The sequence below is a fragment of the Heterocephalus glaber genome, unplaced genomic scaffold (assembly GCF_053883595.1).
Source record: "Heterocephalus glaber isolate CG9 unplaced genomic scaffold, H.glaber_assembly_v1.0 deba00000594, whole genome shotgun sequence".
Taxonomy (NCBI): domain Eukaryota; kingdom Metazoa; phylum Chordata; class Mammalia; order Rodentia; family Bathyergidae; genus Heterocephalus; species Heterocephalus glaber.
This window is the reverse complement of record NW_028258151.1, coordinates 20179737-20409150: the sequence shown is the minus strand read 5'-3', so window position 1 is coordinate 20409150 and position 229414 is coordinate 20179737. Positions and strand designations below refer to the sequence as shown.

At 47.5% G+C, this 229414-nt stretch overlaps 6 protein-coding genes, 1 long non-coding RNA gene and 1 pseudogene across 35 annotated transcripts; 3 read left to right on the top strand and 5 right to left on the bottom strand.

The window, feature by feature from the left end:
* Window positions 1-1515: 1515 nt before the first annotated feature.
* Cdkn1c (cyclin dependent kinase inhibitor 1C) lies at window positions 1516-4155 on the bottom strand. 3 transcript variants are annotated; one of them, XM_004852113.3, is made up of 4 exons: window positions 3960-4155; window positions 2998-3779; window positions 2340-2478; window positions 1516-2261 (listed from the first exon to the last, which is right to left on the bottom strand). In XM_004852113.3, the coding sequence occupies exons 2-3, from the start codon at window positions 3767-3769 to the stop codon at window positions 2345-2347; spliced, it is 906 nt and encodes a 301-aa protein (XP_004852170.1). In that variant the 5' UTR covers window positions 3770-3779; window positions 3960-4155; the 3' UTR covers window positions 1516-2261; window positions 2340-2344. The 3 variants fall into 3 exon arrangements, with proteins under 3 accessions (XP_004852170.1, XP_021120095.1, XP_004852168.1); XM_021264436.2 differs by lacking the exon at window positions 3960-4155 and having other exon boundaries at window positions 1516-2256; window positions 2998-3950; XM_004852111.4 differs by lacking the exon at window positions 3960-4155 and having other exon boundaries at window positions 2998-3942.
* Window positions 4156-4457: 302 nt separating this feature from the next.
* LOC147829528 (uncharacterized) lies at window positions 4458-7705 on the top strand. The gene is made up of 2 exons (XR_015448956.1): window positions 4458-4905; window positions 5575-7705. It is a non-coding gene; the product is annotated as an uncharacterized LOC147829528 (long non-coding RNA).
* A 3913-nt stretch (window positions 7706-11618) lies between these two features.
* Slc67a1 (solute carrier family 67 member 1) lies at window positions 11619-36234 on the top strand. Of its 13 annotated transcripts, none has more exons than XM_004852118.4 (11): window positions 11619-11702; window positions 14017-14192; window positions 18202-18299; window positions 19080-19240; window positions 19466-19598; window positions 27172-27290; window positions 28294-28401; window positions 29501-29601; window positions 33561-33662; window positions 33848-33968; window positions 35998-36234. In XM_004852118.4, exons 2-11 carry the CDS (start codon window positions 14052-14054, stop codon window positions 36183-36185), a joined length of 1272 nt encoding a protein of 423 aa, XP_004852175.1. In that variant the 5' UTR covers window positions 11619-11702; window positions 14017-14051; the 3' UTR covers window positions 36186-36234. The 13 variants fall into 13 exon arrangements, with proteins under 13 accessions (XP_004852175.1, XP_004852173.1, XP_012930456.1 ...); XM_004852116.4 differs by having other exon boundaries at window positions 11646-11702; window positions 13995-14192; XM_013075002.3 differs by lacking the exon at window positions 11619-11702 and adding an exon at window positions 13086-13237 and having other exon boundaries at window positions 13995-14192; window positions 36061-36234.
* A 1213-nt stretch (window positions 36235-37447) lies between these two features.
* Window positions 37448-38531, bottom strand: Phlda2 (pleckstrin homology like domain family A member 2). Its single transcript, XM_004852623.3, has 2 exons — window positions 38014-38531; window positions 37448-37743 (listed from the first exon to the last, which is right to left on the bottom strand). The coding sequence occupies exon 1, from the start codon at window positions 38419-38421 to the stop codon at window positions 38026-38028; it is 396 nt and encodes a 131-aa protein (XP_004852680.1). The 5' UTR covers window positions 38422-38531; the 3' UTR covers window positions 37448-37743; window positions 38014-38025.
* Window positions 38532-49275: 10744 nt separating this feature from the next.
* Nap1l4 (nucleosome assembly protein 1 like 4) lies at window positions 49276-94020 on the bottom strand. Of its 9 annotated transcripts, none has more exons than XR_015448955.1 (17): window positions 93927-94020; window positions 80860-80890; window positions 79934-79992; window positions 77131-77230; window positions 75064-75205; window positions 74812-74898; window positions 73067-73198; window positions 68975-69046; window positions 64869-65008; window positions 63490-63635; window positions 59826-59848; window positions 59307-59426; window positions 56720-56749; window positions 56238-56294; window positions 53998-54052; window positions 53532-53569; window positions 49276-50422 (listed from the first exon to the last, which is right to left on the bottom strand). XR_015448955.1 is itself a non-coding variant. In XM_087205494.1 (16 exons), the coding sequence occupies exons 2-15, from the start codon at window positions 80871-80873 to the stop codon at window positions 53564-53566; spliced, it is 1128 nt and encodes a 375-aa protein (XP_087061620.1). In that variant the 5' UTR covers window positions 80874-80890; window positions 93927-94020; the 3' UTR covers window positions 49276-50422; window positions 53532-53563. The 9 variants fall into 9 exon arrangements, 7 of the variants coding, with proteins under 7 accessions (XP_087061620.1, XP_087061621.1, XP_021120098.1 ...); XR_002397339.2 differs by lacking the exon at window positions 93927-94020 and adding an exon at window positions 93540-93806 and having other exon boundaries at window positions 50234-50422; XM_087205494.1 differs by lacking the exon at window positions 53998-54052.
* Window positions 94021-108264: 14244 nt separating this feature from the next.
* Cars1 (cysteinyl-tRNA synthetase 1) lies at window positions 108265-162984 on the bottom strand. 7 transcript variants are annotated; one of them, XM_004852124.4, is made up of 23 exons: window positions 162872-162981; window positions 155094-155342; window positions 150907-150998; window positions 149754-149842; window positions 148340-148436; window positions 146808-146906; window positions 145768-145917; window positions 140594-140734; window positions 139754-139842; window positions 138269-138390; window positions 133860-133972; window positions 132950-133078; window positions 132424-132553; window positions 132218-132321; window positions 131710-131807; window positions 131312-131501; window positions 130721-130789; window positions 127525-127606; window positions 114036-114116; window positions 112912-112979; window positions 109762-109821; window positions 109248-109331; window positions 108265-108580 (listed from the first exon to the last, which is right to left on the bottom strand). In XM_004852124.4, the coding sequence occupies exons 1-23, from the start codon at window positions 162969-162971 to the stop codon at window positions 108446-108448; spliced, it is 2571 nt and encodes an 856-aa protein (XP_004852181.3). In that variant the 5' UTR covers window positions 162972-162981; the 3' UTR covers window positions 108265-108445. The 7 variants fall into 7 exon arrangements, with proteins under 7 accessions (XP_004852181.3, XP_021120101.1, XP_087061612.1 ...); XM_021264442.2 differs by lacking the exon at window positions 148340-148436 and having other exon boundaries at window positions 162872-162984; XM_087205486.1 differs by lacking the exon at window positions 155094-155342 and having other exon boundaries at window positions 149754-149940; window positions 162872-162969.
* A 4290-nt stretch (window positions 162985-167274) lies between these two features.
* On the bottom strand, window positions 167275-176203 carry LOC147829527 (tumor necrosis factor receptor superfamily member 26-like). Its single transcript, XM_087205130.1, is given in 4 exon segments — window positions 167275-167446; window positions 169110-169224; window positions 171785-171956; window positions 176150-176203. Coding segments are annotated over 4 exon segments (489 nt in total). The 3' UTR covers window positions 167275-167298.
* Window positions 176204-217332: 41129 nt separating this feature from the next.
* LOC101700186 (zinc finger MYND domain-containing protein 11-like) lies at window positions 217333-219580 on the top strand (annotated as a pseudogene).
* The last annotated feature ends 9834 nt before the right edge of the window (window positions 219581-229414 follow it).

Here is a 229414-nt window from a genome sequence, read left to right as displayed (position 1 = left end):
CACCTGAGAGTCAGAGGACACCAGATCTGGAAAGTGCTGCGGACATTTCTCAGCCCAGATGGGGGAAACTGAGGCCTCCCGAGGGAAAGAAGGGCCTTCGGGGATCACCAGTGTGACTCACAACACAATGCTGCTTCCCCATGGAGGGTGGGCTCCAGGTTCCTGCTGTGGGGTCCTGCCAGAGGGTCGAAACCACACTCAAGCGTCCCCACACAGCCCTCACTGCTTTTGAAAAAGTCACCCTAGAGAGAGACCAGGAATCGGGGCAGCAGGTGAGCAGCACCCCCAGGTCTCTGTGATGGGGGCAGGGGTGTGAGAAGCAGAGCAGGGTACAGAGGCCTGGCACAGCTGAACCTGCACTCAGAGGGCTCTGCCTCAAGGACCCCGTCAGCTTTCCTCACCAAGAGCAGGCACTCAGAGGCCCTGTGTGCCCACTGCCTGCATGCCAGACTATCAAGTAGCACACCACGCTCCTACCTCTGCTGTCCACCTCAGAGGACAGGCCTTTTCCTGGCCCACAAGTAGAAATGGGGAGCCTCTCCCCACAGGAGCACTTGGAAGCCTGAAGCAGGTCTCCCCAGTGTACCAACGGGCTGCTGTTGGCCTAGCAGAAGGCAGCAAGCCCTGGGCCCCTTGGGAGATGTGGGGGGCATTTCCTGGTGCCTGGCCCCAGCTGGGCCTTGCAGGCAGTTGGGGGAAGGTTATGATAATTATGCACCTACACCCCACCCCCCAGATCCATACAGCCCTACAATCCCCAGTTCTCATTTTCTCCTCACCCAGGGCACTAGCAGAAATACTGCCAGCTTTTCTGGATTTGTGATTTTATGTCACTCTTTCCATTATAAGCCCCAATTTTCAGAGGTGTATAGATCAGCTATTTAAAAAAATAAAACCTTCCCCATGGGCCAGGGATTTAGCTAAGTGGTTCTGCCGCCTGCCTCGAAAGCACAAGGTCTCGAGTTCGATCCCGATACCCGGTACCAAAAAAAAAAAAAAAAAACCCCTCCCCTTTTGACTAAAAGGAAACACTTTGAAACTAGTAGGCTAGGGGAGTGCCAGTACATGTATGGGGGCCAGGGCATGGCCCCTTGTCTTCTTCCCTCTCTCCCACCAAGGCCATGATTCAGCCCACCCTTAGGGGACCATGGAGGTGTTGGGGCCCCTTCTTGTGAAGGGTACTACAGTGAGGAGCTGTGAAGTGTCTGGTCTAACCCTTGCAGTGCACATTAGAACCTAGCTCCCTGCTGGTTTCTTTGGAACAAGGGACTCCAGTCAACTGGGATAGATGCTTATTTTGGACCAAGAGCAGCAGGTGACGAGTGCCTGGCCTGCAGCAGGTGGGCTCGCCTGGCCAAGAGAAGGGCCCCTCCCTTTTGGACAGACTTCACCTTGCCCAGCAGCAGCAGGAGTATTTGGTCCGCTCTCCCAGCCCCCACCCCCCGTCCACTATGTCCTGCCTATCTCCCAGCTTTGGCGTGCAAAGGTGTACAAGCACAAGCACAAGCAGACAGATTTGCAGCATTTTTGGCCTCTTTATTTAGAACCCGGCGGATGAGGAGCCGGGGCAGTGGTACAGACGGCTCAGGAACCATTTTTAACAGATTTGTCTTCAAGTTTAAAATAATAATAATAATAATAATAATAATAATAATAATAATAATAATGAGAGGCAGCGAAAGCGTGAAAAGACTGCAAGCTAGATGGGTATGTATGGAAGCTAGCTTGTGAGCAACCTCCTCCCCTAGAGCCCACTGGAAAAATAAATTCAACTTGCTGATAATCTGATGTGGGTGAAATATAGTGCCTTTGGCATAACCAATAACCGAGCAGTTGCGTGGCAGAGACCCACGCCTGGACATAAATAGAAAATATAAGTTAGTATAACTTTAAAAAGCTTTTGTACAAATATACATGTTTTTTATTTTTTCCTCTTTTTTCTTTTTTTCCCTTTTATCTTTTTTTTTTCTTTTTTCTTTTTTCTTCTTTTATGCACTGAGTTTCAGCAGAGATTAAACATTTTATATATAAATGACTCTTAAAGCTTTACACCTTGGGACCAGTGTACTCCATGTGCAGAATATATTTAAGTAATAGCGACGCTATCAATACATTGCACAGTTTTCAGATTTTAAACACAAAACCGTAGGCTGCGCTGCGGCTGCTGCCACCGGTTGCTGCTAGAAGTACGGTCCCGCGAGGCCCCCCGCTCATCCATCGTCCGCTGCCCAACAAGCTCCCCGTGCTCCTGGGGGTCTAAACTGAAGGGAGGGCGGCAGTGAGGAGTGTGTGGGGGGAACGCCCCTCCACGACCCCCCTCCCAGGGACCCCAGACTCACCTAACTCATCTCAGCCGCTTGCGCGGGGTTTGCTCCGCCCCGCCAATCCCAGGAGGTGCGCCAGCCGGGGGACACCCCGGGGGTACATCTCCGGAGGACTTGCTCTCGGGCGCAGATCTCTTCCGTTTGGCGAAGAAATCTGCGGGCGACAGAGCGCACCGAGGGTCAGGGCGGGGCGGGGCCGGGAGACTCGAGAGGGAGCCGGGAGAGGGCTCGGGGCGCGGGGCTGGGGTGGGGACGCTGTCCCCGCCCGCGCCGAGGTCCGCGGCGGGTCAGCTTTGTTTACGTCGCCGCGCAATGTGCTGTGTAAGCATTTCCCCTTGTCCCGCGGCCAAGCCCCCCGGGGCTGCCGCGGCGCTTAACCCCCTCAGCGCCGCGCTCTCCGAGCCCGGCCGCGCAGGCAAAGGGCTCCAGCGGCCGCCGCCCCAGACTGTGCTCTCGGGGGTCCAGGCACACCCTCCCGTCGCGCCTTACCGAGCCACGGACTAATGCCACGGCCCAGAGAGTAGGGGTGCGGCTGTAGCCGCACCCTGCGCGCCGCGGGCCCTTTAATGCCACGGGAGGAGGCGGGGACCGAGCGCGGCCCCCGAGGACTGGAGAGAGCCCGGCCAGCCGGACAAAGCGGGGCCGGGCCGGGGCGGGGCCGTGCGGGGCTCACCGGAGATGAGAGGCCCCGACAGCTTCTTGATCGCCGCGCCGTTGGCGCCGGCCACCGCGGTGCCGGCCGCGGGACGTCCCGGAATCCCCGAGTGCAGCGAGTCGGCGAGCGGCTCGGGGCCGCGCTGCGCCTGGTTCGCGCCCGGCTCGGCGCTGTCCTGAGGGGCCGCGTCCGCGTCAGGGTCCGGGTCCGAGCCCAGCTCGGAAGCGGAGACCGAGGCCGGAACCAGCGCCGGGACCAGCGGCGGGGCCATCACCGGGGCCAGCGGCGGGGCCATCACAGGGGCCAGCGGCGGGGCCACTGCCGGGGCCAGCACTGGGGCCACCGCCGGGGCCGCGACGGCGGCTAGGGGCGGAATGGGCACCGGGGCCGGGGCCGGGGCAGGAACGCTGGGCGTCTGCCCCGGCTCTTCATCCGGGCCGTCGAGGGACTTAGCGGTAGGCGGTTCGCGGGGCGGGATGACAGCCACGACCACCGGGGGTGGCCGGGGCGCCAGCAGCAGACGACAGCGCCCCACCTGCACCGTCTCGCGATAGAAGGCGGGCACGGAATCGCTGTCCACCTCGGTCCACTGCAGGCGCCCAGGGCCCCGGAGCGGCACGTCCTGCTGGAAGTTGAAGTCCCAGCGGTTCTGGTCCTCAGCAGCCAGCTCGGCTAGGCGCATCCGCAGCTCACGGCCCAGCTCCTCATGGTCCACGGGCCCGAAGAGGCTACGGCAGGCGCTCGTGCGCGCCATCACAGGGACGTTTCCACCGGTGACCAGGCGCTCCATCGCAGAGGTGCTGCGGAGGCACACGTCGGACATGATCGGGAGCTGTGCAAGCCCAGGCGGCGAGAGAGGAGAGGGGAGCGAGAGAAGAAGGAAGAGAGGAGAGAAGGGCGGAGGCCGGGCGAGAGAGACCCAGCACGGCCGAGTCCGCGCTTGCAAAGGGGCGCGTTGGGAGAACGGGCGCGGTGGCTACCTGGTTGTCCGGTGGTGGACGGTTCCCGTGTCTCGTTCGCTGGTCCTGTGTGGCTGCAGCCGCGCCCCCTCGGAGCTGCCTGCCTGCCTGCCCGCTGGCTCGCTTGGGCCTAGCCGGCACCCCTCGAGCACAGCGCACTTGGCCTGCGGAACGCCCCGCAGCCTGAGCCCCTTTATACGCGCGGGCCCCACCCCCGCGCGCGCGGGGCCCCGCCGCGATTAGCATAATGTAGTATTTTCAGTTTCAACAACACCACGGCGATTGGCTGGTGCCGCGCCGCCCCGCCCCCAGCGGACCGGCCCCCGCGCGCCGCCCATTGGCCGCGCGCACACACCCTGGGCTGGGCGGGGCCCGCGGCCGGACGCGGCTGATTGGCGGCCGCGCGAGCGCGCCTTGGCGGGCGGGGGGCGGGGCGCGAGTTAAAGGGCGCTGCGGGCGGTAACGTGACACCGCGGCGCCCCGCCCCCTCGCCCCATTCCCCCCCCCCCTTCTGCCTCCTCCCCCCACCGGCTCCTTTGTCTCTGGCGGGGGCTGCACGGCGCGGCGCTGGCACCCCCTCGGCCGGCGCGGTGAGCAAGGCCCTTGGCGGACCCGGCGTCTGGCCAGGCCCCAGTGTTCTCCATTGGGCCCCCTGCGCCAGCTGACTGGGCTTTAACACTCCGCTGCCAACTCGTTCCTGGCCCGAGCCTGGTCTCGGGCCGCCCCGGCGCAGCCTGCGGCGCCCGCTCTTACATCCTGCCCGCAAGGGATCCGTGCACCTGAGGCCACAGCACACCTGCTGGCCCTTGGGCCTCGAGCGGGGAGGAGGGTCAGGGTCAGCTCAACTCTTGCCCGAGGGTCCATGTGAGAAAGACGTTGGGCACCAGGATCAGCTCCCCGAAGCCAAATCCTTGAGCCCACCTGCCCAGTGGACGGGACACAGGCCAAGTCCATCCTGCGCTGCGCGGTTCGTCTCACCGACCCGGTGCCCAGCCTTCTCCGGCTTGGGCCAAGCCCCGCCAGGTCCAGGATCTGCCCTCCAGGCTGGCTGGAGGCTACCTAAAGGAAAGAAACTGCCTGAGGTCATAGGGGAAAGGCCTTTGAAGGACTGTGCCCTTCCCCCACAGCCCGCTTCTTGGTGCAGCTTGGGGGCAGAGAGACATAAACACACACTAAAACCTGTGGCTCCTGTCTCCTAGGCACAAGCCCGCAGGGAGACTAATTTTCTGCTGCCTGAACCGGTGCAAGGCTCCGGGGATATCCCATCCCCCTCCAAGCCAGAAACCACCCCGGAGTTGGGGTGGGGGACCAGGACTGCCAGTCCTCTAGGAGGGTCTTGCACAGCCCTCAAGGCCTGGCAGAGAAGCCTCCCTCCAGGGGGAGGGAAAGTGAGGCCGGTCGTCCACCCCACTAGCTGGCCTCTCCTGGGGTCGGATGCTTGCAGGACTCCCCAGGGAGTGGTAAAGGGAAAGTGGAGGTGAACTGAACCGGAGAGGTGAGGAACAGGGTGAAGGGACATTCTTGGCTCCTGATGGTGGGACCGAAAGTGGTGGCTTGTGTGACTTTCACTTTTTCCTCTGTATATTCTAAATTTTCCACAAGCACAGATGTCACAATTTTTTTTTTTAATCTTCAGGAAAATAGAAGAGGATGACAACTTCCCAAGGAGCCCAGGAACTCCTGGAGCAGGGCTGGTGGGAACTGCCCTGGGGACAGAAGAAGACAGCCTTGTTCCATCCTGTGCTAAAGCCATGCCAGCCCCCCACAAACCCAGGGCACAGCCACACTGGGTAGTGATCACATGGCCCCAGAGTGTTCTGAAAGGTCCAGATATGGGGCTTCAACTGTCCAGGAGGGCAGGCCAGGGAAGACCTGCCCCAGCCCACAGCTCGTGCATGCGCTGCACGAGGTGTTTGTGCACCCCCAAACTCAGCCCTCATGATGCACCCCATGGGATACCACCCTGTTGTATGGGAGAAGCAGTAAAATGCCTACGTAGTCCTAGGTTGGTGCCAAGGCCACACAGCTGGGAGGGAACAGGGCTGGGGCACCCCCGTCCTACTTTCTGGTTTGGCTTCCACTCTGGCATCCTTTCTGCTACCATGCCAGCTTAATTATGGGATCATTATCAGGTGCCACGGTCTCTCCTTCTCCCGCCCTCATTAGTGCAGGGGAAGTAACCTTCTCCACGTCTGTGTCTTGGAATACTATGAAGGATGGTACCAAAAGTTGTGTTAGACTTGGTCCCAGGGGTGGGATCGAGTGCCCCACACACACCTGAGCCAGGAACACACCTGGACAGAGACCCCCCAGGAGCTGGGGGCTGGGCATCAAGAAGAAACCCAACCCTCCACTCCAAGGGGCCTGGAAGCAAGCAAACATTGTCAGGGTACAATAATCCCGTTCTAGTTTTGTAATTAAAAATACATCCAAAGGGAAAAAGGAAACAAAAAGAACAATATTTGTACTCTGTTGTTGCAGAGAGCTGAAGTGGGGAGGGGGTGCTGGTCTCAGAGGAGTGGGCTGGGCACAGCAGGGACTGGTTTCCTGGGCTGAGTGCCCCCACTCCTGCCTGCATGGTAGGGGGGAGGGCACTAACCAGGATCCCATACCTGGTCCCTCTGAACAGTGTGCATGTTTTCCTGTGACTTGCCCAGCAAGAGAGGAAAGACGGAGAAAAAGCAATGCGTGAGCTCAGCTTCTTTGCTTTCCTTTGAGCACGCAGGAAGACCACACTTTCTATGCCCTCTGCAACCAGGTGGGGCTCTGAGATCGGTTTAGTCCGGGAACTCGGCAGAAATGCGGCCACTTCACATAGTCCGTCCACTGTCCAAGTAGTCCTGCTGCTCCCCCTGCTGGCCAGACGAGGAACTCGGCCCGCGGACAGCAGCAGCCCCACCAGCAAGTGGCTCGCTCACCCTCCTGGGGACGGCAGTAAGGAGTAGACTTAGTGTCTTGAGCTCCTGAAAGTGAGATGTTTCTTCGGTGACCGGCATTAGGGACTCTGGCTAGCACATATGACAGGCAAGTACTTCTGCGAGCACTGGTAATAAGGAAACCTGCCAGAGGAGATTAAATCCTCCCTGAAGATCCAGGTGGTCAACGCAGAGTGAATCCACACAATCCAATTCCCCGCCCGAGCTCCCAGCCTGATTCCTGAGCTCTACTGTGGGAAAGATCCACAAATCATCACAGATACGGTCCCAGCCCTCCTGGACGCTTGTTCTTCGGGGAAACCGATGCAGTTAAACCAGCTCAGTTCTGGAGGAGCCATACATGTGCCTGTCCCTGCAACACCCCCACTACTGGTCGGTCCAGCTGTAGAGACTGAGGCTCCCCGCGGGAACCACAAAAGTGCGGATCTCCCTGCGAGCAAGCAGCAGAACCGAGCAGCCCAAGAGGTCCTGTCATTGGCCTCTTGCTGCCCTCTGGTGGCGGACTTCTGCACCAGCACCTCACCTGGCTGCCCAAACTCCCTTGCGATGGCGGTGGTGTTCGCTGCTTCCCTGGTGTGGTCATCCCCTGAAAGATGTGTGCTTCAGTAGGCTCCCCAGGACCAGGGATAGCTGTTCTGTGTCAGGCCCACCCTGTCCGAGGGCCCCGGGGAACCTAGAGTTTGGGATGTGGGGTGCCTGTCCTGGGGTGTCTAAGGATGGGCCTGGGACTCTTCCCTCCCCCTGACCCAAGTTCAAACCTGCTTCAGGCTGGTTTCCTGTGTTCAGAGGCCCTGGGCTGTCTTTTCAAATAAACTAAGGCCTTGAAAAATTTTCCACCGCGCCATGGGCCACGTGCCATCTATCACGACAGGAAGCTGGAAAGAGCAGTCACCAGTCACAGCCAGGAGCTGGATGTCACCCACGGCTGCTCTGGGAGCCCCTAGATGAGTGCCCTGGCCACCCGGAAGTTCTCTGAGGGGTCCTACCTTCTGCTCCCTCCCCAACTGCTGTCCAAGTGATGCCCTTTCTGAGCAGTCCGAAACAAACAATGACATCCCAGGTGTCTCAACCTTGTGCTCCTCAGGGACCTGCCCTCCACAGGGCTGGGCTTCTTGCAATGTTTAATCCATCCAATACCCTGGAGAGGGAGGCCTTTTCATGCATATTTTGTTAGGGAGGCGACAGAGGCTCAGAGCTGAAGCAACCTGCTTGAGATCACCCAGCAGCCAAGGCAGCACTGAGACCTGTCGCTGGATTTGCCTTTCACCCAGCCCTGAGCCCTTCCAGAGGACTTCTGTGAGCAAGGGTCTTGAGTGAACCCCTGGAGCTAGGGGTGGACGTCTGTATGGCAGACCTTGCTGAGGGACTGCTGCGCCGGGAAGGACCACCTCCTTGGCCTCAAGCTGCATCACTTAGCAGGGGGCACTTGGGCCAGACCCCTGGGAGCAGCTCTCCAGCCTTGAGCTCCGTAAATTGGGATGCGGAGGCCCGAAGGGCTCGGGGAGTTACAGATTAACCAGCTGGCTCCCAGCAGCAGGCAGCGCCTGGCCAGGCCTAGCGCCCGCCGCTGCAAACGTCTCTCCCGCACCAGCTCCCGCGCCGGCTCGCCCCGCCCCGCCCCGCCCCGCCCCGCCCAGGACGCGCTGTTCTGGGGCTGCTGCCAAGCACGTCCTCCTAAGGTGTCGGCCTCCCTCTGGTGACGCGGCCGCACGCGGCAGCTCCGATTACAGGGGCAGCCTTGTGCTCGGGTCCAGGCCTGGGGTCCTCACTCCCCAGGAATGGGCGGGGAAGACTGGCGGGAACAAGGAACCCCCGCGGACAGGGGCCGGTCTGGTCACGTGCAGGGGCCCCTCAGAGGGAGGAGGGGGACCTAGGCCGAGTGGCCTAGGAAACCCAGGGCCACTGGTCTTCCTAGGCTCCAGACTGCCCTCTCGGGTGGGGAATGTCTACAGGGCAGGTGGGGAGCCGTGTCGCACACCCTGTCCAGCCAGCTCTGTGACCCCAGCCTTCCCTCCTCCCAGCTGTAGGACACAAGTTACGAGATCCCTGGTGACCCTGCTCATTTTGCCAGGGCAATAGCATAAAAATAAATCTTGTGAGAGCAGACTCGCTCCCCCTTGCCTCCACCACTCTTTGTCAGAGATAGTGGGGACCCCCATGAGCCAGGTTTCCCACCCACCGAGTCCACCAGGGACCCCAGGGCCCTCCAAGCCACTCACTCCCAGTACCCATGTCATGGTGTGCAGAATAGCCTAGGACCTGCCTGGAACAGAGACAGTGGGTGTGTCCCTCTGCACCCCAGCCCTCTCCTTTAGCACAGGAAATGTGGCCCGGCCCAGTCCGTAGTGACAGAGAATCAGAGAGGCAGACCCTCAACCCCATGCCTGCTGGGACCTAGAGGTGAAGGGGGCTTCCTGGGCCCTGGGAAAGACTATTTTAGACATCAGTTACACCTCTATTACATGGTGTGACCTCAATCCTGTGACGTCCCTGTGGAGGAGACTGAGCCAGAGAGGTAAGCTGACTTAGCAAGGCAAGGAAGATGAAGGAACAAGCTCCTGCCCTGGGCTGAGCCCCTTCCCATTGCACTTCGTGGTCAGGGCCTTTAGCACTCCATCCGTTCATTTTTCCTTTCTTCATCCTCTACCCCTCACACCCAGCTGAGTTTCAAGGTGAGAGCAGCTTGTTAGGCCCAGAAAGATTGGCTTCTTCCTGCCCAGACCTTCCTGACCCCAGCAGGCCAAGGGCTGCTCAGAGTGGGTGCCTAGCAGACAACAGTGTACCCCACCACCACCACCACCTCTTTCAGGGCAGCAGATCCGCCGGTGTAAAGACTGCCCCACCACCAGAGCCCAACGCTGGATGTCTGCTGCCCCCTGGTGTCCACAGGCTACAGAGCAGGAGCACAGCTGCCCATCCTTCTGGGGACACCGAGACAGCCTCTGACGACGCAGCCTCCCCATCTGTGCACCTTCAGGAGGCTTAGCAGGAAGGAGGAATGAATTTATGTATAGTTTATGTATGGCCACCTCCACTAGAGCTGCTCCCCAAGCCCCTGTCATCACTCAGGCAGCTCTGAGGCCAGCCAGGCCAGTGTGCTGCTATGGAGGCAAGATTCAGCCCTGGCCCCTTCTAGAAGCCCCTGCCCGGACTCCCCCGAGAGCTGCCTGACACAGCCACTCACTTTGGGCTGGGGTCAGGGAATTCTGAGTCCACCCTCCAAGGCTCTACTGACCCTCCAAGATGGAGGAAGAAACTGAGGCCAGGCCCACAGTGTCCACAGCAGGCTGGGGTGCCTCCCACCCCACATGGCTGTGTGTGACTCCCAGGATAGATAACTAAGCAACCCATGGTTGTGTCTGAGTACAGGGCCTGGTCCATGCGCCTCCTGCTGGCCAAGACCTGAAACTGCATGGCACCGGGGGGCTGGAAATGAGCCTTTCGGGTAGAAGCAGGCAGGGCAGGCAGAGAAGGGCAGAGCTGGGCCAGGGCGGTACAATGAGGACCTACATTGCCAAAACTGGTGAGTGCCCCTGAAGAAGTGGCATTTGAGGTGAGCCTTCGAGGGTAATAGGAGACATAAGGAAAGGGCACCTTCTGGGGCAGTCCATGCACCCCATCCCCACCTCCTGGTTGTCTCTCCATCCTCCTCCCTCCCTGCAGGTTCACACATTCTTAAAATCTTAAAACGCTAACCAAATGTGTTTCTCTTTGTTCCATTCCCCATCAGCCACTCTCCCATTTCTTGACTCGCTTTTGGGACAAAACCTCTCAAACGAGTTGTCCAGACCACCATGCTGCCTGTTCCTGGCCCCTGCTCCTGGGGTTCCCTCCCTCTCCCTGGTCAGTCCCTGGGGTCCTCCTCCTGTGTGGGGTACAGTCTTGGCCCCTGACCCCTCGACACTGGGTCATCTCTTCTGGATCAGACCCTGAATACCACCTCCATGTGCCCAGCTCAGCCCACAGCCCAGGCTGCAGGTTCCACATCCTCTCCTGGCCCTCAGCTGTTCCCACACACACACCAGCACACCAACTTTAAGCCCTGTTCTCTGCCCCTGCTCTCCACCCCATCCATCCCCATGGCTAATGGGGGCCCCTCACCTTGGACTCTGCCCACACCCAACCCATCAGGGTGGGTCATCCCCACAGAGAGGAATGAAACTGCTCCTCACTTCCTCACATGCTATGATGGGCCAGGGGAGTGCAGGTCAGCACAAGCACAGGACCTGCACAAAGTAGGTGCTCAATGTTCACGGGCTGATCCAAATCTCCTACTTTCCAGCCATGGTCATGCATCCAAGCAGTGTGATCAGGGGCCCCCTCACCTGGATGTGCTCAGGAATCCTGGCCCCCGCATGCAGCAATCAAAGAGATCCTTCCCGGGACACTTGGCCACATCCCTACAGTTCCAGCCCCTCTGGGGCCACCTCCTTCCTCTGCCCCTCCTCACACACACAGCATGCCCCAGCCCCACCAGTGTTCCCAGTTTCCTGGACCCCCAGTCTTCCTGTGGTCAGCCTGAATCAGTCTCCCCGGCAAAACAGTCGTGATGTTTCACCTGGGAAAGTGCAGAGGTTTGTTGAGTGGCCAAGTGAGTGGTTGGTACCATGGGCCCACAGTCAAAGCTGCTTCCTCTAGGGGAGGAAGTCTAAAGGTCCAGAGTTCCCTTTCTTTCCTCTTGTAGCTTAAAGGGCAAATTTCCCACACTCCCTCACAACCAGGAAGTTTCCCACCCCTACTCAGCCATTCAAAACAAAAGCTAGGATTTCTTCTGCCCAACCAGTTCCCTGCCACCACAGCCTCCGCTTGGCACCAGAGGAAGAGGGTGGTAAGTGGCTCTTTCCTGCTCATCCCATGAATCCAGGGGACCCTAGGCCTCCCCTGCCAGGCTCTGGGCATTTTCAGATGCTCACCCAACCCTTCCTGCCTCTTCACCCTCCAGCCCCTCCCCAGAGGCCCCAGGAGCCACTGATGGTCCAACCTCTGGCCAGCCTGGTGAGGAGCAGTCAGGCTGGGAACCTGACTAGTCAGTCCTGGGAGTTCAGAACTTCTTGGGAACAACCCCTCACCCCCGCCAGGAGCACAGAACCATCTGGGACTCCCATCCTCCCCCAGGGGTCTTGAATGGGAGACAGCCTGAGATTCCTGTCACCCAGCCCTTCTGTCTTCCCAGGCCAGCCCTGCTGTGCATTACTCACCCTCCTCACCTGTCTGGGGGGAAGCAGCTGAGTAGAGGGCCTGGGGCCCGCCCTCCTCATATGCGAACACATTTCCCCCATTTGCTCTGTTTGCCCTGGACTGTTCCTCAAACAGTGCGTGTTTCTGTGAACAGACATCCTTGGGGACATCAAATGGCCCTGCCTGCAGACCTCAGACTACCTGGCTCTGTCCCTAGCTCCAGTTCTGTATCCTGCTTTCACTGCCTCTGCAGCTTTCTGCTGTTGAGCTGAGATTAAAATATGGAAGAGGGACACTGGTTCTGACATTTATCCTGGTCATTGCCAGGTGGGTGAGGCCAATGTCTTCAATGGGCATCTAGTTACCTAGCAACAGTCAACTATCTGGAGAACACTGAGAAGAGTCAGAGCTTGGACAAACTGACCCCAGGGTCGTGTGTGCTCCCACCGTCCCCACTAGGGGCTGGGGTGGAGGTGGCATGAGACCTCGTGTACTTGTGTACCATCCATCTCCAGCGGCCCCAAGTGATACTGGGCAAAAGGTGATGGGGACATGGCAGCAGGGTGACACTAGGCAAAGCTAGCCAGAAAGTTCTCAGAAGCCACGTGGTCTGTGGAGGGCCCTGGAGAGGCGCCCAGCAGCCCTGTTCCCAGAAACGCTCCTGTCTCCCTATCCCTCCTCAGAGCAGTGCAGGCCCTTTCCCTCCTCTTGCTTCTCTTTGTTTCTCCCTCTCGGTCCTATGCTCCGCCTCCGTCCCTCCTCCCCTCCCCCCCTCCCCAAAATGACAGCCGGTGCTGCTCCAGGGGTCAGAATCTCTGCGTCCACGTCCACCAAGGACAGTGGAGAAGCCAATCGCTGACAAAGCCGCTTGCGGGAGCCTGGAGCAGGTTTAAGGCCGTCGGGCCTGGGAGGGGGGGGAGTGGGCGGGGAGGTTGGCGAAGCCTTTCGGGGGCGTGCCAAGTTTGGCCAATGAGTGTTCAGAGGTCAGGGTTGAGCCCTCCCAAAACTAAGGGGCAGGGAGTGGGCGGGGCCGCTCGAGGGAGGGGCCAGCAGTTAGGAGGGCGGTCCCATCCTGAATCACCCCAAAAGGGCGGGGCCGGGGCTCACCCCGGAAGGACAGGTGTGCTAGGTCTCCTAGGGCTCACCCCACGACAACCAGGGTCCACGTCCTTCCAGGGAAGCCAGGTACTCGAGATCACCCCGGAGTGGCCGGCCTTGGGTCCCGAACCCCCGCCGTGTCCGAGCTTCCGCTCGGCGAGTTGCCCCGAGGGGCTAGGGCCGTGCGGGCGGCTTGATTCCCGCACTACCAGGGGCAGGGCACCGGAGAGCTCTGCCGGCCCTCCGTGCTGCCGCCCCGCCCCGGCCCGCCCCACTCCGGCTGGTCCCCGACTTCGGAGTCAGTTGTCCACTAGCAAAATGTGAAAGACCTCAACGCGGCTGCAAAATCCGGTTGCTGCTGGTTGTGGGGGGCAGAGGGGATGGGAGCAGGCGGCACCCTGCCATAGGAAGTAAGGCAGAGCCGCCTGGGGGAGGGGCGGAGGGGGAAGCCTGGAAGGCTGCACTGTCTCCCTGTCCCCAACCCAGCAGCACTAGAGCCCCCCATGCTCTGGCTGCGGACCCCAGAAGGAAACCACAGTAGGCCTAAAAAGGCCACTTGCACTGCACAGCTCCATGAGTCAGCCCCATGTCCCCAGAAGGTGCCATCTGAGCAGCAGTAGGCAGCTACTGTGGGCCTGAGTTTCCTTCTAAAATGCGGCATGGGGTCTGAGCTGGCTTACACTTCAGGCTGGGCAGTGTCCTGTCTCCCTCCTTTGGAGGCTATGCTGGAGGATCTGGGTGGGGGTCTGGCCCTGCAGCACTGCCCTCCCTACAGCCTCTTAGCCTGGTGACTCAGCACCCTGGCCCAGATCAACAGGACTTTTGCCCCTTGCCTGCTCCTAAGGCTCTGCCATCGTCCTGGTCAGGATCCCTCCCGGGCTTCTCTCCAGAGCCACTCAGGATGCAGGGGGCTTCGGCCCACAGGACCCACCAGTCCCTCAGGACAATGGGCACTCTGGCCCGGCCCAGGGTCATCCTGCTCACCTACTTGCTGGCCGCCATGGAGCTCACCTGCCTCTTCATGCAGTTCTCTATCCTGCCGGTGAGTAGCCTTGCAGCCCGCACCAGAAGCCCTAGTGTCTCTCCTGTCATCTCCTCGGTGGCCCAAAGCGAGGGTGGAGGCTTGATGGGGCCAGGGCCCCTCCTGCTGGGGACCCCAGGCCACACTTGAGCTGAGTAAGTTAAGGGTCCTGGGTACTGTGCTTGTCGGCTCTCGTCACACTACTCTGACTGCCCACCACCTCAGGGAGCCGCTCCACAGCCTTCCTGGAGTGGCAGCCCTCCATGAGGCAGTTCTGGCTCTGCTCCTCCCACCAGACGACTACCTGGGGGCCTTGCCCTATTGATCCTCTGCCGGACACCTTTACAGTTCATGGCCTGGCTGTATGCAGGCCTCTGAGCAGTCACCCCTCCAAAAGCCTTCCCTGCACCCACCTGGAACCTTGGTGTCACTCCCTTGCACCCCATCCTGCTTCATATTTCCTCAGTTTCCCTTTCCTGCTTTCCCATACTGCATATCCTCTTTTGTGTGTCCTCTCTTGTTAAATTTCTCTCTCCACTGTAAAGGCAGGAACTTAATCCAATTAGTTCCCTGAACTCAGCCTGGCGCACAGCAGGCTGTTAAGAGGTCATTATTGGTTGCTGGTACCCACTCGCCTGTAGTTCAGTCTCACTTTGTACTCTTATTTATTCATTCAACAAACCTCTTTGGAACTGGCCCATAGGGGCTCAGCTTCCATGAACAACAACACCCAGGGGAGTCAGAAAGAACCCAGAGCCTCCACCACTCCAAGGTTCCTTTCTGTCTTGTCTTGGTGGGGCCATGGACCACCAGCTATTCCTCCCCCCCCCCCAATACTGGGGAATCGAACTGGGGACCTTGCACTTGCAAGGCAGGCAGCTGCCATTCCTTTTAAGACAGGGTTCTCCCTTAGTTTCCTGAGCTGGCCTTAAACTTGATCCTCCTCCCTCAGCCTCCCGGGTAGCTGGGATTACAAGTATGCACCACCATTCCCAACTGCAAGTCACCTCTAAAAGTTTCCCTGGAGAGTCCTTAGGCCCAGGCTTGGTGACATGCTCTGTGCTGGACTCGAGGCCTACACAGCATGCCTGGACCCCCAGAGCAGTCAGCATGCCAGGCTGGGCAGAACCCAGGTGTCAGGGACCACATCGGCCCAGTGTATTAGTTTCCTGTCATTGCTGAGACAAAATACCTGACACCCAAAGTTAAAGAGGAAAGGTTTGTTTAGCTTACAGTTTGTAGATGTTTCAGTCCATAATTGGCTGGCTCCAAGGCAGGGATGGCAAACAGGCATCCCAGAGGAGAAACAACATGGCGCACCCAAGGCAGCAAAGGCAACAAGGGACCTTAACAGCGTCTTTCTGCTTCTTTTATCTCATCCAGACTACCAGGGATTAGGGCAGTGGCAAACCAATCACTCTCATGTTTAGTAATCACACACCTTTAATCCTAGCATCACACATTCTAGATTTAGCCACCTACGAAAAGACTGCATGAGGCTTTGGGGGGACAGCTAGACATAAGCCGCAGCACCCATAGTGAGGCCAGCTTCTTACATCACCCAGGACTCTAAAACCAAGGAGTCAGGCCAGTAAGCCCGGGGCTCCCACAAGCCTCAGCCCTGCTCTCACCCAGCCCTGGGGATCTGAGTGAGCAGGTGTGGCTGGGGAACCCCGCCCTGGGACCTCTCCCCACTGCACCTCCCAAGCCCAGCTCAAGCCCTGCGGATGACCTTGGAGCCCAGGCAGGCATTTGGCTGTTCTTTGTCATAAAAGGGTGCTGACTGTCCCTCCCTTGCTTGCCACACTGCTGCAGGGAGGAGTGAGCAAGCATGTGTGCCTGCAGGACATCGTAAGTAGTGATGACTGGCACAGAAAACATACTGTAGGGTTAAACCGTGAAATGGAAACATAAAAGTTAGGGAGCCCAAGGGACCTGAGAGCCCAAGGACACAAGGCAGTTTTGGGATCAGGGAGACTGGAAGGCCAAGAAGGCAACATTGGAGCAAAGGCTTGAAGGAGACTGGATAAGCACAGCAAGTGCAAAGGCCCTGGGGTGGAGAGGAAGGGTTCTAGACAGAGGGCCACCTCCACCAGAGGCTAAGATAGGACTCCAGGGTGGTGGTGGCGGCTCTGGGAGAAATGAGAAGTAGCTGGAATCCTGACCTGCTGATGGACAGGATGTGAGCGTGTTAGATAGAAAATGAGGGATGTCACTGGGGACTTGGGCCAGCACCCTGGGAAGGATGGGGAAGAGACAGCTCCAAGAGGAGCCAGTCTGGGAGAGGACGGTTGGCCAGTTCTGAGTCACTGAGTTGATTTCGGATGGCAAAGGGCCTTGGGGAGGAGCATGCTGGCAATGAAGGACAGGTCTGGGACTCTGCAGTGTGGACATGGCCACCGGAAGGGCTGTCCCTGGAGTGAGGGCAGGCTTGTGGCCAGGGTGAGCAAGAGGAACGAACAGAGGTAGCTGAGAAGGGGCAGGGGATGCAGGACAGTATGGAGCTCAGGGTCCCAGAGGAGGGAGGAGCTACCGAGGCAGATGCCACTGAAGTGGGAGGCTCCCGGAGCTGACCGCAGAGCGAGCTGCTGGGTGAGCACTGCTGACCTGGAGGAGGCAGAGGACGGTAGCTCCTCAGAGGACTCTTACTCCTGCCACAGGCTGCAGGGGAGTGGGCATGCATCGTGGGAGCCCCTAGGAGGGGGTGTGGAGAGAGAGGGGAGGGGAGCTTGGGGAGCCCTGTTCCTGGGGCAGTGAGAGGATGAGACGCGGCCGCAGAGAGGGTGATCAAATAGGCAGAATGGTAGGCAGGTTTGGGGGTGGAGTTCAGCTCCTCATGGCAGCGGGGGTGGAGAGGGAAGGGAAGGAGGAGACAGGGGCTTGGAGAGAAAGGAGAAAGTGGGATACAGCAGGATCCAAGGAGAGGAAGTGGAGGGGAGTGTGGGGTCCACAGGGCACAGACAGACAAGGTTCAGGCATCTCAGCTGGAGTCTACGGGCTGGAGCTGAAGGGACAGGAGGCAGGGAGTCTGTGGTGGGGGCCCAGGAGGTTACTGGTGGTCCTTGGGACTCCAGCCACATTGGGAGGGCAGTGTGAACAGGGCAAGCGTGCAGTTCTGGAGACTGAGCTCTGGGAGAGGGCCAGGTGTGAGGGCTCAAGGTTCCGGAGACTGAAGTCCAAGAGCAAGGTGTCAGTCAGAGCTCTCTCTGAGGCCAGTGATGGTGGTGTTGGTAGGGTCTGTCCTGCCTTCTCCATCTCCTGGTAGGCCGACATTCCTTGGCTTGTGGCTTCATCTCTTTAGTCTCTACCTCGTCTTCATGCTTCTTTTCATGATCATGTCTCTGGGTCTGTGTCCAATATTCCCCTCCTAAAGGACAGCTGCCACACAGGATTAGGCCCACGCTGGTGTCCTCATTTAATCTGAGTACCTCTGTGAAGACACTTCCCAAATAAGGTCACATTCTGAGGTGCTAAGGGTTAGGACTCCAATTTATGAATTTGAGGGGACATAATTCAGCCATAATAGGTGGGATCACAGAAAGGAGAGGCAAGGAACTCAGATGGGGGAATTATAGTCACAGAGAATGAGGGCAGGATGGGATCGGGGCCTGGGATCCCAGGGACTCTTCCCTTCTCTGGAAGGACACTGTCATGGCCCTGCTCTTCCCTGATGGCATCCTCCAAGGAGGGGCTGAGGACTTGGTCCTGCTGGCAGTGGGCTACCTCCTGGGGGTCATTAAAGTGCTTTGAAACAGTCTCTTCTTGGCCAGGACAATGCCTACAGTCTTCCCCATTGAAGCTTTGAGTGAACAAAGACAAATAGTAGGAAGTGGGACATTTCAAGGTCTGCAGAGGGGCAGAGGTCAGCAGCCTGTTGGGAGCATGGCATCCCTGGAGGTCACAACACTGTATCTTTGTGGAAGGGATCCCTAAAGGCCACCCTGGCCAGCAAACATCAGAGCCCATGCCCTGTGCTCCCTCCCAAGCCTGACCTTCTTAGCCTCTCCCCTGTCCCCTAAATGTGTTTCAGTATCTGTCCCGAAGACTGGGCCTGGACTCTGTTGCCTATGGCTACCTGCAGACCACCTTCGGGGTGCTTCAGCTGTTGGGTGGGCCAGTGTTCGGCAGGTACAGTGGGGAAGGGGATTGTGTGCCCCTCATCCCATGATGACCCAGGCCCCTCCTCAAGAGGGAGGTCCTGCCAGCTTCCCTGACTTCACAGCGGGCCCTATGAAGTGGCAGCTCCTGCATTTCAAGCAGGCAAAGGAGGTGTAGAAGAGCTTTGACCCCTTGTAGGCACTCAAGTGTCCCAGCCCATGGTGGCCACTAATTGTGGTTTGTGGCCAGAGAGGAGATTTAGTTGGTGAAGATCTCATGGTTGCCATGTCCAGTGCACTGAGCTGGGAGCCTCACCACCAGCTTTACTGCAAAGCCAATTCTGGAGACCCAGGCAAGAACTCTCATGTATCTGAGTGCTGCAGGAACTCTGGGCTGAGGACAGGGCCACAGACATCCTCTGGCCGACCTCACTGCCACCGAGCCACACAGGGCAAGGTGGCCAGTCACGTCTGAGGCAGAGAGCGTCTTTACAGGCTTGAACCTGTGTTTTCCCTAGGGACAGCACCTCGGTTACCCCTTAGCATTCCACCATTATTTCCATACTGGATCCCAATGCCCCCTGAGCCAGACATCCCCAAAGCCACACCTGCACAGCCCCATGGGGACAATGGGGAAACTGAGGCCCCAAGAGGGTGGAGGCCTGCCCTGGGAAGATCTGCAGCTACCAGGGACCCTGTCCTTCCCTGCCACCCCAGCACACCCATCCTCCCCATCAGCCCTGCTCCGACACCACAGAGAAGGGGCCCTGCCTGCAGACTCCCAGGTTTCTAACCAGCTTTGTGGTCCCAGGTTTGCAGACCAGCGCGGGGCCCGGGCAGCGCTCTCTCTGTCCTTCCTGGCGGCCTCGGTGTTCTACCTGCTTCTGGCGGCCGCCTGCAGCCCGGCTCTGCCTGGCGTCCTCCTGCTCTTCGCCTCCCGGCTGCCCTCTCCATTCATGCACACGCTGCCAGGTAGAGACAGGTAGAGGGCCTGCGCAGGGGGCGGGAGGGGTGTGTGGCTTGAAGAGGGGAGTGTCAGGGGCGGGAAGGGGTGTGGGAATGTGGGTGGGGGCGGGCTTTGAGGTAGGGGCCCAACTGGGGCCCGCTGGCTTGGCCCTCAGCTTGGGCCCAGGTCTGCTCCTGGTTCAGCCGGTTCAGCGAGGTGGTCCCGCCGCTCAGACCCTATCCTGCCCCCAGCCGCCCAGATGATCATCACTGACCTGACGGGGCCGGAGGAGCGGCCTGCGGCTCTGGGCCGGCTGGGCCTCTGCTTTGGTGTCGGCATCATCCTTGGCTCCCTGCTTGGCGGGACCCTGAGCACCTCGTGCGGGTGAGTGACCAGGCGAGGAACTGGGTGGGGTACTAGTCAGGGCAACTGGGTTAGTTCCATGCCACTCTGCACCCCATGGCATCTGCTCTGCCCGCCACATCTCTGGGCGAGTTTTCCAGGCAGAGTAGGTCAGTCCAGCCGGCCAGGTGGACTGGAGCCCAGGGCCTCGCTGCCAGCACAACTGGAGCGGCTTCAGTAGGGACACAGAGAGGACCGTTCAGGGAGCCCAGCTGTGTGGGGGGCTAGGGAGGCTGCTCAGACCCCTGTGGACTGGGCACTCCTGCTACTCAGCCTCACTTTTTACAACTTTCAACCAGGGACAGTTCCTTTCCCACCCTGCCAGGAGCTCAAAGGTGGCTGTGACCCAGAGAGGGCATTGAGGCAGGGGCCCCTTTGAGAGTGCCCAGTGGGTCTCCGAAGGAGGGAGGAGGTAAGGATCCCTGGGTCATCTGCCAGCCATGCATGTGCATTTCCTCTTTTCTGAAATTGCATCCTATTAGGAGCTTGTAGACGGGTGAGAAGATTAATGAGTTCATTTTAAGGCTTCTACCTTATCCCCAGCTTTGCACATGGGGCTCATCCCAAGCTGTTTCCTACCTGACTCAGTTCCTGCTCAGCATCCCCAAAGGCCCCAGACTCATGGCCACTAGGGTTGACATATGCCAGTCCTGCCCGGTCCACCTGCAGTGGCATGGACAGAGCTGTCTAAATCAGCTGTTCTAGATGAGCCTCTTGGGAGAAGAGCTTATTCTCGGACCTTGCACACTTGGGCCTGAAGGGGCCTCACCTTGCTATGGGAAGAGAACCCCCATCCCATTCCCCCTGCCCCAGAACTCCTGCACCCTGGAAGTTGGCTTCTATCACCTGCCCTTTTGCTCAGGCCCCAGCCTGTCCTTTGGGTATGGAGGCATGCTGGGGCCAGTGCTTACACAGCTACTGTCTGGCCAGAGAAGCCTCTGGGCCAGCAGGTGCTTGCCCACTACCCAGGCCTGTGTGAGTGCCCTGGGGCTCTTCCGGGTAGAGCCTTCCCGGTGTCTGAGCCCACTGCATGCTTTGGGAGAGCCATCACCCTGTTGCCTCTAGACTCTCTGGTCTTGGATGAACACTGCTAAACCCTGGGCTTCTCAGGGACTGTATTCCCCTGTGGGCTCCCATGTAGCCCAACAATAGTGAGGGCAGCTGGATGATGGCTGGACCTGAGGATCCAGGCAGCGGGCTAGCACCATGGCTTCCTTACGGCACCTTCCTCTTTTCAGGGAGGTCTCTATGCATGGGCCTCAGAGTTTTTCTCCCACCACTTGCATCTGCCTGGATTTGTTGGCTCACTGATGTTTATTGAACATCTAGTCAGTGCCCCTGGGATTCTAGGTTCTAAGTTAGTGGGGAACATGCCATGTCTCTTGGTGAAATGTTGTGTCAGACTGGAGGTGCCTAGGGGAGGATCTGTGAAACAGGAAGAGGAGCTGAGCAGTGCTTGCTGAGGACCCCTGGCGGTGAGATCGGGCTGCATGTGGGAGGCACCCCTGGTAAAGCTACAGGGAAGGCCAGGAGGGAGGCAGGGGTGGGGCCTGGTGATGGGCAGAGGCCTACAGAGGGCAAGAGCTGTGGAGCAGCTGCCTCCCAAAGCCTCCATCTCTCCAGAGTGGCTTCAGTGAGGAGGGGGTGTGAAGCGTGTGCAGGTGGGGGCACTAGCAAGTTTCAGGGCCGGGTGCAGGACCCTCCCAGGATGCTACCTTATTCATGGTATGTGAAGCCCAGACAGACAGACGGGGTTACCTGGGGCACCCACCCTATGGCAAGGGCAGGATAGGGTCCCTCACCTGTGAGCTGGGCCTGTCTCCCTCACCGGCTCACCAATGCTGGCAGGGTCCACAGATCAGGGCTCCAGTGCTTGGCAGGTGGTGTGCAGGAGCAGGGCTTCTTGGCCTCTTTTCATCTCTAGATCTGAAGCCCTTTATGGCCTCCACGTTTCTATTTGGTGAGGCCAACCTCAGCATTTCCTCTGGTGGCTGGGGAAACTGAGGCCCGGGAAGGGGGGATGTTCAAGACCCAGGACTGGGCTTTGTAGAGTGGAGTTGGGGTCTCCTTCGGGGTCTCCACACCACACCCAAGACAGGGCCCACTGAAGTTCCCTCGTGGCCAAAGCCAACCCCTGAGCCCTTTGCAGCTGGCTGCCCGGAGCAGTGGGAGAGGCCAGAGGGAGCCTCGCTGTGACCTGGCTGAGGGCTCTCCCTCTGACCCATCCAGATGGAGCAGACCTCACCGACTCATGCTGCCTCCCCCCTCACCTGCTTTTGAGGCCAGAGGGGTCTGAGCACTGGCCTGGCCTATGACCCCCTCCCATCCCTGCCAGGTGACCAGTGGAGGTGGCTCCGGGGCCCGGGTGCCCCATGGCAAGGACCAACACCTAGCTTCCTGCCCTTGAGCAGCCCCGTGCCCCTAAGCCTGCCTGGCCTCCTGCCACAGCCTGAGGGAAGAGCCCCATTCTGCCTCCCCTCCCCCTCCTAGAGGGAAATTAAGGCATGATTTGGGGTCTCCCTGGCTGCTGCCTCTGGCCCATGCCTGGGTATCACATCCACCTGAAAGGCTCTCGGCTGTGCCCACCCCAGCTACCCAGGCAGCAGGTGGGAGGAAGAAGTGGATTTGGTACTGGGCCTGCAGGGGCAGGCGCCAGTATAACTGGTTTGGGCCCAGCCTGGGGCTGGGAAGCCAGGCTGCTCACGGAGGAACATGGGTCCATAGCCACTTCGCACACACCAGCCAGCAGGTGGAGTAGCCTCAGCCACAGAGGCCTCCACCACCCAGCACAGGATTATGGAGCCCTGCCCTGTGCCTGCCCCTGTTAGGTACATCATGGGCCACAGTGGAGCTGGATGGAGCGGGACTCTTTCCCTTGGGTCCTTGTGAGATGGAGGTCCAGCAGCTGGGATGCAGGCCTGAGGACAGGATGTCCTGGCCTACTCAAAAAGACACAAGGGACCTGGGTGACTGGAGCCCAGGGGGCAGGGACAAGGTCCAGAGGGAAGAAGGGGGTAGTGAGGACTCTACCTTTGCCTGAGTGTCTCAGTGGCCACTGCTGGTGCTGCGCATGGGGCTAATGGGCCTGCAGTGACATTGGTAATAGCATTCCCTGCTACTGGGGACTGGGCTGGACAGGTGCAGTGTGGCTGTATGTCCTGTGGGAAATTGAGGCTGCAGACTGGGGTGGGGTGGTAAAGGAGGGAGGCCATCCCAGGGAGCGGTCACTGAAGCCTGAGACAGGTTCAAACCCTGGATCTATTTGAGGGTGGTGCCAATAGGACTTGCTGAGGATAAATGTGAGGATCAGGGAGGACCCCAGGTTTTGACTGGAGCAGCTGGAAGACAAGCAGCTTGATGAGGGCTTGGGGCTGGACATGTTAGGTTTAAGACACTATTAGGCATTCACGTTCAATGCCAAGGAGCAAGGAAGAGGCCAGACTATGTAGAAATAAATCTCAGCAGCTGGGTGTGGTGGCAGGTGTCTGTAATCTCAGCACTCTGGGAAGCTGAGACAGGAAGATCAGAAGTTCAAATCCAGCCCATGGGCCGAAGATTTAGCTCAGTGGTTCCACCGCCTGCCTCGCAAGTGCAAGATCCTGAGTTCAGTCCCTGGTGCCAAAGAAAACTAAACTAAACTAAACTAAAAACCCAGCCTGGGATTCTTAGTAACTTGATGAGACCCTGTCTCAAAATGAAAAAGAGCTGGGGAGTATATCTCATATCTCCGTGTGGAATCCCTGGGTTCAATTCCCAGTACTGAAAAGGGAAGATAAAGAGGGAAGGAGAGGGAGAGGGACAGAGACAGGGACAGGGAGAAGACGGGAAGAGAAAGGGAGGAGGGAGGGAAGGAAAAGGGAAGGGGAGCAAACCAAAGGAAAGGAGTCCCAGCTGCTGATGTGGGAAGTAATTGCATGAAATGAGGATTGGCAAACCAGGGCCCCCAGGCCAAGCCCAAGGTGCCACCTGCCTGTAAATAAGTTCTAAGGGCCCACAGCCATACCTGCTTATCTACATACAGCTTACAGCCACTGTCATACACAGGTCACAGGTTGCTTGGCGCTTGGACCAGCCGGACCCAAGGAGGATGGGCTGGTGAGGCACTGAGCCTCAGAGCAGCCTGTGAGCTGGGGGATTCCCTGATGCCCAGGCTCAGAGATGGAGGAGACCCACCTTCAGCCCCCCACAAGGCTGGGCCGCGGCCATGCAGCAAGTCACAGCCCAGCTCTCCTGGCTCTCAGGCCCCAGAGGGCTCTGTCCACCCAGAGTGGCTGAGATTTGAACAGACCCTAGCAACCTGGTGAGAATTTGAGAGCTGGGCTGGGGAAACATCCAACCACAGATGCTGAAGGTCAGGTGCCCCCTGAGAGTGGCCACCTGCTGGCCCTCCTGGGCACCAAGGGGCCCATGTGACCTTCAGCCCCAAACTACACCTGCAGAGTCTCTGGGGTGACTCAGCACACCTTGCCTGGTCCCTGAAGCCGCAGAACAGCGGCCTCCCCAACACTGGGATCTTATCTCAGGCCCTTGCAAGGGACAAGGGACAGAAAGGCTCCCACTCAGAGGAGGCTTCCACCCCCACACAGGCACTGCCGCTTCCCCTGGAGTTTGTTTGCCTTGTTTGTTTGTGTTATTGGAGACAAAGTCTCTCTATGTAGTCTATGTGGCCTCAAATGAACTTGCAATGATCCTCCTGCCTCAGCCTCCAGAATGCTAGTGTTATAGGCATGCTCCTCCACGCCCAGCTCCCCTGGAAGTTATCAAGGATATTCAAGTTCTCCTGGACAGGATTTAGATCAAGATTGACTCAGGGCCAGCCAGGCAGCCTGCCCAACATGCAGCTCTCGGAGACCATGCCACTGTGTCGCCAGACCAGAACCAGCCCTGGGGGAGAATAGAAAGACGCTCTCATTCTGAGTGCTGAGAAGCAGAGACAGGACAGGAGGCCCAGGGACAGGGTGGAGTGGGGATAGAACAGCCTGAAGTGGGTGGGCAGAGCCACAGGCTGAGGGAAAAGCCCATGAGAAGGCTCTGGGCAGGAGGGAGCTGGCGATTCAGTTAGAGCCCTGTGTGGTGGGGGAATAGAGGCTGGGGGCACTCGGGCTGGAAAGGGTTGTGAGAGAGGCCTTGGAGCACTGGTAGTTGAAGGAAGCTGTTAGAAGTGGCCCCTGGATTTCTGCCTTCAGACTTGATCCTAACTCCTGCACTATGGGGTATGGACCAGGTAGGGCAGGGTGACTTCCCCTGTCCGCAGGCTGCATGTCCAGTGGCTTTTGAAGTCCCCTCCTCTTGCTCCTTGTAGGCCAGGGCTCCATGAAGCTAGGGTCCCATGCGACCCCCACCCTGTGCCCTTGGTGGACAAGAAAAGAGTGCACAGCTGGGAGCCCCTTGCCATGCCTGTGGATTAGCTCCTGGCAGCAGGCATCTTGGCAACTACTGTCCCGTCTCAGAGCCAGTGGGAAAGGAACCAGTTTGGTGAGGAATTGTCACCCAAGAGCCAGGCAGGAGCCCAGACTGGTTGGGCACAGGGACAGGAGCAAAGTCCAAGTGGAAGAGGCCCAGGGCAGCCTGCCACCCTGCTGATGGTGTCACAGACTAGGCCCTGGAGGTAAAGATGACAGGCCGCCGTCACTGCCACTGCTGTTTTCCCGATGTGTGGTTACAGGTGCCAGAGGCCTCCCTGGGTGGCTGATGGGCAGGATAGAGGGTAGGCTGGATTCCAGGATGGCCGCAGTGCTTCAAGAGGGAGAGAAGGACTGTCAGTCCAGCCCTCATTTGCACCAGAGGAAATGAGGTCACCCAGCAGAGTAGCCAGAGAAAGAGGAGGGACCAGGTCATCCATTGAACCAACAGAAGGGGGTGGGAGTTGGAAGAAGATAAACCGCACTGTCCCTGCATACATCACCTTGGCTCAATTTATTTAGAAGTGTAGAATGAGCCAAGAAAAGCCAGACACATCCTGGAGTCTTATCCGGTGTCACTCTGCACCTGGTGGGTCTCTGGTGCTTTGACCCAAAGTCCCCTGGGGAGATGCCACCCTGTGCAGTGAGCCGCAGAGCTGGAAGAGTGTTCCTGAAGAAGTGTGTGCACAGAGGCCCCAAGGTAGAGGCTGCCCTGCTGGATTTCCCTTTTCTCCTGGTTTCCTGTCTGGCATTTCATTCTGCAGGGAGAAAGTGATGCCAGCTTCCCTAGGCACTAGCTGAATACGGCTCTGGGGGAGCTGTGGGCTCGGCTTCCCCCCAACACCTCCAGGGGCCCCTGGTCCCACCACCCAGCTTTCCTAGAGCAGCACTGTCCCTTGGTTTGCTGGCCACCATTCAAGAAACGGGCAAGACCCAAGGAGAAGGGGCCTGGCTCCCGGCCACCTACCCTCACTTGTCACCAGCTTCTCAAAATAGCCATCTGAGTGGCCGCCTCTGCTCTTGGCGCTTCCGGGGCATCTGGCAGAGAAAGCAGGTTTTGTCTCTGCCTTGCCAGCTCCAAGCGGTGACGTCTGGGCTGCAGAGGCCACAGTCCAAAAGAAAGGGCCTTCTCTGTGGGACCAGTCATGGGGGGAGGGGGATCTCCTGTTTCACATCACTTCCTGCAGCCCCTGAGGCCCCAAGAGGCCTCCCTCGGGTCCAGTGCCCTCTGGCCCTCTGTGCCTGCTGGTCAATGGAGAGGCCCATCCCTGAGGAACCCTGGTGCCAGATTTCCAAGTACCCTGTGTCCTGGGCAGGAGGCGTGGGGCAGAGTTGCCCTGGGTGTGTCGGGGAGCAGCAGATGGACACAGGGCAGCCCTCCCACTGACCACAGGAGCCCAGTGGTGCCAGCTGAGAAGCCAGGGTTGGACAAGGCCTGGCCTCTGTTTTGGTGGCCTCCTATGCATAGGTTTCAGTCAGTTCTGACAGAGGGGTGTGTATGTGTCCGTGTGTCAGTGTGCGTGTGTGTGTGTGTGTGTGTGTGTGCGCACTCAAGCAGCTATGGGGAGGGCAATGACTCCCTTGAAGGGGCACTGACAGCTTGGGGATGGCCTTGTTTGGAAGTTCAGGGCCACTTCCAGGTCCCTGACCCCACTAGTTCTGTGCCTTGGGGCCCAGATCAGGCAGATTTGGGGGTATTAGTGAGGTCTGGGACAGAACTTGGCTTGTCCTTGTGAACAGCTCTCATGTTTGCCCCTGGGCCCTCAGTTACAGGGTTTGTCTCAGACCTACCTACCCACAGGGCCCAGACTCTGACCATCTTTTTCTTTTTCTTTTTTGGTACTCGGGATCGAACTCAGAACCTTGCTCTTGCAAAGCAGTCTGCGGAACCACTGAGCTAAATCCCTGGCCCTCTGACCATCTTGTAAAGTGATTCCCCTGCAGAGGGCTGAGATAAAGCTGGGGGAAGGGTCATGGCCTCACTGAAAAGGACCCTTGCTGGAGGAGGGCCAGGGAGGCCAGAGCTTACCTGTTCCTTTGTCTGTCACCTAATCAGTGTGTCCTGAGGGTCTTGGGGACCTGGGTGGCTGAGACTAAACACCTCTGAAAGCTGAGGCCTCTGCCCAGGGACCCAAGCCAGACTCTTCCTGCAGGATTCACTGTCCAGCCATTGCGGCTTTCATGGCCAACCTTCTGGGAGCCGTCATCAGCTTCACCTGCATCCCTGCCAAAACCAAAGAGGCCAGCGTTGATGCCCAGGCTACCCAGCCAGGTAACCCTGCCCAATCCACCTGCAGAGGCAGGGCCAGTGGGAGGCACCTTCCCCACTGACTGCTAAGTGGTGCCTGCTTCAGCCATGGGTACTGGGGATGATGGGGCCCAGCTGGGGGCCACCCAACCCCTCTTGACTCCCTTGAGCCCTTCTTGATGCCAACACCTGGACAGCAGAGCTGGGTGTGGCTGTGGAGTCAGAGTGGTGGAGGCCCAAGGCCAGGGAGGCCTTAGGCAGGGAAGCTGGAAAGGCCTGGGGAAGGCACAGGGCAAGGTGGGCCGAAGGGTTGCTGAAGCTCTGAGAGTCTAGAGTGATGGGAGGGTGCTGGGCAGGGAACATTATGGAGACCAGGGGTCCAGAGCAGGGGCAGGGTGAGCCAGGTTGGCTCCTCAGAGGGTCCCCCTCCGGGATGACCTGTCCCAGGGCAGGACCCTGTGACTGAGAGCTCATCTGGGATGGGGAGACCCTAACCTGAGAGCCACCTGGGACAGGAAGCCATGATGGAATAGTCCAGAGAGAGGAAGGGCTAGACCCACTTCACGGGGAGCAATCTCTGTGTAGGCCAGAGAAGAGCCCAAGACAGGGGGACGGCCAAGCGCAGTGTGGAGCTAGAGACACAGCTCTGGAAAGTGTCCAGGGCCCAGAACATGCTTTGCTGGCCACAGTCACTCTCTGGCCTGTGCTTGTCCCTGGCCTGGCCTGGTTGGGAATAGCTGCCATAGTCACACAGGTTGGGGGACTGAGGGCTCCCTGGCTTGGGCCCAGGTCCAGGCCAGTTTACCTGAGAGCTGACACAGTGTCTCCTAAGCCCCTTGCAGAATTCAGGGGTTCCCGAGGTTGGCAGGAATGTGACAAAGTGCCCAGTGGCCACCCTGCTGAGGAGGGGGCTGTGGAGAATGTGCTCAGCTCCCTTTCCAGCCAGAGTGCCCAGGGAGGGGTGAAGTCTACAGCTGAGGCCAGGCCAGGGCCACCCACTGCTCTGACTTGTACCTGGGTGGCCCAGGCCTACCCAAGGCCAGTGTGTTTGACTTGAAGGCCATCACCCGCCTACTGTTGCTGCCCAGCGTCCTGCCTGTGTTCCTTGTGAAGGTGGCCTCTGGCTTCCCCTCAGGTGAGTCCAGACTGCCCGCCCCAAGGGCGCCCAGGGCCTGGTGCCTGAGGATGGAGCTCTGTGGCTGTCACGCCTTGCCTCTGCCCGTACCTGTGCTCCAAGCTGTCGGCACCAAGTCCCACCCTTGCTGCAGTTAGACACATGTGCCCCTGAGAGGGACACCGGCGGTGGGCTCACACGAGTGGGCTAGCTTAGATGGGAAGGAGGGAAAATCAGGTGTCCTCCCTGCTTCCCTGTGGCCCCTCCAGGTCACAGCCCTGGGGAACCAAGGCAGGGTCAAAGTGCAAAGACCCCTCCTCCCCACTTCCACTTCACATTCAGTTCTAACTGCCCATCCCCTTTGGTTTCTACATGCTGTTGGGACAGGCAGAGAGCCAGACAGGAAGTCTGACAGTACCCTAGCCTTCCAGAGACTCCTTTGTCGCAGCCATCTGGAGAGGGACACAGCCCCATGCCCCTCTGACGACCCTAGGGTGGTAGCACTGATGAGTCCACCCAGACTGCCCAGTGTGATGCTGTGACTTGGAAGCACTTCTGAGTCCTCTAACTGGCACTTCAGTAAGACCACCTTCAGAAGGGCCACCCTCTCCTAAGCTAAGCACAAAGTTCTACTGCAGCTTCTGCAAACTGATGCTGAAGCCCTGTGGGGCAGGAGGTGGGTGGCAGAGTGCTACCCAGCCCAGCGCAGGCCTGGCCAGGCCCTACTCAGGGGGAGCAGCCTGCTTCTGTCCCACCTGACCCACCTAGGGTGTTAGTTACAGAAACTGGAGCCCAAGCCCCCACTTGAGTGAAAGGAGCCTTTGCAGGCTCTTAGGACTAGGAGGCCGGGGTGGGTCCTGGGGTCAGGTGCTCCCACACGGCTACCCTGGGTTCCCCTTCCAGCTCACAGTCTACAGCCCAGCAGCCCCCAGGGAGCCAGTCTCCATGCCAGGGCCCCGGTAGAATCCCAGAGAACAGTCTCATTGGCCCAGCCACTGGCCAGGGCCCCAGATACCTTCTCTGAGCAGGCAGGTTCCCTCCTCAGGAGACAGGAGGGAGGTAGCACTGCAGCTGGGGGGCGGGAGACACCCACAATGTCCCTCACTGCCCCTCTGGTCAGGACTCTTCATGGTCATGTTCTCCATCATCTCCATGGACTTCTTCCAGCTGGAGGCCTCCCAGGCTGGCTACCTCATGTCCTTCTTCGGGATCCTCCAGATGGTGAGCGGGGGTCACGGCACAGGGTATGCTGCAGTGTGGGCAGGGGAGGGGGACCCACACAGGAGGGACCTTGAGGCCTGACTCAGCCTCCTGGAAAGAAACCCTGCTGCCCCCTCACACAAACGGACACCTTCTACAGTGTCTGCACAGTTGGCCCCAACCATATCAGTACATTTTCCCTCCTCTCTGCTCCCTTAGAGCCCTACCACCCCACCCTGGCTCACCCTGCCTGAGGTCTCAACCCCAAGCATGGATGTGTGCCTGGGTCACTGCCCTGCCCCAGGCCCGTGCATCGACACCATCTGCCTGGGGTCCTGTCTGGGAGGGGAGGCTCATCTCCATGGAGGCTGGTGAGCCCTTGCAGCGTTTGGCAGCCCATCAGGGTCCATGGGCAGCCCAGTGCACCTCTGGGTGCTGAGCAGAGGACAGGGCAGGGAGGGATAAGGCACTGCAGACCCCAGTGGTGGGCGAGTTGTAAGCGTGGCTGGCTCTGGCTGGGTCTGCATCCTGCCCCTATGCGCCCCAGTCTTGTGACTGGAGCAAGTTTCGCAAACTCTCCAAGTCTCCATTTCTTCATTGGTCAAATGAGGCTAACTGTGATGCCCACCCCAGGGGTTGCTGGGCAAATGTGATGAGCTAATATGGCAAAGCCTTGAGTGCTGCAGGAGCTCCCTGAAGTGAGATGTGCTCACTCTGCTGTTACGCTGTCCTCACAGATTGCCATGGCCTCTGACAGTCGGGGCTCATGAGGTACCCATGGAGCAGTTAGAGGTGGTAGAGAGGGAAGCACCCTCTCTGAGCCCCCAGCTCCCAGCCCAGGGCAAGCCTGCCGCCCCACCCCCAGCTTCTCCTGGCCATCTGACCAGACCCTGGGGTGCTGGAGACAGGTGGCGACGTGCCGCCAGGGCCGTCGCCAGGGCCAGGGCGTCTGCCTAACAGCCGGCACGGGGAAGGGCTATTCTGGGACCAGCAGGGGAGGGGCTCCGGATCCCTCCGGAAGCGCATGGGATTCCCAGCACCTCCAGGCCATCTGCTCCTTGTGCCTCCAGGCCCAGGACAGGCCTGGACTCTGGTGCTAAAATAGCCACTCTGGGAGGGGCTGGTTCCCTGCTGTGGGCAAAGAAGGGCTCTGCTTTGAGGCTGGCCTGAAGGGGCCACCCTGGTGGGAAAAAAAGAAAGATAAACAATGACAATGGTGCTAACCCAGGGTTGGCGGTCACCATCACCAGAACCTTGTTTTATGCAGGTTGTTTCTAGCGTGCCTGGGGCCAGGCCACTCCAGCCTGTAGCAGCTGAAGTCTTCAGTCCCCTAGAGACCCTCAGTGATGGGAACTGGAAGTCCCTGACCAGTGCTGGGGAGGTGGGTGGGCTTGCACGGCTGCCTGTGGCTGCAGCCTTGTGACTATGTTAGGATGGTGACCCGAGAGAGCTGCACAGGATGGGAGAAGGAATCGGGCCAAGCCCGGAGACCCCAGCACAGGCTGGAGCAGGAGAAGAAGGCTGGCAGGGAAGGGAGGCCACAAAGGAGCAGGATGTGCCAGAGCCTGAGGCCCCAAGTCCTGTCCTGAGCTCTGTCTGTGGGCAGAGGGTGGGGGATCAGAGGGTGGGTTTTGTGTCTACAGAGAGAAGCCTGAAGCCACCTTCAACAGGCACCCCCCAACCCCACCAGGGTGAAGGTAGTCATTGAAAATCCCCAAGAGTTTAGCTAGGTGTGGTGGTGCATGCCTGTAATCCCAGGGCTCTGGGAGGCTGAGGCAGGAGGATCACAAGTTCCAGCCCAGTCTGGGCAACTTCGTGATGCTCTGTCTCAAAATAAAAATAATAATAATAAAAAGGTTGAGGATGTACTGCAAAGAATAGAATAGAATATTCCCTCAGAGTTGGCCCCCCAACACTTGCACCTGCAGCCCCCTGGAAATCATTTCCTGCCCCACCTCAGGGTGTTGCTGCCTTAGCCACATTCTCAGGGCCCCAGCATCCCACCAAGGCTCCCAACCAGGTGAGGGAAGTGCCACTCGGATGGTCTAAGGTGAGGGACAGGTGACAGCCCAGCAGGCTTGCTGACCTCTGTCCCCTAAGGGACCCTTGGACAGAGACCCATGGTGACCCAGCCAACTGCCCTCACCTGTGGCTGTTCCTGGACACCAGGCATTCAGAGAGCACTGGCAGGGGCAGCACAGAGGTACTAGGGTGCTGAGTGGGGCCCTCGGTGACCATATTATGTCATGTCATAGGTCCAGAGGTGCCGCCTTGAGTGAGGTAGTTGAGGTAGGGGCTTTTTTTGGAGCAGGCTGGAAAGTAAGGAAGCTGTGGGGACATTGGGCTAGGGGGTTGGGGGACAAGTGCAAAGGCCCTGAGGTTACCCAGCCCTGGTAAGCAGGACCAGGCTTGGGTGATGCGTGTGCTAGTGTCCTCAAGAGTGGGGTGAATGGGTTACAGAAGAGGAAGGACCCCTTTTGCTTGGGCTGCTGTGTAGAAGAGGGGCAGGTGCAGAAGCAGGAATGTCTTCAGGCTAGGTGACCATTTGTGACAGTGCAGGGGGACAGCTGGGAGGGTGCAAGAAAATGACCCACCTGATCTATTAGGTATCTTCAGTTTTGAAGCTGTTTCTCAATTAATGGCGAACTGGGTTGTGACACCAGTTGGGATTTGGGTTTTGGTGCTTGTCTGAAATGCCAAGGCCTAGCTTTTAATCTTTCATAGTCTAGTGCTTTCCTTGCAGGTGTATCACACTAAATTTTAAAAACAAAAACAGTGCTAAGTGCCATGGCACACACCTGACTCCCGGAACTCAGGAGGCAGAGGCAGGAGGATGGTGTGAGTTTGAAGCTAGCCTGAGCTGTCTTTAAAACAAACAAACAAAATACAAACATAAGATAAAGTTTTAGTTTGAAAGTAGAATTCTTTTTCTCCCCAGTCCTGGGGGTTGAACCTTAGGGCCTTCACACTGGGCTACAGCCCAGCATTTTTATTTTTATTTTTATTTTCTTTTCCTTTCTTTTTTTTTTTTTTTTTTTTTGAGACACAGGCTCTCAGTTGCTAAGTTGCCCAGGCTAAGCTCAAACTTGCAGTTCTCCTGTCTTAGTCTCCAAGAGTGCTAGAATTATGGGTGTATCACTGGGTACATCTAAGGACTTTTCTTTCCCTCCCTCCTTCCTCCTTCCCTCCTTCCCCCTTCTCTCTCTCTCTTCCGACTACTTTTTTTCTCTCTTTTCTTTTCTTTTTGAAGGTTTTAAGGTTTTTTTCTTTGGTTTTTGCGGGGGACAAGGTCTTGCTATGTAGCTTAAGCTGGCCTTAAACTCACTATGTAGTTCAGGCTGACCTCAAACGCATGATGAGCCTCTTGCCTCAGCCTCCCCAATGCTGATATTACAGGTGTGCACCACCACACCCAGCTCCAGAGATTCTTTTTGAAGATGGATTTCCTTTGGCAGCAGTGGGTTATCCCAGGCAGAAGTGGGGAGAGTGACCAGGCTGGTTGTGCAGGGCTGGGCCTGCCCATGTGAGCCCTGCCCTGGCAGACGCTGACTCCAGCCACCCCTTCCACTCCAAGCCTGTGGCTACCACTCCCCTCCTGCCCTTTGGCCCTGGGCACTTCCTTCCTGGTGGAGGAGGTGAGTTGACCAGATAAGGAGCCTCACCCTCACCTGGGAGTGGCCCAAGGCTGTCCTGCTGAGTCATGTCCCTATGTCCCTGGGTGTCCCCCATATGGACTTTCCTTCTGCCCTCTGGAGAACAGCCCATCTTCCAAGAGACCTTTGGCCCCTCCTAGGTGCCACAAGGCTCAGCCTTCTGCCTGGACTCAGCTCCTGTTGGGGGCTGTGGATGGTGGGGGCATTCTCTGCCAAGAAGGGTCCCAGCCACCAGTCTGGAGGTCCCGCCACTGTGGAAGAGCAAATCATAGTCCAGACCCCCACACAGTGTCCCCCACAGCCACTTCATCCCCTCACTGTGCCTAGGTGACCCAGGGCCTGGTCATCGGGCGGCTGAGCCGACACTTCTCCGAGGAAGCACTGCTCCGAGCTAGCGTGCTTGTCTTCATCATGGTGGGACTGGGCATGGTGAGTGCTCTGCACCTCGGGCTGTCCCCACAGAGAAGTGTCCCTGTCCCTCCTCCCCTGTCCTGGCCACCTGTACCAGTAGCAGTGGCCAGGGTGAAAGGGAACAGATGGGGCTTCCAGATAGGCCCCCTCCTGGCCCTGGGTGGCCCCAGCCAAGTGTGGTGCTCCTCCTCACCCCCTGCCAGGTGCTGATGTCCAACATCCTCCACTTCTGCTTCCTGATGCCCGGCCTGGTGTTCAGCCTCTGCTCACTCAACGTTGTCACCGACAGCATGCTGACCAAGGCCGTCTCGGCCACAGACACAGGTGAGTGCCACACCTTCCTCTGTGGGATTCTGCTGAACTGACCAGTGGATGCACAGGGGCTGAATGGCCTGGCATCCTTGCCCACCACCCAGTCTAGGACCAGGTAGGGCAGGAAAGGAGGGCACTGGGGACTGGAGTGTGGCTTGGCTGTGACACTTGGGCAGGATTTTGCTGAAGGAAGAGAGCTGGATAACATTCTAGGCAGTGCCCACTGAATACAGGTGTGGATGTGAAGGGTCCTGGCAAGGCCAGTTAGGGGGACAGAAATGGGCGTGGCCAGACAGGGACCAGGGGGGGCCTTCCCCTCCCCCGCTCTCACAAGTGCTCAGGGCTCCCAGAATAAGGGCATGAGGACACACTGCCTGAGGGCTTTAGGACTCCCCAGCTTCCTTTCTGGAGGCCTAGGAGAGCCTCCACCCAGACTAGGGGTGCCCTGATCCTACTTCCTCCCTATCCAAGGCAACGCGCAGGTGCACACTGGCTGGGTCAGGAGCTCCTGTGGGCCGAACAAGGTCAAAGGACTCAGAGCTTGTCCCAGGCCTCCTGCAGCAGGGCTAGAACACTCAGGGAGCCAGGTTGGCCTTTTGTCCACCTGGCATCCCAGGAGGGGCAGGAAAGGCAGGCCTCTCAGGGCTCCTGGGGCCCTGAAGCCATTCCAGGCCTGTGATGCCATGGTGCTAGGACAGCAGGTCTCCAGATGACTAGGCCCAGAAGGCTTCCTGAGGAGGTAGCCTGTACTTTGGAGAGGCTAGGTGGAGGAAGCAGAGGATTAAGGCCTGAAGAGAGGAGGGTGGGGCTGGTAGGGAGAAGCAGGCTAGGCCACCAGGGCCAGGCATGCCCTAGGCACTGCTCCTCCACTGGGAAGGAGCAGTACCTGGTCTGGTCAGGCAGTAGCCTGGGAAGCAGAGACAGGGAGGAGGCGGTAATTGCCCAAGTCTGCAGGCGTGTGGGCAGTGGGAGAGGCTGCTCCTGAGTTTCCCCACGCTGGCCCTGAGTGTGGGCGGGGCCTTCCAGGCCTTTGTCCCTGTTGAACTCTAGAGATCTCTGGGCTCTAAAGCCTGAGAGCCAGAGACCTCCCAGGCCATGGAGAGCAGATCTTGGGGACCTGGGTATTAGGCAAAGGGTGTCTTCCAGTGGGGACCTAGCAGAGGGGGCTCTGGCTTAGTGAATGCTGCCCTCCATGCTGTCCGAAGGTTGACAAGAGCCACACACAAGCAAGTCAACCCTGGGACAGCTGGCCAGAGGTGTGGAGACCTGGGCCATCAGGCAAAGTGCTTACATGCTCAGGTGGGCGCCCACAGTAGGGTGAGCATTCTCTCTGGGCAGGAGAGGCAGGTGGGGGCCCGTCCTGTGTTCCTTAAACCCCCTCCCCTGTCTTACAGGGCTTCCATTGTGGGTCCCTGGGGCAAAAGTGGCTAGAGGAGAGGCTGGTGGCCAGGAGAAGCTGTGGGGGTGGCACTGAGGGCGTTGTGTCCTCCTAGAGCCCCAGCCCAGAGTCCTATAGTGGCTCACAGGACTCCCCAGCCAGATCCTCCCCTCCCTCCCAGGCACCAATGGGCCATGCCAGACAGCTCCAGCCCCTGGGTCCTCAGCACTGCAGAGTCTGGCAGGGAGCCGGGAGAGCCACCTCCCCGGATGTCCGGGCGGGCAGCTCCTGGCCCCAGGTGCAGATGCCATCTCCCTTGGCAGGCCTGGGAGGGTGGGGCCTGCCCCCTGACCTGTGGCCCCATTCCCAGGCTCCTCCCATGCTTGGGAACTTTCCAGAGCAGGAAAGAAGTTCACCCCACACCTGGGGAAGAACTCTACAGGGTCCTCTGTGTGGCCTACTAACTTACCTGTAGGTGGCGGGACCCCCCCCACCACCAAAGGTAGGGGTGGGACACAAGGCGAGGAACGTGGGGTAGTGGGGTGCTTTGGGGGCATCTCATGCCAACCAGGAAATGCAGAGACTGAGCTGTGATGTGTGGGAAAAGATGGGAGGCCAGGCTGTCTAGGCAGTGGGTACCTGACTGTCACCACCTTCCCCCAGGGACCATGCTGGGCCTCTGTGCCTCTGTGCAGCCGCTGACCCGCACCGTGGGCCCCACTATAGGTGGCCTTCTATACCGAAACTTTGGTGTCCCCATCTTCGGCCATGTGCAGCTTGCTGTGAATTTCCTCATCTTCCTGTTCCTCTGGAGGAAGCCTATGTCCCAGAAGGGGGACAAAGCTAAGTGACCATGGTCCCTGGGCACAGATGGGCAGTAAACTCCCTTGAGACCTCTGAGACCTCTCCTGACCTGATTTCTGCAGGCCATCCCTGTCGGGAGGAAGCCTGGGGATGCGGGATGGACCCTTGGAGGCTAGAAGGCTTCCTGGAGGAGGAGGCTTACAGTTGGGCCCCAGAGCTCTGGGGATGACAGAATCACTGCTGTTTTTCCCAAGTCTTTAGTCAGCCCTTGACTCCACCAACCTGGTGAGTGAGGAATCCCCCTGCTGCCACCAAACAGGCTCACACACAGCCCTGGAGATGGGAGCTCTCTACAGCCCACAGCCCTACCCATAAGCACAAGCAGGTTGGTTTAAAAGATCAGGGAAGCAAGGCTTGAAGAGATGTGTTGGGGAACCCAGTTACACACCAATTCCCCCAGACCTACACTGGGGATGCTACCTTGGCCCATCTCGCCATGACCCTCCCTGATGGGCACCCCTGGCCACCAGCCCTGAGCCAGGAAGGCAACAAGACCTGACAGCTGGGGGCCAGCTCCAGCCCCTCACCCCCACCCCAGCCTTGGTCTGCCTGGAGAAGGGGCCCTGACATAGGGCCGCCAGGCCAGCTGTGAAGACTGAGTGACCAATCTGGAGAGAATCAACCAATGGACTGGGGCTACAGAAGCTTCTGATACCCTGAGACCATGCAGGCCCTCTACCCCCACACTGACCTCTTTTGAAAGAAGTTGTTAAAACTTGGAATCCCTTGGGCCGGGGATTTAGCTCAGTGGCACCGAGCTTGCCCTGCAAGTGCAAGGTCCCGAGTTCGATCCCCAGTACCAAAAAATAAAGAAGAGCACACGGGGACAGAGAGGGGACAGAGAGGGGACAGAAGGCCTTCCGGTGGGTCTGCCAGCCACTCCTGGACAGGTGGTATGTGGGTGGGAGGTGCAGTTGAGGACAGCCACCTCCACTGGCAGCAGCTCAGGTCTGGGGGATGTGTGCTGGCCTCCCCTCCAGCGCCAGTTAACTGCCCAACTAAGCACTGCTACCGGCCATGTCCTCCGCCAACCACACCCAGGAGCAGAAGGTAGCCAGGCCACACCCAGGGCACTTCCTCTGGGGAGGCTGTGGACCTGGCCCGGAGGATGACGGTGGATATTCATTCAAAGCAGGTTTCCATGCCCTTTCTGAGCAGCCCCGCCTGCAGTGTCTCCAGACTGAGACTAGATGAGGGTGTCCCTGTCCCCAAACCTCCCCGAAGAACTCAACTGAGCCACAGCCACTGGTAGAAAAAAGAATTCATTTATTTGGAATGAGACTCTGGTGCAAAAACAAAATATTAAGACAGAACGATTTGACGACAAATAACCATCAAAATAAATACATAGTCCAATAAGTTAACATGCCCGCGCAGCAGGCGAGGTTCCGCAAGCATGGAAGGCCCTTCGCAGTGGGCAGGGAAGCGGCCGTCTTGTCCTCGGGAGATCAGCGCGTGGGTGGCCCACTCGGGCTCCCGCTGTCCCTGGTTCCCGCCCGACGCGGCCATACGGCCGGTCCGGCCTGACTGGTGCCGTGTGTGGCCCTGTGGAAAGAGGACCGGGTCAGGGAGCTGTGCGGGAGGGGTCTGGGTGCCGCCTGTGGGTCCCCTGGGGGCAAGGGGAGGCCTCTGCCGCGAACCTGAGACACTGAGATCGCGCGGCGCCAGGGCCTCTTTCGTAATTGTCCCTAAGGCGAAATTGTCCCCGACGTTTGAAGTTTTCCCCAAGGATGCGGGTCTCCGGCTAGAAGGTCTCGGCCCGCACCCTCCAGGGCGTCCCAGAGAACCCGGCCGACGGCTCAGGGCGGCACTCACCGAGGCGCGGGCTCAGGGCGCGCGGGCCGTCCGGGGCTCGGGCTGCGCGGCGGGCACGGCGCGCTCCTGGCGGCTGCGGAAGCCCTCCAGGGCGCGGCGGTTCTGGAAGTCGATGAGCGCCAGCGTGATGGCCGCATTCCAGCAGCTCTCGCCCGCGCAGCGGAAGTCGATCTCCTTGCGGTCTGTGGTGACGATGGTGAAGTAGACGTACTTGCCCGTGCGCTCCACGCAGTCCACCTTGAGAATGGAATGGAAGCGCAGCTCCTTGGGGCGCGCACCCGGCCCGGCAGGGAAGAGGCGTAGGCGGTCGGGGGTAAGTACGCCTCGCTTCTTCTTCCACAGCTGGAATAAGCTGTCGCTGCGCTTCTCCAGTTCGCCCTCGCGCAGCACCTCGCTGGGGGTCTTCATGTCTCAGGAGAGCTCAATCGGCGGAGGAGACGACAATGAGCTTCGGAGGGCCGGGTGGCACTTATATGCGCCCCGCCCGGCAGGCCACGCCCCGGCCCGTCCACTGCCCTGCAAGCCACGCCCCCGAGCCCACCCCGCCAGGCCCAGTTCTGCGGGCCGGGGGGGCTGCACGCCGTCTCCCTAACCCTGATCCACCCGGGTCCGCCTCTCAGTCCCTGCGGCCCTCGCCCCTCCAGCCCCCGACGTCCCAGCTGCTGGGCCCGGTGGGGTGACTCGCGGTCCCCACCCGCCCGGGCGCCGACTCCGCAGAGGAATGCGCTGCAGCCGGCCCTGCCCGCGGTGACTCACACGCTGGGAAGCCCCGGAAAGCTCCCGCGAGTCCCAATCCCGGACGGGAGACGGTAGGGCTCGGACCCCATCCCCAGGCTCCCCGAAATCCAGCCCTGCCTCTCCAGAGATCCTGGGGGCAGAGGGTCGCAGCCCCCCTCGTTCCTCCCCAGACTTGGCTGTCCAATCCCTCTCGGGGCGCCACTCGGACTTCCCAAAACCCTCTCCAGAAGCGACCCTAACCCCCACAGAGCTTTCCCAACTTGCCACCCAGAGGTTGCACCTGGAGGGACCCCCTCCCTTCCCGGAGCCCGATTTTCCTTCTATAAAATGGGGATAGTGACCTTTACTAAAGTGGGCAGCTCGGGAGAGGGGTGAGAACAGCACCTCAGTGCTCAATCTCAGATGTCTGGAACTGGGAGACAGTCTCCCCGGGCCGAACAACCCTGTCGGCAGAGCCCCGAGAGCCGGGAGCTGGGAGTAGAGGGGTACGCGGGGTGCGGGGCGGACCCTGGGGACAAGCCTCCGGGGGCGGGGCGGTGGGGGTGGCTGAGTCATCGCCTACCGGGCGGTTTTATTTACTCTCTTCCTTTAAAGGGTTTAATTGGAGCAGGAAGCCAACGCCAGCTCCTCCTGGGTTCCCAGGGGTGGGGGTGGGGACTACTGAGAGGCTCTGGGGACCTCTGTGGGTCGGGCTGCTCCCAGCGCCCCCACCCAGCTGCAAGGAAGCTCTAGGCTAGAGATGAGAACCAGTCACCCCCAGCCTCAACACTTTCAGGGATGGTGCAAAGTAAAAGCATAGGTCCCTTGGTTCAAAAATTTCAGGGCAGTGACAGCAGAGCCAACAGCGCTCCACCCTCATCACGACTCTGGGCAAGCCCCCTACCTTCCCAGGGTGCAGCGAGGACCCTGGCCCTTCAGGGCCCCTTGGAGGAATAAAAAAGCCCAGGACCAGCTTCAGTAGATGGCATCCAGGTGGTGGCTACCCAGTAGTCCCCACTTTCGTGGCCAGAGGACCCTAGGTGGGTGGAAGGGCGGAGTGCACAAGAGGCAGAACTGGGTTGACCAAGGATTCTGGCTGTGGAGGGCAAAGACATCTGCAAACTGCTGTCAGTGCATCTACTCTGCCTGGTCCTGTGAGTGAGCCCACCAGAGGCTTCGAGGATGGCGAGACATTCCCAGCAGGAACCTTGGCTAAGAGGTGGTGAGTTCCCTGTCACCGCAGGCATCCCAACCCACTGACCAGCCTTTGGCAGCTGGGGGATCCCAGCATCAGGCCTGGGGAGACTGTGGAGGATGTAATTCTCCCTGGGGTCTCTCACTCAGCTTCTGCAGGGCCTGGGATGCAGGCAGTGAGGCTGAGCAAGAGACTCCTCTGGGGAGTGGGGGCCCAGGGAAACCACCATGACAGGTGCTCAGCACCCTGTCTGGAGCCCCCAGGACCCACCAGCTTGCCTTCCTGCCAGGGACCAGTCAGTGGAGCTTTGTTCCAGGCCTCCCAGACCTTTGGCATTGCCTAAGCACCTACTGTGTGCCTGGCTGGGGCTGGATCCCAGAGGAGAGAGGGGAGGGGAAGGGAAGGGAGCCCCATCCTCCCCAGGAGTAAACTGGAATGTGTTCCCCAGGAAACCCTGAATGCCCAGTCCGTATGCATTTGCCGGGCATGGTGCCTGTCCTTTACCTACTAACCCAGAGAACACCCCAACATGGGCATTCTGATCCCACCTCGAAGGTGAAAAATAGGGCCTAGGGAGGACAGAAAAGTGGGGGAAGAAGTAGAAGAGACAGAAAATGCTAGAGTAGCAGGGCATGGTGGTGTACTACTCTAATTCTAGCACTAAGGGAGGCTGAGGCACAGGATCACAAGTTGGACTCCTGTCTGGGCAATTTAGTGAAACTCTCAAAATTTTAAAAAGAAATAAATAAAAGTGGGCTGGGGATGTATTTCAGTGGTAGAGCCCTGGGTCCCACCCGCAGTACATACCTTGGAAAAAAGAAAAAGAGAAAGTGCCAAGGAACCCTTAGAAGGAAGGAAGTGCTAGGGGTTCAGAAGAGGACAGGAGAAGCTTGTAAAGCAAGCGAGGACCCTCTCTTTGCCCTCAACTCTGTTGTTCTCAAGGGAGGCTGGGAAACTCACTGCCCCATGGGAAAGGGGCCAGCCTGGACTCTTGGACAGGGGGCTGGTGCAGAAGGGAGCCGGGAGCCCCTTCCTCAGGGGCTTCCTGCCACCTCACCCAGGCCCCTCTCTGCTGTTCCCCTTGGAGACAAGCTTAAGACTGGAGGTAGGTGACAGCCTCTCTAGCTAATGTACACAGGGGAGGGGGCTGCCAAGGCAAAGCTCACTGTCAACTGTCCCGATGAGCCCTGGCTTGGCCTGTGACTAGCCCCACAGCTGTGTGACCTCCCGATCTCGTGCTTGGTCAAGCCAGCAGGAACCCACTTGGACCCTGGGAGCTGCTCAGGCTACAGAGGACTTCTAACCCTAGCAAAGCCCAGAGGAGTGATTGTCCCATTTATAGGTGCTCCGAGAGGAGAGGGGACATGCCAAGGTGTACTGCCAGGAAGAGACCCTGTCCCTACCCCCAGGCAGACCATCTGAGGGTGGGGACAATGATACTTCTTTCTTGGGCTGTTGGGGCTAGCAGTGAGGAGGAGGCAAAGCTGTGACATAGCCCCAAGTAGAATCCTTTGAGGATGCCCTTCCAGCCACTTGACAGCCAGGAGCCAGATCCTCCAGCAAATGGAGACAGGGCCCCCAGCCTCCAGCTGGGAGCTGGCGGGTGTGGGTGCCCAGCGTGCCCAGCAGGGCTCAGGCCTAATGGGTGCTGGAGACGGAGAAGCGCTGGCAGGGAGGCCAGTGTGACCTGCCTGGTTACTCTGTGTGGCCTCATTTCTGCCTCATGGCCGCCCTAGAGGTGGAACTCAGACAGGACAAGTGCCTCAGCCAGGATCACACAGCAGCCCTTGGGGTCCAGACCCAGGGGCAGCTCCATAGCACCAAGGCCTGGGCTGGAAACAGCCAGCCCTCAAGCCTGGAGGGGCTGCTTCTCAGATGCGGAGGAGCCGCGCTGGGATCTGCGCAGGCTGGCAGGTTAGTGGCGTCAGACAGCGTCAGTCCCAGCCAAGTTTACTAATATTTATCCGAGGGGTTGCATCAGGCATCCACGTGGAGCCAGGGAGAGGCCCCCAGCCGAGACAGGCATCTCTGGTCAAACTAGGTCCCCCCACACATCCAGCCTGGCACTGGCAAGCTCTTCTGCCCAGCTGTCTGGCCCTCGGCACAGGAGCCCGGCAGTGTGGGGCCCTTGGGCAGCTGGGGGATGGGGAGACCTCTTTGAAACTCCCTGAGTGAGGTCACTTCCCCCGTGGTGACAAGGCCAGTCCTTCAGGCACTTGCCCAAGCAGCCAGGCTATGCGGCCAGCCTGTGAGGAAGCTGTGTGTCATGGGGCCTGGCCCAGCACCTGGGGCTCCATGCCTCCCTCTTCCGGTGGGTAGCACACTCAGGAATAGTCCCTGCTCCCTACTGGGAAGACCTCTCCCTCACCTCCTCAGGAAGCCCTCCCAGATTGCCAGGGCATACGTTGGGTCCCTGAGCCTGCTCTGGCATGAACCTGGGGAGGCTGGGGCAAGTCCAGGCTGCTGGAGTCTCAGTGCCTGGGAGGCACCCGATGCCACCTAACCTGAGCCTGACATGGCCCCTGGGCCAAGGGCTGTGACTCAGGCCTGCCCCGGATCTCTCACCTCCCAGCCACGGCCTGAGAAAAGCAAGAGGCTGGGCGGAAGGCCGGCTGGCTGCCCCACCTGGCTTCGGCACTCAGTCTGGCATGGCCTCAGAGGCTGTGTCCTCTCTGTCCTCTTGTCTGGTTCCTGATCCCCTTGGGAGCATAGAGGCTGCTGTCAGGACAGCTGCCAGGCCTGGTCCTGTGAGTGAGCCCACCAGAGGCTTCGAGGATGGCGAGACATTCCCAGCAGGAACCTTGGCTAAGAGGTGGTGAGTTCCCTGTCACCGCAGGCATCCCAACCCACTGACCAGCCTTTGGCAGCTGGGGGATCCCAGCATCAGGCCTGGGGAGACTGTGGAGGATGTGATTCTCCCTGGGGTCTCCCACTCCGCTTCCAAAGGGCCTTCACTGTCCTTCAAGGGTGCAGGACAGGCCTGGCCTCAGAAGGTGTCAGGGACAAGGTGGGAAACAGTGCTCTACCCAGAACACCTTTCCCCTTTGTAGTCCTTAGTGAGCTCCTATTTATCCCTCAGTGCCCAACTTGGAAGTAACCATTAATCCCTGGAATGCAGTAAGAGTATCTTTGGGGCCCAGCCCAGGCATTCAGAAAATGCACTTGGAAACAGGTAGCTAAATGATTATCTACCTCGTTGTTCAAAAGACATGATCCCATGTGCTCATCTGTTAAGACCTTGCACCCAAATTGAGGGGTGTGGTGGGAGATGGGTGGGGGCCTTTGCTGGGCTGATGTGGGTGCAGGGCTGGACAGGGGTGGATGTGGAGCCTGCAGGGATGGGGAGAAGGGACCAGAAGTGGGGAGGTCAGGGGAGGGACCTGCCTCTACCCTGCCACTCAGAGGAAAGGAAGGAGCCAGCTGAAATCCTGTCGCTGTGCTGACTGCCAGAGTCTGGCCACAGGGACCTTCCCAAAGGCTTGAGTGGATGGATGAATCAGGCAGGGAGGGAGAGGGCCTGGGGGTCCCCAGCTCTGCCTGGGCTCAGCCTGCAGAGTCACTGGGCAGTTGGTCCCAGCCAGAGGCCACATCTGATTCCTGCCCACTGGCTAAAGTGGTGGGAGCGACCACATCTCGTGCTTTTTGTTAAGTTCTTTCCTAATTTAAAGAAGTACTAAAAGTAGCAACAAAATGTTGACATAAAACGTTTTAAAAGGTTGAAATGTCTTAAAAGGTTATTTTAGATACTAGGGATTGAACCCAGGGCCTTTGGACTGAGCTACATCCTCAGCCTTTCTTTTTAATTTTGAGACAAGGTCTTACTCAGGCTGGGCTTGAATTTACAATCCTCCTGCCTCAGCCCCTCAGAATGCTGGGATTATAGGTGTGCATCACATTATTTCAAAGTCCTTTTTTTTTTTGAGACAGAGCCTTGCTATGTAGTTAAGAAGACTGAGCTTGGGGCCGTGATTTAGCTCAGTGGTTCCAGTGCCTGCCTTGTAAGCACAAGGACCCAAGTTCAATCCCCGGTACCAAAAAAAAAAAAAGAAGACTGGGCTTGAATTTACTATGTAGCCCAGGCTGGCCTTGGACTCAGTGATCCCCTTACCTCAGCCTCTAGAGTGCTGGGATTACAGATGTGCGTCACGAAGGCCTCTGATTCTGGAGTGCTTATTTCTCATATCCCCATCAGGGACAACACTTGATGATGTATGTAGTTTTTGATCCTTTTTAAAATTGCATCTACAGAGCTGAGCGTGGTGGTGCATGGCCTGTAATCCCAACTATGGAGAAGGCTGAACCATGAGGATCCCAAGCTTGTGGCTAGCCTGGACAGCATTGCAAAATCCTGTCTCAGAAACACCACCACTCCCACCAGAAAAACCTCACTTATGTTTCCTTAAAAAAAAAACACAACAGGGCTGGGGTTTAGCTCAGTGGTGCCACACCTGCCTCCCAAGTGCAAGGTCCTGAGTTTGATCCCCAGTACAAAAAAAAATTAAACACAATTGCTGGTGTGGTGGTGCATGCCTGTAATCTCAGCACTTGGGAGGCAGAGGCAGGAGGATCGACGAGAGTTTGAGACTAGCCTGGGTTAGACAGTGAGTTCAGGACCAGCCTGAACTGCAAAGCAAGACCCTGTCTCAAAAAACAAACAAACAAACAAACAAAAACATTAAACACAATTACTATGTGACCTGGCATTCCCACTTCTGGGTGATAGGGAGTCAGTGTTTAATGGGCACAGAGCTTCAGTTTCGTGAGGTAGAAAGTTCTGGAGACAGACATGTGTGAATGTGTTTAATACCCCTGAACTGTGCACTTAAACATGATTCAAGTGGAAAATGCCACGTGCATTGGGGGGGGGGCATGTAGAGTCTCACTATATAGTTCAGGTTGGCCTCAAACCTAAGGTGATCCTCCTGTCTCAGCCTCCAGAGTGCTGGAATTACTGGTGTGGACCATCATGGCTGGCTTATCATGTGCATTTTACTGCAGTTTTAAAATCTTGCTCATACATGAAGATTTGTGCAGGCAGACATGGGCTTGCTGCTCCCTGAGTCTGGAGCCTTCCCACCTCCTCCCTGTGTGAGACACTGTGGCTCACAGCTCTGCATGGGGTCTTGGTGTGCTCAGGGTTTTGCCATCACTTTAAGCCATGCCACATGTAGCTGCACATGTACCAGAGGTCACTCAGCCAGATGGAAGGTTGAAGGCACAGAAAGGAGGAGCTATGTGAACTCAGAGGAGGTGGGGTGAAGTGGGCCACACCAAGGAGTACCTGCAGCCAGCCCCAGGAGCTGGACAGAGTAGGTACAAGTGCCCTGAGGACCTACCACACCTCAATTTCGGACTTCTGGCCTGACTTGTGGAACTGGGAGTCAGTTTCTGTTTTAAGTCATCTCTCCACCCTAGGCCGCCAGGGGTGGTTTGTTTGGCAGCCCCAGATATGGTGTGGTCTCCCACTCCCACCCTACCTGGCGTGTACACCTGGGGCCAGACTTGGGGTATCAGCTGGCCATGGCTGCTAAGATCAGGAAAGGCCTCCCAGGGGTGTGTGTGCTGGGGATTGAACCCAGGGCCTTGTGCACACTAGGCAAGTGCTGTACCACTGTACCCACCAGCTCCCAGGCTCTTTGAGGTGTTTTCTAGGCTGAGTTGTCTAGATCAGCAGTCTCTCTTCCTTCCCAGGCTGGACAAGGGGCACGGGTACTACACATGCTTCAGAGGTCTAGAATCTGGACGGAATCCCTACCAGGGGCAGGCAGGGAGTCTTAGAACTTGAGTGGACATGGCACTGTGGGAGATGAAGGTGCCTGTCAGCCCTGGTGCCTGGCTTTGGGCCTCTGAGGGCAGGGAAGGAGGTTGAGACATGTTTCAAGGTGGCCCTGAAGAGGTGGCTGGTGGAGGACTTTAGAGAGAATGAAGGCCAATGGTTCTCAAGGTGCGGGCAGGATAGATCTCTTCAGAGGCTTCGGGAGGCTGTGTCCCTTCAACCTCCGTATCAGCCCTCGTAGACCTTCTCTGCCTGCTTTTGGGACCACAGTGACATCTGATGGCCCAGAATCATTTCCCACCTCAAGGTCCCCTCAACCTGGTCACCTCTGCCTTTCTGGGGACCGGGACCTTCTGGGCACCTGCCCTTCTCTCCCACACAGAACAAGCCTAGTGGTGGGCCCTTGTTGTTCGCAGCTCTTGTTTCAAACTGTCCAGGACTGGACCTCTCCTGAGCTACACTGGGCACTCCCAGTGCCCATTGCAGTCTTCTGCTAAATGAGGAAAGAGCCAGCTGTTCCCAGCCCCGCCCTGAGGTGACTCCAAGGACAAGGTGTGGAGGCACATTTCACAGCTCCTCTCTCCCACCCCACTGGAAAGGGAATGGCAGCCCAGCAAGGGTGGGATTTTCAAGGCCAGTCTGTCATAGCCACAAGGGGCCATCTGTCCTGTTCCCCAGGCTAGACCCTATCATGGGTCCCAGAGTCCTTGTCCTGCCAGAAATGGGTGGGACAGGGTGAGACCCAAATGCTTCCTTATGTCCTTTCTAGTGGCCTCATCCTGGGGACCAGATACCAGGACAGGCAGTCTGTAGGCACCCTGACCTCATACTCCCAGGGCTGAGGCCAAGAGGCCATCCTCCTGCTTGGGACTAGGGGGAGGGTTGCAGAGACAGCCCTGTTAGGCTCTGGGAAGGCAAGTGCTGGCTATGGGGCTTGGGGAGGTGAGCACTGGCCCACACCAGATCTCCTGCACCTGTGTGAGCTGCCCTTGTGTGCCTGTATGTTGGGTTGTCATGGAAAGTAACATCCAGCCACCACCCTTGGGAGTGGTGAGCCATCATGACCCAGTGGTGAATGGCAGAGGTGACAGTCTGGTGGGCGGGACTCTACCCAGGCACACCAAAGTGTACTGGGCACCAGGCAGCAGTGTACCCACAGCCAGCCTTGCAGGCATGGACAGGTGGCCAGGCTGTGGGCAGCCCACTGTGGGGGCTACAGATCCCCACTCAAGGAGAAAGCAGAATCTTAAGTACAATCACTCTACTTTGGGAAGCTTTTGAAAAATAAGCCTGAGGTCTGTCTTACACACAACCAGAGGTAGCAGCTTTTGCTTTTGTTTTAGGGTACAAGCAAATTGACTTAAAAAAATACAAAAGCAAGAAAGTAAAAGATATAAAGGCAAGGAAGTAAAGCTCCTGCTAGCTAGGAGGGGGCCCTGAGTAGGATACCCCAGGAGGTAGCAGCTTTAAGGTGACTGCTCTGCACCTTTGTGGCCACCCCCACTCTCCATGTGGCCCCTGCAGATGCTCCTGAGCACAGCAGTCGGCTGACCCAAGGCTCTGCACTCAGTCTGCGGCTGATGAAAGTGAGTCTCAATTGGTGCACCTGTGACATGGGAGATTTGGGCCTGATGGGAAGGGGCCTAAGGGACAGGTGTGGGGTGCACATAAGTGAAATGCCACAGAGAGGGCAGAGGCAGCTCTTCATGCCCTTCAGGAACAAGACCCCTGGAAGAGCATCATCCCAGCATGGGCCATAGTGAGCTGAGTGGATGATGAACTTCCAACCCCACCCAGCTAGGGGTCCTGGGCAGTAAGAGTAGTAGGTTAGGGCAGAGGAGCAGCTTTCCTCTCACTCAGGCAGGGCTGCCAAGTCCCACCTTCCTGGTGGCCTGGCTGGTGCTTCTGGGGAAACTTCTCAGCCAACCCCACAATCATCTCCAGCCCTAGCTGGATAGGTCATCGTGACATGTTTGTCAGTGGCCAGTAAAAGGATGGTTCTGGGCTCCTTGGCCACTGGATGACCACCTTTCCCTTTCTGTCATGCTGGGGAGCAGGCAGGACATTGGGCCAGGTACCACTTGCAACTGGCTTCCCATTTTGCCTGGATAAAAAGCAGCACTGCCCAGTTGTCCCCCTCACTGTTCCTCATAAGGCAGCTTGGTCTTGAGCAGCACTAGGGTGTCACAGAACAGATCCAGTCCACTTGCTGGGGCCTGACCCCTAGTAGGCCTGCTCTGCTTCTCTGTCCCTCCAATCTGCCGGACACCTACCTGCCAGGTGTGCTCATCCCCACACATGCTTGTGTGGACCCAGGGACAAAAGTGACACTGCTTCTTGTATCTCCAGTGTCTTCTCAGGCCCTCATCATCTCACCATCCTACAATCTGACCCATGCCTGAGGGCTGCAAAACAGTCACTCTGGAGCAAGGCTGACTGTCTCTGGAAAAACCAGGAGGCTGAGGCCACGGGGAGGGAGGTTTCTGGGAAAGCCCTCAGCACATCTGTGACCAGGCCAGGTGGGTCACCAGGCTTCCCAGCACTGTAACTGTCCCTGTCAATTTATCCAATCACATCACTTTGTGCAATTACTTCTGATCTCTAACTTGTGAAGCACATGTTCACAAATGGGTTCATTTTAAACACCCCAGCAGAGACTTGAGAGCTTGTGGAATTATCGAACTGCCTCCCTGGTCAGTGACTGCCCACCCCAGCACAACCCAACCATCCTAGGTGGGCAGTGAGGGGCACTACCCCCAAGCCTGTAGACTCTTCCTAAGGGCTGTCATCTGGGGGAATGGTCCCTGGCTCATAGGCAGCCAGGGAGATGCAGAGTTCCCCTGGCACTTCATGGGATGAGGACAAGCGTGGGGGTGGGGAGGTGGGTGCGGTCACATCCTGCTGCTGCCCCTGGGGGCCATGTTGCAGGCACATCTACATCTAAGCCTATATCCAGCTCCTTGCAGCCTTTCTGGTGGCCACCAGGACCCTCTGCCTTCTTGCTGCTCCCAGGGAGAAGGCAGCCATACACAGGTGGGCCAGGGACCATGGCAGGAAGAAGGGCTGGCTGGCCATGTGGAGAGGTGCGAGCTGGCTCCACAGCCACCTTCTCCTGGACATGGTTTCAGCTTAGGATTCCCAAGGTTAGGTCACTGAGCAAGAGCCTGTGCAGCAAGTGTTTCTGGGTGGATCTCTTCCCTCTCATTAAGGAGAGGAAGAGAGGAAAGGACCTCAAGAAGATATCCCATATGGGGTTTGTGAGGCAGCTCCCCTCCTGGACTCTTCTGGGGCTACAAGGCTCACCCCATGAGGTCCGGGGTCATGTCTCACAGCTCTTCCTGCAGGAGCCAAGGACTTGCTCCATATCAGATGAGCCCGAAAGGGCAGGAGACAGTAGATCTGTGGACAAACTAAATGTAGCCTCCCCCTAAAAGAGAGCTTTCAAAGCCTCAATGACAAAATGTGAAGCCAGATGACTGCAAGGACTCACAGGCAACAGGGGCTTACAGCCCAGCACTTGTGAGCTGTCATGAGGGGATAAAGGCTATACACAAAGACCCCACACAGTACCAGCTTCATGTTTCACATCTTTAATAGAATATTCTAACTATTCTGTACAAATTGAAAACACCGTATTCAGTTACAAATGTGTTATCAGGTAAGGCTGAGCACTCTCTACATGCCTGGTCAGTGTGGACACAACTGTCCCCAGGTGCCAGAGACCACTGCCACATACTCAAAAACCCCACACACCAGCCACCAACCAGTCACACCAAACCCAGGGCTCTTAAGACAGGATGAATGGTGGAGTCCAGAAATGGGGGTTACCAAGAAAGCAAGATGTAACATTCACACATTGGATTGAAAAGCTGCACTCTGCAGCCCCTCCCATCCCCAAAGACCTTCCAACAGTAACATGTGGTCTGCATGTCATAGAACAAGCTCCTGCCCTCAGCAGCTGGCTGCAGGAAGCAGCACAAGCCATGCTCCTGCTAGGAGATGGCACACCCTCCTCCTGGTCAAGTCGCCGATATGGTTTCATCAATGGAAAGGATGAACAGCAGTGTAAATTCAAAGTCCTCCAAGCACAATGAATAAATAAATACAAGGGTATCATTACAGCTCCTGCCTCAGAGAAGGTGTGTACCACAACCCACCCAACCCCTAGCAAACTAAAACACAAGAAAAACACTCTAAGTGAACACGGCCTTACTTTACTCAGCTCTTCTGAGATGATTAGGATATAATGGCTGAAGCAGCTTCCGAGCAGTAGGGTCAGTGGTGGAAACTGGGGTTTCTTTGAATCAAAGGGAGGGACTCAGCCAGTCTGCAGAAGTGGCAGAAGAGGCTCTGGGAGCCCTGAAACTGAGTCCCCAGACCCCTGCCCTTTCCAGGAGTGACTCCCCCATCCCACATGGTGTATGGACCTTCTCAAGGGCAGGGCCTAGGCAGGTCCAGGGCCGCAGGCACCAAGGCCACAGAGGGTGCTAGAACTAAACCTCCTATTTCTGAAATGCATTTCAGTTGCCACTGTACAGGTTAAGCAAAATAAAAAGGAAAAGTGAAAATCATGCACTTGAAAACTCATTAGATGTTATAAGCAGTCCATATGTTTTGCTGCAGCATGGCCTGAGGGCCTGCCACAGCTGGGTCCTGACAGCCATTGCCGAGGTGGCCGCTCCTCACTGCTGCTTGCATTCCGCTGGCTGGCTGGGCTCTTTCTGCAATGAGAAGACAAGACTTATAGAGAACAAAACTAGTGCTATCCACCAATTATCCCCAACCCACAATGAAAACCAAAACTCAGTTCATTCATTCTTACTGAAAAAATGGTAGCTTTTTAAAAACTAATTCCCCAAGGAAAAGTCACAGTGGAAATGCCTTTTTGGAAATGCCTTGTTTGGTTAAACAGGAGGGTCTCCTTGGGGCCGCAAAGATAAATTACTACTAGACGGGGGTTCCATCTAAGATGAAGCAGTGATGGCTGGATGCCTGCCAGGACTCTCTCTGCCTTGGGGGCAGGTGCAGAGTCATGCCATGCTCAGGCCCACAGGCCTCATCTTTGAAGTATAGCTCTGTTCCAGGAAGGGCTGTGCTCTGATGTTGAGGGAAGGCATCCCTTCTAGTGGAGCCTCCTCTTTTCACTCTAGGAAAAGCACCTGGGCAGATTCTCACTATTGACAGACTAGAGTCTGGTCACCACGAAGAGCTGCACCCACCACACACAACTCACAGAGAAAATTAAAATCCTTCCAATACAGGCATCCAGGAAATGTTCCTCGCCAGGAGAGCAACTTAATAAAACCTGATGCAAAAACCTTGTACATTTTCAACCATGTTTAGGGCCCCATGGGTTTTGTGTGGAGTCCAACAATAGTCTAAGAAATAGATAATGATCTTACCACTACTTCTGTATACTAACCTAGTACCCAAAATTCCTGGTAGTTGACATTAAATTACTCTGACTACAACTAAGCAAGCCTACAGTGTTGCTAAGAAAATCTTGCACTATATGGTTCAAATGAACATCTGGGCAACACTACTAACACCTTTTATAAGAAGTTAACACTTAAAGGATGGAAAAATACGTATAAAGCAGGCATAAATGCACCAAGGAAGAACCTTGGGCCCTCATCTAAGCTCTGTTTCTAGGTGGAATGGAAAGGGCACAAGAACAAGCTCAAATTCTCCAGCTCTGGGCTTAGGTCTCTGTCTAGCACAGTAGCATGCCTCTCTAGGAAGGGACCCCCAAACTCCTTGCCTGTGCTCAGCTGCCCTGTAGGCTGTCCAAGGAGTCCAGGACTAGGACTAAAAGGAATGACAAAAACTTGAGCTAAAATGATACTAAACAAGTTCCATACTGAACCACAGGCAGCCCAGTGAGGTGTCCATGGGCACAAGGATAAGCAGTATGCACCAGGGAGAGGACTGTGTGCTATCAAATGGGGACTGGGGTAGAAGACAGAAGCCAAAACCAAGACTTGGCTCAAGGGTAAAGCACTTGCTTAGCATGCATGAAGCATTGGTTTCCATCACTAGCACAACAAAGGGGGGGAAATCAGAGGATTTTGTTAAGTTCGAAGGTGAGGGGATGGGAGTCTCTATATTACTAAGTATATATGAATTAAACATAACATCACTAACACTGAATACCATATAGTTTGTCCTATGCTGAATAAATAAAGTCAAATTATTCTACCACAACAACACAGTACCTATTTATCTTAAAACCAAGGCTGGGGGGTGTAGCACAGTGGCAGAGGGTATGTTAAGCATATGAGAGGACCTGGCTTCAGTCACCCTCACCAAAAGAACCCACCAAGAAAACAAAAAAACCACTAACTTATGTGATGAAGACTGCCAGTGGGGAAAAGTCCTCACTAAAACATACAATGCCTGACAAGGCCATGTGGGTGAGAAGTCATAGGAAAGGCATGTATATGGGTCTGTGAAGAACACCCTAGACCTAGAGAGGAGCCGCCTCCTTTCTGAGCAGGAGGGCAGCCTGCAACCCCGCCCCCCCCCAGCCCCCCACCAAGCTGGAGCCAGTGCACTGCACTGGAGCTTCTGCATGTGGGTGACAAGAGCTCTGGAAGTGAATTTTATGCATCTGTTTTTACTGTTTTGGGCCTGTGATATAAGCCAGGAAAACACACACACACCCCTAAACCCAAGCATCCTCTGTCATGTCATGGATTTTGATGACAGCCTGGTCACTCAGTGCTAACTTGATTGCCAAGGGAGGGTGTCAGCTTTTTCAGAGGTAGCAATTCAGCCAAAAACTTGCCCACTGCGGGACCACCAAAGGTAGGGTTTTGACAGACCAGAGAGCCTGAGAGGGTGGAAGACAGGCCACTAACACAGAAGTACAGCAGCTGTACTGTGGAAGGAGGCCATGCGCAAAGCCTGAGCACTGATTGGCCGGGGGACACAGCCTAAGCTGGTGGTGCCACTGTGGCTTCAGTAAAAGAAGGCCCCTACCTCTCAGAGTGCTGACCACTGATAGGTGGCATGCACCTAGGATTGGCTTCAGAACAACTGCTGGGATGGATCCCAGGCCCAGGAGACCTATGGGACTGGGCTGTGGTTTCCCAACAGGTAAGAGCCATTTCTGACTCTGGCTGTGCCACCTACCCATTAGGACGGAGCACAGGGTGGAGGTGGTGCCCCAGCTCACTGATCTCACTCTGCTTACAGGTGGCTCTTTCCTCATTCAATCAGAACAATGCCACTGGCCTCACAACAGCACTTTTTACTGCCTATACTGAAACAAATGCCAGTGACTCTTTTGTTAAAAAATGGGCATATTACATTTGGTTACCCCTTTGTCTACCTACTGGTTTACAAAATGCCTGATTCATTAAATATAAACATCCAGATGTGTGGAAACTCCAGGGGGCCAGCTTCTAGTGTCTGATCCTGTTGTGTACCCAGCATAGCTGGGGACAGCAAGAGTGTGATGGTCTCTACCAGGGCTGCTCAGCCATGGTGGCTTCAGTGGCCATCCTGCAAGCTGCTGCCAGGGCCTCCTATCTTGTCCTGTCCTATTCTTGGAGATCAGTACTATTATCAATGCTACCTGATTGCTACTTAGGTTAGCAAGAAATCATGGGTTCAGAAAGCAGAAGACAAATCCAATTTGTTTTTGTTGATTTTAGAAGCACAGCTAAGATAGCCTTGTACAAACACTGCTCCTCGGAAAGCCCTGTGGCAGCCCTTCTACATGCCAAATGTGCCTGGAAGGTCACTTCTTGTGTCCCTAAAGTCAAAGCAATGCATTGTACAAAGTACAGACTAACAATTGCAAGTTATGAATGGATTCCACCTTACCTAGGAACGTATGAATGATTAACAGACAAAAATTACAACTAAATGGGGAAAAAAATTGAAAGGAACTGTCAGCATGAAAGAAAATGAAATGCACAAAATTATACAGGAGGAAACAGCCACAATTCTCATGATACACAGGGGCTGCAAAGAACTAAATGTGGGCAACTTCAACAAAGCAGAGTTGTTCCTCAAAATGGCCAGAACATATTGTCTACACTCATGACAGCACCAATATTCTTCCCTTCCTCGTCTTGCTTGCACAGGTTCCACTGTTAGCAATCACTTTGAACAGGTGCACGTGAAGGAAGGGACAGAGATGTCACATCACAAGCTAAGACAGCAGGACAATCTTTTGGGCTGCCCATGCAGCAGCTTCCCACTGTACACAGCTAGCACACATATGGCTCTAGCTACTTCTCCCCACCCTAACCAGGCTTCCAGAGATGCTGGCAGTGTGACTCACTACCTTATGTCAATTCTCTGTGATCACAAGGTGAGATGCTCCTTTAGAAGACAGGGACCTGTGAGGAGACAGAGTGACAGAAGGATGAACACACAACAGGGAGAAGAGAAAGAAAGGAAAAGGAGCCAAGGAACAGAACCTACAGAGACACAGTGAGACAAGTACTGCACAGAGGCCAAGGGTGCTCTGGGTCTGAGTATGGACACAGCAAGCTGTCACCAGTCTGTTCTCCACCAACTGCAACCAAAACAGGTGTAGTACCCAGACACCAGACACAGGCCAATACACACATCTGGCCTTCGGGTCCACCACATGCCCACGGAGCAGCTGAAGGTGTCACTAGTTACCCCAACACTGCTGACCAGTGGCCACCACCTTCCCTGTCCCTGCCTGACTGTATTTCACCCAAGGAGCGACCCAGCCCCATCTACGGGGCTGAGCACAGGTGAGACTGTAGCAGACTCTCCAAGATGTACAAGCCAACTTTAAAGGAGAGACTTTTCCAAAAGCTCATTCTCAGAGTGGTATTTTTAAGGCACATTTCTGAAAAGTCAAGCCCTTCTCCCGGCCTTCCTGAGGGGACCGCTGTGTACATGCATTTAGGGAAACATGCAGGTGACACACTGACTCAGGTCCCAAGTCGTGGCCCTGGTAGCTTCTAGTGAACATTCCACGTAAGGCAAATGAGGTACAAATGAAAAACAGCTGAATAGAGACACACGTAACAGAAACAAAAGTTAATGGTTTACTCTGACAGCCCATCACTGTTGTCCTAAAACACATGAGAGCTGTACATTCTGCGTGCTTCAGGAAGGGAGAGAGACTCCCTGCTGCAGCTTTGGGGACCAGCAAAAATGTGGCCCAATGCCACAGCCCCTCGACTAAGGCCACAAATTAAAACCCAAATTTACAGGTTAATTAATGAAGTTGCCCACTTGTTTTTCTTTTAAATGTCAGTTTTCTGTAGCAAACCTTCCCATTTGTTTAAAGTTACCTGAGATAGAGGTGTGACTGAAAAATGGTGTTTACATTTTTTAAATTACAATAAAAGATACACTGCCATGAATCTTCCTCAAAATACTCCCCTTTACTTCAAATTCATTTATCCCATCATTCTTGCCACTTTGTGAAGTAGTTCTGGAAGTCTTTCCTCACGTCTTTAGTCGCTATGTTGTGGCTACCTTGATGTCCTGAATAGATTCAGTATGTTTCCCTTACATGGTTGTTTTGACTTTGCGGACGAGTCAGAACCTGTATGGTGCTAGATTTGGTAAGGTGGATGAGGACATACCATAAGCCTGCATTTCTATTGAATGGCACTCAGCAGAAGCACCTATCATATTTTGATAATGCCTTATAAGAGACTCACAAAAAAGGGAGTTCTAGAACTGCTTCAGGAAGTAGTAAGAATAGCCAGGTGTCATGACATATGCTTGTAATCCCAGCACTCAGGAGGCTAAGGCAGGACTGTGCAAAGTTTGGGGCCAGCCTGGGCTACATAGAGAGTTCAAGACCAGCCTACAGTACACAGCAAGACCATGTCTCAAGAACAAAAAACAGGGCCGGGAATTTAGCTCAGTGGTTCTGCCGCCTGCCTCACAAACGCAAGGTCCCGAGTTTGATCCCCGGTACCAAAAAAACAACAAAAAACCCCACCAAAAACAAAAAACCCCAGCAAACCCCCAAAAGTGGCAAAAACAATGGGGAAAGTGTGTTCAAAGAAAGGAGTATTTTGAGGGGAATTAATGGCAATGTGTCTTTTATTGAAATAAATGTGAACATTCACCAGATTTTGTGATTGTCCCTTATATACCCTAAGCTATCTAGGGCATTCTGAGTCTCTTATGTTCAAGTGCTATAAAATTATACCTAAAGTCCTATTATTTTAATCATTAATAACATACCCCCAAAAGTCCCTTCCTGTACCTTTTTCAAACACAGGCAAGTTCTTTCTCTAGAATTAAAGATCTGGAAACTAAAGATGTTTTACTAAGTGAGGCAATACAGATATCACACAGCTTGGTGTAGCTGAAAAGCACTTTCCTGAACATTTATACCTAACAACCCAGTCATGTGTACATTGTTAAAGTTATTCATTTAAGTGTTTTTCTGCTGTATTTCAAGTTTTCTAATTAGAAAACAATAAATACATATTTTAAACACCACTGCCTCAAAGTGAGGATCATTTTAAAAAGTCCAATAGTGTAGTATATGTAGGTTTGGGAAGCCCCAAAATAACTAACCTTGGGGTTAATTTCAGCATCGTCCTCATCTTCTCCCTCCTCATCACCTTCTAATTCCTGTAAGAGAAGAAGTGAGAATTAGCTAGAAAGACTAATTTAAGGCTGGATTTAACCTCTTATAGAGTTTACTACTCACAAACACAAGAAAATAATCCTTTGCTTTAGAAGGAAGCCAAATGCTGCTACAAACCAGTGACTACGTCACTTCCTTCAGTCACATAATTACTCCTAGATATCTTTTTAAGATAATCTTTGAAAAGTAGATTTATTTAAGTGATTATTTTCTAAGGTACATTTTTATAAACCAAATATAGGGGCACTGCTGCGGTCTGTGCCATGCATTCCCTCCCAGTTAAGCAGGGCTGAAAGCCAACAGTGGCTTCATACAGAAAAAGCATTAAAGTAGTCTGATTTCATGACTTCAGAGAAAGCCAGAGAACATGCGACAGAGGGAATGACATTCCATGTAATCTGTTTCTTACCTCCTCTTCGCCTTCCTCACCTTCTTCAAACTGGAGGGAGGAAAAATCCAGGTAAACATTTTTAGGTTTATAAAACCATAATGGTAGCCTGCCCCAGGTGCCAGCCCCATCAAGTGCCCTCACCAGCCTGGCTAGAGAGAGCAGGAAGCCCAGCTGTTGCTTGCTGGGCCAAAGCAGTGCTGGCACCACTCAGATACCTGAAGGCAGAGAGGCTGCAGTCCCTGGCTGAAGGGCCATGTGCTTATGAGTTTTGCCTTTTCACAGGATGCACAAAACTGAGTCAGGAAATGAGGAGGATGGGGAAAAGCAACAAAGAAGCTGCCAGCCAGGGCGTGCTGGATCCATCTGTGAACCAGGCCCTATGACTCCAGTCCCACTATTGTCTTCAGAGAGAGGCAGGGAAGTAAGGAGAAGATACATACAAGGTGATGAGTTTTTTCTTAATTTTCTGCACAGTTGACCTAAGTAAACCAGCAGCATAATTTTACTGCATATGGGAATTTTGGTATCATTTTATATCTCATACAAGGGGGAAAAAAAACCTTTATTAAGTAACATATAATTAAAACCTTGGTGTTTAATCTTTGCAACAAGTCACAACTAAGTGCTCAAAGGATAACCCCTAACATTATAGCTTGTTGGTATTGAATCAATTTCTCCTCCATCCCAGTCAGACTCAGATTCACATTCCAAAATGAGATGACCCCAAAAGTAAAAGCTAATGCCACAGCAACCGCATCACTACTGGCTACACAACCAGGGCATACAGAAATCCAGTAGGTTTTTCATTTACAAACATTCCTTTTCTTCAGATTACTCAGGTAGTCCTTAAGTAATATTTAAGCAGAATCTGGAAATATCCTGCCATGCTGGTGTGGTCCACATTAAATGGCACCCAGAGCCTGAATGCCTCATAGCAACCAGGGTGGGGCATGGCTGTAGAGGAGCACCTTTCCTACATATCCTAACAGGCCTCTAAGAGAGATGAGACTTAACAGTCTTACACTTTACAAGTCAGATCCAACTTAGCATCCAGCATCAACTTTCTACTCCAGCATTTCACTGCTGGTGAACCTGTCTTCTGAAGATGCTCTGGGAGGGGCCTCTCCCAAGTGTGCCTCACACTTGTGCAGAACATACAGGAAGATAGGACCAGGGCGCTTACAATCTTTTCTTCCTTCAACTCTCTAGTTTTAGTTTATGATTCAGCTAAAATTACTAAAATGTTTTTTATACCAACACATAGTAATACCCTGTGTGCCAGGAACTATTCCAAGTATTTGACAAGAGGAGCCACTGCCATTAGCACCACTTTAGAGACAAAACATTGAAGTACAGAGGTCACATAACTACTAAGAGGCAGAATGAGGACCTATCTAAGTAGCTGGATAAGCTGGGACTTTTAACCTCTAGACCACATGGCTCACTAGCAGTGCATGCACCAAGCATACAGGTGACCAGGCACACATGCACAAGCATGCCACCATCTTGATAGTGCCTGCACTCTAAGCACAAGCATGCCACCATCCTGACACTGCCCCACTGCCTATGTGGGTCTTTCAAATTGATGGGTGTATGATCAAGAGCATCTGCAGACCACTGGTCTGGGGATGAGATTTCCAATGACCACAGGGATGACCTTTGGCCCTTGGTGGGCTATTTGCACTAAATTAACCTAAACATTAGTTCCTCAGTCATAAAGCGGCACATGTGGTCAGTCCTACTGCATTAGACAGAGTAGAAAGGAAGAAAGAGAGGTTTAGAATTATGTTAACAGTGTGTCCTAAAACCTAAGTCTCTGTGACTATCCTGTTGCTCCAGGGACCCAACGCTGCTGAGTCCCGACATCACTACCACCTCAGCCTGGGGATAAGCAAGCAAGGTCAGATGATAGATACATATAAGACTTCTCAGCTGATGCACACCGGACTGCCTGCACTACTGCTGCTAGGGGAGCCTTAGCATCCCAGGTGAGGTATGCAAAGCACACCATCATTGCCTCAAGGGGCCAGGCTCCCAGACCCAACCTGAGCTCTGGTGACCTACCTAAAACCCCAACAGACTCATTAGGAAGTGAACCTAAGAGCTCCAAAAGCAAGAGAGCATTCGGTTGCTAACAAACTATCTCTACAGATTGATAATTCAAGACAACCCAATCCTTGGCCACGACTGTCTCAGCCTTAGCTAAAATGGGGAACTATCTGCTAAGCAATCCTCAGGGCCTGTCTTGTGGGACAGGGGTCTATTCCTTCCGTTTGCTGTGTCCCAGACCAACATGTGTTTGGTGCGGCCAAAGATTTCCTCATGCTCAAGAGTTCTCCAAATCTTGCAAGCCTTCTAAGGATACAGCACACCCTCAGGGTCTTCACAGGTCATAGTGCCATAGGTGACTGGGAGTCAAATCCCTCACAGATATGTGCCTCTAAGATTCTCTTCTTCCTAGTCTATTTCCCTAGCAGGGACCACTGGTTGTATATAACACAAATCTTAGGCTTTGGGGCTTCCCAGGCCACTGTTCAGGGCTTCTTTCCACCCACAGAGGGAAGCATGACGGGGTAACCCCCCTTTGTATCCCTGAGCCACATACATTGTCATCATCTTCTATGGCCTCCCCAGTGAAGTAGAGCACAGCCCGCGGCACTATTCGCTCACGGAAAAAGTGTCCGATTTCAAAATCTGAGGCTAACGTGAATTCAGACTCTTCATCCTGAGGGAAAAATCAAAATGTTAACTCATTTCAGTGGGAAAAACTCATTTACTCAACCCTTTTAACCAAGTCTAACCCCACACTCTGGTTTACTGGACTTTAAACAACAAAACCCTACACTGATGGGTGACAGTCACCACATACATACTCAGCCACCTGAGACAACCTTAAGCAGCTTAAGAGGAACTCAAAAACAAAATGGCAAAGCAGGTAGGCAATGCAGGCCTGTAGCTCCTCCATCTGCCTGCTCCTGAAGCCAATGTACAGAGCTCCCCACCCCACAGTGTAATGACTTCATGTGTGAACCCCAGGATCCCAGGAAACAGGGATTAAAAAGAGTAGGCACCCACTCAGGAAACAGACTTTAACAGGACAACAAGACAACAACACAAATCTTACCAGTGATTCGCCATCCCCAGAGGCTAGAAAAAAGAAAAGACAAAACATATCTACATTACACTGACAACCAAAAAAATTAAAAGGCCACAAAGAGGAAGCTTAGCTAGCACAAAATGGACATTTCACAGCCCGAGGGCTTGGCCAGATGTCACCTAAGCTCTGTAACTACTCACAGATGCCTTTGTAAGCTCCTCCACCACATACTAAAATTGATGCCCTGTCTCCACCTTGGCCATGCATGGGTTGCTATCCAAGGTGTTGTGATAACCCACCTGACTCCATCTTGAGCCTCACCACCACTGTGTGCTTGTGCTTGGACAAAGCACCCAAAACCCACACTGTGTTTGGCAGAACACTTGCTGCGGTTGCAAGTTGTTTTTTTGTAGCTCACCTAGTATGTGAAACTTCCTCTTGCCCCCTTTAACCTGGCATGGTTCTGCTTCTGTAAAATTCCACTTGCTCTCCCTTTGAGCCCTCCCCAACTGAAAGCATGGTTTAGAAGGAGAAATCCAACCGCTTCTCAGTGCCGAGAGATCTTTCCAGGCACTAGCCTCTCTCGGTCACCAGCTTTGAATAAACAGTCTCAAATCTGACTCAAGAGTGTGGCGCATCTCTATATAGAACAGTGTGGTTTTGTTTTGATTTTGTTTTTGAGATGGGGTCTTGCTGTGCTACCCAAGCTAGCCATAAATTCATGATCCTCCTACTTGTTTCCCAAACTGGTGAGATTATATGTGTATCCCACTATGCCTGGCTTAGTCATGTGTTATAGTTTAGATCTAAAATGGCCCCCAGGGCCAGGAATTTAGCTCAGTGGTTCTGCTGCCTGCCTTGCAAGCGCAAGGTCCCGAGTTCTATCCCCAGTACCAATCCCCCCCTGAAAAAACCACAAAATAAAATGGCCCCCAAAGCCTCATATGTTTTGAAGGTGATTGGATTACTGGGGGATGGTATAGCTTCCTTGGTGTTAGGAGGTGGGGCCTGATCAGAAGAGGTGGCTCACTGGGGCCATGCATGACCTACAAGGGCGTTATCTCCCTCTGACTTTTTCCTTTACCCTTTGCTTTTCTGCCACCATGAAGTAAGCAGCTTTCCTCTGCCAGACCCTTCCACCATGCCTTCCTGCCTTGGAGCCAGCCAACTATGGCCTAAAAATGTGAGCCAAGATAAACCTCTCCTCCTTTAAGCTGCAGATATTGGGCATTTTGTCCCAGCAATGAGAAAAGTTATAAGACACCATGCTTTTTATAGACCCTATGGAAAGCTATGGAAAACCAAGGTTCAGAAATCTATGAGGGTTGAAGGGCAAACAGGAAGAAAGTCCTCTCAGTGCCCCAGGCTGCCACTGAGTGCATTAATACTGCATGGGGAAGATATATCCATACCTGTGGAACTATTGTAGTACAGGTAAAGACATAGGAGCAAGAAACCTCAAACCCATGTGCACAAAGTACCACTGAGGTGTTTGCTGATGCCCTCTACAGAAGGGCATAGCTCCTCCCCAAAGATGATGCTCAGATGCAGTCAACACACACAAGACCATGCAGACTTTGGTGCTGACACCGAACCAGGCAGGACAGAAACAACAGGGACTTGTAACCACACCCCACCAAGTTGAGCTGACAGTCACATGATATACAATTTAGACCCCTAGCCAAAGAGTTGTGTTACAAGGCCTCAGCTTCAAGCAATTGAACTGTTCAGTGTGGAGACATGGTAGTTAAGTGTGGATATCACCCACAAGGTGTCGATGCCATGTGGGGAAGGCAGAGGGTCAGAATCTGGGCTGCCTTCACCCTGGGCCACAAGGAGTCTCAGCAAGTGGTTTCTAGACTGGTTGTTGATGTAAGGACAGACAGGCAGCTGGGCTAGCTACTTAATATTTCCTTCATTTCAAAACAAGTCATCAATTTTGTCTTGTCTGTCCACTGCCTCCTACCCCATCATCCTCCCTTCTAATTCACAGCACTCATTACTCGATCCTGTATTGTGTATTAACCTGCTTATTTTAAAAATAGCATTATTGAGGTACAATTTACATACCATAAATCCACTTTGAAGGTACAGTCTAATAACTTGGTAAATTAATTTTAGATTTGGGCAATCATCACCATAAAACAATTTTAGAACATCAAAAATCACCCCAAAATTCCCAATTTGCTTATCAATTCCATTCTTAGTCTAAAAGTTATTTTAAAACCAGTTTTAAGGAAACTTCTTATGAGCTGGGTGTGGTGGTACAAAACTGTAATCCCAGCACCCTTAAGGAGGCTGAGGCAGGAGGATCAAAAATGAGGCCATGCTGGGGATTTAGCTCAGTGTGCCTGCTTCCCAAAGGCCAGGTCCCCAGTTTGATCCCCCCTCCTACCAAGAAAAAAAAAAAAAGTTGAGGCCAGCCTGAGCAACTTTGTGAGACCTTGTTGTTCTCCTCCTCGCCCCCCAAAAAAGGGCTGGGGATGTATTTCAGTGTGAATGCCTGCAAAAAACAAAAGAAAAACAACTTGCAGGCACTGGGTCCAGGACTGAAAGCCCCTCTACTTCAGGGGTACTTAACACAGATATCCTTCAATATACTCAATGCAAGGTTTCAAAAGGAATTTTTCCAAACAGGGAAACTTGGGCATAAAACTTATGATTGTTCTTACACGCCAAACCTTTTAGGTCCAAGTCAAATTGTAGAAAAAAAAATAGTCTCCATAGTAATAAATACTGGCCTCGCCTGTGAAGGGCAGCTTTATGGATGAGGACACTGAGTTTAGAGACAAAGCAAAACAGGCATTCCAGTCCCAGGAAAAGAGCTGCTAGAGGCCTCACACACAACTGACTGTTGGTAGTGGGAATGCTCATGTCTTCATGAAAAATAAAAAAATGGTTTTTTTGTATCCATCTTTTAACATTCCCAAGTGGTATGGCTATACATCCTCTCATGATTAGAGAATTATCTTGCAACTTAAAAAAAATATTTACTCTTCAAATTGATTACAAGTGAACCAATCCAGCATGGTGGTGCATCACCAGTAATCCCAGGAGTTAGGCAGCTGAGGCAGGAGGACTGCTGCAAGTTTGAGGCCAGCCTGGGCTACACAGTGAGTTCAAGAACAGTCTGGACTATATAGCAAGACCTTGTCTCAAAAACAAATTCCCAAAAACCCTGTGCTCTATGGAATAGTGTGTACAAAAAACAAAACAAAAAACACCTAAGAAAACTGACAAGAAAAGGGGGTTTGACAGGTGATTCAGATGCTGTGCAACAGTGATCAGCCATAGCCAGGAAGACAGAGGTAACCACTGGCTGGGTCACCTGCGGGACACACCACAACTGTCAGGGGTGGGATTGGGGTCAGCTGAGGAAGCAGCCCAGAGCAAGTGCTCCCTTCAGTTTTTAAGTGAGGTTGCATGTGTTTTCCTGAGCAGCAGTCAAATGGAGGGAAGTAAAGACTCTTTCTTCCCTTTCATGACAAAGATGATAACCTGATTCTTCCTGTCCCAGCTCCCAGCCTACAGAGCTTGCCCATGTACTAAACACAGTACCCTGGATGGAGCCATCATTGCCCACCTGAAAAGCACAGAATAGGACTGAACTTTCTAGGACACAGCTAGGAATGCAACAATACAACAAAACTTTTTCACACTGGTGCATTAATAAAAGGCCCATCTGACTTACCTTTTAGTGGGTTGAAGAAGTTGAAAAATGATTCATTGGGCACTTGTTTAGTGATTGTTCTAACAGTGCCCCGACCCTTATGCTTCTGCTTTTTCTTGATGGTTTTGACTGTAACATTTTTTCCTTTCTTCCAGTCAATAGTACACCTTCGGAGACAAGATAGCAGTTATGGAAACATACTTCTGGAGAAAAATCAATTACAATGCATATAGAAAGCAGCCTACAGCTCTATGCTTAACCTATTTGCAAACCAAGTATTACAAGGCCTCTGAAGTGCATCCAAAGGATGTCTAGTGGGAAAGGCCTGGATCCTCTTATTCTAGGTGCCTTGGCTGCCTCTGGGCAGACTTCTGAAATAACAATGGCATTATTTTTTCAGAAGTTCCATGAGGACTCTGAAGTGTGTCTTCTCTAACAAGGTCCCATCAAATCTACACAATGCACAAGAGCTTGTCATCTGCTGCCCTTGAGAGGAGAGCACACATGTAGTTACTCACTCATGTACGTGAATTCTCAAATCAACTAAGTGCGCAGGACAACAGGGGGCCACACAAATGCTGATGACCAACATAGAACACACCATCCAGGATCCCTGCCTTTGATTCTGTCACCCTGGACACAGGTGACCCCTGGCAGCAGCTGAACAATGTCTGCTCAAGAACACACTTGAAAAAGCCAGGCCCTTTCTCATACGATGGCTTGGCCCTAGGAAACAATTAATATTACCCTAGCCATTCAAATCTAGCGAGATTTTAATAAAGCCCCAGAATACTTATATGAAGAGATTTGTTTTAATGGATAGAGGTTTTATTTTGCAGTGCTGGGGATTGAACCTAGGGCCTAGCAAATGCTATGCAAATCCTCTACTACTAAACTACAACCCTATCCTGAATGAGTGTTTTAATTCAAGGATAAAACAATTTCCCAAAATCAAACCCACCAAAAGGAATTGATTCTAAGCGAAGTTCTCTCCTTGGTGGTCTATAGAGACTGAAATCAACACGAGTCAAATGGCATATAAGCTGACAATTTCCAAAGCAATCACCTGATCAATAATGACCTGCACTAACTCCTTCACCAAATACATTATTTGCATTTGAGAATTTTAACTTATCATGTCTAGAGTACATAATACCTCACTCAAGTAGAAACAGGGCATCAGCCCCAATGTTCACATCTGAAGAAGCATCATCTCCCAGCTTTGGTCACATATCTGCATTACATATGTCCAATCTGAAAGCCTACTGCATTTAAATCTTTGCTGGGCTTTCAGGAAGGTTCAAGATCTTTTATATTCTTATTTCCTATCTTTTTACTTTAAAATTCCAAAATCATCTGCTTTTGTTGCAGAAATAGAAGCCAGAAAGATATTTTCTTACCCATCACAGTCCACAATTTCAGGACCTTCAAAGGAAAAGGGGTCGGCCTTGTCTGGCTCTGACTTCATCTTGTATGTTTTTGTCAGGACTGGATTGGTAAAGTAGTCATTGGGTTCAAAGTGGAATTCTAACACAAAAGACTGAAAGCAGAAAATGAGAGTAGGGACCACTTAAACTCTAAAAGCAACCAGTGTCAAATGTCATAGGTCACATGGGCCTTCCTGGAAACTGCCCATTCAGCCCATTCCCTTTCCCTCTTTATCCCAGTCCTCACTGCTGGCAAAACCAGGGTTGCATTGTGTGCGATAAAGTGAAGGTAGTGATTCCAGATAGGAGGTGGGTGGAAGGAAAGGATAAAGCTCCCCAAGGATGAAGTGAATCCTTTTCTGTGAAGTACTCTGCAGATGTGAACAAGACATGGGTACACTGGGAAAGCGGACAAAGGATACATACAGAAAGCAGCAGCAGAAGAGACCAAATGGCTAACAAAAGAAAACACGTAAGTTACATAGACAAAAATTGAAAGACACAGCCTACTTTAGGAGCAAAATGCATAAAAATACTATGTAGGGCTGGCCAGTATTGTGAGATACTGAAAATACTCATATACTGTAAACAGATTTACAAAAGACAATATGGCAGTATCAAAAATTAATAAAATAGGAAAGTATATTCTCTGGCCCAATAATTCAACTGAAGAACTTATCCTAAATTTGAGGAAGCTGGATGGATCCATTACTATGTACAAAGAGTCTCACCTCAGTTCTGTTTATAAAGAGAAAAGGTGGGCCAGGGATTTAGCTCAGTGGTTTCGCCTGCTGCGCGCGAGCTCAAGGTCCCGAGTTCGATCCCCGGTACCAAAAAAAAAAAAAAAAAGAGAGAGAAAAGGCAAAATGATCTCAATTATCTATGGGGAGTTCACAAGACTACAGATTGAATTCAGATCCTGCCTGTGCCCGTAGGTGCTGTGTGTGTTTCTAGGGAGTGTCTCATCATCTCTGTGCTCTGGGATCCTCATCTTTTAACACTGAAGGTAACAACATTCTGCCTCTCCATCAATTGTCTTCAGGGTCAATCTACAGATGTATGTACAACAGTGCCCAGTCCAGGCAAGGCTGGCCAGACCATTGTAGTAAAACTATGGGGGAGCACTTTAAAAGACTTGAACACCTTGTACACCTTTAAAACTATGTCCTCCAAAGAGGAAATGAAAAAAGAACTCTTGAGAAAAAGGTGGAAAGAGGATCAGGAGAGCTTAGGACAGAGGTGGCGAATCTATGGTATGCGTGCCACAGCGAGCTGTTTATTATCACTGAAAGCTCTAAAAGGCTTGCTATCACTGGGGCCTGGCCAGCAGCTCCTGTGACTCCCTGGAGCAGAGGGCAGGATCTTACAAACTCAAAGTTTAGCTAAGAAAACCTTCCCAAACTTCCACTGACGACCAACCCACAGAGGAGGGAGAATAAGTGGGGTGGGAGTGGGAGACTGGGAAGCTGCCTGTAGAGGTGTTTAAAGTGGGGCTGTGTGAACAGCCTGACTGAGGTTGGATCACAAATGCATTATTATGCCTGATCTTTCACCATTCCTTACTTTTAAATAGGTAGAATTATTTATTTTCTCTTATTTCCTTCCATTACATTTCTCTAAACCACATTTCTTTGTGTTTTCTTTTTTCCCCTTCCCCTCTGCCTTTGTTCAGTGCAGTCATTCAAATGCAGTTGGGGAAAACTGAAGGACTTGCTTAACCACCTATCCGAGAAGTAACCCAAGGGTAAGGCTGCCTTGTTCACACCTCTACATAGCCTAGTATACTGTCAATATGCTAAATATGCCCAATCTCAATGATGATTAAAGAATAGAAACTTAGCCTAATTTTTTCCAGCAGAGTAGTTATGGTTGTTATTTTTGCCAATCTTTATGCTGAGAAGACAAGGATGTAGGTGATCACAGCTGAGTGACATAAGTCTGGGTGAACGGCATATGATGGGCATTCTCTGTATAGTCACTTCAATTTTGCTCTAGATTTTGGAATTACTGCAAACTACAAAATGAGAAAAGACTTACTAAAAAGGAAGGATAAAAACTAGCAATAGCTGGGCCGGGGATTTAGCTCAGTGGTTTCGCCGCCTGCTGTGCAAACACAAGGACCCGAGTTCGAGCCCCAGTACCAAAAAAAAAAAAAAAAAAGGCAGCACTAGCTGAAATGGAACCATTACAGGGTCTCCCAACCACTCACCATCTCTGATCCAATCACAAAAAATATCTAAACTAAAAAAATGTTAGGAATCTAGATAATACAAACTGGGTACAAGTATGCTGATCATAATGCAATGATCAGAATGGGGAGGTAGTACAATACTTGGGGAATGTTAAGGAAACTACTCATAGCTCACGGTCACAGTCACAACTACTTCTCCAGCCAGGGGTGTGTGATATGACCCCATACACATGCTGGGAAATACGGGCAGGTGGCCTCTGAAGGGAGGGGACTGAGGATGGTTGTGTTTTTATTACTTTCTTAGATGTAATAACTCAAACAGAAAAAGGCCATGGGGAAATTCATTAAGCTGTGGGCAGTTATTTTCAGAAGATGGCAATTTATGTAGTATTGCTATATTTGCCTGTGTTTTCTCTATACTCTGTAACAAGCAGATGTGGGTTTTATAATGAGGAAAGTAGAAGGAAACAGACAAAAGTGACAGGCTACAGACTACTATGTTAGGCTGCAGTAAGATGGAAGACAGTGGGTGGAAAAAGAAAATGGACCTAGGAAACCATCAAATGGGTGTTTGGTAAGAAAAAGGAAGGATATGAAAAAAAGAAAAAAAGAAACAGTCTTTGTAAATAGGGAGGGGTGGAGGGTTGAAGGGAGGGCACCGGAATGGGGAAAAAACATAAGATCATGTAAAGGTACAAATTCCCGATGATGAATGTCATCATATTGTATACCTAAAACGTACCAATAAACTTAATGAATAAATAAATAAATATAAAGAAAAAGGAAGTAGAAAAGGAGAGAGTTCAAGAGAGGAAAAAAATGACAAGTGAGTTTGGATAAGGTATTGCAGTGGCCATATGGGCCGAAGAGCAGCCCTTGCCCATGAGCAGGCTTCACTCTGGGCTCTGTACATTGAGGCGCACAGGGAGGCAGACAGGTCCAGGTCCCTGACTCCCAAGATCCCTAAGGTACAGCCACTTACACAGCATATGCCTCCAAGACCTGAAACTGAAAACTCTATCAAGTCACGTGTCACTAGAGTTGCTATAGCCCTAGAACGGTACCTATCAGTCATAGGCAGGCTGTTAGGTTATGAACAACGCTCCCTGGAAGGACCAGGTAGGCTGAGACCTGTCACCAAGATAAACAGAAGGGGCTAGATGAGGTCAAGCTCATCCATCCACCCCAATAACAGTACCTGTGTAATGATCATTTTGGAGTGATGCTACATGACAAATCAAAGAATGGGAAAACATTTTTCAGTTATATCTGCAATTATTTTTTAGCCCAAATGCTAGTAGGTTTCTTTCCTCAGTATTTCTGTGTAAGTGCTGCTCATATTTGCATATGTACCTCCTACCATTTAAAAAAAAAAATTTGAGATGGGAGTCTGAGTTGCCCAGGCCTGTCTGGAACTCATGGACTCAAGTGATCCTCCTACATCAACTTCCTGAGCATCTGGGATTACAAGTGCATGCCCCTATACCTAGCTACTTCCTATCCTCTTCAACTTTGTCAATCTCTACCAGTTACACCTAAACTGCTGAGGCTCTTAGGAAAAGTATATCATTTCCACCTAATGAGGAAACACACCAACTAAGGGCCCAGGATGAGACTCAGTGGGCACTAGGACAGCTCAAAAGTTCAAACCTGTTTGATGCCTGGACTGGCCATCACCCTGCTCCATGGCCTTGGGGCAGGATGTGGTCTGTTGTTACTTCTCCAACTGTCTAGCTCAGACTCCCCACCACAGCACTGAATAAGGCATAGAGAGACAGCGTGATAGGAAGCCTGACTCCCAGTGAGCAGTCTCACTCAGAGTTTTCCAGCCATAACAGGGTTTGGATTTCTTGCCCTGGCTCCAAACAGGAGCTGAGTTGGTACTCACCATAGGCTGTCCAGGGTCTGAAAATTTCACTTTAATATCTTGCAGATGTTTCAAGATTGGCTCATCATATTCCTAAAAAAAAAAAATAAATTCCAGTGGGTTTTTCTTGTTTTTTGAGACAGGGTCTCACTACGTAATTCAGACTGGCTTTGTACTCACTTTGGAGCCTAGGCTGGCCTCAAACTTGCAGTGATCTTTGTCTCTCAGCCTCCTGAGTGCAGGAATTACAGGCGTGTACCACCACACCTGGCCTCCAATGGGTTTTAAGAAAACAATCCACATCTCATGTCACGTATATACTCCTAGATGTTGGAAAATTGGGACCTACTAAAATTTTGCTCTCATCAATTCAAAACTTCCAGGAAGCAACCCAAATCTATCCACAGACCATGTGTCTTTGTATGGTACAGACCATGTGTCTTTGTATGGTAGCAATGATGTACCAAGAATCAGGCACCATTTCTTTTGGTTGTTTTTTTTTTTTTTTTTTAAAGCCAGGGTCTCACTATGTAGTTCAGGCTGGCCTTGAACTCACTATGTACCCCAGCCTGGCCTCGAACTTGCAGCAATCCCCCTGCCTCAGCCTCCCAAGTGCTGGGATTATAGGTTTTCGCCACCATGCCCGATCACCATTTCTCCTTGGCCTAGGACAATGATGACCATCCATAACAGCAACAGGGCAGCACCTTCTATACCTGCCTGCCTCCAACAGAGCCAACCTCACTGCTCTCCTACAATCATGACATACAGAGAACAGAAGTACCACTACCCAAGACTGCTGGCACTCAGAATCCTGGGGGACACAGAGTAGAAGCCAAGAAATCAGATGCTGTTGGCCTTCGAGGTCAGTTTTCCCACCTGTGGCAAGAAATATCCCACATCCCTAGCACATAGTCATTCCCTCAAACACACTTACATAGCACATGTAAAGTCCCATCTTCAAGAGCTTATGATTCCTATATGTGCTTTTATAAGTGACCAATATTTAACACCAAAACCTGTCATCTCAAGATTCCACAAGAGAAAAAGCAGGAAATGAATTCTAAGACTTCTGTGACTGCACACTAGTGACAGGTGCTTCCTTTGTAACATGGAATCACTTCTTTACTCCTGAAGTTTGGCAATGAGCCCAAGATTCTGTAAGGTTCCATTAAGTCTTAGTAGAGCCTGATAACTGTAGACTTTCATATTTTAAGTTCTTTTGACATTATTAAAAGAAACAAAACAAGCAACACAAAAAGACACCTAGTGGGCCGGGGATTTAGCTCAGTGGTTTTGCCGCCTGCTGTACAAGCTCAAGGACCTGAGTTCGATCCCCGTACCAAAGAAAAAAAAAAAAAAAGACACCTAGCAAACTCTAGACACCGCGCCCCCCCCCCCCGCCGAAAACACCAAAAACAAAAACCCCAAGATAGTTTTGAAGGGAGGCCATACAAGCAAGAGCAGTCACATTCTCAATACAAGACCAGGTGGCACCGGGCTGTGCCATGCACATTGCCTACCTACTAGAAATGCCCAGCTCTCAAATGCCAACATGCTTTTTTCTTGTTTTGTTTTACAGTACTGGGGAACACAGAGACTTTGCATTGGGCTACATCCCCACCCCTTTTTTGAAACAAGGTCTCCGTAAGTCACTCAGCTAGGTTCCAACTTGCAATCCTTCTGCCTTAGGCTCCCAGAATGCTGAGACAATAGTGTGTACCACCAAACCCAGCTCCAATGTGAGTGTTTTCACTGGCATGTCTTCCAAGTATATAGTCTGAGGGCATTTAAACCTCTCCTACTCAAAGTAGCAGTATCCTGTTATTGTCCTCAAGTTTATGAAGTTACTGTTCTCTTAGTTTCCCCAGCCAGTTGGGTGCCTTGTGGGCTGAAAACTTTACACAATGCAAGGCATAATTGGATGCTCACAAAGCAGACACCAGCTGCATCTCAAACACAAACCATAAAGCTGCTATCTCAAAGTTTCACAATTCTACTTGTAGGAATCAATTGTTAGCACAGAACTGAAGAACCACAAGTCAATCTCATCTTTGGGATTTAATACTTGACCAAAGTGGAAACTACTGGCTATCACCTGCTATCAGGTTATAAACTGTTCAGATGACATTTCATGTCTCATATTAATGAGAACTCTGTAAATTCCAACAAAAACAATCCATGTCTTAAATGAAGCACTGACGGTAATATGGAAGTGTGCAGAAAATGAAAAGATTCTCCCATTAAAATATGATGGTCTTGGGGCTGGGGATTTAGCTCAGTGGTTCTGCCACCTGCCGCCTCACAAGCACAAGGTCCCAAGTTTGATCCCCAGTTCCAAAAAAAAAAATGATGGTCTATACCACAGCTCTCAAAAGCCAAGGCAATAATATGCATGAGAAGCTGCTTCACACCTAAGCTGCCGGACAGATGGCTGGGCAGCCACATGTGCAAAGCAGAGCCACCAGAAGCCATCCATCCAACCCAGTCATCTAACTGGCATTGAAAATCTCACCTTACTATAACTCCACTTCACCCAAAGCATGTCCCTACCCAGCAGTATAGACTGTAAAACCCAGGGCATATGAGAAAGTGGACCCGCAGGGCCACCCAGATCCACAACCTGTATTTCCACAAGTATCCCACTCCATAGTCTCGAAGACCCCAGGAGGTGCTGCTCCCCTGCTATGGGGGCACATCAGGATCACCTGAAGAGCTTCTAAAAACACACCTGGGGGTGCAGTTCAGTGGTAGAGTGCTTGCCTGTCATTCTCAAGGCCTTGGGTTTCATCTTCACCAACACAAAATAACCAAAACAAAAAACACCTTGATAGTCTCACTGACTCAGTGGCAGTGGAGGAGGCGGTGATGTGCAGTTTAAAAAGGTGTCTAGGTGATTTTTACAGTCAAGGTGAGAAGACAGTTCTATGAGATACGAATGTTGGCAACAAACACCTGGCACATAGCATTCTTTTAAAAGTATGGCTCAAGGGGCAGGGATTTAGCTCAGTGGTGCCGCCGCCTGCCTCACAAGCGCAAGATCCCAAGTTCAATCCCCGGAACCAAAAAATAAATAAATAAATAAATAAAAGTATGGCTCAGTTTTCTCTGATTCCATTTTTTCACACACAAAAACCAGACCCTAAAAACCAAGGCAGCTCTACTTTAGATGCCTCCCTGGATTGGAAAAGAGAAATGTGGTACTCTTTCCATCCCTGAGGTTTCAGCTTAGGATGGAGGATAACCAAAGTAGGAAGCACAGATAGCAATGTGGTAAATTTCTGAACCATTAAAAATGTATTCATTAAATCCTGTGCAAATCACAATACAGCTGTTTGCAAGGGACAGCAGCTGTGCTCTGTGGCAGAAGCACTGTGGGGACAAAGGCACAGAACAGGAGCTGTCAAGGCAAGCCTGAGAGCAGACATGGCCATTTCTGTAATGGCAGCAATAAAAACCCAGCTAGCAAGTTAGTCAGTGAGACTTGGGAGGACCTGCTTCTGTATCCTAGAAATGTCTACTGTACCTCTTTTCCAGAGAAGTCAAACGTCCCCTTTTAATTGGCTCATTGTTTCATTATAGAAAAGTAGACAAGGTTGGTGATTTCTTTTAAAAAATCCTTTCAAGGAAAATGATCAGAAAATATTAGCAACTTGTTATATTTTCAGGCAAAAAGGCTGTACAAAAGCCAATTTCAAAAACACTGAGTTGTGAACATGTGTATACACGGATACACAGTGCTCCCCTCATCCGAAGGGATGCTTCCCTATGGCCTCCTGTCTTCAGGCTCCTTGATGCTCACACCACAGGAAGACAGGACAGGGATGAACCTGAGAAGATCGCTAAGGGTAAAGTAGGAGGCTTCTACAGGGGATAAAGGGAATTAACTCTCAGGCTTTGGCTTATGCCAGCCCTGTTCCAAGAACTGCAAAAAATTGGGAGCCCCTCCACCAAGATCCCATCCTTGGGGACCAGGAAAATTGCCCAAGTGCCTGAACATAGAAAAGCATCTTCTCAGCTAGTAAAAAGGACTCTCAGAATCCAGGTAAGCAGGGTGAATGAAACTACTTTACAAGACTGCCACAAAGTCTCCCCAGGTAGCAGTCCACTCACCTGCACTAGCTCACTGAGCATATCCACATTTCTAAAAATAGTGAACCAGAACTCTGGGATTCCTTTGGGATTTAGCTCTTCAGCTGCTGCTTCTTCTTTCTCTGCTATGGCTACTTTATTTTTCATGTCTCCCTACAAAATAAACATGCAAAATAAAACAATTATCACAAGAAACAAATTTTACAAATTGCTCAAAGGCTTAATGAAAAATCAAATTTCAGAGTCCTGCACGAAGAGGTTTCTCCTTTAGAAATAAGTCAGCATCTTCAAGCACAAAGAAGTATTCAAGGGAGGTGTAGTTCATGATTAAATTTCACAGCAAACAGAAAAAGCTAAATAAATGGCAAAATGTCATCAGACTTGTAAAAGCTATCCAGTGCTGAAATGGTGAGCTACCAGTCACTGGATGAGAAAGAACGAGGACTCAGCAGCAGCCTGGAGATGTGACCATATCCATTACTGTTCAAATGGAAAAACTCAGTTCAAGAACAAATGCACTTGACCTCTGTGCACAAAGCTCTGGGTTTGATCCCCAGCACCATGAAATGAGTTAAAAGCCAGACTAATTACAGAGCAAGACCCTGTCTCAAAAATACTAAAATTAATGGAATAGTCACGCAGGGTTTTTTCAACTAGCAAAAGCAACTTTTCTTGAGTTTTAAGGAGTGAACACATAGCTAAACTCATGCACAGCCATGGTTTCAACTGGGCTAGGTTCAACCTATTTTTAAAAGATCAAAATCACATATAGCTAACAAAATTAACACATTTTGAAACAGAGGGTATAGCTCAGTGGTAGAGTACCTGCCTAGCATTTGTGAGGTCTCAGCTCAATCCCTAGCACCAAAAAAAAAACCAACTTCTACAGACCTGGAATAGGACTGTCACCAGAAAAGTTAATGAGTATGAGTGGTAGGACAGTGTACACTGTGACATCAGCCATTACTTACCAGTGTAGAAACACACCACTGGTTAAAAGCTTCATAAGGCTTGTCACCATCACTGAGCAGGATGGTACAAGGTCTCCAGATTCCACTATTCCAGTGCCTGAGGCCACAGGTGTGCCGTTTCCCTGATGACCTCCGCTTTCTCTGGACTAAGACTATCCCTGGAGCTGTAATTTATCCTCTGACTCTGTTTATTTCAACACAGTGCTGCACAAGGATGGCTGAAAAAGGGCTGTGTCTCATCACAGAACTGGCAGCACCTAATCAGATGCCAGACAGTGTCCCAAGAGATCTGTGTACCATGACCCAGGGGAAGGGGAGCATCTACTACTGGGAGTACTATTCTTGGGAAAGTTTTATCCATGATTAAATACCATCAAAAATGTTCTTTGTTTCTAACAACACAAGTTGCGTATTTTTTCTTTCCTGTTCTGGGAGTTGAACCCATCACCTTCACACTGAGCTACATTCCCAGCCCTTTCTAAACTTTGAGAGAGCGTCTTGCACAAGGTTTGATCTTGTTTCTCAAAAGTGTTGGGATCACAGGCATGCATCATTACCTTGCCTAGCTTATAGTCTTGACTTGTGTAGTGATTTTGATTGCAATTACTTTGTATCACCGGGGATTTAGCTCAGTGGTTCCGTAGCCTGCCTCACAAACGCAAGGACCCGAGTTCGATCCCCAGTACCAAAAAAATTACTTTGTGTTCATTCACTAAGGTTTACATTTGTTTGTTATAAATTTTGTTTATATATTATGGATCTCAATTTTTAAAAGCTTATTTAGAAAAACCTTACAGCCAACTTGTCCTCCTCTTCATTTTCACTGTGCCATTCTGATTCTGCATCTGTTGGCTCCACATCACCAGTGATGAATTCTCTTCTCTGTACAAAAACAGGAACCATTAGAATTTTATTTGGAAACTCTAGATGGGTTTATAAATAACGTCTCTGAAAAGATATATTCCATGAGTCCTGGGTAAACATGGGTGTCTCAGTTAGAGGTGGAATTACAACACGTTAATCAACAGAATCAACAGCCATCCCCACCTTGTCGAACAGAGGTTGGTACAATGCTGCATACTTTCTCTCCAGGTCATGGACTTCTTCATAGAACTTGGCTTCTATGTGTGCACACCTCACTTGAAGCTGCTTCAATGCATTAATTCTCCTCTTGACTGCTTTGGGTAATCTAGAAAACAGGAAAAACATTCTTATGTCTGCAAAATAAAGGCCGTGCATTTCAACTTTATTAAATTTTAACTTAACATAGAATTAATACTCTTACTATGAAGAGCTTCTGAAAATGAGAAAAGAAACCAAAAAGAAAAGGATAAACGCCCTAACAGCAAAGAATGGGCTAAAGGGGGAAGTTGAAAATATAATTCATAAAAGAAAGAACACAAAGTGTTAAACAGGAGCAAGGTGGTATCTCAATGTCCCCAAACATGTAAATTTAAGAACTGTCACTTTCCCTTAGCAAATTGGCAATCAGAAACTAACAAATACACATACCAAAACAAAAGATGTAGATGTGAAGAGGCGGAGAGCACCAGAGCCCTCTGACTGACTTTTAAAAGAGGTAGGTAAGAACCCTGTACACATTCTTTGGGTCTAATAACTCCATTCTACTGCTAGAAATGTATCCTAAGGAAATAACTGAGCCATGAAATTTATTTATTTAAAGTTCTTGAAACAGTCATGGGAAATAAAGAGGAGATTCCTAGGCCTCATCACAGACCCAAATAATCCCCCAGGGTGGGACCTGATCCTGCATTTTGGAAACATTCATGACAACTGAGTCCTTAAGTGCAAAGCAAGCAGCACTAGTTAGGTACTCTCCTCATCCCTGTATGGCCAATGTAGAGCCAATTCTGTGCCCACAAAAACACCCCTGGGCTGGGCGCAATGGCACACACCAGTAATCCCAGCACTTGAGAGGTGGAGGCAGGAGGACTGCTACAAGCTTGAGACCAGCCTGGGGTACATAGTGAGTTCAAGGCCAGCCTGAACTACATAGCAAGACCTCATCTCAACAACAAACAAACAAAACAGCTGTTTCCTTCAGTACACAGTCCATTAAGGCCACAGCCTCAGCTGCAGGGCCAGGGAGGCTACAGGAGGCCACACTGCCACGGCAGCTATGTGTACACAGAGAGCAGCCCAAGATGTCTAAGCAGCAGGGTGGGAGTAGAGTGGCATGGAGGCCAGCAACTGGAAAATCCCAATGCCTGGAGTTGTAGAGCATGCAACACAAATGGGGCAGCATCATATTGGAACAGAGGAGGCAGAAAATACAGGAACAAAGGACCAAGAAGTTCTTTTAGCCAAATTAGGAGGCCAGATGACATTTTGATCTCAGGTGGGGGAATATTCTGAGGGGAATTAATGGTGTGTCTCTTACTGTAATAAATATAAACATTCTGACCTCAGCCTACTCCTCCCTGCCATGCCCACCTCCAGTGATCTAAGAAGTCCTCTGAACTGCCACAAGATGGCACTGTGCACCACCTAGAAGTCTACTACCTGCTCATTATTCCCCACCTGCTAGCCTCTTTACTAAAGAACAAGGCAACCTCTCTCATTTTTGGATCCTTGTGCTGGTTCTCTGCAGCCAACATCTGTGGAATGAAAAATACATTTGCCAAATGGAGTGGTGTCCACCTTTAATCCCCGACTACTCAGGATGCTGAGGTAGTAGGATTGCAAGTTCCAGTCCAGCCTAGGGAGCTTAGTGAGACCAAGTCTCAAAAAAGTGGGGAGGGGAGGAAGAGATGTGATTCTATTAGAACACTCCCTGGAGGTCCTGGACATAAGCCCCAGCATGTGGGCGATAGGCTGGGTGTGGAGGTACACCCCTATAATCCCAACAGTCTTGGAGGCTGAGGTAGTTCAAGCTCAGCCTGAGCAATTCAGCAACTTAGTGAGGCTCTGTGTCAAAATAAAAAGGGCTGGGGCTGTAACTCAGTGCACAGGCCCTGGATTCAATCCTCAGGACTGCAAACAAAAAACAAAGCTCAAACAACACAACCATATTTATTTCTATTCTGAGACAGTGAAAGTGCTTTATTTTCATTTTATTGCTCAAACTGCCACACATCTTAACAGTATACTTACGTTTCAATGTAGCTGGAAGGAGTGTGAGAGACATTGTCAAGTCGTTCCTGTAGAGCTGCCAGAACTTGTGGATTCTGCATCACCTGATCTGTGAGCTTTTCTATTAGGAGTCAGAAATAAAACCAAAAATATTTACAATATATCTACCACAGAACAGCCAAGAGTAAAAAATTAATAACGTATCTGCTTAGCTACTAATTTGTAAATATAGCAAGCAACTTCTTTAAAACATCTATTTTGAAAACAGGTAACTTTATTTTAAAAAAATATTTAATAATCTTTATGAATCACCTGATCAAGTGGCTGGGAACACCTAGAGACTCTTGGTTCTTGCCTATAGCTAAACCTTGACCTCAACACTGAAGACATCAATACCTGCCAAGCTCAGGTGGTCTGTCTGATTACCTATATGCCCTGCCCAAGCCCAACTGTGGTGTCCAGAAGCCAACGACAGGGATGAGCTCAGCTCCTCAAAGTAAAACCACATCTGCCTACTTGTGCCCTCACTCACTTCTCAGTCCACCAAAGCCACCTCACATCAGTTTGCAGTCTACACTGTACACTCAAGTTTCTTTCGCTCGTGATGCCCACTTCTGCCTGTAATGGCCTTTTCCTCTCAAAACTACTTCTTCCAGGAAGCACTCCCTGATCACTCTGCCCCCTGACAGCTTACACACCTCTGTATTAGGCTTCTACTTAGTTTGTATTTAGGTATGTTTCTCAAAAAACAACATTGAAAGGACAGAAACTGTCTTTCACTCACATGAAACAATGGAGTGGGGCAATATTTACCTAGTTCATAGCAGACTTTGAAGTGTTTGCCAAACAATTTTTCTTGTAATGACAGAATACAGAAACTCAAACATAGTGCTCTTCCCTTAGTCAAGAGGCAGTAATATTTTGGAGCTCTGATATCATAAGGGTAAGCCAAATACCAAATATGCATTCAATTTGAATACAACCACTAACATGAAACACTGCGTATGCACATCAATGCATATATGAAACTATAGATAATATATAACCTGTTAATTACTACATGCATATATACAAGCACATCTCTAGCTCTGTCCACTGAAAGGACTAAAAACAGTGACTTAGCTATATTCTAGTTTCTAGTTATCATTCTTTATCAAAAGGAATGAGGATCTTTGAGTAAGTAGTCGATACTGGGGTTAAGGCAAGGAAAGATCAAGGTGAAACCGGATATCACATTGTGTTAAAAAGCTAGAGGTACCTAAAACCTGATGGAGATAAGGACTTAAGAGGCCAGTTTGAAGGGACCCCAGCAGCCCAACAGGACAACTTGCATATGCAACTGAAAACACACTGAATAAAGTAACCCACAAGCCCACAGTGACACTAACAAGGGAGGGTGTGCTCTTTAGTAGGTAAGGTGCAACAGATCTGGTAGAATTGGAAAGGCACTCTTTTGCAACCAAGAACATTACTGAATCTGCAAGAGTATCACTGAGTACAAAGAAGTGAAGAAGGGGATAGCCTCTTCTGCCCAAAAGACTGCTTGTAAGGTCAAAGAAGTCTGACAGACACCATCATAACCAAGTTGTCTATCCCAGAGTCCCTAGTAAAGGGCCAAGCTGATACCATGTGCCTCCTGATGTACCTACCATGCTGCATCATGAAGAGGAAATGCCCAGACAAAACCAGACTGTAGACATTCTAGACAACTGGCCCAGAGTGAAGTTAAAAGTGGAGAGATGAAGCTAGGACAAAGAGATGTAACTAAGCAAGATGCATGGTCATTGTGGGGTGAAAAGAATTGCTGAGAAAACCAGGGAATACTACATGAGCATTACATAATAGTACTGTATCGAGGTTAAGTTTCCTGGTTGTGATGGCATTGTGTTCGTTCCATTTTTTAGGTGATTTTTACTAACTGTTTTGGGGGAAAATGATATATACACAACTTGCTTTCAGATAGTTGGGGGAAGATACAGATTTCTTAATGAGGAAAAACATCTCACCTGTGGATTTAAGAATACATTGACATATCTGGGATTTGTGTTAAAACAAGCAGGGAAAAGAATGAATGTTGGGCCGGGGATTTAGCTCAGTGGTTTCGCCACCTGCTGCACAAGTGCAAGGAACTGAGTTCGATCCCCAGTAACCCCCCACAAAAAAGAATGATTGATTGTTAAGGACACAAATGAAGACTGCTCATGTGTTTTGATGCCCAAGCCAAGTGAGGTCAGGTACAAAGAGGTGCACTAGTCTCTGCACCTCTATAGAGTCTGAATTTGTTACTGTGACGGTCAATCTTGACTGTCAACTTTGGAGACAGAGAGGTAACTAGAGTGTGTGAGTGCTAAGCACATCAAAGCATTAACCCACTGACAAGTGCACAGCTGGATGGGCCATTAGGAGGTCTGATCAAGTTGGAGGAGTAGGTTAGTGGGGGTGTACTTTTGAAGTGTGTATGTTTTCTCTGGCTCTTTCCCTGATCTCTACTTCCTGGCTGTCATGAGGTAAGCCATTTTCCTCTTCCATGCTGTTTTTGTTTTGGAGTCAGCCAACCCCTGAACCAAAACCTCTAAGACCATGAACCAAAATAAACCTTTTTTCCTTTAAATTGTGTATGTCAGGTATTCTGTCCCAGTAACATGAAGGTGACTAATACAGGTATCATAAAAACATTTCTAAATGGGATACTGATTTTCATCCTTAAATCTTTGAAGGACGAAAATCCCTTACTGGTTTATTACCATAATAAATATTCCAGAGAGCAGACTTCCTACCCTGTGTGCAAACTCTCCAACTGCTGTTTTACCTGCAGAGAACTGACCTGTGTTACTTGCATTTTTAGCAGCTTCCACAGAATCTGCAGGAACCCCATCTGAAAAACTAAGAGTTTAAAAATATTACCATAAAGTTCCAAAAAGACAAAAGTGTAAGTGAATACTTTTCTTATTTCTTCAATATACCATATTAAGAAGGATCTCTCTATAGTGACTATAGATTTACGTCAAAGAGAACACCGACATGCATGTCTGCTACCTAAGAGAGACTTCCCCTTCTGTTCTGGAAAAAACAAAACAAAACTACCACTCAGCAACCCCTATCAGTCCAACTTATAGGCTGCCCTGATAGTCCCAAACACAATGGAGATCCATGAAAACAGCCCTCAGAGTTTTCACGAGCAAAGTGCTCAAACATACCTTCCTTATGAAAAATAAACATCAAAGAAAATGAAAAACCAATACTGGCCTTGAACAATATACAAAAAAATCTTTCCCTTGACCACTGATGGCTATATCAAGTTATGTGACTCTACCCGGGGAGGAGGGAAGTAGGGTTAAGACCTAGGGAACAAAATGACTGTTTTCCACACAGTCTGCAAGCACAATGTTCACCTCTGAAGCAGAAGCAATTTCTTCACCAACTCAGATATTTACACACAAAATGGGCATCGGCTACACTGTGAATGCACTTAACTTTTTTTTTTTTTTGAAGACAGAGTCTCGCCATGTAGTCCGGATCAGCCTTCAACTCCCTGTGCAGCCCAGGCTGGCCTCAAATTTGCAGCAATCCTCCTGCCTCAGGCTCCCAAGTGCTGGGATTATAGGCGTTTACAACTATGCCCAGCAAAGACATTTGATTTTGATTCTAAAGTTTACTCAAATATAGTCTGGCTCTTGCTCACCAACTACATTTTTTTTTTTTTAACCAACCATTTTTAAACTCCAATACACAAAGTTCATTTTGGCTTACCTGTTATCTGCCATCTGAATGCTTTTATCCCCTACAAATGAAAAAGAATTACAATTATATTCACAAACAAAAACACTTACTTAGATGTATTCTTAAAACTGACCACGTAAGGGATGGAAATACACTAGAAGGGGCAGGATAGACCTATCTGGGTGGAGGATATGTCCCAGGTCTTGTATGATGTTACCTGCATACATACAGTTATCACAACTCATTAAATGTTATTACATATACGAGCTATATGATTATAAGTAAAATTTTACTCATAAAATCTCTCTTATTGTCCCTAAAGTGACCAGATTTCACAATAACAATCAATTCTAATTTGTCTTACCTCTATCATAAATTTATCAACAGAACATTTAGCAATGCTAGCCAAGTTATCTTAGAGCAATTCAAAGCAACCACTGTTTACACTGTTGCCCAAACTAACCCACAGGGTGATATTCTACTTTTATCTGCTCATTTTGTATCTTTTATTATTTCTATGCTGAAGATGTACTACTGTATAAAAACATTATGTAATACACTCAGTATGATCCCATTTTTATAAGACATTTAAAAAACAATTATCTTGGGCCAGGGATTTAACTCAGTGGTGCTGCAGCCTGCCTGCAGCCTGCCTCACAAACGCAAGGTCCCAAGTTCATCCCTGGTACCAAAAACAAAACAAAACAAAAAACTCAAAAAAACCAATTATCTCACACAGCTTGGTGGCGCCAGCCTGTAACGCCAGCAATCGGGAGGGTGAGGCAGGAGGATTGCTGGGAGTTCGAGGATAGCCTGGGCTACATAGTGAGTTTGAGACCAGCCTGAACTACATAGCAAGAGCCTGTATCCTGTCTCAAACAAAACACAAACAAGCAAACCCCCAAAAACCACAAAAAAACAAACTCCAGATTATCTCTGGTGGTGCAATTAGGCAACTTTCTACATATGAATAGTAAAGATGGATTCTAGGGTGCTTTAAAAAAAAAGTATCACCTAAAATGTTCCAATAAAATTAATGAATAAAAAAGTATCAGTTATTTAATTAGTTCTTAGTATTCTCTAAATGAAAGAACTTGACAACAACAAAATTTTAAAAAACTGATCTCACTGCATTCAAGGTAGCGCCTAAATGCATTGCTTAAAAGGACCTTCCATGTGCAGTATCTGAGGTGGGTTATGAGTTCTTTTTTTTTTTTTGGTACCAGGGATTGAACTTGGGTCCTTCCGCTTGCAAGGCAGGCAGTGGAACCACTGAGCTAAATCCCCGACCCTGTGAGTTCTTTATACTCATGCAGGTGACAAAACTGCAGTGTTTTTCTGAAGACCGCTGTTCCAGCTGAAACCTGGCTACTGCCTCATTCCCAGGGATCTAAGCAAAGCCCAAATCACTCACCCACAAAGCTTTAGGGCAATGAACAGAAACATATTTGTGAAAAATGGCTCCAATTAGAATTTATGATCCATGAGTTGGGCGTGGTGATGCACACCTGCAAACCTAGTATGTGGGAGGGTGAAGTAGGAGAATCAAGAGTTTGAGGCCAGACTGGACTATATAGCAAGACTTTGCCCCTACCTCCCAAAACACAAGACGACCATGACAACGATGACAACAACAAAAGTGCAATCTACAATCATTTTGTATTTAATTCAAGTGCGTTCTTTTGTATTAGACTTTTTTATTGCTTCAAAATATGCAAAAATACTACAGAAGTATTATACTGTCTTTTTCATAAGACAATTATTCAAGGAAGCAGAAAAAAAAATCTAACAAATCCTGCCATAGCTGGCCATACTCACCACCTCCATAGCAGCCAAACCTAGCTCCATCTCAGTGAGGTTTTAAGGACCCTCCAACTGTAAACAAATACTAATTTGTTTTAAAAAATAAAATTAAAAAATCCTTTGAAGATTGCCATCACTTTCTGCAGAATCTAAATTCCTACCACATGGGATCCAAATTCCTACACTCTCTAGCTTGCCCACCTCACCAATCTATTACCAATGCTCCTCCTATCATATCTGCTGCAATCACGGGTTCCCAAGTTGATAATGTGCTTTTTTCTCACTTTATAAATACAAGTGGTGAGATGGGTAGATCTTCATAATAACTATATTTGATGACAAAATTCTAAGAGTGAACACGGCATTTACCAGTTGGGAAACAATGAGGTGGGGGTTTTCTATGACATACTTTTGGCAATGGTCTCGGTGAACCTCTTAGTTTAATAAGCCTTTCCACCCTTCAGTTATTCTTTAATTGATATGGCATTAGTAAGTAGCACTTCACTGTCAAGAGTTATGAATGGGTCCTGATACTGCCAAACTGGTTTCACACTGGCATCATCTACACTTTGGCAACAAAATTAAAGCTCTTCACTGCCTAATATACACCTAATAGCACCTTCCTTAGACCACACACATACTACTTGAGTTGCTGAAAGGAACCAACTATCCTGCCAGTGAAAGTAGCTTATCACTGCCTGTTTAATAAATACTCATTTTCACCAACCTATCAATACTACCAACAAGGCCACACCTTAATTTCCAACACTTCTTAGCTGATGTACCAAGTACTGTTTTATACTCACATCAGCTTGACCAAGGAGGGATCATCCTCAGTTTATAAGTATGGAAGCTGAGGCCCTAGTCTAAGGTTACATGGCTAGTAAGATGTGGAAATGGGTCCCAAATCCAGATCCTTCTAACATCTCTGTACTGTCACTAACCACTTCACTCCTTGCTGCCTTTATCTGCTCAAAGATTCTGCTACTAGCTCAGTCAGGGTTTGAATCCCAGTTTGGTCCCAGTTCCAAGAAGTTCACTGTGTCTAAAAAGAATGAAGCTGGGTATGGTGGTATATACCTGCACTCTCAGCTATTCAGGAGGCTAAGACAGAAGAATGGTGAACTCAAGGCCAGCCTGGGCAACTTAGCAAGAACCTGTCACAAAATTAAACAATTATAAAAAAAGAAAAGAAAGCCAGCCCGCCAGGTGTGCGTGGTGTTGTAGTCTGTAATCCCAGCACTCTGGGAGGCTGAGGGAGAAAGACCACAAATTCAAGCCCTGCCTAGGGATGCAGTTCAAGACTAGAGCCCAGGGTTCAATCCCTAGCACCAAAATAAACAAATAACATACCTGGGTGAAAACCTTCCCTTTCTTTCTTTTTTTTTGGTACAGGGGATCAAATTCAGGACCCTGCATTTGCAAGGCAGGCAGCGGCACCACTGAGCTAAATCCCCAGCCCTAGAACCTTCCCTTTCTATCCTGTTCACTAGGCAGCCACAGAGTGTGTAACAACTCCCGAATATTAAATATTCTAAATGCACGAACACCCTATCTCTAGACAAAGGCCAAACAGACTCACCTTCCCATGACACCTACTGTAACTTCTAGACTCCTTCAATTTTCATTTTCATCTATGTGAAGACGTGCTGTTTAATACTATATTTTGTGGCTTAATGACAAGGTAGTTAAGCAAAACCTGACACAATGATCACAACAACTACAACAATGTGCCAAGAAAAGAGAAAAACAAAATGAATTTAAACAGTATGAAGGAAAATAACTTTGAAGACTAAAAATCAACAAATCAACCCAGAACTCAATCCCCAGGACAAAACATGCATTAGGATCAATCTGGTTTTGATCTGAGCTTGAACTTCTCTCACCCCAATTTCCTATTGCCTTCCTCTGTACCTCAGAGTTCCATCATCCATTAACTGGAAGTGGCATCCACGAGAGTAGCGGTGAAGGCCACCAAGTGCCTGGCACAAAACTGCACAACATCAGGCCTCTCTACTTCTTGACTACAATACCCATACAGGCTACTCTACCTATTACTTGCTATGAAGCCAGTGTTTCCTAGAAGGAAAAATAATGTAGAGTGGTGACACCTTATAAACAAGATAGAATTCAATTAGGCAAATTTCATCACCACAAATTATTTAACTTTATGTAGCAATCCCTAACACTTTAAATAGAAAGTTATGAAGAACTATGAAATGTGCAAGTATTTTTTTTTTCTTTTCTCGGTACCGGGGATCCAACTCAGGACCTTGAGCTTGGGAGGCAGGGGTGGTGCTACTGAGCTAAATCCCCAGCCCCAAAATTTGCAAGTTTGAGAAAAATAAACATCTATTTGTTTTAAATGTTGGAATGTAGGGCTGGGGATTTAGCTCAGTGGCGCTGTGCCTGCCTGGCAAGTGTAAGGTCCTGAGTTCAATTCCCAGTACAAAAAAAAAAAGGTAGAATGCCAAGTTTAATGTCAGTTTCAGGAAGATACAGTCCCAAGCCTTATCAGCGAGGTTTACCACTTTTAAAAGGAACAAGAAGCTGGATGAGGTGGCAAACACCTATAATCTCAGCATTAAGGGGCCAGGAACGTGGCTGAGTTCAAGGCCAGCCTGAACTACACAGAAAGAGGCTGTCTCAAAAAACCAAAATCAAACCCTAAACAAAGCAACAAAAGGAATCAAGGGATCTACCAGTCTACAACTGGGTGGCTGTGGTTAATAACAACATATTGTGTGAGAATCCCTGAGAAGAGACCAACATTCAAACATGGTATGGGAGAATGCTTATGTTAATTAGCTTGATTTAGCCATTCCTCATCTATATGTACTTTTTCAAAACATCGAGTGGGGGAGGGGCAGTGGCATATGCCTTTAATTGTAGGTACTAGGAGGCTGAAGCAGGAGAACGGCAAGTTTGAGGTTGTGTCCAAAGTTAAATTTTAAAGGAGGCTGGACCGGTCCCAGCACCCAGAAGGAAGCTCCCCCGCTGCCATCCCAAGCTCCTAGGACAGAGAAGGTGAGCCGTACGAGCGCCAGAAGCACCCCCTCCCGTGGAAATGAGAAGACACCTAAACAAGTCTCAAAAACAGACTTCTGGATCACCTACAGCAACCCCAAAGGGAAATAAGACAATCTGATACTCAACCACCTGGACTCTCTAAACTGGCAACAAAAGAGGAGCTGGGAAAAATGAAATCAGAAATAATTACTCAGATAACAGCAAAGATTTTGCTCATGGTGCAAGACATGATTAATAAATCTAGAGAGGACACAGATAAAAAAATAGAGGATCTGAGGAACATGATGGAATCCCAACATAGGAAACGAATGGAATCCATAAAACACATACAAACAGATTTCCAAGAGATTAAAAACTCCATCGAAAGTCTGTGCAGCAGAATGAACCAATGTGAGGATAGAATTTCACATATAGAAGACAAGATTGCAATTAGTGAGGAGGAAAAGAAAAACTGCTTTAAAATTGTAAGGGAACACGAGAAATCAATCCAGCAGCTGCTAGACGATGCAAAGAAGAATAACATAAGACTGATTGGAGTCAATGAAGAAACAGGAGAGAGTACAGATGACATAAAAAAACTGGTCACAGAAGTGATGGCAGAAAACTTCCCAAGAAGGGGAAAAGAACTTGACATACACATAAGTGAGGCATATAGGACTAGCCTTAATCAAAAAAAATCTACACATAGGCATATAATAGTTAGGATTCCAGAAATCCAACAGAAGAATAAAATTCTACAAGCAGTGAGAGAAAAGAAACAAATCACATACAAAGGAAGCCCATCAGAATCACAGCAGACTTCTCAATGCAAACCCTCAAGGCAAGAGCAGATTGGAGTGATGTATTTCAAGCCCTAAAGGAAAACAGCCTCCAACCCAGACTGATGTACCCTGCAAAACTATCTTTCCAAATTGACGGAGAAATAAGATACTTTCATGATAAAGAGCACCTCAGGAACTTCATGAATACCAAACCCACACTCCAAAAAATTTTAGACAATACCCTAGGAAAAGACAATGAGGATCACAACCCCAAGAAACCCAGCAGAATGAATCCATTGGGTGTGACAAATTAAACGCAAAGGGGGAGAATCCAACAAAAAGAAAAAGTCATGACAAGGCTTTTAAAACTTTTAACTTCATCTCCCTAATGAGTGTATAACTCAATCTTGTTATTGTACTGATTAGTATTTTTCTGATTCTAGAGTTGCACACCTTTCCTTGTGCTATAATGGCTATTTATCATCATCTTATGTCTACTTTTTAATTGGGTTGTCTTATTAATGAGCTCTAAGAATTCTTTATATATTCTGGTCATAGGTTATATGCATTGTAAATATGGTCTATTTAAGGACTACTTTTCATTTTAATGATGTCATTTAAAGTTCTAAATTTTGATGGAATCTCATTTATCAATTTTTTTCTTTTATACATCATGTTTTTTGTATCCTGGGTAGTTCTTGCCTATCCTGAATTCATAAATATTTTCCCTTATAATTTCTTCTTAAAGTTTTATACTTTTAGGCTTTCTTATTTAGGTTCATAGATCCCTTCAAGTTATTTTCGTGTATGGAAAAAAAGGGTTGAGGTTAATTTTTTATATATGGATATCAGGTGTTCTAGTGCCATTTGCTTAAAACACTATCTCTTCCTCGGCTCTTGAATCAAGTTTATATTCTATAAAATGCTAATGTTAAATAATCTTTCAAAACTCAGTGGACCATGTATGTGTGGTTCTATTTCTAGATTCTCTGTTTTATTCAAATGATCTATATGTCTTTCCTTACACCAGCACTGCCTTGATTGCTGTAGCTTTAGAAGAAGTCTTAAAATTAGGTACTAAATGTCTTCCAACACTGTTTTTGTTTTTTACTTTTCTAGGTCCTTTGTACTCCTACATAACTTTAAAATTTCAATATCTAATTCTTCATTTATAGCAAGTATACACAGACCTGAATTTTTATATATACCTTGTGTTTTCTAATCCTGCTAAATTCAAGTACAAGTTCTAGGGGCTCCTAGAGATTTCTTAGTATTTTCTCTGTAGATGATCATTTCATCTACATATAAAGATTTTGCTTCTGCCATGCCAATCCTATCCTAGTTGTGTCATTTTATTGCCAGACTATTTTGGTGGGGACTAGGTTTCAAAGTTTAATGGACAGATAAAGAGTAAGCATATCTGCCCTTGTTCCCCACCTTAAGGAGAAAGCATTCTATCTTCTCCATTCATATAAGGCGTTCTCGCTGGAAGTATGGAGTACATGTCTTTAATCTGTTGAGAAGGTTCTGTTCTACTTCTAGGCTCCTGATAGCTTTTACCATGAACAGCTATAGAAGTTAGTCCAATACTTTTTCTCCAACTAGTGACAGGATCATATGGCTTTTTCCTTTCTTCTGTTAAAATGATGACTTTTGGGGGTGGATCTTCCAATGCTGAACCAAACTGCCATCCCTATAACAAAACCACTTTCTACATCCTGCCAGATCTGACTTCTAATAGTCGGTTTTGTTAAACAAATTTCTATCTATGTTCATACTTTTTTCTTCTATTATCTCTATCCAGTTTTAGGATTAGTACAATGTTGAGTTCCTAAAATGAGGGGAAAAGTGTTCCTTTTTTCTGCTTTGTTTGATATAATTTATCAGCTAACATGTTTATGAGCCTGCTGTTGTCATATAGGTAGGTTTTCAAGCTAGGAATATACTTTCTTTAATAGGTGCTATTCAAATTTTATATTTCCTCTAGAGTTAGTTTCATTAATTTGTCTTCCAAGGTACTTCTTAGAAGTTGTCAAATTTATTTCAAAAACAATTTTTGTAATATGCTTTCTATATCCTTTTAAATTCTGTAAAATCTGTGGTAATGTCTCCTAGATCTTAATATTGTAATTTAAAAAATGTATAACTGATATTGTGAGAAGAAAAGACCTAAAAGAGCAGGGGAATTGTGAGGGGTAGGGGAAGGGAAAAAAGGGAAAGGAAAAAATATGAGAAGAGGGGAAAAAAAATGGGAACAAGGTCTTTGCAAATAGGGAAGGGTGGAAGGGGTGAAGGGAGGGCAAGGGAAGGGGAAAAAAATAAGAACCAAGAGACTCATGTAAAGGTACAAGATCCCAATGATGAATGTAACTGTATTTTATACCGAAAATGTACCAATAAACTTAATGGGAAAAAATAAATAAATAAAGGAGGCTGGAGATTTGACTTGGTGATAGAGGGCTAGCAGGCCCAAGGTCCAGGGTTCAATCCCCAGTGCTGCAAATAAATAGATAAGTAAATAAATCATGCTGTGTACCAGAAATAGTTTGTCAATTAAAAATAAAAGGTATCCAGATGTGGTGGTGCACACCTGTAATTCCAGCACTTGAGAGGCAGAAGCAGGAGGATTGCTTCAAGTTTAAGACTCTCCTGGACACTACTACATGAGAGAATCCTGTCTCAAACAACAAAATAATAAATAAATGGTAATCAAGTTAGAATATCAAAGGGACATCAGGCAAAACAATATTCTCAGTTTTCAAAAGAATGTAGCAGTTCAGGTTCCCTCCTAGGGTCAATGTTCTGCTTTTATTGTTGCAGGACCCTACAACAATCCTATTCATAGATTAATTTCCATTTACCCCAAAGAAGCTGTTTTCATGGGGGAAAACATTTTTTTAGGTTGCAACAAATTTTCCAATATAATTTAAAATTCTTTGTTTGTTTGTTTTGGGGACAGGGTCTTGCTATGTACTTTAGGCTGGTCTTGAACTATGTAGCACACAGGCAGGCCTGGAGCTTGCAGCGATCCTCCTACCTCAAGCCTCCCAAACGCTGGGATTACAAGTGTGCACCACCACACCCAGCAAAATTCCTAATTTTTAACTGAAAACCTTTAGTCTATAGCTAATGTAACTATATATTTCAAATCAAACCACTTCTGAGAGACAAAACTGTAAGCTGGGCAGTGTGGTCATACGTCATAAAACCTAAGTTTTTATACATTTATCATCTTCATTAGCTCGAAGGTCTTCAAGGTCTTTATAAGGTGTAACCAAATGAAAAGTGGGTATGGTGGTGCATGCCTGCAATCTCAGCACTTGGAAGGCTGAGGCAGGAGGAGCTCAGCCTGGGCTACACAGTGAGTTGGAGGCCAGTCTCAGCATGACTGAACAAAAACATTTGAAAGGTTAAAACCCAGTACTTAAAGATCTTGTCACTGTTGTGAAGGCACTTTCCACACCACCCTATTTAAAATTACAAGTACATAAGACCTCACTTCTCTCTACTTTTTTCACTAAAGCAAATTCCACTATCTAACTTGCTTGTCTGCTTCCCACATCAGCAACGAGAGCAAGGCCTTTTGTCTGTTTTATTCAGTGGGCACACGCAGTACCCAGAATTGTGTCCCATACAGATGAGGCTCATAAGTGAATGAGTTCATGAATGAGCAAATAAGTAGATACCAAGCACCGAAAGCTACTCTGCAATAAGTGAGTAAAGACTACTATTCTAGATTATACACTGCAGATTTTAAAGTGCAGAGCCCATCTTTTCTACCGTAAACTACTAAACAAATCACCTCACCTTGTTTTTGAACAGGTTTTTCCCCTGGGCACAGCATGGAAGCACATTTAGTTATGAGTTGACAGAGTAAACAACGCAGAACAAGAGGAAATTTAAGACTATACAGCGAGCAGTCAAGATCAAAAAGTAAAGTTCACAAAGCCATCTTTTGTATTTTTCATACTACAAACACAATGTCCCTCCTTCTATTAAATACTCACAAAATTTAAAATTCAACAGCAAGCCAAATAAACAAGCTGGGCTACCTCTTTAGTGGGCAAGATGGAAAAACCAATGACTGGCAGATGAAAACAAATCTGTATCATCACAAACATTTCTTTAAAATGTCTTTAACAGAGCCAGGGGTAGTGGTACACATCTGTAATCCCACTACTCTGGAGGATCATCAATGAGTTCAAGGCCAGCCCGGGCTACAGAGTTCAGGGCTAGCCTGAACTACAAAGGGAGACCTTGCCTCAAAAAACCAAAAAAAATTTAACAAACACAAAACATTACCCACTAATAAGATCTCCCAGTAACTAACTACATATGCTCAAAGACATATCTCACAACTGAACTTCCAGGAGGCTTCAATTTGCTAAGGAGAGATTGGAAAAGAGCGGTTTCCTGCAATTCTGCATCAGCTCCTCTCCATCACCACAGTGGTAGAAGAGTCAAACTAGAATCGGCTTTTTATTCTGGATGCCTAAACCACCTTGTTTCTTCTTGTGTTACATTACATTCCCAGCCCTTTTAAAATTTTGAGACAGGGTCTAAGTTGCCCAGGCTGGGCTTGAACTTACACCCCTTTTGTCTAGTCTCCCAGAGTGCTGGGACTACAAGTATGAGCCACTGTACCAGGCTAACCCAGCTAGCCCTTTCATTTTGAGACAAGGTCTTGCTAAATTGAGCAGGCAAGCGTTGAACTTGCTATCCTCCTGCCTCAGCCTCTGGGTTTGCTGGCATTACAGGCAGGTGCCAACTTCCTTTTTTTAAAAAAAGTGCTCTTTGGCCCAAAAGCCCAGACTAATCTCTCAACAAGCTCATTGCTGGTGGCTTATTATTCAGGCACAGGCCATCACTGGAAGGACTGGATCCAAACAGCATCCTGCTACTGCATTTCATACAGCTGATGGCCCTTGGGCCTTCAGGAATTTAAATCAGTCTTGCCCAAAAGATTTTATTCTCCCCAAACAAAAATTTTAGGTTCTCTGGCAAAAGTGTTTTTAAGAACAATGCCAATTTATCAAAACAGGGTTTAAACTGCACACACCAAAGGAAAAGAAGAAAAGCATCTCTAAGAGTAAGTAATTCTAGCCAAGTGTTGTTGCAGGTGCCTCAATCTCAGCATTATGGGAGACTGAGGCAGGAGGGTTATGAGTTCAAACCCACCCTGGGCAACTTAAGAGATCTTATCTGGAAAAAAAAAATTTTTTTTTTTTCAAAATTCCACAGGTAAGTCTGATCATCTAAATGGCCATCCACAAAGCCATTATGCCCTGGGTGTTCTGAAGACAAAATCCTGCAGCATCCTTTTCAGAAATCAAGTGATCAAGTTATCAAATCTTAAAATGATAAAATTGGACCAATTCCTCCAATTACTACTCAAATTCACTTTGAAAAAACAGTACAGGACTCAAAGCTAATAAAACAAAACCTAAAGATGAGAGTGTTCAGCTGTTATATCCAATGGCACAGATAACAGCAGACCTTCTAAACCAATAATACTGACCAGAAAAAAAAGATTGCAGATAATGCATAATAATAGCAGTGAAGTGTTAAAATGATGCATGAAATTACGGGAAGCATTTACCATTCTGGGGGATAAATGAAAAGATCATCCAACTCAAGTCCTCAAAAGCCACAGTTCAGTTAGGCTCAGTGCAATAAAGAAAATAAACAACTTTTTTTGTTGTTGTTTTGAGACAGGGTCTCACTATGTAGTCCAGGCTAGCCTTGAACTATACAACCCAGGCTGGCCTTGAACTTGAAGGGTTCCTCCTACCTCTGCCTCCGGGATTACAGGCTGCTAGGATTATAAACCATTGCTGAGATCACAGAGGTGCACCACCACATGTGCCCCATTAAAACTTTTCATTCCCTCGGAAGAAGCAGGAAATCTGGACAAAGTTAAAACTATAAGGGTTTTAATCCAAGCTCTGTTGTCTTGGATAACTCATTATCCTTAACATCTCAGGGCCTTAGTTTCCCCAGCAGTGAAATGGTAAACAATACAGGTTGAGGATCCCTATACCAAAAATCTTAAACACCAAAATCTGTAATTTTTTTCAGCATTATGTCGGATGTCGGATTTCGAATTTTCCAGATTAAGGAAGCTCATCTTGTAAATCTACGTAAATATTTCAAAATTTGAAAAACTCTAAAATCAGAAACACTTTTGGTCCCAAGCATTTCAGGTAAGGGACAGCTACTTAAACTGTAGTATTGTACAAATTAGTATGAAACCAGTTAATACATGCAGAGAGCTTAGAGGAGCCCCTGGTGTGTAGGAAGCAGTTAGTCATTCAGAAGTATAGTTACTACTGAAGGAAAGCAGTAACTTAAAAATACTGTACTTAACTTTTTAGGGCCAACTACTTAATAACCATACTTGGACATCTTTAATGCAAGACAATTTCCACAGGCTTGTTTTTTATACCATATACCCAGGTGCAGGAAGACCGGGTAGGACTTGTTTCAAAAGGAAACAAAGCAGAATGGGTATGCGAAAAAGCACAGACCTATTCACCCCACGGATTCCTGAGAAAGCAGAGATACTCAAAAAGCCGCAAAGACCCCAACAGAGGATGAGACACACCTCAGGGTCCCAAGGGTCTAATGTTGGAATCTGCCATTACCAGACACAGACACTAAGCATGGTCTGTCACCCCGCCGCCTAATCAGGCTTAGACAGAGAACTGTGGAAGGTAGAAAGTCTTATCACGACCAGGCAATGCTCTGCTAGGACCGACAAAAAGCCTTCAGAAAAGAAGGGCGGAATTAGGAAAAAAAAAACCCAAGAAGCTCTATTGACAAAAATATACAAATGGGACTCCTCTGACCTCTGAACTTCGAGAAACGCTGGGGACTTTCCTAACTAAACAAGTGTAGACAGCTACATTCTTCTATCTCTTCTGAAAGACGGTTTTAACAGTAAAACTACCTCGAGGCCCACCTTGCCTGGATACTTAAATAGCCACAGGACATCACTCCAGGACCCGTTAATTGAAGTCCTCCGAAAAGGGAGCCGGTAGGACTCCTCGCTCTCGCTGCACTGAGGGCTTTTCTCCCTGTGCCACCCCGACTTTCGAAGCCGAAGCTGAAGCCCACCGTAACCCGTCGCGCCGCCAGGCTCACGACCCATCACTACAGGCAGGACCCTCCGTCCCGTTCTTCCGGTTCGAGCGCGCCGCTCGCGGGCGGGGGGCGCGGTGCCCAGCTGCACGTGCGCGCCGGAGGCCGGGGAGGAGGCCCGGCGTGAACAAAGCGCGGCTGACCTTCAGCTGGGGACGGGGCGGGCGGAGGGAAGGGAAGGGGACGCCGCCCGCCGCCACCGCCGCCGCCGCCCGCGGCCCAGCACGCTGCCGCCCCGCCCCTGTCGGTGCCCCGGCCTATCAGGCACCAAACAGCCCCCAGCAGCCCGACCAGTTTCCCCTCCCGCCAAGCCTCCTCCCTACTCGGCTCGCCCATTAGCCGCTAGCACCGCGCATCTCGCACCTCGCGCCTCCTGCGGCAGTGGCAGCCGTACCTCTGCTGGCTCCCGGGCTGCGCCGCCGTGGCCGCCAACAATGCTGCCTCCCAATGGCTGAGCCGCCTGGCTCCTCCCTCCGCGAACAAGGCGGCCTCCGATTGGGCAAGGGCGGCGCAAGTCAACTAAGCTTCGGACACCGCGCTGTGCTCTGGCCCGGCAGCCTTTTGCAAATGATTGCAGTGACGTGTTTCGGAGCGCGCCCCGTGTCCTGCTCCTCTTTAAAGGGGCGTGCGCAGCGCTACTCTGGCGTGATAGAGGGTGGGTTTTTTTGTACTGAGCGGCGTCTTCCTTACACCTTGCGGCGCTGGTGCGCTGGGATAGCTGTTTCCCGCTGTGAGGCAGCGCCTCCTAACTTGCGCCTTGACTCCACTCCAGCCCCAGTGCAGTCTAAGTCGGACCTCGAGCCTCCAGTACCTACTGTCCCCTAAGTCACCACCTCTCCATCTGTGCCCGACGGCCCTCCGCCCGGCCGTTTCCACCTTTCACCACGTGCCCCAGGCCAGTAGAGGAAATCAGGGCCGGCTGCTTCCGCGTACCAGACGCTGCCCAGCTTCCTGGGTTCCCATCACCCGGGGCTCACAGTGTCTCAGCAGCCTACACAGGGCAGCAGCGGCCCTGCTATCCCTCCCTGGAGGGTTCCTTCCACCTACTCTAGGACCCCAGCCTCATATCCCATTTGGTAGAAAAGCATCCGATTTAGCTGGAAGATCAGATTCCCTAGGCGGGAGCTCCTGAGGCTGGCTCATTTCCAAGCTCAACAGCACCTAAGTCTTTGACTTTTGTGCATTTCTTTAGAAACTTTGCCTTTCTCCGGGTGAGGTTGCTTCTGGAACAACTTCTAATTGACATTTTTAAGGAAATTATTCTTATTCTATATTCAGTTTATGAAAAGAAGTAGTTTAAAGCCTCCCTAAGGACCTCTGGTGGAGGTGGCCAGCGTCTGTCTACAGGCGTGCCCCACACGGTGAACTTGTTAGCCTGTGTACCAGGCTCATTGTTCCATAAATGTTGGAAAATGAAGTCGTGAACCAAAGGGGAGGAGGTTTGGAGAATTTTTATTGGAAATAAGAGGAAGACCAGCTCCTGGATTTCTGGGAGAGGATCCTGAGTGGGTTGGGACTGAGGCGCCTCCATCTGAAGTCAGGCTTAGGTAACCAGGGCATAAGAATTGCTTGTTTAGTGTGTGTTATAAACGGCGCACGAGAGACTACCTGGACACAGTCTTTATGTGAACAAAAGGCTAATTTATTCTGTCTCGGTGCAGACAGGCTGAGATGGAGAAAGATGTCAGCGATTGGCCAGAGAAGTTTCGTTTTTATAAGGCTTGGGGATGGGGGTTGTAATCCTAAGGAATCTAGGATGGAACGCTTGGGGTCAAAGTTCCCAGAAAGGTCTGTGCAGGTGTGTAGACAATATCGGACTTTTCGGTGCCGGGGAGAATGTATATGTCCTGTTCTAAATTTTCTTTATGGCTATCTGTTCTGTTTAATGAAGGCAGTGTGGCCCTTTAGTGTTGTTTTGTGGAGGGCAACATGTTTGCCTAGAGGGTCCCACTTAGGTGAGCCATGACATTGGACACCTATCTTGGGTGACTCTGTGAAGTTTAAAAAAGAAAAGTGACCAATTGGAACTCAGGCTCTCTAACCCAGTTCTTTGACGTAGTGTTTATAGTGAACTGGAATCTTAGAAAGAAACTAGTTATTTTGCATTACAATTTCCTCAGAAGTCGGGAATTTAGTAGGGAGTGGCTGCATCTCTTAACTGCTATTAAAGGGAGAATGGGCAAAGACCAAGTCTAGCTGCTTCATGCTGAAAGGGGTCCATGTAGGGGGGAACAGCAGTCAGGAACTTTTTCCAGAGAGCTAATCTTCGGGACTTTTGATAGATGCCATATTGGACTTTAGCAGTTAAGAACTCTTAAGAAGGTGGATCTAGTGGATTGTGGTAAAAGGAATCTGACACTTTCACTGTTGGCTCTGTCAGTCTGACCGTTTGGAATTTGACAGCCTCTAGGAGAGAAGAAACACATTTTACCCAGAAATTAAGAACGCATGGCCCTTGGGCTGGGGATTTAGCTCAGTGGTTCTGCCGCCTGCCTCACAAGCAGAAGGACCCGCGTTCAATCCCTGGTACCAAAAAAAAAAAAAAAAAAAAAAAAGGAATGCATGGCCCAAACATAAAAACCAAAATAGAAAGACAACTCGGGGGAAGAAGCTAAGTGTAGACAATATTTTTTTAAGGGATTGGAATAGGGACTGTAATTGGCTGAATCCTAGACCTTTCTGTTCATGCAGGTTATCTATTTTTTTATTGTTTTAAGATCTTTTTTCACCCAATGTTAATTATTTATCTGAAGACAAGTTTCACAGTCCTTCGAGTTTTAGCTATAAGAAGACGGAGCGCCCTGTGGTCTTTAAGAGGCCTTACTCCATGCTCTCCTGGGTCACTGGCGCCACTTGGGTGGAGACCGTCTAGGGCTGGGGTCTGCCAAGAGGGAGCCCAGAGAGCTCCTGGCCAGACAGCTGCCCACGGTCCCAGGGCCCTGCTGAAACATCACAATACCTCTGTTTCTGGCTGCACATTTCCGGGCGCCTACTGTATGAGCTCTGTTCGAATGAGGGACTTCTAAACTAGACATCATGGCTCTTTTCAGCTTATTGCATGAAGGAGTTACACTAGTCCAAGTGAAAGCAGACCCCAAGATTTACATTATACAAGCTGTGAGGTCTTTAAATTTGTGTCAAGGGACAGAAGGGATATTCTATGCATTGCGAGGAAATCATTTAAGCTTCAGTGAGCCACAAGCACTTAAAACCCATGAACCTTCAGCTGATCATCCTTAGCCAGTCCAATCTCTACCAGGAACTGGCATAAGTTCTTGTGCTGGTCACCCTCGAGCTGGATCACTTCTCCATATTCTGGATGCTCGATTACAGTACTATTGCAGGCAAATTTCTTCTTAAATGCCTTCACCAGTTTCTTTCTATTACAATCATCAGTGATCCCTTAGACAGTGGTAAGGGTCTTCCTGCCGTTTCTCTGTTGGATTCTTATATGGTTATAATCCTCAGTGCCAGCAGGAAGCAGGTCATTACCCAGGGGTCAAAAGAGTGGAGGTTCTGGATAGTGGACATACAATATGATTCCTTTTTCTGGGTGGAAATGGCCTGCAGAAGGCGACTGGGGAGAAGGTAGGCCAGGTAGGGGGGATGGATTGCCAGGAAGCAGGGTCTCCGGAGGCAGCTGAGTCCTTGGCTCATTGCCTGGGGCCTTTAAGGACAATTTTAGCTAAGGAATTTAAAGACTCTTGCTGAGCTTCTGTAGCTGTCACTGTTTAGTCTCAATGAACCATAATAATGGTCAGCTACAGGTGTAGCTGGAGACTGCCAGCAGAGGCCAGTGTAGTAGTTGGAGCCCCTCTTTCTTTCTTTCTTAAAAAAAATTTATTGATACATTTTAGGTATACAATATAATGACATTCATCATTGGGAATTTGCACCTTTGCATAATCTCTCTTGGTTCTTATTTTTTCCCCCTTCCCCTGCCCTCCCCCCTCTTTCTTATAGTGTATCATTTTGGTTATACTTTTTTGCTGGGTGTTCAAGACCAAGTTAAAGTAAGACCTGTGTTAACCAAAATTAACTTCACTATATATATCAAGGTCAGTTAAGGCTCCTATGGGGTTACTTTTGGGACCATGTACAGAACCTCTTAGCATCTCTGTCAGTGTCAGCTGTCAGGATGGGTGGCGGTCTTGCTTGACCATGTGGTTTCCTGTGTAAGCACGGGAGACATTTCTCTATTTGGTGACCCTCCTTTTATTTTCATTTTTAATTTTATTGGTGCAATTTAGATTTACCTAATGATCATGTTCCTCATAGGGGATTTGTACCTTTACATGATGTATCTTGATTCCTTTTATTCCCATTCCCTTCCCCTCCTTTCAACTCCTCTTCCCTTCCTTATTTATAAAAGCCCTATTTCCATTTTTCCTTCTTTTCTCATTTTTTTCTTTTTCCTTCCTTCCTTTCCCCCTCACCCCCACCCCAGGTTCCCTTTCCTTTTGAACAACTTTTTCTTTTTCCTGGTACCAGGGATCAAACTCAGGACGTTGTGGTTGTGAGGCAGGCATAGTGCCACTGAGCTAAATCCCTGGCCCTGAACAATTTTTTCTTATTTCACATTGTCTATTATACATTTTGGTCCCTATTTACACTTTCAGTTTCTTACACTAGAGAGACAGTGTGATATTTACACGTGTCCAATTTATTTCATTTAAGAGTATAGCTTCAAAGTGCATCCATTTAGCTATAAATGCCTCAAGTTTATCCTTCTTTATGGCTGAGTAGTACTCCATTGTACAGAAAAATCACATCTTCTTTATCCATTCATCAGTTGATGGGCATTTGGGTTGTTTCCAAGATTTAGCTATTACAAATTGTGCCGCTATAAACATGGGTGCATATATATTGCTGTGATATGGTGCTGTTAATTCTTTTGGGAAGATATCCAGAAGAGGAATAGCTGGGTCAAATGGGACCTCTAATGCTAGTTTTTTGAGGTATCTCCTCACTGATTTCCACAATGGTCACACCAGTATACACTCCCACCAGTAGTGGAGAAAGGTTCTTTTTTCCCCACGTTCCTGCCAGCATTTGTTGTTGGTTGATTTTTTTGTTTTGTTTTGTTTTTTGAGGCAGAGTCTCCCTTTGCAGTTCAGGCTGGCTCTGAACTCACTATGTAGCCCAGGCTGGCCTCAAACTCGAGGCAATCTTCCTGCCTCAGCCTCCCGAGTGCTGGGATTACAGACATGCACCACCACACCTGACTCTTGATTTCTTGATATTAGCCACTCTTTCTGGAGTGAGATGGTCTCTCGGTGTTGTTTTAATTTGCATCTCTTGAATGACCAATGATGTTGGCCATTTTTTCATATATTTATTTGCTGTTTGCACTTCTTCATCTGAGAAGTGTCTATTCATTTCAGATGCCCACTTTTGGATTTAGTCTTTAAATCTGGTGGGGGGGGGGTTCTGATTTTTTTCAGTTCTTTGTATGTTCTAGATATTAGTCCTTTGTCTGGGGAATTACTGGCTAGAGTTTTTTCCCACTCTCTGGGCTGTCTTTTCACTCTGTTGGTGATTTCTTTTGCAGTGCAAAAGCTTTTTAAAAGGATGATTCTTGTATTATTTCCCATGCAGTCTGGGTTTTGTTCATGAAGTCTTTGCCTACCCCTATGTCCTCAAGAGTCCTCCTTTTTCTCTCTTCCAGCAGGTTTAGTGTTTCTGGTTTTATATTTAGATCTTTGATCCATTTTGATTTTAGTTTAGTGCATGGTGAGAGACATGGGTGTGACCCTCCTTTCTAGCACCGTGGACATTGATGCCTGTCTTTTGGGGTCCAACAATCTTCCTGCTCATGAGGTTGGGTGACTCACCAGAGTTGTAGTTTCTTGTAGAAAGGTGCCCTCATATTTTGGGTCCTTGTCGCCTGTGGAGGGCCAGGGCCAAAATATTGGTTGTCTTCTTACCCCAGTTATCTTTTTTTAGCTTTGGTCTCCGAACCTCAGTTGTTGAACACCCAGGAGATCAGTTACACCAGGATTGCATGGGAGTAGTAGGTTTAAATACCATAATCTTATCCAAATATCAAATACCTTGAAATATATAGTATGACCAAAGAACTGGTTTTTTTTTTTGTCAATCACAGTTGTCTTAGAAATAAAATTCCTGTAGAATGTTAATAGATAACAATTATAAAGTTTTACAGAGAAGGTTTGAGATCAAGAGCAACATAGCATTTTTTGTTTTGTTTTGTTTGAGACACCGTCTCACTGTGTAGTTTAGACTGGCCATGAAGTCACTGTGTAGCCCAGGCTGGCCTGGAACTCATGGCAATCCCCCTGCCTTAGCCTCCCAAGTGCTGGGATTACAAGCATGTGCCACCACACCCAGCTAGCCTAGCATTTCAGCATGACAATCATGACATTATTATATTAAAGCCATTAGATTTTATTATCTCTGAAAAACATTTTAAATTTCCATTTTAGTATAAAATAATTTTTAGTCCGTTAACTTTAATTATAAGACATTAGATGACCTAAATAAATTTTTACCTAAATTTGTTATTTTTAATAGCATACCATTTTTCAGTAGAATGTATTTGTTTATAGATGTATCTTATAGATTATTACTGTCCGATCTTTAATCTTTAGAGTGACATTATCTGGGCTGCACAGTGTTTAGGTACCTCTAACTGTTTCAATACAATTACAGAACAGTCACACAAGTATTAGCATGAAAAGATATCTGTATCATTTGGCTGACTATATCATGTTGGATTGACATGCACACTTCATCATAAGTTGTTGGAACACAAGTAAGGGAAAGGCAGATGCTTGAGCCCAAAAATATTTACCATCATAAACAACTTTAGCCTAGAAGTCACTAGTATGATAAGATGATTTTTAGGAATTTTTTTGTATCTTTGAAAGCCTGTATATTTGGGAAATACAAATACATCGTTTAATAGGTTAGCAATAATTAGTATCAGTTATATAGAAATCTTTACATATACAGTATTTAGTTTTTACTCTCAAGGCAAATATTAGACCCTTTTTAACAGGTTTTATATAAGGTATATAACTACACTGACAATTAAAAAAAGCTTTAGAGGTCTAATAAATTTAGGAAAGAGGGTTAATGACCACAAATAGACTTATTACCCAAATACAAATGTATCTCATTTATCCAGTAACAAATGCTGCTCAGTCAAAGTTAACAGATGTAGATTAAGTTTTAATGGCAAGACCTATTTGCCTTAACTGGAATTTCTGACTTTTCCACAATCTTTATACTATGCTTTTGGTGAAAGTGGGGAAAATGAGAAAGGAAAAGAAACTATAAAAGAACCTGAGCATTTTCAAGTTTGTGGGTCCCTTCTTTTATTTAATAGTCTCAAGTCCACTTGCTATTATTGGATCTGGCTGTGCCTAGGTGTTGGGTATTGGTGTGGGTGAAGCTGAGATGGTGGATCCCCCTGGGAGATGGGTGTGGACCTGGGGGATCTGATGGAAGTGCAATAGAAGGATCCTTGCCCTGGGTTTGTTTAAGTGATTTGGTGGGTAGCATTGCCCAAAGCTTTTCTGTTTGTAATGGTTTTGAGGATGCTGCACTACCATCTAAAGAATCACAGACTGCATCGCTAAAACATTGGAAAGTGTTTTTTGTGGGTTTAGAGGCTAGAAATCAGAAATCAAGGTGTAGCAGGGCTGTATTCCCTCCAAAGGGTCTGAGAGAGAAAGGAGTGGGTTCTTCATTGCTCTTCCAGCTCCTGGAGTGCCAGTCATCCCTTGGCTTATGGCTGCATCCCTCTTATCTCTGCCTCTGCCTTCATATAGCCTTCCCTTACGTGTCACTGTGTGTCCTCTCTTCTTTTTGTAAGGACACTGGGTCATTGGTTCCTTTTTTTTGTGTGTGTGGTACCGGGGATGGAACTCAGGACCTTGTGCTCGTGAGGCAGGCACAGTGCCACTGAGCTAAATCTCCGGCCCCGACACTGGGTCATTGGATCAGGATCTGTCCTAATCACATCTTGCCATGATTAACCAGCAGTGACCCTTTTACCAGATGTCACATGCAAAGGCACCAGAGGTTGGGACTTGAATGTAATTTTTGGAGGCCATCGTGCAACCCACTACATACACTAAGGCAGCACTCTAGCAATTGTCAAAGCCAGCAGGGTGTGTAGACAGTTGCAGGGGTCAATGGGCAAGGACTTCTGGGTGAGACTCCTGAGGCCAAATCCCTGTTCTACAAATTCTAGCTGGGTGACCCTGGGCAAGTGCTTTTGCCTCAGTTTTCTCATCTGTGAAACATGGGCACTTGTAGTACTTGTCCCAAAGGGTTATGGGAAGAGTTGGAACAGCAGTGGGTGGGCAGTCAACTTGACATGCATTGGCTTCTCTTATCACCCCACCTGCAAGGATCCCTTCAGAGACAGAAGGTAGAAACTGACCACCTGAGGTCACCACAGACAGAGATTTTAGAATCAGCACTGGTGGTTTCCTTTAATCCATCTCCCTTGAGCATCATCAAGGGAGCCCTTGGAGGACATCTGTCTCTGACAGGCCATGGACTTAGGATGAATGTCCAGTGCAGCTGGGAGCAGCGACCATGGGGCCTGCATGTGGAGCTCAAAGCCAGTTCAATTTATGTGTCATTTTCCGGGTGGATGCCATATGGAGTCCTCCTGCCCACAACTGGAGTTGCCCATACCCCAGCTGCCCTTCCAGGGCTCTTAAGGGTTTGGAAGAAGGTTATGAATAATATCAAAGTCTTCACTGCCTGCATCTTCCCTCTTCAGCCTCTTCCTGGCGTTGGGCCCCACTGATGTTCACCTCCTGTGAGAAGCCTTTGCCCCCCAGCTATTGGTATGGTCCTGCTTTACTTCCACCACGAAGCACTTCCTGACTCCTCGACTCATGTCACTTATGTGTCTCTCCCCAACACTACAAGAAGGAAACTCTGGTTTCTGGGAAAGAGGGTCTCCAAGAAAATGGGACCCTGGGGCTGATAGCTAAGGATCACTAGGTGTGGTCAATAGGGTCCTACACATGCAGGGCCTAGGTGGCTAGTGGCACAGTGCCTTCCAGGACCTGCAAATAGCTTTGGATGGCTCATGTGCCTGACGATAGCATGGGGGTCCTGAAGTGGAGGTGTCCCCAGGAGCAGGTGCCACTGGTACACTTGCATGACAGAAGTTCAACTATGGCAAGTGGGAGAGTGTGCAGGCTGCCCACTGGTCCTTGGTACTCTGGCATCTTCTCAGGTGAGTGTGCCAGGTCTGGGATTCCCCAGCAGAAATGGGAGTAATAATCTCATATGGTCAGTTTCATGCAGACTGGCTTTTTGAAACTTGCACAAAATCTTGTGTTTGTTGTGAAATTAGGTATCTTTCCTCACTTTCCTGCACCATTGACTGGATTTTCTTCCATTATGGCCTTGAATAGATTTTTTGATATTTTTATTTTATTTTTATTTTTGATATTTTTATTTTTATTATGTTTTTTTCTTTTGGAGACAGAGTCTCACTAGGCCCAGACTGGCCTTGAACTCACTATGTGTAGCCCGGGCTACACACTATCTTCCGGCTTCATCCTCCCAACTTCTAGGACTGTGGGCATGTGGCACCACTCCCAGCTCTTATGTTTTTTTTTTTGGTACTGGGGATCGAACTCGAGACTTTGCGCTTGCAAGGCAGGCGACGGAACCACTGAGCTAAATCCACGGCCCCCTCTGTTTTATTTTTAGTGGACAATAATTGTACATATTTACAGGATGCAATGTGACATTTCAATGTATGTATACAATGTGTAATGATTAAATTGGTAATTGGCATATCCAGCATTTCAAGACATTTGTGTTGGGACCCCCCAAAATCCTCTCCTAGCTATTTTGAATCCGTTACTTGTCAAACACAGTTGCCCTACTGTGCTATAAGAATATTAGAAGTTATTGCTCATATCCAACTGCACTTCTGTACTTATTAACCATCCTCTCTCCATCCTCCATCCCCTCGTCCTTTCCAGAGTCTGGTAACCACTATTCTATTCTCTACTTCTTTGGGATCCACATTTTAGCTTCTACATATAAGTGAGAGCATGTGGAATTGGTCTTTTTGGGTTTAACTTATTTCACTTAACAATGTTCTCCAGGTCCATTCATATTGGTAAAAATTAAAGGATTTCATTCTTCAGGCTAAATAGTATTCAACTATGTATATGTACTTCATTTTCTTTATTCATTCATTATTTGATGGACACCTAGGTTGATTCCATGTCTTGGCTCTTGTGAACAGTGTCACAATAAACATGTGAGGCTGCAGGTGTCCCTTTGATATGCTGACTTCAATTCCTTCACATACTCAGGAACAGCATCGATGGATAATGTCGTAGTTACATTTCTGATTTTTTGAGGATCCTCCTTACTGTTCTTTGTAATAGCTGTACTAATTCACATCCCTCAACAGTGGATGGAAGTTCTCTTTTCTCCACGTCCTCACATACATTTGTTACTTTTTGTCTTTTTGATTACAGCCATTCTAACTGGGATAGTATCTCATAGTGGCTTTGATCTATGTTTCCTTGATGATTAGTGATTCTCTCTTTTTAACATATATTTGTTGGCCCTTTGTCTATCTTCTTTTGAGCCTTGAGTGGATGTATTAAATAAAACACTAAGTCATATCAAATGTTTTTCTGCTACAGAAAACAGTGGTACAAAAATGGTGTTTCCTCAGCCCAAATGCCCATCAACTGATGAATGGATAAAGATGTGGGTTTGGGCTGGGGATTTAGCTCAGTGGTTCCAACGCCTGCCTTGTAGGTGCAAGGTCCCGAGATTGATCCGCGGTAGCCAAAAACAACAACAACAACAAAAAACCAACGATGTGAGTTTTTAATATAATGGAGTACTACTCTGCCATAAAGAAGGATAAGCTTGAGACATTTCTAGCTAAATGGATGCAACTTGAGACCATACTTTTAAGTGAGGTAAATTGGACACACATGTTTAAATACTGCATTGTTTCTCTGTTGTGAGAAACTGAAAGTGGAAGGACCAAAATGTATAATAGATATTGGGAAATAGAAAGAAAATGTTCAAATAAGAAGGGGAACAAGGGAGAGGGGAGGGGGAAAGGAAAGAAGGGACAAGGAAAAAAAGAAAATAGAAGGAAAAATGGAAAGAAAAGTTTTTATAAGTAAGTGGGGTCAAAGGAGGGATGGGAAAAAAAGAAGCAAGATGTATCATGTACAGGTACTAATTTCCTATGATCAATGTTAACATATAGGGCTGGGGATTTAGCTCAGTGGTTTCGCCGCCTGCTGCGCAAGAGCAGCAACCTGAGTTCGATCCCCAGTACCAAAAAAAAAGGAAAAAAAATGTTAACATATAGCTGAAATGTACCATTAAATGCTTTGCTTTAAAAAAAAAAAAGATGTTTCCTGTGGTTGGTGTAACAAAGAAACACAAACCAAGTGACTTAAAAGCAATTGGAATTCATTCTCCCATACCCTGAATCAAGGTGTTAGCAGAGCTGTGCTCCTAAGGGAGGGAAAGTTTGAGGCTCCAGGCATTCCTTGGCTTGTGGCTGCTTCACTCCCTTGTTAGGGCCTCCTTACCTGCATGGCTGTGTTTCTCTCTCTCTCTCTTTTTTTTTTTTTTTTTTTGGTACTGAGGATTGAACTCTGATCCTTGTGCTTGCGAGGCAGGCGGCAGAACCACTGAGCTAAATCTCCGGCACACCCCCCCCCCTTCTTTTTTTGAGACAGGATCTTGATATGCATGGCAGGCTGCTGAAGAACACTGAACTACATACAGTAGGCTTCCTGCTCCTTTGTCCCTAATTAAGGACCTCTGCCGACAAAGTGCCATTCCTTACTAACAAAACTAACAAAAATCACTCAGGATCATTCAGTACCTCCCTCCAATACATCTTAGATCTGGTGTTTTTTCTTTTTGTTGTTTGTATCAGTGTTGGGGATGGGACCCCAGGACCTGCCCACATGCTAGCAACTGCGCTATCACTGAGCTACACCCTCAGCTGATTTTGTTTCATAAGTCTCCCCTGTCCCAGTTTGACCCTCTCCTCATTCCTCCTCCCCCTACTTGGACCCATAAACTTTTGCCTTGGTGTCCCTGGCCTGCAGTGCAGTACAGGCTGGCAGGGAGACTGTAGCGGGGGCTTGATCTCAGCCACCCATATCTGAGTCAGAACGTACTCAGATTGTACCTGGGTGGCAACCACACATGTGCAGTCGAGAGGCCTGGTCTACAGGCTTCTTCAATGCCGTGTACTTTTTATTTTTTATTTTTTGGTACCAGGGATTGAACTCGGGTCCTTGTGCTCTCGAGACAGGCATCGTAACCACTGAGCTAAATCCGCGGCCCAGTGCTGTGTATTTTGGAGAAATACTTCCCTTTGTGGGGTTGCTGTGCTCTTCCCATTTTAGGACAGTGGGAGACACTTCATGCCTGCTTCTCTTCTCTGGGTACTATGAGGCTAAGCTCTGTCTGGCAGAGCCTGGGATTGTAAGGTGACACGTATCTCCTGCCCCCAAACCTACAAGCAACCTGCAAGGGGACACTTTACCATCATGAAATTATCCAGCACTCACTCTCACCAGGGGCCTCAGCAGCCACTAACCAGTCCTTGCCTGAATCACTGATATTATTAAGCTCAGAATGGGATTTACTAATCCCATCACTTTCTTTCACTTCTATAGCTGGCATTATTGGACAAAAAACTTTTCCTTCAACTGGGGACACTTGGTGGTCCTGGAATACAGTCCCATGAAAGGGGAGGAAATGCCAAATTTTGTCACTTACAAATAATCTCAGGCTTGTAGAGAAAGAAGCTACGTCAAGAACCACCTCCAGTGGTGACAAATTAATGTATTTTTGAGAGTAAATAAGTCCTAGGTTTCATCTAATTATTCCTTTCAGTGCTCAGAGAAGTCTCAGACTTGGCCAGTAGATGCTCCTGATGGCTTTTAATTTCAAAATAATCAGATTCCCAGGAAGTTTAAGAACAGTATGAAGAGTCCCCTATGTGCTTCACCCAGTTTCCCCAGGTCACATCTTGAGTGGCCAGGGTACAAGATCAGCACCAGGAAGAGACATCAGTACAGTGTGTGGTCTGCATCACATTATCACAGGCAGAGTCGCATAACTACTATGGCCACAAGAACAGACAACTGTCTCCCCACTGTGAGATCCCTTTGCCACCCCTCTGCAGCCACCCCACCCACTAGCCTTAACTCTTGGCAGTCCAATTGTCTTCATATCTAGTTTGGATTCCAAGCATGTTACTATTTGGGATCACACAGTACATGACCTTTTGAGATGGGTTTTCCCCTTGGCATAATTCCTGAGAATCCAGCCTCTGCTGTCACTAGCTCTTCCTGTGTCTTCCTGCCATGCCTGCTGATTTTCTAAAGTGTCCCGTTTTGGACACAAGGGGGCCCTGGGTCTCCTGCTTCTGGAGTTGGCAGTTTCTGCAGGAGGATAGCATTTAGAGACCCAGTCTGGGCTCTGGGTGCTCAATACTGCTTGGTGTTATTTTGTTTTGCCAGCTTTCCTGCTATACAGGCAGGAAATGATTTGTTGAAAACCATGAACTGATTTGTATTGCTTTGTCCAGTTTATATTTAACACTACAGTGATTTTCCCCTTTTCATTTTTTTTTTACTTGTATTTTTTTCTCTTACATTAAAATCTTGATTGATTGCTGGGCCTGGGATTTAGCTCAGTGGTGCCGCCACCTTCCTTGAAAGCGCAAGCTCCTGAGTTCGATCCCCAGTACCAAAAAAACCCCAAAAACTTGATTGCTGACATAAATATTCTTATTTCCTTTTTCTCAGAATGAAGGGATGGAAAATAACTGTCAGTGTTATTCGAGGGCTGTCCCAAGATCCTGTTGGGGCACAGGTGAGCTTAGCTGGCTGTGCACTGTGTCCCACACTGCTTTAGTCAATAGCACATGCATGGGGGACTTGTACATACAGCTGTCTTCAAGAGTTTCCCACAAGCAGGATCACTAGGAAGGGGCAGTGTGTCTTGAGCCAGCACCACCACCCTCCCCACATGGGCTGCTGCATCACATGAATACCACGGGCCCCACCCCCACAACCACCTGTTGTCCAATGGAGCAGACCTAGTACTAATCTTTGCAAGCTCGAGGCAGGTTAACGGTCCTGCTTATAACTTCTGCTATCAAGAATATAGGGCATGTTTGTGTGTGAGTGCTGTCAGCCCCAGTGAGGACTATGCAGGAGCCTATGGTCAGCACAACTCCCCTGCCCTAAATCTGGACTAGGTGACCAACACCCTGGCTGTGCTGAGACCCTTATCTCACCCACCAGCAGATCCTGGGCTCCCTGTTGCCAGGGAAGCCCCAGCAGCTGGCCAGGAACTGCCCCATAAAGCCCTGGTCCTATGGCAGTGAAGTGGAGCTGCTCTAATGGAACCTGCCGTGTGTATTCATCAGAGGCGAGGGCAGACTGAGCAGGCTTTGTCTGGGCCCAGCAGGATCCGCCAGGCTGAGCTGGCCTTTTTCCTACTCAAAAAGCTCCAATTGTGCCCACACAGCAGAGATTAGCAAGAGCTGCCAGCATGTGCGATGAGAAATTCCTGGACTGGCTCAACTGACTGAGTGCCTAAGTCACAACCTGCTGATCAAGCGGCTGCTGCAGGCAGTCAGATGCAGAGTATGCAGGGTGATGGAGAGACGGCGGACCGGGCCTCACTGTTGAGAAGAATTTATTAAAGTGTCTCAGAGTGATGATGACATGCACCTGTATGAACATGGCTCTCACTTTAGGGTCCAAGGACAGTTGTAAACATGATGGGAGTATAGGATGTCATCATCAGGCAGAGGTCCTCAGTCCAGAATGGCCAGATTTGGGTGATGGCCTTGTGCCTCTTCACTGGAGGCTTCCGTTCTGAACCATCTGCAGATAATCCTTGTGGAGCTTCTCCTGTGCTTCAAAGAGCTTCCTCAGCTTCTTGGCTTGCCCCTTGCTCAGCTCCTTGCCTTCAGTGTCATGTGTAGGCAGCCCCTGGAATGACAGCAAAGCACCATCGGGTGCCTTCAACACCCAGGCTTCCCCTTCCTCACCCTTCTGCCCCTACAAGCTCATTTCCCCAACCTGGCCACATCCACTTGCGTGCATGTCTGGTCACCACCCTACTCAGGGACCAGGATGCTGATCCTGCAGCACCGGCTCTAGGAGCTAGAAATGGAAAGAGTGACTAGAATCGGACACCCTGTCTAGGTGAAGGACACTGTCCCCATCAGGCCCTACCTATGCTCAACTCTAAGGTGGCTAGCTCGAAGGTATGTAGCAAATACATCCAAGAACAAGTGAGGAGAGGCCTAAAGGGCCAGAGGTAAAGTCTCAAGGCAGAGCCCTGGAGGAGAAGGATCCACGGCCTGACACTTAGGGGCAGGGTACCTTCGGAACCCTGGGATTTCCAGTTAGTCATCCTAACCTCAGATCAGGCCATGACTCCTAGTGCCAAATGTAACCGTGGCCACCTCAATGGCAGAGACAGACCTGGCTCAGTCTTGCCCCAAGGATGCTCCGAGACTGAGGTCCAAGATGATCTCAGTCTCTTTTAAAATCTTCACCAAATAGAAAACTCACTTGACCAAAGCTAAAAACTCATGTTACCCCAGTTCAGTATGGTCTAATAACTTCTGAAAAGCAGAGAAGGAATTCTTACATTTTCATCAAACTTGGAATACTTGTCACTTTCCGACAAGAACATTTCACTGGGTGGAATCTTCATCTTGGCCAGCTTTGCTGCCTGGAACATACAATACATGGTCATGGCCATGGAGTGGCACATGGAGACTTCACACTGTCACCATGATGCCCACTCCCACCCTCAGCCAAGCCCTGAAACCCAGATCGCTGCAGAAGGTGAGCAAGGAAGCTAAGGCAGGGACCTGAAAGGAGGGGAGGTAAGATGAGCCAGGAGTTTATGGGACAGCGGGGAGGTGGTGAACATTCTGATGGCAGTCAGACTGTCAGGGCTACTGCAGGAGCATGTTCTCATCCCCTACTGGCTCCTGGGTTCTAGGGCACTGAGTGGGGAGGGTGGGCAGAGATAGAACAGAGATTTCCTCTGGGAGGGTTCCTGGGGTGCCTGGCTGAGCCGAAGGAGGCACAGTGAGCCTCAGGGGATGTGTCAAAACAGAGTCTCAGCCCTACCCCAACAAACAGATGCATGTCACCTCTTGCTCTTGTTTTCTCCTGGCAGCTTCCTCCTTCTTCCTCCTCTTCTCTTCTTCAACCTAGGGGAGCAGCACAGGCCTGAGTCGGGCTTCTGGGTCGCACCCTGCTGGCCTCACAACCTGCCTGAGGTGCACTCCTGCCTGCCCCCACCCATGGTTGGGGATTAAGCTGCAGGCTGGAGGCATGGGTTCAGGCAGCACAGTGTCTGGATCACGGTTGGCCCTTGCTGATTCCTTCCCAAGATTCTCAGTGGCCTTCTGGGTGTCCAACCATGCTCTGGATACTGGGGGCCAGGGGCAGCAGTACAGACAGAACCAATGTTAAAAGATTCAGGTACAAGAGGAAGAAATGGACCAGGATGACATGCCTGACCCAGGGTGGGGGTGACTATGTGTGGTAGTTGACCAGGGACAATCTTGGGCAGATCATAGCCACAAAGAAAGAAGCAAGGCCCTGAGGTAGGAGAAGGAGAGGAGAGCAGAAATCAGCAAGTGCCAGGGCCTGTAGGGGGCCAACCTTGGGGCAGACAGAGATGGAACAAGAGACAAGAGTGAAGGCCAGGATCTGGCTCCAACTCAGCAGGCACATCCAAGCAGCGGGGAAGGAATTCTAGGTAGGGGAGGAGCTGAGAAACCCTTGGCCTGGGCTGGGCAGTAAAGCCTTCAGGCTAGGTTCAGGGGAGAGAAGGTCCAAGGAAGCTGCCCTGGGAGATCCTGGCATGGGCTGCTAGATGAATAGAGAAGAGGGGCAGGTTCAGGGAGCTGGAAACCACAGCTCCTTATGGACATCCTGGGCTTCAGGTGCTTCCTGGCCAAGTGGAGTGATTAGGTAGGCAGTTAGCACAGGAGTCTGGTAGGTGAGCCAGGGCTCATGGTGGACACAGGATGGGAGCAGAGAAGCTATGGGGTGAGAAGAGACAACAGTCCCGAGAATAGAGACCCAGGGAGAGGCTGGGCTGGCTGGCTGGGGAGCTCCTGAGAGGTAGAGGGAGGGAAGAAAGGAGAGAGTATAGAGGAAAGGGAAGGAGGGGTACTACCAGACGTGTTAAGGAGGGCAGCATCAGGTGAGGACAGTGACCTGGCCGTCAGGATGTGGTAGGGGAACCTCAGAACTCAGGGTAGGTAGAGATGTGTGCTCAGGATTTCTGCTTTTTCCCTTTTTGAGGCTGAAGTGTTTATGGTCTCCTGGGAATACTGCAGGCGAAAGAGGGATACAGGGCACACTGGAGTGGCCCTGGGAACGCCTGCTCTACAGTTCAGTTGTGGTGAGAGTCCCCTGATTGGACAGCATGGAGTGTGAGAAGTCATTAGCTGCCGCCACCAAGGGAGGTGGTGAAAAACCAGCAGGAGGGTGGGGCTGTGAGGCTCCACCTGCCACTCTGCAGAGAGAGAACTGCTCGATCCCAGTCACTTCTCCCCGGTAGGAGGCAGGACATGGCAAACTGGCTATGGTTGGCAGGAAGGGCACAGCCAGCGCCAGGTCAACTTTACACCACACTGTGGCCTGCAAGGAGCCCAAGCTTGGTGGCTGAAGGGGGGCGTTGAGAGCCCAACCCAGGAGGGGACACAGGCTGAGAGGAAATGCTGTAGACATGAGGAGGGAGCTCAGAAGGGCTCCCCAGGAAGCCAAACTATAACTTTGAGGTGTGGGCCCAGCCTCTTCAAATCTTCTAAATGTAAGTGCCTGAACTTGCAGAGCTCCAGCATCACTCTCCTGGGCTACAGGACAGTTCCTCTTGAGGAGGCCCTGTGGATCCAGGGTTGCTTCTGAGCTGGAAGCTTGTCCAGATCCACACATTCTCCATTCTGTTCCCTGACCCTGAACATCAGTTCTATCTGCCACCCAAATGCCCTGACTACTCTGAGTCCCTTTCGAAGGCCCCTTGTGAGAGCTGCCTACTGCCCCACCCGCTGTGCTCCCTCCCCCTCCTTGAGCCACTCCAGTGGTTCCTGCATGGCCTGGGGAGTCCAGTTGCCTCCACTGCTCCCACCCCCACCCCGAGGGCCCACGCTGTGCCCAGAAGCTCAGATGATGTGTGTTTTGTTCCTCTCATTTCTCTTACTGGTCACCCAGGTTCTTCAGTGTGGAGACTTCCTTGCAAGGTCAACATGGAGTGGATGGGCAGGGGATTTAGCTCAGTGGTGCTGCCGCCTGCTTTGTAAGCACACGGTCCCAAGTTTGATCCCCGGTACAAAAAAACCCAAAAGAACCCCTAACAATATGGAGTGGACACTTGGAGTGTTGGAGGGCAGGGGAAGCGGGGACAAGGGGAGGTGTGTGGGACACAGGCACTAAGGTCAGAGCCCGGTGGAACCCACACAGTTTGCTAAGTGACTCACTTTGGTTCAGCTGAGGGAATGACATTTAAGAAGAGGTCCCTCATTAGGAGACACATTCTCCAAACTGCCAAATAATTATGGTAAAGTTGACTTTTTTCTGACATTTTTAAGGACTGGGTTTTTCGTGGTGTTGGGGATGGAACCCAGGATCTTATACACACTAAGCAGGTACTCTGCCACTAAGCCACACCCTAGCCCTATGACTGGGACTTTTAAAATAAAAGCATAGGGCCTGGGATTTAGCTCAGTGGTTCTACCACTTGCCTTGAAAGTGTGCAAGGTTCCAAGTTTGATCCTCGGTACCAAAAAAAAACCTAGCATAAATATCAATTCTTTATTCATTCATTTATGCTACTTGGAATTGAACCAGGGCCTTTGTACTGTGCCTCATCCCCAGCCCCTCCTCTTTTTTTGGTCATTTTTTATTTTGAGATAGTCTTGCTAAGTTACTAAGTTGCCCAGGCTTATTCTGAACTTTCAATCCTCCTGCCTCAGCCACCATGCTTGGTCAATTCTTAAAAACTATAGGCAGGTGAGGTGGTGAACACTTATAATTCCAGTACTCTGAGAGGCTGAGGCAGCACAATTACAAGCTTGAGCCCAGCCTGGGCAATTTACAACAAGATCCTGTCTCAAAAATTAAAAAGGGATATAACTCAGGGCAAAGACCCTGGGTTCAATCCACAGCACCTAAATCAATCAATCAATCAATCAATCAATCAATCAATAAAAAATAAAAGTAAACTATATAATCCCAACAGTATTTTCATTTCTAACAAAATCAAGCTCAACTGATTTAATTTTACTGACCCTTTTCTTCTCTTCCCTCTCTTTCAGTAAGGTGTCTCTGTCCACCAATTTCACCACCGTTGGCAGTCCTGAAAAGCAGACAGTAGGTGAGATGCTGAGCCTGTTTGCCCTGCTGGGCTGCCCCACCCAGACCTCTGAGCCCAGAAGCCACGGTGCCCACACTGCACACCCATGGGAAATGGGGGCCTGTGTTATGGTGCACACAGACAAAACCAGATGCAGGTGGAGCAAACCGGTAATATTACAAACAAAAACCAAAAACCAAACCTTCCACGAAAGCAGTGAAGTATTTTATAATGATGAAGTGTAAAGGCTGTGCCTGTCAGGAACCATCAAATAGAAGATATAAACTGAGGATTTAAAAATTAACTCTCTCAGCTTGGCATGGTGGTTTACGCCTATAATCCTAGCACTCTGGGAAGCTGAAGGAGGAGGTCAGCCTGGGCAACTCAGTGAGACCCTGACTCAAAAAAACAAAAAACAAAACACAATAAAGCAGTGGCATACACCAATTGCCCCAGCGATTATCAAGGCTGAGGTGAGAGAATTGCTTTAGCCCAGGAGTTCCAGGCCAGCCTAGGCAACATAGCCACATCAAACAAACAAACCCAATAAGCAGTTTAAAAAGAAGTAAAATTTAGGCACATGCCCATAATCCCAGTACTTATGAGTCCCAGGCAGGATTTCAAGTTTGAGGTCAGCCTGAGCTACATAGCAAGTTCCAGTCTGGGCTATATAGTGAGACCTTGTCCAAAATAAAACAAAACAGGAAATAAAATTTAACTATTTTCTGTGTAGTCAAAAGCCCCATAAAGACAGAAGACAAGCTGTGTGATGTGACAATTCCCATGACACAAGCTTGTTTTCTTGAAAGAATAAGGAAAAGCAGCTGGCAGTCAGCAGAATGAGCAGTGAGTGGTCAGGTCCGGGTAGAAATAAACACATCATACATAATGAGACAAACCTCCTGGGGGGATCCCTAGGGATTCTAAAGCAACACATGAAAACAACGGCCCCTTGACCATCCCCGGAATTCCTTCGGAGTCCTCTCTTGTCCTAGAGTCTTTCCACCACCAGCCCGTCTTGTCCTGTTCCTGGCCACACCCAAAACACAGCTCACTCACCTTCACGGTCCTCAAACCGCACCCCGAGCTCAGGCAGAATGTCATCTCGGAGGGCATCACTGAGCTGCAGAACCTCGGGGACTGTTGGTAAAGGAAGTAGCTCTGTTAGATACAAGGTGAGGTCTGGTCCCGGGGCAGTGGGACTCCTTCAGCACTTGGGAGAGGGAGTACCAGCTGCTCAATTCTGAGGAGGCAGAAGCCCTGAGGTGACCAGTGCCATCTGCTGCCATCACCAGATGAGCTCGGACTGCTCCTGGAGCCCAGGGGAGAGCACAGGTCCGACAGCCACCCCGGGTGGTGAGTCTTTGGGCACTGCCAAAGACAGGAAGAGGTTAGCATGCTGCCTAACCAGCACTCAGAGAGAGCCAGGACCTGTGTGAAGATAGTTCACAGACCATTTCTAGGCAGATCCAGGGGCCAAGCTCGTTTCCTGGAAATAGGTTTTTACTGCACAACCACAAGGCTTCAAAACTATCCCAGTACCTGGTCCCTGGTGGAGTCAGGGCTCCTCGCCACAACTGTCCTGGCCTGGGATCCTGATAGAGGTGGCCACATGTTGTAGGTCAGGGTCTGGGACCAATGGCACACTTGTGCCCATGTCACCCTGAAGTGTTGAAAGGCCTCTTTGCTTTCCTTATGGGGGCCTCAATGCCAGAAGTGCCCCCATGATTCTAAATACTCCCAAGAGAGCCAGAACATAGCTGGAATAGAGGCTGGGGTGACTCCATAGCTGCTGCTCATGCTTCTCACTGGGAGACACAGCCAAGCCTGATTGCCAGGACACTGCCCATGGCTTTCACTCAGGAGCAGGCTGGGTGCATGCTGCCAGGCCTAGCCTAACCCCCAGGGGAGATGGCTACCCCAGATGTGGGCCAGGGCAGGCAGAGAGCTCAAGAGACCCTGGACAACAAAGGCCTATTGGTTTTACAGTGATTCTTAAGGAGGACACACAAGCTAAGCAGACAGAGTGGGTAGGGCAGGTTTGGGCATTCCTAATCGCTGAGTCAGATTCTCTTCTGGTGCCAGAGGCAGAATATCAGCTAGCTCACTCACCCTTTCCTGCCCCCAGTCAAAGGGCACTGTAAAGGTTGGAAGCTCAGGGGCAGAGGCTCGCTGTGCACCTGCTCTATAACCATGCTCACAGCAAAGCCACAGCAGTCACAGAACAGCTCTCTTGTTTGCTTGGGCAGGCCTGTCCCTGATCAGGCTGGAAGCTCAATCAGGCGAGCATTTAGGAACTAAGAGTCCTGAAGGACTTGACTCTAGGCAGTTCTTCTAGTTACAACACCTCAACCTTTCCAGGAGGAAATGCAGCCAGACTTGGTTGCTGGAGAGGAAGCCAGGTCAGTCCCTTTGTGACCAGGATGCCATGGTGAAACAAGATTTCAAGCACCATCCCCACTCATGGGATCTTGTCACATTGGGGAAGAAAGTCTGCTTAGAAATGTGAACATCAGCAGTTGACTGTCAGAGCCCTGCCCTGCAGACTGGCCCCTCACTTCAGTGCTCAGCTGGCTCCCAGTGGGGAGGGCCTTTCCCACCTCAGGGATGACCCACTCCCACTGCCCCAGCCCACACTGAGTGCCAATGGGAAAACAACAGGGTGTGACAGGGAAAGTGGGATGCCAACTCAACTCATCTCAAAACAATCTAAGAGGCTGGGGATTTAGCTCAGTGGCACCTCACCTGCCTAACAAGCACAAGGTCCTGAGTTGGATTCCTGATACTGGGGGAAAAAAATCAAAACAATCTAAGGCTATCAAGCAGGAAACAAAGTTGTTTGTAATCTTGATGGCTGTGACTCTCCAAGTTGCAATTTCTGACTCTGAAACCTGGCCTTGGTTTGGTTGGACTCAACATTATTTATCAGCTTAGTTCTACCTCTGGCTGCTGCACCCATGCTGGCGGCTGCTCTCACAGCTCCTTCAGGCACACCAGCCCCACTACGTTGTCTCTATGCCTAACCCTGTCTGTCTTCCTGTCCTGTTTCACCTGTCTTTGCAGTGCTGACCACTGCACAGGCAGAAGCTGCTTATCTATCCCAATTCTATTCTGTCCCCATGACTGAGACCTGTCAGCCACCTGCTGGGCACCTACAAGTTAATTCAAGTTCATTCAACCTACAAGTTGAATGACTACATGGCAATTTCTGAGCTCCTGCTCACAAGCACAGCAACCTGGGGGCCATTTCTTACAGGAACCTGACATATGATACCCACTGTATTTGACTCCTTCAATCATCCAATGATACCTTGGGTATCATTGCTGGGAATGGGCCTTCTCTGACCAGTGCAGGAGGGGCTGACCGTGGGGCAGGAACCAAGGCAAGGAGTCACCCTTTGAAAACTACCCTTGGACAGCACACTCATTACAAGGAAAGCAAGACATTAGCAGGTGACAGGATCATCAGAACAGGCACGGGGTGGGGGGGGGCAGGTGGGAGGAGGGCAGTACTCCTTGGCCACACTACCTGGGAGAAAGAGACGTGCACCCCTCCTAGAATCCTGGAGTCCCTTCCTCTGGATCTGAAGAGCTGAGGAATGAGATTTGTCACCCTCTGTCATGCTGAGACTCACTCTCATCCACTTTGCTTAAGCTTATTTCCTCCATGTTTTTCAAACCTTTGATTACTTTGGGGTCTGGCTTACTCTTCCTTTTTGTAACTCATATATTATCTCAGAAGAGCCTTGCCTACAGAATATATGAGAACTCTTACAACTCAGCAACCAAAAGACAATTAAAAATGGACAAAGGGCTGGGTGTGGTGGAGCAGGCCTATAATCCCAGCACTCCCGAAGCTGAGGCAGGATTATTGTGAGTTCAAGGCCAGCCTGGAGTACATAGTGAGACCCTGTCTCAAAAAAAAAAAAAAAAAAAAAAAGACTTCACAAGATGCTCAATGCTGTTGGCCATTATGGAAATGCAAACCAAAACCACATGGGGTACCACCTCCCACCTGGTAGGATGGTACCTGCCTGAGTGAAGTTCTGGGTTCAGTCCTGAGCTCCACAAAACAAAACCCAGAAATAACAAGTGCTGGTAAGGAAGTGGAGAAATCAGAACCTTTTGCTGTTGGTACGAAATACCATAATCCTTCCCAAAGAGTGTGCCCAGGAAAATGGAAAATAAACACAGAGGGCCCCATGTTCACAGTGGCACTGTTCACACAGGTGGAAAGAACCCAAACATCTATCAAGTGACAACTGGAGAGCCAAGATGCAGTCTGTCCCTACAGTGGAATGTCATTTGGCTCTAAGGACTGAAGCCTGACACACTATGGATGAACCTTGAAAACACTATGCTATGTGAAAGACACCAGAAAACAGGGTCACATATTATATGATTCCAGCTATATGAAATGTCCAAAATATGATAATCTATAAACAGAAAGCAGACTGGGGCTGCCAGGGTTAGGGGAAGGGGAAATGGAGAGAAACTACCCAATGGGTGAGAGGTTTACTCTGGAGAGAAGGAAATGTTTTAAAAATAGAGGTACAGATTATATAACACTGCCAGTGTACTAAATACCACTGCACTGTCCACTTGGAAAGGTTTATCTTGTTATGTGATTTGTTTCAACAAATTCTACATCTGCCTCTGGCATCTCCCCTGGGGTGAGAGATATCCAGGAGAGAACTGGTGTGTTAGCTTTTTGTCACTATAATAAATATCTGATATAATCAACTTATAAAGAGAAAAGGTTTATCTTGGCTCACAGTTTTGAACGTTTCACTGCACGATTGGTTGGGCCCATTGTTTTGGGCCCATGGTGGCACATCATGGCAGAAGATGGTGGCAGAACAAGTCTGTTCACTTCATGGCCAGGAAAGAGAGTGAGGAGGGGGCTGGGGTCTACAGTGCCTTTGAGGACACCCTGCATTGACCCAAAGGCCTCCTACAAGGGCCTACTTCAGAAGGGTTCCACCACTTCCCAATAGCACCTCCCTGGGATCAAGACTTTAACAAAACCTAGGCCTCTGGGAATCATCCAGATCCAAATGCAACCTTAACCCTAAAATTTTAAAATTACTTTTCCCTTTCCTAAATTTCTTTGGGACAGAAGTTGGGTTTTTTCTTCCCTCTTTCAACTTTTTTTTTTAAAAAAATATCCTTTTATTGGTACATTTTAGGTGTACAATATAATGACATTCATCATTGGGGATTTGCACCTTTACATAGTCTCTTGGTTCTTATTTTTTCTCCCTTCCCCTGCCCTCCCTTCAACCCCTCCATCCCTCCCTATTTACAAAGACTTTGTTTCCATTTTCTCATATTAATTCCATTCCCTTCTTTCCTTTCCCCTACCCCTCCCACTTCCCCTTCCCCTTCCCCTTTTCTTCCTATTTCACATTATCTATTATACTTTTTAGTCCTTATTTACACTTTGTTTCTCACACTAGAGAAACTATTCGGTATTTATTAACTTTTTTCTTATATTTCCATATCTTTCTGTTTTTCTTTTTTCTTGTTTGTTCTTTTCTCTGTTTTCTAATACTATTCTTTTTTCACTCCTCAGTAGGATCCCCTATCTCACTTCTCTCTGCCTTTCCATTTTCCACTCATTTTCAAATTTAACATTTTTCATTCTCCAGTTTCCCATCCCTTCTACCTTTACTAGTACAATTATTAAGCTGTATGAATCTTTAGATAGCTGGTTAGTTCTATGCTATTACTGTTGATACTGTTCTATTCTTTTTTTTTTTGGTACCGGGGATCAAACTTAGGTCCTTGTGCTTGCGCAGCCGGTGGAGAAACCACTGAGCTAAATCCCCAGCCTGTTACGGTGCTATTCTTAATGGAGGTAAAGTTGCTCCATTTAATAGATATTTATTATAAGCCAATATTTGGTCTATCTTAGTTTATCTAAGTTTATCTTATTTTTTAATTTTTTCCTCTACTTTCTAATGTATTTTTCTTATATTTATGGGAGATCTAGCCATCAACGTTTGTGTTGACTATTTCATTTTTATTATATTTTAAATTTTTAATAGCTTTTTATTATTCAGAAAGATATTTTCATAGCTGTTGCTTGCTGCTGCTGTTTCTCCCTTTTATCCCCCCTCATCCCCACTTCATCCTCCTTTTTCTTCTTCTGAATAGATCCAATTCCTTCTCTTATTTTCTGAGTAAAGCATTTTAATGTTTCCTTCAGTGACTGGATTTTCTGAGTCTGTCGTTTCTCCTTCCTTTTTCTCCTTTCTTTCTTTCTCTTCCTTTTTTTCTCTTTCCAGGAGTGGGTTCTGAGCATCAAACTGACATCCTTTCACATGCTAGGCAGGTATTCTACCACTGGGCTACATCCTCAGCCCAGTCATAGTGTCTATACTATATTATAGCTGTCTTTTCAATGGTTAAAGATGGTACATTGTTGGCTGCACAGTACGTCAATATCCAGTTTGTCTTTGACACTATTATTATTGCTGATTTGACTACTATAGTCAAGGTGACATAGTTGTTGCTATTAATTGGTTTCTCTGGATGCCAGTCTGGATTGCCTTATTAACAATACTGTAGCCCATTTCCAGAGAACTGGGTACTGGGTCAAATATGCTGTAGTCTCCTCTCCTAAAGAAATGGAGGTTGCTACTCAAAAATCAATAGCCTTCTTGTACAAAAATAACAGACTCACTGAGAGAGAAATTAGGGAAACAATTCTTTTCACATTAGCATCCAAAAAAAAGAAATATCTAGGAATCTATCTAACAAAGGAAGCAAAAGACCTCTACATTGAAAACTACAGCATTGTAAAAAAAAAAAAAAAAAAGAGATTGAAGAGGATATAAGAAAATAGACATCCTCTGTTCCTGGGTAGGAAAAACCAATATAGTGAAAATGGCCATACTTCCAAAACTGCTATACAGATTCAAGGCAATCCTGATTGAAATCCCAACAGTATATTTCACAGAACTAGAGAAAACAATCCAAAAATTCATTTGGAACAAGAGACCTAGAAGAGCAAAAGCAATTCTAGACAACAGAGACATGGCAGGGGGTATCACAATCCCCAACTTGAAACTACACTACAAAGCCACTGTGATAAAAACAGCACGGTACTGGTAAAGAAACAGACCTGAGGATCAGTGGAATAGATTAGAAGATGCAGAAACAACTCCAGACATACTCACCTACCTCCTCTTTGACAAAGGAGCCAACCATCCTCACTGGAGGAAAGATAGCTTCTTTAACAAATGGTGTAGGAAAAACTGGATTTCAATGTGCCAAAGATTAAAACTAGACCCCTATCTTTCACCATGCACTAAACTAAAATCTAAGTGGATTAAGGATCTAAGTATTAAAACAGAAACACTAAACTTGCTGGAAGATAAGGTAGGTAGAACTCTCAAAGACCTTGGCATAGGAAAAGACTTTATGAAGAAATCCTCAGTAAAACAGGAACTAGCATAAAGAATCAACAACTGGGATCTCATCTAATTAAAAAGCTTCTGCACTGCAAGAGAAACCGCCAAGAGAGCTAACAGACAACCTACAATGTGGGAAAAAAGTTTTACCAGCTGTTCCTCAGACAAAGGTCTACTATCTAAAATATATAAAGTGGGCTGGGGATTTAGCTCAGTGGTTATGCTGCCTGCCTTGCAAGTGCAAGGACCCGAGTTTGATTCCCCAGTACCAAAAACAAAAAAACAAACAAATAAAAAACCAAAAAATATATAAAGAACTCAAAAAAATCAGATCCCCCCAAATTTAAAGACCCAATCCAAAAATGAGCATCTGAAATGAACAGACATTTCTCAGACAAAGAAGTAAAAGTAGCAAATAAACATACGAAAAAATGTTCAACATCACTGGTCATTTGAGAAATGCAGATGAAATCAACACTGAGATTCCACCTCACCCCAGAAAGTATGGCTACTATCGAGAAATCAACCAATAACAAATGCTGGTGGGGTTGTGGGGAGAAAGGAACCCTGCTCCATTGTTGGTGGGAGTGCAGACTGGAGCAACCACTGTGGAAATTAATATGGAGATACCTCAAACAACTAGGATTACAGGTCCCATTTGACCCAGCTATTTCTCTTCTGGGTATCTTCCCAAAAGAATTAAAAGCATCATACCACAGCGATATATGCACACCCATGTTTATAGCAGCACAGTTTATAATAGCTAAAACTTGGAAACAGCCCAACTGCCCATCAACTGGAGACTGGATAAAGAAGATGTGGGGTTTTTTTCTAAAATGGAGTACTACTCAGCCACGAAGAATGAGAAACTAGAGACATTTATAGGTAAATGGATGCACATTGAGGCCATACGCTTAAGTGAAATAAATAGGACAAACATGTAAATACTGAATAGTTTCTCTGGTGTGAAAAACTACAAGTATAAATAAGGATCAAGATGTAGAATTGATAATTGAAATAGGAAGTAAAGGTCTAAAGGAGTAGGGGACGTGGGAGGGGGAGGAGAAAGGAAAGAAAGGAAAAGAAAAAATATGAGAAAAGGAAAAAATGGAAACAAAGTCTTTGTAAATAGGGAAGGGTGGAGGGGGTGAAGGGAGGGCAGGGGAATGGGGAAAAATAAGAACCAAGATACATCATGTAAAGGTACAGGATCTCCATGATGAATGTAACTGTATTGTATACCTAAAATGTACCAATAAAGTTAATAAAAAAAAAAAAGAAAGAAAGACAGAAATGGAGGTTGCTGGGTCCTAGGACAGAGGCAAAGGCCAAGTTAGCCATACCCAGATGGCATCACTGAAAAGCAGACATTAACTAGAGAGATCTCCATACTAGCAACAAAGCTTTCCACTATAATCAGCTCACAAGCCTCAGCACAAATAAGATACAGAAACATGAGAAGACAGTGCAACAAAATGCCTCCAAAACTCTCATCTCTCTCAAAACTGACTGATACACAGGGTATGAAGGGGGAGGAAATCAAAAGACACACAGCAAAATTATTCAAAAGGATAACAGAGGAGATAACAAAACAGGTCAATAAGGGCATTTGGTGAAATCAAAATAAAACAAAACAAAAAAACCAAATCCTACACACTTTAAAAGCTATTAGAGAAAAGAAATGAGTCATTTACAAGTAGCAGACTTCTCAATACAAACCTTAAAGGCTAGGAGTGTTTGGAGTAAAGTGTTTCAAGCCCTAAAAAAAACCAACTTCCAACTCAGACTGATATATCCTGCAAAACTATCTTTCCAAATTGATGGGGGAAATAAGACATTTCCATGATTAAGAGCACCTAAGGAAATTCATGACCACCAAACCAAACAATTCTCAAAGATATCACAGAAAGAAACAATGAGGCTAACAATGACATAAGGTATAATAGAATGAACATACCAGATAGGGTGAACAGTTAAGAAGAGGGGAAAGAAAGGGCATCAGCAACAGGCAAATAATACAGTGAGAGGAATAAGGCAATGTATATCAGTAATAACTCTCAATGTGAATGGTCTCAGTTTCCCAGTCAAAAGACACAGATTGGCAGAATGGATCATGAAAGAATATCCAACAGTATTGCCATACACAAGAAATCCATTTACCTCAAAAAGAAATTCACAGACTAATAGTCAAAAAATGGAAAACAATATTCCATGCAATAGGAACCCCACAAAAAGCATGTTTTTCAGAAAAAGTGGGCTTCAAGTCAAAACTGATCAGAAGAGGCAAAGTCAGTACATATTAGTTAAGGGAACAATCTCCAGGAAGAGATAACAAGTATTAACATATATGCACCAAACAATGGCATAACCAACTTTGTAAAAAAAGTACTACTGGACATAAAAGATCAGATAAACATCAACACAATTATAGTGGGGGACCTCAATACCCTACTATTCACAAAGACAAAAAATCAAAAAAGAAATATCAGAGTTGAATAAAATCTTTGAACAAATGGACTTAATAAAAATCTACAAAGTGTTCCACCCAACAAGAGAATACATAGTCTTCTTATAAGTACATGGAACGTCCTCCGAATAGACCATACAGTAGCCCATAAAGCATGTTTAAGTAAATGTAAAAGAATCAAAATCATATTGTGCACATTACCAGATCATAGCACAATAAAACTAGAAATCAATGGCAAAAGAAAACACAGAAATTATGGAAATTAAATAATACATCCTTGAATAATCAATGGGTTACAGAAGAAATTAAGAAAGAAGACAGTTTCTAGAACTATACAATAATGCCGGTACAACACACCAGAACTTATGAGATACAATGAAAGCAGACCTATCACTAGAGGGAAGTTTATAGCTGTGAATGCCTACATTACAAAAACAGGTCGGGGCCGGGGATTTAGCTCAGGGGTTTCGCCACCTGCTGAGCAAGCTCAAGGACCCGAGTTCGATCCCCAGTACCAAAAAACCCCAAAAAAAGCAAAAACAGGGCAATTCCAAATAATCTAACAAGTATCTCAAGGTCCTAGAAAACTAAGAACAGTCCAAATTCAAGAGTTGTACAACAAAGGAAATTATAAAGATAAGAGCAGAAATTAATGAAATTGAGACTAAAATAACAATACAAAGAATCAGTGAAGCCAGGCATGGTTCAATGCCTGTAATCCCAGCACGTGGGAAGCTGAGGCAGGAGGATGGCTAAAAGTTCAAGGTAAGTCTGGCAGCTACAAAGTGAGTTCATGGCCAGCCTGAACCACATAGTGACACTCGGTCTCAAAAAACAAAACTAAACTAAATAAAAATAAATCAAAGAGCTGGTTCTTTGAAAGAATAAATAAAATAGATAAACCCTTAGCCAAAAAAAAAAAAAAAAAAAGGAAAAGAAAAGATCCAAATCAGTGTAATTAGAAATGAAAAAGGTGGGCCGGGGATTTAGCTCAGTGGTTCTGGTGCCTGGCTTGCAAGCGCAAGGTCCCAAGTTCAATCCCCGGCACCAAAAAAAAAAAGAAATGAAAAAGGTGAAATCACAACAGACTCTGCTGAAATTCTGAAGATTATTAGTAATTACTTTGCAAACTTGTATGCCAATACATTGGAGAATTCAGAAGAAATGGATAGATTCATATATATATATATGTATTCACATATATATATGTATTCACATATATATGTATATACATATATATATTCACATATATATGTACATACATATATATATTCACATATATATGTATATACATATATATTCACATATATATGTATATACATATATATATTCACATATATATGTATATACATATATATATATTCACATATATGTATGTATATATGTGAATTCCCAAAATTTAACCAAGAAGATATAAAAACCCTGAATGATCTAATAACATAATGAAACTGAAGCAGTAATAATAATAAAAAAATTACCAACTAAGAAAAGCCCAGGTCCTAATGGATTCAGCACTGGTTCTACAAGAACTTCAGGGAAGAACTAACACCAGTATTCCTCAAGTTCCTTAATGTAATAGGGAAGAAGTATTCCTAAAGTCATTCCTGGAAGCTAGCATTACCCTGAATCCAAAACCAGAAAAGGACCCAACCAAAAAAAGAGAACCATAGGCCAATTTCTTTAATGTACACACACAAAAATCCTCAAAAAGATACTGGCAAATAGGATGTAACAAATTATCAAACAAATTATACATCATGACCAGGTAAGCTTCATGTGAAGTGTTGCAAGGATGGTTCAAAATATGCAAATTAATAAATGTAATTAAATACATAAATAGAAGGACAAAAATTACATGATCAATTCAATAGATGTAGACAAAGCTTTTGACAAAAGCTTTTTCTGGGGGGGAATGGGATAAAAACTTTAAAAATTTATTTTAAAAAAGGAGCCTTTCTATATCATCGGTAGAAACGTAATAACTGCTATGAAAATCTGTGTGAAGATTCCTTAAAAAACTAAACTGTTTTAGTTCCACTTGACCCAGCTATTCCCCTTCTAGGTATCGTCCCAAAAGACTAAAAGACATCATATTGCATGCTGGGTATGGTTGCTCACGCCTGTAATCTTAGCACTCAGGAAGCTGAGGCAGGAGGACTGCCAGGAGTCGAGGCCAGCCTGGATTACACAGTGAGATCCTGTCTCAAATGAAAGAAAAAAAGAAAGAAAAGAAAAAGACATCATATTACAGTGATACATGCATATTCATGTTTATAGCACCACAATTCATAATAGCTAAATCTTGAAAGCAGCCTATATGTCTGTCCATCAACAGATAAATAAAGAAAATGTGATATTTACATGCAGTGGAGTACTGCTCTGCCATAAAGGATAAATTTGAGTCATCTGTAGGAAGATGGATGTACCTTGAGATCATACTTTTAAGTGAAATAAATCAATCACACATGTTTAAATATCACATGGTTTCTCTTATATGAGAACCCAAAATATAAATAAAAAGCAAAATAAAAGATAGATAATAGGAAGCAGGAAGACAGATCTTTCTGAAATGGAGAATGGATCAAAGGATGGGGGAATGGAAGGAAGGAAAGATGATGGAAATAGAATTAAGACGCATTTTGTACATGTACTGACTCCTCACAAGGAATGTGATCATTATGTACTACAAACATATACTAATAAAAACCAAACCAAACCCAAACAAAACAAAAAGGAAAGAAGAACAACAAAAGAAAGCAAAGCATAAGCCAACAAAAAGCAAAAGGAGGGCTGGGGATTTAGCTCAGTGGCACTGCACTTGCCTTGCAAGCGCAAGGTCCTGAGCTCAATCCCCGATACCAAAAAAAAAAAGCAAAAGGAAACTACTTCCAAGGCTGGCTGACTGCTGGTGCTTTTGGTGCCCAAGCAAGCCCCTGCCCAGTCAGCACCACCATGTAGGAGGGGAAGCCTGGCCAGGCCATTGGAGCCCTCCTGATCCCCGAGCTGAGTCCCTGCTGGGCTGTGCTGTGATGAGTCAATGTCACATGCACAATGCCTCATGTGACCTTAGGAGGCTGGAGCCCAGGGTCAGGCTCCAAGGTCTCTGACGGGCAGGTAGAAATGCCCAGGCAGCCACCCCAGTGATGTCAATAAATGTGTGCTACCAAAACTGTCAGAGACCTAATCAGGCTCTTTTCAATTGGCTCAAATGCTTTAAACCACTGAAGGGGCCAGGTGTGGAAAGCAGACACCAAGTGTCCACCGCTGAACTTTTTATTAACTACGGGCCATGCCGGCCCCATCACCCTTCTCACACCGTGTTCTGTACATCGCTGCTGGCCTATGGAGCCAGGACTTAGCTCCTCCTGCCCTAGGTTTTCTCTTGCCATCTTGCCTCTGGCTCTATGGTCCCATCCCCAGCATAGGCCAAGGTCCTGGTTCCTGTCTCTGAATAAGCCCTTCTCCTGACCAGGCCTACTAATCCTTTCTCAAGGTGCATCTTCTCCTCAAGGCTCCTCCAGGTGCTCTGCCCCCTGCACCACTGGTACATCTCACCAGGATGGTGCCCTGCTTGGACAGTGTCCCACCTGGATGTTGCCTTGCTGTGACCTCTATGACAGGCTCTGCACAACCAGGGCTGGATGAACTCTACATGTGACTTCATACTACACAGAGGGCCCCCTGGGGATCCTATCAGGGAGCAGCAGGGCATCACAATGTTTGTCACCAACTCCAGTGGGAGGTCAGGCAAGGTCCTGTCTCTAGAAACATCACAAGGGAAGTAGCTGCCAGGGCCCAGCACACCCCATATCCTCAATGCAAACAGCTGTACTGCTATCCACTGATCCAGAATCACTCAGAGTAGGAAGCCAAAGATCTACCCAACGATGCTTACTGCTATTTAACAATTTTTAAAAACTGGCCCCATGGGCTGGGGATTTAGCTCAGTGATTTCGCCGCCTGCTGCACAAGCGCAAGGACCCGAGTTCAATCCCTGGTACCAAAAAAAAAAAAAAAAAAAAAAAAACTGGACCCAAAACCAAAACATTCAGATCTAGCATTCTCCAATACTCACACCAAACACATCTCAGAATGTCAAAGGATGAAAGACTGGCTAAGCACAGATTACAAGGCATTCCTGGGGGGCCCCCAAAGTTCAAGGCTCTCTGCCATGCCCCTGGGCAGAGAACAGTGACACTTAGAGCTCTGGCTCCCAGTAGGAGGCTCTAACCAACTCAACTGTGCAGCAGACAAGCCACACTTCAGTGTACCCAGCCTGGGGTCACCAGGAGCAGAAATAAACCCTAGTGCTAACCATGGGGAAGTATAGGGCTGGGCTGGCCACAGGGCCCCTCATCCTGCCTCTCCTCAGAACAAGCAAAGACACTTGGCCACTCACATTCAATGCCAGACCAGTGCCAGCTCTCCTAAGTCACATGATGCTCTCACTAGGTGCAATTCTGTCCCTCAGGATGACTTTGCGGCTGTAGGACTGGCAAGTGAGACATGGTGGGTCCAGCTGGGGATGCTGCTAAACACCCTACAGTGCACAGGCAGCCCATGTAGGATGGACTCACAGGCCATCTACAGTGCTGAGAGGAAGTGGCCTGGGTGCAGTGTGACAGGAAGAGTCACTCTCTGCTTTCTAGGAAACCAGCCTCACCTTTTTTCTCCCGGGCAATCTTCCGAACACCTTCCCTGAATTCTGACAGCACCTGTAGGTAGGGCATGACTGTGGACTCGAGCTGTGGAAAGAATGGGTTTGGTTCACTGAGAGCGGCCCACTGCCTGCACTTACAACTGAATACCTAACAGTTCAGCAGTCAGACCGCAGGGCAGGGACAGCATGGGCCTTGCTGCTGTGCCTGGCCCCTCAGAGCCTCATCCTTGATACACAGTCCAAGTGAGGTGTGCGAGTGACATGCACTCAGGGGTGGCCACCACAGGTGATGTGGGTCAGGGAGCAGAGCTTCCTTTCAGCTTCTGGCAGGATGGGCTCAGCAGCCAATCTGATCACTGCTGACACGACATGCTTTCCTTAGGTCACACACATAGTTGTTAGAAACCCAGCTTTACGGTGATGGTGTTGGGCTGTGTTTGGGTCTCACCCATGATCACACATGAGTGTGTTTAGGCTCAACTATGTCCATTAACTATTCACATGCACTGCAATATCTGCATGAGGATCAACTTCCTATAGTTACACAGAGGACAGAGAACCATGCTGGAAAAGGTGAATTGATGAGGGCAAACCTCACCTGGGAGTCTGAGTCTGTGAACATCTCTTAAAATACATTTATCTTTCTAGTGGGCACAAAAAGGCTTTGGCCTTCTAAGCAAGGGCTCCCTTGCCTCTAAGTTACATAGCAGCTCCATAACCAAAATAAAAGCTTAATCGACACCCCAGCTGGTATGAGCCAAACATCTCAGGCCCAGTCCTCCTCTGACTGAGCCTGCTTCCTTTCAGGGACGCCCTGGGCTTCCAAAGCAGTTTTAGGCCTTTATCTCCATCTACACTGCAAGAGCCATGCAAGCCTCAGTGCAGCAGAGAGGGAGGTATTTATCCCACTGCCATGGGGGCTCTGGGATGGCTTTGGGGTCTGTCTGTCTCAAGGAGACCTGGGGCTGGTGATGTCTGGTGGTTTGGGTGACCACAATGGGGCACGCAGCCAAGAGGTCAGCACTGACAAGGGTTAGGACCAGGGGTCATCTCTTTGGCTCCCACAGCACTTTGGACTTGGAAGTCAGTCCATGAACTTCACCCAGTGTGAACGCAGGGTGCAGGACGTTTAGCCTCACAGGCTTACCAAGTCCTCGCATGGCTGCTTCTTTCTAGGAGCTACTTAGAAGGGGAAGGAAAAGTGGCCCTGCAGAGGATGCTTGGTACAGCACGTGGGAAGGTGGCCTGGGCTACAGCCCCATTTAAGATTAAAGACATCTTCCTAAATTCAAAGGCAGACTGACTGTAACTTCAGAGGTGTGTTTTGGTTTTTGTTTTTAAAGAAAATAAGTACCTTACTAACATTTGCACAAGAGAACAAGGGAGCTGTGTGGGCTTTCTTTCTAAAAGGTACTAAAGTAGGTTCACATACAGCAAAGTTAAAAAACATGGTACCCACAGCAAGCTCTGAGGCTGAGAAAACACTTGGGCAGGGTGAGAGGTGGGCAGGCCTCTCATTGAACAGATGGTCTCCTTCTGGGAAAGGTTGCTGGGGGTGTCTGCAGTACCACTGTGGGGTGGGGCTCCTCAAGCTCCTTATCTTTAGGAAGCTAGGGTATAAAAAGGTTTTGCTGATGCTGGAGTTAACTGAATGGCAGAGTACTGTACTTGCCTAGCATGTGGAAAGCCCTAGGTTTAATCCCCAGCACTGACAAAAGAAAAAAAAGTACATGGAAGAAGGTTTTGTAGAAGGTAGGTGTAGTGGTACATGCCTGTAATCCCAGCTACTCAAGAGGCTGAGGCAGGAAGATCGCAAATACAGGCCAGCCTGAGCAACTTAATGAGACCCTGTCTCAAAATTAAAAAAGGCACTTGCCTAGGGTGCATGAGGCCCTGGGTTCAATATCCAGTAGCACGCACACATGCACACATGCGCGCACACACACACGGAAGGTTTCGCCTTTTTACTTGGTATTGAGCTCCTGTTTTCTTTAGAATAGTAGGTGACACATTTAAATATTGATATATATGTTCTAGTCAAATAATTATAGAACATTCTCCAGGGGGAGGGCAGAAGGACATCTATTAGTATGCTGTCCTTACTAGCAGAGGAATGCAAGTGATGCTCATGTTGGTCATGTACTACTGCAGACAAAGAAGCCAACAGCAGACAAGTGGGAACCATTCCCAAGGGGTTCTCCAGCTTGCTCTGACTTAGCATGCAGAAGGCTCTGCATGATGACCACCTCCTGCCTCTGGGGCGGCAGCTGCTGGAGCAAGGTGCTTGGGCTGTGCTGACAGACCCTGGGCCTGGCATCAAAATCAGACCTGGTCTGCTGTAAGTTTCTGCCTCAGCCCTATGGGGCAGAGGTGGATGGTGCAAATGCCTCACTCAGCATAAGCTCTGTGCCTTGTGTACATGGGGCCTGAATACATGACACATTTACTGAATAAAAATTAGTTCAGTTGGCTCTCTGTGTCATCAGGTTTCACATTTGAGGATTCAACAAACCACAAATTGAAAATACTTGGGGAAAAATCAAATTGCTTCTGTACTGAACTCAGACTGTTTTTCCTTGTCATTATTCCCTAAACCACATAACCCTTGACATAGCATTTGAATTGCATTAGGTATGACAAATAATCCAGAGATGATTTATGGTCTACAGAGGATGTGCCTAGGTTCTATGCAAATTCAATCTCCTTTTTTACGTGGGACCTGAGTATCTATGGGTTTTGGCATCCTCAGGGGTCTTGGAACCCATCCCTGGTGGGCTCCCAGGGATGACTGTACATTTGGTCAAATGTGAGAACGTGAGTTCATGCCACTGCATGGCTGAGGTGTGATCAAGGGTGAGAAGTGGCCTGTCCAGCTGGTGTTCTGAGCTGGTGCCTGAGTTCATGTGACCGCACAGGGCCTTCACTCCAGCTGTCCTGGCCAAGGCTGACATTCATATTCAGGGCACTTGCCCACTCTCCACACTCTCAGGGCCACAGCTGAAACTCAACTCCAGGTTTGGCGGAAAAGTCAATGAGGAAGGGACCCCAAGCTGGTCTCTGTGTCCACAGGGTTGATGGAGCAGGACTCCTGGGAGGATAGAGGCCCCAAAGCAGGCATAGTAGGTGGGGAAGAGGTCACATTCAGCAACAGCTGAGCTGAGGCCCCCTGAGGGCAACCCATAGGGCTTTCTCTACTCACATTTAGGCTGCTCCCAGGCTCTCCAACAGGGAACCCCAGGGAACTTTCCTCTTTGATGGCCCCAAAGATCTAGAAGAAACAAACAGGACTTAAATTGCATGCAGATGAAGAGGAGAAACACCACAGAGCACACAGCACACATACCTGGTGGCCCATCCAAACCAGGCAAGAAATTGAAAAAGCAGCAGGTCCAAGAGCCCCAGAAACCCATCCTGAGGGTACTTTGTCCATCCAGGAAAAGCCCTGGCTTGCTGCTCTGCCCTCTTCCACAATAAAGCCATGGGGATGGAGGACAATGAGGCAAGAAGTCACCCCAAGGACCCACTGGCCTCAGGACCACTGCCCTTGGACAGGAAGTGATTCTACACAAGATGTATTCCTGGTCAAGAGCTCATCACTGGTTTTGCTTTTCAAACTGCAATATGGGAGCAAAGAGAGGCTGATGCAAAGAAATTGCTCTGAGTAAAGGGTTTTACAGCTTTGATTTCTAATGCACAGACTGCACCAGGCAGACATCTCACTTCGCAGGCAGGGTGCAGCAGAATCCAATGCCACCCAGAGGCCTGTTTCCACACAAGGGACCTGGCTTACCTTTAGCATGTGGGTGAGGTACAGAGCAATGCTCTCCAGCAGAGCCCGGTTGGGCCTCCTCCTCGAAGCCTTCCGGGCCGCAATATAGAGGTTGCACTGACTGACCAGGGCCCGCATTTCCTCCATGACAGTGCGGGTGTCAACATTATCACAGAGGGCTTCATGTACTGCCATCTTCTTGTCATAAAAGCTGAGCAAGAGAGAGAAGGAACACAAATGATCAGAAGTGACGCCAGACAACAGAAGTTCTCCACCAAGCTCAACAGCCAGAGCAGTCCATCCAGGAGGGGCCGCACATTCTGCGAGGCTTGCAGAGTGTGACAGTGCTGACCTCCTCCTCCGCCACCAGGACAGAACGTGCTCATGCTCACGGCCCCACAGGAAAGGTCCCAGCATACTTCTTATTCAGCTCTGCCTCTTCATCTTCCCACTTCTCAAACTGCCCGGTGATGTCAACAGGAGCACGAAGGATGTCTTTCACATTTAGGAAAAACTCCTGAAGTTAGAAAAGGCAATATTTCCATGTGGACATTTCGGATGAACTGTTCTCCTGAACTGATTTTACTTTGGGCAAACTCTGAAGAATCACAACACACGGACATTACATACGAGGCCCAAAAGAAAGGGAAAGCTCTTTCGTTGGGGCAGAAATGTGTTCCTACTTCAGCCTGCAAGACACTCATTCAGCAGGAAGCCCAGTCAGAGTGATATGTGCTTTGCATAGGAGAAACGTGGCCTCTTCAAAGTCTGCCAAGCTGTGTCATTGTTTCACAGAAGTGGCACCCACTAGCACCCACCAATGCCCTGGCTTTGGTCACAGAATGGGATGTCAACCCATCACAGTGACCATAGGTACCTCGTGCTGGTAGTCGCTGGAGCTCCACCTCACAAGAGCTGGGGACTTACGTTCATGAACTTCTCGTACTGTAGTGCCGACTCCATGGTGTTACTCGAGTAGTCCAGCGTGTCCTTCCAGGAGTGCATGAGGAAGGCTAGCCGCAGCTGCCGTGCTGAGGGGGCACACAGAACAGGGCCACCATTACTCCCCAAGTGGCCACCATCACTGAGCATCTGTGTGGGTCCCATGAGTCTCTGGGAGAAGTGGTGCTTACCTGAATGCTTCTTCAAGGCGTCTTTGATGGTGATGAAGTTTTTTAGCGATTTTGACATCTTACAGCCTGCGATTGTCAGGTGACCTGTATGTAGGAAGTACTTGACCCAGCAATCATTTTCAAAGTAGGCCTGTGAGCAAAGAGACAGGAAGGATGGCTTTAGTGTCACCAGGGACCCCACCCGCTAGGAGGGTCCTGACACTGAATGCACTGTTGTCTTGCTTGTGTGCACTGTCTTGCAGTAATGGTTGCCTTTCCCAGGTGGTCCAAGCGGGGCTTGAAGGGACTGCTCCAGGTTACCTGCCAGCAGGTAACACAACTGCCTTAAATGTGAGCCTGTCTGTTGCCAAAGGCCAGCGTGTTAAAAGTCAGATCACATGATCAAGGTTCAAATTCTCTGCAAACCCTGGTACAGGCAAAAAGTTCTATCAAGAAGGCCTTTCCTAAGGGCTGCTGAAACTTCTCTCCAGTGTCACAGCAAGGACACTGCTCTGCATCTAGAGAGGTAACCACTGTCTTCACTTACCTCTGACTGCGCCAGCTCATTGTCATGATGTGGGAACCGGAGGTCAAACCCTCCTCCGTGAATGTCCATGGAGGACCCCAGGAGTGTGCCTGCCATGGCAGAGCATTCGATGTGCCATCCTGGACGACCCTGGGGAAACACGAAGGGCCCTTGTTGACCAGCCTTGCCACCTGCTCAGGCCTCCACTGCTCCAAGTTAATAAGCCCCTAAGCCTCTGAATGCTATGGGAACAGGAATTCAAATCCACACACGCAAAGACTAAGAGCACTGTCTCGTGGAGTTTGATACCAGTCTCCCGTGGGACGAGTCTTTGTTGAAGCCTAGGAATTCTTCCCAGAATCCCCAACACTCAAAAGTGAGGATGGGGGGGCAGGGCTCAGGGAAGAAGAAGGGAAGTAAAAATGATTAAGATGCGGTGTATGTAACAATTTCCCAAGATGAATATAATTACTATGTATCACAAACATACTCATTAAAAAAAGAAAGTGGCAGCTGGCCATATCCCTTCCCACAACACTCCGCAGTGGGGACTGTGGTCACAGGAATGTCACAGGGTCACCTTGCCTTCTGAAGCTGGGAATAGGCAACTTAAGAGTCACATTACATCAGAACTAAGGGGCCTTGGAGACGGCTGAATCTGACCACACCCCCAACTCACAGATCAGAAAACTGAAATCTCAGGAGAGGAATCGGCTTATCCAGAGTCCCAGGAAGTCTCTGTGATGTCAGGTCTCCTGGACCCTGCAGCTCTGCACTGAGGTGACACCAGGTTCTGGCCCAGTGGCAGTGTCCCTAACAGGCAGCATTGCCACTCAGGGGGACGTCTTAAAGGTATGGCTGATGCCAGCATCCTATAATACCGACTCTCTCCTCCTCCCCCAGCCCCATGCCTTTTCAGTCACTCACTCACCTTCCCCCAGGGGCACGGCCAGGATGGCTCTCCTGGCTTGGAGGCCTTCCACAGGGCGAAGTCGTTGGGGGAGCGCTTCTCACTCAGGCGGTCTGTAGAGATGCTCAGGTCACCTGTGAGTGAGCAATGGATGTGGGAAGGTTACTCAGTGGCAAGCACCCACACCAATGCCCACCCCACCAACCATGCCTTCCCGCTGGCTTTTTAACTTTGCTCAAGCACTCCCCTGAGTCTGCCCACCAGAAACCAGAGCTGACCTGTGCCTAGATATATGGTACTGCCATGATCCACACCAGCCCCAGGACCTACAGCTGTACTCATCTCTCCCTCCCCCTCCACACCTCCAGGACAAGCTATGTATGGGCTTTGGGGTGAAGCTAGGTGGTGGACAGGCTTGGGGACCCTGCTCACACAGCTGGGTTCACAGGGTCAACAGCCTGCTCAGCTATTGGCCTATGGGTCCAGGAGATACAAGGACACAGCTGAACTCAGGTGTGTGGCTTCATGGAACCTGGGGTGAGTGGTGACACTGTTCCTCCAAGACTTACAAGGAGCATACAGTGACAAGCTAAGCAGCCCAGCCAGAGAGGCCCCATGCATGGTGAGTACAGTTCCCACTGCAGGTGTTCCTCCTGGACAGGCAAGGGGTCAGGCTCTTTGGGTCTCACCGGGCAGATGGAGGAAATGCGCTGGGTAGACCCTACGCACTGGCTTGGCAGGGCCTGGCCAGTGGCACACTGGGTACAAAATGGGTAGAGTGCCAGAATAGCCAAGCACTGTCACTACAGGCACCTGCAGGACCCATGTAGGCTTCTGTGAACATGAGAACTCCAAGTCAGCCCAAGGTCCATGCTGAGAACAGCAGGAATACAGCTTTGTGGTGCTTAATTGTCAACTTGAGTGGGGAATGCCCAGATGAATTGAGTCAGCATGGCTCTGGGCATGGAAGGCTCATTTTAAGGAGGACTGTTGTTAGAATAGTATAAAAGGAGAATGAGAGGGAAGGTTTTAAGCTGATTTTCCTTCAAGCTTTCCTTTAAGCTTCAGCTGTTCTCTTCAGAGGAGTCCGGTGCTCACTGTCAGCTTGGGCATTCTCTCCTGGCTTCTGGCACAGATTCTTCAGCTTCCAACACTGGCCTTTCAGCTTGCCAGTGCAGTCTCTTTAGCTTCTAGCACTGACTTCTCAAACACCTGGCACAGACCCCTCAGCCTTCTGTGGCAGAGCCTTTGGCCTGAGGCAGACTCACGCGGGACATTGCTGCGTGCTCCAGGACTCTGGCTGGATCCTTTGGATCTCTAGTGCACGGACTGATCTTTTGCCCTTTCCTACATTTGACTCTGTGGGCGGCCATTGTAGGCCAATCTTGTAAATGTGTGTCCTGCATTAAATCTGATTCAGAGCATATGCAGTCTTTTGAGGAACCTTGCTCCAGCCCTGCAAGCTCTTCTTAAGCACTAATACAAGCCTCAAGCTGCTTGGTGAGTGGGCTGAGCAAAGGCCTTCTGCCCTGGCAAAGCACCCCAGGACCAGCCCTGGTCTTCAAGGGTCTGCTTGGCCCTGCATCCTCCCCTAGATACTATCACCATCTGTGGAAAGCCCCAGACAAGAAGTTGGCTCCATCTCAGGACCCCAGCTTGAGGGCTCCAAGTGGTGCCCCAATTTTTGAGGAACCAAAGGCAAAGAGCCTATGCTTCCCTGAGAGATGGCTAGAGGGAAACAGTGCTGAGGATGTTCTAAAACATGGGGATCTGAAAACAAAACATATACCATCCTGAACACGGAGCATGTGAATGTGTCTACAATGCCATCATCTTTGAACCTAGGAATAATTACTGCTTATAGTGTGGTGTAATGATTTGCAGATTTTAAAAAAGTCTTCAAACCAAACACAGACACACACAACAGGCAGGTCAGACCCCACCCTTGTTTCCCTCTGCCTCCCACTGCTCTGCCACCAGCAATTGTCCAGAACTACACTTGGCATGGCTCCATGACATTCTCTTTTAGTCACTCTTCACTTGTCAGATAGTGTATGTTTCAATTTTTGTTACTATTGTGAATACACTTACCTATAAATGTTTGTATCTGATTACTTTTAAAAGTACATTTTTTTTTTTTTTTTTTGGTACCGGGGATCGAACTCGGGTCCTTCCGCTTGCACAGCAGGCAGCGAAACCACTGAGCTAAATCCCTGGCCCTTAAAAGTACATTTTGAAAAAATTTATAACAGAGCATCACCTGTTTCTCTCACATCATGTCATTATTTGATGTCTGCTATTTGCTCCAGTTTTTGTTTTTCAGAGCTGAGAATGGAACCTAGGGCCTGATGTGTGCTTGGCAGATGCTCTACTATTGAGCCACACCCCCAGGCCTTGCTTCAAATTTTTTAAGTAAGAGAAATAAATCATAGAATCCCTTTTGCTCACTCCTTTGTAGGCCCATTTCCTGTGACCTCACAGGCTTGCAAGGTCGACTCCCATTGGGTGCTGATGTGACCTGGCTTCCCCAGCGTGTGTGTGCCTTCTGAGTGCACAGGCCCTCTTACTTGGCAGAGTGAGCAGGCCACCACAAGACTGCATGCCTGGTGTCACCTGCCCCCTTCTGTGCTGAGTCCCCAAATGTCAGTGGCAGGGACAGCATAGAGGAAAAACCACGTTTCCAAGCTGCCTGAGTAGGTTGTATGGGCTGTGAGGAGGTCTGACAGTGCCACAAGGAAGATGCCAATGTCCTTATGGGCACACTGAGCTCTACTCCTACTGTTCTTGGAACCTGAACCCTAACCCTGAGGTCAGTCTGGAAGAATAGGTCCAAGAATCAATGGCATTTAAGGAACAGTCAGATGGGGTCCAACAGCAAGAGGGAGAGTGGCAGGGCCTCTCACCATTCCAGAACTTTCCTTCTGCACACCCAATCTCTGGCCCTCACCTCTGCCTCCTATCCTGGGCCTGTCTCTCTCTGTATCCAAGTTGCTACAGCAAGCTGCCCCTACTTCCCTCTGAGGACTTATAAAGCTCTGTTATATCTGCAGGTTTGCTCTGCTTTCATCCTACAGGCTACAAGTTTTTCTACTCTATTAATCTTTGTGAAAACAAGCTTTTGACTTGCTACATTATTCCCATCTCATAAATCTGCCTTTACCTTTATTCCTTCCTCTGCTTTCTCTCCACTCAGTGCTGTCCTTTCCTAGCTTTCTGCCTGATGGCCTGGCTCACTATCTTCCCCTCAGCCACACCCACTCAGGCACTCAGGCACTCTCCTAGTGCCAGCATGAGTGCTTTGGCTGACATCCAGCTGTGAACCACCCCTACATTCCTCTGCAGCTTTCCTCCTCTTTAGGAGCATAAACCTCCAGGTGGGTCTGTAAATCTCACATGTCCCCTAGAGTCGACACCTCACCCAACTTCACTGTGCTGGAAGAACCTGGTCTCCATGAAAGCAGTTCTTTGGGACTGTGTAGACTGCCTTCTGTGGTCTGGCATGTGGTCTAGGTGCTTAAAAGAAATCTCAGACCACACTTGTTAACTGTATTCCAAACCTTTTATGCCCTGATTAATTTCTGGCCTGCTGTAAGTACCCACTCTGAGAAGTGTACAAATACAGGTGCGCCAGCCTCTTTGGCTTCAGGCATGGGGGGTCTGGGGTTGAGTTCTCTTGGCAGACAGGCACTTTATCACCATGAACTCATCTGTTTTATACCTACAAATGAACACTGGAGTCTTAAACCCCACTGACATTTCTGTTGTTAAGCTGCCTCAGGATTTTTCTAGTGAGTCTGTGTTGTCTTGCTTGGTGGCAAATTCTGACTTTTAAAAATACAGCCCTGAAGGTAAAAGTACTTGATCCAAATGTACATGTTAATGCCCAAACTGCCTCTGAGAAACATGGAAGCAGGAGGAAAATTGTCTGATGTGATAGCAACCCCTACTCTGCAGGGAATGTGGATATCTCCAACAATGGACTCTGTAGGTATATCTCCACACTCATTCATGGGAAAAGTACAGAGAAAATGCTTATGAAAGTTTCAAATGTGATTCTGCCCCACCTACAAAAAGTTTAACTCTATGTGTAAAATGTCTGGATCAAGATGATTAAATATCCATCACTTTGTACACACCCGAGTCCCCCAAGCCACCCTAACCGCACCCAGTTACACCACCCCCAAGAATCAACATCCCAGGGTACTGTGCCTGGCAGGATACACAGCAGCCTCTCATTTCTTTGTTTCTTAAGAAGCAATACACTTTATTTCCTTGTGTAGAAAACTTCTAAATTCCCTCAGGAGAAACATTGTGGTTCTCAGTGAACACCAGCAATGAGCTTCAGGACACCCATGGTAGCCGTGAGGTAAACCCTGCTCAGGCCAGGCAGGGGGACGAATTCTCACTCATGCATTCTGTTTTGTGCTTACCTTCCCCTTCCTGAAGAGCTTTCTGGTCTCCAACAGCTTCGGGTACCAGCTTCCCATAGGAGTGTTTCTCACTGGCAGCAAACTTCACTGTGTCAAAGTAGACAGACCCATTTGATGCATAGCTGGAAAATAAGAGAGGAATCGGGAGATCTAACAGATCCAGACACTCCCCAGAACAGTCTGAAAATCTCTGGGGGCTACAGAGTCACAAGGCACAAGTCCCTCCAAGCTTCTCTCCTGCTCTCCCTGTGGATGTTCTGGAGCCATGGCAGCTGTGTGGGCTGAGTGGAGCAAGGGAGACGCCTCTCACAGTGGAGGTGGCCTCCTCCCTGCCTGGCAGCATGCTCTGTCTGGTGTCCTGTGGCCTTGCAGTTCTAGCCTGGCCTTTTCTGGTGACGACACTGCCCTGTGTGGCATGCCCCTACGCCCCTCTGAGTGACCCTGCTACGACTCTCCAGAAGCCTCCAGGTCTCCTGATCCAGGCTTGTCCATGCAGCTCAGCTGGCCACAATCTCATGCTGCCCAGCAGCGATCTGAGTTAAGAGAGGAGAGGAGCAGCACCGTCCCTTCAGAGTTGATGCTAATGCAGACACCAAGCACATAGTCCTTACTCCCTCATCTAGTCTGTGCAGCTAGGTGGAGGGAAGCAACCCGAGACTGGCTCAGGGCCCCCACTGACAAACAGGGTGGCTCTCCCTGAGAAGATGTATCCAGCAGAGGCTGAGTGCTGCCCAGACACCAAGATCTGGCTATACTCCCATCAGGGGCTCCTTGTGAACAGTAACTTCCAAGGTGTGGGGAAGTGTTTCTTGTGGTTGTGCTGGAGTGGACACCCAGTGCAGGGTGGTGTGTGTGCTAAAATCACAGCCGGCAGGACACTGAAGAAATGCACCCACCTTTGGGACAACAAACCAGGACAATCTTAGAGTGTCCGAGTGGTGCTGATGTCTCCAAAGGCCCCATAGTGTCTGTGTTCACCATCATGCTGCTCTGGGACTATTATCCATGGCCTTAACTGCCTAGTTTCCTAGAAGACTTTGGGCCAAGTCCTCCCAGTGCATCCCCACAGGGCCCTAGGGACATCTGGAGGTGCTGTCAGCCAGACACAAGCTTCTCGGCCCTGGAGTCAGCCAGAGCTGCAAGAAGACAACTGTTGGGGTCTTTGGGACTGGCTGGGATGTGGGTCCCTCTTGCTTCCTGTCTCGAGCAGAATGGTAATGTCTGCATGATTAGATACCTACTACAATGGTAGCTACTCTGAAATGAAAAACCCAAGGGCTTTGTTTTAAAACAATCTTAAAATGAAGGTAACAGCACCAGCAGCTCAGTACAAAGCAAAGCACTTGCTGGGGGTGAGCATGAAGGTGTGGTCCACCTAGCCAGTGACCCCAGAGCACAAGTGCCCCCGTTTCCTGGACCTGAGGTTGGGGAGCTGCTCCCCCTTGAGTAGTGGGAGGCTGAGGGAGGGCCCTGACCTGTGCTTACCCATAACCGTTGTCCACAATCTTCTGGACAAAGTCCACAATTTCTGGCACATACTCACTGACCCGGGTTAAGACATCAGGAGGGAGGACCTGTGGATGACAAAGGAGAGGCTCAGCATTGTCTCTCTGAACATTTCTGCTTTCTGTGAACGTGCTCCATGAAAAAGATGTCACCAATTTACAAAACAACAACCCTGCATGGTCTAGGGGATACGTGATTATACTGGGCCTAGGCCATGTGGGCTCCCCATTTGCTGACTACTGGGCTGGTCTAGGACAGGGGGTCACCAGAGTATCCCTGCTCCAGTAGCTATCTGTGACCCTGGGCTAGTGCCTTCAGCTGAGTCTTGGGTCCCTTGTCTATGTGCATAACAAGCTCTAGCTCAGCACAGCTGCCCCAAGATTAGTTTATATAAAGAGCTGCTCCTTCCCTGACTTTGACATGCAGGGAAGGGGCCCCGAGGATGCTTGGGGTCTGCGGGCAGCCTCCCAGCCTTTTCTCTCCTCCTCCCTATCAGAGGCCTCGGGAAGCAATAATGATGATTCTAACAAGGACTTGCCTTACAAAATAGTCTTCCACCCTCAGAGTTCTGATTTATCTTCTGGGCTTCCATGTGTGGTAGGCATGGGGACAATGAAGGTGAAAATTTTACATTAAAAAAAAAAAAAGAAGCCCCTCTCCCCCTTGCTTAAGTTCAACATTGATTTAGCCACTTAATTGAGCTTATAGAATGAAGAGGCTGTGGATCACACAAGGGCTTCTGGCTTTACCAGAACAGCAAGGTGGAAACCAAGCCCTGGGACCTGAGACAGCAGGAACAAGACAACCCAGGACACTCACATTCAGCACTTCCATGTCTTTGTGGAATTCTTCTTCCCAGAACTTGGGTAGTTTGGAGAAAATGGAATTGTCAGTCACCTTGTTGCCACACGTGGAGTCTAACCAGTCAGAAAGCAAGTCCTTGGCCTCTTCCATCAATACCTAAAGGAAAAGAAATAAAACACTCAATGCAACTAGGTTTCACATGAGCACATCGATGTGATGCAGGTGGTGTGAACCAATCAGGGCCCCGAACTCAAAGACGGGCACAACTGTGTTCCACAAGGAGTCACCATCTCCGGGGAAACAGTGATGCTTACATGACCAGCTCATTCCAACAGTGCCCCTTGACCCCTTGACCACATCTACTGGTGGTAAGAAACACATTCCAACTGCAGTCTCATCATACTGGAGAAACATCTGTTGTCAAGCTCCCTGAAGGAACCTATCATTTTTAGCTTGTTAACTTGAGCATTAATAGGCATGTGGGGCCACACAGGCAGTGTGTGGTGTAAATAGGAGAAATGAAAGGTGAGAGAAAAAGTAAAGGAAGATGATGCAACAGATAGCAAAGATGCATGGGGTGGACAGAGCACCCACCATGCTGGCAAGAAGGGGAAAAGGGTACTGCATGGGTTAGGCTATGAAGCATGCCCGGGCAACAGCTCCTGGAAAACATGGCACAGCTGGCTAAAGGGTAGCTGGACCTGTTGTGCAGTACCAGGGGAGACAAGCAGAAAAGGCATAGCGTACACCCAGGGAGGCAGAGGCTGTCTGTCCATCACTACCTAGAAAGCAGTCACAGGGCCTGCCCAAACTGCAGGCACAGAAACCTCCAAAGGGTGGCCCTGGATGGATGTGCCCTGGCCCTCAGGACTGCCAGACCATGACCCAGCAACAGTGAAATCCTAGTTAAGGTTACCATATGCCTAAGGATGAGCAAATGTGAGAGGAGTCCGCTGAGACAACACCTGCACGGCTTCTAACGTGAGAGGTGTAAGACACACAGGAAAAACAGCAAGGCTAAATGTTCAGAGAAAACAAAGACAGAATCAGAGTGGTGAGCAATAGCAAGCCGTAAGACACTATCAAAATGGCCCAGGCAGACTTCAAAAGAGAAACAAATGAAGATGAAGTTGATCAACTGATGAAATAAAAACACTTAGGATGGGTGAGGCAGCTGAAGAAGGAATCAGTGGGCAGAAGACAGAACTGTAGAAGTTACCCAAAACAAAGACAAAGCAGAGGCCGGAAAGACACAAGGAAAGACAAATTTGGAGGCTGGAGGTAGTGGTGGTAGTGGCGATAAGCTGGGCCTCACATTCAACAGGAATCCCAGAAGGAAAAGAGAGGGAAAGGAGCAGAGAGATGCCCAAGGACATCAGGGTGGAAAAACTCAGAATGGATACACAGTCCACAGATCGGGAAGCACAAGAAACATCAGACCAGACAAACAAAAAACACCTATTACAACGACTTAGTAAAATGGCAGAAAGCAGAAAGAAAGGAGAGAGAGAGAGAGAGAGAGAGAGAGAGAGAGAGGGAAAGAAAGAAAGAAAAAAATATTTTTTTCAGGAGCCAGACAGAAAAAACAGAAAAGTGATTTGAAGGGCAGCCTACTGTCCTCTGCAACTGCCAACAATGGGAGCCAGCAGACAGCAGAGTGGTCCCAAAGTGCTTGGAGCAAAGGGCCAAGCCCTTGAGTTGAGTCCCAACAAAACCAACAGTAAGAAACACAGTGAAATGTGCCCATTTCTAGATAATAATTTAATAGACAGGGGGTGTGTTAGTTTCTTTCCTTTTAAAATTTATGTATGTGTGCAATACATAATAATTATATTCCCCAACACTAGCATCACAGCCTCAGCTCTACCTCAGATCATCAGGCATTAGAATCTCATAAGGAGCACACAAGGGGCAGGGGGGATAAAATAAAATAAAATTTAATGAAAAAAAACCAGACAGCGTCTCACTCTGCTGTTTAGGAAAAAAAAAAAATAAGGAGCACACAACCTAGATCCCTCACATGAGCAGTTCACAGTAGGGTTCAGGCTCCTATGAGAATCTAGCGCTGTTGCTGATCTGACAGGAAGTAGAGCTCAGGCAATAATTTAAGCAATGGCAAGTGGCTATACAGAGGAAGCTTTGATTTCTCACCCGCTGCTCATCTCCTGCTGTATGGCACAATTCCTAACAGGCCACAAACCGATACTAGTCTGTGGCCTGGGGGTTGGGAACCCCTAGTCTAGAAGACCGAAAGGGAAGTGAAAAGGGGCCCTAGCAAAAAGACAGAAACAAGAGGGTAGATGTATCGAACAAACACATAATAATTATAATAACATAACACACAAGCTTTAAAAATGACAGACTTAAGATACTGGACAACAACAGTATGAAGTCGGGGCTTCAGTGAAGTTAAAGTACTTTGAAACCCTGTACTACCAGAGGAAGGGGTAGTGTAAGTCCAGATTGCTCAATTATGCATGCACGGTCCCATGTCACAGGTGAGCATTAAAGAGCAGACCAGGAAGGAGCCTGGCCTGGCGCATGAAAGGAGTGAGCCAACAGCAGTGGTAACCACACAAAGACCAAAAGAAAACCAAGACAGAGCAGTGGAGTCAGAGCAGGTCAGATAGGTAGCTCAGCAGAAACCACCCACCAGAGGTGACTGCACATGGGTACTCCTGACATGTGCTGGCAACAAGCTATTCCAAAATCACAGGGTAACAAAGTGAGGAAGAAGGACAGAGGTCAGCAGTTTTGCCTCCTTGGGAAAGGCGGCAGCATATAGAACCCCAGGGTGATGCCATTTGTCCAGCTGTGAATATTTCTAGGGACTGAGTGGCCCACAACTTGATGACACATTAATGTCCCGGGAAAACATGACCATTATAAGCTGGAAACTCTAAATGAACAGCCTCAAAAATGTATGGCCTCCATTCCTACATATCACAAGCCAGGAAGTTGCCCCTCCAGTCTAACAAGAGGTAAAAAGCGAACAGAGAGAACATGCAGCACCCTTCTTAGGCCTGGAGAAGTGAAGTCACAGGGCAGACTATGTCCCAGCTGCGGATAGGTGAGGTCACAGGGCAAACTGCAGCCCTAAACAGAGAGGAAGGAGCACAGAGAAGCGAAGCTCCCCTGGGCAGACTTAGGAGCAGGAACTTTTGTGGGCCCAGTGTGGGTCAGAGAAGCTACAATTCTACCTGGGGAACCACTGAAGAAGCCTCAGGGTACCATGCCGGAGAGTTATAATCTGCAAGGTGGCCCTGTCATGGGGCCACTATTGTGAGCTGTCCTCCCAGGAGTGTGAATAGGTCCTCAAGATGAATATGTCCTCAAGATGAATATGGAGAAAAGTACGCCCTTATGCTTCCAGCAGGAAGAGAGACAAACCATTCTTTTTGTTTCATGGTACTGGGAATTTAACCTAAGGCCTTTGCACACAGCTACACCTGTAGCCTTTTTTTTTTTTTTGAGACAAGGTCACTAAGTTGCCCAGGCTGGCCTTGAACTTGTAATCCTCTTGCCTTAGCCTCCAAGTGCTGGGATTAGAAGTACAGCCAGGGATTTAGCTCAGTGGTTCCAGCGCCTGCCTCGAAAGCACAAGGTTCTGAGTTCGATCCCCAGTACCAAAAAAAAGAAGTATGTGCCACTAGCTTGGCCAGGAGAGGTGACATCCTGAAATACACCAGAATACTGTTTTTCCTAACAAAGCTTGCCTGCCATGGTCTGTAAAAATCATGTGCTAAGCACTTAATTCCCAGTGCAACAGTCCTAGAAGGTGGGGCCTAACAGTAAAGTTGTTTAAATCTGAGAGCTCTACCCTCAAGAATAGATAACCTCTCTCTTGCCTGCAATGTACTCTTTTGTCCTTCCTTCTGACAGGGGATGATGGAGCTAGAACAGATGATCACGGAGCCCTGATTCAGAAGCCTTGAGCTTGGACTGATTTGTGAAAATGATACAGTTCTGGAGATAGATGGTAGAGCGAGCTACATAATAATGTGAATGTGCCTAATGCCTTGGAAATGGTTAAAATGCTAACTTTCATGTTACGTATGTTCCACCATAATATCTTTTTTCTTTCTTTTGGTACCGGGGATCAAACTCGGGGCCTTGCGCTTGCGCAGGAGGCAGCAAAACCACTGAGCTAAATCCCCGGCCTTCACCATAATTTCTTTAAACAAGGATGGCAGAGGAACAACTGGGGAGAAGGTGTTACAGCAGACTTGCTGGTGACAAGGAAGCCTGACAGCAGGTACCAGAAGCACAGGTGAGCAGCTTGGCCCAAGGCACAAAGTGGAGGAGCAACAGTGACTGTGCAGAGCCTGTTTCAGGAACAAGGTCCACAGGAAGCACAATGTTCCAAGACTGCACATAGACTAGCTTTTAGAAGGCTCAGAAACAGCCACACCAGCTGATCTGGTATGTAGGAACCCAGAAGAGATAAAAATAAAAATAAAAATGAGAATGAAAGACAGAATGGCAGACTGAGGCAGGGGCTCAGGGGACAGGGAGAGGTAGTAGACACAGGACACTGAGAGGGTTGATGCTGCTACATCCTGGAGCTAAGGTGATCTCTTACAAATGAATCACCTACTGTTTCCTAACAAGGTAAGCTCAATTTGTCTCCGATGAGTTTACAGGTGGCCAGCAGGGGGCGCTGGTGGAAAGGAGAAGGGCCCTCCTGCTGTTTAGATTGGTAGCTGGGAAGGCCTGGGGGAATAGGGCAAGGCACCCTGTCCATGCCCGAAGACATCTTCAGCAGCCAGAGAGTAGGCTAGTGAGAGCCCAGTTCTGTAGGTACCCATGAGCTAGCTGCTCAACTTCAACCCTGGCTTCTCTTTCTCCAGCTGCTGCCACTAAGAAATGCTGGGGAGGGTCCACTGGAATAATTAATTTCACCAAAAGGCTGCTGCTCTCATTCCAAGTGAGAGCGTGTGGAAGTAGCATCAATGTGGGATCCAGGAGGATCCCAGGTCCTACTGGCCCTGAGCCTCACACCTAGGAAATGGGGCTGCAGGGTGTGGAATAGAGGGTGCTCTGACGAAGCCCCTGAAGAACAATGGGGTTACCAGTTACTGAGGAGTTACAGACCCATGGGCCAAGGCATTTAACTACAAGATGCAAACAATCCAGGGCAGAGCATGGTGTCCTACACAGGAGAGCCACGGGATGCACGAAGATCTCACCTGGGCAAGACTGTCCACTTCATCCCCGACAAGGCTGGCATGCACAGCTTGCTCAAGTGGCTCTGTGGCCAGCTCCACCGCATGCTGGATCCGCTCCAGCATCTGCCTCTTGTCTGGATCCGTGGTCTCATGTAATTTCACTGTAAACGGCTACAACCATAAGGATACATCACACCTGTTAGACACTGCACAGAAACCTGGTTTATGGAGCTGATTCAAGGTAGGAGAAGAGACCCGAGCCCCCAGCCTACAGCAGTCCTGCAATTGCCCATCTCCAGTGTGACTGGGCAGGCTACATAACTGTGCTAAGCCAGGTTCACCCATGAAAATGGGGGTGACAGCAGGGCTGCTAGGCTGCTTTGGGGATAAAGCAAGGTGGTGCATCCAGCAAGCCCTGTGGGCCTGTAAGACGGCCTTGCTCTAATTTCATGCATTTTCCCTCTTCCAGAGGTAAAACACCATAAACATACCAGTAATTACTAAAGGAAACTACTGTTTATTAAAAAGAATAAAGAGACTTATTATAGTCATACTTTGTAATACAAAGAACTACACATTTATAAATGAAATTATTAAACTGGAGAGAACTAATTTCTTTAACAGTCCTGAAAATTTATAGTACTGTGAATATAATAATGGTTCTAAGAAGCTTAGCATAGCTTCTGCTTTTGGTTTAGAAGTGAATATCAGATTGGTTGTGTTCTTGACATGACGACTGGCAACTCATACAGTGAAGTGTTTTCAAGAGCTGAGATTAGTGGCATGGAGACAGATCAGACATTTCCTGTAAATGGCAGGAATGCCACCTACTCTACACCTTGCTCATCTGTCCTGGTGACTTTCTCACAGATCGGGGGACCACACCTAAGAAGGCATCAGTATTCCTGATGGAATCAGCCTGGGTACTGCTTTATGAGGATCTGCCCAGACAGGCCACCCAGGGGACAATGACACCACCTTTCAGTGACCGAAAGCCACGAGCAGGGACAAGGACCAGGAGATACAGGCACGCAGTGTCCAGAGCAGAGGTGAGGGCTCACCTTCAGGGCAGTGTGAACATCCTCCAGGAGCTGGGCGGCTGGGGGCTTCCGATCCCGATACTGCTCAAAGAGGTAGTTCTGCCGGGCCCTCCTGATGATCTGCAGAGGGAGGAGACCAAGCCATGCTCAGAGCCACTCCCAACCACATGCGCCATGCTGCTCTCACCTGAGCAACTAAGTGGGGATGAGGGTGGTGTGGGGGCCACCACAGGCCCAAACCTGGGTAGCTCCACAGAACACCAAAACTGCCCTCTACCTCCCACCTGCCCAGCAGGACTGAGGTCTACTCTGAACTTCTGGATGCCTAAAGAACAGGCCAGGGCCAGCTTCCCTGCTGGCCTTGCTTCCTAAGGCCTCAGGGATACGGACACTTAACCAAAGTAGTCCTTGAATGTGTGAGTTTCTAGTGGCATCTACTGTAGGGTAGCACTTCTGCCTGTACTCAAAGCCCTGGCATTTGAGGGCATCTGAGGATACAACTCCACTCTCAGGGACATGCGCATAAGGGGCCGAAGTTATCTAAGAATGACTTAACATACTCAACCACGCCTGCGCACCCCCAGTATGGGCAAGGCCATACAGCAGGTGTTTTGTCTCTTATGTCCTGGTAAGCAGATAGGACACTATAACTGCCATGAACTAAAGAACATTGTAACCTTTTAGTAGCCATGTTTGCTGTGTAGCTGTAACTGCTGTTTTTGCTGAAGAAATAAAGACATGCAGCTCTTAAGCTGCAGTTCCAACTCTCATGCTCTGATGCTGCCCTGATGCTGATGATTGTGTGTGCTGCTTTTATTGGGGAATTAATTAACTCACTCATGAAGGACTATCTGGACTAAAAGGACCCCTCTCCAGGTGCCTCCTGGGGAGGCTCGGTCTTGGCCATATGCGCAAATGACCCTACATTTTCATAAACTGTAAAACCAGTTTGAGGGCATTCATATCATGTTTGTAAGTCAGCCCTGAGCTATCTCAAGTCTATGAAATTTTATCTACTCTTCTAAAAGTCCTATCTCCACACACGGCATCCACTTGTATTTTTTTTTTTTTTTTGGTAGCAGGGCTAGAACTTGGGACCTTGAGCTTGCGAGGCAGGTGCAGTGCCATTGAGCTAAATCCCATGCCCTATCCACTTGTGGGTTTTTTTTTTTTTTTGGTACCGGGGATCGAACTTGGGACCTTGTGCTTGCAAGGCAGGTGGCAGAACCACTGAGCGAAATCCCCAGGCCCCACTTGTATTTTAATTAACTAATTTTTTTTTGTACGGGAATCGAACTCAGGACCTTGCGCTTGCCAGGCAGGCGCTGTGCTGCTGAGCTACATCCCCAGCCCCTAACTGTTTTGATCTTTTGAGACAGGATCTTGCTATATGTATTCTAGGTGGGCCTTGAACTCTCTATCAGTCCAGGCTAGCCTTGGACTTGTGGCAATCTTCCTGCCTCAGCCTCCCAAGTGCCGGGATTACAGGTGTGTGCCACCACGCCCAGCTCATATTTTAATTTTAATGTGGAACAGTCCCTTTTTCTTTTTACCTTATCATCAATGTCTGTGATGTTCATACAGTAAAAGACGTCATACTGGAAGTAATCCTTTAACACTCTTCTCAAGATATCAAAAGACATATAGGACCTAAAGCAGTGAAAGAGCACATTTGTGATCAGAGCACACTGTATATACAAGCTCAGCACTGCAACTATGACATTCACAGGCAGGGCATCCCCAATCTTAAAACCCACAATGCTCCCAAGGTGTGTTTGTTTGGTTTGGTTTGGTCATACTGGGGATTGAACCCAGGCCCTACCACTAACCCACATCACCAGCCCTTTAAAAAATGTTATTTTGAAAGCTGGGTGTGGTGGAGCATGCATTCTGGGATGCTGATGTAGGATTAGAAGTTCAAGCCCAGCCTGGGCAACACAGCAATTTAGCAAGAGTGTGTATCAAAATATAAAATAAAGCCAGGCATGGTGGTACACACCTATAATCCCAGCACTTGGGAGGCTGAGGCAAGATCACCTCGAGTTCAAAGCCAGCTTAGGCTATATAGTGAGTTCAAGTTCAGTCTCAACTACATGTTGAGACCCTGTCTCAAGAAACCAAACCAAGGGCCGGGGATTTAGCTCAGTGGTTCCGCTGCCTGCCTCGCAAGTGCAAGGTCCCAAGTTCGATCCCCAGTACCAAAAAAAAAAAAAGAAACCAAACCAACCAAACAAACTCAAAAAACCCACCACCAACAAAAACCTGTGTGTATATAAATACAATGAAATAAAAAGGGCTTGGGGATGCAACTCAAGTCACAAGTCTTAGGTTCAAACCCTAGTACTGAAAAGAAAAAAAATTTTGAGACGAAGTCTTGCTAAATTGCCCAGGTTGGCCTTAAACTCATGGTCTTCCTACTCCAGCCTCACAAGCAGTCGGGGTTACAGGCATGAGCTACCACGCTTAGCTGAAAATCCCAAGTTTTTTTTGAGTGTCCTCATGATGTCACAAGCAGAAAATCCTATACCATGAACCTTTGTTTCATACACAAAATTGTTAAAAATATTGTATAAAATTGCTTTCAGCCTACATACAGGGTATACATAAAACACACGTGAAAATATTCAAAATATTGCGAATATTCCAAATCAGAAAAGAAATCCAAACATTTTTGGCCCCAAGCATTTCAGATGAGGGAAATTCAACCTACACTGTAAAAGGGTTCTGTGGCCTCTACCCCAATAGGCATCTGCTCTCAGTGAGCCACACCCACAGCACCTAGAGGAGGGTCAGAGCCCAGGTAGCCTCAGGTGTGTCAGGGCAACTCTGCCTCCAGGGTTCCTGAGAGTTGGAGAGATGAGGGAGATGTTGGGGATGGCAGCCCAGGGTTCTGGGGCATTATCCTTTCTGATTGTCGTCTTCATCTTCCTGCAGTGAGCGTGGACCACTCAGAGCTTTAGACCCTACCTGGCATGTCCCATGTGAGATGCATCGTAGACAGTCGGCCCACAGCAGTACCATGTCACCTTTTTCCCATCTTGAGGTATGAACACGTCCTTGTTAGAAACGAAGGAATGACGATCAGAAGAAATTCCAGAAACACTGTACAGGAGCACCAAAAGCAGTAACGAACATCACACTGGTTTGTTCTGTTCTGCACAAACAGGTTCAACAAGAACCATTTCATTTCATTGAAAAAGTCAGTGGTATGGCAGGGGCTTAGGGAGCTGTCTACTGACTTGAGCACTGGCAGCTCGGGCCCCTTCCTCCCTGGGATCCTACTCTTCTTTGAAAAGATTTGGTAAAGGGAATAACGCTACTCTGTCTTATGGAAATGCTGTTTATTTAACAACCCCAGCTAACAGTTATTGCCCCCTGTGAAACACTCATGGTCCTAGGGGCCAGCACTACTGCTTTCTTCTCCAGGAAAGACAGAGGCTGAAAGCAGGTGGCTAGGGTCTGTCCCTCCTGGGGGAGTTCAGCTTGGAGACCAGGCAGTCCCAACACGCTCAGACCTCTTGGGGTACTCATGACCACTCAGTTCAATACAATGAACTGCCCCATGCCTGTCCCCCTGGCCTGTTAAGCATCTTGCTGATCAAAAATAATCTAACCCATCAGGGCTGGAACCCTTTCTGAAACCTCTGGAGCCACTGGCCAGTCTGAGCAGAAGAGACCAAGCAGAGCTCATTCAGTGAGCAGCCAGACTTGCTTTCTCTGCTGGGCTCCAAGAACACCCGACAGGTTTGCCTGTGCCCGTTCTGTTTGGCTTACGGCAATGCCTGCTGCACCCGTGTGTCCCGAGAGCATGCCAGCACTTGGCCTAGCTGTGAATGACCTGAGCACTCAGCCTCAGGCACAGCCAGGAGACCAACAGGGCAATTCACACCCAGCGCTAGCAGGCAGGCTTCCAGGAGGTGTCATGCCTGATGTTAGGCATTTCAAAGCACAGCTCTGACTGGGTTAGAGGCTACAACACAGGGAGTTAACAGAAGGATCCTGAACTGGTTCTAGGGATTCTGGAGCCCACAGTGAACAGACAACCTTGCTTTCTGCAGGGGCAGAGGATGCCTTAACCCCTGGGTGCATGCAAACACACATGCCACCTAACCTTCCTTACCTTGTTCCGTGTGAGGCTGTTGTATAGGCGGAGCTTGCATGGCTCAGTTCCAGCTGGAGGGGACCAATGAGGCTGAACTCGCCGGCCTTTACCTGGAGGCACAGCAGATGGGTCACATGCAGAACCCACAAACACAGTCACCACTACATTGTGAGACCTGGTTTCTACAAAGGTACTGAGATTTTTTTTTTTTTTTTTTTTTTTGGTACCGGGTATCGAACTTGGGTCCTTGCACTTGCGCAGCAGGCAGCAAAACCACTGAGCTAAATCCCCGGCCCTAAAACTTTTTTTTTTTGGTACCAGGAATCGAACTCTGGTCCTTGTACTTGCGCGGCAGGCGGCGAAACCATTGAGCTAAATCCCCAGCGGTACTGAGATTTTTAATGTAATGTTAAGCAACATGAGTCTGGCTTTGCTCCCATCCTATGTGGTGGCATATTCCAATGACAGCCTGAACCTCCAGGATGACTGTCCCATTGCTCCACAGATAGGTGCCTTTCACTGCCATGCAGTGTGGTCAGTGGCCTCAGGTCAGGCCAAGCCAGGTACTATCTGACCCCAAATGCCTGTTGCACTATGACTTGGGCTGTGTGATGTTGCAACCCTGGCTGCCCCTACCTTGCCCTCTTCTGGGCAAAGTGAGTTGTGGACAGTCTGTGGGACACAGGCCATCGCTTCTCGGCCTTTTGGCTAAGATCAAGTGTGGGACACAGGCCATCTCCAAGCCTCCAGCTGCAGTAGAGGCCAGGGGTCAGGGCACAAACAGCTGCCCCTTGTGGTTACGGGAGGTCAGGATGAGAACAACCTCCAGCCCTATCTCTGTCTTCCTAGGTGCCAGTGACCGGCTGCCAGCACTGACCCTGCAGCCAAGCAAAATCTTATCTTCAGACACAACCCTAAGTACCCTTCTCACTGCCCCAGGCTGGTCCTCACTGGCTCAGGCAGGCCCCAAAGTCCAGTTCCTTTCTCCTAGGGAGTCCCTGATCTTGGGCCACCACATGGCACAGTCTCTTCTTGGCGTATGTCCTGGGTACATGGGCCCTTACCACTAAGACAGACTTACCTCCAGCCAATGAAAGGCTGTCCTTACAGTCTGTGTGTCTGACAGCCCTGAGGAGGTACAACTCTGTCCCTAGGCCAGGGGAGACCATAAGGAGATTCTTCACACCCCACAGTCTTAACTGGAGGCTTTCCAATTGTCCTAGGCAGATTCTTGTGGCCCACTCTGCTGGGGTCATCCACCTGCCTCCTCAGGGGAATGCAGTTTTTCTCCCTGGCCTTCCCAGAGCTAGGCCCTGTGTCCCCTGTATGGTGCGTGCCTGTATGCCAGATCTCCAAGCCACCCGGAACACGGATTCTTATGTACCTGCAACCCTGCATGGTGCCAGGAAGGTCCTTGCTCACCTCTGCTGAGCCACAGAGAAGACTCACACCAAAGACAGGGCTCAGTGCTCACATTTTCCTTCCCTACTCTCCAGGAAGCTTGTTTCCTGTCCCCTGCTACCTCTACCTCATGCTGGGGGTGAGAGTGTCTGTCCCAAGGTGAGAACATACGCAGACTCTTTTTGAGTCTACTGAAAGAGGCCAGTGGGTCACCTGCTAATTCCCACCTGGAGAGCTACAGAGAAGTCTATTCTGGGCACAGGCCATTTCTGGGGTTCTGCCATTTCTGGGGTTCTACCCTTTCATAGGCCACACTAGACAGAAAGGAGGATGGTGATAACTAGCAGGTCAGCAAGACAGAATGCAGCACTCTGGGACTAGCGAGATGGAGGGAGACACCTGACAGAGACAGGCTGAGCTCCTTCCTGCAGGTGAGTTCCAGCATGATCACAAGTGGCCAAGGTTTCTGATTGTGGAAAATCCCAATCCTTAATCAAGCATCAAGTGTTCAGTAAGGTCAAGTACACTCATAAAGTTCACTTTAAAAGCAACAAATCTTGGCCAGGGATTTAGCTCAGTGGCTCTGCCGCCTGCCTCGAAACCACAAGGTCCCGAGTTCAATCCCCAGTACCAAAAAAAAAAAAAGCATCAAATCTATGTGCTGGGGATGTGCCACCACCTGTCTCGCAAGTGCAAGGTCCTGAGTTTGATCCCCAGTACCAAAAAAAAAAAAAAAAAAAAAAAAAAAAAAGCATCAAATTTGCTTAAAGGAAAATCTCATTCTACAATTTGATAGTGTTCAACAGACTTTTTTTTTTTTTTTTTGGTACCAGGGATCCAACTCGGGTCCTTGCATTTGTGAGGCAGGCGGCGGAACCACTGAGCTAAATTCCCGGCCCGAAAGAAGAGTTTCTGTTTTTTTTTTTTTTTTTAGGACCTCAACTTGGAAGGGCCACAGGGCACTGAAGACACTGCAATGCACAGAAGAGCCAGTGGGGAATGGCTTCCCACTGTCCCATTTGATGTCAGCGACAGAGGTTGGAAGGATTGGAAAGGATTTCAAAGACATCTACAACAGGGCAGCTGCCCTGATTCTTACAGCTACATGGAGGCAGATACACAGCTACAGTCAACCTAGGGGCATGGGTGAGAACACTAGACTCTGAGGATCTGGGCCTTGCCCAAAGCCACTGGACAGTAAGGGCAGCCCTAGGCTCCAGCCCCAGCCTCCACCTTCAGCCCTGGCTCATTGAGGACTCTCTTCAGGGGCCAACTGGCCTAACTCATATCCTTCCTGGACACATGTGGGCTTTGGAAGTCAGGGGACTTGGACTTTGGAGGAGACCCCACAATCCTGTTAGTGCTGTCCACAGTCCATCCATCCCTCTACTAACATGCACCCATCAGGCAACAGCCTCGTTGGGCTCTGCCGTGAGTGGCCTTCCTCGCCACAGGTCAAAAGGTCTATGAGGAGCAAGGTTTCCCTTCAGCTCTCAGGCAGGTGGCAGAGTGTCTGCATTGCTCTTCTAAGGCCATGAAGGGAGCCGTCCAGGTTGCTGTAAGGACAGGGCTGAGGTTCTCTTCTCAACGGTAACCAGGTTGCCCTGATCTCGATCACCGTGCTGTGCCTTGGAATTGGGGCACGAAGTAGGGACAACGTGACCCTTGAGCCTTTTGGAGAAGGCAGATGACACCACAGACATCACCAGGATCACCACACTAGACACATGGGCAAGAGTGCTGCTCAGGGGAGGAGACAAGCTGCACAGCAAGGCCTTCCACCTGTGCTGGAGGAGGGTGCCTGTTGCTGAATTTTCTAGAAAACCAAGATACACTCTGAGTCTAGGAGACTTGGCACCCCCTTTTCCCAGGTTGAAAATAGGGGGACCTAGCAGAGGCTTGACTATGGTGGAGGCCCTGGGACATGTTCCAAATTCCTTGCTTCATGTCTGGATAGCCCCCAGGTCACCAATAAGGACTTCGAGAAGACAGCACTCAGCCCACAACATATGAAAGAGGGAGTGCGCCCACAGCCACAGGAGCCAGGTGCTCAGGGACCCTCAGCAGTGAGCAAAGGACACGCCCATGGATTCCCAGAGAGTGATAAACTGCCAGAAACTGGGGCCTGGGACTCTCTAGCAGTGCCTCCTCCAGATCACTCGGCCTCATCCAGGGGCACAAGCAGCACCAGCAGGCTTCAGTGAAAGCCATGCAGCTGACCATCTCAAAGCAGAGAAATGAAATTTATGTCCAATTTCTAAAAATTTCAGTGCCAATTAATATGGTTTCAGGATTTAATGACTTTACATTTGGAGAGAAACTCTGCAGTCTTATGGAAAGAATAAAGAAAAGAACCAAGGCAACTCAGTCAGGCAAGGCTCTCACTGAGCCAGCCCCAAGGCTGGAGCCTGCAGCTGGGCAGGTCACATTTTCTCCAGGTGACCCTATCATGGGCAGCTCTGCAGTACCAACAAGAATATTTTGTTCTTGAAGAACAAGTTCCACAGGGCACAATTCTATCCTACCCATGCCCAGCAAGCATGGTATCTTCCCCACTGGGCTGCTTGCTTGAGACACTGGGGTGGCACACTCACTGCACATCTGCTGCCCTGAGGTACCATGTACCCATGGGGTGAAGGAGAAAGCCCCTGGCCTTGGAGCAGAGGTTCTTGCAGAGGCTTTTTTTTCCTGGTACTGGGGATCGAACTGAGGCCCTTGCACTTTCGAGGCAGGTGGCAGAACCACTGAGCTAAATCCCCGGCCCCAGCAGAGGTTCTTCTAGTGGGGAAGCCGCTGTTACTCACTTGCTTGGAGCCTGCAGGGCTCGCCTTTGTCACGGGGGCCACCCAGGAGCGCTTCTATGTGCCTGAACCACCGGGCCACGTGGAAGAACCTCGCATCAGCGGGAGGGGTGGAGAGCTGCCTGAACACGTCCATGTCTGCCTGGGACAGTGAGTACCCCTGGATATAGCTACGCGTGCTCAGGTGCTGGTTCAGGGCCTGCACCCTGGCTGCCTCGTCACTAATGCTCAGAATGGACCTGTAGTCGGCAGCTGAAAAGACAGAGGGCACAGGCTGTCAGGCAGTCAGGCAGAGGGTACATGATATTGGGAAGACAAAGGGCATAGGACATCAGGCAGGCAGGCAGAAAGCATGAAATGGTAGAGGACACACAACACTAGGCAGACAGAAGGCTACTCAAAGCTGCCAGGCAGGAATCAGAAAGATGGGCAATGTCAAAACCCTTCCTGGATGTAAACATGAACAAGAGGTAGGCCTGCAGACACTACACACACCAAAGGTTGCCAGTGAGGTGGGAGTGACACTTGACAGGCACGGGTTTCCTCCTGGGGTGATGGAAAACACTGCAAAACTGAATAGAGGTTGCTTGCACAACACTGTAAGTGCACTAAATGCTACCAAATTGGACACTTTAAAATGGTAATTTTATATTATGTGAATGTCACCTCAATTTTTAAAATTCATAACAGAAAACAAAACCCAAAAATCCCTGAACCCCCTTTTCATAGTAGCATACTCTCCCTACAGACACTGAGACACAACAGGTGGGTGGGGCCACAGGAGCTGAGAACAGCAGAGCTTACCACACATACAGCCACTATGCACACTTGCATGGAGATGACCAAGCATGGCCTCCAGTGGCCAAAGACCACATCCCTAGGGTGACCCCAGCCCACATGAGAATGGTCTGGACTACCAGAAAGGATGTTGCAGCCACACCTGACCATGGTGGGACCATCCTGGGTGTGCAGTGTGAACTGTAACTCCTACAACCAGGAGAACCTTCAAGGGACTGGCACTGAGCCCTTTAAAGAGCTGCGTGTACGTCGGGGGATGCAGACTCAACTTCCCTGTCCATTCGCACTGGGGGAAGAGGGCCAGAGGTGTGAGGTGTGCTCCTCACACCGACCCCAGCCCTGCTCTGTTCATCCCATTCAGGTGACGAACATGGGCCTCACCTGCTACTCCTTTTTCAAGGGGACATGCTCCCCCAGATACTGATAGGCACCTTATTTCCTTCGGAGCTGTGCTCAGGTCAGCTCCTTGATGCAGTGCCTACCACCCCAGGCCCTGGCCTCTGGATCTTCTCTCCACACTTACTTCCCTTTATTGTCTGCCCACCCCCAACATTTGGTGTGCTTTATCATGGCTGTGTGTTCAGCACACAGAACCAAGCCTGGGATATTCTAGACACTCAAGAAGCTGCTGCTGCTGCTATTTGAGGTCACTGGGGAAGCTGCAGGAACAGGGCCTCCAGGACCCATTAGTTCCTAACTCCCCAAGAAGCAGCTCTCAGGACCCAGTGCGGGTTTGGGGAGCAGCCCCCTTTATCCAGGCCCCAGTCAGTACTGCTGGGATTCTGTCCATGGGTGAAGAAGGCCAGGCAGGTCTGCAAGGAGAGCTACCAACATCATTCTTATGAGCTCACCTCCTGGCCCCAGGGGTGGACACGAACAGGGTGTCCTTCCTTCCAGCTGAGGGTGGCCTCTGCCCTGAGCACCACTAAACTAGGTCCAGTTACACCTAACCCTAAATGAATATGAAACTTCCCTAAAATTCCTGCATGGAGCAATTCCCTTCCAGGGAGCTTCTGTTTCCTCTCCAACTGTTTCCAACTCCAATGTTCTCCTTCAGTGGTCCAGTAGCCTGTCAAGTAGCACCAGCAACATTCTATTTAGGAAGAAGATGGTGTTCACTAGACATTCAGTGAGGAATCTGTCTCTAAGCCATGGACAGACTCACAAGAGCCAGGTCCCCTCAAGGCTATGGCTAGTGTCCCAAAGCTGTTCCCCACACTGACCTATGCTTCAGTCGCTAGTGAGACTACTCAGACCAGCGTCAGGCCCCAGGGTAGTGAGAGGGAGCAAAGCAAGATGACAGCTCACTCCAGTGAGCCACCTACAGCTTCAGGGTCCTGCCTGCCCCACAGCAAGCACATAACAGAGCTTTCACACTGAGCACATTCTCCTGAGGACTGTGAGGGACTCACTTAAATGTCAACAGCAGCAAAATCCAACGATCAAGGTTGTCACTATCTCCCTCTTCGTTTCCACTGCTTATATTTTCTACACTAAGTATGTGGTTTTTAATGAGCAAAATATACACAACAGAGTAATGACACAATGGTTTTAGGGTACTAAAGAAGTAGCTTTGAGAAGGTCAGGCTGCAGGATGCTCTGGGACAGGCCTGGCAGGGCGCAGTCCCAGCTCCCCAAGGCTGAGCACCTGCCTCCTCACAAGGAAACCACGCTCATAACAACATTTGCCTCGTAAAGCTGTGGAATGCTAAGTGAAATTACACTTATAAAAATGTTTAAAAACTGCCTGCCATGCAGCCAGCACCCAGCTTGCTATCATCGTTATTATAATCGCTTCTGCATGATGATGATGATTATAATCCCTGTGTTACTCACAGACAGCTCCCTGGAGGAGCTTACCCAGAGACCATACACTCATTCCTAAATGTTCTCATGGGGCATCCTGAACCACCATGAGGGAGCAAAGCCTGGCTGGGGAGAGGAGCCCTCAGAGTGGACAGAGCAGCCAGTGTGAGGGAGGTGCTCATTTGAGTTTGTACTAGCTGTATTTGGGGGTGTGTGGAGGAAACAAAAACAAGTCAGCTTCATGGGATCCTGGGTTTGTGCCAGACCTCAGCTGACTGTTCTGAGGTAAGAGCACCTGGGAGGAGGCTGAAACTCTCCCAGGGCCCTCACCAGAGTCCCAAGCCCAAACTCCTGATCTGCCTCTGTTGGGGAGAATGTCTTGCCAGGTGAACTTGCAGTTCAGCCCATGAACACATCAAAGGATAGGACCCCGAAGATGAAAACGTCCCAAAGGGGGCAGGCCCTTACAAACCATTTACTAAACCACACACAAACGCAAGCACTCAGCGTGAGATTGAACTAAACTCATGTCAAATAATCCACATTCCAGACATGCCAAATAGGCACCCTTCCTCTAGCTCCTTCCCTTCAGCACTTACATCTCCTCTAGGCCTGGTTCACATTCCTGCCTTTCCTCTCAGCAAAATTCAAAGCATGGCGGGTGCTTTGGAGCTCCATAGAGGCCACAGTCGGGCCACCTGAGACTTGCCAGTAGAACCTCTAGTGTGGGCCCAAACAAGCAGGGCTCAAACAAGCTCTGGGAGACTCACTTTTGTGCCAGGGCTCCCAGACTCCAGTGTGCTAAGAAGCCTAGAGGAGCAGGTAGGTGCCTGCTAAACACAGACCCTACACAGCATACCTGTGTTCCCTGTAACACAGGGAGCTCAGCCTCAGCTTGGTGGGGGCCTGCACCCCTCTCTTACCCCCTGACTCTCTGCCTGCTGACTCTATTCTGCTAAGACTCTCCTTGGGGTTCTCAACTTGTAGGTGTCTACCAACACCTGCACTAAGATTGCTCCCTTTGGAAAAGGCTCCTGGCAGTTTCCAGAGCAACTCCTATGCATTTCCTGTGGAGGTTCCCACCCAGACCAGGACTCTCTGACAGGGGAATGGAAAATGCTCCCCAATATGAATCCTGGGAAAGGCAACCGGGTACCCCTTGCCCAACCTCCTCTGAGGCAATGCCACTCCCTCCTGGAGCCCAGAGCCTCTCGAATACTGAGAGCTCCCATCTTTCTCCTGAGCCCTGGTCCCAGGGTAGCTCCCAGGCATCATCTCTCCCCCAGGGAAAGGTGCTATTACCTTCCTCTGTCCTGGGGAGGTTACTGGTTATCAGGCATACCCAACTTCCTGCCACACTGAGACAAGTGAGTATAATCAGTTGGAACCACTACCACCCGAAGAGCCACGTGGGCACTGCAAAGGTTGTATGTCCACCCTGAGGGCACTGCCTCTAACACCTTCCATACCTAGGAATATGGATTTACGGTCACACATGAGGGAATATTTGCAGCTTATACAGAGGTAATTTCACTCTGACTTGGGGAACAAGGCAAAGCATGTAATCTCTGTTTACTTGCCCGCCCTAGAACATTCAAGATCTGGAGCCTTCCTACTTATCTGAACAGAATCCAGAAAGGTGGCTCAGTATGGTGGTTAAAATCTCTGCTGCCATCAATCTCCCCAGGTAGAAGCCTGGCACTGCTTCGGTCTAGCTGTACGATGTTGGAATTACTGCTTGACCTCTCTGGACCTCACAGTTCTCACGTGCACAGAAGACACAGCAATATCTACTGTAAAGAGCTACTCCAAGGGTTATAAGGAGAACAGAGGTAAAGTTTTTAGAGCAGTGCCCAGTATAGACTCATGCTGAGAAATTCTGGCTATATTATGATATAAACACCCACTGAGTTAACTGTGTTAGATTGAGTTAGATTAGACTAAGCCTGACCTAACAGCAGCCACCAAAGTGATGCTCCAAGTTTGTAGGAAAAGACCCCAGGATGAGCTTGGTCTACCCTGAAGGCCCAGAGGTGAGCCTTTCCTATCGGACCCTGCCCAGTACCCAGCCTGCACCAAGACTACAGAGAGGCTGTGCTCCACGAGACCACGAGAGAAGCACATGTTCTGGGTCATCTTAGGGAAAATGAGCCAGAAAAGGGAAATCCATGAAAAATCTGGAGAGATGATCACTTTCAATAAATCCAACCTTAGGAGGGAAAAAAAAAATTCAGAAACTGAGAAGCCCACAATATTGAGATCTCTGGTAGTGATACAAGGGCTGTATGATTTTGATTTCCTGTTTCCTCAGAGGATGGCCCAGGCTGTTCTGTTTGAGAGTCAGTCTAGGGACAGGGTATGTCCTCAGGGCAGCAGGGCGGGAGAGGAAGGAAACAGTATGCTGGCCAAAGTTGCAGTCCTATAGCTCCTGACTGGGACAACTATCTGCTGCCCAGATATTGGGGGGTTTCATCCCAACCAATACCGAAATCTCCAAGAAGGAGCCAATTCTTTCAAAAGCCAAAAGTTCTAAAGCAACTAAAAAATAAACAAGAGACAGACAAAATCCCTCATATGCCATTATGTTCACAAATGAACCAAATATACACTTTAAATTTAAAAAGAAATGGGTTCTAGTTTTCAACCCAGACACGCACTTATTACATGCCAAGCACTGTTCCAAGGTCTTTATATCTATTCACTCATTTGATGCTCATGGTACCCTCTAAGGTAAGAAACATTACCCTGTGTTCCAAGGATGGGGCAGAGGTGGGAACCCAGCCCTGACAGGCGGGCTCAGGATCAGGCTGTTGGCCACATGGGTGTTTTTTGGTTTTGAGGGGGTTTTTTTGGTACCAGGGATCGAACTTGGGACCTTGCACTTGCGAGGCAGGCGGCAGAACCACTGAGCTAAATCCCCAGCCCCACATGGGTGTTTTATGGAATTGGGTGAAGAGCCTGCTCTGGGGCTGGTGCAGTGGTGGAATCCAGGCATACCAGTCTAGTGGAATGCAGCATGCCCGGAAAGTGGGTACCTCTGCTGTCACATACAGGATGAACAGCCCCATCACCTGAGTGTCCCATATCATTAGGTTACCCAAGGTGATCAGAGCCACCTACTTAGAATCATCTGAGGCGACAGAAACAGGGGGTATTACAGGACATAACAGAATAACCTACACTGGGACAGGACATGGAGATGTGTTATAGTTTATATCTGGATGTCCCTCCAATGCCTCATTGACTCACAGGTGGGGTTTTGGGGGTGATTGGATCAAAGGAACATGATACTTGTCCACTCATTAGTCTACTGATGAATTTACAGCTGAATGCAATTTTGGCTGGGTGTGGTGGTGCACACCTATAATCCTAGTACTGGGGAGGCTGAGGGAGGAGGATCAACCAAGAGTTCTAGGCCAGCCTAAACTACATAGTAAGACCCTGTCTCAAAAAACCAAGAAAAAGGGTGGATGTGGTGGCACATGGTGTAATCCCAGCAGCTTGGAGGCTGAGTTAGGAGGACTTCGGTGAGTTTGAGGTCAGCCTGGGGTACATAGTGAGTTTGAGGTCAGCCTAGGCCACAAAATGAATTCAAGGCCAGTCTGTACTGCTAGTAAGACCTGTCTCAAAAAAAACCAAAACAAGGCCTGGAGATTCAGCTAAGTGGTTCCACTGCCTGCCTCGAAAGTGCAAAGACCTGACTTCGATCCTCGGTACCCAAAAACAAAACAAAAACCAAAAAAAGTGATTGGGGAGGTGAAGCCTGATGGAGGAGGTGGGTCACTGGGGCCACAGGCTTAAAGAGTCTAGCTCCTTCCCTCCTCCCTTGATCCCTCTCTCTCCTTCCCGAAGCCATGAGCTCTTTCTCCTCTGTCATGCTGCCCTGCTTTGGAGCCAGCTGACTGGACTGGAACCTCTACAAACTGTGAGCCAAAACAACCCTCTCTTCCTTTAAATTGTGGGTGTCAGGTACTGTGTCTCAGCAATGAGAAACTAAGAAAGACAAGATGCAGAACTCACATCTCAATTTTGCCAGGATAATGAATAAAACCTACCTAACCATGTTTCCTTCATAAAGTTGACTCCCAACTGTTAAGAATCTAGACCACAGTCTCTACTCTTCCGAGGACCTAAAATCCTGCTGAAGGAACATCGAGGAAAGACCTACTTTTCTTCAGAGGTCTGAATGGCAAGATCCTGGTCTACCCCTGGGTGACATGGGAGCCCACAGGGCTGCCTCCTTAGGGAAACTCCTGGGTGGCAATAAAGCAGGCAGTAATGCTCTGACGAGGTTCTTCCCAATTGTGACTGATGGCCAAACTAGAGATGAAAGCTTTGTTAAAACCCCAAGCCTTTTTATGTGTGTGTAGATGTAGCCGAGGCTTCCTCTGCCCTATTTTCCTAAGTACCAACCTCAAGTGCCCTTTTGCCCACCTGGCTGGGCAGAAAACTAAAACAACTCTGAGCCTTTGCCTCTTCCCCAAAGTCCAGCTGTGGCAGGAGGGGGTGATATTGGGCCCAGGCACCAGCTTGGGACAGGGTGTTTGATACAAGTCCACTCCATATCATGTATGCAGAGACCTTGGCCCCAACCCAAAGAGGAAACTGAGGCTGGGGAGGAGGTGGTCTTGCAAGGCTAGGCTCAAGTTGGCACTCAAGCCTGAAGGAATTCTGTAGCCCACCCCTCAGAGCCTAGGCCACCACTGCCAGCCCTCAGGACCAGCTGCCTCTCAGAGCCTAGGCCACCACTGCCAGCCCTGAGGACCAGCTGCCTCTCAGAGCCTAGATCTGAGCACTGGCCCGCTGCCTCAGAGCGCTGGCCTGGACCCTGTCTGCCCCGGGGACCCACTGCCCCTCAGAATCCTCGTCTAGCCCACTACCTGCCCATGAACCTGTGGCTCCTTAGAGCCCTGGCCTGACAAATGATCTCGCTGTATATCAACTGTCCGCCCAGGGACCTACAGCCTGCCCTAGGCCCCCACTGCCCCTCTGACTCATGGCCCGGCCACTGTCCTCCTCGGTCCTCCTCTGCCCCTCAGACAGCGCCCACTGTCCGCCCGCGAATCCGCGGCCCTAGTTCTTGGGGCGCCCCAGTCGGCAGATCCTGGGATCCCTCCAGCGCCTCCTGGGGTCCCTCCGCCCGACCCAGGTCCCAGACGTCCGACCGCGACACTCACCCTGCTCCCCAGAGGAACCTGCCATCGCCTGGAACCCCAGACCGGTACCCCAGACACTTCCCAGAATCTGATGCAACCGCGCCCCGGAAGTCCCGCCCATCCACGCCTCCTTCCGGGTATGCCTGGTCGCTAGGCAACTGGGGCTGGGACGCCGCAGCGCGGGGCATGCTGGGCGTCGAGCTGGCCGCGCTGTGGCTCAGAGGTCCAGAGCCGGCCCGCCGAGCTGGAAGGGTCGCACTGCCACAGTCCGACCGTGCCAGGGGACAGTCCAGCTCGGGAACCAGCGCGGGCAGAAGCTGGCAGGAAGAGGAGCGAGAAAAAGGCGTAGCGAACAGCAACCCTGGGCATACAGATGACCTGCAGATGACCCCGGCGTACAACCAGCTCAGAAGAAATTCCTGGCAGAGGCTGGGGATTTAGCTCAGAGGCACCGCGCCTGCCTCCCAAACACAAGGTCCTGAGTTCGATCCCCAGTACCGAAAAAAAAAAAAAACAGAAATGCCTGGCAGAGTCAGAGCACCCGGAAGTGTGGCTAGGACGCAGCTTGAAGCATTGCGAAGGCCCTGGATGCATCCAGTAAGCAAAGCCAAGAGCAGCAAACACATCAAAGTGTTCAAGGAGCAGGCAAGACCGATCTGTGCTGTAGAAACATCATCTTGACGTCTGACAGGTTGAATCCAGGAAAGCCCAATAAAAGCAAGCGCTTTAGATAGGGAGCGCAGTGTACAGGAAGGGAAAAGGGGGCCTGGGCCAGCAAGGTGGGCAGGCAGACTGAGCAATCCCTAGGAGGCAGTAAGCAGATAAGGTATGGAGAGAAGGAGTGATGAAGTTAGGAGAGACCCAACCTCCTGGACTGAGTCTGACAGGTGTTTGGACATTCGCTTTAATTAAGAACAGGAAGCTAAGTTGCTTGTCAGAGGATGGAGATAAGCAGGCTGATCTGAGCATATTTCCAAAGACTGGTGCTGAATTTGATGTCTGTGCTAAGCGAGAAGGAGGGACAGGGTGCATTTCTCCCCAAACCCCAATCTTATTGCCTTTCTGTGTGTGTAACTACTTCCCAGGGGTACCCTCTCTTGACAGTACTCTGGTGGCATGCAGGCCTGATCTCCCCTTGTGATTTATACAGAATTTATCCAGAGGTGCAGCTGGTGCAAGGCTGAGGTTCTGAAGTTTCCAACAGAATTGACACTAAAGAAGAACTCACTTAGATCCAGTACATCCAGGACACTTTTTAACATCACAGCCTTTTGTGTACCCACCAAAAACAGAAGAAATGCTATTTAGGAAACATAATTTTATTATGTAAAGGGAACTTATTAAAATCAAATCATATTTGCTAAATTGTACAATTTTTGGTGAACGAGTATGGAATTAATATTTTTTAAAGCTTAAGGCACTTCACAAGGTCTTTGTGATTATCACCATGCTCCACCTTTGCTAATCCTGGTTTAGAAAAAGGGGTCAAGTCTAAGTCCAGTCTTTCCTTATGAGGAAGACCTGAAGGATGGCCTGAAAGCACTGATCTGTTCCTGGTGCCTGGTATAGACCAGTGTCCTCAGCTGCTTAGAGTGGCTGGCAAGTGGCATTTGTTATAGACTTAGTCATACATATTTATGGAGCACCATGTCTGCACCGCACCCCCTTGTAGGCTATGTGAGCATCACGAGGCAAAAGACAACACAGACTCTTCTCTCCTTTGATCTGGGTGCAAGACTTCAAGGACTGTGAGTGTACCTGGCACCACAAGCAGGGTCTCCGCTGGCTTGCTCACAGCCCTCTGTAGCTCCTTTCCATCACCCCAGTCACAGGCAGCTCCTTGGTCAGGAAGCGCTCTGACTGCACATAGTACTGACTTCCCATTGAACTTCATATAGAATCTATACAAAGAAGGGGTGCAGCCCTTTTTAGGTTTCTTGAAGTTTCCAGTGGGATCAGCACTGAGGAAGCTCAGATTGATTCCCCCAGGACACTGATATCAGTCCTGTGACAAAAGACACTTTGGGTGTCTGCATGTTTACTGAAGATGTTTTCAGCAAACAAGTTGCTTATAATAGTTTGCAAAGACATGTCTAACTCCATCTGTAGAGGACAGCCATGAGTTTAGACTCAGAAGTGTTCCTTCGGAGCTTAGCCTCCACTTGAGTAACATCTTATGGTGCTATTCTCTCACATTTCCTGAACTGTTGTGCTCATAAACCTGTTTTACTTTCTTCAAATTCAATAAGCCATACAAACTTCTTCCACGTACTTCATGTGCAATTTGATGTTAGCATATTAATTACTGAAATAAAAACAAGAAGGAAGAATTTGTTTACATCTCTGGAATGTTCTGGAAAGTTGTAGCATTTACTATTTTTCTGCTGCCCAGGGTGTGAGAGGTTCTGTGCAGCCCCAGCTAATCCCAGAGGTCAGGAGAGTGAGGTTGGGCCAGGACCTATCAGACTCTCACAGTGCCTGTTGCTTAACCTTCCTTTGAGGACCACGGAACACCCAAACTCAACATGGTTGCCAGCCTTCCTGGGAGAAGGAACCAGAGGCCCCCAGGGAGCCAGAAGCCTTAGGCTGAATAGTCTGGAGGTTGGCCCCGCCCTTCCTTTCTCCAGCATCCTCACTGGGTTCACTCTTGCTAGGTGACTGAAGAACAGTCATTACTTATGATGATGGTGTTGTCCAAACCATGTTTGGAGAAAGAAATGCCATGCACCTGTGAAGAAAGCCAGTCCGTGCAGCTTTAGATATGAATATTGCCAGGGTTAGGTCCCAGGTCTCTTACCAACTCCCAAGAAGTCCCAAGAAAAGCCTGTGATAGGGTGAGCTGGGGGCCCCAAAAGACATGTCTATATCCTGACCCTTGGGACCTGTGATTGTGACCTTATTTGAAAATAGATCTTTTCAGATGTGGACAAATTAAGGTAAGAACACACTGGGTCAGAGTGGGACCTAACCTAATGACTGGAATCATTTAAGAGAGACACAGAGACAGGAGGATGAGGACGGAGACGGGTACTGTGCCACATGAAAGACTTCTAGAACTATGAGAAACTGGAAAGAGGCAGGAAGGACCCTCCCCCAGAGCCTCTGAAGAACCAGCCCTGCCACCTTGAGTTTGAACATCAGGCCTCCAGAATGGTCAAACAACAGATGATGTGTGTTTTAAGCCCAAGTTTGTGGTCATCTGTTATGGCACCCCTAGGACTCATAAAAAGCCCTTTCCCTTCTGTACCTCAATTTCCCCTCAGTGGTATCAACCCCCAAAACTTCAGTCTCATCTAGTACAGACTCTGCAGCTCTAATAAGGGGGACACAAAGAATACAGCACAAGCTAAATGTTAAGATCCAGCTAGGAAGGCCTGGGCTGTCTCCCACCCACTTCTGGAGGCCCTGGGATTTTACTGCACCACAGCCTGAATGCTGTGCCACGTGGGACCCTGAGACACCATAAGGAATTCCCAGGAGGGATGGGTCCAAATGCCAGTATGATACAGGAGTGCCACATCATTGTCTTCCACTAAAATCGGAAAGAGACAGAATTAGACATGACTTCTTTGAGAGAAAGGAAATGCCACTCAGCAGACACAGCGTACTTGTGTTTCCAGAACTTGGCAACACCTGCGTGAACGTCTGGGAGATTCACAGGGGGCCCCCCTCTCTTCCACCTGGGGACTCTTCCCCAAATGGTGCTTGCTGTTATCACAGCTGACCTGACATCCTGGCAGAGGAGTTATCGTGGGAGGGTTCCAGCTCAGGTCCACCAGTTACTGCTGGAGTGAGAAGAACCTCGTGAGCACATGCCCCGTTCTGAGCTATAGAGTTTGCAAATCTCTTTTTCTCATGGATGGACCCAGCTCTAATTTACCTGTCCTACGGTAGTACCAGACTATGATGATGGGGATGATGGAGATGATGATGACAGCAGCCACAAGGGCAAGCCAGTACCAGTTTAGGTTTTCTAGAAGAACACAGAATAGTGTTGAGGCAAAGCTGAGCATGGCTGTCCTTAACAGAGTGGCAGCCATAGGAAAGTCCCTGCTCCCCATTACCATCTCTCCAGCCCTGAAACTCAGAGACTGTGAGATCTCACTCAGGTCCTTGGAAGGGGCAGGTGGTCTCTCTCACCAGAAGTGGAGGAGGAGGCTCTGCTCCCCAGAATGTGGTCCCATGTGAATGATTGCAGCCAAGGGGTCTGTCTATTCCTAGGACACAGCCTGAGGCTTAGAGGTGGGAGAAGATTGGCTGGTTCTGACCACCATGTGGGAGGGATGGGGCAGGGCCTACCTTGGGGAGATATCCAAGAGACTTCTCAGGAATCCTGCCTCTCCTTTGTGAAATCACAGTACAGGCAAGGCTGAGGATGCATAGCATTGCGCATTTGTTTATTTATTGTCTTTGGCTGCCTTCACTACAATGGAAGAGATGAGTAGTGACTACAGACTATCCGGTGTCCAGAAAAGGTCTGGGTGCCTGGATTTAAGATAATGAGTGATCCACTTACCTGACTCTTGAGTGATCTTGGCACATACGGTGTTTGCCCTGGGATGGCATGGCTTAAGGATACCTCTGCCTTCAGAACAACTGGGAGGAAACACTGAGCATCACTTGTGCCCAGCCAGACTCAGCTCATAGCATCCACATCATCACCCACAGGGTAGGGGTTAGGAGGGACCAGCCCTACCTCAGGATGGCCCTGCCATGCTTTCGTAATCTTGCCCAAACTGATCCAATGAGAGTACTTAGGAGTACTTATGATACTTAGGAGAAGAGCCTTTCTCTCTCTCTCCTGGATGGACTGTCACCATAAGGACCAGATCTGCTGTCCCGCTACTCAAATGGCAGTCAGCCCAGAGACAAAGCCCTTTGGTGGAGAAGGGGAAAGGCAATCGAGTTCAGAGAAGCCAGAGTCTTGATTGAGCCAGACTTGAAGGTTTGAACTCTTCAGGTACATGTTCTGAGTTGTATTTAAAAACAAAAGCTGTGTTGACAGCATGCTTCACAAATGCAAGATATTTTGCAAGAGCCCTTATCAATATGAATATCTCCCTAACATGCCCTCACACACACACAAATTCATGCCCATCTAAAGTTTCAGAATTTTACCTCATCTGGAAATAAGGTCTTTGGAGGTAAATAAGTTAAAGTGAGCTCTACGGGACTAGGGTAGACCTTAATCCCATGACTGGTGTCCTTATAAGAAGAAAGCAAGTGTCTGCAGTCACTCAGGAGAGAAGAACATGTAAAGATGGAGGCAGGGGTGGCAGTGATGTGTCTATACACCAAAGAGGGTCAGGGTGGCCAGCTGCCACCAGAAGCTGGAAGAATCAGGGGCAGATTCTCCCCCCGAGCCTTGGGAGGGAATGAGGTCCCACTGACACCACTGATTCCACACTTCCGGGGTTCTGAACTGTGAAAGTGTAAATTTCTATTGCTTTCACTCACCAGTTTGTGTTCACTTTGCAGTGGCCACAGGATTCTAACATAGTGGAAAAGTACTGCCATCCTCTCTGATTAGAGCTCTCTCATCCCCAGAATTTGCTATGGCTCTCTTTCTCCCTTCATGAGCACTTCCTCAGAGTGGCTGTCCCTGGCCACTAAGTCTAACAGTGGCCCCCCACTGTCCTCTAAGCATCAGGATCTGGTCACTAGCTGGTCTTACCCTATAAGTGCACCTCCACGGTGTGTCCCAACTATTAGGGGTTCAAGGCCTTTCAACCCCACCTGAAGACCATCATTTGATGACATTATTAGGAGGTGATGGAACAGGAGGTGAGGCCTCATGGGAGGGAGTGTTTCATGGGATGTGACCTTGGGGCTCTACCTTGTCCCTGCCCCTGACTCTCAGGCTTTTTCTCTCTCTGCTTCCTGGTCAGCAGAAAGTGAATAGCCTTTCTCCATCACACCCTTCCACCATGTTTCTGCCTCATCACAGCCCAGAAACAGCAGAGCCAGTGACCATGGACTGACATCTCTGAAACCATGAGGCAAAATAAACCTGTCCCACTTCAAAATGTTTTTCTCAGGCATTTGGTCACAGCGAGGGAAAGCTGACTAACACATGAGCACTGTCTCCAGGCAGGCCACCAGGACACGTCCAGGTGGTTTGTTAATCTCCTATATCACAGGTGCTACTTCGGCATCCCTATTTTGCATATGGGGTTACTGAAGCTGGTTGTACTATATAAATGATCCAAAAAAAAGCGAGTGGTGAAGGAGAATCATCATGCCCCCTCCCCACTGGTACCTGCTGCACTGGAAATAGTACTCCATACAGTTTTCTGAGTCGCAGTAGTAGTAACCTTTCATGCACTGGCACTTCTGATCATCAGTCTAGGAACAGTTTGAAACCACCTCCTGGTCTGTTGAGAGAAGGTCGGTCATCAGGGTGGAACTCTGTCCCCTTGTACACTGGCCATGACACAGTGAGGCCACTTCCATGGGCTCTTGTTCCAGGGAGTAGAATCTGCCCTCACCCTGTCTTCTAATACAGAGACCAAGAAAAGGTAACAATCGGGCCCTGAACCTTGCAGTCTGGGCTGAGGCTGAGATCTCTGTCTGTCTCTCTCTTTCTCTGTCTCTGTCTCTGTCTTTCTCCCTTTCTCCTCTCTACACTCCACCTCCATGCCTTGGATAGAATCCAGGGCCTTAACCCATGCTGGGCAAGTGCTCTTCCCCAGCCCCCACCCTACAACCTCTTTTCTTACTGATGTGTTCTGTACACCGGCCTTGTGTATCTTTTAGTATGGCAAATATTTTCTCCCACTCTGTGGCTTAACTTTTTAAGTTTGGATGTCTTCTGATGAATAAGACCATGCAGGGCTGGGGATGTAGTTCAATGGTGCCATGCCTGCCTGGCAAGCATAAGGTTCTGAGTTTGATTCCTGGTACCAGGGGAAAAGAAAAAGAAAAAAAGGAAAAAAAGACCATGCTATCCTAATGTAGTGGTGTTTATTAAACTTTTCCTATGGTTTGTGACTTTTATAACTTGTTGGGAGCCATTCTACATATTTTTGAGGAAAAAAATCATTTCACAATTAAATTATGATTATGGTTGTATGAGGCCTAGTCGTCTTGCCTGTGGGCCAGCTATGGCATGTGGAAACATAACTCTGTTTTGCCTCTGGTCACAGCCGAGTCCTCAATGGTCCCGTGATGCTGTGACACTCAAGGGCAAGATTACATCAGCTGAAGACATCCTGGTTCTTTGAGAACTGAGTAGTAATACAAAAAGAGAAGGGTTTCACCTGGGGAGGGACAAATTCCTTGTCAGTTTAACTCATCCTACCTACTGTTGTAAGAACTTTTTGCTCATCTCACCATCTTAATTAACATAAGCTCCTCATTGACCTAAGATCCTGAACATTTTTTAATTTTGGTACCAGGCATCGAACTTGGGACTTTGCGCTTGTGAGGCAGGCAGTGGAACCACTGAGCTAAATGCCCGGCCCATGACCTAAGATCCTCATCAGCACAAGATCCTCATCTCATAGGATTACTGCCACCCTCTGAGTCATCTGATACTTCCAATTATGCTGCCTGCCTCAAAAGTGCAAGGTCCCGAGTTCCACCGACGGTACCCAAAAAAAAAAAAAAGACCCTCATTAATTTAGGATTATTGCCGACCCCTGAGTCAGCTGATAGTCCCTATGAAACCAATAAATAGCAGAAAGCTCAGAGTGTCTTTGTCTTTGCCCACTCTGAGGCACTGACCTCCCAGCCCCCCATATACCTTGAAATTACAAAAGTCTCTATTGTCTTTTTTCTTTATCCCTCACCATCCCTCTTTCTAGGCAATCAGAGGATTGATCGCCATCTGATAATAATTTACATAAAATTATTTGCTGCCTTAAAGTCATAAATGTTCAATTTTCCTCTTGCAGTTCTGCTCTCTTGTGTGGACTTTAATGCATCACCTCTGTGGTGGTCTCCATCTGGACTCTGTGCCATCTTGCTGGTCCCCCACCCCAGCCCCATATGGACTTCAGGCCATCCCCGTTGTCCCCTCACACAGAACCGTGACATCAGGGTAGGCCTAGGGCCATTTGGGCTGTGGTCCTCATGAGTGTTGTGGCAACTGTTAGCGTCTCATTTCAAGAAAACTCCTGTTGGGGATCTCATGAGGATCATCCCATGGAGAATAACTGACATCTTTATGAAACTGAGTCTTTTTACTTGCAATCTTGTTCCTATTTTCTACAATTTAGATGGTCTTGAATGCTGTTTGTTCATCTTACATATCTGTTGCTAGATTCATTCCAAAGTATCTCAGTGTCATTTTTTGACTAATGCAAATGAGTATCTCTTTCTTAGGTGACATTTTTATAAAAACGATTTGATGCTGCCACATAGTTACTTAGATGAATTTTTATGTGTTAATCTTGTATATAGCACTTTTGTTAAATGGCCCTAAAAATCCCAATAATTTGAAGATTGATTCTTTGGCAGGGTATATATGTCATCAGAGTAAGGAGACACCTCACAACTGTCCCTCCTGGAACCAGACCCTGTGTGAGGGACACCAGGCCTGCTTGATATCCAGCATGGCTACTGCAAATACATTTGGTGTGGTCTCTGAATTAGGTGGAGGGGTCATGTTTTAAAGTCAGTGGTCAGATGGGATCTAATTCAAGGGTAGAGCACGTATGTAGCATTTTTTTCTTTTTGAGGTTTTACATTTCTTAAAGGTAGGAAAAGAAACATGTCCTGCAGAGCAGATGTGGGCCAATTAAAAGTAGCAAGAGAAGTACACTCTGCAGGGTGAGAGCAGACCACTGTGAAAGAGAGAGCACAGTGGCCTATGTTGCATTTTCAAGACCCTGGCTTTAATTTCCAGCACTAAAAATAAAAAACAACCCAAAACAATAAACAAACGAAAATAGTGTCACCACCACCCCTGCCTGTCGGCAGCACCACACTTACCCTCCTGGCACTGGGAACAGAGAAAGCAGGCCTGCTTGAGGTTGGGATGGGCCATGAAGGTTCCAGGCTCACACAGTGCACATTCTGAAATGCCTTGGCTTTCCTGGCAGGGTTTTGTGACAAAGTAGCCTGGATGAGAATGGAGAGAAGTGATACAGGGCCCAGGGCTGCTCTACTCCAGCAGAGTACCAAACTAGAAACTGCTACTGGCTGTCCCATCCCTAAGACACATGGCGAGGAGGCAACCTGCACAGTACCTGCTCCCAGGCCTCCAACCTCCTTGGAACCTTCTGGACCTACACTCTGTCACAGTCTTCAAGCTAAACCCATTGCTCATGTGTTCCCAGGAATGGAGGCCTACAGTGCCCTTGGATTTGAACAGTGCCCTACAGTATGAATAGGCAGAGAGTTTTGAGCCTGTTTGTTGCACCAACTCCAGCTCTCTCCTGAGATTCCTAACTGCCCTAGGTGAGTTTCACAGAGGAACTTCGAAGCTCTAAAAGAGGAGGTGTTTGGCAAAGGTCCCAGGCAGTGCTGCTGCTCTAATGCCCTCCTGTAAGGGCTTCCCCAATAGGACAGCAGAGATGGCCCCAGCTCCTGATTATGCACACCCTCAGCATCCAGGCATTGTGCACACACATACAGTTCAGCAGGCTTCGGGTCAGGACAGGGATGTCTCCTCTGTTCCTGATCTATGGTGTGTGCAGTGTACAGTTGTGTGAGGACATGTGCACTTGTAAGTGTGTGGAGGTGCACATATGTACTACAGCATGTATCTTTGGACCCATGTGTTGGTGAATATACATATAGGTGTGTTACAGATGTGCATGTACAGGTGTATGTCCATGTAGAGTTATGTACAGGTATGTGGAGGGTTGAGGGTGAGTGGTCCAGGTATGGACAGTCATATACCTCTTGTCAAACACCTCCTTGAAATAAGGAGCAGGTATTACTTTGTTTCCCAGAACAGTAGCATGAGGAGGGAACGCTGAGGGTGACAATAAGGCACCTCCTTGCCAGGAGCCTCCTGTACTTAGCCATGTCTGGGTTCCTCCAGAAAGAAGGGGTGGTAGGTGGATGCCTCAGACAGGGCCTGCACCCCTCACATGTGTCCTCTGACCCTGCAGAACATACCCCAGCCTCCCACAAGACAAGCACCAGCCCTTCTCTGTTCATTTGGAAGCTTGTGCAAATGGGGTGCAGGGAAACTCCTTCCCAGGTGGGAGGGTGGGTCATAGTGGCTCCCACACTGTTCACATCCAGGCCATCTCCAGCTCTGTCCTAGCTAAAGACCCATGGGTTCACTTCTCCAGGTGGGAAGGGCAACACCTGGAAGGCTTGGGAAGGCATTCTGGACTCACCAGCTGGACAGCACTGGCAGCAGAAGTCATCATCAGATAAGCACTTGCCTGGGTTACAAGGGGTCATATCAGTTGTCATAGTCATCTTGAGTTGGAAGAGACACTGGCATTAACAAGAGTTGCCCACATTCCTTGGAAGTTACTGCCCTTGCCCCCAGATGGGCAGATCTGAGCACAGAGGAAGTGGGCGGCCACAGCTGATATCCTGGCTCCCTCAAGTGGCTTTTGCTGGGAAGTGCTTACGGTAACTTTTTCTCACGTAATTCCTTGCAGTCTGACTTGCACTAGTAGCAGGTATTACCTTGGGGAACACATTCTCCAGTTTCCAAATACCTGTGCTTTTGCTGATGACCTTTTTTTTGCTGCTGTTATCTCAATTTGCATGCATAGAACTATATCCAACATGGTTGTGAGCCTTTGGATTAAAATTTTTCTATTCCAGGATGTAATTTTTCCATTAATTCCATATATACTTTGTTAAGGAAGTATATATATATATTTTTTTTATTTTTTGGCACCGGGGATCAAATTCAGGTGCCGGAACCACTGAGCTAAATCCCCGGCCCAGGAAGTATATTATTTAAAGTGTGGTGGTGCATGCCTGTAACCCTAGCACTCTGAGAGGCTGAGGCAGGAGGCTATCAAGTTCTAGCTTATCCTAGGCAACTTAATGAGACACTATCTCAATAGAAAAAAAAAAAGAAAATAATGGCTGGGAATGTAGCACAGTGTGGAGGCCCTGGGTTTGATCCTCATTACTGCAAGATGAAGAAGAAGAAAGAGGGGGCAGAGGAGGAGGGAAGGAAAGTAAGAAAAAGAAGAGGAAAATATCTATGAATGGAACACTAAATCTATGCGATTATGTATGTATCTGAGTGCACATACACAATATTTTACATGTCTGTGTATGTCTATACACAAAAAAATCTGTTAATTATATGGTACTCTTTTTTTTTTTTTTTAACTTTACTGAGGATTGAACTCAGGGCCTTGCACATACTAGGCATGTACTCTGCCCCTAAGCTACATCCTCAGCCCTATTTTTTCCTTCCTTTCTTTCTTTTCTCCTTCTCTCTTTCTTTCTCTCTTTCTTTCTTGAAACAGAATCTGCCTAAGTTGCCCAGAGTGGCCTTGAACTTGTGATGCTACTGCTTTAGACTCCTGAGTAGCTGGAATTATGGATGTGGGCCACTGTCCCCAGTCCTGATACTTTCTTTCCTTTTTTTCTTTGCTTTCTTTTATGGATTTTGAAGTACACTAAAATTTCCTACTAAACTTGTAGATTTGAAGATTTCATCATGTAAGTGTATCAAATTTTGCCTTTTGTATTTTGAGGCTGTGCTATTGAATATGTATAATTTCAGAATTTTTCACCAGTACTCTTGCTATCCATCCTCATTACTCATGTGTTTGTAAATCAGCCTACTTGCTAAAATGTGTGTGTAACTACAAAATCAGTGGCACTCTTACAACCATTTGCCAATATGCAGAGTGGCCAGAAGATTTGAGTCATTCAACACATTCCCACTGAGGCTCAACAAGGTGATCCTCTGCTCTCATGTTTAGTCTCTAACTGTAAAAATACTATCCATTTTGGGAGGCTGAGGCAGGAAGATCACAAGGTCAAGCGCCTGGGCAACTTAGTGACTTAATAACTCTGTTAAAATAAAAATATTAAAAAGATCCAGAGATGTAGCTCAATTTGACGGTTCTGGGTTCAATCTCAGGATGATGTTTTAAGGCTGCAAAAACAAAAATGTTCGTTTTGTGGTTTATTGAGTGTCATGTGTTTCCTCTTTTATGTTGTGATTTTTGTTGTGATTTTTCTTGGTAATTTTGCTGTTTAAAACAGCCCCCAAGCATAGGTAGGGAGAGCTTGTGTCCCAAGCCTGGGAAGGCTATGAGGCACACATGTGTTAGAGAAGCTGCATGCTGATGTGAATTACAGGCTGTTGGCACTATTTTGGTAACTTTTTAAATGTCAGAAGTTGTTTCAAAATGAAAATTTAAAACTTAAAACACCTTTTTAAAAAGAAAAAAAACCCTCAGTAAAGAGGAACACAGCTTCTCTCACTGAACTCTGCCCAGGAAGCTACAGAGGCTGCTTCCTCCAGAGAAGTGATGGAGATAAGATGCTTCACGGGTAACTACCATTGGGAGTCTCTGCCCTGAAGATAAAGTCCAGCAAACAGGGTTTACAGGCTCTTGGGAAACTCCTTTGTGGGCTCGGCCTCAGGGATGTGAGAACTCTTCCTAGGAGGTGAGGACAGGTCCTAGAAGGTCTCACTCCTCAGCTGCACTTGAAGCATTGGGAACGTTTTGCAGGGACCCTGAAGACAGTGTGGTGCCAGGAAAGGGTGTCAAATGCCAGCGCAGTGAGCACAGCTGAAGGACAGTAGGGTGCAGAGCTAGGGCGGCTCCTTTGCAAGTTGAGGGAGAGTGCCAAGCACCCCGAGGTGCCCGATCACACTTCCACATCTTCCTACATGAGATCAGCACTGGGCCAGCCATGTATCCTCTGCTGGCTGATTTTAGACACACATAGTTTCTGTGACAATTCTAGGAAATAATTACTTGACCACTGTTAGCGATAATCAGAAAACAGTGGTTCAGTGATTAATTGGTGAAGTTATCTTTGTATGAAAGCTATATAGTAGAATGAATTTGTAGCAAGAAGCGGCTTATAAAGCAGCGTCCTCTGTCCCTTGCGCCCGCTGCCCCTCCCTCCGCCACAGCTGGAAGCCCTGCGGTCGCCACTGACCGGCCTAAAACACACTTGGAGGTAGCACCAAGAAACCTGGTGCCATGACTGGGCCACTCTCACCGCTCCGCTTCGTTGTCCCATCTGATGGAGCAGGGATGGCAGGACAGAGGCTGTGTGATGCCCCTTGGGACTGCGGGACCCCACCCGTGAGCTCTAGCTGTCCAGAGAGCACGTGGATTCCCGACGTGTACGCAGAGCTCAGGCCCTTTCTCGCGAGCGCAGACCGCGCACCGTACTCACCCACACCTGGAACGATAGCAGCCTCAGCACCAACAATTCCAGTCTGGCCGTCATTCTGACTCGTAATCAAAATGTGCCCGGGCAAAGGGAGCCCCAGTGGGGCAGAGTCTTAGAGAACTGGAAAAGCTAGGGAACTAGTGGCAGTCCATCTTGACAGACTCGCATTAGCAGGAAAGCACTGTCTGGCAGCTATGTCCCGCCCTCTTCCTGGGCCAGCCAGCTCTGTTAGGTTTGCACAATCCTTGAATTCCATGGCTTGGGCATTGTCAGGGGAATGTATTGACAGTTATCCCCCGGATTAATAGAATTATCTCATGATCCAGTTAATTTCACTCCCAAAGAAACTGAAAAGTAGGATTTTATAACTTTTTTTTTTTTGGCAGGGTCTTGCTATGTAGTTCAGGCTGGCTTTGAACTCACTATGTAGCCCAGGCTGGCCTCAAACTTGCATGAATCCTCTTGCCTCAGCCTCTCAAGGGCTAGGATTACAGGTGTGCACCTCCACACCTGGCATATTTATTAACTCATGTTAGCCACAGTTTATTCACATAAGCCTTAGGCAGTGCCTTAGTTACTTTTCTTGTTGTGGAGACAAAATATACAATACCTAAAATTAAAGGAAGAAAGGTTTGTTTTGGCTCACAGTTTGTAGTCAGCTGGCTCCCAAGGCAGGGTGGCGTGGGAAAGGGGCATCACAGAGGAGAAACAGTCCATGGCAAAGGAGGGCAGCCATCACTGATGTAGCAAGAAGCAAGTTAGGACAGCAGCAGCCCTCTTTCTCTCCCTTATAGTCTATCCAGGCTATCTGTCCTTAGGACAGGTAGTACTCAGACACAGGGTGGGGTGGTGGGCCCTCCCGTTACCCACACCAAAAATTATGCCAAACCAATCAGTGGACTAATTAGTAATCACACACCCTTGGTCCCAGCATCACGCACTCTAGATCCGGGCACCTCTGAAAAGCCCCACCTTTGACCATATGAGCCTTTGGGGAGGCATCTAGACACAAGCCATAACAGGCAGAAACAGCCCTAGTATCCATGGATGGATGAATGCATGAACTAAATGTGACCAGGCAGACAGTTAACTATGATTCGGCCACAAAAAGGAAGGAAATTCTGACACATGGTAGAACATGGATGGACTGTGAGGAGTTTATGCTGAGAGAAATAAGTCAGTCACAAAAGGATAAATCTTGCATGATTCCACTTCTATAAGGTCCCTAGAAGAGTCACACCCTGTAGAGACAGAAAGGAAGATGTCAGGGGCTGGGGAGCTGACGTTTAATGGGGGGTTAAAATTGCAGGATGGGAAGATGAAAAAAGATGTGGAGATGTATGGTGGCGATTACTGGAAATCTAGTGAATCTACTTAAAGCCCCTGACCTGTGCATTAAAGAGTTAAATAATGTTAAGACTCTGTGCCTGCCTGGCAAGTGCAAAGTCCTGAGTTTGATCCCTGGTACAAAAAAAAAAGAATGTTAAGACAATTAAAAATACTTATGAAATTGTATGTTTTAAGTACGTTAGAGCCTAGGCCCTGGATACCATGCCTCCTGCTTGTGTCCTTCTCTCCAACTCTGTCTTAAAATCATATCTCTTCTGACCTTGTCTTAGTTATTTTTCTCACTGCTGAAACAAAATTCCCAACACACAAAGGTAAAAGAGGAAAAGTTTATTTTATCTCATAGTTTGAACAAATTTTTTAAAAACAATTTTTTTTTCTGGTATGTGGGATTGAACTCAGGACCTTGTGCTTGCCAGGCAGGCATGGCACCACTGAGCTAAATCCCCAGCTCATCTCATAGTTTGTAGAGGTTTCAATCCATAGTCAGCTGGCTTCAAAGTAGGGCAGCATGGCAGAGGAGAAACAGTCCATGGCAGGGCAGGCAAGAAGGCAGCAACAGGAAGCCTGGCTTTCCCTTTTTATAATCCCATCCAGGTTATAACTCTTATGGGTGGTATCAACCACATCCAGGGTGGGCCTTCCCATTATCCACACCCAGAATTATGATATACTAATTAGTGGACTATAGCACACCCTTAATCCCAGTGTCACACACCCTAGACCCAACCACCTCAGAAAAGCCATACCCATTAGCCCATAAGGCTTTGGGTGGAAATTTAGATACAAGCTGTAACAGACCCATTGTGCTCTTTGGGTTTGATAGAATGTAAGAGTGGATTTGCCAACACTTTTTTCTATTTCGGTGATCCCACAAAAAACAAAAAAACAACAAAAAAAAGGGATTGCAAAATGTTTCCAAAAAATGCACAAGTGTGGAAAAGGGTTATAAGGCTCAACCCCAGAACCAATCCCAGCATTCACCTATCCAAATGTCACACTTGTGCTTGTCCTTTGGTATGAAAATTAGGTCTGACCAACTCTGTTGTCCATTGCTAGATGGAACAGATGCTATGGAGGCAGATGATTCAGCAAGGACACTTCTGTGGTACAAAATTTATAATTTCTGCTTAGCTTCTACTACAGAAACACTAAAGACATCCAAAGCTATCCTGATGCTATCACCAAGCTGCTGGCCATTTCCAATCCATCTGATACCATTTGGAATTGTTTCTCTATCTTTGAAACATTTCTCTTATTTTTTGCTGTGAATTACAAGGGCAAGAGGTATCTTGTCTTCCACCAGCATGGCATCACCCCAAACTGGCTTCACTGGGGCCAGGATACCTAGAGCTGCTGGTCCACATGACAGCAAGTGGGTGAGGATTGGAGCCATTAGGGACCTGGGGACACAGCCATGGCAGATTTCAAAGCAGAATTCAGAATAGGATTCTTAAGGGACTTTATTCCAAGTAGAAACCCAAATGATGAAGATTGATTGAGCAGGACTTTCATTTCTCTTCCAGTTCCCACAGCTTGGAGAGATCTGGGCATCACGGAGCAGAGGAGCACACTGGCAGCTTCATGGGTGGTAGCAGTGCACCAGGTAATGAAGACCTCTGTGCAAAAGGAGGAATCTCAGGTGCCGGCAACAGCACCCTTTCCTCCTGCACCCCTACAGTCACTGTCCTCAGACTCCTACCTGGCCAGTTTGTCCTCTCTGTGAGGGACAGTTAATCTTAATTGTCAACTTGAATACATGAGGAGACCCTTGCAAATGTGATTGGACCATGAGGTCTGTACTCATCAGTGGATTAACTTACCAAGGTTCTTTGTTGAATATGCTGTTAGGAGGTGGAGCCCAGTTGGAGGTGAGTCACTGGGACAGGGCCTTTAGAGAGCATATCTCTCACTAGTGCTCTTTCCAACCTGCTCTGCTTTCGGCCACCACAAAGGGACTGGCAAATGACTGGTTGCTTTGGAGCCAGCCAACCATGGACTGAATCTTTACCCAAAATAAATAAGTTTATATTGCAAGTGTCAAGTAGTGTGTCCCAGAGTTGGGAAAGCTGACTAATGTTAGAGGTGTTTGTGTTCGTACAGAAGCTGCATATGTGGGGCAGCTGATGAGTATCAGTTGTCCATCAGGAAACCAATCAGGGAACATGAAGTTAACAATAGCCTCCCCCCCCCCATGCTTTGTGTCAAGGGTCAGCAAGAGATCCTGTAGTTATACTCACTGACCCATTTCCCTCCATGCATTTCTGGCCCTGCATTTAGTTTAACAGTGGCGCTGAAATTCTGCATCACTTGCTTCTTACTGACTTTTTATTCACTTCAGATGAGCATTTGCAAATGAGGTCTGATTCCACTGAATGGTTCTGGTTTCCAATTTCAATGTCTTATGCACTTCAGATTAGTTATTACCTGATAATCAAGGATGAAGTGTGACACCTGCTCACATTCTTCATTCTCTAACACTTCTCTTCTTTCCTCCCAGGGCCATAACACTGGGAAATGAAACCTAATACCAATCCACTGGGCACTGCTGTGTCTCAGAAGGCTGGCAGGAACCAGGTTGGCACACTCTTCCCTAGTTTCCACAGAAGTTCTCAGTGGAACAGCAAGTGAGGACACAGCTCAGCCCAGGTAGGACCTCAAGGCACTGGGCCATCTAAGACATACATTCAGCAGCTGAAGGATGCCAGCCACTAAAACCTTCCCCTCAGGGAGCTATCTCATGCACCGGGAAGCCAACCTTTGTGACTCAATTATTGAAGCAATAAAAGCTTGCTCCTCTTGAGGAATTCTATACCTCCTTTTCTGAAGAGACCTTCATCACTCAGGAAGCCACCAGGCCTGGCAGTGCAAGAAAGGAAACAATACAATAACCACAGATACAGCCTAGGGGAGGCCTGAGGTGCAAGGGGGATCCTAGAAAGAGAGGGTCTGCTTCCTCAGAAAGAAGAAACATGCAGAAAAATGAGCTGCAGAACATAGTAAGGAGGCCAGCAGAACATGGGTGCCGAGCTTTTAGCATAATTAAACATGATCTTAAACATGATCTAAAACACTGATTTCCAAGGATCCTTGCTTATCTGGGCAGCCAGGGCATCTGTAGAAGAGTTAATCTCAGTGATGGGTGCTTCTGGGGATTTTCAAGAAGTCAAAGGAGTATATTGAAAGGGTCACTTTGTCCAAAAGTAGCTGCAGGCTTCTCAGGCTATCTAGGTGCAGGTGGCTGGATGTTGCTGGTATAAATTGCAATGATACGCCAAACAAAACACCAGTGGAACCTATGTGTTTCAGAAAAGTAGAAAATTGGAACCTAGGCTCAGTACCTGTAGTTCCTGGGTCCTGGCCAGCAGGATGAACCATGGTAGAGAGATAAGTCAGGGCTGAGGCTCACAATAGGGTAGCCACCTGCAAGTTTCCACTGAGTGCCCTTTTCTGAAAATCAGCTCTACGCTGTGGTGGGGGTGCCTGTGAGAGGGGCAGCCCTTGTGACAACCCTCATCCCAGGCACTTTTCTGCCAGGTGCACCATTGTCTGGTTAAGCTCAGAGCTACTCTTTCCTTAATAATTGCTGTCAGCATAACAACAGGACACCCTGGGACCCAAAGCTACGACAGAGGTATGGAAGGCCTGTCCCTTCCATCCAGGTGGGTCCAAATCTCAGGGGTGAGCTCCAGTGTTTGCAAAGAGTGCAGATGATTGCTCCCCTCCAGTCTCATCACCTTGCTGAGCTCTTTCTTTAGTTTTCTCTAGTTACCCTTCTTCCTTCCTGAAAGTGAGTCATCTGCAGAAAAATCCTGCTGTGCTGCTGCATGTAGGTAGAGGTAAGAAGACACCTGTGGTGTCTGGGGTGCCAGTGGAGAGCAGGCTGGTCTCTACATAACCAACATCATCCTGCACTCTGGACTGTATTTCAGCTCAGAAGGTCTCCAATGGGACCTCTGCCCCAGGGGAAGCCTAGGTTCCAGTGAATTTTCAGGTTTAGCTGCACATTTTTTAAATTTTGAAAATTCCAAAAAAAGAAATATTTAAAACTCAATGTTATTACCACTAAGAAGAGACTTTAAATATTCCGATTTTGAAATTTGCTGACAAATCTTAATAAAAGTGTGTTGGTACACTGGCATTACAAAAGTCCCATATATAGAATTTAAGTAAATAAAGATAGATCTATCAAAAATAAAAATGAATAGATTCTATGTGCAGAAAAGGTAGAGGAAAACAGTGGAGTGATAATTGGCAGCAAGATTTAGCCTCTCTGAGATCCAGGATCCAGACACTAGTAAATAACTTGTGAAGAGAAAGAGAGAAGTAGATCACTGGGAACTGGGAAGGAACTGACAGGAAACTTGGAAGATATGGAGAAATTGGAGAAGTGGTCCACAAGCAGAGAAATGAAAGAAACAGCCTGGACTATCTCCCTGGCATGTGGCATACTGGGAGGCGAGCTTGAGTCCCAAGAAGCTAGGTAAGCAATCAGTGACGGGAGATCCAGGGCAGTGGAGTTCATGGCTATTGTAAACTGCAACAGCAGTGTGGGTTTTTGCTGTGAGGGGACTCCTTCCAACTTCCCCAGGGAATACTGAAGCAAGAGTCCAGAGTGAATGCCCATCATATCACAAGAGAGTGCTTAATCAGGCACCATTTTGGGAAGAGGTCAATTATTTAAATCTGGACTCAGAACAACTGAAAAAGAACTTCACACCAGGGCTCCCCAGTGTCGCCCTCCCACAGTGACTGGGTAAGGACAGCTATGGACAGGGAGTGGGCTAGAGAGATCCCCTGAGAAGTTTAAGCTCATACCTGAAAGGACATTTCTCCTGCCCACCCTCCACAATCAGTTGCTTGAGTTGTGCTCAGAAATTGTTGGGTCTGAAGTGCCAGCATTAGGTACTTACTTGAACCCTTGTCCTGTTGCCTACATCCCACCCAGATCTGAGGTCTGATTGTCTTTCCTATTTACCAACATAAGAAAGGACATATCTTGGCATGGACATTGCTATATCCTGGGGTAAAGATAGGGGCTATTGGAATGGGGTGCACCTCACAAACCTACAGGTCATAAGGCTGGTAGAGAAAACTGTGCCTTCTTTCTTTGTCCTTTCCTTTCTTCTTTACTGGTTTATTGGAGATGGGGGAATTTTCCTTTGTTCTTTTTTTTTCTCCTTCTTTTTCTTACTCCTTTTTTTCTTTTTCCCTTTTCCTTTTATCTATTTTATTCTCTATATTATTTCTTTTTTCCTCCCTTTTTTTCTTTTATCTTCTGTATCTCATTTTTTATGTTACCTTTATCTAATTCTATAAATATTCTATTTGTTAATAGGATCCTTTGTCTTACCCTTTCTCCTTCTCATCACTCATTGTTTAATTTTTCTTCTGCATTTTCCTGTTCCCAAAACCCTAAATTTTTAATAGTGTAAACATTAAACTTTATTAATATTTACATAGCTAACTCTTTGTTACTATTGTTGAGTGCTTTTCTGTCATTACTGGAGTACAGTTATCACATCTAGTAGAGATTTTTTGTATGTGAAAATTTAATTTATCTTCATGTTTATACTATAAGTATAGGTTTCTTTCTAAGGTTAAGGTGATATATTATTGATTTTTCTGGTATATCAGTATTGTTTGTCTTGGAAGATATTATTGTTGCTGATTTACTTGATATTTCCAGGGTTGCATAGTTGTTGCTATTAATAGGTTTTCTTTGTATACCAAAACCTGGATTACCTTTGTGACATTGCCAGTATTGCTGTCCATTCTCAGAGAAGTGGATGCTAGGCCAAATATACTACATCCTCCCCTTCCAAATTAACACAGGTGATTAGATCTTGGGACAGAGACAAAGGACTATACCTAACCATCCCCTGAGTGTATCAATGATAAGCAGACTAAGTAAAGATATCTCTATATTAATAACAAAGTTTTTCCACTATAAGCAACTGGAAACCTAAGCACAAAACAAAACAAAATAAACAAAAGATAATAGGAACATGAGAAGACAAGGCAACAAAATGCCTTGCAATACTCCCAGCTCCTCCAAAGTCAATCTATGGGGCATCAAGGGGGAGGAAAGCAAAAGCCACACAGCCAAATTATTTGAACGAATAACAGAGGAAACCAAAAAAAACAGACCAATGTGCTCAGTGGACTCAAAGAAGATAAAACTAAACAGATAATGGATGTAATAAAATGATCAGGGAGCTTACAGAAGAGACTAATAAAAGGCTTGCAGAGCTGAACAAAGTGATACAAAGCATGAATGACAAATTTAGAAAAGAATTAGAGTCCATGAAAAGGTTCCAAGCAGATATCCAGGAGATTAAAAATTATATTGAAAGTATGGGCAGGAGAAGCTACCAATGTGAGGACAGAATATCAGAATTGGAAGATAGGGGGCCGGGAACTTAGCTCATTGGTTCCACCCCCTGCCCTGCAAGCACAAGGTCCAGAGTTTGATCCCCAGTACCAAAAAAAAAAAAAAAAAAAAAAAAAGAATTGGAAGATAGGGATGCTTCAAAGATCAGTTATTAAAAGATATCTTAAAAACAATAAGAGAACATGAAAAATGGATCCAACAACTGCTAGATGATGCAAAGAAGACTAATCTAAGATTAATTGGAATAAGTGGGAAATCAGAAGACAGCACAAAGGGGATAACAGTAGAAAAATTCTTTCTTTAATATAGGGAAAGAATTAAATATACAGGTAAGCGAGGTACAGTACACAGAACCCCAAATAGCTACAAACAAAAGAGAACCTCTCCATGTCACATAGTCAAAATGTGAGAAATCCAACACAGGGACAGAATCTTAAAAGATGTTAGAGAAAAGCAATGAATCTTTTATAAAGGTAGACCCATTAGAATTACAGCAGACTTCTCAACACAAACCTTAAAAGCCAGGAGAGCCTAGAGTGAAGTGTTTCAAGTCCTAAATGATAATAACTTCCAGCCCAGACTTATATATCCTGCAAAGCTTTCTTTCAAATTTGATGGACAGATAAGGTATTTCCATGAAAAAGAGCACCTAAACAAATCCATGTCCACATTCCAGCAAATACCAAAATGCTCAAGGATATCCTAGGGAGACAATGAAGCCAACAATACCAAAAAATCTAATACAATGAATACACCAGGCAAGTTGAACCATTAAGCAGAAAGCAGGGGAAAAAAAATGAAACCAGGGCCGAGGATGTAGCTCAGTGGCACTGAGCCTGCCTGGCAAGCATAAGGTACTGAGTTTGATTCTCGGTACTGGGAAAAAAAAAAGGAAACCAGAAAAAGAAAAATAATACAATGAGAGAAACAAGTCAATACCTTCCAGTAATAACTCTCAATGTGAATGGTCTCAACTCCCCAATCGAAAGACACAGTTGCCAGAATATATCAATAAACAAAACCCAGCAATATGCAGTATACAAGAAATACATTTAATTAAAAAAGAAATATACAAATTAAAAATCAAAGTATGGAAAACAATATTCCATACAATAGGAACCTGAAAAAAAGCAGGAGTAGCTATCCTAATTTCAGACAAAGTGGATTTTTTGCCAAAACTGATCAGAAGAGATGAAGAATGTCACTACAAAATGGTTAAGGGAATGATTTAATAGGAAAAATAACAATTGTAAATATATATACACTAAACACTGGCATGCCCAATTTCATAAAACAAACACTACAAGGCATAACAGATCAGATAAACATCAACACAATTATATGAGGGACCTCGATACCCTACTGCCCCAAATAGATCAACTAGAATAAAAATTAACAAAGAAATATCAGAGTTGAACAAAACCTTCAAATAAATTAGCGTAATAGATATGTTCAGAATGTTCCACCCAACAAAATACACATTCTTCTCAATAGCACATGGGGCTTTCTCTAAAATAGATGACATGCTAGCCCATAAAACATGCTTAAGTAAATACAAAAGAACTGAAATTATCTCATGTATATTATCAGATCACAGTACAATGAAACTTGAAATCAATGGTGACGAAACCACAGAAATTATGCAAACATATAGAAATTAAGCAATACACTCTTGAATAATCACTGGGTCACAGAAGAAATCAAAGAAGAAACTAGATAATTGCTAGAACCAACTGATAATGCCAGAACAACATACCAGAAGCTATGAGATACAATCCTAGCAATCCTGAGGTTTATAACTTTGAATGTCCACATCAGAAAAAAACAGAGCAGATTCAAATAAATAACCTAATGATGTACCTCAAATTTCTAAAAAACAAGAACAATTCAAATCCAAAGCTGGTGAAAGGAATGAAATTATAAAGATCAGAGCAGAAATTAGTGAAATTGAGACTAAAAAAAAAATCAGTATATTCAAGAACTGGTTCTTTGAAAGAATCAGCAAGATAGACAATCCCCTACCCAATCTTACCAACAAAAGGAAAGACTGAGATAATACAGCTGGAAATGAAAAAGGCAAAATCACAACAGATTCTGTTAAAATCCAGATTATTAGTAACTACCTTGGGAACCTGTACTTCAATAAAATGGAGAATTCAGAAGAGATGGATAGATTCCCAGATACTTATAAACTACTGAAGTTGAATCAAGAAGATATAAAAACCTTGAATTGTGAGACCCAACTTAGCTACTTAGCAACTTAGCAATACCAGCACCATGTTGAGAACATTCTACTCCATTTTGCAAACGTGTAACTTCCAACTGCACTCTGTCTCCTGGGAGAAAACCTCACCCTTAACCGATGCATGTAACCACAAGGTAAAATAAACAGAAACTGTGTTTCAGGTGATCTGCAACAAACGGTTACCCAGGGGAATGGGAAGAACTAACTGTGCTTATTTTGGCTTCTGTAACCAGCTTCTGCAACAATCCGTAACCCAGGGGAATGGGAGGAGGGACTTTTTCTGTGGTTTTTCCCTTTAAATATGCAGTCCTCATTTCAGTTGGCGCCTTTCTCCTCCGATTTGGTTGGAGTGTACATGGGTCCTGGCCGGAAAATAAAGTTCTCCAGTAAGATCCCAGGACTGTGTCCTGATTTGAGAGTTCGTCTCTAATCTAATTAGGGGATGAGGTCCAACAGAATAGTTAAATATCAGGCAATGAGACTGAAGAAATAATGAAAAACTACCAACTAAGAAAACCTCCAATCCCAATGGATTTATTCTGAATTCTATAAGAACTTTAGGGAAAATCTAATGTTCATACTCCTCAAACTCTTTAATGAAATTAAAAGGGAAGGGGGCTGGGGATTTAGCTGAGTGGGGCTGCCACCTGCCTCGCAAGCACAAGGTCTTGAGTTCGATCCCCAGTACAAAAAAAAGAGAAAGAAAGAAATTGAAAGGGAAGGAGTACTCTCAAAGTCATTCTTGGAAGCTAGCATTACCCTGATTCCAAAACCTGACAAAGACCTAACCAAAAAAAGAGAACTATAGGCCAATTTCTTTTACACAAAAATCCCCAAGAAGATACTGGCAAACAGAATGCAACAAATCATCAAAAAAGGTAATAAATTATGACCATGTAGGATTCATCCAGAGATGCAGGTGTGGTTCCACATACACAAATCAACAAATGTAATACATCCCATAAATAGGAGCCAGGACAAAACTCGCAAGATAATCTCAATTGATGCAAAAAAGCTGTTAACAAAATGCATCATCGATTCATAATAAAAAGACTTCGAATAAAATAGGTGGAGAAGGACCTTAAGTCAATCTGATAAAAACCAGCTGGGACACAACAATGGACAACATCATGCTGAATGGGGAGAAGCTGACAGTTTTCACTCTGAAATTAGGAACAAGACAAAGATGGCTGCTGTTACCACCTCTGTTCGATCAGGCAAGAGAAAGAAATAAAAGGGATATGTATAGGACAGTAAGAAGTCAATTAACATTTTATGCAGATGACATGATCCTCTGCATAAAGACACAAAAAATTCCACCAAAAGACTCCTAGAATTAATAACCAAATTCAGTAGCGTTGCAGGATACAAAAGTCAACACACAAAAATCAGCGTTTTGTTTACCAGTTATAACTCACCAAGGAAGAAATTAGAGAAACAATATCTTTCACAATAGCATTAAAAAAAATTAAATACTGGGCTGGGGATTTAGCTCAGTGGTTCCACCTCCTGCTTCAAGAGCTCAAGGTCCTGAGTTCGAGCCCCAGTAGCCCCCCCCACCAAAATTAAATACTTAGGAATTAACCTACCAAGGAAGCGAAAAACCTCAACAATGAAAACTATAGTGGGGGTGGGGAATTAGCTTAATTGTGCCTTGCCTGCCTTGCAAGCGCAAGGTCCTGAGTTCGATCTGTGGTATTGCAAAAAAAAAAAAAAAAAAAACCCAAAACAAAACAAAACAAAAAAACTATAGTACTTTGAAAAAAGGAGATCAAATAGGACATCAGAAAATGGAAAGATATCCCCTATTCCTGATAGGCAGAATCAATATTTTCAAAATGGTCATACTTCCAAAGCTGATATACAGATAGACCACAGAATGGGAAAAAAAAATTACCAGTTATTCCTTGGACAGAGGAGCAATATCTAGAATATACAAAGAAATAAAAAATGTAGATTTCCCCAAATAAAAAGACTCAATCAAAAACTGGGCAGCCTGGGAATTTAGCTCAGTGGTTCTGCCACCTGCCTTGCAAGCGCAAGGTCCCAAGTTTGATTCCTGGTACCAAAACAAACAAATAAACAAAAAAACAGTAGGTCAGTACTTGGCTTGTCTTTGAGCCAGGGATTTAGCTCAGTGGTTCCACTGCCTGCCTTGCAAGCACAATGTTCCAAGTTTGATCCCTGGTACCAAAAGCAAAACAAAAGTAAAATAAAAATAAAACTTAAAAAAAAAAGGGTTACAGAAATGAATAGACACTTCTTGGAAGAAGAAATACAAATGGCCAATAAATACATGAAGAAATGTTCAACTCTCTGGCCATTACAGAAATGCAAATTAAAGCAACACTGAGAGTCCATCTTACTCCAGATAGAATATCTATCATCAAGATATCAGATAAGGACAAATGCTAGCAAGGCTGTAGGGAAAAAAGAACATTTCTACCTTGTTGATGGGAATGTAAACTAGTACAATCATTGTGGGAATCACTATGGAGATTCCTCAAAAAACCAAAACAAGAAATTTCATTTGACTCAGCTATTCCCCTTCTAGGTTTCTATTTGAAAGAATTAAAGATATATTACAGTGATACATGGATACCCATATTTACAGCAGAACATTTCATAATAGTTAAATCTATATGTCTATAAACAGATGAATGGATAAAGAAAATGCGGTATTAGTCAGGCATGGTGGTGTGTTCCTATAATCCCAGCACTTGGGGGGCTGAGGCAGGAGAGGCACTGTGAGTTCGAGGCCAGCCTGAGCTACAAAGTGAGTTCAGAGCCAGCCTGACAAAGTGAGTCCTTGTCTCAAAAAAACAAATCAAAACAAAAGTGATATTTATATACAATGAAGTACTACTCTGTCACAAAGAAGGATAAGGTTGAGTCATTTGCGGGAAATGCTCCTTGACTATAATTTTAAGTGAAATAAACACACAAACTTAAATATCATATGGTTTTTCTCACATGAGAAACCCAAGATATAAATAAAGAACAACATAAAACACAGATTAAAAAAATAAATTCTCTAGAATAAACATGTAAATTTCTAAACAAAATAAACATGAGAAGAAAAAGAAAAGGAAAGAAAATGAAAAGGGCAGGGCCTGGAGAGCGCTTGTGCAATCATCCCCCACCCCTGAACCCTCGCAGGCACATTTTGAAACAAGCGAGAGGTTTTTTTTGGTACTGGAGATCGAACTCGGGTCCTTGCGCTTGCGCAGCAGGCTGTGAAACCACTGAGCTAAATCCCCGGCCCCAAGCGAGAGTTTTTTAAATGTTTAAAATCTCATTTGTAAAGTTTCACATCTGGTCTGGGTAGAGTGGGGAGCAGGACCCACACCAGCGCCTGTGTAAGTAGAAGTATGCAGGCAGGGTGAGCGGGAAGCACCCACCCCCTTAGCTTTGGGCCTCCCCAGCCAGTCCTGTGCAGCCTGAGCCCAGAGTGTGGCCCCAGCAGCAGCCAGGGTCTGGCAGGGCCCCAGAACTCAAGCCCAGGGCCAGTGGAGCATCTACACAGATAGCCTCCTGCTGCAGGGACCTTTCAAGATGCAGCCATCCCAGGCTGGAAGGAGTCACCCTCAGTGCCCCAGGAAACCTTCTTCAGCATCTCACCAGCTGATTTTGGGTTCTGGTTGGCAAAGACTGTTCAGTGGTTTTCCATGAACAGCTGACACATTGGTGCCAGCATTGTTCTATAACTCGAGATTCACATTGCTACAGCGTGTAGTGCTATCGTGGATCTAGGTACCATGGAGCCCTCACTTTCCGCATTAGTGTCACCCTAACTGCCAAGTCACTAGTCCCGCTGATGGGCAAAGGAGGGACCTGTGGTGGTCCAGCCAACCAGAAATTTTATGAAATGGCCTCCCACATGCCGCATGCCCAATACTGACCTGGATTGTCCCTTCCTCCTGTCACTCCCACAGCTCCTGCACTCTCCCTCCCATAAACACACATTTTGTGATGCTGGGGATTGAACCAGGGCCTTCCCACTGAGCCACATCTTCAGCCCCCTTCTTTTCTTTTCTTTTTTCCCAACACGTAGGTAAGTCCAATGGACTTTTCTGTGGTGGGGCCCAAAGCACAGGAAAACCTGGTGCTGGTGACATGTGTGACAAGGAGCCTGGAAGGTGGGAAATGTCAGATGCATGGGTGTGAGCTTCTGAGGCTAGGTTGGATCTATTTTATGGCTGTGAGCATTATTAGACCTGTAATCTCCATATCTTGGGCCTGGAGATTAGGTTGGAGGAATTTTTATTAAAGTTCTGAAGGAAAGGGTAGTTAAAAGTTGGCAGCTTTGAAGAAGTTGAGGAAATTTTAAGTCAAAAGAATTTGCTGATACTTAAAAAAGAATTTGCCGAAGAGGTAGCATCAGATTTAGAGGAGGAGCATTTAAGCCATGGTATCCAAAATATCTTGGTTGAGGGCCAGAGATGGTGGTGAACCCCTGTAATCCTAGCCCTTGGGAGGCCGAGGCAGGAGGATCACCATGAATTTGAGGCCAGCCTGGGCTACATAGTGAGCTCAAGGCAAGCCTGAACTATATAATGAGACCTTGTCTCAAAACAAAAACAAAAACAATAAAACCAACTCAAAAGAAAATCTCCCCATAGGTGCTGTTATGGTTTAAATATATGGTGTCACCCAAAGACTCATGTATTGAGGGCTTGTTCTGCAGGGCAGCGGTGTTGAGATGTGGAGACTAGAGTGTCAGAGCCTACAATATTGATTATGCCCAAAACATGCTGTAAGCAGTGCAGGCTGCAAAGAGTTAAATCCTGCAATTGGCTTGCTTTAAGAAGCGAGTCTGACTGAAGCTACTTGACTCACAGAAGTATCTCTTGAGCACTGAGGTAGCACACAGGACAATGTGACCTCCCCACTAACAGCCACAGATGACATCAGAGTAATGGCCTATGAAGATGTGGGGCTAATACAAGGTAACATCCATAGCTGAGGTTGGAATAAATCACACCCAAATTCCTTCCCTTAGTTAGTGCCTTCATAGCTTGAAGGACAATTCTCTAAGTACAGCCATATATTTTGTCTATCTTGCTTCTAATTTGAAAATGCTTTGACTTCTCTTTAAAGCCTTGCCTGCATTAGTTTCCACGGTAATTTCACCTACTACACACCTATATACATGCACCTTTACCCTGATTGATGAATAATAAAATTCGGTGGAAGAGACCGGCCAGTGCCTTTTGCCAAAGGATCATTGGCCATCCCAGTTCACACTTTCTCTTTAACTCGGCCTTAAGTTTTTCTTCAACCTTGTGTCACACACTGGGGAGGTGGGGACTAGAGACTTACTACAGGAGTCTCTGGAACTAGAGAAGTGATTGGATCATGAGAGCTTTAATTTCAAAATTTGATAACATTATTGGGAGGTGATGGGAAGAGTGAGTGAGTCATATTGAAGCTATGAATCATGGGGCCATGACTTTGGGGACTATATCCACTCCCCAGCCTTTTCTGGCTCTTTCCCTTTCTCCGGTTCCTGGCTGCCATGAGGTGAATGGCTTTCCCTCACCATGCCCTTCTACCATGATGTTCTCCCTTGGAGCCACCAGACCCTGGTCTGAAGCTTCTGAAACTGTGAGGCAAAATAAACCTGTCTTCTTTAAATATGGGTGTCAATGTTTTGTTCCAGTGATGGGAAAGTGACTAATACAGAAAGGAGGTACCAGAGAATTGTAGTTAGTTCTGAGACTGTACTTGATCATGTGTTCAGAAGTCTTTGGAACTGGTTTGTGAGAGGAGGTTGAAAAAGTTTGTATAATTGGACTGGAGAAAGGCTAGAAGGCTACAGCAGAGCCAATGGGTGATTCTGATGGGAATTCAGGAGGCCAAAATTCTGACAGGAATCTGAACAGTAAAGTCCAGACCCATGAGGTTGCAGGTGAGAATGAGGTTTGTATTGGAAACTGGACTAGAGGCCATTCTTGTTATCATGGTGGGAGCACATGTTAAAAGAAAACCTTCAGGTTCTGCTGCCTGCCTCGCAAGCACAAGGTCCCAAATCCAATCCCTAGTACCAAAAGAAAGAAAGAAAGAAAAAAGAAAAAGAAAAGAAAAGAAAACTTCACCTCACAACCTCACAATCAGGAGGGGGAAAGTAAGAGGAAGAGATGAAAATCATTCTGGAAAAAAAATTCAAAAAACTCAAACTTGTCTTCATTTTGCTTGTGTCCTAAGAGTTTGTGAGGATAAATTTAAAGTTGGCAGACTAATTTATCTGGTGGAGGAAGTTTCAAGGCAGCTCAGTGCTCAGGCCACTGCTTTTAGACAGATCTAGAATGAGAATGAGGGGCAAAAGGTAGAGCCAAGAGCTAGGGGAGAAACTCAGTGGAAAAGTACTTGCCTTATATGGGCAAGGCCCTGGGTTCAATCCCCAGTACTGGGGGGAAAAAAAGCCAAAACAGCTGAAAAATTTACAGTTTGTCTATAAAGGAAGTAGATGTAAAGGTGGGGCCAAATAGGATGTGGTTACTGAACAGATTGCTGCCACCTAAAGGAAAACAAGTACTTTGTCCCAGGACAATAAGAAAGTGGCCTTCAATGCATCTCAGTAACTGGCCAGACAACAGCCTTCACAAGCTCCAGTGTGTAACAGAGTAAACTCCTTTGAAAGATTTTGCTTTGAGAAGATACTGTCAGGGCACCCTGCGTATTCAGGGTCACCTAAGGAGGTATAGCCCTTCAACCAAAAAGGCATCCAAAGGCCACTGAAGCCATAGTCCAAGGGAGTACAGCCCAAGCTGGTAGTAGGACTTGGCATTGTCTACATGGTGCTGGTTTTACAGGCATGCACAATGCAAGAATCATGGGGTCATGGAGATTTCCACCCAGATTTCAGAAGGTGGTGTGGGGCCAGAAAAAAACATGTTAAAGGATTGTATTCTTTACAAAAGTCCTTGAGAGGGGGATACATGTATCTCTGAGAATGAAGCTGAATTTGCAGCGGGGATCCCAGGAAATTAGAGTTGCCAGGAACATGGAATGACTGCTGATGAAAGCCAAAGACAGTGAGTGAAGCTATCATAAGAGACAGGCCCTGTGGGCTACAACTTGCAAGGTCATAGGGGTGGGGATCCCCAATAATGCTGGACTTCACATCTGGCCACCACATACCTACCTGAGTGGTGAACATGGAGGATTTAACGTTTGCCTTGATGAGTTTGGGTTTTGCTTTGTTCCTATTACTTTCTACTCCTCTGGGATGGAAATGTTTACTTGTGCAATTATATGTTGGAAGTATTTAACTTTGTTTCTGGTGGACTGGGATTCACTGTACAGTAAGAAGAAAAAAAATCACTTTCTTTGTTTTCTTTTCTTGTGGTTCTGCACATTGAACCCAGGGCATCTTGACTCTTAACCAAGTGCTTTAACACCGAGTTACATCCTCTTCCCCAAAAGATACTTCCTATTTAAGACTTCTAGACTGACTTCTAGAGACAGGGCTAACCCGATGCTTACCCAGCTGGTGCAGACTGGGGGATAGCACTGTCACTGGTCACAAAGGCAAGCTTGCAAAAGACAGAGAAGTCTATGGACCAGTCACCAGCAGTACTGAGAACAAATGTGCCAGAGCCACAGTTCAAAAACTTTCTTTCTCATGTTTTTTCTTGGCAATGCAAATTTCAGAATGATATCATTTTCTCTTAACTGGCCATTCTAGATTTAGAACTGGGAGAGCTAACTTGAGTGAGAATTCTTACCTTCATCCTGTGATTGTTGAATCTCCAAGGATCCCACTGGCATTCCTAGAGCATCTCAGCCTTTTAGTATCATCCTTATGCCCAGAAAATGTAAGGGAAGTCAAATTCCATCCTCATCCTCTTAGGGTCCCAATTGGATGTTAATATGAAATTGACATAGATGTACAGAAAAGCCACAGTTTTATGTGGCCTAGGACTCTCATAAGAAAATGAAGACTACAAGAAGTAGAGTATATCAGTTATATAGAGTTGGACAAATTAGAAAATGACATATTCCTAACTTCTTCACAGAGAGGTCTTCACTTTGTACTCCCACAGGCTGGGTGGTTTACATCAGTGTTCTGCACAGGCCCTTGTGTTTAAAGCTTGGCCACCAGCTTGGTGCCGCTGGGAGATGGTGGAACCTTTAAGAGGTGGGAACTAATGAGAGGTCTTTAAGTCATTGGTGTTGTGCCCTTGAACATGATCATGGAACCCTGGCTTCTCCCTCCTGTGTTTTGCTTCCCTCCAGGAAATGAGTGGTTTTGTTCCACACAGGCTCCTACTATAATATGCTCCCTTGTCACATGTCCAGATATCACCTGGTCAGTTGATCATGGACTGAAACCTCCAAAACTGTGAGTCAAAATAGAACTTTTCCTTTTGTATCTGTATTACATGCATTATAAAGTGAGTTATTTACTGTAGTTACAGAAAACTAACACCAAAAATTGGTATTGAGAAGTTGGGTCATTGCTGTGCCTACATCTGTATTGATGAGAAAGAGAGAGAGAGAGAGAGAGAGAGAGAGAGAGAGAGAGAGGCAGACAGACCAGGGAGCACTGCAGTTTCCTGGGGACCAACACTGTAAAGGGAAGAACAACAGAGAAACATAACAGGAACACACATGTCTTAGTAAACTGTGAGCATATTCAAAAGAGGTGACTCAAGGCAGTTTTGAAAGCATATAGGGATGATTGCACCAGATATTTTGAAACAATAATTGTTGGCCTCCGTGATTAAGAGTGATGTGAGTTGTAAGAGTTGATGTGGTAGCTTTGGTAGGTAGGAAACTTCTGCACTTAGATGCCATCATCATCTTAGATGCCTTTCTTTTTGTTTCAGCTGAGATTCTTTGCAGAAACCAGCCAAGGTCACTGAGCCCATATGATTCATGCTTTTAGGCACCTAGAGTAAACTTGATTCTTATAATATGAAACTGAACATGCTCAGAGGCATTCATATCTACCATGATTATGACCCTAAATTGTACCGGGCACTTTTGCCTTTCAAACATGTGCTTTGTGATCTTGACTGGCGTGTGTCCGGAAATGTGTCTGATATCGTTCCTTCCTGAACTATGACTTTACACTAAACATGCTCAAAACTGTGCCTTCCACTAACTTTCTATTCTATGAGAATATATATTGGTTCCCCTAATGAAAACCTTACAGTTCTGTTCCTTGGGGAGGCCATTGCTTTAGAAATCACCCAGTGCTGTCTTACCTGATGCAGATAATGAATCTTTCTCCTCTTTTATCTCCTGGTTGTGTTTCTTTTGGCTTCACACTCACCCAGATGTCTCCTCAGGCATTCTCTAACAGATTTAGGGACCCAGATGGGGCCTTCTCTTAGAAGATCATGGGATTTCCCTGCTTGACTCTCAACAGGAGAGATGTAAACAAAGGCAGAGTGTCCCAGGTGAACCCACTTGCACTGTGGAAAATATATTTAGTGCCCACAATTAAGACACTTCTTGGGGTTGGACTCATGGATGTAGTGGGGCCATATTGTTCCTGGGCTAATGTAGCTGCTGCTTAGAACCTTTGTTCAGAAGTTTTCCCAGGTCAATAGATGGTGCTACACTCTTAATTCAGTTGATAGATTCTCAAAAACGGAGTGGAGAAAGACTGGGGATATTATAACAGTGCATAAGGTCAGCCACTGGGCTGAGATAGCTTCTCAGTCCTGAGATCACTGGGATGAAATAAAACCTCCATCCAGGTGGACACTAGAGGTCTAGGAGATTTAAAAAGAGCCTCCATCCTGAAAGGAAGGCTGCTCAGGGACACATGAATATAGAAAATCCCAGAGAAGTCCTGAGTTGACAGAAAACTGTCATGTTTCCCAGAAACTTCAAGTTTGGGAGGTTGGAATACATTTCCATTAAGCAGATAGACATCAAGATGAAAAAGCTCCAGAGGGAGGTGTGAAGAGTCTTGTTTCTTTGATTTGTTTTTATATTCTAGAACCCTCAGATGTGTAATTTTGTAATCACTTTGCTATGAAATGCTAAAGTCAAAAATTTTTTACATAGATAAAAAATTTTGAAATTTGTTCATCACCATTTTGTCTCTTCTGTCTTTATCTCTCTCTTTCCATAACTAATACGAAAAACAAAGCACCCGCACCAAAACAGAGCCCAATGAGATGTCTCCTGCTACACAGATCCTTAGCTACTTGAGAATGATTAAGAAACAGATTGTCTGTCTTTAACACATTATGACTGCACTAAGAGAAATGCCTTAAAATTAGTTCTCCTAATTAGAATACAATCTTGAAACTAGATCTACTCAGCAAGAGGGAGGAAAATCAGGATAAAATTCCCTATGTGCAGTGTTTCATGGCCTTATATCAAAATGAAGGCATGCAAGAGTAATGTAATTAACCAAAATGAAAGTTAAACCTTAACAGAGAAGGAAAGCAAATTCCTGGTTTCTGAAAGTTCTCCGGAAGAGGACAACCTGCTTTGCCTTCCTCTGTGCCTAGAGAGAGGAATGACACTCATTGCTCCCTGGGTTCCTGCTGAGCAGCCTCCTCTACATCCTGCTGAACTCAAGCAGCAAAGGATAAACAGTATGCTGATCAACCTCCCAACCCAGTATGGCACGAGTTGGTTCCAAGAACCCCTCCTGATTGGGAGCCTAACACAGTGACAAGATGAGCCAATTTGGAGCGTTACAGGGATATATTCCTCAGAAGGATGCAAGAAGCTTGCAAACTCCAAGTTCATTGGAACAAACTGAGAGAAATTCAGCAATGGCCAAATAAAAGTCCTTCATACAAAAGTTCAAAGAATGTCTCAGGGCAGGGGAGTTAGTTCAATGGCACAGTGCCTGCCTGACAAGCATGAGTTCAATCCCAGGTACAAAAAAGCAAAAACAAAGACAAAGAATGTCTCAAAAATGTACCCCTAAGAATCCTGAAGGAAACAATGGGCAGATAACCCTGACAACCTATTTCATATTTCAGAATGTTCCCAGTATCTGGAGAAAACTCCAAAACTTAGCTTAAAGACTAACTAACCTTTCTTGATTGCCTCTAACAATAACAGAGGTATGGCTAAAGAGAAGGGAGAAAAAAAAAATGAAAAAAGGAAGCCCTGAAAATGAAAGGGAAAGGAAAATGAAAAGGAAGCCATGTTGGTAATCACCATTAAGTTCCCTCCAGGTAACCCAGAAAGAAGAAGGAAGTCATCTCAGGTGAGGGCACTCAGCCCCCACATGGAGCCTGTTGGCCACCAGTAAGGTGGGTTGAGTCAGTGTGCATTCTCCAAGCAGGGGGAACAATGGGAAATGGAATACCAAAACCCTCCTCAAGAGGGGAGGAGAGGAATAAACCTGACTCTTTCAGTTCCCTCCTGAAGTGATAAACACCCATGGGGCTCTCCATCTGGCTTCCTCTAGTATAACCCAGATTTCCACCAAATAGCCTCTGGTTCCCTTAAGTATAGCTGGAGAAGAGATGGGGTTTCTACTAGACACTGGAGCTACGTACTCTGTGTTGACTACCAAAAGGGCACTTGGTCAGAGACAGTGTAAATAAGAAGGAGAAGTGAAGGAGAGAGACACATGGCTTCTCAAGCCTCTGACTTATGCAGTAGGTTCAAAGGTTTCAAAGTCGTCATTTGTACATTCTCAAATGCCCCATCCCTCTCTTAAGAAGACATGTGTTCAGGGCTGGGGATTTAGCTCAGAGGTTTCGCTGCCTGCTGTGCAAGCGCAAGGACCTGAGTTCCATCCCGAGTACCAAAAAAAAAGAAGACATGTGTTCATCAAATCACACTAGGGATGACTATTAATCTTTTGCAGGAAAGGATAGAATACACATTCCTAAGAAGTCATGGTGACACAAGATACTCATCTTACAGTTCCAAACCTTTATACTTTATTAGCTCCACTTTCTGAGCACCTTGGTTATTTTTCTTGTTTCTGGGACAAAATACTTGATGCCCAAAGTTAAAGGAGGAAAGGTTTATTTTAATTTACAGTTTGTAGAAGTTTTAGTTCATAGTTGGCTGGCTCCAAGGCAGGGTGGCATGACTGAGGGGCATAGCAGAGGAGAATCAGTTCACGGTGTGGCAAGCCAAGGCAGCATGTAGCAAACAGTAAGCAGCAGCAAGCCTGCCTTCACAATTGTGAAAGGAGCTCAAAAATGATGTTATAGACCACCCCTCTTACCCAAAGACCACCTATCTGGCTTTAGAATCAAAAAAGTTTCACTTCTGTAACTAAAAAGGTTATTAGCACCCCATTCAGCACTTAGAAGTTAGAGAAGAATGACTTCCACCCAAGAAACTCTCAAGAATAAGGAATAAAATCTCAAGGGGGACTTTGTTAGCCACTAAGCTTGATAGGCACCTTTGGGGTAAACTAACACATTAATGAACATTCAGAAATCTCCTTTCTATTGTGCTTCAATACTCTTTGGAGAACACAGCCAAGTTCACCATGACCCTCTTAGTCATTCTTTTAGGCACCTAGGGTGGCTGATTATCATATTAAACCAAACATGCCTAGAAATGTTCACATCTGCCATCTTTATGACCTTGAACTATGCAGGCACAGAAGTGTTTGTGTCCACTATCATAACCTTCTGTATGTACGCTCAGTGATCTTAAAGAGATGCTCTGAAATCTGTTTTTCTTTGTTGAACTGTGACCTTAAACTGAGCATTTTCGGAAATGTGCACTTTAAACTGAGCATGATCAGGAATATGCCCACCCTTAAGATGCTATCCTGTATGAACATATATTGATTCCCTGAATTTAAAAAAAAACTCATACTTTTCTTCCTTGGGAGGGACATTGCTTTAGAAAGAACCTCATGTTCTCCTTACCTGGCACAGGTAAGAAATGTTTCTCTGGTTGTGCTTTTTGGCTTTGAAGTGAACAAGATGTGAATCCACTACAGTTACATAATCAATCTGAGGTTTAGTAGAGAGTTGCTGGGCAGATATCCTTGCAGAAGTACATTTTATATGTGGTTATGGTGACTTGTGCCAGGCTGGTTTTATGCCAGTTTGTTGTGATAGCTACTATCAGGAAACTGTGTATAAGATCTCTTCTTTTTTAACCTCCCAATTTATTTCTTTATTTTTAGCCAGGGTTGACACAAGTGACTCTTTGATTTTGACAACTTTCACATTTCTTTGTGGAAGAATTGGCTTAGTGTATCTGATGGAGAAAATATCAAGACACCACAGCTCTCAGGGAGCAATATGAGCATTACTGATTGCTTTTAGCTAAACTTATAATAAGAATTGGAAAGAGAAAGAAGCAGAGCTAAAATATTTAGAAGATTTTCAGTTTGGCTGGAAAAGGAGAGCATCTAAAGGCATAGCCAAGAAGGGTATGGTTGCTAAAGAGATTAGCACCTTTAAAAAGAATCCAAGCACTCTCCACCAGGAAAAGAAGAAAGATGCCTTAAGGGCATGACAGGAACCCTCAAGTCCACAGCCAAAAAAGCTCAGAGATGTAGAAGCACAAATTTATTTCAAACACTTTCCAGGGCAGAGTCTTTTCAGGGTGGAAGGTACTTTGCCTGCCCAAGACCTTATAAAGCAGAAAGGTATGCACAGGTCACTGCAGCCATGGTTCAAGTGGGCCCAGGTACATCTTGTGCTGGTAGTATACTTGGTGTTGTCCAAGTGCTGCTGGATTTGCAGGCATGCAGAATGTAGGAGATATGAGGCCATACAGATTTCCACCAGGATTGAAGAGGCCTATGGGGCTGGGGTGTTTGGTGGGATGAGAATTTCTACAAGTGGCACGGTGCTGACAAGGTGATTCATGAAGCTGTGTGTGTGAAGCTGAAGCAGAGCATCATGTACAGGTGGAAGTGGCTGGCTCCACTGTGAGTCAGGTCCCCAGGAATTGCTGGAAGCTGAGGTGTCACTTCACTTTCTGTCAAGGCACTGCTGCCACAGTGCTCTATGCTGTAACAAAAACAACAATGCTCCCAGGATCCACATTTTCTTAGAAAACAGATGAAACCAGGAGAGGTAGAATCAGCCAGTTTCTGCTCTCTAAAAGTACAAAAATCAGAAAATGTCTTGGTAACAGCAAGAATTAGAATTTTTTTCTAGTAATTCCATGATAATGAACAAACAAACATCCCTAACTACTGGCCCTGTGGACATGACAGCCCCCAGGGAGAGGCCCAGAGCACTGGCCAAACACGGATGTGAAGATAAGGATAGAATGCCTGGCTTCCACAGCTCTTCCCAGGGTGGTGTGCTGATCTCACATAGGCCGCAAGGCCTCACTTAGCCAGGTGCTGTTTGAAGAAATGGTTTACCATCAGGCCCATGACCTGTAGGACATCACCCTAGGAGCCAGCATGTAGCACCTAGGCCACATAGAGTGACCCACAAATTCCCATTCTAACTGTGTTAGCAGTGGAAGTTCCAGTTTCTGCAACAGGACCAGCTGGACATGTCCTGCCCCGGGACACAGCCCTGGACGGGAGGCTTAAAGACCCAGGGCCTTAGTCATCCTGTAGGTAAGGTGAAGCTCAATTATCCTAAGGATTTGTCTGTTTACTTTTTTAAAAACCTGTGGTGGTAAAATATATGTAACATAATTTACCTTTTAAAAGAGTATTGTTCATAAATTTTAGGTATATTTACATTGGTTTGCAACCGTCACCACCACTAAACATCATGACTTTTTTATCTTCCCAAACTGAAACTCTGTTCCCACTTAACAATGAATTCCAATTCCTGGCACATCCATTGCACTCTCTTTTTCTGGACCTCATAACTCTAGGGGTCTCGTGTAAGTGGAATTATATAGTATTTGTCCTTTTGTGACTTGGTTATTTCTTTTAACACAATGTCCTCAAGGTTTTTTAATACTGTTAGTGTGTGTCATAGTTCCCTTCCACTTTAAGACTGAATAATATTCCATTCAATATATATACCACCTTTCATTTGTCCATTCATCCATCTGTGGGCACTTAGGTGACTTCTGCCTTTTGGCTGTTGTAAATGATGCTCCTATGAACATGGTGGCAAACATTTCTTTGAGTCATGCTTTTAGTTCTTTTGGGAATATACCCAGCAATTGGATGGCTGGATCATATGATAATGCTATTTGTAATCTTCTAAGGAACACTTGTACTATTTTTCACAGTAGCTGTGCTATTTTGCATTCCTACCAGCAATGCAAGAGGACTCCTGCTTCTCTACATCCTCCCAACACATGTGATTTTCTGTTTTTTAAATGATGACCATCCTAAAGGATATGGAGTTGTATCTCATTGTGGTTTTTATTTGCATTTGCTTAATGATTAGTGATATTGCACATCTTTTCATGTGCTTATTTGCCATTTATGTTCTTTTTGAAGAAAAGTCTATTGGCATCCTGTTTTCCACCAGCATGGTGTCACTCCAAATTGGCTTCATGGGGGTCAGGATACCTAGGAGCTACTGGGTCTACATGAAAGCATCCGGGTAAGGATCGGAACCACTAGGGAACTGGGAACATAGCCATGGCAGATTTCAAAGCAGAACCGAGCAATGGATTTTTTAAGGGACTTTATCTATTCCAGGTAGAAACCTGAATGATGCAGCACTGATCGAAGTGGACACCGATTTCTTTTCCAGTTCCCACAGCTTGGAGGGATCTGAGCATCATGAAACAGGAAGGGTTTAAAGGTGGTCGGAGTGCCTGCCATATAATGAAGGCAAACATGAATCACAGTTGCCAAAAGCATACTTTACTCCTGCACTCTTGCAATCACTATTCTTATGTTCCCAACTGGCCAGTTTGTCCTCTCTGTGAGGGACAGTTATCTTAATGGAACTTGACTGGATTAAGGGATCCTGGGAGAAGTAATTGGACCATGGGGTCTGTACTCCTCAGTGGATTAATCCACTGAGGTTCATGACTGGATGTGCTGTCAGGAGGTGGGGCCCAGTTGGAGATGGGTTCCTGGGGTGGGGCCTTTGGAAGGCACATCTCTCTGCCAGGCTCTTCTGTACAACAGCAGGTGCTTTTGAGCCAGCCAACTGTGGACAAAAACTTTTGAAACTGTGAGCCAGAAAACCCCTCTCCTCCTTTAAGTTGCAGATATCAGGTAGCTTGTTCCAAAGTTGGGAAAACTGACTAATACAGAGATGTTGGTGCTTGTACAGAAGCTGCATGTCTGGGGCAGCTGATGAGTCTCAGTTACTCATCAGGAAACCAATCAGGGGACATGAAGTTCACAACAGCCCCTCCACATGCTTTGGGACTCTCTCTCTCTCTCTGAAGGTTAACAGGATATTGTTAGTTATACCCTCTGGCCCATGTCCTTCCATGCATTTCTGGCCCTGTAGTTTGTTTCAGAGCAGGGCTGAGATTCTGCATAACTTGATTCTTGCTGCCTTTTTAATTCTCTTTGGTTGGGCACTTGCAAATGTGTACTGATTTCATTGCATGGTTCTTGGTTCCCAAGTCTAGTGTCTCATGTACTTCAAATAAATTATTACCTGACAGTTAAGGACGCTGTGTGACACCTGCACACATTCCTCATTCCAAAACACATCATCTCCCTTTTCTTTTTGGGGCCATAACAACGGGAAACAAAACCTGAAGCCAACCCATTAGGGACTGCCATATCCCAGGCATTCAGCAGGAACCTGGTTGATACGCTCTTCCCCAGGTTGCCATACAGACTATCTGTGGGACAGCAGGGCAGTCCCAGGGAATGAGGGCTGGTCACTCGTAGGACCACAGAGGACCCAAGAGCCCTTGGTAAAGCCTGAGCCAGAGCCAGAGTAGCCTGGCTCTAGAGACAATACTGCCAGACACTGAGAGGGATCCCAGGCACCCAATCTCAGCAGGAGCTGCAGGAAACAGGTTCAATCCACTTGCAAGCTAAAGCTCTGATATAGGGAAGGCCAGTGAACTTTTAGGTTTAGACACATGATTTTCTCAACTCTTGAAAACTCCAAAAAGAAAACTTAAACTCAATGATATTACCACGAAGAAGAGGAGTTTAGATTTTTCTGATTCTGATATTTTCTGACAAATCTTAGAAAAAGTTTGTTGGGATACTGAAATATAAAAATAAGCCCTCTATATTGAATTGAAGCCATTAAGGTTAGATCTATCAAAAATGTAAATGAAAACAGCAGGACCTGGATCACCCCACCTCGCAGCCAGCTATCCCCCACTTACTACATCCCCACCATCGGCAAATTTTGAAATAAGGGCAAGGTTTTTATATTTTTAAAGGGTTATTTTCAAAGTTTGTTATCTGGGCAGGGGAGAGTGGGGAGCTGGGTCTCTACTTCCTTTGATAATAGAAATCTGGAGTAGGTGAGCAGGAAGTGCCCCCCTCCCACAGTTCTGGACCTCCCCTGCCAACCCCATGCAGCCTGAGCCCAACAAGGGACCTGGAGCAGGCATGGCCTGGTGGGGCCCCCCACCCATGTCCTGTCTCCATGGAGAATCCAAACTGACAACCGCCTGTGGGCGAGACAGGCCTGTCAGGACATGGTCATTGAGTGCTGTAGAGACATGATTCACCCTCTGTCAGGCCTGCTGCCTAGACTCATCAGCACTACACCAGCTGAGGTTAGATCCTGGCCGGCAAAGGCTGTCTGCATTTTCCAGGAAACAGGTGACAACTGGAAGGCAGGGTATGTTCTGTGACCCAGAACAGGATCTTAGATCCTGGATGGATCTTGGTGCCAAGAGCACCTGGGCAGTCCCTACCTTCCATATTACTGTTACCCTGACTGCCAAGATGCCAGTCCTGCTGATGGGCAAAAAGGTGTCCATGGTGGTTTGGCCAACTAGAAATCTTATGGAATGGCCTTCTGCATGCAGCATTCCAGGTACTGACCTGGGCTGTCCGTCTCCCCCCAGCCCTGCTACTCTCACAGCTTTTGGACCCCTTTCCCATGGGCACATATACACTATTTTTAGTTTCATTGTTTGTTTATTTCTTTTGGAGTGCTGGGTATTGAAGCCAGGGCCTTCTCACTAAACTATATATCTTCAGCACCTCTGTCCTTAAATTAGCATCCTTAAATGCTAACTCCTTAAGTTTCCCAGGCTAGACTCGATCATGTGATCCTCATCTTACAGTTTCCCAAGTGTTGGGACTGCACTTCCATGTCCCTCAGCTTCCATTTTTAGTTTTTGTGCCATTATCCCATATTCTTTTTTTTGTTGTTTTTGGGTACTGGGGATCAAACTCAGGACCTTGTACTTGTGAGGCAGGCAGCAGAACCACTGAGCTAAATTCCCAACCCTCCCATATTCCTTATTACGTCCCAAACCACAGTGTCTTGGGACTAGGGCTGGATGGGCAGATACTTCCACTACCCATAGCCCTCCTATGTGTTGTTGGAAAGCTTTTCTTTTCTGAATAACAGAGATTCTACCTGTCTTAGTTATTTTTTTTTGTCACTGAAACAAAATACCCTACACCAAAAAGTTAAAGGAGGAAAGGTTTATTTAGCTTACAGTTTGTAGAGGTTTCAGTTGATAATTGGCTGGCTCCAAGGCAGGGTGCATTGCAGAGGAGAAACAGTTCATGGTGGGCACAAGGTAGCAAAACAAACAAGGGATGACCACAGGGTGGGTAGCACTCATACCCTTAATACCAGTGCCCTTGATCCTAGCATCGTACCATGAAATCAATTTCAGCATCACATAGTCTAGATCCAGCCACCTCTGAAAAAGCCCCACCTCTGACTGCATGAGGATTTGGGGGGACATCTAGACACAAGCCATAACACTATCAAAGAAATAGAAAACATACATCCAGACTTGCCCAATTTGTGGTGTGAAATTGAGCCTTGTTGTGGGCTGAGACTCTGAGCCTGGACACCAAACTGTTCTGCCAGCTGCAAACTAGCATGAGTCTGTGCTCCCAGGCAGCATTAGAGTCCTCAGGCACAACCTCTTCCCATGATGGATACACATATGGCTGGGGACAGTGTCAGGCCTGTCCTTCCAGAGCTTGACTCACATCCACCACACCGGCACCAGGTACAACTTTTACAGAAGAAACTGGGCTCCAGAAGTTACCATCCTGTGTCAAGGCATTGGCAAAGGGAGGATCTGGTGGTGGTAGCAGTCTCCTTGACAGAAGCTCTGTGGTTACCCCAGGGTTTTTGAGAGGGAGCATTATGCAACCCACAACAGGCCAATCAAGTTGAGAGAAAAGGTCTTTAGACAAGGAGGGTGAATTACTGGGAAAAGCTGGCTCAAGGAGAAGATGGAGGGCATGTGTCCCAGATCCCACCTTGCTGGGAGGCTGATCCAGGGCAGTTCTAAGGGCTGTGATGGGTGTCCCAGACTAAGAAGTGTCTTCTCACAGCAGGTGGGCCAGAAAAGGCACATCTGATCCTCACTGTCCATTCATGGGATGCTTTTCATTCTCCAATGGTAACCAAAGAAAACATCTTCCAGGCTTAGCCTCAGGAGGAACAGCGGTCTCTGACTCCTTCTCTGCCCACTTTGCAGATGAGAAAACTGAGAGATAAAGAGTTCAGGGCTCCTGTCACTGTGTAGTTAGGGTTCAGAGGGTGAGCAGATCCTTACTTCCTTTTCCTGGGCAGAGAGAGGTTGCTGCAGAGGCTGCAGCAGGGAACCTTGCCCCCACTCCTCACCCTGGGGCACTGAGGGAAGTTTCTGAAGCCCTAGGTGACTGCCCACATTCCTGCCAAAACCAGTACTGATCCCTGCCCTTCTTGACTCAGTCTACTTCTCTTCCACTTCCCCGGCAGGATCTGCCACATGCTTCTGCCATCATGTCCAGCTTCACCACACACTTAGCTTGATCACATGGACTGGTACTCTGAAAACTCAGAGGTAGAATACACCTTCCCTTTTATCAGATTATGTTTGAGAAGTCCTTGTTACATCAATGTACAACTCACTGCCTCACCCACTGCTATCAGACTGATAGGAAAAAGTTTTAGACAGCTTAGATTAGATATTAAAGTAATTTTAGAAACAAAATAGGTAATGTATCCCTTTAAGACTTGCTTTTCCCCATTGCTCTTGTTGTTTAAAGTGAAGGTTATATGACTCTGTGATCTGTAACTTTACTATAGATAACATCTTAACTTTGAAAAACAAAGTTGCAATGCTTGGGCAAATTTGTAATATATGTGTTTTAACTGTCATGTGTTTATGGCTGTAACCATTAACAGAAACCACCCGTGTTTAACCATTAAATGGAAACTAGAAATTTTTTACTTACTCAACAAAGACCACTAGGGATGAGATGATGACCAAAAAGGGGATAAAAGGGGAAACAGAACAAACATCGGGCAGACACTGACCAGACCAGTTTATGACGGTCCTGTCTGCTTGCAAGTACTTTTGTTATTTTACTCAAATTCTGTGTCTCTGTGTATTTCTTTCCACAATTTCTGGAACATTTGGTTCCCTGACTGGGAAATCAGGAATGAGATAGCCCTTTTGGGCATCAACGTGAACCCCAACAGAGGGAGCAACTTCCATCTCCAGAGGAAAGGCGCGCCCCTGGGACTAATTTCCTAGGCTCCCGAAAAGGGCACAGAGACCCACTTGCTGGTTGTGGATGACCCAAACCCAAGATGGAGGATGACAAGGAGGTGTCTCATGTGTCTCTTTCCTTTGCTGGGTGTGAAACCTCCAGGAAACCCACCTAGTCATTAACTTTTGGTTTTGGTTTGGTTTCATTTTATGACTTTGTATTTTGTAACTTTGGGCAAATACAGTTCAGGGCTTGATCACCCCTTGTGCTTTGCCATTTGGGGAGGTAGCTCCTCCCATTTGTTTTGGTTATGGTTAGGGGGTCACCGGGAGGGAATGTGATAACTTCTGAATGAATGTGTGAGTGAAAGAGTTCTGGATAGGTGAGTGGAACAAGCTGCAAAAACTTATAGGCAGTCTTGTCTGTGATACCAAGACACGAGGAGGCACTTGTGCTTAAAGAGTCCTCCTTGAGTTGCGGAACCTGTGTGTGGTCTGTCCTGCGGTTCTGTGGTCGCATTTAACAAAGGCACAATGGTGAGTTTAAGTGACAGCCCACCTTAGCCTGAATGGACCTTAAAGTGGCCAAGAGGCCCGCAGCCAGGCAGGTGAGTGAGTGATCGCTTCTGGTAAGCAGTTCCCACCTTTGTTTGTCCTGTGTCACCGTACAAGTGTTGCAATAATTGTCTGTGATCATGGGAAACACAAATGCTAAACCAATTGTATTAGATTGCATGATTCAGAATTTTGATAAAGGATTTGTGGGAGATTATCAGGTGAAATTATGACCAAATACCCTAAAAAGATTTTGTGAATTGTTGTGGTCACAAATAGTACCTGAGTGGCCATCAGGGGGAAGTATAGACATAAAAAAAGTAAGACAGATGTGGAACAAAGTGACCAAACAAAACTGAGTAAATAAATTCCCATACATAGACACTTGGCTGGATCTACGTGTAAGGCCACCTCCCTGTCTTCAAGACTGTGGCTTAGGGAATAAGTTCACTTGTCTTGTGTTAAAAATGGAAGGAGAGGAACCAGATCAGGAGGATATGCTAGATTCTCCACCTCCCTATAGAGGGAGAGCAGCTGGAGCTGGCACCCAAATGCCACCAGAACAGAACACCAGTTCCCCAACCCACTGGGGCAGAACCATCTGCCCCAATAGCTTATAGAACTAGATCAGCTGATCCTGCACCAACCTTTCAGATGCTATTGAGAGAGTACCCTGCTGAGGGAGGCATTGTCATCCTACATCAACCATTTAGCTCCTCTGACTTGATTAATTGGAAAAAAAGTACTCCTTCTTTTACCAAAGACCCCTCCAAAATGCTTCAATTATTTGATTCCATTTTTGCTACCTATTGTCCTAATTGGGAGGACTGTAAAGAACTTTGGGGACCTTTGTTAACCTCTGAAGAAATGCAGAGAGTTTTAGGAGAAATTAAAAAGATCAATGCTCCTAGAATGCTGGCAGGCACACAAAATCCAGATCCTTGGCATGAACAGCAATTTCCAGTGAATGAGTGGCCCAGTTGGAACCCCAACACCCCAGGAGGCCAGGACAGCTTAATCAATTGTCAGATGGACCTCCTGACAGGGATGCAAGGTATGAGTAAAAAAACATGATTAAAGTGCTAGAAACACAGCAGGAGCCCAATGAGACCCCTGAGATATTATGAGTGGCTCTGCCAAGCTTACAGAATGTACACGCCTTTTGATCCTGCTGTTCCTGATAACCATCAGTTAATCAATCCAACTTGTGTGACCCAGTCAGCTCCAGATATTAGAAGGAAAATTCAAAAGCAAGAAACTTGGGAGGGTATGAATATAACACAATTGTTGCAAATGGCTAGGAAAGTGTATATGAACAGAGTCAGTGGAAGAGAAGGAACCAGTTAAAAGGGAAGATGAACCAGATAAGAGGTGGGCCAAATACCTACCAGTGGCTATGGGAGCCAAGGTAAAAAAAAAGAAAGACAGGGAACAAAATCAGAAGGAAAGCAAAAGAAAGGCTTTAAATGTGAGGACTTAGATTTTGACCAATGTGCATATTGCAGAGTGAAATGACATTATAAGAACAAGTGCCCAAAGCTAAAAGAAAAGAAGAAACAAATTAAAGGAAAGAAAAGATACTGGTACGTTGTTGCCTGTGATGGAAAATAGTGACTGACACAGACCAGGCTCGATGCAGTTAGGCCCCCAATGAGCCCATGGTCAATATAATGATTGGGGGACAAAATATGTCCTTTATGGTAGACAGTGGAACAGAGCACTTAGTAGTGACAACTCCAGTCGCCCCTTTGAGTGAAAAGCACATCCAAGTGATCAGTGCCACTGGAATCTCAGAAAAGCACCAATTTTGTTATGAAAGGACATGTGAAATCAGAGGAAAAACTGGAAGAAGACATCCCTACAACCTATGTGGGAAGGACCGTATGTTATGCTTATGGTTACTCCCACAGCTGTTAAAGTCGCCGAGATCCAACCTTGGATTCACCACTCCCAAGTGAAAAAAATCCCACACCGAGGCCAATGATGAAAGCCAAGAAAGACAACACACCCAAAGCCCTGCTCTCACCACTCTGGAGGCTGGTGAGTCAACGCACAGCTAAAGAATGGGAGCACTGACCAAGACAACATGGTTTATTGTGCTATGCCAGATCACCACTGCTCTAATTTTCTTTGTTTTTGAACTGCTGGTGTTTAAGCCTAGTGATGAAAAGTTTGATGAACAATATGTGACTTTTAAAATGGTAAAATGGGAACTGGAAGGCTACGCGTTTACAATGTTCTTTGATGCCTGGCCAGAAGAACATTATGGGGATGGGGCCGGGGATTTAGCTCAGTGGTTTCACCACCTGCCTTGCAAGAGCAAGGTCCTGAGTTCAATCCCTGGTACCAAAAAAAAAAAAAAAAAGAACATTATTGGGGACCTGGGGTAGCTTCTGACTGTGGGGGCTATTCTAATGAGAAATTACATTGCAAAGAGAAAACAAAAGTTTGGGTCAATGGCTCCCTTGTAGGACGAGCCACTGGCAATTGTGACAATTGTGAACAAGGTCAATGTAATCCTATATCTGTGTATATGCCAGCCCCATGGGACCCTATTTGGCTACAAGGAGTAATGTATCAAATTTATATAGGATATCAATCCACCGCTAAGCATGGACCCCTAAAGATAAAATGGTGGACATTCCAAATTAAAAAGATATGGCAAACTATTCCTTTTGAAATAGGAAAAAACCCTGCTCTCCAAGAAATTCAAACTATATTGAAGGGGTACCCCCCAAATTATACTGGCATAGATATGATGGATTTAATTAATAGCACCCACACACTACTCATGCAGGCAGATGAAAAATTGGCATCAGACTGTTGATTATGTGCCCCTTTATATTTGATGACTTATGAGGCCATAAGAATTTATACCAATCTAACCCTCAATACCACCAAAGAAGCTATGCATTCACTTCTGAAATACCCCTCCCAGTTTATTGGAAATGGTACATGTTTCCTTGGGGGACAAAGGGACAATGGGATAAACAAAACTTGTACAAATCTAGTCTTGTTAAAGAAAGAAAACAATTATTTAGCACCTAATAGAACCTTTTTCATTTGTGGAGATGGAATATATAAAGTGATCTCTGGCAGAACTACCACAGTGTGTGCTTTGGGAATTTTAATCCCAAATTTATGTTTACACCCCAACAGACATGAAGTGGGTACCCTTACAAATTACCTCTCCAATGCACATAATTTGAATAAAAAGGGACCCAGTAGTGATGCCCATCCTAGCTGGCCTAGCAATCACAGGGAGTCTCCCTCTATGAGTGACTGCCATTGGCTTAGGACAAAAACAATATATCTCATTAGGACAAGAAATTAGAAAAGATCTTGAGAAAATTTGAGATGCAATTCAGGCTTTAAAAACCCAACTACAGAGAACACGCAGAATCAGCCCGCTGCAGACAGGCAGGTCTGTGCACACCCTACCGAGGTCCTGAGTCCCACAGAACACTCCGAATCAGCCTGCTGCAGACAGGTAGATCTGTGCATGCCCTACCGAGGTCCTGAGTTGCACAGAACATGCTGAATCAGCCCACTGCAGACAGGCAGGTCTGCCCACGCCCTACCAAGGTCCCCAGTTGCGTGGAATATGCCGACTCAGCCTGTTGCACACAGGAAGGTCTGTGCACGCCCTACCGAGGTCCTGAGTCATGCGGAAGACACCGAATCACCCCGCTGCAGACAGGCAGCCACCTGGTTCCACACTACAAAGACTCAGAGGACACCAGACCACCAGACCAAGGTACTGAGTCCTGCTGTTCCCAGCCCAGAGGTAGGGGCTTCTGAGCCATCGTCCCACTGCTCCTGGTCCAGAGGAAGGGGCTTCCCAGTCACCATCCCTCCTGCTGCTCCCAGCCCAGAGGAAAGGGCTTTTGGGTCACCTTCTGTCCCGCTGCTCCTGGCCCAGAGGAAGGGGCTTCCAGGCCACCATCCCTCCCACCACTCCCAGCCCAGAGGGAGGGGCTTCTGAGCCACCATCCCACTGCTCCTGGTCCAGAGGAAGGGACTTCCCAGCCTCCATCCCTCCCGCTGCTCCCAGCCCAGAGGAAAGGGCTTTTGGGTCACCATCCCTACCACTGCTCCTGGTCCCTGTCCCACCTCACCCAGCTCAGAAGAGGTAATCCATGCAGGCGCTAACAGCCCCCCACCCCAGTCGAAATGAGAAAACATGTAAATAAGTCTCAAAACCAGACTTCCAGATCACCTACAGCAACCCCAAATGGAAATGAGATGGAACACTCTGATACTTAACCACCTGGACCCACTGAACTGGCAACAAAAGGGAATCTGGAAAAAAATGAAATCAGAAATAATTTCTCAGATAAAAGGAGAAATTGTGCCCCTAGTGCAAGACATGATTAATAAATCTAGAGAGGAGCTGAGGAACATGATGGAATCCCAACATAAGAAACAAATGGAATCCATAAAACAGATGCAAATAGATTTCCAGGACATGAAAAACTCCATTGAATGTCTACACAGCAGAATGAACCAATGTGAGGACAGAATTTCAGATATAGAAGATAAGATTGCAATTAGTAACCAGGAAAAGAAAAAATTGCTTCAAAATTATAAGGGAACATGAGAAATCAATCCAGCAGCTGCTAGATGATGCAAAGAAGTATAACATAAGACTGAGTGGGCTCAATGAAGAAACAGGAGAGAGTGCAGATGACATAAAAAATCTCTTCACAGAAATAATGGCAGAAAACTTCCCAAGCAGGGGAAAAGAGCTTGACATACAGATAAGTGAGGCATATAGGACTCCAACTAGCCTTGATCAAAAAAACCTACACATAGGCATATAATTGTTAAGATTCCAGAAATTCAACAGAAGAACAAAGCTCTCCAAGCAGTCAGAGAAAAGAAACAAGTCACATACAAAGGAAAGCCCATCAGAATCACAGCAGACTTCTCAACACAAATCATCAAGGCAAGAAGATCTTGGAGTAACATATTCCAAGCCCTAAAAGAAAACAGCCTCCAACCCAGATTGATGTACCCTGCAAAACTGTCTTTCAAAATTGATGGAGAAATAAGATACTTTCGTGACAAACAGCACCTTAGGAACTTCGTGAATACCAAACCAGCACTCCAAAGAATTTTACACAATAGCCTAGGAACAGACATTGAGGATCACAACCCCAGGAAGCAAAGCAGAATGAACCCATCTGGCATGACAAGAAATTAAATGGAAAGGGGGAGAACCCAACAAAAAGAAAAAGTCATGGCAATGACAAGTCAGAACGTTTCAGTTATAACCATCAATGTTAATGGTCTCAATTCACCAATCAAAAGAAATAGACTGGCAGAATGGGTCAAGAAGCAAAATCTGAAAATATGCTGCATACAAGAAACACATTTAATTCAAAAGGAAACTCGTAGACTGAAAGTTAAAGGGTGGAAAGCAATACTCCATGTGACAGGAACCCGAAAAAAAGCAGGAGTAGCTATCCTCTTTGCAGATCAAGTAGATTTCAAATTACTACTGATTAAGAGAGACGAAGAAGGATACTACATCCTTGTAAAGGGAACAATCCAGCAGGAAGAGATGACAATCATAAATATCTATGCACTAAACACTAGTGCACCCAACTATATAAAACAAATGCTAACGGACATGAAAAGTCATATATGCACTAATACAATTGTAGTGAGGGACCTCAACACCCCACTGTCACAAATAGATAGATCAACTAGACTAAAAATAAGTAATGAAACACAAGAACTCAATCGAACTCTTGAACAAATGAACTTAACAGATGATTTCAGAGTCTTCCATCCCACAAAATCAGAATACACATTCTTCTCAGGTGCACATGGGTCATTCTCCAAAATAGACCACATACTCACACATAGAACATGTTTAAGTAAGTGCAAAGGAATTGAAGTTATCCCCTGTATATTATCAGACCATAGTGCGATGAAATTGGAGATCCATAGCAAAAGAAACTCAAAAAATTTCATAAACACGTGGAAATTGAACAACACACTTCTGAATAACCAATGGGTCACAGAGGAAATTAAAGAAGAAATCAGACAGTTCCTTCAATTAAATGACAATGACAATACAACATATCGGAATCTATGGGACACAATGAAAGCAGTCTTACGAGGGAAATTCATAGCAGTGAATACGCATATTAGGAAAACAGAATGAGCCCAAGTAAACAACCTGATGCTGCACCTCAAGCTTCTAGAAAAAGAAGAGCAGGACAACCCCAAAGCTCATACAAGGGAGGAAACTATAAAGATCAGAGGAGAAATCGATGCAATGGAGACTAAGAGAATGATACAAAAAATCAATGAAGCCAAGAGTTGGTTCTTTGAAAGAATCAACAAAATTGACAAACCTTTAGCCAATCTTGTCAGAAAAAGGAAAGAAAAGGCCCAAATCCACACAATTAGGAATGAAAAGGGTGAAATGACAACAGACCCAGCAGAAATCCAGAGGATCATCAATACCTACTTCCAGAACCTATACGCCAATAAGATGGACAACACAGAAGAAATGGACAGATTCTTAGATACATATGAATTACCAAAGTTGAACGAAGAAGACCTAAAAATTCTGAACCACCCAATATCAACCAATGAAATTGAAAATGTAATTAAAAACTTATCAACTAAGAAAAGCCCGGGCCCTGATGGCTTCACTGCTGAATTCTACAAGACATTTAGAGAGGAACTACTGCCACTACTGTTTAAACTCTTCAATGAAATTGAAAGGGAAGCAATACTCCCAAATTCATTCCTGGAAGCAAGCATCACCTTGATCCCCAAAGCAGAGAAAGACCCAACTAAAAAAGAGAACTATAGGCCAATCTCACTAATGAACATAGATGTAAAAATCCTTAATAAGATAATGGCAAACAGAATGCAGAAGATAATCAAGAAGATCATACACCCTGATCAAGTGGGATTCATCCCAGGGATGCAGGGATGGTTCAATATATGAAAATCAATCAATGTAATACACTAGATCAATAGAGCCAAGGACAAAAACCATATGATTATCTCCATAGACGCAGAAAAAGCATTTGACAAAATCCAGCATGCATTTATGATAAAAACCCTACAAATAAATGGAATAGATGGTCTCCACCTCAAACTGATAGAAGCCATTTATGAAAAATCAACAGCCAATATCATACTAAATGGTCAAAAACTGAAATCCTTCACACTAAAATCAGGAACAAGACAAGGATGTCCACTATCACCACTCTTGTTCAATATAGTTCTGGAAATATTAGCCACGGCAATTAGACAAGAGAAAGAAATAAAAGGAATAAAGATAGGTAATGAAGAAGTCAAATTGTCATTCTTTGCAGATGACATGATACTGTATATAGAAGACCCCAAGAACTCCACCAAAAGTCTCCTAGACTTAATAACCAAATTCAGTCAAGTAGCTGGTTACAAGGTCAACACACAAAAATCAATAGCTTTCCTCTACACAAATGACACAGACTCACTGAGAGAGAAATAGGGCAAATAATTCCTTTCACAATAGTATCCAAAAAACTGAAATACCTAGGAATCATCCTAACGAAAGAAATCAAAGACCTCTTCTCTGAAAACTATGGCACTCTGAAAAGAGAGATTGAAGATGATATCAGAAAATGGACAGACATCCCCTGCTTCTGGGTAGGAAGTGAAAATGGTCATACTTCCAAAACTGCTATATAGATTTAATGCAATTCCAGTTGAGATCCCAGCACCATACTTCATAGACCTCGAGAAAACAATCCAAAAATTCATTTGGAACGAGAAGAGACCCAGAATAGCAAAAGCAATTCTAGGTAACAGAGACATGGCAGGGGGTATCACAATCCCCAACCTGCAACTCTACTACAAAGCTACTGTGATAAAAACAGCATGGTACTGGCAAAGAAACAGACTTGAGGACCAGTGGAACAGATTAGAAGATGCAGAAACAATGCCAGACACACTCAGCCATCTCATCTTCGACAAAGGAGCCAAACACCCTCACTGGAGGAAAGATAGCCTCTTTCATAAATGGTGCTGGAAAAATTGGGCTTCAATTTGCCAAAGATTAAAACTAGACCTGTATCTCTCACCATGCACTAAACTAAAATCAAAATGGATTAAAGATCTAAATATTAAAATAGAAACTCTAAACCAGTTGGAACAGAGGTTAGGTAGAACCCTTGAAGACATGGGTGTAGGAAAACATTTTATGAACAAAACCTCAGTTCCCCGTGAACTAGCACAAACAATCAACAAATGGGATCTCTTCTTATTAAAAGGCTTCTGCACAGCAAGAGAAACCCCCAGCAGTGTGAAGAGACAACCCACAATGTGGGAAAAAACCTTCACCTGCTCTTCCTCAGACAAAGGTCTACTCTCTCGAATCTATAAAGAACTTAAAAAGATCAGACCTCCCAAATTTAAAGACCCAATCCAAAAATGGGCACCTGAAATGAACAGACATTTCTCAGACAAAGAAGTAGAAATAGCAAATAAATACATGAAAAAATGTTCAACATCACTGGTCATTCGAGAGATGCAAATGAAACCAACACTGAGATTCCACTTCACTCCAGAAAGAATGGCTGCTATCATGAAATCAACCAATAACAAATGCTGGCGGGGCTGTGGGGAAAGAGGAACCCTGCTCCACTGCTGGTGGGAGTGTAGACTGGTGCAAGCACTGTGGAAATCAGTATGGAGATACCTCAAAGAACGAGGACTGAAAGTCCCATTTGACCCCGCTATTCCACTGCTGGGGATCTTCCCCAAAGAATTAAAAGAATCATACCACAGTGATATATGTGCACCCATGTTCATAGCAGCACAGTTTGTGATAGCTAAAACTTGGAAACAGCCCAAATGCCCATCAACTGGAGACTGGATAAAGAAAGTGTGGGTTTTTTATAAAATGGAGTACTACTCAGCCATAAAAAATGAGAAATTAGAGACATTTATAGCTCAGTGGATGCACATTGAGGCAATACTCTTAAGTGAAATAAATAGGACACACATGTATAAATACAGAATATTTTCTCTGGTGTGAGAAACTGAAAGTGTAAATAAGGACTAAATGTATAATAGGTAATGTGAAATAGGAAGAAAAGGGGCAAAGGGGAAGGAAGTAGGAGGGCTAGAAGAAAGGATAGAAGGGAATGGGATTAATATGAGAAAATGGAAAAACAGGAACAAAATCTTTGTAAATAGGGAGGACTGGAGGGGTTGAAGGGAGGGCTGGGCAAGGGTGAAAAATAAGAACCAAGAGAGACTATGTAAAGGTGCAAATTTCCAATGATGAATGTCATTATATTGTCTACCTAAAATGTACCAATGATTAGAATGAATAATCGATAATGTAAAATAGGAAGATAAGGTCCAAAGGGGTAGGGGTAGTGGGAGGGGCAGGGGAAAGGAAAGACGGGAAAGGAAAAAATGCTGAGAAATGGAAAAAATGGCAATAAAGTCTTTGTAAATAGGGAAGGGTGGAGGGGGTGAAAGGAGGGCTAGGAATGGGGAAAATATAAGAACCAAGATGCATTATGTAAAGGTACAATTCCCAATGAGAAATGTAATTGTGTTGTATACCTACAATGTACCAATAAAGGAATTTAATACAAAAAAAAAAAGACGAAAACAAAAGGGGAATACTGAAAGCAACAAGAAATGAATGCCTTGTCACATCCAAGGACTCCCCAGTGACATTTTAGCAGATTTCTTATCAGTCACCTTGTAGGCCAGAAGGCAGGGGGTTGATATGTTCAAGATGCTGAAAGGAAAACAAAATCAGCTAAGAATTCTATGTCCAACAAAAATGAGGGAGAAATTGAAACATTCACAGAGCAAGAAAAGCTGAAGAAGCCATTACTACTAGTACCGCAAGACATGTGAGCATAAGTTCTGAATGAATCAAGAAGATGCTACACAGGAAGGTGAAGCCATATGAAGTAGTAATGTTATCTGGGAAAGGTGAATATATGCGCATTATAAGAGCTAGCATTCTTGTGAGATTTTGGTTCGTAGTTCTTCTAGTTTTTATGATTTAAGAGGCAAATACATGAACATAATAATTGGTCTAGGTTTGGGGATACACAATTGATAAAGGTATAATTTTTACGTCATTAAAAGGGTAAAAGAGCCCCCCTGCCCGGCACCACACTGGGCAATGGCAGCAGAGCCAGAGCATAATACTAAAGAAGTAAACAGGTCATGGCACGTTTAACAAAAAGGCGACAGGCAGATGCAAAAGCTATCCAGCATCTTTGGGTAGCAATGAGATTATAAGGAAACAGAAGCAAATTGCCAACACTGACCGAATTACAAAGGTCAAATCCCAGTTAGAAAATGTGACCTCTGACCTCTTGTGACATGTTTGGCATTGACATTTCTGAGTTCTGTTGCTTCAGACACACATAAGCCCAAACTGTATATGTCTCGAGTCGACGGTATGCATCCAAAAGAGACCACCCATCAGCTAAGCTTAGCTGTGAAACATGGTCTTATTGTTGAAACTCTAACAGCGGGATGCAAAGGTTCAAAAGCTTGTATTGAACAAGAAGGATATTGGTTGCCAGGAGATGAGATTGCCTACAGTATGCAGCCTTTCTCCAGGACAGCAACCCCAAACAAGGACTGGGAAACAGAAAATCATGACAGGTATTGTTTTGAATGCCATTTGCCTGGAGAGGTGTTGGTACGTGGCCTATGTTTTTGTGTGTATCATTCCAAGTGTTCGTCTGTTGAGTTCAGTCTTAGAGACAGCAGTAGTCACTGGCAGTGCCCAGTTTGGAGGAGCATTAAGAAGAAGAATACAAATAAACAGGAGGTGGGCACATACCTGAGGTTCATTGTCTCCCGAATGAAGGAGAGGGCTATAGACCTTAATAAGAAGGGGAGGGACAATAAACACCCAATGTACAAGAGGCTAGTGCATTCGGCTGTCGATGTTCCCACCATATAAGAGAAAGTGAATGAGGGGAAATATCAAAGTTATGAAGAATTCAAGGCTGACGCCCAGCTGCTTCTCCACAACACAGTGATTTTCTATGGAGCAGACAATGAGCAAGCTGACATTGTAAGAATGGTATATAAAGACACGTGTCATGAGCTGGATGAACTACAGCTTTGCAAGAACTGCTTCTATTTGTCAAACGCTCGTCCGGACAATTGGTTTTGCTATCTTTGTATACCTAACCATGAGCTGGTTTGGGCTAAAATGAAAGGTTTCAGGTTCTGGCCAGCGAAAGTCATGCAGAAAGAGGACAATCAAGTTGACGTTCGCTTTTTCGGCCACCACCACCAGAGAGCCTGAATTCCTTCTGAAAACATTCAAAATATCACAGTCAACATTCACCAGCTGCATGTGAAGCGCAGTACGGGGTGGAAAAAGTCCTATGATGAGCTGGAACTGCACCAGCGCTTCCTTCATGAAGGAAGATTTTGGAAGTCTAAGAATGAGGACTGAGGGGCGGGATTTAGCTCAGTGGTTTTGCCGCCTGCCTTGCAAGCGTAAGGACCAGAGTTCCATCTTTGGTACCAAAAAAAAAAAAAAAAAAAAAAAAATAAGAATGAGGACCGAGGTGAGGAAGAGGCGGAATCCAGTATCTCTTCTACCAGTAATGAGCAGCTAAAGGTCACTCAAGAACCAATAGCAAAGAAAGGAAGACGTAATCAAAGTGTGGAACCCAAAAAGGAAGAACCAGAGCCTGAAACGGAAGCAGTGAGTTCTAGCCAGGAAATCCCCACAATGCCTCAGCCAATCGAGAAGGTGTCAGTATCAACACAGACTAAGAAGTGGCTGCACTGGAGCACCCAGACTGCCAGTGATGGGGTCTGTAAGAGCATGTGCCATGACAAGTACACCAAAAATTTTCAATGACTTTAAAGACTGGATGAAATCAGACCACAAGTGAGAGACAGAGAGAGTTGTCCGTGAAGCTCTGGAAAGCTGAGTTCTGAAATGGAAGAAGAAAAAAGGCTGTAAATAAAGCTGTAGCAAACATGCAGGGTGAGATGGACAGAAAATGCAAGCAAGTAAAGGAAAAGTGTAAAGAAGAATTTGTAGAAGAAATGAAGAAGCTAGCCACCTAACACAAACAGATAATATCTCAGACCAAGAAGAAGCAGTGGTGCTACAACTGTGAGGAGGAGGCCATGTACCACTGTTGCTGGAACACGTCCTACTGCTCCATCAAGTGCCAGCAGGAGCACTGGCATGCGGAGCACAAGCGCACCTGCCACCGGAAACGATGAAGCCGGCTCCACACCGCCCGCCTGACGAGTACGCCTCAGACACAGAGGCTTTTGTTTCCAAGAAGCCAAAATTGTTTAGATTTTGCTTCCCATTTTGCACCAGCCTTTAAACACTTTTCGTGAAGAAATTTTGCACAGTAGTTTAAATCTTTTGTTAATGCTCCTCGAGTTTTTCAGGGGGTAAAAAGTAACATCAGTGTAGGGTATTATTATTATTATTATTATTTATTTTTTTGGTACCAGGGAATTGAACTTGGGTCCTTGAGCTTGCGCAGCAGTGGCAGAACCACTGAGCTAAATCCCTGGCTCCTAGGGTATTATTTTAAATAAATTTTAATTGAGAATTTGTTGCATTTTCAGCAAATTTTAAAACATTTTTAGGTTTTACAGAGATTTTAATCTTTAAAAAAAACAACAGGTGAATACAAGTGAGTTTAACAAAGAAACGTTTAGAATAGATCTGAATGTAAGAACTACAGAACTGTTTCAGAATAAAACATACTACCTTGATGTGACGTATCTTCCTTAACCGTGTTGAGCTCGTCTGGTTCAGGTTAATTCACTGTTCAAAGACATTATCTGTTGGTCCTGCCAGTGGGTATGTGACTGAATTTAGGGAACAGGGTTGACACAGCAGGGCTAGTCCTGCGTATTTTTTCTTAAATATTTCCCAATTGTGTTTTTCATTATTTCTTTTCAATATATAACTTTTATAAGAAATTATTAGCTTTGACCTTGTAGTTTAAAATTGCAGGGAACTGGGGTAATCTTTTACTGAGCTAGATCTTAGAGAAAATGAATATTTAAATTTTAAAGTTTACACATTTCATCTTTGTCCTAATATGAGTGCTTGTAATAAAATAAACAACAAAAAATAAAAAGCCAAAAACTACCTTTATCCATATGTGAAATTATAGACGAGGCATACAAATTTCTTCAATGCTTCCCTCCCCTTCCCTTCCCAATATTATCCTAACTGCCTATTATCTGGTGTCACTTCTTGTATGTAAGTTAATACTAAAAGGAAAGAAAGCACTTAAGTTTCACAGAAGCCGTTATGTTTGTATTAATGGGTCATTGCCTACTAATGAACTCCATCACTGTACACAGAATGAAGAATAATGCATGTTAATTTTCTTGTAGTAAAGATCCCGTGATTTGTAAAAAGTCTGTACTTTGTGGAATGTCTGGATTAAGAAGCATTACCAGGGCCGGGGATTTAGCTCAGTGGCTTCACCTTCTGCTGCGCAAGCACAAGGATGGGAGTTCGATCCCCGGTACCAAAAAAAAAACCCAAAACGTTTTCTCCAGGTTTGTTAGGGTCACTCTAAAGATGAAAGTGTAAGTCAGTCTTCTGTGAAACATCGTCCATCCAATCCCGATGCTGTCGCAGATGGTGATGACACAAGTTAATTGACAAACTACTGCCAGATGGTGCGCAATCTTTTGTACAACCTGCCCGGCAGCCCCATTTCCCACAACTACCTACCAGGTTCCGTAGTTCATCGCCCCTCCTCGCCACTGTGCAACGGGCCCGGTCGCCGAGGTGCCGTGGCGCAGATGGAGAGTCATAACCAAGAACACTTAACCTTCTTTGATTGTTTTTCAAGTTTTAAAACTTCGATCCACCCCATGAGAGCAAGTTATTGTGGAAATATTTTTGGTGTAAAATCATTCCAGAGTATGTAATATTTAACCGATAGCTGCATGACAGTGAGATTTGTGTTATTTTGGCTTTTTTGTCTCTGTTGACACGGTTGCACATTTCCAAGTTACTATAGTGTGAAAACTGTGTGTTAAAAAAAAAACACAATTAAAAAAAGAGATTGTGGCCTGGTAAAGTTCTAGGTAAAATTACAATTGATTGTTTTAGGAATCATTATTAAAATTTTCTGCAATCATAAAGCTATATCAAGGTGTTGAGCTTAGCCACTATGCACATTGTAATTATTCATTGTGGCTGTCCAGTTCTATAACGCATTCTGGCATTTTGTAAGCTGCTCTGACTAGCAATATACAGATTTGTTTAATGTGTTAACATTGGTTAATAAATGTATTTAAAAAACTGAAAGAAAAGGGGTAAAAGAGGTAAAGATGTAGCTGTACAGGAGCAGAATTTTTGTATGCTATTAAAGTTAAGTTGGCACAAATTACAATTAAAGTGTTATAACTTTAGTATATTAAATATAATTCCTAAAACAACACAGAAAATAGCTCTAGAATATATATAAATTAAGAAGTGATATTAAAATTTTCTCTATAAAAATACACCTGAAAGAAGACAGTAATTCAGAAAATGGGCAAAAAAGCTGAAAGTTCTTTAGAAACAAACAGTATGATGGCAAAAATTATTCCATACTTGCATAGTAAGTACTCTAAGCATAAATATATTACATGTTCCAATTAAAGGATCAGATTTTTAAAAAGTGATCCAAATATATGCTGTCTGTAAGAATTATTTTAGATCCAAGTATACCAACAGATTGAAAGTGAAATGGTGACAAAAGAATTCCATAAAAATAGTAATCAAAAGTAGTCAAGGGAGGCTATGTGTATATCAGATAAAATAGACTTTAAATTAAAAACTATGATAAGAAACAAAGATGGGAACTATATATTGATAAAATGGTCAATATAGAGCCCAAAAACATAACAATCATAAACATTTATCTATCTAATTACAGACCATCAACATATATGAAACAAAAATTGATGGAATGGAAGAGAGAAATAGTTTTACAGTAACAGTTGGACATTATTGTCTATTTTCGATTATGGATAGAATAACTAGAAAGAAGTTAAGTGAGGAAACTGCGTACTTGAGTAACACCATAAACAAACTAGATCTAACAGACATAAACACACCAGGAACATAATGCACATTTTTTTTCTCAGGTACACATGTGACATTCTCTCATAAAACATATGTTAGGTGGTAAAACAAGTCTCAACAGATTCTACAAAGATATCACGCAAAGAATCTTCTCCAACTACAATGGGATGAAGTTAAAAATCAATAATGGAAGATTGGAAGACATATTTGTGGGAATTAAACAAGATACTCTTAAATTACCATTTGTCGAAAGAGAAAAATACAAAGAAAACTAGATAATACTTACAGATGAATGATAAAATCCAACATACACAAATTCAAGAGGGAAACCTATAGCTACAAATGCTCACATTAAAAAAGAAGGTTAGGCATGGTGGTACACTCTTGTAGCCTCAGCTACTTGGGAGGTCATGGCAGGAGAATTGCAAGTTTGAGGCCAGTCTGGGCAATTTAGCAAGATCTTGTCTCAAAATAAAATAAAATAAAATACCTGGGTGTGGAGGTGCGTCCCTCTAATCTCAGCACTCTGGGAGGCTGAAGGAAAAAGGTTATAAATTCTAGCCTAGGCTGGGGGCATCAGTGACTTGAGACCCTTTCTCAAAATAAAAACAATTTAAAAGGGGTATAGCTCAATGTGAAGGCTCTGGGTTCAATCCTTGGTACCAGAAAAAAAAAGCACTACCTTAGTGGCCGAGTACTTGCCTAGCATGGCCAGGGCCTTGGCTTCAATCACTAGTAAAAGAGAAAAAAGGAGAAGGGAAGAAGAGAAGGAAGAAGAGAGATATCAAATCAACTACCTATCTTTACATCTTGAGGCTCTAGAAAAAGAATAAATGGAAACTAAAGCTAGCAGAAGAAAGGTATCATAAAAATTAGAGCAAGGACAAAATAAAGGAGACAAAAACAATAGTGAAAAGCAATGAAACTAAAAGTTGGTTCTTTGAAAAATTCAACAATTTTTTAAATTAAATTATTTTATTGGTACATTGTAGGTATACAACACAATTACATTTCTCATTGGGAATTGTGCCTTTACATAATGCATCTTGGTTCTTATTTTTTCCCCATTCCTAGCCCTCCCTTCACGCCCTCCACTCTTCCCTATTTACAAAGACTTTATTGCCATTTTTTCCATTTCTCAGCATTTTTCCTTTCCCTTCTTTCCTATCCCCTGCCCCTCCCACTACCCCTACCCCTTTGGACCTTATCTTCCTATTTTACATTATCGATTATTCATTCTAATCATTGGTACATTTTAGGTAGACAATATAATGACATTCATCATTGGAAATTTGCACCTTTACATAGTCTCTCTTGGTTCTTATTTTTCACCCTTGCCCAGCCCTCCCTTCAACCCCTCCAGTCCTCCCTATTTACAAAGATTTTGTTCCTGTTTTTCCATTTTCTCATATTAATCCCATTCCCTTCTATCCTTTCCCCTAGCCCTCCCACTTCCTTCCCCTTTGCCCCTTTTCTTCCTATTTCACATTACCTATTATACATTTAGTCCTTATTTACACTTTCAGTTTCTCACACCAGAGAAAATATTCTGTATTTATACATGTGTGTCCTATTTATTTCACTTAAGAGTATTGCCTCAATGTGCATCCACTGAGCTATAAATGTCTCTAATTTCTCATTTTTTAATGGCTGAGTAGTACTCCATTTTATAAAAAACCCCACACTTTCTTTATCCAGTCTCCAGTTGATGGGCTTTTGGGCTGTTTCCAAGTTTTATATATTACAAACTGTGCTGCTATGAACATGGGTGCACATATATCACTGTGGTATGATTCTTTTAATTCTTTGGGAAGATCCCTAGCAGTGGAATAGTGGGGTCAAATGGGACTTTCAGTCCTCGTTCTTTGAGGTATCTCCATACTGATTTCCACAGTGCTTGCACCAGTCTACACTTCCACCAGCAGTGGAGCAGGGTTCCTCTTTCCCCACAGCCCCGCCAGCATTTGTTATTGGTTGATTTCATGATAGCAGCCATTCTTTCTGGAGTGAAGTGGAATCTCAGCGTTGGTTTCATTTGCATCTCTCGAATGACCAGTGATGTTGAACATTTTTTCATGTATTTATTTGCTATTTCTACTTCTTTGTCTGAGAAATGTCTGTTCATTTCAGAGGCCCATTTTTGGATTGGGTCTTTAAATTTGGGAGGTCTGATCTTTTTAAGTTCTTTATAGATTCGAGAGAGTAGACCTTTGTCTGAGGAAGAGCAGGTGAAGGTTTTTTCCCACATTGTGGGTTGTCTCTTCACACTGCTGGGGGTTTCTCTTGCTGTGCAGAAGCCTTTTAATAAGAAGAGATCCCATTTGTTGATTGTTTGTGCTAGTTCACGGGGAACTGAGGTTTTGTTCATAAAATGTTTTCCTACACCCATGTCTTCAAGGGTTCTACCTAACCTCTGTTCCAACTGGTTTAGAGTTTCTATTTTAATATTTAGATCTTTAATCCATTTTGATTTTAGTTTAGTGCATGGTGAGAGATATAGGTCTAGTTTTAATCTTTGGCAAGTTGAAGCCCAATTTTTCCAGCACCATTTATGAAAGAGGCTATCTTTCCTCCAGTGAGGGTGTTTGGCTCCTTTGTCGAAGATGAGATGGCTGAGTGTGTCTGGCATTGTTTCTGCATCTTCTAATCTGTTCCACTGGTCCTCAGGTCTGTTTCTTTGCCAGTACCATGCTGTTTTTATCACAGTAGCTTTGTAGTAGAGTTGCAGGTTGGGGATTGTGATACCCTCTGCCATGTCTCTGTTACCTAGAATTGCTTTTGCTATTCTGGGTCTCTTCTTGTTCCAAATGAATTTTTGGATTGTTTTCTCAAGGTCCATGAAGTATGCTGCTGGGATCTCAATTGGAATTGCATTAAACCTATATAGCAGTTTTGGAAGTATGGCCATTTTCACTCTATTAATCCTTCCTACCTAGGAGCAGGGGACATCTGTCCATTTTCTGATATCATCTTCAATCTCTCTTTTCAGAGTGCCATAGTTTTCAGAGAAGAGGTCTTTGATTTCTTTCGTTAGGTTGATTCCTAGGTATTTCAGTTTTTTGGATACTATTGTGAAAGGAATTATTTGCCCTATTTCTCTCTCAGTGAGTCTGTGTCATTTGTGTAGAGGAAAGCTATTGATTTTTGTGTGTTGACCTTGTAACCAGCTACTTGACTGAATTTGGTTATTAAGTCTAGGAGACTTTTGGGGGAGTTCTTGTGGTCTTCTATATAGAGTGTCATGTCATCTGCAAACAATGACAATTTGAAAATTCAACAATATTGACCGTCTTTTATCTAGATGAACTAAGGGAAAAACAATTACTAGAATTACCAAAATCATAAATGAAAGCAAGCATATTACTACAGAATCTACAACAGTAAAAGGAATTACAAGAGTACTATGAATAATTGTGTGTCAACAAATTGGAAAACCTGGATGAAACTGACAAATTCCTAGAAACAAACTTAATCAGATACAGCAGCACTATTCACAGTAGCCAAAAAGAAACAACTCAGTATCAATGGACAGAAGAACAGATAAACAAAATGTTGTCCATTCATCATACAGTGAAATATCATTCAGCCTTAAAAAGGAAAGAAATTCTGACACTTGCTACAACATGGATGAATCTTGACAGCATTGTACTCAGTGAAATAAGCCAATCACAAAAGGACAAAAATTGCATGATTCTATTTATATCAGGTTCTTAGAAGAGTCAAATTCACAGAGAAAGTAGGATGGTGGGTGTCAGGGGCTGGGGAGGGGAGTGAAAGTTAGCTTTTTAGTTTCAGAGGATGAAAATATTCTTGAAATAGATGGTGGTGATGGTGGCATAACATAAATGTATTTGATGCTACTGAGAAGTACACTTAAAATGGTATTTTTTATGTTATGTATATTTTACCAAAATTTAAAACCCATAAAAGGAATTTAGCTCAGTGGTTCTGCTGCCCGCCTTGCAGGCTCAAGGACCTGGGTTCGATCCCCAGCCCCCCCGCCAAAAGGAACAATAAAAACATAGATCTTCTCTGAAATAAAAGATACCCCAAGGAAAAGTAGATGTAAAATTCTTATGCTTATTGCACCTATATAAATATTGAACCTAACAAAATAAAGGCTAAAAAGACAAAGTTGGAGGGGCCCCATTCCCAGTGTTATATCTCTTCCTATTCAGACTGTCTGGAAGCACAAGGGGGTACTCCATTTCTTTGACTTATACATGGGGTATGACAAGTACCTCTTCACCTGGATATCTTATAGCCAGCTCAGACACAGCATTTCTCCACATGACAATTATTTATTTTTTCTAGCATCCTTCAGATGGGCTTTGTCCTCATTGTTCTTCTAGCCTCAGCCCACCTAAGTCCTCCCAATCTTCATGCCTGTTCCCAAGAACTGGCCATTCAGCTGTTTCTGCTCAACACATTCCTGATGCTTAATGCATGAATCCTTTTCCAGCACTTCTCTGACACTCTAATAACCAGCTGGAATAACAATTCAATCCAGTTCTGACCAGGGTCCCTGGAGGTAGTGTCCCATCCCACGGGTTAAGGGATTGACCCATAAGGCTGCTTCCACAGCAGGTACCAGTTGCAAACCACAGGCTTCCATGAATTCCAACTAACCTGCTACAGTTGGGGATTCCCATCATTACCCCCTCCTCAGGTTCAGCAACTCCCTGACATGACCAATGGAGCTCAGGAATGCACTTCCCAGGAGAGCACATCTATTACACAGGACACATCTCTGAACAGCCAGCAGAAGGGATGCAGGCGTGAGTGGGAAAGGACAGGCACAGAGCTTCCACTGTAGCCCCAGGCCCACCTCCCAGCATCTCCTTGTGTTCCTCAATCAAGAAATCTGAACTCTCTTGTCAAGGGGTGTTTATGAAGATTTCATTAATTGAGCAAGGCTGATAAATTTGCTGGCCATTGGTGACTCAAGAAATCTCAGTCTCTTGCTGCAACTGGAGGTCAGAGGTGAGAATTCAAGGTCTTGTTTTCAATTTGTGGTGGTTTTTGACCAGCAAACCGGAGTGATCTAAGGTTACTTAGGGCTACCTGACAGCCAATTGTATAATCTTACAAGCAGCTGTGCCACAGGAAACATGTTCTTCCTTGCATTCTAGTGTCATGTAACATGATAGGGGTTTTAAATGACAATTGAATTTAACTTTTCTTTACTGGTGTTCAACTGTGAGAGGAAAATAGAGACCCAGTTTAAGAGGAAGCCTGTCTGAGTGACATCAAAGGATTAAGGGCAAAGACATGCAAAAGGAGCAAAGGGAGGCTGAGGGAAGAACAGGGGCAGAGTGAGAGGCTCTGGGTAAGTGTAAAATGAAATCCCATTCTGCTCAGGCACGGGCTCACAGAAAATGAAACCACAGTGCAGTCAAGCTCAGGCTCATGGTGGGGCACAACCTCCTGAGGAGAGGGGACAGCTATCCTGTCTCCACTGAACCAGCATCTGTGACTACTGGGTCCAGGCATCCCACTGAGTCTCCCTCTCCTGAAGGCCAGGTTGGGGGAACTGTTGAGTGTTTAAGAAAACTGTGCTCACGGCTCTGGCCTCACCTTTCTCCTGGTCATGCATTAGGGCACACTCTAGCTCCCACTGCTCCAATGAGTTGCTTCTTCCTTGCCAGGGTAGCAGCAACTTCTCTGCCTACCTGCGCCCCTGGCAGGAATCCCCAGCCCCTACATGATGCCCACCCACCTGCACCAGGAGCAATAGCTGGAGCCCACAACTGGAACAAATCCATCAAAGGAGGGGGTCCCCCTTTGTTGGCCAGAAGAGGGTCTAGGCTTTCAAAGGGTGTCACCCTACCCTCTCCAGGTCCTGCTCACTTAGGGTTATGGTAACACACCCCATCGAACACACCCACACTGAGGTCTGGTTGGGGTGGCTATCACTGTTAAGGAAACCACACACTACTCTGGCTCCAGTGACACTTCTTCTGATCTCGAGAACAGCAGGGTACTGCCCAACTCCTGCTTGTGATAGTTGGGTTCTGGGATGCAGACTAAGAGTGGGAAAGTGGTCTTGTTTCACAAGTGGTCTGCTTTCCTTCTGACTTCAAATTGCAAAACTTGCCTGGGAGGTTCTCAAAGCTCTACAGCCCAATGCTGTGCCTACCTGTGCCAGGAAAAGTAGCAACCACAGAGCAGACAGCCAAGTCGAGCTCACTGAAGCCAAGTGAGCACCCCAGCCAGCTGGTCTGGGGCTGTTCTATGCAGCAGAGCAGATGGGTCAGATGGGACTCTGCCCTAGTTATGCCTTTGGTTGCTCATGCAGCCATCCCATGCAAATGGGAATCAACCAGGATGGGGAGGTGTAGATGACTAATCAGGTTGTTGAATTTCCTCCGCCCTCACCAACTTCAAGTTTTCCACCTTGTGACAAACTGCCTGGGCTCCTCAGACAGCCTCCCTCCCACTTGTTCAGTTTCTCCCATCTTTTAGACAGTAGCTGTTATGACTTGTGTCTAAATGTCCCTTCAATGCCTCATTTGGTCATAGGTGGGACTTTTCAGAGGTAGCTGGATCTAGAGTGTGTGATGGTGTGATTACTAAAGTAGTCCACCAGGGCCGGGGATTTAGCTCAATGGCACTGTGCCTGCTTGGCAGGTGCAAGGTAATGAGTTCGAATCCCAGTACTGAAAAAGAAATTTATAGTCTACTGATTGGTTTGGCATAGTTCTGGGTGTAGATAATAGCAAGTCCATGCTGTGGTGTGATTGGCACCACCCAGAAGGCAGGTAGCCTAGGTGGATATAAAGGGACAGAAAAAAGGCCGGCCTGCTGCTGTTTCTTTACTTTGCTGCCTTCTGACACCATGAACTGTTTCTCCTCTGTGATGCCCCTCTGCCATGCCACCCTGCCTTGGAGCCAGCCAATTATGGACTGAAACCTCTACAAACTGTGAGCTAAATAAATCTTTCCTTCTTTAACTTTGGGTGCTGGGTATTTTATCTCAGCAACGAGAAAAGTAACGAAGACAGTGGCCCTCTTGGACAGGCTCCCCTCACTCGGAGAGTCTCTCCCTCATCCCAGTCTTCCTACCTACAGCCCTTTCCACTACTTGGACGGCCTCCCCCCAACGTGTTCAGCCTCTACCCCCAACCCCCCCTACAGAAACCCTCCCCTCTCGGCAAGCCTTGCCCTCCCCAACACCCTATTTTT

Coding starts and splice junctions, on each gene's coding strand:
- Slc67a1 (XM_004852118.4), top strand. CDS start 14,052: ATGCAGGGGGCTTCGGCCCACAGGACCCACCAGTCCCTCAGGACAATG. Junction 18,300..19,079: donor GGTGGGCCAGTGTTCGGCAG/GTACAGTGGGGA, acceptor TTGTGGTCCCAG/GTTTGCAGACCAGCGCGGGG. Junction 19,599..27,171: donor ACCCTGAGCACCTCGTGCGG/GTGAGTGACCAG, acceptor CTCTTCCTGCAG/GATTCACTGTCCAGCCATTG.
- Phlda2 (XM_004852623.3), bottom strand. CDS start 38,421: ATGAAGACCCCCAGCGAGGTGCTGCGCGAGGGCGAACTGGAGAAGCGC.
- Cdkn1c (XM_021264436.2), bottom strand. CDS start 3,802: ATGTCCGACGTGTGCCTCCGCAGCACCTCTGCGATGGAGCGCCTGGTC. Junction 2,479..2,997: donor GTCGGGGCCTCTCATCTCCG/GTGAGCCCCGCA, acceptor TGTCGCCCGCAG/ATTTCTTCGCCAAACGGAAG.
- Nap1l4 (XM_004852120.4), bottom strand. CDS start 93,573: ATGGGTCGTGAGCCTGGCGGCGCGACGGGTTACG. Junction 80,891..93,539: donor TGGCGGCGCGACGGGTTACG/GTGGGCTTCAGC, acceptor TTTCATTTGTAG/GGGATAAAAGCATTCAGATG. Junction 63,636..64,868: donor GAAATTGTGGACTGTGATGG/GTAAGAAAATAT, acceptor TTGTCTCCGAAG/GTGTACTATTGACTGGAAGA.
- Cars1 (XM_004852124.4), bottom strand. CDS start 162,971: ATGGGCGGGACTTCCGGGGCGCGGTTGCATCAGATTCTGGGAAGTGTC. Junction 145,918..146,807: donor ATGTTCACACTGCCCTGAAG/GTGAGCCCTCAC, acceptor TTATGGTTGTAG/CCGTTTACAGTGAAATTACA. Junction 140,735..145,767: donor AAGTGGACAGTCTTGCCCAG/GTGAGATCTTCG, acceptor CTTTTCCTTTAG/GTATTGATGGAAGAGGCCAA.